Below are 282012 nucleotides of genomic sequence, written 5' to 3'. Positions count from 1 at the left end.
CCCGGCGTCCTCCTCCCGCTCTGCTGGCAGCGCGCGCTCCTTCCCGGTCACTGTGCTTAGGGCGCGCGTGCGCTCTCTCCCTCCCTCTTAAAGTGGCCGCGCGCGCCGTCCTAAGGAGTCCCCGGCCAATGGCCGGAGGACTTCACCATATATAAGGCACCTCCTCCAAAATGGAGGTGCCCGAGCAATGTTGTTGCACTGTTCACTACTCTGCTTCAGCCCTCAGGTCCCGTTGCCAGTTACCTGCCAGATTCCTGCCAGCTTGCTGTCTTATTCCTGCCTGATATTCTGCTACCTGCCTGCTAGCCTGAGGTCCGACGGTCTGCCTTACTACTCCTGTCAGTCTGTCTAAGGACCAGCTTGCCCGCTCACCTGGGAGCGCACATCAACTACCTGCCTGCTTGCCTGAGGTCCGACGGTCTGCCTTCCAACTCTTGTCAGTCTGTCTATGGACCAGCTTGCCCGCTCACCTGGGAGCGCGCATCTGCTACCTGCCTGCTAGCCTACCTGGAGGCTCTGCCGTCACGTGCTGTGACCACCTGCCTGTCCAGTGACTCCTGCCCGCTCACCTGGGAGCGCTCATCTGCTGCCTGTCTGCTAGCCTACCTGGAGGCTCTGCCGTCACGTGCTGTGACCACCCGCCTGTCCAGAGACTTCTGCCCGCTCACCTGGGAGCGCTCATCTGCCGCCTGTCTGTTGGTCTTCCTGGAGGCTCCGCCGTCACATGCTGTGACCACCCGTTTATCCAGAGACTCTCGCCTGCTCACCTGGGAGCTCACGTCTACCATCAGCCGCCACAGGTCGTACCAACCCTTTACCCAGAGACTGCCCCGGTCACTTGCCGTGACCATCTGCCCGTTCACCCAGAGACTGCCCCGGTCACTTGCCGTGACCATCTGCCCGTTCACCCAGAGACTGCCCCGGTCACTTGCCGTGACCATCTGCCCGTTCATCCAGAGACTGCCCCGGTCACTTGCCGTGACCTCCTGCCCGTTCTTCTAGAGACTGTCCCGGTCACCTGCTGTGACTGCCTGCCTGGTCGCCACCCGCTCCCTTACAAGGACCGCCCCCTTGTATAGTAGCTCAGAGGTTCCGCCTCCCAGACCCGTTACAGTTTTCTCGGGCCATGGAACCCGGTGGCACCCAAGCTCCCTCGCTCTCGGACCTGTGTCATGAACTGTCCCGTCAGAGGTCCCAACAGGAGTCCATCCTGGGTCACCTGCGGAATGTCAATTCTCGCCTGGACACTCTGACTGCTCCGCCAGCAACCTCCGCCAGTGCCATGACTCGCAATCCGGCAGCTCCGCTGTCCACTAATACCATGGTATCCTACCCCGGACCCCGGCTTTCTGCACCTCCTCGCTTCGGAGGCGACTCCGCCCAGGCTCGGGGCTTCATAAATCAGTGCACCCTGCACTTTGAACTCCTGTCCCACCAGTTTAACTCCGACCGGGCCAAAATTGCCTTCATCATGTCCCATCTCACCGGGGAGGCCCTGGCCTGGCTAAATCCTCTATGGGAGAGAGGAGACCCCCTGGTGTCCGACTTGCCTGCCTTTCTCATGGCTTTCCGGAAAGTCTTCGACGAACCCGGACGGAAGACCTCATCCGCATCATCACTGCTACGCCTCCGTCAGGGAAGTCTCACCGTGGGCCAATATGCCATACGGTTCCGTACCCTTGCCTCGGAGCTGGCCTGGGATAACGACGCTCTGGTATCCGTCTTCTGGGAGGGTCTGTCCGGCCGTATTAATGATGAACTTGACGGTCGGGACATTCCTACCACTCTCGATGACCTAATAACTCTTGCCACCCGGATTGACCTACGGTTCCAGGAGCGTGCCAAAGAGGTCACCCGTGAGAGGAGGTTTCCATGTCTAGCTCCTACTTTTCAGAAATCCGTCTCTCCCCAGGTACACTCTCCTGAGCCTATGCAGGTCGACCAGACCAAGATGGTCAAAACCCGTCAGGACTTACGCCGTGCCGAGGGGAGCTGCTTCTACTGTGGCAGTAAGGAGCACCGGATCCGTGCCTGCCCGGAGAGGTCGGGAAACGCCTGTGTCTAGGTTCGCTCAGAGAGGTCGACCTAGACAAGAATAAATCCTCTCCATCTCTGCTGCTGTCTGTCTCAATCGTCTGCGGGGAGAACCGTTATTTCGAACTAGCCCAACTTGACTCTGGAGCAGCCGGGAATCTTATTTCACAGTCCCTGGTAGAGAAATACCGCATCCCCACCAAACCTCTGGCTGTACCCTTGTCTGTTGCTGCCGTGGATGGGGGTCTCTTACCACGCCCCATCCAACTCATCACCGAATCCATTACTCTGCAGGTGGGAATGCTGCATTCTGAGAGTATCTCCTTTCATGTTCTGCCTGGACTCTCTCACGCCCTCTTGCTAGGTCTACCTTGGCTCCAGAGACATGCACCCGTGCTTGACTGGCAGACCGGAGAGGTCCTTCGCTGGGGACAGGACTGCCATAAGACCTGTCTGGTTCCCGTCCATCCCGTCCGTCCTTCTCCTACCCCAGCTAATCTACCTGGACTTCCGATTCCTTATTGGTCTTATGCTGATGTCTTTAATAAAAAGGAGGCAGAGACACTACCCCCTCATAGACCATACGACTGCCCTATCGACCTGTTACCTGGTACTACTCCTCCCCGTGGGCGTATTTATCCATTATCCGCTGCTGAGACCCGGTCGATGTCCGAATATATTGAGGAGAATCTGGCCAAGGGATTCATCAGGAAATCTACCTCCCCGGCGGGAGCAGGCTTCTTTTTCGTCAAAAAGAAGGACGGCTCTCTCCGTCCCTGTATAGACTATAGAGGCCTTAACCAGATCACGGTGAAGAATAAATACCCCCTTCCGCTCATTCCGGAGTTATTTGATCGTCTGAGGGGGGCTAGAATCTTCACCAAACTGGACCTCCGTGGGGCGTACAACCTGGTTCGTATCCGTCAGGGGGATGAATGGAAGACGGCATTCAACACCCGGGACGGCCACTATGAATATCTGGTAATGCCCTTTGGTCTCTGTAACGCTCCTGCCGTCTTTCAAGAGTTGGTCAATGACATCTTCCGGGACCTTCTCTACTCCTGCGTAGTGGTGTACCTGGACGACATCTTGGTCTTCTCTCCGGATCTCCAGACTCACCGGAGGGACGTTCGTCAGGTCCTGCTCAGGCTCAGGCAGAATCACCTCTTCGCTAAATACGAGAAGTGCCTCTTTGAGCAGACCTCGCTTCCGTTTTTGGGCTACATTATTTCTCAGACCGGCCTGCGAATGGATCCAGAGAAACTGTCTGCCATCGAGAAATGGCCTCGACCGGAGGGGTTGAAGGCCATTCAGCGGTTCCTGGGCTTCGCCAACTACTACCGCCTCTTCATACCGCACTTCTCTTCCCGGACTGCCCCAATTTCCGCACTCACCCGTAAGGGTACTAATCCCAAAGAGTGGCCGCCCGAAGCAGAGGAGGCCTTTCTTTCCTTAAAACAGGCCTTCTCTTCCGCCCCGGTGCTGCATCGCCCGGACGGCAACAAGCAGTTCTTCCTGGAAGTTGACGCCTCCTCCTCTGGAGCCGGAGCGGTACTTACTCAAAAATCATCTTCCGGGAGGATGGTAACTTGCGGCTTCTTCTCTAAACTCTTCTCCTCCTCAGAGCGCAATTATTCCATAGGAGACCGAGAGTTATTGGCCATCAAACTGGCATTGGAGGAGTGGCGTTACCTGCTCGAGGGGGCTCTTCACCCGGTAATAATTTACACTGACCACAAGAACTTGGCTTACCTCCAGCATGCCCAGAGACTTAACCCGCGCCAAGCCCGGTGGTCCTTGTTTTTTGCTCGCTTTGATTTTGTTCTTCATTTTCGCCCGGCTGACAAAAACGTCAAGGCGTACGCCTTGTCTCGATCCTTTCTGGTGTCTGATCTCGAGGAAGATCCGAAACACATCATCAATCCCGCCAGAGTAATGCAGGTGGCTCCCGTGAGTCTAAATCGTCTCCCTCCCGGAAAGACGTTCGTATCAGTACCTGATCGGGAGAAGATCCTTCACTGGGGTCACTCGTCTAAACTGGCTGGCCACGCCGGTCAGAAAAAGACCCTCCAGCTTATTACCCGGCACTACTGGTGGCCTACCCTGCACAAGGACGTAATAGACTTTGTTTCTGCCTGTGTGTCCTGCGCCCGCAACAAGGTTCCGAGACATCTGCCAGCCGGTCGCCTCCTTCCGCTTTCTGTACCTGCTGCCCCCTGGCAGCATATAGCAGTGGACTTTATAACTGACCTCCCAGTCTCTGCCGGTTGTACGGTCATTTGGGTGGTCGCTGACCGCTTCTCCAAGATGGCTCATTTCGTTCCCCTGCCAGGCCTCCCGTCTGCACCCGAGCTAGCTAAAGACTTTATTCGTCACATCTTTCGTCTTCATGGCCTGCCCCTCCACATCGTGTCGGATCGTGGGGTACAGTTCACCTCACGCTTCTGGAGAGCCACTTGTAAACTGCTAGACGTCACCCTGGACTTCTCTTCCGCTTACCACCCACAGTCCAATGGTCAAGTGGAGCGGATCAATCAGAACCTGACCAGTTACCTCCGGCACTTCGTTAATGCCCATTATTCAGACTGGGTGGATCTCCTACCATGGGCCGAGTTCTCTTATAACAATCACGAGAGCGAATCCTCCTCCAAATCCCCGTTTTTTTGTAGTCTTCGGTCAGCATCCTCGGATTCCTTTTCCTGTCTCCACCTCTGTGGACAACCCGGCTGCGGAATCTCTCGTTAGCAAATTTTCCTCCATTTGGGAGAGTACCCGATCCGCACTCCTTCAGTCGTCCGAACGGATGAAAAGACACGCTGACAAAAAACGCCTGGATCCTCCACAATTTCGTCCTGGAGATAAAGTCTGGCTCTCATCTAAATATGTCCGACTCAAGATACCTTCTTACAAGTTAGGGCCTCGGTTCATCGGTCCTCTGGAGGTCATCAGTCAGATCAACCCGGTGGCCTATAAATTGAAACTCCCGGCCAACTTACGGATCCCTAACTCCTTCCATGTATCTCTCCTCAAACCTGTGGTACTTAACTCTTTTTCCAAGTCTACAGGTACGCCTCCTGCTCCGGTTTCTGCTGAGGACGAGTTTGAGGTAGAGAACATTCTTGCCACCAAAAGGGTAAGAGGAAAGACCTTTTTTCTAGTAGATTGGAAGGGGTTTGGTCCTGAGGAGAGAACGTGGGAGCCCCGGGAGAACATCCATGCCCCGCTCATCCTTGCTAAATTTCTGTCTGGCCTAAAAAAGGGGGGGCCTAAAGGGGGGGGTACTGTAGCGCCGGCGTCCCTGCCCTCTGCTAGGCAGGGACGCTGTTCCCCTCACCTCTCTGCTCCGTGCCCGGCGTCCTCCTCCCGCTCTGCTGGCAGCACGCGCTCCTTCCCGGCCACTGTGCTTAGGGCGCGCGCGCGCGCTCTCCCTCCCTCTTAAAGGGGCCGCGCGCGCCGTCCTAAGGAGTCCCCGGCCAATGGCCGGAGGACTTCACCATATATAAGGCACCTCCTCCAAAATGGAGGTGCCCGAGCAATGTTGTTGCACTGTTCACTACTCTGCTTCAGCCCTCAGGTCCCGTTGCCAGTTACCTGCCAGATACCTGCCAGATTCCTGCCAGCTTGCTGTCTTATTCCTGCCTGATATTCTGCTACCTGCCTGCTAGCCTGAGGTCCGACGGTCTGCCTTACTACTCCTGTCAGTCTGTCTAAGGACCAGCTTGCCCGCTCACCTGGGAGCGCACATCAACTACCTGCCTGCTTGCCTGAGGTCCGACGGTCTGCCTTCCAACTCTTGTCAGTCTGTCTATGGACCAGCTTGCCCGCTCACCTGGGAGCGCACATCTGCTACCTGCCTGCTAGCCTACCTGGAGGCTCTGCCGTCACGTGCTGTGACCACCTGCCTGTCCAGTGACTCCTGCCCGCTCACCTGGGAGCGCTCATCTGCTGCCTGTCTGCTAGCCTACCTGGAGGCTCTGCCGTCACGTGCTGTGACCACCCGCCTGTCCAGAGACTTCTGCCCGCTCACCTGGGAGCTCTCATCTGCCGCCTGTCTGTTGGTCTTCCTGGAGGCTCCGCCGTCACATGCTGTGACCACCCGTTTATCCAGAGACTCTCGCCTGTTCACCTGGGAGCTCACGTCTACCATCAGCCGCCACAGGTCGTACCAACCCTTTACCCAGAGACTGCCCCGGTCACTTGCCGTGACCATCTGCCCATTCACCCAGAGACTGCCCCGGTCACTTGCCGTGACCATCTGCCCGTTCACCCAGAGACTGCCCCGGTCACTTGCCGTGACCATATGCCCGTTCATCCAGAGACTGCCCCGGTCACTTGCCGTGACCTCCTGCCCGTTCTTCTAGAGACTGTCCCGGTCACCTGCTGTGACTGCCTGCCTGGTCGCCACCCGCTCCCTTACAAGGACCGCCCCCTTGTATAGTAGCTCAGAGGTTCCGCCTCCCAGACCCGTTACACCTTATAGTCACCTCCAGCGAGAGCCATTGCAGCAGTGTCGGCACTGGCTCTCCTGGGGATCGCGTGGCATTGTAATGTCACGCAATCATTGCGACCAAGCAGCACTGGCTCCTCTCTTCCTGCCTTCGAACAAATCACATACATCCGAAGGAAGTGAGAGCTGCTGGAATGGCACCAGCATGGGAGGTTAATGTAAGCTTTATTATTTTACAAGGGGGAAAGATAGGTATTGAGAAGGCATTGTCTGAGTAGTGGACAACAAAATGTCCCCATCTATAAGTTGTTTTTTGCTACAATTGCAATTGCCAATTGCTGCAGTACAGCTTCCATTAAAAAGCACAGGAGCTGTGCTGCAGTAGTTGGTAATGGCTGGCAGCGGCCGCTACACTTTGAATGGAGCTGCGCTCAGCAGATCCATTCAAAGTGTTTACATCTGGCCTCCGGAGCAAAAGCAGTTGATCGGTCGGTAGGGTCGCCAGGTGTCTGACTCACACTAGACTGCTACTGATGACTTTTCCTCTAACTAGGTCACCAATTCCCTATGTCCGGACAACCTGTTAAATCAACTCTTGTTCCTAAAGAGGTTCAAAGTGCAAAATCCCCATCTCAAACACACACTGGAAATCCAATTATGGGGAGAACACAAAACTCATTGCCGATGTTGCAATATTGCACCTATTTAATCCCATGGCCCAAGCGCTGCAGGATTGTAATGCTAACACCATTGCACCACATAAGGGTATTTCCAAAAAAAAAAAGGTTTATCAAGAAAATGACAAAAATCAAATAATATTTTTAACAATTTACCAACATTTACTAATTAGAGCACATAAAAAATAGATGATTGTGATTGCGGCCAAGCATATCATTTCTTAGAACAAGGAAACATCTGCTATTTAGGTATAATGTTCTATTATACCTAAACCAGGCAAATGTTAAAATGTTGTGCTAAAATATTCATAATTTGAAATATTCTCTTGGGTATCATATTATTAATTGTCCAAGGATGTAATTTGATAATAGAACTCCTTCAGATTACCAATATGAGGCAGAAGTAATGAAATTTGTCTGATTATTCTACCATGACAGCAGAATTTAAAGGGAATCTGTCATGACTCCAAACACTATAAACATGCAGATAAAGGGTTTTAATCTGCAGATTTATAGCATTCTAAAGCTGTGCGGCCGCCTTACCGAAAGCCTGGCTGCCTGGAGGAAATTAACTTTATGCCTCCATGCAGCCTCCGACTTTCAGTCATAGAGGTGCGTCGGGCGTGGTTTCAGTCATTGCTCAGTACATAGTGAGCGGCGGCTGTAACCACGCCACGTCTGACAGCAGCTCAGCACTGATGCACTGCAAAGCCGGCTGTCAGTCAATGTGCAGGGACATGCTTATAGCTCACTGAAGCTGGATGTTTACGGTAAAGATAAAGTTCATTTCTTCCCTGTAGCCAGGCTTTCAGTGTGGCAGACGGGCAGCTTTAGAATGTTATTAACCTGCAGCCTAACCCCATATCTGCAGGTTAATAGCATTTGGTGGCACGACAAGTTCTCTATAAACTTCAGAGCAGTGCAGGTGACTGCAAACATATAATGCATATGCAATTTGAAAGAAGCGCAGTAGTTCAGCAATGTGCATTTATCCCGTGATATAGGCCTTCTTTACTATTTATGCTCATGGAAATAGCTCTGTGAGTACTAAACTAAGCTTCTTGCTGTTCATTATCGGTTATGAATGTACACATACTTGTAGACATTCCTACCACACAAGTATCTATCCTCTTACATTCCTGTCCACTCCAGTTTGATTGTATGCCTGCTATAGACAAAGCTCCTTAATCACACCGATGACGTAGCATGTAGCAAGGAATGTTATAAAATAAGATTCAGTCCAAAAAAGACGGATCCAACATGTAGTAATGATCCTTTCCGTTCCATTTTGTGCATATTTTGTCCAAAAGAACCACAAATCCCAGGTGAAGTGCTACTAGTTGACGCTTTTCAGATCATTTTTTTTGGCTACACCAAAATAAAGTGACACTTTGGTAAAAGCCCGCCCCTCGGCGTGGGCTTTGTTAGATCATCGACCAATGAACTTACCGCAACTTTCATATAGAATCATATAATAAAAATATAGATTTTTTTTCTTTATATTGTAAAACCATATCGGTACAGTGGTGGATAAGAGGAATTTAACATTATAATCCAATAAGATTCTCTACTTGGAAGAGTCCGTCTCTCTCCAATTCCCACCTCTCGGCAGCAGATTAGTTCCTTCTAGCCCAAAATATTCAAAACAATTGAGATCACCTTGATATTTATGCAGAAAAGATTTATTTTCATTAGAGGGGGCATCTGAATCCCCAATTTGTTCATTAATGCTTTGCCGCAATTTCCAGGTGGAGCACCCAATGTAATTAATATTGCATAGTGTGCATTATATTAATTGGATGCCACTGAATTTTAAAAATTGGGTTATACAGTGTTGTCTACTTTCAATTACAATTTTGCCATTTTTGACTTATTTCACACATTCACATGATGCGAACTTGTTTATACCATATTTAGAAAATCCTGTTTGTGTGAGCAGTGTCTTTTTAATATTTAATAACCAAACTAGGTGATAATATCCTTATTAAAGTCAAGGGGAGGGTAGGCGGGAGATGTAGAAAAATTCAAACCGTCCTGTACTATTTCACAAATTGAAACACCCCCTCATAACATGGGTAAATATTTATTAATAATTTGATCATTCCTTTGATTTGATTGCATTTTCTACTAAAAATAATCATAAAAAAGACAATCTATTTAGCATTTTATTTTTACTACGTTGTATCATTATGAGTTCTTGCTGAGTGTTTGTTTTGTACTATATTTTTTGCTCTATTTAGCATCCAACTACGGTAACCCCCTTTTGTTCAGTCTTTCACATATCACTGCTTGTTCACACAGGTAATTCTCATTATTAGAGCAATAATGTTTCGCACGAGTAAACTCCCACACAGGAATGCTCATTATAGTATGCCTTGGATTGTATTACCTCCAATATCCTTTCTAAAAGTGAAAGTTTCAATAATACCCCTTTCCTTATTAGCTGCTAGGCATAGATCCAAAAATTTAATTCTGTCTTTACTCCATGCATGTAAATTGCAAGTTACACAAATTGCTACTGAAGTATTTTATTCAATAAGTTGTGGCACAGTGTACCACACCAAATAACCAATAAAATGATTTAAATCGGAATATACATAACATATAGTTTTTTAACAAAATGGTAGGGAGTTTTATAGTCCACTTTTACGGTAGCTTACTTGGGGGGGAGCGGCTGTGGTGGAACGGGGTCCCAGGAGGTTGGGTCGCTGCTGCAGGAAGCTGGTGACGGCGGCAGGAGTGGGGCGATGTTGTGGGCCCCGGACTGGAAGGAGAGTGTGTTTGGCCCAGGTGAGGCTGTGCCGGGCCCCGGGCTTTCACAAAATGTCAGTGGAGTCCCCGTGCTTCCCATAATTTTCACTGCGGTGGACTTCGGAAAAATGGCCGCCGGAGTCTACCCGCCGACATTTTGTGAAAGCCCGAGGCCTGCCGCAGCCTCACACCGCTGAAAACACCCTCCTCCCAGCCCTGGGCCTGCAGCATCGCCCTACTCCTGCCGCCGACGCCAGCTTCCTGCAGCAGCGACCCTGCCTCCTGGGACCCAGCTCCACCGCAGCCGCACCCCCGCCGGTAAGCTACATTCGGATTTGGGGGGAAAAAAGTGAGTCTTATAATCTGAAAGCTATGATACTCCTCCTCCAATCATGAAACAAAAGTATTGGCAAAGGATGGAGGAAATTTTGCACCCATTAATGTGCAAGAAAAAAAATGATGTGATAGCAGATAATGTAGAACCTTAAAAATGAAAAATGTAAATCCTCGTTATATTCATAGTATTTATTTCAAAGAAATGTATCACCAGATTCTTGCTACACTATCTGTGAGCAGCATAATGCAAAGGCAGGGACCCTGATCCCAGCCATGTGTCACTAACTTATTGCTGTAGTTTTGATAAAATCACTGTTTTATAGCCCTGTCCACACCACTGATCACTGATTGGCAGTTTTCTGTGCACACTGTGCATAGACAGAAAGCTTCCAATCAGTGGTGGGGCGGAGTTATACAGGACTCATGATTATGGAGGACTACATGACAGCAAGTTAACTATTCATTTAGTCATAATCTCAGGCTGATAAAACAGCGATTTTATCAAAAACCATAGCAAGCAGCCTAGTAAGTGATACATCTCTGGAACCAGGGTCTCTGTCTTTACCTTATACTGCTCTCAGATTAAGTTGCAAAAACCTAATGACAGATTTCATTTAAAAACTCTGAAACAGCAATTATACCTAGATCATGTGGAATGCAGGTATAAAGTAACTCAATATCGCAGGTGATCCATGAATGCCTGACATTCCACATGATCTCCTGTATTAACACAAGACCATGTTTCAATGGACATTTTCAAACAATAAGTTGCAGAAAAGTATCTCTCCAATTGCATATTGAGCCTACACCAGCCATTGTAAAGTTCATGGGTGGTGGAAACATATTCTTTTGCAATTTCGGGCAGTGAAAGGCATATGGGCATAAAAGGATATACATTCTTTTTGTTTCATGACTCTTTTTTTTTTTAACTGTAATTTTTATTGAGATTTTTGCAAAATTACAAGTAACATGTATATAGAAACAACATTCACATGAAGTTTGTATGGCAGAGTAAAGCACAATGAAATTTTTATCCATGGGAGTGAATAAACAGCCGAGATCCAGCAGAAAACTACCGGCAAAATCTCAGCAAACCCATAACATAAGCAATCAACTTAATACTAGATTCTGTTACCCAGCCATGTTCAATCTATAAAATAACCAAGGACTGATAATAGACAAAAGACACAAACACACAAACACACAGGGAGAATGAGGAAATATGGGGAAGTGTAAAAGAATTATCCATTGTGTTGAGCCCAAAAATAATCCAAGGGCACCCAAATTGACTCAAATAATTCAATCCCTGCATTCAGGACAGCCGCCATATATTCCATTCCCCAATATCACTGGAGAGCAAGTCCTGAAAAGAGGGGGTGTCCTTCTTCCAGTGGACAGCAATTAGGCATCTAGTCGCCGTTAACATATGAAGGAGCAGGTTAGAGTAGTTTTTACCCATCCTCCTGGAAGGAACGCTGAGAATATAGATCAAAGGATCCAGAGATACCTCAAAGTACAGTATCTTGTGGATCAGAGATTTAACTAAGAGCCAGAACCCCATAATTCCAGGACATGAAGATGTGAGTTAGCGTACCTGACGAGGTCCCACAGCATAAGCAGACATCCGGAGGTTAAAATTAGGTTAAAATTATGTAGGAGATCTTGTGTGTGATACCAAAACATTAAGATTTTATATTGATTTTCCTTATATAATGTACAAATTGATTTTCTCTCTGCCCTATCCCAGATTATCTGCCAGGTCTGCGTTGACAATTCCTTCCCCAAGAAAGATTCTCACTTGACCACATAAGAGTGCTTAGCCTGAGAAGACCTTGGCAATGGACCTAGCATCCTATAAATATCGGAGATCAAACCTTTGGTAGAAGGGCCCCTCCTACACAATTTCTCAAAGTTCGTTAGTTGAGACACTCCCATGTCATGACTTTTAAGTTAATGCCCTCATCTAGTAAAGATTTGAGGCCCTCTTGAAACATGTTTTTGGGATCACTTTTCAATTTCTCATGTGTAGTCAAATCACTCAACGTCTTTTCATTCAATTTCAGATATAAATTGTTAGTAAAACCGCTGACCCTCCTTCTTACCTCTAGATGTATTTGTCTGTGCATGTAATTATTGGGTTCTAACATTAGATTCCTCTTATCCATGAAGTTTAAACCTTTGCACTAATTTGATTTTATATTTTTGAGACACAATGCAATATTTTCTGCCATTGTATTTAGAAGTTATGTTCATTGGTCAATGACCTAACAGATCACGTGACAAGGGATGTGCTTTTACCAAAGGGGGCTTAAAATTTCACTTTAGTTTGGTGTAGACCTGGGCTGTGAGTAAAAACCAAAAGGTCATCTTGTAATGGACTTGTGGTTCTGTTGGACAGAACGTGCACAAAATGGAATGTTTTGTAATCGTTTTAATGGATATTTAATAAAAAGCAAGATTTCTGCTAAGTACTAGATCCGGCTTTTTGGGGGTGCATCTTATATTGTGGATTTGGGATCTCGTGCATGAAAATAATAGGTGAGTGGGTTATATGCACTTACTATTATAAAATACATGCACACCTGACATTACACTCATTCTAAAGGTTGGATAACTAGAAGGTCCCGGTTTATTTGGATATCACTCCTTTAACCCTTAGGTCTAAACTATAGTGTGTTTTATATTTCCCACAATACACATTTACTGATATTTGTAAACGGGAATCTACCTCATAGACCCCTATATATCAGGTGATCTGTAATATGGGTAAACTGGTAATTGTACCCACTAAATGTGATCATATTCACTACCACCACTATGGACTGGTTGGTGCCTATCCGCACATGTGTTTCCGATGAGATTCTGAAATATGTGATATCAATTTGTGAATGGTACATATAGTTTAATATGTAAGACATTGAAGGGGTCTTTAAGATAACAGTAAAGTTGCAATTCACTTGGAGCTATACAGCATCAATCCTCTTTTAAAAGTGGCACATTTCATTTTGCATCGATGTTCAGGGAGTCTCTTCTTCATGTAGCACTTTTCATTATTCTTCCCTCCTGAGCTTTGCACTTTCTAGAAGCACTTGTACGTTTGAAAAACTCCTTGCTCTTCTGGACTCCAAACAGTTGTAAAAACAGGTGTCTGAAATGCTGATTTGTATTATCCTTTTTAATTAATATTAGCAAAAATCTCATAAACCAGTGGTGGGCAACTAGCCATTCCAGGTGTCCACGAAGTCTTAATGGACAAGGGTAAAATGGGATTCCAAAGTTGTTGTTTTTTGTTTTTTTTTAAAAAAAACTTATATCAGTAAAATTAGTCATTGAGATCAGATTTCTGGAACCAACATTCCTATACTTAACATAGTCCCATATCACTCGCCACTGAAATGATTGGCCATTACAGAAACCTATGATTGAGAGCACTTATGAGTATCGGTAATTCATTACAGTGAAGAGTGATCACACATGCACAGAAAACTACTCTTCGAAAGAAGCAACTTTCTCTGGAATTTGGATTATGAAGGATTTCTTGTAATTTAAGATATCAAGAATTAAGAATAATACATTTACTAAGCAGTTCACTGGCTACTTGTTGCACACCGCTGGTCTGAAATGTACAGTCCGTCAGTAAGTGAGTAGAAAATACAGGGAGTCCACCGGTATGTCTATAATACATCCCCAGATTTGTGCCTGAGAGATAGAAATGCTGCCTAATGTGATGTATAAAATCTATTTATCCGAGCTGAGGTCTAATGTGTGTGTGTGTTTTGTCTGGATGTGTGTATCTGAATTCTATACACAAATACACACGGAACTCCGTACTGCAAGTGATTTAATCCATTTTATTGTCTAGTTGTATAAATAAAGTTTATCTAAAGATGTAAAACATATATTTAACGTTTTATTATTAATGTTGAATACTATACGATTACAAAGTCGGAGCACTAGTCTAGATTTTTGTGTAAAAAAAAAAAAAAATTCCAGCGGGAAAATCGATCATTAATATATGAGGCTAATTTATCAGTGTGTGTAATAATTCTATTATACATGAAAGAAGACGTAACTGGAGCAACAGTCATAAATATAGGACTATGCTGAATATTAAGTGGAGTAGATCTTCCTTTGCAAATAAATATACCAATAAATCTTCAGAGAATGAGAGCAAGTGGGATATAATGTCTCCCAACAGTAAAGAACCAAAAAGCAAAAATAAATATCAATGTTGCAAAACAACCAAACTATGGTCATCATTACAGAAGACGATGGCTGAGCAGATTTCTCACACTATTGTTAACTCAGAGCACAATTATAAGTTTAAAGTGTGTTTTCCCTGCTGCACCAATCAGAGCTCAGCTTTCATTATTCTATAGTAGTATAAAAAAACACACGCTGTGCTGTGATTGGTTGCCATCGGCAACAAAGACAGTTTTACTATTAGACAGTTTGATAAATGAGGGCCACTGTGTTATGTCTAGAGTATACTCTGAGGATCGGCAGGGCTAAGTCTCAAGGTTCCGCTTTTTTATGTTGTTTAAATCCATATACACACCTCAACATTGAAAATACCAACAACAAAAAAGAGTAGTGGAACTTTGAAAATCACAGGATCGATAGACGTGTAAATGATGAGCACAAATACCCACACTTACACACATTGGCATTCTATTAATGAGGTTATGAAAGGTTGTATGAAGAATGTTCTACCATGCTGAATTCACTTTGGAACACATCATTGAGATCCACCGCTGGTAGCTCTCTTTGCAATTGCCGACTAATGATGTTACAGATGTGCTCGATGGGAGGCAAGTCCGGAGATGCTGTAGGCCATGATAGCACATTTAGGCCATACAAGCTGATCTCATTAGCAAAAATAAATGTGCGGCTTGGCAAAATCATGTTGAAAAACAGCTCTTGGGACACTTCCACATTCCCTCGTGAAGGCTTTTTCATGGCATGGCCATGTGGTCTCTTCACAATTCAATATAAAAGTGGAGTTCATTGCTGAAGAGGATAGACCTCCATTGGAGCTTCCAATAAAATCTTGTTCTGCATAATGATCCCCTTTGAGAACGATGGTGTGAGGTCAATGGAACACCTGTCACTAAACATCTGGCTCGTAGCCCAAATGTCATGAAAATGCCTTCTGATGGTTTGCGTAGACATGGGTTGATGCCTTAGGCTTGGTATGAAAATTTTAAATTCACTTGCAGGACAGAATGGATCACTACGCACCGTTCTTCAACTCTGTCGAGACCATGTGGGCAACGCCATGAAGAGGTCTTTACGAGGGAACGTCATATTGATCCTATGTTTTGGATTATGTTGTTGGGTGTCATAATATATGGCAGCCAGACCCTCTAGTTTTCAGTCCAGGTATCCTAATAGATTTGGTCATCGAAACAGTGGTACAGCTATTTCTTCAAAGTGTCCCAGGAGTCTTTTTTTCAACACAACAACACCAATCAGCATCTTGTTCATTCTACCATGAGCAGCCTGCATGGCCTAATCCTGTTAGCATAGCCTGCAGAGTCTCCGGGGGACTGGGTAAAGGGAGATACCAATAGTGGGTCTTGATAATTTGTGTGCCCAAGTGCATTCAGACAACCATTTATAACCTCATTGATAGCAGCCAAGGAGTGTAAGTTTGTGTATTTCTGCTTGTGGCACTTTCACTCAATACTGGATAAATTGAGGTGTTTAAAAAGTGTTGTTTCCATTTTTTTGTCTATCATTTTCATATCATTAACATGGCTATCGATCCCGTGTTTTCCATAGTTCCACAAGTTTTCCTTCTTGGTGTTGCAATTTCATGCTCCAGACATAACACAGTTACCCTCATTTATCAAAACTCTCTAATATTAGAACGATCTTTGTTGCCCATAGCAACCAATTACAGCACAGCTTGTATTTTTTAAACTACTATGGAGTAATGAAAGCTGAGCTCTGATTGGTTGCTATGAGCAGCAAAAAAGTTTTACCATAAAACAGTTTTGACAAATAAGGCTCAGTGTATTGCCTTACGTTTACTGATGCTCATTTGCGAATTTGGGAAATGCAGTCTGAAAACTTATATTGTCAAACTAGTTAACTTCATGGGCAGTAACGAGTGCTCTTCTCATTTAATTCAGAACATACAGCATATGCCAATGGTACTTGTATGGAGCAGAAGAGCAGATCATTTAAATTCCTAGTGGCTTCCCTACACCATTACCTGAGCTGCCCTCAGCTGTAATGAGAGGGAGTCTGATGATAGTTATATATTAGCGAATTGTCCATAATGACATTTCCTGAAATGTCTAGGTTCTTCAGCTTAAAACACCCATGGCCACAGATTGCCACTAGATTCCGGAGTCTAAACACAAATCAAATTATTCCACAGAATAAAGTCTTTAATTAGCACTGAGATTAATGGGAAAAAAAATGGAACAAGGGGAAAGACTACTGATAATAATAATGATTTTTTAATGAATTTAAAAGGGCATAATATTACAAAATTAAAAAATTATATGTAAAGGTCAGAAACACAATAGGTGATATCACAAGAGAAACCAGATGAGAGAAATAAAAAAGGGAACATAGGCTACATAGCTAGAAGGGATGAGATATACGTACATAATATTTAAAAAAAAATGTTATTCATTTCTTCTTGGTGACTTATATTGGCAACATATAAGGGGTGATTCACTTGCTACTTTACCCGGAAGAACTGCTGTAACTTCTAAAAGAGACGATCTATCGTACTGAAATTTGGACTGTACATAATACCTTGGTTCATGAGAACTGAAGCTTTAAAGTAGATGTTGAAAATATCCACCATTCGCATCCAGCATCCAAGCATACCTGCAGGCGCTGTTCCATATTTACATAATACCAACGCAACGGGTGAATAGCTCACATGTTATCCCATTCATGGGAAAAAAAGGGATTTTACCACATCATAATATATATAAACCTATAAAGAGAATGGCGTATCCCAAAAATGCAACTCAGTACTAGAGAATCGATTAAAAAATATATATTTTATTTAGTTATATTTAAAACCAGAGTCACTACAAAAATGTGTAAAAAAAGATCAGTAGGAATGAGGTGAAAGATACATGAAAAAGATAACAGGGGGGCACATGGGCAATGCATAAGGGTCCTTAGTGCCAATAAATGCCAACACGGCAGTATTATAGTTTAAACCACATATATGCATAGACTCATAGAGCAAAACCAGTGCCATGCGCACAATTCAAATAATGACCTAGTGCATAATGTATATATGTATGTGCGCTCGCCATTTAGCATAAGTCGGGCTTACCCATGTGTATCCCGCTGTGAACAAGCCCTTTCGCGTGGTGAGCTTCCTCGGGGGGCTGTTCCATATTGTTGAGTGTATTCCTCAAGACTTCTGGAGTCATAGCCTGAATTTCTTGCTGTTTGTTCTCTTGGATTGCCTGTAATGTTCAGGGCATGTTATTATACACCCAACCCTTCAAATGGCCCCAAAAGAAAAAATCTGGCTATAACTAATTCCTTTCTCTTGGTCAATTACTGAACGACAGTGACTCGATACGGGCAAGCACGACCTCTCTTGGCTGCTTGTTGACATGTGGATAACGACATGCCTATCTCCTGGGAAAGCCTGTGCAACGATTTATGTGAATATGCCAGAAGTTGTTTCACATCTTGAATTGTTTCCTCGGATGTCCTCCATCACGCCTATCCAGTAATGTTCCTGTACGTTCCAGATTATTCACCAATGACAGAATACACGGTTAGGATGGCGAATTTTGACCTTCAAAGTTCATTAGAAACTCACTTTGGCGTGTTTAAGGACTCAGTTTTCCAATAAATATTCACTATGAAAACAAGCTCCTCCAATTTTTATCGGTATATTGTTAGCCCATGAAGAAGGAATTCAGCAGGAGTGAAATGCAAGCACCACACGTAAACTACCAACGCGCAGAAAGGCTTGCAGCAAGTCTATCTCATAGTGAAGACGACTGGTGGGGTGACAAGACGGCGAGACCACTCGGCGCGAGGATGTTTCTCGTCTCTGTTGCTGAGGTTCATTCACTCTCACTTTTCATGAACCAAAGTATGTACTGTCCAAATTTGAGTACGGTCTATCTTCTCTTTTAGAAGTTACAGCAATTTTTCGGGGTAAATTAGCAAGTGAATCACCCTGTACAGTATATTACTGTGGACTCCTGAACAAGTCCCATCTCTTCCTTTACGAAATTTGTTTCAAGTTGTTTTTTTATATTATCCATATATACTTTATTCCCACTATGCAGGTAGCATATATTCCATTTTTTTAATTTTTTTTCTAATTCTATCATTTATTATGTTTCAGACCTTTTATATATTATTTAATTTTGTAATATTTAAATGTTTATGTCCTTTTAAATGGATTAACAAACTCATGCTCTTATTATTAAATTCCTGTATTTTTTTTAGATTTTATAGTCTAGTACTCTAGAAAAGAAAAATGTTATATTAATGAAAATCCATGATGCAGAACATTGGTTTTCGGATTATGGAGCAATAATGGTACATGTGACTTTACATGTTGTGCTTTTGCAAAGTCCAGTTTGCATTTTGTGTCTTGGACACATGGTGGTAAATTATCTACTGTGTCATTACTGATAATCTCATTCTGGTTTATATTATCAGGCTTAACTTTCCTAGTTTGACACCAAATAAAGATTAAAGGGAACCTGTCACATTAAACATGCAGTCTGTTTTGTCAGCATCATGTCATAGAGCCTGAGGATCTGAGCAGCTTTGTGTATAGGTTTGTGAGAGAGATTCCGTAAAACCTGTATTTTTTTCACTTTTCAGTAAAACCAATTTTTTTCACTGTATGCCTTGCTCATGATGGGTTTAGCAGGCAGTGATCCTAATTAGTGATGAGCGAGCCTGCTCGTTTAACCCTTTAAACGCGCATGCTTGGGTACTCGCCGAGTAGTTTCAGCATGCTCGGCATTTCAGTTTCAGCCGCTGCATGTGTCGCGGCTCTTACACAGCCGTGACACATGTAGGGATTGCTTGTTTGTCAGGCAATCCCTACATGTGTCATAGCTGTGTAACAGCCGCGACACATGCAGCCACCGCGGCTGAAACTGAAATGCCGAGCACGCCTAAACTACTCGGTGAGTACCCGAGCATGCTGTTTTAAAGGGTTAAACAAGCACGTTCACTCATCACTAATCCTAATCGGTGATTTATAGCTCTCTGCATGCACGCTAATACAAAAATAACTGTCAATCAATGAATATGACCACACACTTGACTCCTAAATCCAGAATAAAATGTAAATTCTGCTAAATCTTTTCCTACATATATATCAATCTGTCCAGCTCCTCCTGCTCTATAATACGCTGCCCTTAGATTGCACACCATTTCCAAGCTGTCTGTTCTCCTTTAGGCTATAAAATGCTTAATTCTAAGAGAAACCTTTGATGACTAACAGAGCCGTGCATTGTAGATTCAATCAGATTTTCGAGTGACTTGCTTGCATATTTCTATGTAAGTCTTGAGCTTTAAACGACTGAGTTAAGCCGGCCATACACATTAGATGGCAGTCGGCCAATCGATGCTCCAGCCGGCAGCCATCTCAGTCGTCTCTCCCATATACAGGAGCACTCGGTCAGCAGAGCACTCTTGTGTTCTCTATAATAAAGCTGGCGGCTGACATGTCAACCTGCAGCTTATGTCCAGAAGATCAATACGATTGTCAGTGCAAAATTGGACATGCCCAATCGACATCTCCCCCGATGATCACTTGGCCGGCGCCCCCATACTCATTAGTGTGATCTCAACCTGTTGAGATTGGCGGATTTGGTCGACTTTAATCTAATGTGTATGGATGTAAATTTTTATATGAGATTGAATCTGTGGCATGTCGTCATCATACAGTCACACAGTAGTACAGTAATTCTATTATAAAATTCTCTTGTTATTAAACCTTGCGATATTACTATGTAGAACATTTTTGGGGCGTTTTGGTGTCGATCCTTTAATCAATTACTCATAGTCATTTCCCATCTTGGCAAAATGATTGGTATATCAAATATCTGCTTGAAATATTAGGTTCCAAAGATTAATGATGGGTTTGAGAAGTTTTTTTTTAGAGAGTATTTTTTGACATTTGTTAATTGTAGGCCTTTGTATTTAAGATTATTGGTTGTATTGATAAAGAACGACAGAGATTGTATTCAGGAAATGCCGCTCTGAATGTTTTCTAAAAAAAAATGTTTAGATTTTTTTTGTATGTGAAATGCTGTGATAACTTAAATGATGTTGCTGACAAATTATTTGTGAACTGTGAATGTTATATAATAAAATTACAATAAAGTTTATTGAAAAAAAATGTTGAGTGGCGGTGTCAATCACTTGATTTGCAGATGCGAAATATCAGAAAATTTTAAATGGGATTACAGGGCTTCAGAAGTGACCCTCGGAGGGGGCTTAAACACCACAATTTTACCAACTAAATGATAGGTAAGTTTGTAAAAATGCTTCCACTTGCTAACCTTATACAGTGGATACAAAAAGTTTATACATCCCTGTAAAAATGCCAGGTTTTTGTCATGTAGTGGTGAAAAAATGGAGGTGAAATTCATCTTCAGCTTTTTAGTAGTAGTCTGAAGGTTTTAATTCAAAATTAACTGATATTTGTAAATGTTCATAATTCACTCCACCAGGACTAGAGCCCCAGTTCCAGCTATCAAGAAAACAAAGCATTCAAGTGAAGGGGTCAGTGAAAAAAACGGATAGCACTAGGATGCCATTCATGTGACAACTGAGTGCTGTCTGTTTGTTATTTTTTAATGGGTAGGAGAAGTTTGGAAATTTTATTTTTTTTCATACGAGAAAACTGGATGCTACACTGATAGTAAAAACAGACACATAGACCAAACACTAATGAAAATCGTTCTGATCCAGCACAAATGTAAAATGGTCTGTTTTTTCTTGGATACCTGAATGAGGCCTTATCAGTACAAATTTTTCAATCCTTTAAGGTGGCCATACATATTCCCGACAGCTTTCTAATGTGTGTTGGCCATCCTTAATCTAGTGAATACATGTAGGGCTTACCTTCTCTGGTTACTATTTTACTTGGAAAATATGGCATTTTGGCCTCTAAGAATGGAACCAACTTACAAGCTGACACTGACCAAATCTTGACCACTGAGATGGCCAGTAGAAATTCTTTCAGCTAGTCACAGAGGCCAAATGTTGCCCCACCCAACCTCTAACAGCCTTGGACACAGAGCAAACATTCATTGTGATGGATAGAACATCTCATACTTTTATGACTTGCCTGTGCATTTATATGGGTACAACCAACATTTTCAACAATTCTCAAAAAAAAAAATCAGTGTTCAGCAGGAAGCTATGAAAGATAACATTAGTAAGCCTACCACATATTCATTTGATGAAACGTATTAAAAATATTTTTTAAAGGGTTGTTTAGTCACATCATATTAATAACGTAGTGAGAATATTACACCAGTGGGGGACCAATATCCAGCACCCCCAGCTATTGTTTCAGCAGCCGCCAGATGTAAGGACTTTGGACGGGCCTGCAACAACAGCTCCTATTCTTTTGAATGGACATCTGTCACTCCTACCATCTCCAATTGATGATCTATCCTATGAATAGGCCATCAATATGATGAGTCCGGGCAACCCCATTAAGTACAAGTTATAACAGTATGTTTACAAAGCAATAAATAAATTATACCCAAAAAACACAGTTCTGAGAGAGCCACTGGCAGACATCTCCGGTGGCGTCTTCTCTCTTAGAGAACAAAAGCATTGTCAGTCCAAAATAAGAAATGCCAGTTTCTTATCTCCCTGGACACATCTGTTGGGGAATTGTTGGGGTTCCCATACATATTAGACTTTCAGCCAAACCCCTTAATGTTAATGGTTTCGGTGGACGTTAGTCTAATGTGTATGGAGCCTTAAATCACTGACTCGTAAAGCTTATTGAAATTGTATGGGCAGAAAAATGTCACAAAAGGCTTTCTATGGAATCGTAGTAACATCAGCATTTTGATGCAATTCAGTGGTAATCATGGCCATAAGCCATAATCTGACGATACCATATGAAAAGACCAATGCGCTCACTCCTCCCATTCACTTTGAGACCCCATACTCATTGGTTAAAAATAAGACATCACAGACTGCATCTGCCAACACTGGATTTTTTTTTTGGTTCATGATGGACAATTTGAGCAATTGTGAACATTCGTCAGTCGGTCATCGGGCAAACCAGCCGATAAACCCTCATTATGGACAAAATTGTACATTATGGCCATGTTTTATTTACTGTCTATGGCCTCCGTTTCAGCATAGAAATAAGTTTCAGTGATGTGAAGGGGGATTGTTGACTCTGCTTTGAAGCCTAGTCAGAACTATGACAGCGGCAAATCCGATTGCTACTTTCCGGTGCCTACATATCCATTTATTTTGTGAGTACAATAAAGAGGCACAATTGTGGCAAGGAATCCAAATGAGAAGTCAAAAGGAAGAGAGGGGTGGCGGGGCATTTTAGACCCATAGCAGATAGTAGTTGTGCTGGGGTTTTTAAAAGAGTAAGTAGGGAGATATATTAAGAGCTGAAGTAGATATGGTATTGGGTTAGGAGTCGGACGCTATGGTGGATGGATAGTTAGGAGGAGGTAGTAAACACAAGGCTTTCTTTTATAGAGAAAATTAAAGAGTTTTTAGCAGGGAGTCAGGACGGGTGTGTAAAAGAGATGGAGTTTAACATGTATAAAAGAGGCAGTCAGATAGATTCCCACTTATCCTCCTGAAAGAGTAGGATTTTATGGGCAATATGTGTTCAGTGAGTATTTTCTATACATATTTTTTGGTATAAGATGGAAACTGTGGCACTAAAGCTGTTGGACAAGCCACAACATTTTTTGTTATTGATGTGTTTTGTTGTTTTTATTTGTGACTGGTGATGAATGTGTATGGCAGGTTGACCCCTTATAGCTATGACACTGTGGGTTTATTGTGTCCCACACTAAGAAATCAAGCTAACCTGCAAAACATGTACAATGCAAGTTACTAAAGACTACAATAAATATAAAAATTCTTTCTACAATATAAAAAAAGTTGGCAGTGATTCTGCAGACTAGTACGTACCTGGATCTTTGGCAGCCTTTGACTTCAATACAGCCAAAAGCTTTTTAATCACTTAAACAAATAATACGCTTGGACCTTATATGGCTGGTTAACCTTGTGTATGGAGTGTTGAGCTGGGTGCATACAGAAAAAATTATAATTTTATTTCTCTTGCACTGACAGCCCTTTACATTTCAGAGGGTACTTGTACAAACAATCATACATTACAGAGTAAAACAATAAATCAACATATACCAAGAGGAGTGAGGGTTCTGCCCGCAAGCTTACAATCTAAGATGTCTTTTCGGTTTATGGCTTCTGACTATATTTAGTTTGCATATGTTGGTAATGATTCAACTAAGGGCTCATGAAGATGTCCATGGATTTTGGACTACAATGCATGGACTAGCAAAGCTGTTATGCTCCAGTCGGGAGACCCACGGCCAGTCCGTACATTGCGGTCCATGATCAGACCAAGATTCATGGACGTCTGCATGAGCCCTAAGTGTTGGATGGTGATGGTATTGAGCAAGATTAATAAACTGTATAGTCCCCTGTGTATAATAAAAAAATGTTCATCTTTCTATTTTATTTCAAGTTCCAATTTAAAAACACTAAACACATTAGTTTTTTCAAGTCACTTTTCTTTTATGACTTGTGTTTTTTGCTGAATTGTTTAGCACCAAATTCATCAAACTGACACACTCGATTCTTGATTTTTTCGCAAAGCCTAATTGTTGTTTTTTTTTGTCTTTAAGTGTGTTTTGTGACTTTTTAGTGGAAAAAGTTGCTCTTTTTACAAATAATTGCAAAAAATGCACGAAAATAACTGGCATACATAAAATCATTATATGGGGGGACTGGAGTAGAGTTGCACCAAATTTTAATGAATCTGTCTAAAACATCTGGAAAAGCCACATTGACGTAAAAAGCAGAAAACTAAACCTCAAAAGACAATTTGAAGAAAGCCACAAATCGCTTCATGAAATTGTTGCAAATCAAATATCACTAACTGAGAAGTATTAATACGAAAAAAACGGGCAGAAATGCAATGATGAATTGAGCCCATTGTTCTTTACAATTAGAAGTTGAACACGCTCCTGAACAAGTCGTACTTAAACACCTGTCAGTGTAGACAGTCCTCAGAATCTTATATATAACACTGGACACGTCCTTCTCTCTGAAGCCGGGATGGGTGGCGCCTACGCACTGTGGCGCCGGTGTCAGTGCGTGCGCATATGGCACTACCATGCCATTTTATTGAAGACACTGTATCTGACACAGTGTCTTCAAGAAAATGGCGCCAGATATCATGGAATGTGCACGCGTTGACTCCGGCACCATTTTACTGAAGAATTCTACTACAACGTCAACTTAGTGTGCACGCACCGCCCATCGCCATTATCCCTACATGCCCGGCGCATGCGCATTGCTATGTTGACATTGTAGTACATTACTTCAATAAAATGGTGCCGGAGTCAGCGTGTGCGCATAACGCTATCTCCAGCACTATTACAGAGTCTTAAAAAAATGGCGTAAAATTAAAAATGTACCAATAAAATTGCTCGCAACCCAGGCATAGAAAGTGTTCAATAGCTAGTTTAATATAACAGCAGTACAAACCTCTCTCTTGTTCTGAACAATTATATACTGTACAGACCAAACGTTTGGACACACCTTCTCATTTAAAGATTTTTCTGTATTTTCTTGACTATGAAATTCGTACATTCACACTGAAGGCATCAAAACTATGAACTAACACGTGGAATTATATACTTAACAAAAAAGTGTGAAACAACTGAAAATATGTCTTATATTCTAGGTTCTTCAAAGTAGCCACCTTTTGCTTTGATGACTGCTTTGCACACTATTGGCATTCTCTTGATGAGCTTCAAGAGGTAGTCGCCGGAAATGGTCTTCCAACAATCTTGAAGGAGTTCCCAGAGATGCTTAGCACTTGTTGGCCCTTTTGCCTTCACTCTGCGGTCCAGCTCACCCCAAACCATCTCGATTGGGTTCAGGTCTGGTGACTGTGGAGGCCAGGTCATCTGGCGTAGCACCCCATCACTCTCCTGCTTGGTCAAATAGCCCTTACACAGCCTGGAGGTGTGTTTGGGGTCATTGTCCTGTTGAAAAATAAATGATGGTCCAACTAAACGCAAACCGGATGGAATAGCATGTATGCCTTCAATTTTGAATAAATCCTGAACAGTGTCACCAGCAAAGCACCCCCACACCATCACACCTCCTCCTCCATGCTTCACGGTGGGAACCAGGCATGTAGAGTCCATCCATTCACCTTTTCTGCGTCGCACAAAGACACGGTGGTTGGAACCAAAGATCTCAAATTTGGACTCATCAGACCAAAGCACAGATTTCCACTGGTCTAATGTCCATTCCTTGTGTTCTTTAGCCCAAACAAGTCTCTTCTGCTTGTTGCCTGTCCTTAGCAGTGGTTTCCTAGCAGCTATTTTACCATGAAGGCCTGCTGCACAAGGTCTCCTCTTAACAGTTGTTGTATAGATGTGTCTGCTTTTAGATCTCTGTGTGGAATTGACCTGGTCTCTAATCTGAGCTGCTGTTAACCTGCGATTTCTCAGGCTGTTGACTTGGATAAACTTATCCTCAGAAGCAGAGGTGACTCTTGGTCTTCCTTTCCTGGGGCGGTCCTCATGTGAGCCAGTTTCTTTGTAGCGCTTGATGGTTTTTGCAACTGCACTTGGGGACACTTTCAAAGTTTTCCCAATTTTTCGGACTGACTGACCTTCATTTCTTAAAGTAATGATGGCCACTCTGTTGCGCGTGTGGTAAAATTAATAAGATAGCTTTATTCTTTGGGTCAGTACGTTTAAAGCGGTACCACATTTATATAGTTTTTCTATGTTTTGGCACTTTTACATAATAAAAGCAATTTTATAGAAAAAATTATTTTTTTGCATCGCTTTATTCTGAGAGCTGTAACTTTTTTATTTTTCGGCTGATGGAGCTGTATGGTGGCTTGTTTTTTGTGGGACAAGATGACGTTTTCAGTGGTACCATTTTTATTTATATTCGTCTTTTTGATCGTGCGTTATTCCATTTTTTGTTTGGCGGTATGATGATAAAGCATTGTTTTTTGATTTTTTTTTTTTTTTTTTTTTTTACTGTGTTCACTGGGGGTTAACTAGTGGGACAATTTTATAGGTCAGGTCGTTCCGGACACGGCGATACCAAATATGTGTACTTTTATTTATTTATTTTTTTCATAATAATATTTATTGATTGGTACATTATATTTTTATTTTTGGTGGATTATTTTTTTTATATATTTTTACAATTTTTTTTTTATATTTTTTCACTTTCTGACATTTTTTTACTTTTTTACTTTTTCCCACTATGGGACTTTCACTTTTTTTATTCTGATCGCCTGCATAGCGCAGGAATGGAGCACCATCCCTGTGCTATACGGGCTGTCAGCGCACTGCGCATGACCAAACTATCCTACTGCTGTCTGGTGACCCGGATGTTGTCATGACGACATCGGGTTGTCATGGCAACATCTGGGAAGCTGCGGCAGACAGCGCTGGAGATCGGAAGAGGAGGTGAGTATTGCGATCACCTCCCCTTGCCACTGCAATGCTGCGATCGACTTAGATCGCAGCATTGCAGGGGTTAATGTGCTGGGAGCGGTGCGGGACATAGTACCGGGTGTCAGCTGTGACAATCAGCTGACACCCAGCGGCGATCGCGCCCGCACAGCCTGTGTGCGCGCGCGATCGCAAAGACGTACTAATACGTATCAGGCTCTTAAAGCCCAGGGCGCAGATACGTATTAATACGTCTTTGGCTTTAAAGGGGTTAAGAGGGGGAGGAGCATAACCGGATAGACTGCAAATCATCAGCAGGATACCTATCAATATATTGATCCCATTTTTTCTCCTGATGAACCTGAAACCATACGGGGAAACGCGTCGTGGAATGAGGAATCTTTTTACTGGACTGGGGAGGCAAGATCTCTTCACTTTGAGATGAGTAATTATTCATTCATTTATGGAGTATTGTTCCCACCTGGAAATTGTCTTGCTAAGTGGAGTAAGTGAATAGGTATACCCGCATTATAGAAATAGGTGGTGCCTTGGGGTTAATGAGGGAACTAATGATTCTTTGTATAAATCTCTAGCCCCATTAATATTTATACCGGGTAGTTTTGGGATTACAGAAAGTTGGTATTTTATCTGTTGTACTCGTAGTGGTTTATCTTGCTGTTGTGACCAATGACTGGTATATAAGGGTAGGCTTTTTGAGAGACATCTAATTTCTGGGTCTTTCTTTGGTCGGTGTGTCTTTAAATTAGACCACATAGCCTACTGCTGAATATTTGAGTATCTGTTTACATTGACAGCAATAGGTCACTTTTAATAATAGATGTGTGTCTATTTTGCATCATACAGTATTTGGTGTGTGCCTTTAAGGCATTTTTTATTGATATCTATTAAAAGTTATTTTTTATGATTTTTTTCTGATGTTAGATGTGCTTACATACCCATGAAGTTATTCTATTTCTGTGATCTGTAAGCAGCACCAGGTAAAGGCTCATGCAGATGTGCGTGCAAATCGATCTGATCTCAGACTGGAATGCATTGACTGGCCGCGAATCTCCTGACCGGAGCGTGAAGGCTTCATGCATTTCTATGAGGCTGTCACGCTGGGGTCGGGATGGCCGTGGCTCGCCTGTGCATTGCGATCCGAGATTCGAGTGGTCCGAGATCCAATGCTTTACATAGCTTTCAGCATCTTAATGTAAGCATGTTTACATTCACTGACAGCAAGGTATCATGTTGTACAAAATTTTATTTACCATATTACACAGCCCCTTTAAAATATAGGTTCATGTTCATATTTTCTTTTTAGGTTGTGATGAAAAACAAATAAATACATTTTCCCTTTGTTGTGACTGGTGAAAAACTGATGGGAAGGTCACAAGAAATTTGGAGTTTTCCCAGTGTTTCCCTACACTGCTATCAGCTGTCAGACTTCAGAGTGCAATCACTGGTCATAGTGGTGACATCAGCTAGGAGGACATGTCTGTGCAGGTGACTTCTTGATGCATACACTGAAAGCACACACCAAACAAACTGCAGTATCACAGCATTAGTCAATCCAATGCAGATCTTGATTCCATTCCCACTATGAGTATTTGGTGAGTTTTGATGTTGCAGATTTTCTACAGCATTTTTGCCCCTATAAGCTAAATTAGTTTACTTTTTTTCATTGCGTTTTTAAGTGTTTTTTTTTACATGCATTTCTATCTGTTTTCATCTCTTTTTGGTATGTCATTAGTGTTGATCGAGCACTAAAATGCTCGGGTGCTCAAAGCTCAGGCCGAGCTCATCGTGATACTCGGGTGCTCGACCCAAGCAAAGAGCCCAATGTTAGTCTATGGGAGACCCAAGCATTTTTGCGGCGGCAACCCCGGCAGTCTGTAGAAAGCCTAAAAAGTGCCCAAAACGATAGTGACAGTGCTCAAATGACATGCGGACAGCATGGGGAAGACCCCTGGAAGCATCTCTGAAACCCAGGTCACTGCCTAAACGTGTGCCCATCAGAAGTGATCCTTGCCGCATCAGAAGATGCAGACTTGCAACTATCCCCGTGCAAGTCCTTGTCCCAGGGCAGTGTTCAATTGTACCTCCCCCATTCCTTGCAATGCAAGCGCAAGTATGCAGCCTGCCACCCACCCACCCCCAGGCTGCAATACCATACTGCTAGGTTGCACTTGAAATTGGGCCTTTTAGGCATATGGAGGCGGAATCTGGCCACCACGTCATGGCTGCGTCGGCGGCCTGGCATCCATACTCAGCCCCCAGCCGCCCGGCGGTCGGGTGTCCACGCTTGGTCCCCAGCTGCCAGGGAGCGGCCGGGTGTCCATAAACGGTCCCCAGCCACCCCTATTTGTCCCGGTGCGCCTTATACACAAGCGCGCATACCAAAACATTACCTGTGCCCTCCCCAGTGCATTTAGTGGGAAGGACAGCCTAACCACAAACACGTGGACAAATGAATGTGGCCAGGGATGGTCCATCTCACTGGCGCCTTCACACTGGGTTAATATTGTGGAAGCCGGGACACAGTTGGACACTGGGATGCAACACGTCCTCCAAACATAGAGGATTGCGGGTCCTGGGTCAATCAGGCTTCAACACAAAGTTCAGAAGGTAGACAGCAGCAGTGGTCGGACTCCTACACAACGAGTAAATTATTCATGATCATGAAGCCATCCATCTCCTTAGCTTTCTGTTCCTTGGAATGCAAGCGCATGTATGTAGTAGCGGCTAGGCCTGAGGTGGTCAGCGTTTTGGCGCATATCCTACCTCCTCCGAGGATTGCTGGATGTTTTCCTGCTACTATCTGTTATGATCTTCTACAAGCACTAAGGAAAGACAGGAGATCTGTCCCTACAATAGAACTAAACTGGATCCCTACGATGTAACGGGGAACCTGATCCTGCGATCAGACCCACTAAAGTCCTCAGCTAGTCTGTACGAAGACCTATAGATGCAAGGGAGGGATCCCTACAAGAACTAGGGACTGGGATAAAGTTGGACACCTCCTAGCAGAAATTGTAGCAGTAAAAGACAAACACACAACATAGAACATAGAGGTCAGAAGACCTAGCAAAACTAACAGAGAAAGGTAACAGAGCACCAAGCTAGCTCAAGAGTAGTAATTACAATGAAGTCCAGCAAGGCCAGGAGGGCGGAGCCGGATTAAATAGGCAAAAAAGGTCATGTGACCAGCAAACAAGAAAAAAACCAACAGGAGAGTTCTAACAGTACCCCCTCTTCTAAGAGGATCCTCCGGATCCCCTAGGCCCGGGATTATCAGGAAACCTCCTGTGAAACGCTCTGACAAGTCTGGAAGCAGAAACATCATCCGCCCTCACCCATGAGTTATCCTCGGGTCCGAAACCCTTCCAAGCGACGAGATACTGCAAACTCCCTCTATACCGTCTAGAATTTAGGATGCGGGAAATTTCATATTCCCCGTCCTCCACCACCGGAGGAACAGTGGCAGAGGCGTCACCAACCGACACATCAGCTCTTTTCAACAGAGAAACATGAAACACCGGATTAATCTTCCAGGAGGTAGGAAACTCCAACCTAACAGCAGATTGGTTAACTATCTGAAGCACCTTAAAGGGCCCTATGAACTTGGGACCCAATTTTTTAGAAGGAATCCTCAATCGCAGATTCTTAGAGGACAACCAAACCATGTCACCAATAGCAAACGAAACCTCTTGCCGTTTCCTATCAAAGTACCTCTTAGATTTTTTGTTAGCCTCCTGAAGATTATCACGCACATCCGTCCAAACTCTCTCCAAATCACCGGAAAAACTCTCCTCCTCAGGCACAGCCGATGCCAATTTGGAGAATGACCCAAAAGACGGATGTCTCCCAGAACAACAAAAAAAAGGTGAACACCCAGCAGAAGAGGATGTATGGTTGTTAAGAGCAAATTCAGCAAAAAGGCAGAAACTCAGACCACCCCTCTTGATTGTCTGCCACAAAGCAACGCAAGAACTGCTCAACATCCTGGTTCTTTCTTTCTGTCTGGCCATTAGACTCAGGATGATATCCGAGTGAAAACGACAAATGAACTCCCAACCTGTCACAAAAGGTACGCCAAAAATGAGCCACGAACTGAGGTCCCCTATCAGAAACAATGTCAGTAGGAACGCCATGTAGTCTGACAATTTCCTTGACAAAGGCCTTAGCGAGTGTCTTAGCGCAAGGCAGTTTGATGAAGGGAACCAAGTGACACATCTTGCTAAAACGGTCCACGACCACCCAGATGACCGTGAAACCTTCAGAGGGGGGAAGGTCAGTAATAAAGTCCGTAGCCAGATGTGTCCAAGGTGCACTAGGAACCTCCAGAAGGCAAAGCAACCCCGCAGCAGAAGCATGCGAAGACTTAGATCTAGCACACACAGTACATTGACGCACCCACTTAATGACTTACTTCTGCCATCCAGGCCACCAAAAATTGCGACCCACAAGTCTCTTGGTCTCAGAAATTCCTGGATGACCTGCCAACCGAGACTCATGACACTCAACAAACAAATCTCTCCTAAAGGTCCTAGGCACAAACAACCTCCCATGGGGAGTGTTAGATGGGGCATTCTCCTGAGCTTTAAGAATCTCATCCTCCAAAACGGAGTCCAAAGCAGCAATCACAACACCTTCTTGTAAAATGCTCTCCTCCTCCTCCTCAGCACCGACCATGGGAGAAAAGCTGCGAGACAAAGCATCCGCTTTAACATTCTTGGTACCTGGGATGTAAGTAACGGAAAAATTAAACCGCGAGAAAAAAAGTGCCCACCTAGCCTGACGGGCATTCAAGCGCTTGGCAGCATCAAGATAGATCAGATTTTTATGATCAGTGAAAACCTGAATGGGAAATTCAGCACCTTCCAAGAGATGACGCCAGTGTTCAAATGCGAGTTTAATAGCCAGCAATTCCCGATTACCAATATCGTAATTAAGTTCAGTCTCAGAAAATTTTTTGGAAAAAAAGGCACAGGGATGTACTCCATCCTTGCTTTCCTGAGACAACACTGCACCGACCCCCACAGAAGAAGCATCAACCTCAACCAAAAACGGCTTAGTCACATCAGGCTGCATAAGGATGGGAGCAGAGGTGAACCTCTCCTTTAGAAACACAAAAGCTTCAATGGCCTCAGAAGTCCACTGAACCGCATTAGCACCTTTCCTGGTGAGATCGGTCAGCGGTTTGACAATAATAGAATTTTTTTTTATGAATTTTCTGTAATAATTGGTGAAACCCAAAAACCTCTGTATCGATTTCAAACCAATAGGCCTAGGCCATTCCTGCACAGCTTGAACTTTAACCGGGTCCATCTCAAAACCTTCACTGGAGATAATGTAACCCAAAAAACTAATTCTCTGTACAGCGAACTCACATTTCTCTAGCTTAGCAAAAAGCGAATTGTCCATTAATAACTGTAAAACCTCACGTACACTCCGCCAATGAGACTCCAGATCAGGCGAATAAATCAGAATGTCATCCAAATACACAACCACATTATTGCCGATCAAAGGTCTAAGGATGTCATTAATAAGATTCTGAAAAAATGCTGGAGCATTGGTAAGACCAAAAGGCATGACCAGATTCTCAAAATGACCCACAGGAGTGTTAAAAGCAGTCTTCCATTCATCACCCTCCTTCATGCGCAACAAATTGTATACCCCCCGGAGATCAATTTTAGAGAACAACTTGGCCCCCACTAACTGGTTAAAGAAATCAGGAATCAATGGCAGTGGGTAAGGATTGCGTACAGTAATTTTATTAATCTCACGAAAGTCCAGACAAGGACGTAAACCGCCATCTTTTTTTTTTACAAAAAAAAATCCAACAGCCACAGGAGACTTGGAAGGCCTAATGTGACCGGCGGCCAAGCTTGTCTGTATGTATTCCTCCAAAGCCTTTCTCTCAGGAATAGTAAGATTAAATAAACGACTTTTAGGAAGAGTCACTCCAGGGACAAATTCAATGGTACAATCATAGTCTCTATGGGGAGGCAAAATTTGTGACTCCTCCTCAGAAAAAACTCTCCAAAAATCCTGAATAGGTACAGGTAATTCCCCTTTTTCCACAGCAGCAATACGTCCGTTACAACACTTGTCATAACATTTAGGGCTCCAGGACTTAATTTCATTGGTAGACCAATCCAGTACAGGATTGCGCAATTTTAACCAGGGCAACCCCAAAATTACTGGAGAAGGCAAATTATTTAATACTACCAAATCCAAATTCTCTTGATGAATACCATTAATAGTGAGGGGAAATTCACAGACCTTGTGAGTAACACTCTTCAAGGGAGAGCCATCAACAGAAACCACAGCAATAGGGGATGACAAAGGTTTAGGTTTTAATTTAAGTTTTTCCAAGAATCCCCCATCAATCACATTCAGAGTAGAACCACAATCCACAAATACCCGAAATTCAATTAATTCTTCCTGAGCAGCGGTAGTAGCAGATAGGAATACTCCCTTAGTATTTAAACAGGCTATACGTGCATGACTGACCATTTTTTTTCTTTGTTCATACGAAGCACACAGTTCTTAATGAAATGACAAGAATTTCCACAATAGAAGCACAAACCTCCAGAAAGCTTGCGGTCTTTTTCCTGAGAGCGGGGTGCCATCGCCCCAATCTCCATCGGCTCTCCTTTGTCAGCACAGACCCTCTCAAGACTCGGAGCTGACATGGCAGAGGATTTACTCTCATTAACCCTTGCACGCAGTCTCCTGTCCACCCGTATAGCTAATTGCATTGCCTCCTGCAAGTTTCCAGGTGTGGGATAAGCAATCAGCAAATCCTTAACCCTTTCACCTAGCCCTGCAAGAAACAAACTTTTCAAAGCTGAATCGTTCCACCCCACATGGGCAGACCACCGACGGAAGCGAGTACAATAATTTTCCACATTACCTGATCCCTGCCTCAGATGTCTCAATTCAGACTCAGCAGATGAGACCCGATCAGGATCATCGTACAACAAACCCAAAGTAGAAAAAAAACTATGCACTGATCTAAAGCACGGATCACTAGGTTGGAGAGAAAAGGCCCATCCCTGAGGATCTTTGTGCAAAAGTGACATTATGAACCCTATGCGCTGTGATTCATCACCAGAGGATCTGGGTCTTAAACGAAAATACAATAAACAAGCATTTTTAAAAGAAAAAAAATCTTGTTGTTCACCAAAAAATAGATCAGGCAGACATACCTTTGGCTCCACAAAATGTGCTCCAGAACAGCTACTCACGTGTTGTTGGAGCTCGGCCACCTCCAGAGAGAGTCCTTGCAAGCGTTGAGCCAAATCTTGAACCGAGACCATGATGGAAACTGGAGGTCTTTCCTTAGAGAAATTTTTTTTTGGGCTGGACTTACTGTTATGATCTGCTACAAGCACTAAGGAAAGACAGGAGATCTGTCCCTACAATAGAACTAAACTGGATCCCTACGATGTAACGGGGAACCTGATCCTGCGATCAGACCCGCTAAAGTCCTCAGCTAGTCTGTACGAAGACCTATAGATGCAAGGGAGGGATCCCTACAAGAACTAAGGACTGAGATAAAGTTTGACACCTCCTAGCAGAAATTGTAGCAGTAAAAGACAAACACACAACATAGAACATAGAGGTCAGAAGACCTAGCAAAACTAACAGAGAAAGGTAACAGAGCACCAAGCTAGCTCAAGAGTAGTAATTACAATGAAGTCCAGCAAGGCCAGGAGGGTGGAGCCGGATTAAATAGGCAAAAAAGGTCATGTGACCAGCAAACAAGATAAAAACCAACAGGAGGGTTCTAACACTATCCCAGTTCTATGACTTCCGTTAAAACAAAGCTTCAGGTGATGAATGATGGATGAGGTGGTGGCAAAAGAGAAAGAGCAGGAGGAACAGGGACCATTCACATCAATATCAGGCCAGTCAACCACACAAGTCTTGTAGGATATGTTTCTGTACCAAAAGGAGCGGTTCGGCTACACAGTTATAGGGCATACAGTGAGTGCAATGCCTACCAAAAATTTCGAGGCACTCCAATGCCCCTTGGAAGTGACATGGAGGTCAGAGGCCCTTAACTAAACCATTTTTTCCATTTATAGCAACTGGGTCTCCTGTACACTGTTGGCCTAAGCAGTGAATGGAAAAATTATGAGGAACTGCAATGCCCCATTGAAACAGACGTGGATTACAGCGTACTATTAACTTTCTACCCATTATTGGGGAATGGGTCTCCCTTAGTGTTCGCCTATGCATTGAAAAGCAAAAGCTGACTAAAATTAGGAGGAAATGCAATGCCCGTTGGAAGAGTCGTGGAGGTTAGAGGTAATTAAAAACAACATTTCAATGCCCCTTGGAAGAGCTGTGGAGTTCAGAGTGGTTTAACAAAACGGTTTTAATGCCCTTTGGAAGAGACATGGAGGTCACAGTAGCTTAACAAGACGGTTTTAATGCCCCTTGGAAGAGACGTGGAGTTCAGAGTGGTTTAACAAGATAGTTTTAATGCCCCTTGGAGGAGACGTGGAGGTCACAGTAGCTTAACAAGACGGTTTTAATGCCCCTTGGAAGAGACGTGGAGGTCCCAGTGGAATAAAAAGACAATATCAATGCCCCTTGGAAGAGTGATGGAGGTCGCAGTGGAATAAAAAGACAATATCAATGCCCCTTGGAAGAGTGGTGGAGGTCGCAGTGGAATAAAAAGACAATATCAATGCCCCTTGGAAGAGTGGTGGAGGTCGCAGTGGAATAAAAAGACAATATCAATGCCCCTTGGAAGAGTGGTGGAGGTCCCAGTGGAATAAAAAGACAATATCAATGACCCTTGGAAGAGACATGGAGGTCACAGTAGCTTAACAAGACGATTTTAATGCCCCTTGGAAGAGACGTGGAGTTCAGAGTGCTTAATAAGACGGTTTTATTGCCCCTTGGAAGAGACGTGGAGGTCACAGTAGCTTAACAAGACAGTTTTAATGCCCCTTGGAAGAGACGTGGAGGTCGCAGTGGAATAAAAAGACAATATCAATGCCCCTTGGAAGAGTGGTGGAGGTCGTAGTGGAATAAAAAGACAATATCAATGCCCCTTGGAAGAGTGGTGGAGGTCCCAGGGGAAGAAAAAGACACTATCAATGCCCCTTGGAAGAGTGGTGGAGGTTGCAGTGGAATAAAAAGACAATATCAATGCCACCTGGAAGAGTGGTGGAGGTCCCAGTGTAATAAAAAGACAATATCAATGCCCCTTGGAAGAGTGGTGGAGGTTACAGTGGAATAAAAAGACAATATCAATGCCCCTTGGAAGAGTGGTTGAGGTCGCAGTGGAATAAAAAGACAATATCAACGCCCCTTGGAAGAGTGGTGGAGGTCCCAGTGGAATAAAAAGACAATATCAATGACCCTTGGAAGAGACATGGAGGTCACAGTAGCTTAACAAGACGATTTTAATGACCCTTACAAGAGCCATGCAGTACAGCATATTAAAAACATTATTCCCATTATTGGGGAGTGGGTCTCCCATAGTCTTTGCCTATGCCTTCTAAGCAAAAGTTGCCAAAAAGTAAGACGGAGGAACTTGCAATGCCCCTTACAAGAGCCATGCAGTACAGCATATTAAAAACATTATTCCCATTATTGGGGAGCGGGTCTCCCATAGTCTTTGCCTATGCCTTCCAAGCAAAAGCTGCCAAAAATTAGGACGGAGGAACTTGCAATGCCCCTTACAAGAGCCATGCAGTACAGCATATTAAAAACATTATTCCCATTATTGGGGAGTGGGTCTCCCATAGTCTTTGCCTATGCCTTCCAAGCAAAAGCTGCCAAAAATTAGGACGAAGGAACTTGCAATGCTGGCAACACGGACCATGGTCACCCTGGTGGTATAGTGATGGTGGAGGCTGAGGATAAGGAGAAGAGCAAAAAACAGCTGAAATGAGGAAGCGTATACCCATGTGTGGGTGTGAAGCGGTGCATGGGAATACACCTCCCGAAATAACACAGTAGATTTGACTTTATGTTACTCTGCTGTCATTTGGTGGTGATGAGAAGTCTGGCCCAATCCAGCCCTTGTTCATTTTGATAAGGGTCAGCTTGTCAGCATTGTCAGTTGACAGGCGAGTGCGCTTATCAGTTTTAATTCCCCCAGCGGCACTAAAAACACGCTCCGATAACATGCTAGCGGCAGGGCAGGCCAGGACCTCCAAGGCGTACAGAGCGAGTTCATTCTAAGTGTCCAGCTTGGATAACCTATAATTAAAAGGCACAGAGGAATCACGGAGGACGCTGGTACGGTCGGCAAGGTACTCCCTCACCATCTTTTGAAACTTTCCACTCCTTGTGAGAGTACCCCGTGCCTCAGGGCCTGTAAGCTGTACGGGTCTCAGAAAACTGTCCCAGAATGTTGACAATGTTCCCCTGCCTCTGTTGGATTGGAGTTGCGTCTCTCTCGCCTGTACGCCTTGGTTGGGCAACGAACTGTGACCTCTGCCGCTAGCGTGTTCAGATGGGAATTTTTTTAACAGTTCTGCAGCAAGGGCCTTCTGGTACTGCCCCATTTTTGTAGACCTCTCCACCTCAGGAATAAGAGAGTGAAAGTTCTCCTTGTAGTGGGGATCTAAAAGTGTCACCAACCAGTAACGACTGTCACCCAACATTTTGACAACGCGAGTGTCACGGTTAAGGCAGCGTAACATAAAGTCAGCCATGCGTGCCAGACTGGTAACGGGCAAGACTTCCGTGTCCTCCCCAAGATGATGACTGACCATGCTCTCCTCCTCCTCCTCCTCCTCCCCCCTGTCCTCAGGCCACCCACGCTGAAGCGACGGTATGACAGTTGTACAGGTACTACCGTCTACAGCGCATGATACCAGCTCCTGTTCTTCCTCCTCCTCTTCCTCTCCCTCATTGTCCCCCAATGCACATTGGGATGAGATGAGGCTGGGCTGTGTGTAATCGCCCGCTACGGCTTCTTGATCCATCTCATCATACTCTGGCTGCAATGCCTCCTCTTTAATTCTCTGCAGAGAGCGTTGCAAAAGACAGACAAGTGGGATGCTGACGCTAATGATGGCGTCATCGCCACTCACCATCTTGGTGGACTCCTCAAAGTTTGTAAGGATGGTACATATGTGAGACATCCAGGTCCACTCCTGAAGTCTTACGTGTGGTGTCTGACCTGAATATCGACAGCCTTGTTGCAGCTGGTACTCCACAACTGCTCTCTTCTGCTCACAAATCCTTTGCAACATGTGGAGGGTAGAGTTCCAACGTGTGGGGACATCACACACCAGTAGGTGTGCCGGAAGCTGCAAACGCTGCTGCAACACAGCAAGGGCGGCGGAAGCTGTAGCCAACTTCCGAAAATGTGCTGACAGGCTGCGTACTTTGACGAGCAGATCTGGCAACTTGGGGTACGATTTAAGAAACTGCTGAACCACGAAGTTAAGCACATGAGCCAGGCATGGTACGTGTGTGATCTCGCCTCGCCTCAGAGCCACCACCAGGTTACGGCCATTGTTACATATGACCATGCCTGGATGTAGGTTCAGCAGTCTCAGCCACAGATCTGCCTGCTCTTTCACAGCTGTCCACAACTCACAAGCAGTGTGAGGTTTATCACCTAAGCTTATGAGTTTCAGCACAGCCTATTAGGCAGTACTGCAGTGCTTCCAGCTTGTAACTGATGTGGTGATATCTGAGATGGAGGCTGAACATGAGGAGGAGGATGATGTGCAGGAGCTGTAGACTGAGGGGACAACTCTGACTGACATAGGGCACGCAATCCTCGGTGTGGGGAGGATGTGTTCCGTCCCAAGGTCCGACTGGGTCCCGGCTTCCACTATGTTTAGCCAGTGTGCCGTCAGAGAGATGTACCGTCCCTGGCCACAAGCACTTGTCCACATGTCCATTGTCAGGTGGACTCTCCCAGTAACTGCATTGTTGAGGGCACGGCAGATGTTTTGGGACACGTGCTTGTGTAGTGCGGGGATGACACACCGGGCAAAATAGTGTCGGCTGGGGGCCGAGTACCGAGGGACGGCCACTGCCATAAGGTTGCAGAAGGATTCCGTCTCCAACAGCCTAAAAGGCAGCATTTCCAACGCAAGCTGTCGTGAAATGTGTGAATTTAGGACTGTGGCCTGTGGGGCGTTGGCTGCGAATTTGCGCTTTCGTTCAAAGGTCTGGGATATGGACAATTGAACGCTGCGGTGGGACGCGGACGTTGATGCTGTTTCTTGAGAAACTGCCATAACTAGTGAAGACTGAGAGGAGGGGGCATCTTTGCATGCAGTATGGACAGGGGATTGCCTTGCACGGACAACAGGGGGTTCTCTTACACGCACAACAGCGGAAGAAGCAGTGCTGACACCCGCTGACACTGGTCGTGGACCCTGGGGTTCGCCTCACAAAGTCGGGTGCTTTGCTGACATGTGCCTGATCATGCTGGTGGTGGTCAGGCTGGTAGTTTTGTCACCCCTGCTGATGCTGGCCTGGCAGGTGGTACAAATGGCCTTTTTGGCGTTATCAGCAGAGTCTTTAAAAAAATTCCAGACTCTGGAAGACCTACCGGTTGTACTGGCAACGTCCCTCGTGTTGGTGTTACGGGGAACGGTTGCCCGCCTTCTGTCTACGGCCACCACACTGCTTCTTCCTGCCTGTTGGGGTACTCTGCCTCCCTCCCCCTGTGTGCTGCTGGCCTCGCTCTGCGTGTCCTCCTGCCATGTTGGGTCAGTTACTAGATCATCCACTACCTCCTCCTCTTCCACTTCCGCACCACGGTCCTCCTCCTCACTTCGTGGCAATTGTGTCTCGTCATCGTCCACCTCTTGTGACAAATTGCCAGTGTCGCCTTCCTGTGGCCGTGGCTGTTCAAATATTTGGCCATCGCTACATGGGATCTCCTCTTGCACCACTTCAAGCGGAGCAGGCAAGGGGCACAAATATGGAAATGGACCAGTGAACAGCTCTTCAGAGTGTCCAACTGTGGGATCAGTTGCTGTCTGACGACACTCGGCATGGTGGGAGGAAGGAGCATCAGGGTGAGGGGGAGTATGCGGTCGAGACTCACGGCTACTAACACTTGACCATGTGGAAGACAGACCAGAGATGGTGGTGCCCAGGTGACTGAAAGTATTATCTGCTATCCAATTAATAACCTGTTCACACTGATCAGTTCGCAATAGTGGTGTTGTTGTGTGCTTCCCTAGTAATTTGGTCAAGAATTGGGAGCGAGAAGATGTGACTGTTGGTTGTGGCACATTTTCACCTTGGCCACGGCCCCGTCCTCTGCACGCACCATCACCAGAACGTCCAGTTCCACGTCCCTTGCCACGCGCCTTGCCCATTGTAAATGAAGTAAAATAACTTACACTCGAACTATCAATGGCAAAAGGGTAAAAAAAGGAGATTAGAACCGAGGAAGAGGAAAACCACAGTTCTAGTTCTCTGGCCTACACCAGAATCTTTTAAACAGATATATTTGTGTCTGAACAGTCAGCGAGACACTCAAACTGTTTTTTTTTATGCAAAAACGTGGATTACACCCAGATTTGAACCGTGGAAGAGGAAAACCACAGTTCTAGTTCTCTGGCCTACACCAGAATCTTTTAAACAGATATATTTGTGTCTGAACAGTCAGCGAGACACTCAAACTGTTTTTTTATGTAAAAAAGGTAAAAAGGTGGATTACACCCAGATTTGAACCGTGGAAGAGGAAAACCACAGTTCTAGTTCTCTGGCCTACACCAGAATCTTTTAAACAGATATATTTATGTCTAAACAGTCAGCGAGACACTGAAACTGTTTTTTTTTATGCAAAAAGGTGGATTACACCCAGATTTGAACCATGGAAGAGGAAAACCACAGTTCTATTTCTCTGGCCTACACCAGAATCTTTTAAACAGATATATTTGTGTCTGAACAGTCAGCGAGACACTGAAACTGTTTTTTTTATGCAAAAAGGTGGATTACACCCAGATTTGAACAGTGGAAGAGGAAAACCACAGTTCTAGTTCTCTGGCCGAAACCAGAATCTTTTAAACAGATATATTTGTGTCTGAACAGTGAGCGAGACACTCAAACTGTTTTTTTTTATGTAAAAAAGGTGGATTACACCCAGATTTGAACCGTGGAAGAGGAAAACCACAGTTCTATTTCTCTGGCCTACACCAGAATCATTTAAACAGATATATTTATGTCTGAACAGTCAGCAAGACACTCAAACTGTTTTTTTTTATGCAAAAAGGTGGATTACACCATGATTTGAACCGTGGAAGAGGAAAACCACAGTTCTAGTTCTCTGGCCTACACCAGAATCTTTTAACCACTTCGCACCAGAGCCTGTTTTTGCCTTCGTGACCGGGCCAATTTTTTCAATTCTGACCACTGTCACTTTATGAAGTAATTACTCTGGAACGCTTCAACGGATTCCCCTGATTCTGAGACTGTTTTTTCGTGACATATTGTACTTCAGGATAGTGGTAAAATTTCTTCGATATCACTTGCGTTTATTTGTGAAAAAAATGGAAATTTGGTGAAAATTTTGCAATTTTCAAACTTTGAATTTTCATGCCCTTAAATCAGAGAGATATGTCACACAAAATAGTCAATAAATAACATTTCCCACATGTCTACTTTACATCAGCACAATTTTGGAACCCAAATTTTTTTTTGTTAGGGAGCTATAAGGGTTAAAAGTTGACCAGCGATTTCTCATTTTTCCAACAAAATTTACAAAAACATTTTTTTAGGGACCACATTATATTTGAAGTCACTTTGAGGGGTCTTTATGACAGAAAATACCCAAAAGTCACACCATTCTAAAAACTGCACCCCTCAAGGTGCTCAAAACCACATTCAAGAACTTTATTAACCCTTCAGGTGCTTCACAGGAATTTTTGGAATGTGGAAGAAAAAAATTAACATGTAACTTTTTTCACAAAAATGTTACTTTAGACCCAATTTTTTTTATTTTCACAGGGTTAACAGGAAAAAATGGACCCCAAAATTTTTTGTGCAATTTCTCTTGAGCGCGCTGATACCCCATATGTGAGGTAAAACCACTGTTTGGGCGCACGGCAGGGTTCGGAAGGGAAAGAGCGCCATTTGACTTTTTGAATGTAAAATTTGTTTGAATAATTAGCGGATGCCATGTTGCATTTGGGGGGCCCCTAATGTACCTAAACAGTGGTAACCCCCCACAAGTGACACCATTTTGGAAACTAGACCCCTTAGGGAACTTATCTAGATGTGTGGTGAGCACCTTGAACCCCAAGGTGCTTCACAGAAGTTTATAATATTGAGCTGTAAAAATAAAATTTTCACATTTTTCCCACAAAAACGTTTTTCATCCCTTAATTTTGCATTATCATAAGGGTAATAGGATAAATTGCACCATGAAGTTTGTTGTGCAATTTCTTCTGAACACGCTGATACCCCATATGAGGAGGCAAACCACTGTTTGGGCGCACGGCAGGGTTCGGAAGGGAAGGAGCGCCATTTGACTTTTTGAATGTAAAATTTGTTTGAATAATTAGCGGACGCCATGTTGCATTTGGGGGGCCCCTAATGTGCCTAAACAGTGGAAACCCCCCACAAGTGACACCATTTTGGAAACTAGACCCCTTAGGGAACTTATCTAGATGTGTGGTGAGCACCTTGCACCCCCAGGTGCTTCACAGAAGTTTATAATATTGAGCCATAAAAATACAATTTTCACATTTTTCCCACAAAAAATGTTTTTCATTCCCTAATTTTGCATTATCATAAGGGTAACAGGATAAATTGCACCATGAAATTTGTTGTGCAATTTCTCCTGAGTACGCCGATACCCCATATGTGGGGGAAAACCAATGCTTTGGTGTACGGCAGGGTTCGGAAGAGAAAGGAGCGCTATGTTGGCTGGGATAGGTTGCAGACACCATGTCACATTTGAAGAGTCGCTGACATGCCGAAACAGCAGAAACCCCCACAAGTGACCCCATTTTGTAAACTACACCTCTCAAGGAATTCATCTAGGGAAGTAGTGAGTATTTTTTAATTTTTAAATTTATACCATTGGGCAGTGAAAAAAGCATAATTATATTTTTACCACAAAAAAATGTTTTACCCTCAGATTTTACATTTTCACACAGGACAATGGGTAAAAATGGTGCCGAAATGATCTGGTGGGGACTGAGCACTATTTGACAATTGGAGAACAAATTATTGTAGAATAGGCATTTGGATTTGGGAGCACAACATTTTCTGAATTTCTTTTGGGGGGCAAGGGCCATTTCGCTTTTCCAGAGCCTTTCTGCTACCAGTAACTTGGAAGTCCCTTATATTTTTAAAAGATGACGGACCTGAGTGGGGACTAGCTTTTTTGAGGACTGAGTTGAAGCTTTTATTGGGAACATTTTACGTAACATTTATCCAGCGCTCTAGACTGAGCACTTACATCGGGGTTTCCATCTAAATTTCCAAGTGATGTAATTCAGATGAAACCCCTGCGGGATCCATTCACTGTAATGAGGCAGCAGAGTTACTCTGGACTCCGTCTGGCCTCTGTTTAGCGGTGTCCTTTTTTTCAGAAGTGCACAAAACTGTGGCCAACCGCACTTTTATGCACGCCTAAAACAAATGACACCGTGGGATCACAGGCCAGACGGCATCCACAGTGGCCTATATCTGCCTCATTACAGGGAATCTTCCGTCATGGGTTCCGTCTGAATCACGTATTTCAGAGATTTACACGGAAACTCTGGGGTAAGTGCTCAGCGCAGAGCGCAGGATAAATGTGAGCATAGCCTTACTGCGATCTTTGGGAGACATAATAAACAAATCAGTAGCAGGTGAAGAATTGGTTTTATTTATTTTTTACGCCGTTCCTCGTGCAGTATAAGTGATGTGATTACTTTATTCTTCGGGTCGGTGCGATTACAGCGATACCAGATTTATAGCGGGTTTTTATGACTGACAGCTGTCGCACACTAAAAGACGCTTTTTTTTGCAAAATCTAGTTTTTGCATCGCCATATTTTGAGAGCTATAATTTTTCCATATTTCGGACGACAGAGTCACATGATGGCTTGTTTTTTGCGGGACGAGTTGACCTTTTTATTGGTACCATTTTTGGGTACGTAACATTTTTTGATCGCTTTCTATTCCGTTTTTTGGGAGGTAAAATTAACAAAAACAAACAATTCAGGAATTGTTTTAAAAGGTTTTTTTTTATGCCGTTCTGCGTGTGGTAAAAGTGATCAGGCAGCGTTATTCTTCGGGTCAGTACGTTTACAGCGATACTACACTTACTGTATTTTTTTTTATGTTTTGGCGCTTTTACACAATAAAACAATTTTATAGAAAAAAATATTTTTTTTGCATTGCTTTATTCTGAGCGCTATAACTTTTTTATTTTTCGGCTGATGGAGCTGTATGGCAGCTTTTTTTTTGCGGAACAAGATGACGTTTTCAGCGGTACCATTTTTATTTCCATTTTGCTTTTTGATCGCATTTTTTTCCACTTTTGTTTGGCGATATGAGAAAAAAGCATAGTTTTTTGCTCCGTTTTTTATTTATTTTTATTACGGTGTGCACAGAAGGAGTTAATTAGTGTGACAGCTTTATAGCTCAGGTTGTTTCGGACGCGGCGATACCAAATATGTGTACTTTTTTTATTTTTGCATAAATATACGGATTTATCGGTTTAATATTTTATTTATTTATTTTAATTTATTTTGTATTTTTTTTTAACAGTTTCAAAACATTTTTTTTACTTTTTTTTACATTTTTACTTAGTCCCTGTATGGGACAATAATTTTTATTTTTCTGATCGCTGATCTCATGTAATGTAATAGACATATATTACATTACATGAGATCTTCACACAGTCAGTGTGTCCTGCCAGGCTTCAGCTGCAGGCTGACGCTGGCAGGACACCATATATGGCAGAGCTGGAGGCGGTCATGCAACCCAATGTCCTTGAAGGTATCAGGGGTCTTCGGAGAGGTAAGTATACCACCCCCTCTCCTCCTGCTGTCTTCTATATGCCGCGATCTATAGTGACAGCAAAGGGTTAACATCACTGGGACCTGATCCAATCAGGTCCCGATGATGTTCCCTGTCAGAGCTATCGCTCTGCACCGCGGACGTTTATGTACAGTGGGCGGTTGTGAAGCGGTTAAACATATATTTGTGTCTGAACAGTCAGCGAGACACTCAAACTGTTTTTTTTATGTAAAAACGGCAAAAATGTGGATTACACCCAGATTTGAACCGTGGAAGAGGAAAACCACAGTTCTAGTTTTCCGGCCTACACCAGACTCTTTTAAACAGATATATTTATGTCTGAACAATCAGCGAGACACTGAAACTGTTTTTTTTTTATGTAAAAAAGGCAAAAAGGAGGATTACACCCACATTTGAACCGTGGAAGAGGAAAACCACAGTTCTATTTCTCTGGCCTACACCAGAATCTTTTAAACAGATATATTTGTGTCTGAACAGTCAGCGAGACACTCAAACTGTTTTTTTTTTTATGCAAAAAGGTGGATTACACCCAGATTAGAACCGTGGAAGAGGAAAACCACAGTTCTAGTTCTCTGGCCTACACCAGAATCTTTTAAACATATATTTGTGTCTGAACAGTCAGCGAGACACTCAAACTGTTTTTTTTAATGTAAAAAAAGGCAAAAAGGTGGATTACACCCAGATTTGAACCGTGGAAGAGGAAAACCACAGTTCTAGTTCTCTGGCCTACACCAGAATCTTTTAAACAGATATATTTGTGTCTGAACTGTCAGCGAGACACTCAAACTGTTTTTTTTATGTAAAAACGGCAAATATGTGGATTACACCCAGATTTGAACCATGGAAGAGGAAAACCACAGTTCTAGTTCTCTGGCCTACACCAGAATCTTTTAAACAGATATATTTGTGTCTGAACAGTCAGCGAGACACTGAAACTGTTTTTTTGTTATGCAAAAATGTGGATTACACCCAGATTTGAGCCGTGGAAGAGGAAAACCACAGTTCTAGTTATCTGGCCGAAACCAGACTCTTTTAAACAGATATATTTGTGTCTGAACACTCACAGACACAATCAATTTTTTTTTTTGGGGGGGGGGGGAAATACCAAAAGGTTAATAACACGGGTATTTGTACAGTCTGACTGAGGAAAAAAAAAAAAAAGAGGATTTAGATGAAAAAAAAAGGATTTTTCCTGGCCCCTGAGACCTGGGGCTAAGTCTAGCAATTCGAGAAGCAGCACACAGGACAGTAATGCAATGTTTGTTGGTATAACCACTGCGTCTCCTATACAGCCTGCCTGCCTGATATCTGGGATGGATATTAGTCCTCAGAAGGACTGTTCGTTTGATTTTGCAGGCTTTATAGACCCTACACTACCTATTTTGCAGTATAAATCTCTCCCTAGCTCAGCAGCACTCTCCCTACACCGTCTGGTCCAAGATGGCGACGCCAGGTTTTAAATACTCAAGGTGATGCTGTGCGGCCAGCCAATCACTGTAATGCCCACAACCAACATGGCTGCGGCATTACAGTGACTGGCTGGCAATCCCTGCATGTTCATTGGCTCTGTAAAGAGCGCCAAATATGCAGGGCGGAGACCCGAGCTCCAGCCCGAGTAACCCGAAAATGCTCGGTGCTCGCCGAACATCCCGAGTAGTGAGATGCTCGGGCGAGTACCGAGCAGTGTCAAGCATGCTCGCTCAACACTGTATGTCATGTTTTGAATAAAGCTGCTTCTTGTTACTTCCTGGTATTTGGTTTGAGGAAACTTCATTGATACAGTCATGACATAAGTAACAGGGGAGAGTAGGTATATGTGGAAATTGTGTATATAGAAATGCACATAATATAATCGGACCATGATGGCAAGGGAAACCGGACAGATGGTGAGAGACATGGGTGAATGGGCGATAAAAGGAGAAAGAAAAACCGACCATAAAAGCCCAGATACAGGTGCTTCTCACAAAATTAGAATATCATCAAAAAGTTAGTTTATGTCAGTTCTTCAATACAAAAAGTGAGACTCATATATAGAGTCACTACAAACAGAGTGATCTATTTCAAGTGTATATTTCTGTTAATGTTGATGATTATGGCTTACAGTCAAAGAAAACACAAAAGTCTTTATATCAGTAAATTAGAATATTTAACAAAAGGCACCTGAAAAGGCTTCCTAGGCATTTAAAAAGGTCCCTTAGTCTGTTTCAGTAGGCTCCACAATCATGGGGAAGACTGCTGACTTGACAGATGTCCAGAAGGTAGTCATTGACACACTCCACAAGGAGGGTAAGCCACAAAAGGTTATTGCTAGAGAAGTTGGCTGTTCACAGAGTGCTCTATCCAAGCATATTAATGGAGAGTTGAGTGGAAGAAAAAAGTGTGGTAGAAAGAGGTGCACAGGCAACCGGGATAACCGCAGCCTTGAAAGGATTGTTAAGAAAAGGCCATTCAAAAATTTGGGGGAGATTCACAAGGAGTGGACTGCTGCTGGAGTCATTGCTTCAAGAGCCACCACACAGACGTATCCAGGACATGGGCTACAAGTGTCGCATTCCTTGTGTCAAGCCACTCATGACCGATAGACAATGCCAGAAGCGTCTTACCTGGGCCAATGAGAAAAAGACCTGGACTGTTGCTCAGTGGTCCAAGGTGTTGTTTTCAGATGAAAGTAGATTTTGCATTTCATTTGGAAATCAAGGTCCCAGAGTCTGGAGGAAGAGTGGAGAGGCACAGAATCCAAGCTGCTTGAGGTCTAGTGTGAAGTTTCCACAATCAGTTAAGGCTTGGGGAGCCATGTCATCTGCTGGTGTAGGTCCACTGTGTTTTATCAAGTCAAAAGTCAGCGCAGCCGTCAACCAGGAAATTTTAGAGCACTTCTTGCTTCCCTCTGCCGACAAGCTTTTTGGAGATGGAAATTTTATTCTCCAGCAGGACTAGGCACCTGTCCACACTGCCAAAAGTACCAATACCTGATTTAAAAACAACAGTATCACTGTGCTTGATTGGCCAGCAAACTCGTCTGACCGTAAGGCTATGTGCGCATAGCATGCAGCGTTTCTGCATCTCTTTGCAGAAAAAACGCATGTTTTCCCTATTTTTTTATGCGGTTTTTAATGCATTTTTTAAAGCGTTTTTGTACTGAAATGCATGCTGTTGGGAGCTAAATAAAGTTATTTGAAAAAGAAATGTGGGACATTGCTTTAAGCCTTGGATTACCGTCAGAACTGGGGTGAGTATATTGGTTAATTTAAGAATGCCTGTTGTATTTCAAATAAAGTGTTTGCTCTGTGTATGTGTGTTTATTTAACTCTTTACTTTCGTTTAATTCAGTTTGGTGATGAAAGGGTCTGATTGACACCTTGTCATCACCAAATAAAAGAGCAAGGTGTCAGCTAATCCCATATACCCAATCTCATTACCATTCCCATTCATGTCATTTCTGGGGCAGCTGAGAGCTGCTATTTTTAGCCTAGGATGGCTAAATAGGCTAAATAGATATTATACATGCGGATTTGCTGCGTTTCAATGACAGTCAATAGATGCAAATTCGCAGCGGGATCGCGCTGCGGATGGTACCCGGGTCGGGAGAGGAGGCTACTACTCCTTTCATCCGACCGCCACCTGTGTTATGCCACCCGATTGCAAATGTGGATTAGTGGACCCACTGTGCCACAGGGCCAGATCTGCCTAGGTAGGGGTGTAGCTAAGCGGCTACCTGGTGTTCACTGCAGCTCCAGATGGTGGAGACAGACTGGGCTGCAGGTAGCTGCCAGTTACTACTCCTAGGAAGATGCCGATACTGCAGCACCTGACCCCAGGGATCAGGTTAGCTGACACATACTAGGGCTCCGTTCAGACTAATAGGTTCAGTTCAGAATCACTACCGAACGGTACTGACACGGATATTCAGATAGTGACAATGTTCAGATACTGGCTGTACTGGGACCAGGGGACTTCAGGAACAGGACTGCCAGCTCCAGACCCAGGGGACCATGTTCAAACACTGGCCACACTGGGACCAGGGGACTTCGGGAACAGGACTGGCCACACCAGGACCAGGGGAAAATGTTCAAGGGACTGGCCGCACCAGGACAAAGGGACTTTGGGAACAGGACTGGTCACACCAGGGGACAATGTTTAGGGAACTGACCACACACGGACCAGGTATTCAGGTTCAGCACACTGGCCACATTGGGACCAGAGGACCTAACAACTCACTAGTAGGGGAGACTACATACTAATGAAAGCTGTTGCTTCGGTTACTCCCTAAGGAAAAGGGAGTCTTTTATACAGGATGACTCTCAGTGTTAGGGCAGGGACACACTGCGATATTTCTCCTGTGAGTATCAAATAGTAAAGTTCGTACTGGCCGGCACCTGTGCTGACCTGAGCTTGACAGCGGAATAGAAATCAATCATGCTGTCATGCTCAGGTCAGGAGAGGTGCCGGCCAGTCCATTCAGTGCGATGCGATTATCGCATGAGTTATACAGCTGTGTGTCTCTGCCCTTAGGCTGAGAGCCATCTAGCAGGTGAACTCATTATGCTAAATGCTTCCCAGCTATTCGCTGGGGGCATTTTACTATGTGCACATGCTGCTCCTTTAAGAAGGGGGAAGCGCGGCGTGCACAAGCAGGAGACATGTCAGCAGAAGGGGACCACTCCGCGGGGCCGGAGCAGTGAGTATACCAACGTTTCTGCACGGAGGGTGTACAGAAACCATGCAGGGGAGCTGGCAATGGTGTTATATAATGCACACCCATAGTCCTCCATATAGTATAATGCACTCCCCATATTCCTCCATGTAGTATAATGCACTCCCCATAGTCTGCCATACAGAATAATGCACTCCTCATAGTCCTCCATATAGTATAATGGACTCCTCATAGTCCTCCATATAGTATAATGCACTGCCATAGTCCTCTATACAGTATTGTTCCCACCACAATGAACTCATTGATTGAAAAAATACATATCAATACTCAAATTTCCTCCTCATTCCGCGCTACTTCGGTCTCTGCAGCGAGCGTTCTGACGAGCCACACATCTCAGCGCAGCGGGCGCCATGTAGTGATATCATCACGCCCACTGTGTTGAGACATCAGACGCTGAGGAATAGTGATGGACGAGGAAGCATCAGCTGACGGCTCCCTTTTTCATCATTGCTTTGAACTGTATCGGAATCCAGGATGCCGGTACAGTTGAATGTGCAATGACGGGCGGGGAGGGGGCATCGTCGGCCCTTGCACTGGGCCCCCCAGCTCACGGGTCTCATAGCAGCCGCATGGGTAGCCACCATTGGCGGTATACCACTGTTAGGATGCTCAAAACCTGTGGTAAGTCCTCTTTAAGGAGTTGTCAAAATCATCTTTATTTTAAAATGAGAAGACTGGTACTGAACCTGTAATACCTGTATATTTGTGGCACAAAATAATGTCCCCATCATATTTATTAAAATAAATTGGTGCAAAAGTTCAGCATAGACCTTTTTCACTGCCTGATAAGACTTATATAAATTAAATGGTAAATATACAGTGGGTACGGAAAGTATTCAGACCCCTTTAAATTTTTCACTCTTTGTTGCATTGCAGCCATTTGGTAAATTCTGAAAAGTTCATTTTTTTTCTCATTAAATTACACTCTGCACCCCATCTAGACTGACAAAACCAGAAATGAAGAAATTTTTGCAAATTTATTAAAAAAGAAAAACTTAAATATAACATGGTCATAAGTATTCAGACCCTTTGCTCAGCATTGAGTAGAAGCACCCTTTTGAGCTAGTACAGCCATGAGTCTTCTTGGGAATGATGCAACAAGTTTTTCACACCAGGATTTGGGGATCCTCTGCCAGTCTTCCTTGCAGATCCTCTCCAGTTCCACCAGGTTGGATGGTGAACGCTGGTGGACAGCCATTTTCAGGTCTCTCCAGAGATGCTCAATTGGATTTAGGTCGAGGCTCTGGCTGGGCCAGTCAAGAAGGGACACAGAGTTGCTCTGAAGCCAGTCCTTTGTTATTTTAGCTGTGTGCTTAGGGTCATTGTCTTGTTGGAAGGTGAACCTTTGGCCAAGTCTGAGGTCCAGAGCACTCTGGAAGAGGTTTTCATCCAGGATATCTCTGTACTTGGCCGCATTCATGTTTCCTTCAATTGCAACTAGTCGCCCTGTCCCTGCGGCTGAAAAACACCCCCATAGCATGATGCTGCTACCACCATGTTTCACTGTTGGGATTGTATTGGGTAGGTGATGAGCAGTGCCTGGTTTTCTCCACATATACCGCTTACAATTATCACCAAAAAGGTCTATCTTCGTCTCATCAGACCAGAGAATCTTATTTCTCATAGTCTGGGAGTCCTTCATGTGTTTTTGAGCAAACTCAATGCGGGCTTCCATATGTCTTGCACTGAGGAGAGGCTTCCGTTGGGCCACTCTGCTATAAAGGCCCGACTGGTGGAGGGCTGCAATGATAGTTGACTTTGTGAAACTTTCTCCCATCTCCCTACTGCATCTCTGGAGCTCACCCACAGTGATCCTGGGGTTCTTCTTTACCTCTCTCACCAAGGCTCTTCTCCCATGATTGCTTAGTTTGGCTGGACAGCCAGGTCTAGGAAGACTTCTGGTGGTCCCAAATTTCTTCCATTTAAGGATTATGGAGGCCACTGTGCTTTTAAGAACCTTGAGTAATGCAGAAATTATTTTATAACCTTGGCCAGATCTGTGCCTTGCCACAGTTCTGTCTCTGAGCTCCTTGGGCAGTTCCTTTGAGGTCATGATTCTCATTTGGTCTGACATGCACTGTGAGCTGTGAGGTCTTATATAGACAGGTGTGTGCCTTTCCAAATCAAGTCCTATCAGTTTAATTAAACACAGCTGGACTCCAATGAATGAGTAGAACCATCTCACGGAGGATCACAAGGAAATGGACAGCATGTGACTTAAATATGAGTGTATGAGCAAAGGGTTTGAATACTTATTGTTATGATCTGCTACAGGAACTAAGGAAAGACAGGAGAACTGTCCCTACAATAGAACTAAACTAGATCCCTACGATGTAATGGGGACCCGCTAAAATCCTCGGCTAGTCTGAACGAAGACCTATAGATGTGAGGGAGGGATCCCTACAAGAACTAAGGACTGGGATAAGTTGGACACCTCCTAGCAGAAATAGTAGCAGTCAAAGACAAACACACAACAAAAAGCATAGAGGTCAGAAGACCTAGCAAAACTAACAGAGAACGGCAACAGAGCACCAAGCTAGCTCAAGAGTAGTAAATACAATGAAGTCCAGCAAGACCAGGAGGGCGGAGCCGGATAAAATAGGCAAAAATGGTCATGTGACCAGCAAACTAAAAAAAACCTAACAGGAGAGTTCTAACAGTACCCCCTCTTCTAAGAGGATCCTCCGGATCCCCTAGGCCCAGGCTTACCAGGAAACCTCCTGTGAAACGCTCTGACAAGTCTGGAAGCAGAAACATCATCTGCCCTCACCCATGAGTTATCCTCAGGTCCGAAACCCTTCCAAGCGACGAGATACTGCAAACTCCCTCTATACCGTCTAGAATTTAGGATGCGGGAAATTTCATATTCCCCGTCCTCCACCACCGGAGGAACAGTGGCAGAGGCGTCACAATCAGACACATCAGCTTTTTTCAACAGAAAAACATGAAACACCGGGTTAATCTTCCAGGACGTAGGAACCTCCAACCTAACAGCAGATTGGTTAACTATCTGAAGCACCTTAAAGGGCCCTATGAACTTGGGACCCAATTTTTTAGAAGGAATCCTCAATCGCAGATTCTTAGAGGACAACCAAACCATGTCACCAACAGCAAACAAAACCTCTTGCCGTTTCCTATCAAAGTACCTCTTAGATTTTTTGTTAGCCTCCTGAAGATTACCACGCACATCCGTCCAAACTCTCTCCAAATCACCGGAAAAACTCTCCTCCTCAGGCACAGCCGAAACCAATTTGGAGAATGACCCAAAAGACGGATGTCTCCCAGAACAACAAAAAAAAGGCGAACACCCAGCAGAAGAGGATGTATGGTTGTTAAGAGCAAATTCAGCAAGTGGCAGAAACTCAGACCACCCCTCTTGATTGTCTGCCACAAAACAACGCAAGAACTGCTCAACATCCTGGTTCTTCCTTTCTGTCTGGCCATTAGACTCAGGATGATATCCAGATGAAAACGACAAATGAACTCCCAACCTGTCACAAAAGGCACGCCAAAAACGAGCCACGAACTGAGGTCCCCTATCAGAAACAATGTCAGTAGGAACACCATGTAGTCTGACAATTTCCTTGACAAAGGCCTTAGCGAGTGTCTTAGCGCAAGGCAGTTTGATGAAGGGAACCAAGTGACACATCTTGCTAAAACGGTCCACGACCACCCAGATGACCGTGAAACCTTCAGAGGGGGGAAGGTCAGTAATAAAGTCCATAGCCAGATGTGTCCAAGGTGCACTAGGAACCTCCAGAGGGCAAAGCAACCCCGCAGCAGGAGCATGCGAAGACTTGGATCTAGCACACACAGTACATTGGCGCACCCACTTAATGACTTCCTTCTGCCATCCAGGCCACCAAAAACTGCGACCCACAAGTCTCTTGGTCTCAGAAATTCCTGGATGACCTGCCAACCGAGACTCATGACACTCAACAAACAAATCTCTCCTAAAGGTCCTAGGCACAAACAACCTCCCATGGGGAGTGTTAGATGGGGCATTCTCCTGAGCTTTAAGAATCTCATCCTCCAAAACGGAGTCCAAAGCAGCAATCACAACACCTTCTTGTAAAATGCTCTCCTCTTCCTCCTCAACACTGACCATGGAAGAAAAGCTGCGAGACAAAGCATCCGCTTTAACATTCTTGGTACCCGGGATGTAAGTAACGGAAAAATTAAACCGCAAGAAAAAAAGTGCCCACCTAGCCTGACGGGCATTCAAGCGCTTGGCAGCATCAAGATAGATCAGATTTTTATGATCAGTGAAAACCTGAATGGGAAATTCAGCACCTTCCAAGAGGTGACGCCAGTGTTCAAATGCGAGTTTAATCGCCAGCAATTCCCGATTACCAATATCGTAATTAAGTTCAGTCTCAGAAAATTGTTTTGAAAAAAAGGCACAGGGATGTACTCCATCCTTGTTTTCCTGAGACAACACCGCACCGACCCCCACCGAAGAAGCATCAACCTCAACCAAAAACGGCTTAGTCACATCAGGCTGCATAAGGATGGGAGCAGAGGTGAACCTCTCCTTTAGAAACACAAAAGCTTCAATGGCCTCAGAAGTCCACTGAACCGCATTAGCACCTTTCCTGGTGAGATCGGTCAGCGGTTTGACAATAATAGAAATTTTTTTTATGAATTTTCTGTAATAATTGGCGAAACCCAAAAACCTTTGTATCGATTTCAAACCAATAGGCCTAGGCCATTCCTGCACAGCTTGAACTTTAACCGGGTCCATCTCAAAACCTTCACTGGAGATAATGTAGCCCAAAAAACTAATTCTCTGTACAGCGAACTCACATTTCTCCAGCTTAGCAAAAAGCGAATTGTCCATTAATAACTGTAATACCTCACGTACGCTCCGCCAATCAGACTCCAGATCAGGCGAATAAATCAGAATGTCATCCAAATACACAACCACATTTTTGCCGATTAAAGGTCTAAGGATGTCATTAATAAGATTCTGAAAAAATGCTGGAGCATTGGTAAGACCAAAAGGCATAACCAGATTCTCAAAATGACCCACAGGAGTGTTAAAAGCAGTCTTCCATTCATCACCCTCCTTCATGCGCAACAAATTGTATGCCCCCCGGAGATCAATTTTAGAGAACCACTTGGCCCCCACTAACTGGTTAAATAAATCAGGAATCAATGGCAGTGGGTAAGGATTGCGTACAGTAATTTTATTAATCTCACGAAAGTCCAGACAAGGACGTAAACCGCCATCTTTTTTTTTTACAAAAAAAAATCCAACAGCCACAGGAGACTTGGAAGGTCTAATGTGACCGGCGGCCAAGCTTGTCTGTATGTATTCCTCCAAAGCCTTTCTCTCAGGAATAGTAAGATTAAATAAACGACTTTTAGGAAGAGTCGCTCCAGGGACAAATTCAATGGTACAGTCATAGTCTCTATGGGGAGGCAAAATTTGTGACTCCTCCTCAGAAAAAACTCTCCAAAAATCCTGAATAGGTACAGGCAATTCCCCTTTATCCACAGCAGCAATTTTTTCCGTTACAACACTTGTCATAACACTTAGGGCTCCAGGACTTAATTTCATTGGTAGACCAATCCAGTACAGGATTGTGCAATTTTAACCAGGGTAACCCCAATATTACTGGAGAAGGCAAATTATCCAATACCACCAAATCCAAATTTTCTTGGTGAATACCATTAATAGTGAGGGGAAATTCACAGACCTTATGAGTAACACTCTTCAAGGGAGAGCCATCAACAGAAACCACAGCAATAGGGGATGACAAAGTTTTAGGTTCTAATCTAAGTTTTTCCAAGAATCCCCCATCAATCACATTCAGAGTAGAACCACAATCCACAAATACCCGAAATTCAATTAATTCATCCTGAGCAGCAGTAGTGGCAGATAGGAATACTCCCTTAGAATTTAAACAGGCAATATTGGCATAACTGACCATTTTTTTTTTCTTTCTTCATACGAAGCACACAGTTTTTAATAAAATGACCAGAATTTCCGCAATAGAAGCACAAGCCTTTAGAAAGCCTGCGGTCTTTTTCCTGAGAGCGGGGTGCCATCGCCCCAATCTCCATCAGCTCTCCATTGTCAGCACAGACCCTCTCAAGACTCGGAGCTGACATAGCAGAGGATTTGCTCTCATTAACCCTTGCACCCAGTCTCCTGTCCACCCGTATAGCTAATTGCATTGCCTCCTGCAAGTTTCCAGGTGTGGGATAAGCAATCAGTAAATCCTTAACCCTTTCACCTAGCCCTGCAAGAAACAAGCTTTTCAAAGCTGAATCGTTCCACCCCACCTGGGCAGACCACCGACGGAAGTGAGAACAATATTTTTCCACATTACCTGATCCCTGCCTCAAACGTCTCAATTCAGACTCAGCAGATGAGACACGATCAGGATCATCATACAACAAACCCAAAGCAGAAAAAAAACTATCCACTGATCTAAAGCACGGATCACTAGGTTGGAGAGAGAAGGCCCATCCCTGAGGATCTTTGCGCAAAAGTAACATTATGAACCCTATGCGCTGTGATTCATCACCAGAGGATCCGGGTCTCAAACGAAAATACAATAAACAAGCATTTTTTAAAAGAAAAAAAATCTTGTTGTTCGCCAAAAAATAAATCAGGCAGATGTACCTTAGGTTCCACAAAATGTGCTCCAGAACAGCTACTCACGTGTTGTTGGAGCTTGGCCACCTCCAGAGAGAGTCCCTGCAAGCGTTGAGCCAAATCTTGAACCGAGACCATGATGGAAAACTGGAGGTCTTTCCTTAGAAAATTTTTTTTTTTTTTTTTTTTTCTTTTAGGGCTGGACTTACTGTTATGATCTGCTACAGGAACTAAGGAAAGACAGGAGAACTGTCCCTACAATAGAACTAAACTAGATCCCTACCATGTAATGGGGAACCTGATCCTGCGATCAGACCCGCTAAAGTCCTTGGCTAGTCTGAACGAAGACCTATAGATGTGAGGGAGGGATCCCTACAAGAACTAGGGACTGGGATAAGTTGGACACCTCCTAGCAGAAATAGTAGCAGTCAAAGACAAACACACAACAAAAAGCATAGAGGTCAGAAGACCTAGCAAAACTAACAGAGAAAGGCAACAGAGCACCAAGCTAGCTCAAGAGTAGTAAATACAATGAAGTCCAGCAAGACCAGGAGGGCGGAGCCGGATTAAATAGGCAAAAATGGTCATGTGACCAGCAAACTAAAAAAAAACTAACAGGAGAGTTCTAACACTTATGACCATGTGATATTTCAGTTTTTCTTTTTTGATAAATTTGCAAAAATTTCTACATTTCTGTTTTTTTTTTTCAGTCAAGATGAGGTGCAGAGTGTACTTTAACCCCTTTACCCCCGAGGGTGGTTTGCACGTTAATGACCGGGCCAATTTTTAAAAATCCACTGTCACTTTATGAGGTAATACCTCTGGAACGCTTCAACGGATCCTGCTGATTCTGAGATTTTTTTTTCGTAACATATTGTACTTCATGATAGTGGTAAAATTTCTTTGATATCACTTGCGTTTATTTGTGAAAAAATCAGAAATTTTGCGAAAGTTTTGAAAATTTAGCAATTTTCAAATTTTTAATTTTCATGCCCTTAAATCAGAGCGCTATATCACACAAAATAGTTAATAAATAACATTTCCCACATGTCTACTTTACATCAGCACAATTTTGGAACCAATTTTTTTTTTTTATTAGGGAGCTATAAGGGTTAAAAATTGACTAGCGATTTCTCATTTTTACAGCAAAATTTGCGAAACCATTTTTTTAGGGGCATCACATTTGAAGTGACTTTGAGGGGCTTTTATGACAGAAAATACCCAAAAATGACACCATTATAAAAACTGAACTCCTCGAGGTGCTCAAAACCACATTCAAGAAGTTTATTAACCCTTCAGGTGCTTCACAGGAATTTTTGGAATGGCGAAAAAAAAAATGAACATTTAACTTTTTTCACAAAAAATGTTACTTTAGACCCAATTTTTTTTATTTTTTCAGGGGTAACAGGAAAAAATGGACTCCAGAATTTGTTGTGCAATTTCCCCTGAGCACACAGATACCCCATACATGGGGAAAAAACACTGTTTGGGCGCACGGCAGGGCTCAGAATGGAAGGAGCGCAATTTGACTTTTTGAATGTAAAATTTGCTTGAATAATTAGCGGACGCCATGTTGCGTTTAGAGAGAACCTGATGTGCCTAAACAGTGGAAGCCCCCCATAAGTGATACCATTTTGGAAACTAGACCCCTCAGGGAACTTATCTAGATGTGTGGTGAGCACCTTGAACCCCCAGGTGAGTCACAAAAATTTACAACATGGAGCCGTGAAAATTACAATTTTTACATTTTTCCCACAAAAATGTTTTTCAGCCCTCAGTTTTGCATTTTCATAAGGGTAACAAGAGAAATTGCACCATGCAACTTGTTGTGCAATCTCTCCTGAGAAACCCGATACCCCATATGTGGGGGAAAACCACTGCTTGGGGTTCAGAAGGGAAGGAGCGCCATTTGGCTTTTTAAATGTAAATTTGCTTGAATAATTAGCGGACGTCATGTTGCGTTTGGAGAGCCCCTGATGTGCCTAAACAGTGGAAACCCCCCACAAGTGACACCATTTTGGAAACTAGACCCCTCAGAGAACTTATCTAGATGTGTGGTGAGCACTTTGAATCCCCAGTTGCTTCACAGAAGTTTATAACATGGAGCCCTGAAAATAGAATTTTCGCATTTTTCCTACAAAAATGTTTTTCAGCCCCCCGTTTTGCATTTTCATAAGGGTAACAGGAAAATTTGCGCCATGCAACATGTTTTGCAATCTCTCCTGAGTAAGTCGATACCCCATATGTGGGGTAAAACCGCTGCTTGGGTGTACGGTAGGGCTTGGAAGGGAAGGAGCGCCATTTGACTTTTTGAATGTAAAATTTGCTTGAATAATTAGCGGATGTGCCCCTGATATGCCTAAACAGTGGAATACCCCCACAAGTGACACCATTTTGGAAACTAGACCCCTCAGGGAACTTATCTACATGTGTGGTGAGCACCCTTAACCCCCAGGTGCTTCACAAAAGTTTATAACATGGAGCCTTGAAAATGAAAAAATCTAACTTTTTCCACAAAAATGATCTTTTAGCCCCAATTTTTTTATTTTCACAAGGGTAAGAGGAGAACATGGAACCTAAAAACTGTTGTGCAATTTCTCCTGAGTATGCCAATACCCCATATGTGGGGAAAATACACTGTTTTGTCGCACGTCAGGGTTCAGAAGGGACGGAGCACTGTGTGACTTTTTGAACGCAAAATTGGCTGGAATCAAGAGCGGACTCCATGTCGCATTTCGGGAGCCCCTGATGTGCCTAAATAGTGGAAACCCCCCACAATTGACTCAATTTTGGAAACTAGACACCCTCAAGGATTTTATCAAGGGGTATAGTGTACATTTTGAACCCAGAGGTACGACAGAATTTGATAACATTAGATCATCATATTGAATAAGTTGTCATTAGTCTTGAGCGCAAGTGCTCGCTACTTGAGTTTACATCGGGTACTCGAGTATGCACCATGTATCACGGGTGCTCGAGTGACATTCTCGAATCCCTGCCCCGTATGTTTCACGGTTGTTAGACACCCAAAAAATAACATGCGGTGATCGCTCGTGTATGGCAGGTGATCCCAGCAACGTTTTTTTGGCCGCGAAGCATATGGGGCACAGAGTCAAGCATGTCACTGGAACACCCACGATACTCAGTGCATACCCGAGCACCCGATGCAAACTCAAGTAGCGAGCACTTGCGCTCAACACTGGTCGCCATATCGTCATCATTTTTTTTTCTTTCACTTTTGAAAAAATACTAACCCTAACCCCAACCCTAATACAACCCTAACCCTAGCCCAACCCTAACCCTAGCCCAACCTTAACCCTAGCTTAACTCTAACCCTAGCCAAACCCTAACCCTAGCCCAACCCTAACCCTAGCTCCAACCCTAACCCTAGCCCAACCCTAACCCTAGCACAACCCTAACCCCAACCCTAATACAACCCCAACCCTAACCCTAGCCCAACCCTAACCCTACCCCAGCCCTAACACTAGCCAACCCTATCCCTAGCCCAACCCTAACCCTAGCACAACCCTAACCCTAGCACAACCCTAACCCCAACCCTAATACAACCCTAACCCTAGCACAACCCTAACCCTAGAGTTTATTTTTTTACACCATTCCTCGTGTGGTATAAGTGATTAGACAACTTTATTTTTCGGGTCGGTGTGATAACAGCGATACCAGATTCATATCAGGTTTTTATGATTGATAGCTGTCACACACTAAAAGACGCTGTTTTTTGCAAAGACTACTTTTTGCATCGCATATTTTGAGAGCTATAATTTTTCCATATTTTGGGCGACAGAGTTGTGTGATGGTTTGTTTTCTGCGGGACAAGTTGACATTTTTATTGGTACCATTTTCGGGCATGTGACATTTTTTGATCGCAATTCCGATTTTTGAGAGGCAGAATAAACAAAAACCAGCAATTCCAGAATCGTTTTTATGGTGTTTTTTTTATGCCGCTCCGCGTGTGGTAAAATTGATAAGGCAGCTTTATTTTTCGGGTCAGTACGTTTACAGCGGTACCGCACTTATATTTTTTTTATGTTATGGCGCTTTTACACAATAAAAACTATTTTGTAGAAAAAATAATTTTTTTGTATCGCTTTATTCTGAGAAATGTAACTTTTTTATTTTTCGAATGATGGAGCTATATGGTGGCTTGTTTTTTGCAGGACAAGATGACATTTTCAGCGGTACCATTTTTATTTACATTCGTCTTTTTGATCGCGTGTTATTCCATTTTTTTTGGGCGGTATGATGATAAAGCATCGTTTTTTGCTTCGTTTTTTATTTTTATTTTTTTACCGTGTTCAATAAAGGGGTTAACTAGTGGGATAGTTTTATAGGTCAGGTCGTTCCGGATGCGGCGATACCAAATATATGTACTTTATTGGTTCATTTTTTTTCATAATAAATAAATATTTGGGGTTCAATATATTTTTAGTTTTTGGGGATTTTTTTTTTCATTTTTTAAATATTTTTACAAATTTTTTTTTTTTCACTTTACTACACTTTTTTTTTACTTTTACACATTGTCCCACTATGGGACTTTCACTTTTTGCAGCCTGATCGGCTGTATAGCATAGAGAGCAGCAGTTACCTATGCTATGCAGCCTGTCAGCGCTGCACACAGGGAGACATTACTTTGGTCACGCACTGCGCATGACCAAAGTAACGTCCTGCCTACTGGTGACCCAGATGTTGTCATGATGACATCGGGTCATCATGACAACATCCGGAAGCCGACGCAGACATCGCTGGAAGTCGGCAGGAGAGGTGAGTATAGCGATCACCTTCCCCCTTGCCCCCGCAATGCTGCGATCAACTTTGATCGCAGCATTGCGGGGGTTAATGTGCAGGGAGCTGTGCAGGACCGCTCCATGCACATAGCACCGGGTGTCAGCTGTGACAATCAGCTGACAACCGGCAGCGATCGCCCTGCACAGCTTGTGTGCGGGCGCGATCGCATTATGTGTAATAGTACATAGCTGGTCCATAAGTCCCAGGGCGCAGCTACGTACTATTACTGATGTCGTCAGAAACAGGTTAATGAGAAAAAAAAATAAACTTTTTAGAATTTACCAAATGGCTGCAATGAAACAAAGAGTGAAAAATTTAAAGGGGTCGGAATACTTTCCATACCCATTGTACTTACACAATTAAAGAGAATCTGTCGCCTGGTTTTTGCCACCTAATCAGAGAGCAGGATAATGTATACACAGAGTCCCTGATTCCATCGATGTATCACTTACTAGGCTGCTTGCTGTAGTTTAGATAAAATCACTGTTATAAAGAGGAGATTATCACTAGAGGACTACAAGTGCTTCTCACAAAATTAGAACATCATCAAAAAGTTAATTTATTTCAGTTCTTCAATACAAAAAGTGAAACTCCTATATTATATAGAGTCAACAAACAGAGTGATCTATTTCAAGCGCTTATTTCTGTTAATGTTGAGGATTATGGCTTACAGCCAATGAAAACACAAAAGTCATTATCTCAGTAAATTAGAATACTTTAACAGCTTGAAAAATGTTTTTAAAATCCAATATGTTGGCCTACTGAAATGTATGTTCAGTAAATGCCCTCAATACTTGGTTGGGGCTCCCTTTGCATCAATTACTGCATCAATGTGGCGTGGCATGGAGGCGATCAGCCTGTGGCACTGCTGAGGTGTTATGGAAGCCCAGGTTGCTTTGATAGCAGCCTTCAGCTCGTCTGCATTGTTGGGTCTGGTGTCTCTCATCTTCCTCTTCACAATACCCCATAGATTCTCTATGGGGTTAAGGGCAGGCGAGTTTGCTGGCCAATCAAGCACAGTGATACTGTTGTTTGTAAACCAGGTATTGGTACTTTTGGCAGTGTGGACAGGTGCCAAGTCCTGCTGGAGAATGAAATTTCCGTCTCCAAAAAGCTTGTCGGCAGAGGGAAGTATGAAGTGCTCTAAAATTTCCTGGTAGACGGCTGTGCTGACTTTGGTCTTGATAAAACACAGTGGACCTACACCAGCAGATGACATGGCTCCCCAAACCATCACTGATTGTGGAAACTTCACACTAGACCTCAAGCAGCCTGGATTGTGGCCTCTCCACTCTTCCTCCAGACTCTGGGACCTTGATTTCCAAATGAAATTCAAAATTTACTTCCATCTGAAAACAACACCTTGGACCACTGAGCAACAGTCCAGGTCTTTTTCTCCATGGCTTAGGTAATACGCTTCTGACGTTGTTTATTGGTCATGAGTGGCTGGACACAAGGAATGCGATACTTGTAGCCAATGTCCTGGATACGCCTGTGTGGTGGCTCTTGAAGCAATGACTCCAGCAGCAGTCCACTCTTTGTGAATCTCCCCCAAATTTTTGAAAGGCTTTTTCTTAACAATCTTTTCAGACTGCGGTTATCCCGGTTGCTTGTGCACCTTTTTATACCTCACTTTTTCCTTCCACTCAACCTTCCATTAATATGCTTGGATACAGCACTCTGTGAACAGCCAACTTCTTTAGCCTTTTGTGGCTTACCCTTTTTGTGGAGTGTGCCAATGACTGCCTTCTGGACATCTGTCAAGTCAGCACTCTTCCCCATGATTGTGGAACCTACGGAAACAGACTAAGAGACCTTTTAAACGCGTAGGAAGCCTTTGCAGGTGTTTTTTGTTAATTATTCTAATTTACTGAGATGACTTTTGTGTTTTCATTGGCTGTAAGCCATAATCATCAACATTAGCAGAAATAAACGCTTGAAATAGATCACTCCGTTTGCAATGACTCTATATAAGAGTTTCACTTTTTGTACTGAAGAACTGAAATAAATTAACTTTTTGATGACATTCTAATTTAGTGAGAAGCACCTGTATTTGATCTGCTGCCATGTAGTCCAACCCTCCCAATCACTGGTTGGCAGCTTTTTGCCTATGAACAGTGTACATAGAAATCTGTCAGTGGTGTGGGCGGGGTTATACAGAACTCAGCATTCAGAAAAATGGTAGATCTTCAGCAGACAAAACAGTTTTTTTTTTATCAAAACTGCTGCAACCAGTAAGCTAAGTGATACATTGCTGGAATCAGGGTCTCTGCCCCTATATTATGCTGCTCTCATATCTTGAAGCAAAAAACCTGGTGACAGATTCCCTTTAAGAGATTGAGGGTGGTGGCTTGGAGGGAACCATAAATGATAGCTAATAGTTATGGGTGAAAAATGGGTATTAATGAGATCCAAAATCTTGGCGTGTAAATGCAGCATGTAGTAGAGCTAATTTTGCTATGGTGGCAATTGATGATACCCCTATTCCCCTGTTAAGACCAAACATGGAGAAAAGGATACAGGATGTAGTGTTTGCTACAGTGCCGTAACTATAAACTTCGGGGCCCCGGGGCAAAACTTCATAGTGGGGCCCCTCAACATTTCAATCACTAGAGGTTGTGCGGAACGTGGTGAAGCCTGCTACGCATTGTTGTATACAACACACAGGCTTCACCACGTTCCGCAAGACCTTTAATAGATTTTGTTGTTTATGATGCAAGTTTTAGAAGTTAAATATTCAGTGAATACGTTTAGAAAATTAATAAGGTGAATAATTCCAAATATTGCACAATTTTCAAATAACTGTATATGTTTATTAAATAGCAGGGCTTCTCACAGTTTGTCACAGAGATATTTGTCTGCTGAGACTGTCTCCTCTCAATGATGCTGAGAGTTTGTTACAGTCAGTGTGCACTGTGCCTTGCCAACTCTCTGTGATCTCCAGACTAACATATTGTTACAAATCTTGTGCTATGAGACTCTCCAGGCCAGTGCAGGTTTCCATTCATTGACAGCTGGCAGAGCTCCTGGAAATTATTGAAATGATAGTCTCTCCTGTCCTCCGGGTGACATTGTCTGACAGGAATATAGGAGCTGGATATTTTATGAGAAATTAAAGTATTAAAATACAATTTTTTACCATCAGTTTGGGGCCCCTTAGGTGGTTGGGGCCCCGGGGCAGTGCCCCGGCTGCCCCGGTTGTAGTTACGGCCCTGGTTTGCTAAGTAATTTACATGACGTTGTTCTGGAGGAGCCTCAGTGTGTGGTAAGGCTCAGTTACTCTTCAGGTGACTCTGCAGAAACATTTCGGAGCCATGATGACCCTCTTATCCATCAGGGACTAATCATACTTTATTGTGACTTAGTTCTTTTAGCAATTGTGCATTAAAATCCTTCCAATCTTTCCTGTATTGAGTTTTGTACCTCCCTCTTATTTAGCAAATTATCTTAGTGTTTCCTAGCGGAAGGTGGGGTACATACACCCTACAACACTGGTGGTCCTCCTCTACTGTCCCCACATTGTGTCTAACAATAGTCATTGTGGGGCTGACCTTGACTAAACTACAGATAAAATGAAAGTGCTGACGTGAATAAACAATGTAACAAGTTGGCGCACAGCAGTAATTCTTCATACTATCACCATAACTGATGTGAGGCTGAAGAATAAGCACTTGTGAAAGGAAGGAGTCCAGATGTAAAGATATGAGGATGGGGATATCCTGTGCCAAGTAGTGATGCCCCCTCCCATGCCAGTCTCTGGGCCGCTCCTTTTTCCTTTCTCTCGCCTCTGCTAAGTAACTGCATTCAAAGCAAGAAGTGAAGAAGTTAACCCTGGAGCAAATAACGGGAGGAGAGAAGAAACAAGACACGCTCAGTGCCTCAGAAGAAGAAAGGAGGTGGAGAACGATACAAGTGTGAAGAGTAAAGTTCCTGCAACACAGAAGTATCTGACAAGTTTACTTAGTGGGAGAGAAGAGTAGGTGAGGCTCATGAAAACCTGTATGCCCTGTTCAAAGCCCTCCTCACAGCCTTCCTGTCCTCCTCACAACCTACCTGCCCTACTCACAGCCTACCTGCCCTCCTCACAGCCTACCTGCCTTCCTCAGAGCCTGTCTGTCTTCGTCTCAAACCTCTTGCCCTCCTCACAGCCTACCTGCCCTCCTCGCTGCCTACCTGTCCTCCTTACAGCCTACCTGCCCTCCTCACAGCCTAACTGTCCTCCTCACAGCCTAACTGTCCTCCTCACAGCCTACCTGTCCTCCTCGCTGCCTACCTGTCCTCCTTACAGCCTACCTGCCCTCCTCACAGCCTAACTGTCCTCCTCACAGCCTACCTGTCCTCCTTACAGCCTACCTGCCCTCCTCACAGCCTACCTGTCCTCCTCACAGCCTACCTGTCCTCCTCACAGCCTACCTGTCCTCCTCACAGCTTACCTGCCCTCCTCACAGCCTACCTGCCCTCCTCACAGCCTACCTACCCTTCTCACAATCTGTCTCCCATCTTCACAACCCTCCTGCCCTCCTCATCTGCAAGATACTACCAGCTTCAATTTATATTAATAACTTTTCTTCAGTTCGTGAGATACTGGAGCTGCTCCCCTGGCCAGGTCAGGGGACTGGGGGAGTGAAGGATGTGGTGGGATGAGAACCTTCTCACCCTCTTCAGGAGGAACCTGCAGCCCACAATCACTTATTGGAGCGTGTTCTTCAGCTTTGGACTGTGCATTGCGTTTTTGGGTCCCACACTGTTGGATCTAAGGTGCCAGACACACAGCAGCCTGCAGGACATTACCTGGGTCTTCTTCGCTCAGCAATTCTGCCTTCTTGTTGGCAGCACCTTGGGAGGAAGCTTCAAAAAGTCGTGAGTACCAGAGAGCCCCAAGTGTTACCTGACTGTATTATTTACATCTATCAATCTATCTATCTATACACCCCATAGCTATCTATCTCTCTATCTAGCCCAACTGTTATCTTAACCCCTTCCTGAGATGGCCAAGAGTCATATTTTTTATTTTTTTGCCCATATAGAAGTATGAGGGCTTGTTTTTTTGCAGGATGAGATGTACTTTTCAATGATACCATTCATTATATCTCACACTGTACTGGAAAATGGGGAAAAAAATCCAAGTGCGGTGAAATTGTGAAAAAATGCAATTCTGGCATTTTGTGAAGGGAATTGTTTTGAAGGTATACATTATTTGGTAAAATTGATAAGGCAATATGATTCTCCTCAACAGAATGATTACAGTGATACCAAAATTGTCCAATTTTTAATTAAATATTTTAGTGTTAAAAAATCCCAGAAATTTGTAAAAAAAACAACATTTTTTATAGTGTCGCCATTTTCTGAGCCGTTTTAATTTTTTGGTCGATAGAGCTGTGTGAGGGATTCTTTTTTGTGGGGCAAGATGTTTTTATTTATATCATTTTGGGATACATGTGACATTTTGACTGCTTCTTACAGCACTTTTTCCAGTGTTGCGGAGACAAAAAAGCAGCAATTTTGGCGTTTTTAATCTTTTAATGTTTATCGATCCAGTAAGTACTTTTATTTTTTGATAGATTGGACTTTTACCACATATGTGAGGGTTTTTTTTTAATATCTTTATATTTATTGGGAGAAAAGGGTTTGATTTAACTTACCGTATATTCCGGCGTATAAGACGACCTGGTGTATAAGACGACCCCCCTACTTTCCTGTTAAAATATAGAGTTTAGGATATATTCACCGTATAAGACTACCCCTTTTCCAACGCATACCAAACACCGGTAAAAATTAAAAAAAAACAGATTTGAATTTAACATGGTCCTTTTTTAATTTAAATTCTTATGACATGCAGGTATATAGCAGGAAAACTGTCACTCATAAACATATTAAAATAGGGGGGACCCCACGTCATTTTTTGGGGGGGTCCCCCATTCTAATAGCTAGTAAAGGCTAGGTATTCAGCTGGGGGCTGATATTAGTAGCCTGGGAAGCTCCGTGGGTATTACCCCCTTCCCAGACTTCAAACATCTGCCCCAGCCGTCTGCTTAACCTCCGCTAGAGACTATAATGATGGTGGATCCCACGCCAATTTTCTTTTTAAAAAATCCTTTATTTTAACACTAAATGACAATTGAGGGGTTAATAAAGATGCAGTCCCTAAATTATTATTAATTTTGTAATTAATTTTTCCCAAAAATGTTGACGTGGGCTTCGCCATATTTTTGTGTCCAGCCAGGTACAGCAGGCAGGAACGGGCTGCCCCCAACCACCAGCTGCCTATTTGTACCTGGCCGGACACAACAATATAGGGAAGCCCTTTTTTTTTTAATTATTTCATGAAATAATTTAAAAAAAAAAGACGTGGGGCTTTGCCCTATTTTTGTGTCCAGCCAGGTACAACTAGGCAGCTGGGGGCTGGAATCCGCAGCGCAGGGAGGCCCAAGCTTTCTGGGCCACCCCCGCTGCAAATTGCAGTCCGCAGCCACCCCGGAAAATGGCGCATTCATAGAAGCGCCATCTTCTGGCGCTGTACCCAACTCATCCAGGGCCCTGGTGTGGTGGCTCACTGGGTAATAAAGGGGTTAAGGCCAGCTTGGCATTATCAGCTGGCCCTAAGCCCGAAATTCATGGGGTCACGCCAATATTAGACATGACCGCCATGAATTTCTAGTAAAGTAATTAAAAAAAACACAAACACCCAGAAAAAAGTCCTTTAATTGAAATAAAGACACAATTCTTTATTGTTCTAAATTAAACCATACTTACCATCACGCCCATTCCAGCTGAAGCCAACGATCTCCTGCAATAAAAGTAAAATAATAAAGCAACCTCATCCTTACCTCTCCATGGTTCCCAGGACCGGTCCAGCTCTGCTACATTCACATGACAGGCTGCACCGCAGCAGAACGCTGCCGTTCAGCTTGCCATGCGGCAGACACTGAGAAGCGCAGGCATGCTTGTGCTCCTCAGTGTCTGACTGTGACGGCATCCAGATGAGCCGAGATCATGTCCAATGAACTCGGCTCACCTCATGCACGTCACTGACAGCGTGGGAAAATTCTCCTGCTCCTCGCATGCGCAGTAGAAGTTTCCCACGCTGTCAGTGACGGACGTCCAGGAGGTGAGCTGAGTTCATTGTCGGCTCATCTGGATGCCGTCACAGCGAGACACTGAGGAGCGCAAGCATGCCTGCGCTTCTCAGTGTCTGCGGGATGACAGGCTGGATGGCAGCGTTCTGCTGCGGTCCAGCCTGTCATCTCGATGTAGCAGAGCTGGAGCTGCCCTGGGAACCATGGAAAGGTAAGGATGAGGTTGCTTTATTATTTTACTTTTATTGCAGGAGATCGTTGGCTTCAGCTGGAATGGGCGTGATGGTAAGTATGGTTTAATTTAGAACAATAAAGAATTGTGTCTTTATTTCAATTAAAGGACTTTATTCTGGGTGTTTGTGTTTTTTTTTACTTTTACTATGGGGTTAGTAATGATGGTGTCTTATAGACGCCTCTCCATTACTAACCTGGGCTTGATGTCAGCTGGCATTATAAGCTGACATCAACCCCAGCCCTATTACCCCCTGCCACCGCACCAGGGCAGCGTGGAAGAGCGAGGCTAAGTGCCAGAATTGGCGCATCCTATGAATGCGCCATTTCTGGGGCGGCTGACGGCTGGTGTTTCTAGCTTGGGAGGGGGCCAATATTCATGGCTCCCTTCCTGGGCTATTAATATCAGCCCCCAGCTGTCTGCCTAGCCTTTGCTAGCTATTAAATTAGGGGGGACCCCACGTCATTTTTTTGGGGGGGTCCCCCATTTTAATAGCTAGTAAAGGCTATGTATTCAGCTGGGGGCTGATATTAGTAGCCTGGGAAGCTCCGTGGGTATTACCCCCTTCCCAGGCTTCAAACATCTGCCCCAGCCGTCTGCTTAACCTCCGCTAGAGACTAAAATTAAGGGGAACCCCACGCCAATTTTTTTTTAAATAAATCCGTTATTTTAACACTAGATGACAAGTACAGTAACCAGCACTGTCACTGTACTTCATATATATGTGACTGACATGTTTCTATCTATCTAATCTATGTGTGATGCTCTATCTTTCTGTTATAAATTGTCGGGTACAGATGCTGAATTGCCGGCCGGCTTTTTTAAAGAGACGGTGCATGAAAACACTATTATTTGTTTTAATAAATCCTTTACACTAAATGACAAGTACAGTAAGCAATACTGTCACTGTACTTCATATATATGTGACTGACATGTTTCTATCTATCTAATCTATGTGTGAAGCTCTATTCTTTCTATTCTAAATTGTCGGGTGCCGGCTTATGCCGCTGCTGAATTGCCGGCTTTTCATATATTGTCACAGAAGCGATGCGAACTTCCCTGCTCCGGACACAGCGCAGCGCTTCTGTGACAAGTGAAAGCTGTCGGCACAGAAGCCCTGCGCTGTGTCCGGAGCTGGGAATACGCAGCGATGTGTCAGTTTCAGCACAGAAGCGCTGACTGTCTGGACCTACCGCCGCCGTATTTTAACTCCCTCCACCTTATATTAACTCCGACATGGCAGGGATACGGCCACGGCAGCTTATTAACACCCCCAGAGTATCCCCGCATGTCAATTTCTGAAAGTTCAAAAGCATTACCGGCGTATAAGACGACCCCAGACTAGACAGAAGATTTTTCAGTCTTCAAAAGTCGTCTTATACGCCGGAATATACGGTATATGTTTTTTGTTTTTTTTCATGTTTTTAAACTTTTTTTTTTTACTTTTAACTGTTTTTGTTAGTCCATTTAGGGGACTTGATTCTGCTATCGTCTGATCTTGGTTTCAACAGAGCTCCATGATGACAGGCACAGGGGTCTTAAACAAACCCCCTGCTGTCATAGCAACAAATAGATGCCCCCGCTCCAATTACCCGTTCCCGATTTGCGCTGTATATTTTCCTAGTATCCTACTATATTATATTACATGTAAGGGTAGGTGCTAATAAACTTCATAGTTCACAATTATTGGTGTAATGTTAAAGAAATAACAGGGTGCTATATAAAGAGGTGCAGGGTAAGAGGGGGCCCTTGTAAAGTTCTTGAACAGTGGCCCTCTACTGTGTCTAACTATCTATCTAGAAAATGAAAGTGAAGTTGCACCAGTCTTCCAAAACATGGGTGTGGGGCGGCCTCCAAATTCACTGGAAAATGAATAATAATAATAATAATATATAGGAGAAAAAGAGCTAGCACTCAAAACAGCCACAAATAAAACGTGAAAAAAATGATTCCATGTCAAAGGTACACAACGTTATGGCTCAAGGTGTGAGCCATTCCCAAATGAAACCTATCTATATCTCATATCTATCCATCCCATATCTATCTATCTATCTATCTATCTATCTATCTATCTATCTATCTATCTATCTATCTATCTATCTATCCCATATCTATCTATCTATCTATCTATCCCATATCTATCTATCTATCCCATATCTATCTATCTATCTATCTATCTATCTATCTATCTATGCGCTAAGAACCTCCATTTTTTGTAAGTAAAGTTCATTGAGTAATAACACAGTTTAAATCAAATGTTTTTATTGTCTTTATGTATCTTGGCCATAATGGAGTGCTGCTGCGCTTTCTTTTTATATATCTTATTCAGTTTCTGAAGCTTGCACCTGTTCACATTAGGATGTGCTGGTCAGTTCTTTTTACATCTATCTATCTATCTATCTATCTATCTATCTATCTATCTATCTATATCCCATATCTATCCATCCCATATCTATGCATCCAGCCATCTATCTATCTGTCTATCTATCCCATATCTATCCATCTATGCATCTATCCATATGTCTATCTATCTATCTATCTATCTATCCATTATCTATTTATCTATATGTAGCACCCTGAGGATTCGGCTGCTACAGGGGTATTGCACCTCAAGCCAGAGGTGTGGTATTCCACTCCCGGGTAAGGATGGAGTGTGGAACTTAGCTCAGTTAGCTGCATACACTACATACATCCCATTTCCGAGGGACAGACCGATGGTACTCCCACTAGGTATATGTGCAGGTACGACAGTGTCTGTCCCTGGCTGGAGTGGGAGGGGGGTGGAACATCCCAGTAGTGTAGGGGCAGATAGGGGGAGCAGTCTGGGTAAGGCTAGGAGCTCATTGGGTGCTGGTCACCTGAGCTCACACATAGAGGGAGTATATAAGGTGGGCACCATCTTAGATCAGGGTCAGTCAGTCAGTCTTCTGTAGAGAGTCGGTCAGTCCTGAGAGAGGTCCAGGAGCGCCTGCAGAGAGAAGAGAGAGAGGAGAAGAGAAGGACCCAGAGGGGGAGAAGAAGGAACCCCAAGAACCCAGAATTAGACCAGAAGGGTGAAGGGTTGGCACGCAAGGGAACCGGATCCCAAATTAGTGGAGGAGAGAAACAACCCTCAGCTAAGAACCGGAGGCTGCGACATTACATGTGGAGCAGCCCCTCACCAAGTCCACTAAGAAGGCACACCAGGTATAGGGTCAGGGAACCCCGAAGAGGTGCACCCACCAAGAGGCCCGAGGGAGCCGGATATAAGTGGACCCCTGGTGGGAAAGGCCGGTAGAGAGGACAGTCAGAAAGGGAGCTCAGGACCACGCTCCAGAATTGCTTGGGGGTTGGCCGAGTCCAGGACCTGGTGGACGCAGCACGGCTTGGGCGGTCACTCAAGGCCAGAGTGACCAACAGAACAGCAGTAAGTAAAAACCCTGAACTGCACAGCCCGACTCTGAGTCTTCTTACCATCCACACTGCACCACCACTACCACCATCCTCTACACCTGACCCCCTGAGGCTATACCCCTCCCGTTGGGGGTTATACTATCACAGCTGCACACATACCACCAGCCTCAGCGGACCCTGCTGCAGCGGCGGCCTTATGACCGCAAATCAACGGGTGGCGTAGTCGACACTAAGAACACTAACAACATCTGTAAAGACTGCCACACACGGAGTTTGACACCCTGGGCACGGACCGGGTCACCGCCACTCGGAGACTACAACCCCCATCTGATCCGGCTCCGGGTATCCCCCAAACAACACTGGCCCAGGGGGCGCGTCAACTTTGGCGTAGTCGGCAGGATACCGTGCCCGCAACAACCGGGTACTGCGTGCCTGAAGAAAAGTTCACCGTTACCTCAAAAAGAAGTCTCCCGCCGGTTCCGGAGGGTCCCCGCCAACGGACCCCATCACAGGTCGTTTCCCGCCGGTTGTCCGCCATTTGCAGCTTTTTCCCGCCATCCATGGAGTTTCCCGCCACTGGGAGACGATTCCCGCCATTTCCAAAGATTTCCCGCCTTGGAAGAGCGGACGCCATTATGGGCGTGCCAGAGGGTGGCAAAAGGCCACCTCCCATCGTGGGCCAGATCGAAGAATGGCGCCAAAAGCGGAAACCGCGCCCACCAACAGAGACTGTGATGCTGGAAGTGTCCATCAGCGTGAGAGAACTGCCCCTGGAACTGACAATCACTAAGTTGCCCCGGGACCACCCTCAGTGTGGGCGGAGACAGAACAAAAGAACGAAGATGGGTGCAGCCTGGAGGGGTCTGGAGAGAGCGCACCCGGAGACAAGAAGTCTGGAGAGGAGTCCAGAGAAAGCGTACCCGGAGATGGAGGGAGAGACAGGCAGCACCGACCCAGTGGTCAGGAGCCTGCTGCAAGCAACAACCCCACTAGGCTTAGTGGAGATCCTAGCACAGCTCCCCCGAGACCGGGAGTGTGCACAGACTGCGCTGGAGGGCCTCGCACGGAGGATGGCCCAGGTGCAGCAAGACACGCTGACGGAGTGGAGCCGTGAGATGGCCCAGCAGACCGGAACCCGTCAGCGGAGCACGCCACCCGAGACGAGGAGACAGACCGCCTCTGAGGATGGCGCAGGAGGAGTGAAGGCAGGAGACGGCGCCGAGAAGGGAGCTGAACGGACGGAGGCAGGTAAAGGGGACGTCTCTACCCCGAGCCGAGAAACCGTGTACCTGTCCCAGCTCCCCGTCGCAGAGCCCGAAATTCCCCCTGCCGTGCCCGTCGCTGCATCGTCACCGTGCCAGACTAGGCCTCAAGCAGAAGCCGCGGCCGCGACCCCTGTGACGTCACGCGCCTCAACCCTGGGCGCGGCGAAGCAGGAAATACCACCGGCCTGGTCGCAAGGTCTAGTACCTCCGGGCGCCGCAATTCCAACAGCGCCCCCTACCTCCGCGGAGCCACCGGCCTGGTCGCAGGGCCGAGTAACCCCGGGCGCCGCCGTCCTTACGGTGCCCTTTACCTTTAGGGTGCCCCAAGCCTGGTCGCAAGGCCTGGTCGACCCGGGCGCCGCTACCATCAACGCGCCCTCACCATCTCGAGTGCCGCACCTGGGCGAAGATCTATTTGCCCAGCACACGTGCCCGGATGGGCAGCCCTTTGTATGGCCCCAGGAGTACTACCAACTGGAACTCCAAAGAGCAAGGCCCCTGTGCGAGCCCCTGATTCCGGCTCCGAAGCCCGTCAGGAGAACCCCGCTCCCGCTAGAAGAAGCACAATTCGAGTGGGACCCCACCGGAGGAGACCTCATGGGTTTCACTCAAGAAACGCGGGCAGCCGCAGCAGAGCGAGTGGAGTGCTGCCGCCAGCAGTGGGCAGCCTTCGAGCAAGAGCGGAAAGAGAGGCGGATCCGTGAGCAGCGGCTGCAGGAACAGAGCGCAGGGCAGAAGAGCCGGACCAGGAGGAACCCCCGTGCAGCTCATGGTCCCCGTACCACCGGGACTGTGATTAAATTCAACCTGCAGCATAGGTGGGGCTTCATAAGAGACCATCATACCCCCGGCGACGTCTTTGTAACCCGCAGAGACGTAGAAAGCCATCTGCCGGAGGGACACAGAGGTCGTGACCTGTACGTAGGGGACGAGGTCACGTTCACCCGGCACAAGTGTGCCAAAGGACCCTACGCCCTCCATGTACATCGCCTGACGGAGGAGGAGCTGCGGTGTGAGGAGGAGCAAGAGGACCCGGACGGGTCTGAAGACAAAGAAGGAGCAGGAGGACGCCGTCATTAAAGTACGGTAAAGAGACTGTAAATAGTTACCCGTCGGGGTACAGTGAACTGTTGCTGCTTTAAATATTTCCCCGTTGGGACAAGAGTGAACCGTACCCGTGTGTCCCTATCCCCCAACAGGCTGAGGACTGTGAACAGCCATTCCTCTTCCCCATTGGCCGAGGACTGAGAGCGGCCATATTCCCCTTGTATATAGTTGCGCTTTTTAAGGCGCCCCCTACTGGTTTTATAGGAAAGCCGTGTTTTTCTACCAGAGACTGTGGCACTTTACCCGGTCACAAGTCGCACCGTGGCCGGAGGAACAAGAAAAAGTTTATGCTGATGATATATATATAATGTTTTATATGTTTATGTTGTTATAAAAATTTGTATGTTTGTGGATGTTTTGTTTTCTTACAGCCCGAGGATGTGCTGTGATTTACCAGGGGGGAATGTAGCACCCTGAGGATTCGGCTGCTACAGGGGTATTGCATCTCAAGCCAGAGGTGTGATATTCCACTCCCGGGTAAGGATGGAGTGTGGAACTGAGCTCAGTTAGCTGCATACACTACATACATCCCATTTCCGAGGGACAGACCGATGGTACTCCCACTAGGTATATGTGCAGGTACGACAGTGTCTGTCCCTGGCTGGAGTGGGAGGGAGGTGGAACATCCCAGTAGTGTAGGGGCAGATAGGGGGAGCAGTCTGGGTAAGGCTAGGAGCTCATTGGGTGCTGGTCACCTGAGCTCACACATAGAGGGAGTATATAAGGTGGGCACCATCTTAGATCAGGGTCAGTCAGTCAGTCTTCTGTAGAGAGTCGGTCAGTCCTGAGAGAGGTCCAGGAGCGCCTGCAGAGAGAAGAGAGAGAGGAGAAGAGAAGGACACAGAGGGGGAGAAGAAGGAACCCCAAGAACCCAGAATTAGACCAGAAGGGTGAAGGGTTGGCACGCAAGGGAACCGGATCCCAAATTAGTGGAGGAGAGAAACAACCCTCAGCTAAGAACCGGAGGCTGCGACATTACATGTGGAGCAGCCCCTCACCAAGTCCACTAAGAAGGCACACCAGGTATAGGGTCAGGGAACCCCGAAGAGGTGCACCCACCAAGAGGCCCGAGGGAGCCGGATATAAGTGGACCCCTGGTGGGAAAGGCCGGTAGAGAGGACAGTCAGAAAGGGAGCTCAGGACCACGCTCCAGAATTGCTTGGGGGTTGGCCGAGTCCAGGACCTGGTGGACGCAGCACGGCTCGGGCGGTCACTCAAGGCCAGAGTGACCAACAGAACAGCAGTAAGTAAAAACCCTGAACTGCACAGCCCGACTCTGAGTCTTCTTACCATCCACACTGCACCACCACTACCACCATCCTCTACACCTGACCCCCTGAGGCTATACCCCTCCCGTTGGGGGTTATACTATCACAGCTGCACACATACCACCAGCCTCAGCGGACCCTGCTGCAGCGGCGGCCTTATGACCGCAAATCAACGGGTGGCGTAGTCGACACTAAGAACACTAACAACATCTGTAAAGACTGCCACACACGGAGTTTGACACCCTGGGCACGGACCGGGTCACCGCCACTCGGAGACTACAACCCCCATCTGATCCGGCTCCGGGTATCCCCCAAACAACACTGGCCCAGGGGGCGCGTCAACTTTGGCGTAGTCGGCAGGATAACGTGCCCGCAACAACCGGGTACTGCGTGCCTGAAGAAAAGTTCACCGTTACCTCAAAAAGAAGTCTCCCGCCGGTTCCGGAGGGTCCCCGCCAACGGACCCCATCACAGGTCGTTTCCCGCCGGTTGTCCGCCATTTGCAGCTTTTTCCCGCCATCCATGGAGTTTCCCGCCACTGGGAGACGATTCCCGCCATTTCCAAAGATTTCCCGCCTTGGAAGAGCGGACGCCATTATGGGCGTGCCAGAGGGTGGCAAAAGGCCACCTCCCATCGTGGGCCAGGTCGAAGAATGGCGCCAAAAGCGGAAACCGCGCCCACCAACAGAGACTGTGATGCTGGAAGTGTCCATCAGCGTGAGAGAACTGCCCCTGGAACTGACAATCACTAAGTTGCCCCGGGACCACCCTCAGTGTGGGCGGAGACAGAACAAAAGAACGAAGATGGGTGCAGCCTGGAGGGGTCTGGAGAGAGCGCACCCGGAGACAAGAAGTCTGGAGAGGAGTCCAGAGAAAGCGTACCCGGAGATGGAGGGAGAGACAGGCAGCACCGACCCAGTGGTCAGGAGCCTGCTGCAAGCAACAACCCCACTAGGCTTAGTGGAGATCCTAGCACAGCTCCCCCGAGACCGGGAGTGTGCACAGACTGCGCTGGAGGGCCTCGCACGGAGGATGGCCCAGGTGCAGCAAGACACGCTGACGGAGTGGAGCCGTGAGATGGCCCAGCAGACCGGAACCCGTCAGCGGAGCACGCCACCCGAGACGAGGAGACAGACCGCCTCTGAGGATGGCGCAGGAGGAGTGAAGGCAGGAGACGGCGCCGAGAAGGGAGCTGAACGGACGGAGGCAGGTAAAGGGGACGTCTCTACCCCGAGCCGAGAAACCGTGTACCTGTCCCAGCTCCCCGTCGCAGAGCCCGAAATTCCCCCTGCCGTGCCCGTCGCTGCATCGTCACCGTGCCAGACTAGGCCTCAAGCAGAAGCCGCGGCCGCGACCCCTGTGACGTCACGCGCCTCAACCCTGGGCGCGGCGAAGCAGGAAATACCACCGGCCTGGTCGCAAGGTCTAGTACCTCCGGGCACCGCAATTCCAACAGCGCCCCCTACCTCCGCGGAGCCACCGGCCTGGTCGCAGGGCCGAGTAACCCCGGGCGCCGCCGTCCTTACGGTGTCCTTTACCTTTAGGGTGCCCCAAGCCTGGTCGCAAGGCCTGGTCGACCCGGGCGCCGCTACCATCAACGCGCCCTCAACATCTCGAGTGCCGCACCTGGGCGAAGATCTATTTGCCCAGCACACGTGCCCGGATGGGCAGCCCTTTGTATGGCCCCAGGAGTACTACCAACTGGAACTCCAAAGAGCAAGGCCCCTGTGCGAGCCCCTGATTCCGGCTCCGAAGCCCGTCAGGAGAACCCCGCTCCCGCTAGAAGAAGCACAATTCGAGTGGGACCCCACCGGAGGAGACCTCATGGGGTTCACTCAAGAAACGCGGGCAGCCGCAGCAGAGCGAGTGGAGTGCTGCCGCCAGCAGTGGGCAGCCTTCGAGCAAGAGCGGAAAGAGAGGCGGATCCGTGAGCAGCGGCTGCAGGAACAGAGCGCAGGGCAGAAGAGCCGGACCAGGAGGAACCCCCGTGCAGCTCATGGTCCCCGTACCACCGGGACTGTGATTAAATTCAACCTGCAGCATGGGTGGGGCTTCATAAGAGACCATCATACCCCCGGCGACGTCTTTGTAACCCGCAGAGACGTAGAAAGCCATCTGCCGGAGGGACACAGAGGTCGTGACCTGTACGTAGGGGACGAGGTCACGTTCACCCGGCACAAGTGTGCCAAAGGACCCTACGCCCTCCATGTACATCGCCTGACGGAGGAGGAGCTGCGGTGTGAGGAGGAGCAAGAGGACCCGGACGGGTCTGAAGACAAAGAAGGAGCAGGAGGACGCCGTCATTAAAGTACGGTAAAGAGACTGTAAATAGTTACCCGTCGGGGTACAGTGAACTGTTGCTGCTTTAAATATTTCCCCGTTGGGACAAGAGTGAACCGTACCCGTGTGTCCCTATCCCCCAACAGGCTGAGGACTGTGAACAGCCATTCCTCTTCCCCATTGGCCGAGGACTGAGAGCGGCCATATTCCCCTTGTATATAGTTGCGCTTTTTAAGGCGCCCCCTACTGGTTTTATAGGAAAGCCGTGTTTTTCTACCAGAGACTGTGGCACTTTACCCGGTCACAAGTCGCACCGTGGCCGGAGGAACAAGAAAAAGTTTATGCTGATGATATATATATAATGTTTTATATGTTTATGTTGTTATAAAAATTTGTATGTTTGTGGATGTTTTGTTTTCTTACAGCCCGAGGACGTGCTGTGATTTACCAGGGGGGAATGTAGCACCCTGAGGATTCGGCTGCTACAGGGGTATTGCACCTCAAGCCAGAGGTGTGATATTCCACTCCCGGGTAAGGATGGAGTGTGGAACTGAGCTCAGTTAGCTGCATACACTACATACATCCCATTTCCGAGGGACAGATCGATGGTACTCCCACTAGGTATATGTGCACGTACGACAGTGTCTGTCCCTGGCTGGAGTGGGAGGGGGGTGGAACATCCCAGTAGTGTAGGGGCAGATAGGGGGAGCAGTCTGGGTAAGGCTAGGAGCTCATTGGGTGCTGGTCACCTGAGCTCACACATAGAGGGAGTATATAAGGTGGGCACCATCTTAGATCAGGGTCAGTCAGTCAGTCTTCTGTAGAGAGTCGGTCAGTCCTGAGAGAGGTCCAGGAGCGCCTGCAGAGAGAAGAGAGAGAGGAGAAGAGAAGGACCCAGAGGGGGAGAAGAAGGAACCCCAAGAACCCAGAATTAGACCAGAAGGGTGAAGGGTTGGCACGCAAGGGAACCGGATCCCAAATTAGTGGAGGAGAGAAACAACCCTCAGCTAAGAACCGGAGGCTGCGACATTACATGTGGAGCAGCCCCTCACCAAGTCCACTAAGAAGGCACACCAGGTATAGGGTCAGGGAACCCCGAAGAGGTGCACCCACCAAGAGGCCCGAGGGAGCCGGATATAAGTGGACCCCTGGTGGGAAAGGCCAGTAGAGAGGACAGTCAGAAAGGGAGCTCAGGACCACACTCCAGAATTGCTTGGGGGTTGGCCGAGTCCAGGACCTGGTGGACGCAGCACGGCTCGGGCGGTCACTCAAGGCCAGAGTGACCAACAGAACAGCAGTAAGTAAAAACCCTGAACTGCACAGCCCGACTCTGAGTCTTCTTACCATCCACACTGCACCACCACTACCACCATCCTCTACACCTGACCCCCTGAGGCTATACCCCTCCCGTTGGGGGTTATACTATCACAGCTGCACACATACCACCAGCCTCAGCGGACCCTGCTGCAGCGGCGGCCTTATGACCGCAAATCAACGGGTGGCGTAGTCGACACTAAGAACACTAACAACATCTGTAAAGACTGCCACAAACGGAGTTTGACACCCTGGGCACGGACCGGGTCACCGCCACTCGGAGACTACAACCCCCATCTGATCCGGCTCCGGGTATCCCCCAAACAACACTGGCCCAGGGGGCGCGTCATATATATCTATCGATCACATGTCTATCTACCCCATATTTATCTATCTATCTATCTATCTATCTATCTATCTATCCCATAATTATCTATCTAATTATCTATATATCTATCTATATATCTATCTATCTCATATCTATCTATTTATCTATCCATTATCTATCTATATATCTATCGATCACATATCTATCTATCCCATATTTATCTACCTATCTATCCCATAATTATCTATCTAATTATCTATCTATCAATCTATCAATCTATCTATCTATCTATCTATCTATCTATCTATCCCATATCTATCCATCTCATATCTATCTATCCATCTATTTATCTATCCATCTATCTATCTACAGTGGGTACGGAGTGTATTCAGACCCCTTTAAATTTTTCACTCTTTGTTTCATTGCAGTCATTTGGTAAATTCTAAAAAGTTCATTTTTTTTCTCATTAAAGTACACTCTGCACCCCATCTTGACTAAAAAAAAACAGAAATGTAGAAATTTTTGCAAATTTGTTAAAAAAGAAAAACTGAAATATCACATGGTCATAAGTATTCAGTGTTATGTTCTGCTACCAGAGCTAAGGAAAGAGAGGAGATCTGTCCCTACGATAGAACTAAGCTGAATCCCTACGATGTAACAGGGAAACTGATCCTGCGATCAGACCTGCTAAAGTCCTAAACTAGTCTGTACGGAGACCTATAGATGTGGGGAAGGAATCCCTACAAGTACTAAGGACTGGGAGGAAAATGGACACCTCCTAACAGAAATAGTAGCAGACAGACGAACAAACAACATATATAGAACATAGAGGTCCGTAGACCAAGCAAACTAACAGAGTTAGATACAGAGCACAGGCTAGCTAGAAAGTAGATATACAATGAAGTCCAGCAAAGCCAGAAGGGCGGAGCAGGATTAAATAGGCCAACAAGGTCATGTGACCAGCAAAGGAAAAAAAACCTAAGAGCAAGGTTCTAACAGTACCCCCCCTTCTAAGAGGATCCTCCGGATCCCCTAGGACCAGGCTTATCAGGAAATCTCCTGTGAAACGCTCTGATAAGTCTGGACGCGGAAACATCATCCGACCTCACCCAAGAGTTATCCTCGGGACCGAAACGTTTCCAGGCCACAAGATACTGCAAACTACCTCTATACCGTCTAGAGTTAAGGATGCGAGAAATTTCATATTCCCCGTCCTCCACCACCGGAGGAACAGAGGCAGAGGCGTCACAATCCGATACAACAGCTTTTTTCAACAGAGAGACATGAAATACCGGATTAATTCTCCAGGAGGTAGGAACCTCCAACCTAACAGCAGATTGGTTGACAACCTGAAGCACCTTAAAGGGCCCTACAAACTTGGGACCCAATTTCTTTGAAGGAATCCTCAACCGCAGATTCCTAGAGGACAACCAAACCATGTCACCAACAGCGAACAAAACCTCCTGTCGTTTCCTATCAAAGTAGTCTTTAGATTTTCTGTTGGCCTCCTGAAGATTACCACGCACATCCGTCCAAACTCTCTCCAAATCACCGGAAAAATTCTCCTCCTCAGGCACGGCAGATCCCAACTTGGAGAACGACCCAAACGACGGATGTCTCCCAGAACAACAAAAAAAAGGCGTACAACCAGCAGAAGAAGATGTATGATTGTTCAGAGCAAATTCAGCAAGTGGCAGAAACTCAGACCACCCCTCTTGATTGTCTGCCACAAAACAACGCAAGAACTGCTCAACATCCTGGTTTTTCCTTTCTGTCTGGCCATTAGATTCAGGATGATATCCGGACGAGAACGACAAATGAACTCCCAACCTATCACAAAAGGCACGCCAAAAACGAGCCACGAACTGAGGACCCCTATCAGAAACAATGTCAGTAGGAACGCCATGAAGTCTGACAATTTCCTTAACAAAGGCCTTAGCGAGAGTTTTAGCGCAGGGCAGTTTGACGAAAGGAACCAAGTGACACATCTTGCTAAAACGGTCCACGACCACCCAGATGACAGTAAAACCCTCAGAGGGGGGAAGGTCAGTTATAAAGTCCATAGCCAAATGTGTCCAAGGAGCACTGGGAACCTCCAAAGGACAAAGCAACCCCGCAGCAGGAGTATGTGAGGACTTAGATCTAGCACATATAGTACATTGACGCACCCACTTAATGACTTCCTTCTGCCATCCAGGCCACCAAAAACTGCGACCCACCAGTCTCTTGGTCTCAGAGATTCCGGGATGACCTGCCAACCGAGATTCGTGACACTCAACAAACAAATCTCTCCTAAAGGTCCCAGGCACAAATAACCTCCCATGAGGAGTGTTAGAAGGGGCATTCTCCTGTGCTTTAAGAATCTCATTTTCCAAAACGGAGTCCAAAGCAGCTATCACAACACCTTCTTGTAAAATGTTCTCCTCTTTCTCAGCACCGACTATGGGAGAAAAACTGCGAGACAAGGCATCCGCCTTAACATTCTTAGTACCAGGGATGTAAGTAACGGAGAAATTAAACCGCGAGAAAAACAGTGCCCACCTAGCCTGACGGGCATTCAGGCGCTTGGCAGCATCAAGATATATCAGATTTTTATGATCCGTAAGAACCTGAACGGGAAATTCCGCACCTTCCAAGAAGTGGCGCCAGTGTTCAAATGCGAGTTTAATAGCCAATAATTCCCGATTACCAATATCGTAATTCAGTTCAGTCTCCGAAAATTTTTTTGAAAAAAAGGCACAGGGATGTAATCCATCCCCGTTATCCTGAGACAATACTGCGCCAACCCCCACAGAGGAAGCATCAACCTCAACCAAAAACGGCCTAGTAACATCAGGCTGCATAAGGATGGGAGCAGAGGTGAACCTCTCCTTGAGATACACAAAAGCTTCAATGGCCTCAGAAGACCACTGAACCGCATCAGCACCTTTCCTGGTGAGATCAGTCAGAGGTTTGACAATACTAGAAAAATTTTTTATGAATTTTCTGTAGTAATTGGCGAAACCCAAAAACCTCTGTATCGATTTCAAACCAATAGGCCTAGGCCATTCCTGCACAGCCTGAACCTTAACCGGATCCATCTCAAAACCTTTGCTGGAGATAATGTAGCCCAAAAAACTAATTCTCTGTACAGCGAACTCACATTTCTCCAGCTTAGCAAAAAGCGAATTATCCATTAATAACTGTAATACCTCACGCACGCTCCGCCAATGAGACTCCAGATCCGGCGAATAAATCAAAATGTCATCCAAATACACAACCACATTTTTACCGATCAAAGGTCTAAGGATGTCATTAATCAGATTCTGAAAAAATGCAGGAGCATTAATAAGACCAAAAGGCATAACCAGATTCTCAAAATGACCCACAGGAGTGTTAAAAGCAGTCTTCCATTCGTCACCCTCCTTCATGCGCAACAGATTGTATGCCCCCTTAAGGTCAATTTTAGAGAACCACTTGGCCCCCATTAACTGGTTAAACAGATCAGGAATCAATGGCAGTGGGTAAGGATTGCGTACAGTAATTTTGTTAATCTCACGAAAATCCAGACAAGGACGTAAACCGCCGTCCTTTTTTTTTACAAAAAAAAATCCAACCGCCACAGGAGACTTAGAGGGCCTAATGTGACCAGCGGCCAAACTTGTCTGTATGTATTCCTCCAAAGCCTTCCTCTCAGGAATAGTAAGGTTAAATAAACGACTTTTAGGAAGAGTCGCTCCAGGGACAAATTCAATAGAACAATCATAGTCTCTATGGGGAGGCAAAACCTGCGATTCCTTCTCAGAAAAAACTCTCCAAAAATCCTGAATAGGAACAGGCAATTCTCCCCTATCCAAAGCTGCAATACGCCCGTTACAACACTTGTCATAACATTTATGGCTCCAGGATTTAATTTCACTGGTAGACCAATCCAGTACAGGATTGTGAAATTTTAACCAGGGCAATCCCAATATTACTGGAGAAGGCAAGTTATTCAACACTACCAAATCCAATTTCTCATGGTGAACACCATTAATAGTGAGAGGAAATTCACAGACCTTGAGAGTAATATTCTTCAAAGGGGAACCATCCACAGAAACCACAGCAATGGGGGATGATAAAGGTTCAGGTTTTAAATTGAGTCTTTCCACGAATCCCCCATCAATTACATTCAGAGTAGACCCACAATCGACAAACACCCGAAATTCCATTAATTTTTCCTGAGCAATCGTGGAAGCAGCTAAAAATACACCCTTGGAATTTAAACAGGCAATACGGGCATGACTGACCATTTTTTTTTCTTTCTTCATACGAAGCTCACAGCCTTTAATCAAATGACCAGATTTTCCGCAATAGAAACACAAGCCTTCAAAAAATCGACGGTCTTTTTCTTGAGAGCGAGGTGCCACCGATCCAATCTCCATCGGTTCACCACTGTTAGTACACACATTCTCATAACCAGAAACTGACATAGCAGAGGATTTGCTCTCATTAACCCTTGCACGCAGTCTTCTATCCACCCGTATAGCTAATTGCATAGCCTGTTGCAAATCTTCAGGTGTAGGATAAGCAATTAGCAGGTCTTTAACCCTTTCACTGAGCCCAGCAAGAAATAGACTTTTCAGAGCAGAATCGTTCCACCCTGTTTGAGTAGACCAACGACGGAAATGAGTACAATATTTTTCCACATTACCTGATCCCTGTTTTAAACGTCTCAACTCAGTCTCAGCTGATGCGACACGGTCAGGATCATCATATAATAGTCCCAAAGCAGAAAAAAAACTATCCACTGATCTGAAGCATGTATCACTAGGTTGCAAAGAAAAGGCCCACTCCTGAGGCTCTTTGCGCAAAAGTGACATTATGAACCCTACGCGCTGGGATTCATCCCCAGAGGACTTAGGTCTCAAACGAAAATACAATAAGCAAGCATTTTTAAATGAAAAAAATTCTCGGTGTTCACCAAAAAATAAATCCGGCAAACATACCTTAGGCTCCAAGAAATGTGCTCCAGGACAGCTACTCACGTGCTGACGGAGCTCGGCCACCTCCAGAGAGAGTCCCTGCAGGCGATGAGCCAAATCCTGAACCGACACCATGATGGAACAGAAAAATCTTTCCTTAGAGAATTTGCAGGCTGGACTTACTGTTATGTTCTGCTACCAGAGCTAAGGAAAGAGAGGAGATCTGTCCCTACGATAGAACTCAGCTGAATCTCTACGATGTAACAGGGAACCTGATCCTGCGATCAGACCTGCTAAAGTCCTAAACTAGTCTGTACGGAGACCTATAGATGTGGGGAAGGAATCCCTACAAGTACTAAGCACTGGGAGGAAAATGGACACCTCCTAACAGAAATAGTAGCAGACAGACGAACAAACAACATATATAGAACATAGAGGTCCGTAGACCAAGCAAACTAACAGAGTTAGATACAGAGCACAGGCTAGCTAGAAAGTAGATATACAATGAAGTCCAGCAAAGCCAGAAGGGCGGAGCAGGATTAAATAGGCCAACAAGGTCATGTGACCAGCAAAGGAAAAAAAACCTAAGAGCAAGGTTCTAACATTCAGACCCTTTGCTCAGACACTCATATTTAAGTCACATGCTGTCCATTTCCTTGTAATCCTCCGCGAGATGGTTCTACTCCTTCATTGGAGTCCAGCTGTGTTTAATTAAACTGATAGGACTTGATTTGGAAAGGCACACACCTGTCTATATAAGACCTCACAGCTCACAGTGCATGTCAGACCAAATGAGAATCATGAGCTCAAAGGAACTGCCCAAGGAGCTCAGAGACAGAATTGTGGCAAGGCACAGATCTGGCCAAGGATACAAAATAATTTCTCCATTACTCAAGGTTCCTAAGAGCACAGTGGCCTCCATAATCCTTAAATGGAAGAAGCTCAAAAACACATGAAGGACTCCCAGACTATGAGACATAAGATTCTCTGGTGTGATGAGACGAAGATAGAACTTTTTGGTTATAAATCTAAGCGGTATGTGTGGAGAAAACCAGGCACTGCTCATCACCTGTCCAATACAATTGTAATAGTGGGGAAGGGCGTAGCCTTCCCTTGGCACTGAGATAGTTAAAGGAAGTGTTCCTGAAGTCAGACCTCTCTGAACTGTTGGTAGGCCAAGCTAAGGGGTTAGCTTCAGTGGTCCAGTCAGCAGAGTAAGGGGGAACTTAGTGTCATGATCAAGCCTTGAGTGATATGGAGCTTGTTCCTGACATAACTCCTTGCGGGCTACAGTACCTGTAAACAGCCACAAGATACCACTGTCCTGGGTGCAGATGTCAGGTTGAGTCTGCTAGCAGTGTTACAGACAGTGATAGGTTAATGCTGTGTGATGACAGCTCACTAAGGGTGGGCACATTAGGAAAATCTCTGTTTAGTTTCCAGGATCAGGAAGTGATTCTTCAGTAAGGGGATAGGACAGTGAATCGTGCGGGCAGCCTGACTATAGTGGCTGCTAGGGTAGACGGGAGCTCCATACCCTCAGACAGTGGGATCACTAGTGTGAAAGTCTCCCTACGCAAGAGCAAGAGTCCTGTTAGCCGGCCAGAGAAACTCATCAAAGGTAGTGAGGACCCGGGGCACTTCTAGTCTGCAGGAAGCAGAGGAAGACAAATAGGACTCCAGGCTAAGACGTGGGGGAGAGATATCAGATCCAGATCACTGTTGGTGTTTCAGAAGAGTCTCTTGGGCTAGAGATTAGAGTCACAGAGATGCTTCACTTAAAAAGGGAACCAGGGCTGAAGATGTTGCCAGCGCCTGTGAGAGCGATAATAACCTGTCGGGCCTTATCCATTATATCTGCCTGTAAATACTGTACATATTCCTCTTCCCCAAGTAAAGTCCAAGCTCTGGTTAAGAACCTCGTGTCCTCTGAATTTATTGCTGCCCTGGTCCCAGAAGAGAAATGCCTGGAGACAGCCGCGATCGGATGGTTTGGAGTAAGTGGAGAGCACCACATACACAGCCACACATCAGAGGGAAGATACGAATTGTCTGTAGGGTGCCAGAGCGAGCAGGGGCTACAACTCGCCCACGACTACCTCGCTGGGGCAACTTACACAATCCCAACAGTGAAAGATGGTGGTGGCAGCATCATGCTATGGGGGTGTTTTTCAGCTGCAGGGACAGGACGACTGGTTGCAATTGAAGGAAACATGAATGCAGCCAAGTAGAGAGATATCCTGGATGAAAACCTCTTCCAGAGTGCTCTGGACCTCAGACTTGGCCGAAGGTTCACCTTCCAACAAGACAATGACCCTAAGCACACAGCTAAAATAACAAAGGAGTGGCTTCAGAACAACTCTGTGACCATTCTTGACTGGCCCAGCCAGAGCCCTGGCCTAAACAAAATTGAGCATCTCTGGAGAGACCTGAAAATGGCTGTCCACCAACGTTCACCATCCAACCTGACAGAACTGGAGAGGATCTGCAAGGAAAAATGGCAGAGGATCCCCAAATCCAGGTGTGAAAAACCTGTTGCATCATTCACAAGAAGATCCATGGCTGTACTAGCTCAAAAGGGTGCTTGTACTCAATACTGAGCAAAGGGTCTGAATACTTATGACCATGTGATATTTCAGTTTTTCTTTTTTAATAAATTTGCAAAAATTTCTACATTTCTGTTTTTTTCAGTCAAGATGGGTTGCAGAGTGTACTTTAATGAGAAAAAAAAATGAACTTTTTAGAATTTACCAAATGGCTGCAATGAAACAAAGAGTAAAAAATTTAAAGGGGTCTGAATACTTTCCGTACTCACTGTATCTATCCCATATCGATTTATCTATCCCATATCTATCTATCTATCTATTTATCCAGGGGCGGACACTGACTGTTTGGGGCCCCTGTGCAAGAAATGTGTCTGGGCCCCCAACCTTTTATGGCGACAAAGCTACAGATGTATATATAGCCACAAACACGCATATATACCTCTTACATAGCCTACTTTATTATGTATATTGCCGTCCCTTATTGCACATTGCTCTCACTTGTTATGTACAGCACTGTCCCTTACATATCGGATTATCTATAGCGCCCTGTTCTTTATTACGTACCATCTTCTCTTGCTCTCTCCCAGTACCCCCTGTCATTGCTCTCTCCCAGCACCCCCATCATTGCTCTCTCCTGGCACCCCCGTCATTGCTCTCTCCAGGCACTCCCATCATTGCTCTCTCCCAGCAACTCCATCATTGCTCTCTCCCAGCACCCCCATCATTGCTCTCTCCCAGGACCTCTATCATTGCTCTCTCCCAGCACCCCCATCATTGCTCTCTCCCAGCACCCCCGTCATTGCTCTCCCCATCCCCATCATTGCTCTCCTCATCACCACCATCCCCATCATTGCTTTCCCCATCCCGATCATTGCTCTCCCCATCCCCACCATCCCCATCATTGCTCTCCCCATCATTGCCCTCCCCATCGCCACCATCCCCATCATTGCTCTCCCCACCATTACTCTCCCCATCGCCACCATCCCCATCATTGCTCTCCCAGCACCTCCATCATTGCTCTACCCATCATTGCTCTCCCCATCCCCATCATTGCTCTCACTATCCCCACATCCCCATCATTGCTCTCCCCATCGCCATCATTGCTCTCCCCATCCCCATCATTGCTCTCCCCATCCCCATCATTGCTCTCCCTCACATCCCCTCATTCTACTGTTCCTCTCCCCAGCGTTTCAGCAAAAAAAAAAAAAATTACCTCTCAGCCCGCTCCCCTGCAGCATCCTCTTTGTTGCCGGTAACTTTCTTTCTGATCGAGGCGCGCGCTGCATGATGAAGTCATCAATCTGCGCGCCTGTGTCAGGGAGAAAGCAAAGGACGGATCCCTCCAGCTCCGCTGCCATTTTCCCCCTGTCAGCAGCAGAGCTGTAGGGATCGCTCCCTGCACATGAGAGGGCAATCTGGCCATGGGCCCCCCAGAGCCTCGGGCTCCGAGAAGCAGCCCAGATTTCCCTCAATATTAGCCGCCCGGCGAAGGCCCCCTTGCACCGGTGGTATGTCCACCCCTGTATTTATCTATCTATACCATATCTATCCATCCCATATCTATCTATCTATCTATCTCACAACAGTAGCACTCCAATTGAAAGCAAAGTGAAAAACAACAGGAGATTCACCTAAATCTTTGTAAGACTTTTATAATAATCTCTTTATTTGTATAGCGCCAACATATACAGCAGCGCTTTACAGTTCATACACATTATCGGCACTGTCCCCATTGGAGCTTACAGTCTAAATCCCCTATCAGTATGTCTTTGAGTGTGTGAGGAAACTGGAGAACCCAGAGGACACCCACACAAACACGGGGAGAACTTACAAACTCCTTGCAGATGTTGTCCTTGGTGGGATTTGAACCCAGGACCCCAGCAATGCAAGGCTACTATGCTAACCATTGAGCCACCGTGCTGCCCGACCACCTGAAATAGTTTTTTTTCGGCTTTAAAAAGGTGGAAAGTGGAGCACAGCTCTGGTTTACTACTCACTGTTAGAAAAACTGCTGGTTGAATTCCTAGGATGCTTCTTCGTGTTTCTAAAGTTTAATACTTTTAGAAACATTTAGTACATTGTGCATTTATATGGGGAGCCCTCCCTGCTTTCTATCCTCTATAGCCATTAATCCCTAGTCAGAGGGGCAGGACGAGGCAAAGAGAGCTGGGGGAAGCGCTCCCCTCATGAAAGTAGTGTAGTGGCCCGGTCTCTGTAATAAACTGCTGCTTTACTGTACACCATAATGTGATGACAGATACTTAATAAAATGTTTTATTAACAATAAAATAAAAATATTACTAGCAAAAGGTAAAAAAAAATAGTTTTTAATAAAATATATTATCCCCTTTCTGACGTGAGACGTATCCATACGTCCCTGTGACCTGGTACTTACTGACCAGTGACATATGGATACGTCTCGGCGATTTTGCGCACACGGGTGCTCCGCGCACGTGATCGCAGTGGGTTGCCAGCTGATTCTGACAACTGACACCCGGCACTTTAACCCACTAAATGCTGCGATCGCAGCTTTTAGCGTGCAGGCAGAGGGAAGTAAGCACCTCTGCCTTTGGATCGGAGACCCCGTGATGAGACCCCGACGTTCCCATGTCATCATAACGACATTCGGGTCACCAGAGCTAGGAAAGTTGCCAGATCATGCACAGTGCATGATCTGTCAACTGTGTGTCAGTACAGAACTGACAGTTTGTGCAGTATAGGAATGCTGCTGCATCCCTATACTATACAAGCGATCAGACTGCAATTAGTGAAAGTCCCATAGTGGGACAAAGTGTAAAAGTAAAAAAAAAAAGTGAAAAAAAATTGTAAAAATGTTTTAAAAAAAAATATACATATATTGTACCCATAAATAAATATTTTTATGAAAAAAAAGTACACATATTTGGTATCTCCACGTCCAGAACGACCTGACCTTTAAAACTATCCCACTAGTTAACCCCTTCAGTGAACACCGTAAAAAATAAAACAAAAAACGAGGTAAAAACTGATGCTTTATCATGATATTGCCGAAAAAAAAGTGGAATAAAACGCGATCAAAAAGACAAATGTAAATAAAAATGGTACCTCTAAAAACATCATCTTGTCCCGCAAAAAATAAGCTGCCATACAGCTCCATCAATGGAAAAATAAAAAAGTTATAGCTCTCAGAATAAAGCTATCCAAAAATAATTATTTTTTCTATAAAATAGTTTTTATTGTGTGAAAGCACCAAAACATAAAAAAACGCTATAAATATGGCTGTAATTGTACTGACCCAAAGAATAAAGCTGCCTTATCAATTTTACCACACGTGGAACGACCTAAAAAAAAAACAATTCCTGAATTGCTGGTTTTTGATCATTTTGCCTCCCAAAAATCAGAATAAGAAGCGATCAAAAAGTGTCATGTGCCCGAAAATGGACCAAGAAAAATGTCAACTCATCCCGCAAAAAACAAAAAAAAGAGTCTTTTAGTGTGTGACAGCTGCCAAACATAAAAACCCGATATAAATCTGGTATCACTGTAATCGTACTGACCCAAAGAATAAAGTCAGCTAATCACTTATACTGCACAAGGAACAGCATAAAATATAAATAAAATCAATTCTTCACCTGCTGTTGATTTGTTCATTCTGCCTCCCAAAGATCGCAGTAAGGCTCGGCTCACATTTATTCTGTGCTCTGCGCTGAGCGCTTACACCGGGGTTTCCATGTGAATCTCTGAAATACGTGATTCAGACAGAACCCCTGGTGCAAGATTCCCTATAATGAGGCAGATGGAGGCACTGTGGACGCCGTCTGACCTGTGATCCAGCTGTATCCCTCTTTTCATTAGGCATGCATAAAATTGCCTTAGCCAACAGTTTTGTGCACTTCTGAAAAGGACAAACGCTGAACAGAGGCCAGACAGAGTCCAGTGTAACTCTGCTGCCTCATCATAGTGAATGGATTCCTCGGGGGTTTCATGTGAACGACGTTACTCGGAGATTTAGATGGAAACCACGATATAAGTGCTCAGTGTAAAGCGCAGGATAAATGTGATCCAAAATGTTATGTAAAATGTTCCCAACAAAATCTTCAACTCAATCCACAAAAAAAAGCAAGTCCCCACTCAGGTCCATTATTTGTTATCGGAAATATTAGCTTCCACATTACTAGTAGCACAAAGGCTCTGGAAAAGCACAATGGCTCCAGGAGGCAAATAGTGCTCCGTCCCCCCCGAGCCTCACCGTATGGCTAAGCAGTACTGCACAGCCACATATGGGGTATTTCTACATTCAGCAGACATTAAGACAAATTTTGGTGACATTTTTACCCATTTCCCAGCGTGAAAATGTAAAATCTGGGGCTAAAACAAAAGTTTGGTGATAAAAAGTAATTATTTCTTTCTTCACTGCCCAATGGTCTAAAATTCTGTGACCCACCTGTGGGGTCAATATGCTCTCTGCACCCTTAGATTAGTTCATTGAGAGGTGTAGTTTGTAAAATGAGGTCTCTTATGGGTGGTCTGCTGTTCTGGCACCACAGGGGCTCTGCCAATGTGACATGGCACCTTTAAACCAGTCCAGCTAAACTCCAATATGGTGCTTCTACCCTTCTGAGCTTTGCACTGAGCATCAAAATTAGAACAAGCCACAGAAGAGTCCGCATAATCTCACAAAAGATAAATCACCACAATGGGGAGACTCATGTACAACTAGTAAAAGGGCATCGCAAAAACAACTGGAGAAAAGGGATAGGAAAAAAACACGACATAAAGCCCATAAGCATTTGTTAGATGTAAAAAAATATATATATCTTTATTAAACATATCTTGGTAAAAAACAGTTCAATTGCATGAGGAGTCTTTAACACCAATGGCCATGTACAAGAAAAAATGGACGTAGCAACCCGCCAGCCCTTATGGCATAACAGTATCGTCAATGATTACATTCACATGCTCCAATCAAAAATATCACTTCATCATTCCCACCACTTTGGGGCAGTTAATAAACCATGATTAAATGTATAGAATAGAGTATATAGCTACCTTACATATAGAAGGCCCGGAGCTTACCACCAGCTGGATGGTGTACATCCACCCCAACGCGCGTTTCGGCGAACCTTCGTCAGGAGGTATGTGGCAGTGTCAGTGTCATCCTTTTTAAATGTGCCCACACCAATCACCACGTGCACATAACCGGATATCCGTGTTCTGATCAAACTGTTTGAGGATCAAAAGTAGTTTTCGACTACATATGGGGTATCGGCATACATAGGAAAAATTGCGCAACAAATTTTGGGCTCCATTTTCTTCTGCTATCCTTGTGAAAATGAAAAAATTTGGGGCTAAAACATTTTTGTGGGAAAAATATATTTTTTCATTTTTACAGATCCACGTTGTAAACTTCTGTGGGGGTTCAAGGTGTTCACCACACATCTAGATAGGTTTCCAGAGTGGTCTAGTTTTCAAAATGGTGTCACTTGTGGGGGGTTTCCAATGTTTAGGCACATCAGGGGCTCTCCAAACGCAACATGACATCCACTAATCAAGCAAATTTTCCATTCAAAAAGTCAAACTGCGCTTCTTCCCTTCCGAGCCCTGCCGTGCGCCCAAACAGTAGATTTCCCCTACATATGGGGCATCTGCGTGCTCAGCAGAAATTGCACAACAAATTTTGGGGAACATTTTTTCCAGTTACCCTTGCAAAAAAAAAAAAAAATGGGTCTAAAGTAAAATTTTTGTGAAAAAAAGTTAAATGTTCATTGTTTTCTTCCACATTCCAAAAATTCCTGTGAAGCACCTGAAGAGTTAATAAACTTCTTGAATGTGGTTTTGAGCATCTTGAGGGGTGCAGTTTTCAGAATGGTGTCACTTTTGGGTATTTTCTGTAATAAAGGCCCCTCAAAGTCACTTCAAATGTGATGTGGTCCCTTACAAAAATGGTTTTGTAAATTTTGTTGGAAAAATTAGAAATTGCTGGTCAACTTTTAACCCTTATAACTTCCTAGCAAAAAAAAAATGTTGATTCCAAAATTGTGCTGATGTAAAGTAGACATGTGGGAAATGTTATTTATTAACTATTTTGTGTGACATATCTCTCTGATTTAAAAGCATGAAAATTCAAAGTTTGAAAATTGCGAAATTTTCACCAAATTTCTGATTTTTTTCACAAATAAAGGCAAGTCATATCAAATAAATTTCACCACTATCATGCAGTATAATATGTCACGAAAAAACAATCTCAGAATCAGGGGGATCCGTTGAAGCGTTCCAGAGTAATTACCTCATAAAGTGACAGTGGTCAGAATTGTAAAAATTGGCCTGGTCAGTAACGTGCAAACAATCTTCAGGGGTAAAGGGGTTAACACTGTTGGTCAGTGACATGTATATAAGATATAAAAGGTATACAGATCTACAAATAAGTCATTATGATAAACAAGACGACCAGACAAGGGGTGATTATCTCAGTTATGCATTATTATGCTTATTGCACTGTTATGTTTCTATATAAATTAAATCTGTCTCCAGGTTTTTGCTACCACATCTGAGAGCAGCATGATGTAGGAACAGAGACTCTGATTCCAGCGATGTGTCACTTACTGGGCTGCTTGCTGTAGTTTTAATAAAATCACTGTTTTTTCTGCAGCAGATCAAGCAGTTCTTTGAATGCAGAGCCCTGCGTGACCTCGCACACATCACTGATTCAGTTTTCTGTGTAGACTGTGCATAGGCAGAAAACTGCCAATTGGTAAGGGCGTGGTTATTCAGAGTTAATGAATATAGCGGAATACATGGCAGTAGGTTTACTAGTCCTCTGGTGATAATCTGCTGCTGATAAAACTGTGATTTTATCAAAACTACAGCGAGCAGCACAGTAAGTGACACATCACTGGAATCAGGGTCACTGTCTTTACATGATGCTGCGTTCAGATTAGGTATCAGAAACTTGGTGACGGATTTTCTTAACAATCATCAGCATTCAAAGATAGAGCATGAGCCAGGTAAGATTTTATTACTGCCTATACACATACAAAACTCTGTTTTTTTTAACACTCCACATATTAGACTTTTCTCAGTAATAGGATGGTATTTTCAGTGACATGTTCACAGTTTACATTGTCTCTGCTTCTCAGTGAGTTATATTTTTCCCTAAATGAATGGTGAAGCATATGGCCATGTAGTTTATATACGAAGACTATAGCTTCTCTGCATATTTCCCTGCATATGTCTTGTGACAGCTGGTAGAATTGGATTAGATCAGGCATGACAGAGCCAAACATAGATGCCAACAGTAATTGCTAATGAATTTTGCTCTCGTCTGTTCGGAAGGCTCCTGTAGATTAATTACCGGATCAGTTGTTTTTGGGGAAGATTGGGTGTAGTAGTATTATCTATTTACCGTAAATAATTAAAAACACGCATTGTTGGCGCAAGGGGCTATTACACAAACTGGCTTTATTTAGTGGTTATTAAACTGCCTGCAGACTTTAAACATCTGGACGGACGGCATATGACTCCGCAAAGACTTTTCTCAATATTTCTCCGTGCTGAGGAACAACAACCGAGAGGATGCAACACAAACCCAGCACTGCATCTCCTTCACTCTTATGGCCCGATATTGATGGGCTCAGACAACAGTCTAATGTCTATGGGGTCCTCCCTACTCTCCTCCAACAGATGATGTCAAGGGAGATAAGGATCCATCGTGACCAATTTTGGACTGTTGTTACTTTTGTTCTCAGCACGAAAAGCCCCCGCCAGAGGAGTCTGACAGCTGCTCTCTTGTAGAGAACACAAGAGTGCTATGTAGAGCGAGTGCTCCTGAGTATGGATGAGTCAGGAGAAATAGCTGCCGCCCGAACGATCTGCCAAACCACCGATTGGCCACAGGCCACAGCTAGAGTCTACAGCTGCATGGAGATCTTGTATCTGCAGCAGTTGGGACTCCCCATAGAGAAGGCAGAGATGGTTTATTTCTGTCTGTGCATTTCTCCAGATTGCTGTGCAATGCAGGAAGAACCTATTCGGTTTCCCACTCCAGCTATGGCAATGTAGCTGCAAGAGCTGTTAGTCCTAACAGGCCCAGAACAACTCAGCTGTATATGTCAGGAGGCCGTATTCTCCCTTAAGGCCACGTTCACACATTCAGTATTTGGTCAGTATTTTACATCAGTATTTAAAAGCCCAAACCAGGAGTGGGTGATAAATACAGAAGTGGTGACGTGTTTCTATTATGTTTTTCCTCTGATTGTTCCTCTCCTGGTTTTTGCTTACAAATACTGAGGTAAAATACTGACCAAATACTGAACATGTGACTGCAGCCTAACTGAAGTAATATGGCAGCCCCAATTAAAGAATATAAATATGTTTGGGGCATTTTTTTTACTTAAGGGGAACCCAAACTATGGGCAGCATGAATCAATGTCTGGCTGTACAATTGCAGCCAGGAATGTTTTTTAGTGTTTCAAAGAAAACCTTGTTAAAATGTCCCAGCACCGCTGTAATTGATCGATAGATCTTTCCCGTGTGTGTACATGTGACACCCCAGGGGTCTGGTTGCCACAGTGATAGAGATATTACGTCTGAGAGCAGGTGGGAGGTCCTTTGGTCAGGGATCCTGTGCATGCCACACCTCCTGCCCAGTCTTGGGAGGGGAAGAACTTCCCCTATATAAACCCGGGGCTGAAGCAGGGTGAGGAGTCTAGGAGAGTAGAGACAAGAGACAGTCATAGGAAGAAACAGCTGGAGCTCAGTGGGAGCAATACTACTACGAGTCAGGGGCTGGCAGCTGCAGAGCTCGCCCTGACTGAGAAGCTTTCTTACCGGACCCGGCGTCCGAGGCTGTGGGGACTAACTCTTACCCAGCAGCAGAAGCCGACCGGCAGGGGATTTCAGGTCCTCAGGCCCAGAAACCCAAAGGCACGGTCACACGTGTGGGACCAGCACCGCCATCGTGGAGCGGAAGCCAATAGAAGGCCCCGAATCACCGGCCATACGGGTGAGCACCACACGGTACACTCAGGGACGTGGGCTACTTATATCCGCTTCTAGCAAGGTAGCCAGAAGAGTACAGTCAGTTTGGGAGGCCTACAACTCCGCCTGGCCAGGGGAGATCCCATCTGCTCAAGGACTGACCAGGCCCCGTTCGCTAGCAAGTACTCCGGGAGGGTCTATCGTTGTTACCAGTAAAGACCCTGAATTAAACCGCACCGTCTCTGAGTGGTTCCTGCTACCCCCATCTTCCACGTCGGCTGCCCTGAGGCCATACCCCTCCCGTTGGGGGTTATACTATCACGCTGCACAATTCTACACCGGCCTCAGCGGTCTGCCCTGCAGCGGCAGCTCCATAGCTGCAAGTCAACGGGTGGCGTAGTCGACACTCAAATAACATCTATCAAGACTGCCACACACTGAGTCTGACCCCCTGGGCACGGACCGGGTCCCCGCCACTCGGAGATTACAACCCTCATCTGATCCGGTTCCGGGTAAGCCCCCGTGCGCGAGACGCTGCGCGACACAGCAGGCCCAGGGGCGCGTCAACTTTGGCGTAGTCGGCAGGATTTTGTGCCCGCAACCACCGGGTACTGCGTGCCTGAAAAGCAAAGACTGTTCAAACTTACCAGTGGTGAGGTTTCCCGCCATCCGGCGCCATCTTCTGCCTTCTTCCCGCCATCCGCGAAGTTTTCCCGCCATCCGGCGCCATCTTCGGCCTTCTTCCCGCCATCCGTGGAGTTTTCCCGCCATTGGACGCCATCTTGAGGACGCCGCGCGGGAAGAAGAGGGGCGTGGACTTCGAAAGCGCGCGAGAACTGAAGCCCCGCCTCACGTCCGGACGTTGCGTAAGGTCCTGGAAGGAGCCCAGCAGACGCCGACGTCACCGGAGCGCGACGGAAGGTCCTCAACCCTGACGATCTACTGCGGAGCCGCGGCCTACGGAACAGGATCATCGCAAGGTAGGCCACGGTCCACTTGGGGGGAGGAAGATGTCGGATACGGAGGAGAGCTTCACTGCCTCAACCCCCGCCAGCGCTACCGCTGCTGCAGTTATGCCCTTCACCATGCCCTATATCCCGGGAGCAGCTTGGCTACCCCAGTACTCAGGGGAGTCACATACCCTGCATGACTTTAGAGAAAAGCTGGATAGCCTCTTCCAGGTGTACCCCCTCACAGAAGAGCAAAAAGTGAGCATCCTGGTGGCCCAACTAACCGGGGCAGCTAAAAGGGAAGTAAAATCCTGGCCACCTGGGAGGAAGACTGTCGCAGGGATACTAACCCGGCTGAAGGATACCTTTGATACCCGCACCTCAGCCGAGATTAAGCTTAGATTCTACGGGTGCAAGCAGCGAGCGCATGAGAGTATAAGGGACTATGCACTAAACCTACAAGAGGCCCTGAGGGCCATTAAGCAGACCGACCCTGATGGAGTGGGAAACGAGGACAGGCTGTTGACTGAACAATTTATAGAGGGACTGTATTGTAATGCCCACCGAACCCAGTTGCGGGCGATGGCCTTACAGGATCCCCATCTGGGCTTTGCACAGTTCAAGGACAGAGCCATCCGGGTGCTCCGAGAACCGGCACCGGGTGGCGTTATGACCCACAGGCGCCCAGCTATTACTTACCACCAGGAGGCGGCGCCCTTGTCGGCAGGGCCTGTGGGAGCTGATGCGCAGGCTTTGGACAATGACCCGGCTCCAGACCTACACCATCAGGTCCAAGAGCTAGCTAAGAGCGTTGCTGCGCTAACCCGAACTGTGCAGTCTTTACAGGTTTCCACCCCAGGGAAGATCCAGCTGGCATCCGGACCGGAGGACATCCCGTGGCGTCGACCAAGGAGGACCCCACCGGCCAGAGGAAGACCCAGTGACCGATACAGCGAGGACGGACGACCCATCTGCCGCCGCTGCAATTAACCCGGACATATGGCAAGGTACTGTTCTTTAAACGGGCACAACCTGGGGTAGAGGGCCAACCCCCAGGAAAAAGATCACCAGGCCCATCGAACTGGCGCGACAGATATGTGGGAGGGCGTCCAGTCTTGCCGGTGGTACTGGATGGCATTCCCATGAGTGCCCTACTGGACACCGGGTCGCAGGTCACCACCATCCCGTACGTGCTCTTTAAGCAGTACTGGAATGACTCGGATATTACCCACTACCCTGACGACGACTTGAGTATCATCGCCAGCAATGGCCAGCCCGTGCCACAGATCGGATTTAAAGAGGTGACCATCAAAATCGGTAGAGTCGAACTGGCAGCACAGGGACTGATCATTGTAGATATTGACAAACATGAGAGTCACCCAAAAATAACTCTAGGAACTAATGTAATTGAAAATTGTCTTGCAGAGGTGATTTTCCTTTTACAGCAGGTTGCCAAGAACGCCAGCTCCGGCGAGCAGCGGGTGCTCCAGAAAGAGATCCGGGCACTGATGCGACGGCAACAGGTGGAACTCTCCGGCGGTGAGATTGGTAGCGTAAGAATGTGTGACCCTTTTCCTATTGCCATGCCCCCAAAAAGTGAAATGATGATTTGGTGCCGGGCAGCTATTGGTCTGAGAGGTAGGGATTACCAGGCAATGGTAGAACCAGTTTACTCAGACAGTAGGCCCACCATTTTGACAGCACGGGGGGTGGTTGATGTACGCCATGGGAGGGTGCCCGTTCGCATAATAAATATCGGGGAGAGGGAAGTGTACCTGCCCCGGTATGCCACGCTAGCCAAATTATATACCATTAACCAAAATTCTATACAATCTGTGGAACCCTTGCCTCCATCTCACCCGGAGGAAGGTAACGGCTCTAAGAAAAACATGGAGGACTGGTGTCAGCAACTACATCTGGGTACTGACTCCACTCCCTCACACCAGAAACAAGGAGTCTATCGGGTGGTTCAGGAGTACGAGAGAGTGTTCAGTAAACACCCGTTAGACTTCGGGCGAGTCAAGGGGGTAGAACACCACATCCCCACGGGAGACCATCCTCCTATAAAAGAGAGGTATCGACCCGTACCCCCTGCCCACTACCAACACGCCAAGGGGATGCTTAGAGACATGAAGGAGACTGGGGTGATCAGGGATAGCTGTAGCCCCTGGGCAGCTCCACTAGTCTTAGTCAGAAAAAAAGACAACACCATGAGGATGTGTGTAGATTACCGGAAAATCAACCGTATCACACACAAGGATGCGTACCCCTTACCAAGGATAGAGGAGTCATTGGCTGCTTTAAGATCTGCTAACTTCTTCTCTACCTTGGATCTCACTAGCGGGTACTGGCAGGTTCCTGTAGCAGAGGCGGACCGGGAGAAGACCGCATTCACCACCCCGATGGGACTTAGCGAGTTCACCTGCATGCCGTTCGGACTCTGCAACGCACCAGGAACCTTCCAACGACTAATGGAGTGTTGTCTGGGCCACAGAAACTTCGAGACGGTCTTGTTGTACCTGGACGATGTCATCGTATATTCCAAGACGTATGAGGACCACCTGAAACACCTGGCGGAAGTGTTCGAAGCTCTGGCGAGTTACGGCCTAAAGGTGAAACCCTCCAAGTGTCACCTCCTGAAACCAAAGGTGCAGTACCTGGGACACGTGGTGAGCGCTGACGGAGTGGCTCCCGACCCTGATAAGATCACCGCAATTAAGGAATGGCCAAGCCCCTCCAGCGTAAAAGAAGTGCGGCAGTTCCTCGGGTTGGTAGGCTACTACCGAAGGTTTATTCCCGGTTTCACCAAAAAGGCAGCACCTATGCAGGACCTCCTGATAGGCCAGTCCCGGAAGGCCAAGAACCAGAAGCCGCCCTTCAAATGGGAGGAGTTGGAAGAAGAGTCCTTCCGCCAGCTGAAGATGGCCCTCACGGGGGACGAAATCCTGGCGTACCCGGATTATAGCCAGCCCTTTATCCTCTACACCGACGCCAGTAACATCGGGCTAGGAGCCGTACTGTCCCAGATCCAGCAGGGGAAGGAACGAGTAATCGCCTACGCCAGCCGAAAACTGCGACCCACCGAAAGGAACCCCGAGAATTACAGCTCATTTAAGCTAGAGTTCCTGGCCGTAGTATGGGCAGTCACCGAGCGCTTTAAGCATTACCTCGCTTCTTCCCGGTTCACCGTGTACACGGATAACAACCCGTTGACACACCTGGGCACGGCAAGACTCGGTGCCCTGGAGCAGAGGTGGATGGCCCGTCTGTCCAACTACGAGTTCACAATCAAATACCGGGCCGGACGCTCCAATACCAACGTGGATGCCCTGTCCAGGATGCCCAACCTGCCGGACGAAGGAGAAGATCCGGAGGGACTGGAAGAAGTTGAACTCCCTGCGTTCCACCGTCATGGGACTATCCAGTATTCCCACCGGGTAAGGAGTAAGCAGGCTGCTACGTTGAACCCCTTACCTCACTACAACTGGGCGGAAACGCAAGACAGCGACCCTGCCGTCCGACTGGTGAAGGAGATGCTGACTCGCCCGGAGGCTTGCCTTGAACCAGACGCTCCGGAGGAAGCCAAACAACTATGGGCAGAGAAGAGTCGACTGTTCCTTTACAAGGGGAAGTTGTGCCGCAGAATGGTTAACTCCCGGACGCATGAACTACTCTGGCAAGTAGTGGTGCCACGAAGAGACGCAGCCATGGTGATGGAGGCATACCACGACGGAGCTGGACACTTCGGGTGGAAGAAGCTGGAGTTCCTGCTGCGCGAGCGATTCCACTGGGTAGGCATGAGGGGAACCATTGAGAAGTGGTGCAGAGACTGTGGCCCGTGCAACCTGAGAAGGAAGGACCGTGCCAGCCAGAAGACTCCCCTGCAGTCCATCGTCACCCGGCAACCGTTGGAACTGGTAGCCTTGGATCATGTAAAACTGACCCCAAGCAGAAGTGGCTACGTCTACGCGTTAACCATCGTGGATCATTACTCCCGGTTCTTGGTTGTCGTCCCCGTCAAGGACTTAACGGCTCAAACAGCAGCTAGAGCCTTCCAGCAGCACTTTTGCCGTCCACACGGGTACCCGGACCAAGTGCTGACGGACCAGGGACCTGCCTTTGAAGCGGAGGTCTTCCAGGAATTCTGCAATCTGTATGGCTGCCGGAAGATAAGGACGACACCCTACCATCCGCAAACTAATGGACTTTGTGAGAAAATGAACCAGGTGGTAATGGATCTTTTAAAAACGTTGCCCCTGGAAGAACGCAGTCTGTGGCCTGAGAAGTTGCCCGATCTGGTGGACCTATACAACCACATCCCGGTAGGTTCCACCAACTGTACCCCGGCTTACCTAATGAGGGCAAGACCTGGTAAGTTACCTGTTGACCTGGAAATGGGAGTCCTGACACCCGAGGACACTTCACCAGAAACAGACTGGGACACGGAGAGGCAGCAGCAGTACCGGAGAGTACAGGAGAGCGTGGAGCGAAGTCTCTGTCAGGCTAGGGAAAGACAAGAGAAAACTTACAACTAGTATGCTCCCGCTGTTCCCCTGGTACCCGGAGAGCAGGTCTTGAAGAGGAAGAGACGGCTCCACAAGTTGGACGACCAGTGGGAAAAGGACCCGTACACCGTACTGCCCTCAAGCCACGAGAACCCGAAGGTTTGTACCATCAGTAAAGACGGAGGGGAAACCACAGCTATTGTATCCCGGGACCACCTGAAGAAGTGTCCCGAACAACTGAGGAACCCTGAAGAGGAACAAGAAGACCATCGACCCGTAGAGGAAAGGGAAGATATGGTTAGTACTGTGCTCGGGGACTTCCCTCGGTCTTGGACTCAAGTCAATGGTGCAGTTGTGGTACCCGTACTCACCTTCCTCCAACCAGCATCCCAAGCACCTACGGAGCAACAGGTAGAGCTGGAAGAACAGCCGGTCCAGGAGGCAGAAGACCCCACACCCGCAGACCAGGAGTATCAACCCTCTGCTTGCAGTGAGCCTGCCATATCCCTAGTGAGCCAAAGAGCCGGTAGACAGCTGCCCAGTTTATCCTTGACAGCTCCTACACCCTGTAGTTCAGGGCTAGGCAGTCAGCTCCGCAGGTCCACTAGGGCCACTAGAGGCCAGTTACCCGCACGGTGGAGGATTTGAAGTGTATAAATTGTTTTATTTATGTTTACCTGTGTATTGTTGCTTGTGTATAATTTTGTGTTTCTAGTTATTTGTAGGAGTCCTTGGTGGATTTACCGGGAATCCTGTGTACATAGTTGGAGCGTAACCCAGGACGGACTAAAGACTGTTAAGGACTCGGGGTAGGACAGACCCCCTACCTGGTTACGTCTCCCTGTTTTGGTGAAATGGACACCTTGCTTTTCTTCAAAGACTGCACCCGGTTGCGGACACGCCGTAACCATCTTATGTGTTTTTCTTATTGTATTGTTATTGTTATACCTTGTTATGTTTTTCTAAAAATATGTTTAGTCCCGGAGTACTAAATTTCACTAGGGGGGAATGTGACACCCCAGGGGTCTGGTTGCCACAGTGATAGAGATATTACGTCTGAGAGCAGGTGGGAGGTCCTTTGGTCAGGGATCCTGTGCATGCCACACCTCCTGCCCAGTCTTGGGAGGGGAAGAACTTCCCCTATATAAACCCGGGGCTGAAGCAGGGTGAGGAGTCTAGGAGAGTAGAGACAAGAGACAGTCATAGGAAGAAACAGCTGGAGCTCAGTGGGAGCAATACTACTACGAGTCAGGGGCTGGCAGCTGCAGAGCTCGCCCTGACTGAGAAGCTTTCTTACCGGACCGAGGCTGTGGGGACTAACTCTTACCCAGCAGCAGAAGCCGACCGGCAGGGGATTTCAGGTCCTCAGGCCCAGAAACCCAAAGGCACGGTCACACGTGTGGGACCAGCACCGCCATCGTGGAGCGGAAGCCAATAGAAGGCCCCGAGTCACCGGCCATACGGGTGAGCACCACACGGTACACTCAGGGACGTGCGCTACTTATATCCGCTTCTAGCAAGGTAGCCAGAAGAGTACAGTCAGTTTGGGAGGCCTACAACTCCGCCTGGCCAGGGGAGATCCCATCTGCTCAAGGACTGACCAGGCCCCGTTCGCTAGCAAGTACTCCGGGAGGGTCTATCGTTGTTACCAGTAAAGACCCTGAATTACACCGCACCGTCTCTGAGTGGTTCCTGCTACCCCCATCTTCCACGTCGGCTGCCCTGAGGCCATACCCCTCCCGTTGGGGGTTATACTATCACGCTGCACAATTCTACACCGGCCTCAGCGGTCTGCCCTGCAGCGGCAGCTCCATAGCTGCAAGTCAACGGGTGGCGTAGTCGACACTCAAATAACATCTATCAAGACTGCCACACACTGAGTCTGACCCCCTGGGCACGGACCGGGTCCCCGCCACTCGGAGACTACAACCCTCATCTGATCCGGTTCCGGGTAAGCCCCCGTGCGCGAGACGCTGCGCGACACAGCAGGCCCAGGGGCGCGTCATACATAGTGAGAGATCTCAGGGGCGGACACTGACTGCTTGGGGCCCCTGTGCAAGAAATGTGTCTGGGCCCCCCACCTTTTATGGCGACAAAGCTACAGAAGTATATATAGCCACACACATATATACCTCTTACATAGCCTCCTTTATTATGTATATTGTCGTCCCTTATTACACAGTGCCCTCTTTTGTTATGTACAGCACCATCCCTTACATATTGGATTATCTATAGTGCCCTGTTCTTTATTATATACCGTCCTCTCTTGTTAGATATATAATGCAATAACCACTGATGGAGCATGGGAAAGCTTCTTTTCTGACGGAGGAGCTGATCGACTGGTCTTCTGGTCACCGGCTGCTCCATCAGCAGTCATTATATATCTAACAAGAGACGACTATTTAATAAAGAGAGTGCGCTGTTACTGACAGAAATAACAAGAATACGCTATGTAAAGGACAGCACTGTACATAACAGCAGAGGAAGCTATATAATAAGAGACGGCACCATATATAACTAGAGGATGGCATGTAATAAAGGAGGGTGTTATACATAATAAAAAAGGAAACTATATAACTAAGGATGGCGCTATAAATAACAAGTGAGTACACTATATACTAAGGGACTATGCTATACATAATAAGGCTACATTCCTGTATCTCTGTGCAGTGTTGGTGTGCTGCCCTGTTTTACTGACGCATTGAGCATGTCCTATTTTAATCCTCAAAATCAAATCAGAACAGTACAATCTCATTCTCAGATCCGTGATTTTCATGGATGTGTGAATAGATTTATAAAGCTCCACGAGTCCGTGGACCATCCGGTAAAAAAACGGACATTTCATACAAATGTGAGAATGCAGCCTAAGGGATTTTACAGATAACATTATCACTCCAAGTTACATAGTGCAGATACACAATAATATTTACATCCAGGCACTTACTGCTGATGTCTCATCTGATCAGAGTCGGTTTCTGCTGCTTCTTCTCCATCTGGTCAGACCTTCATGTCGACATCTCCCAGCCACGACTTGTTTTGTCACGGTGATCTCCAGCCTAGAAAACAACAAGGTCACATATATGGTATATATACATGTGTCTCCCCCGTACTGCGCCCCTGACTACAGATATGTACCCCTTCTTCATTAATATACCATTAGCCACTTAGTAATCAAAATATAAAGTGATAAGCAGCACTCTGCCCCCCATTAATTATAATCTCCACCAGCCAATAATATAAATTATTCAGTCTCTGTGACTCTCCCTAATTAACTGTAAGGCTATGTGCACACGGAAAATATACAATGCTTTACAGTACAAGCAAAGTGAAACCCCCATCAATGCTCTCTACCAGCACCCCCGTCATTGCTCTGTCCCAGCTCCCCCATCATTGCTCTCTCCCAGCACCCTCATCATTGCTCTCTCCCAGTACCCCCATCCTTGTTCTCTCCCAGCACCCCCGTCATTCCTCTCTCCCAGCACCCCCGTCATTGCTCTCCCTATCCCCACCATCCTCATCATTGCTCTCTCTATCCTCATCATTGCTCTCCCCATCCCCACAATCCTCATCATTGCTCTCCCCATCCCCACCATCCTCATCTTTGCTCTCCCCATCCCCACCATCCACATCATTTCTCTCCCCAGCCCCATATTTCCTCTCCTCAGCCCCATTATTGCTCTCCCTAGCCCCATTATTGCTCTCTCCATCCCCACCATCGCTCTCCCCATCATCTCCATTGCTCACTCCAGCCCCATCATTGCTTTCTCCAGCCCATCCAGCTCACCCCAGCCCCCAGCCCCCAGCCCCCCCCACCCCATCTCTCCAGCCCCATCATTGCTCACCCCAGCCCCATCATTGCTCTCCCCCACCTCCCATTATTCTCCTGTTCCTCTCCCAGCATTTCAGTATAAAAAAACACACACAACTTACCTCTCAGCCCGCTCCCCTGCAGCATCCTCCTCGTCTCCTGTAACTTTCTCCCTGACACAGACCCACGCTGCATGATGACATCATCAAGCAGCATGGGTCTGTGTCAGGCTGGAAGCAGAGGTGAGGATGGATCCCTGCAACTCCGCTGCCATTTTTCTCCTGTCAGCAGCGGATATGCAGGGATCACTCCCAGCCCGCCGCATATGTTAAGGGCAATCTGGCCATGGGCCCCCCCAGAGCCTGGGGCTCTGAGAAGCAGGCCAGATTGCCCTCATTATTAGCCGCCTGGTAAAGCCCCCCCTGCACCGCCGGGCCCCGGTGCAGTTGCATGGGCTGCACCAGCGTTAGGTCCGCCCCTGAGAGATATGTCGATCACCTATAGCGGTGGAGGGAGAAGCTGGCCATTGGCGATGCCGGATTAGTCTAGTCTTTCTCTATAGTCTTCTGCCGGATTTTTAAACTATGGCCCCAATTTCACCAGAATTGTGGCATAAATTGCTTTGAAAAGGTGCAAAACTTTGGCACAGCACGGAGTTTTGGCATCAGTTTCTTCCAGCTCCAGTGGGACAGGGGTAAAGCATGGGCTGGACGCCACAGCTTGTCTAATTCATAATGAATTGAGATGTTCCTTGCGCCAGAAATCTTACTTTAGTCAGGGACTGGAGTAAGATTTATGGCAAGGAGCACATCACTTGCCAAATGCTCCTCATTCACTAACAGGTATGCAGGTCTTAATGAATCAGGAGCGTCTGACTCTAACACTTCTCATCAACACCAGTGAGAAAATTGCTCTTCCTGCTGAATTGGGGCCTATGTTTCCTCTGATGCACTGCAGCATTTCAGAGAAAAACCTACCTGGCTGCAATCGTGGAGCCAGACTCTGATTCCTACTGCTTGAGGTTTGTGTAGCATGAACATAGATTTCCTTTAAATGCATGTATTTTTTGGCTAAATTCAGTTTTGCAATTGAGTTTCATTAAAAAAGCATTTTGCACCATTTGCCTTCTGTAGCCTCTGTGTTTATCTGACTAATGCTGGCTGAAGAATGAGTTAACTGAGCTCATTCTGGGGACAGTTTATAATTTTTAGTTTCCTTTTTCTGAACTCTTGTTACCTGAATTATGATCACAAAGTTCAGCTCAACTTTTTATGTGGTCATAAATCAACTCAGCAGAACTGGATGGAGGAAGATAAGCATATAAACTCTCCTGTCAGAAAGAGCTCACTGATGGATTCTCAGTTAATTCATTTTGTATGTATCATGAAAAAGACTCAAAAATTACTTGAATAGCCGAATGAGAAAAAAATGTAGAACTCTTTAAATCTCATATACTTGAAAATGTGTCAGGTCTGGAATAGGGATAAATGGCCCGGTCTTTAAACTGGTTAAAGCATATGCAGAGCCAACGTGTAGTTTTCGTACATCATTTTGTTCTGCTAATACAATGTTCAACTATATGCAAATAGAAGAGAACAGGTGCTGCAATGCCACATATTGGAAGTAGCAATCCTAAAAATCAATATGACTTATTATATAAAGCCAAGCCAGAGCCTTCATTTGCAGACACATTTTGTATTTTTTTTGTTAAAGAGCCAGAGATCGTTCTCTCCACCTGAGTGCGCTAAGAAATGTGAACAGTCTCACTAAAAAAGTACACAAGGACACGGTCTATTGCTGCCCACTACAAACACAGAAGAGCTGGCGAGCAATCATTCAGTAAACTTTTCCTGATCCTTCTAAACCAGAAAGCCACATGTAGAATCAGGGATCGATTACCTCCCCTTTCCGAAGCTTAGGGAGAGACCATTATGCTCCAGCATGCACCTGGGCTGCCACACCAGTGGGACTGAGAGCTCCATCCAGTTCGGCTCTCCTACATCTAGCATAAGAGCAAAGCACACAGTACAGATTACCCAGCACTATATATGATACCCCCACACTACACTATCACTCATTAATATTTTAATATTACAGAAATACACCACTTTAGCAATCCCAAAAGTCAAAATGTTACAAATGTTTGTCACTCATTTCTCCTGCTTGCACTGATGAGGGGTAAAAAGCCAGAAACATGTATATGCAAATGGAAATTCTAGTTTGGCTGTATATTCTAAGAAACGTGGAAAGCCTCCTTAAAGGTTGATATTGACTTTTAGAATTGCCACTTCCAAAAGATGGCACTAGAGACCCAGTTATCTTCCTCTGTGATGTGGCTATTTGCATATTTAATTTCCCAGAGGAGCATTGTATGGCCTTTAAGTCTACCTATGCTGAATTGGCGCTCTCCTTTACCACTTACCTCCCTATCAAAGATCTCTCATCCAGCCAACCAGTTATCCCCCTTTTCAATGTTGAGTGGAAAAAAAAACAAAACATCTATGCAAATGACAGAAATGTTGCAATTTTCACTTTATTCACTGAAACCCAGGATAGGATATATAAGAAAAAGTATTTATAAATAGAAAATATTTCACAGGACAGTTAGGTCCAGAAATATTTGGACAGTGACACAAGTTTTGCCATTTTACCAAAATATATTCATGATACAATTATATAATATATACAGGCTTAAAGAGCACACTGTCAGCTTTAATTTGAGGATATTCACATCCTAATTGGAGTAAGGGTTTAGAAATTACTGCTCTTTAATCTGCCTCTTTTTAAAGGACCTTCTCCCACATGCAATATAGGGGACATAGCTAACATGTGGAAGAAGGTGCTCTGGTCAGATGAGACCAAAGTAGACCTTTTGGGATTAAATGCAAATCGTTATGTGTGGTGGAAAACTAGCATTGCACATCACTCTGAAAACACCATCCCCACCGTCAAACATGTTGGTGGCAGCATCATGCTGTGGGGTTGCTTTTCTTCAGCAGTTACAGGGAAGCGGGCCAGAGTTGATAGGAAGATGGATGGAGCTAAATACAGGGCAAACACTGGAGGAAAACTTGTTAGAAGATGCAAAATACTTTAGACTTGGGCGTAGGTTTACCTTACAGCAGGATAGCAACCCTGAACATATTGCCAGAGCTACAATGGAATGGTTTAGATCAGTATTTCCAAAACTCCAATCCTCACGGCCCCCAACACATTATGTTTTCAGGATTTTCTTAGTGGTGAACAGGTGTCGGACCCCCACTGATCTGCTATTGATGACCTATCCTGTAGATATAGATAGATCATCAATATGAACAAAAAAAAGATTATAGGTATGTGCAGATTTAAGTATCTGATGCGTTTTTGTTGCTTTTTTCCCTGAGCAGTTTTGCCACAAGAGCTGCAGCCTTTCCTAGTACCAACAAAGTGAATGAGAATCCTGAAGTCTCCTGCACACATTGCTTAGTTTTTCCTTGCAGATTCGAAGAAATTTCAAATCAGCAGCATGTCAATTATTTCAGCATTTCTGCAGCGTTTTTCACCCTATCCAGCGCAAGGGGAAAAAAAACACATAAAAAATGGAAGTAAAAAAAGTAAAAACGTGCGTATTCTTTATTGCGTTTTTCCTGCCCTAAAAGGTTTTTGGTGCAGAAATGTCTGCAGCAAATACATACTGTGTGTATATACCCATTCACACACTATTTTACGCACACAAAAATTAAGATATATGCCTTATATACAGTGGCTTGCAAAAGTATTAACTCCCTTGGCATTTTTCGTGTTTTGTTACCTCACAACCTGGAATTTCACAGTTTTTTTTGAGGGTTCACTTCAGTTCATGTAAAGAATATGCCTACAAATGTGAACATTTGGCTTTCTTTTTATTGTGAAGCAAACAATAAATAAGACAAAATAACTGAGAACTTCAGTGTGCATAACTATTCACCCCCCTAAAGTCAGAGGAAGTTTCATCCCTAGAGGCAGCAGTCTGCTGTGCAAGGAGGCTCCAGGCTGTGGGCAGAGTCTACGGTGTCCAAAGAAGCAGTAGCTGAAGCAAGACACTGACTGCTGCGGTGCGGCTGCTCCTGGCTGTGCGGCCACTCCTGGCTGTGTCCTAGCTCCTCTCCTGCGTGGAGTTCAGTCACATACAGGAGCAGTTACATCTATGAGATTGTACTCTCAGGAGAGGAGTTAGGAAAGGCAGCTCTGCTGTCAGACGGCTCTAGAAATGGGTGCCCTCAGGGGGTTCGGGGCATCAGGCTTTTGATCCGGGACTACCGCCCCGAATCTAACTGCCTAGTGATGCCCCTGCCTGAATCCTGCCAGATCTGAGCAGAGCGGTCCATACCATGCATTTAGCCCTCTCACAGTTCACCCCAGAGAAGAGCATGCCCCCAGATTCAAAAATGAAAATGAAAGTAAAACCCGCGCCCCTATAATATCGAGGAAAATACATGATTTGTTAATGTTTTATGTTTGAGAAAAGTCTGATAATTTCTTCTGTTGTCACTACTGTTGTTTTTCTCCCATTTGATAGCTACTATATACCAACATAGGCTAGTCTCCTTCCATAGATATAGATATACAGTACTAGCCAGGAAAGAGCTATAGAAAAGCATCATTACATGACACTGGTATTGTCGATGATCCGTTTAACCAAACCATCTAATATTAATACCCATCTTCTCATGAAACTCCTTTACTTAACTAAAATAAGACCAAAACACCATATACTTTGGGAAAAACTGGCCACAGCAGCCTTTATTTAAACAAAATTACTTAGATAAGTAATTAAATTAACACCCAATGGTAGGAGGGTCCTTGAAGCTCCAAAGATCTGGTGATTAACACAAACCAACAATTAACACCAACTTGCCCACAGCCGATACCCACTGGCTCGAGAGCACCACAACCCAACATGGGTTCCAAAAATTACTTCCACTTCCCGGGCTCCGACAATCCCTGCCGTGAGACCCCCAAAACCAGATCAGCAATCAACGCTTTCCAATTAAGGAATCCATACCCAAATGGACCCCTTATACCAATTTAAAACCAACTTCAAGGACCCCCAACCGCCACAACGAGGGCGCTTTGAATATCTCAAATGCCCGAGACCCCCCCTGAACGAAAAGCCATGGCCCTCTCAATGCCCTCTTGTAACCCCAAAGCCCACATGTCAATACCTACTGCGTTCAAATGCACCCCATCTGCCAACCAAAATTCACCCTCTCCTTTCTCTAACTCAAAGTGCCGCACAGCAATCCCCCCATTCCTAGTAACAAAACTAGAGACTGCCCTATTAACTTTAATCCTGGCTTTATTGATTTTCTCCACTGACCTAGCCCTATGCCAACATCTTCGAGGAACAATCTCCGACCAAACAATAAACAAGCCTGGAAATGCCACCCACAAACGCAACAAATCATGTTTAACATCCCTTATCAACTCTCTAAAAGGGCGTGAACCTAGGTCGTCCCCCCCCACGTGCAACACCAAAATGTCAGGTGACCTATCTAAACGCGCACTGTGATGTACCTCCTGCAGCACTCTGCACCAACTCATGCCTCTAAAGCCCAACCACCTAATCACAGCTGTTTCTCTGTCAAAACCGAGCTGCCTTCCTGCAGGCCTTATATCCGCCCTCAGTGTTCCCCAGTGCACGTAGGAGTGTCCCAGAATCCATACCAACGCGGAATTGGAACCTGCAGAAAATACAAACAAACTTGAACAACTCTCGCAATAACAACACCTGCCGTAAATCAAACATTAAAGTTGTATTTTACCCTGAGCCTGAGGCCTGATATAACTCCGATAACGCCTCGATTCCCAACGCCCAAAGCGCTGTATAGTCTCCCCAATAAGACCACCCGCAGCCGCTTCCGTTGCTGCTCCAATCCGAAACGAGTGAGACCCAAAACGGGATGCATCTAACCCTAACGAATTTAAACACTTCCTAAATACCGCTATGAACTGATATCTGGACAAGAAGGAACCGTCCTCATGACACAATAACGGACTACCCTGCTTTGGTTCTGACTCCCTAAACAGTTGCAAGCATCTTAGCGGACACATAATGGAATTCCCAATTGCTCTCAAAACTACACGCCTCCCTTTTCCCAACTGGTCCGTTTTAGATTTCCTGATCCAAAATTCCACACCTCCCGCCCACTGACCTGCTGGGTGACACGATCTCACCCAACCTCAACGCTCCAAAGAAGGCCAGGGAGAAGGCCAATCTAAAAAGACAGATTTCAAACCCGGAGCAACACACAGAAGGTAACACCCCCCCCAATCTTTTCCAAAATGCCAAATGAAACCGATCTCCTGGAGTCCACTTGCCCTTTCCCTTTCCGAAACCCCTTCAAAGCCTGTTTGATCAAAAAATTTTTTGTCAAATCTCTCTGACCATGAAACTTGAAACCAAAAGCCAAAGCCGCCATAGTCCGAGAGATTTTTGCTACCGACCAACCCTCCCCAGCCTCTTGACTAATCCATGACAATAGTGCACCTAACTGATCATCATCCTGAGCCATAAGCCCGACTGTATTAAGCAACCGATCTTCCCATAAATGCCAAATAGACTGATACGCTTCCCAAGTTCCCCCGCCAACGATGACCTAATCAGCGACTCAGCGGCCCGCATACCACCTTCCAAAGCTCTGGAGGGCACTCCAGCCCCTTGTCTGCCGCCTCTGGTGCCAACTGCCGGAAGCGCTCCCACTGAAAACGAGAAAGTGAGTCAGCAATGGCATTCTGGACTCCCGGTACGTGAGACGCTGTCACATAAGCATTCATGGAAAGGCAAGTCAGCACTAACTGTCGTAGAACCCTAATCACTGGAGGTGAAGATGCTGTAATGTTATTAATTGCAAACACAACCCCCATGTTGTCACAATTAAACCTCACCCTCTTATTTTGCAGTTCCCCCTTCCACAAATATATTGCCACCAAAATGGGAAAAATCTCTAATAGGGCTATGTTCTTTACCAATCCTGATGTTACCCACTCCTTAGGCCAACTGGATGCGCACCATCGACCACTAAAGTACGCCCCAAAACCTGAACTTCCCGCCGCATCCGTGCACAACTCCAAAGCACAGTTGTCCTGTACTTCCGCCATGAGCAATGAGCGTCCATTATATTGCTCCAAAAATTTCTCCCACACTACCAAATCGTCTCTGTGTTCAGCTGACAAACGCATGTAATGATGCGGCAATTTTAGACCCGCCGTAGCGCTGGCTAACTGGCGAGAAAAAATTCTCCCCATAGGAATAATGCGACATGCAAAATTAAGTTTCCCAAGAAGAGACTGCATTTCTCTCAAAGTCATCTTCTTCAACTTCCTAGCCCGTGCGACCTCTTCCTTCAAAGCCTTCACTTTCTCCTCAGGCAACCTAAATTCCCAATTCACTGAATCAATTACAATTCCTAAAAAACAAATGGTGGTAGTTGGACCTTTGGTCTTTTCTGGAGCCAAAGGCACTCTGAAACGCTCTGCTACCCACTCAGTCGCTCTCAGTAAAATTTCATAACATGAAGAATCGCCCGAACCGATGCACAAAAAATCATCCAGGTAATGTATAATGGATTCAAGCCCTGTCACATCCTGTACGACCCATTCCAAAAATGTGCTGAAAGCCTCAAACAAGAAACAGGATAAAGAACATCCCATGGGCAAACATCTATCTATGAAAAACTCGCCCTCCCAGTAACAACCTAACAACCTAACACTTTCAGGATGAACGGGCAACAACCGAAACGCTGATTCTACATCCGTCTTAGCCAGCAATGCCCCTTTACCACACTGTCTGACCCACCGAGCCGCCTCATCAAATGATGTATAAACCACGGAACATAGTTCCAGATCAATCCCATCATTCACTGACTTTCCCCGCGGATTGGAAAGATGGTGAATGAGCCTAAACTTATTAGGCTCCTTTTTGGGCACCACCCCCAATGGCGATACTACTATATTTGAAAAAGGAGGATCGGAAAACGGTCCCGCCATACGCCCCAAAGCTACCTCCTTTTGTAACTTTGCAGAAACCACCTCCGCATATTGATCTGCTGATCTAAGATTTTTCAACGCCCGGGGAATCTCGAATGGAGGTGGAGGAATTTTAAAACCGTCAGCAAAACCTGATACTAGCACTGCAGCTTTTTCCCTATCGGGAAACCTACTTAGATAAGGGAGCATCGCGGTTAGTTTCACTGGCGTCTCCCCCTTGGGAATTTTTGGCCCCTGACTTAGCCTTCTTTTTGAAACATCTGGCAGCACCGTGTGATGATCCACTGCAGTGCGAGCAAAGATGCTTGAACCTGCAGTTAGCCCCAAATTTGCACTGGCCGTCGTTGAAATGACAGCATAAACCCGGTTTCTGCGTTCCCGCTTGCCCTGACGTGCCTCCGCTCCCCTGCATACTTGATTGACCCCCGGAATGGCCTGCAAAACCGGCCCCTCCATGAAAGGAATGCCCTAATCTAGAAGGAGCCATCACCCGTAACCAAAGGCCAATGTCCTTCTGATCCCATCTTATGGCAGGACGAATAGCTTTCCTCTGACGAAACTGCTCGTCATAACGAAGCCATGCTTGTCCCCCATAAGTTCTGTGAGCCTCCCCAATAGCATCCATATAGCAAAACAAGGGAGAGCAATTCTCCGGTGCTTTTTCACCTATTACGCTCGCCAAAATGGCGAATGCCTGCAGCCAATTAGTAAAACCTAAACACAGGCAAATCACGAAAGTGAAATGCAATCTCCAATATTACAACAAAAACCAAACCAATGTCTAATAGGTATTTATAGAGTCAATCCAATAAATAGTGAAATAATGAATACCCAAGACACATTAGAGATATATACAAAAAATTATAATTTATTCACAAAACTACATAATTATATAAAACGCATCACATGGAAGGTTACAGTAGAAAGACAGCTAAAACAGTAAGGATTGCGGGGTGTATAGTCCCAATATAGCAGGGCAAAAATGGTGATCAATAATCCCAGGACAATAAAGTTCCCACACAGATTATGTAATAATAGTATTCAACATAGTGATCAGAAAAAAAAAAAAAAACCCACAGCAGCCAGGAATGGATGTCACATAATATGCAGCAAAATACAGCAAAATATAATAATAAATATACAGTAACAGAACTGTGTGTATTGAGTATCAAAACTTATCAGGAGATAAGATAATCTTTGTGCTACAAATAATGCACATGATGCAATGACAAGTAACTAGTCTCTGGGCAGACTGTCATTTTGAGCACCCCTGTTCCCCTTAAGATGACCCAAGGTATTTATTCTTATTTTTTGATGTACATACCATATGACCTTATGAGATATTAGGCTGACCACTATCACCTGTCCCTGGTCATTTGTCTTGACTTCACAGACTAAAGCCCCCGTCTCACATAGCGATATCGCTAGCGATATCGCTGCTGAGTCACGGTTTTGGTGACTCACCAGCGACCTCACCAGCGATGTCGCTGTGTGTGACACTTTGCAACGATCAGGCCCCTGCTGTGAGGTCGCTGATCGTTGCAAAGTGTCCTGGACCATTTTTTGGTCGTTGGCCTCCCGCTGGCCAGCACACATCGCTGTGTGTGACCAGCGGGACCAACGATCTGGCTGGTAACTATGGTAAATATCGGGTTACTAGGGGCACGCGCGCACTTAGTAACCCGCTGTTTACCATGGATACCACTCTGCTACGGTGCACGGAGGCTCCCGCGCACCGTAGCAGAGTGGTATCCATGGTAAACAGCGGGTTACTAGGGGCACACGCGCACTTAGTAACCCGATGTTTACCATAGTTACCAGCCTGCTCCTGCTTGCAGCAGGCTGGTAACGGGAGCAGGACATCGTGGAACGATTCTTTCCACGATATCGCTGCTCCCCTGATCGCTGGTGAGCCTGCCTGTTTGACAGCTCACCAGCGATGTATTAGCGATGCAGCAACGATCCCTGACAGGTCGTATCGTTGTCGGGATCGCTGCTGCATCGCTTAGTGTGACGGGGCCCTAACACCATTGTCTGTCAGTGGGTCATAGCGTTCTTATTAGTGATTCAACCTAGTTACTTGTCATTGCATCATGTGCATTATTTGTAGCACAAAGATTATCTTATCTCCTGATAAGTTTTGATACTCAATACACACAGTTCTGTTACTGTATATTTATTATTATATTTTGCTGTATTTTGCTGCATATTATGTGACATCCATTCCTGGCTGCTGTGGGTTTTTTTGTTTTTTTTTCTGATCACTATGTTGAATACTATTATTACATAATCTGTGTGGGAACTTTATTGTCCTGGGATTATTGCTCACCATTTTTGCCCTGTTATATTGGGACTATACACCCTGCAATCCTTACTGTTTTAGCTGTCTTTCTCCCGTAACCTTCCATGTGATGCGTTTTATATAATTATGTAGTTTTGTGAATAAATTATAAAATTTTGTATATATCTCTAATGTGTCTTGGGTATTCATCATTTCACTATTTATTGGATTGACTCTATAAATACCTATTAGACCTTGGTTTGGTTTTAGCCAATTAGTAAAAGTCTGCGGGATTAAGCGCCACCTTTTCTTTTCCTCCTCCTCCTTCTTACTATCATCCTTCTTACTTTTTTCCAGGTTAAATTTCACCAGAGGCAAAAGAGAAAAAAATTAGACGTATTCATCTTTCCAAATTTTTTCCCTCACCTCCTTCTTGAGGTGTGCACCCAATGGACCCTCAAAACACACGTAAACCTCGCCGTGAGACCTATCATCCAAATGAATTCTACACTTTTTTTCTTTCTCCGTCTGGACTGACACCGAAACGGGCTCAGTCAATTGGCTCGAGCCCCCAAATCTATTACCTAAGCTGTTCAGCCCGCCCCTTGCGGGCTCACCCATGCAGCTAAATGGCCCGAAACAGCACTACTACCCCTTTCCAAACGCAACAATAACTCCCTCACATTTGCTAAAACCTCACTCACACTCTCCCCAACCTGTTCCTGACTTGTACCCCCAGCCACTGACCCCCGATTAGCACTTAAACCTGGGGATAAAAAATTCTGGGATAACGAACAAGACATAGAACCCAACTCACCGGGCAGCGGAGGAGCTATGGTCCCCCCAGCCGATAATCCCGACTCCAGCCGTCCATCCCGACTTCCGATTCTTCCCGTTGGACCCTCTATCTCTTGAGGCCCGAGCACCACCGATGCACTGGATCCCGCGACGCAGCCCTGTAAGGCCGAAAGTTACTGACATGCACTGGAGTTGAAGAAGGACCAAAGGGTTGTGTATGTGGGGACATATTAATATCACCCGACCCCCTGTCCCCTCTGCCCACTGCCCGCAAGGTCTGTGTATTAGCATCCGGTCCTGAATTTAACGCTGTCCAGAGACCATCTGTAAGGGCCGGTAACAACACTTGCCTGTTATCACCGCCCGATTGCTGCCCATCGTGGATAATCCTGCCGTCTACTGTGTCTGAGGAGGCGGGCCGGTCGACCGGAGCATCGCCGATGCCACCCCCCGTGACGTCACTGGTGTTGCGAGGACTGGCGCGTCTAGGCCCCTGCCCGAGCGCAGGCTGCGGGCCTATTAACCGCCGCGTGACACGCGCTGGCAAGCGGATTCCTCCCAGACCGGGGCCTGCTGCTGCGCTTCCTAACCGGCACCTGGCCTGGAGGGTCCCCGGAGGGGCTCCTGCGCCTGCGCTGTGTCTGGGGAGCTAAATCAGGCGACAGCCTGGCAGGAGGCCGCGCCCGACGGGAACGCCGCTCAGGCTGCGCTGACACAGCCACCGTCCCCGCTCCCCTTCCAACGATCGCCGCTATCTGCTCTTCCAGCCAGCCCGCAGGGTGCGACTCTGCAGCCGTCCTCAGGGACTCAAACAGCTGCGCCATGGACGCCATGAGGTACGCAGCACGATGTGGGAGAGACAACTCACCACCCTTGTGAGCGGGAAAATATGACGCCCCTCCCCTCCCTGGCACTTAAACCCCCCCGTTAAACCCCTCCCAATGCTAATAGCCTTAGCCACTCCCTCCAACCCATTGTCATGCAGGCCTGTGTCCAAGCCTGCGGGGGAGGGGGCGGCTGTACTCCGGCCTGTCCTTTTCCTGTGTCAGATAAGTGGTTGCTATAGTGATGTCCTATAGTTATCCCCTATAATTTTGAACGGTGTGCTCTGTATGACACCATATGGTACCTCCATATACTACTATGGGTGGCTGACTCTGTAATATGGCATCTGATGGAACAAAGCACAATTTCTATATCTCCGTAGGGATATGTAGGTATAGAGCAGACATGTATCTATGGGTATATGAAAGTCCATGACGGGTACTAGTCTTTAGTAATTTGCCTTTCCATATGTTACTGAATGGTAGGTACTGGAAAAAAGGGAATCCATTTGTGAGGAAAGTTCTTTCTTTTCTCGTATGCATGCATTATTGCATTAATAAAGGTCAATGAGTTTCTTGTTTTTTTTATTTTACTGAAGAAAAAAAGTGAATTTCAGTAGTTTGTCTATGAAGGAGCCATCGATAGGCTGGAAGCCGTGTACAGTGACAGTTTGCCCCAGTAGGAAGCTGTGCAAAGTTCTAGTAGGGAGCTAGAGTCCATCACTGTGAGACCTCCAGAGAAGCAGTCACTACGCTGAGACCTCCAGTACAGTAGGAGGTCAGCTCTGAGAGGCCGTGTGATAGTGGACCGAGGTAGAGAATAACATTTCTTATGTGTACCATGAACATAGGCGGATTATAATGAGGGCAATCCGGGCGACCGCCCGGAGCCCCGAGCCTGCAGAGGGCCCGCGGCTCCGGGCGGGGTGTCTAATGCCGGATTGCCCTCATTATATGTGCGGGCCGCCGCGGCACATACCGGTAGCAGTGGCGGGAGGGGGGCCCCGTACCGCTCCCCCAGCAGCGGCCGCCGCTACTTCTTCATCGGCCGGGCCAGCACTGCAGCAGTTAACTTCCCTGTGCTGGCCCGGCCGCGTCACTGCTAGGAGACACGGCCCTGTGCGCGGCCGTGTCTCCTAGCTGTGACGTCACGCAGTGCGCACGCGGCCTGCAGTGCTGCACAGAAGAGCCTGAGGACTGGAGCCGAGCCGGGGGATGGTGAGTGTGTATGTATAGTGTGTGTGTGTGTGTGTGTGTGGGCAGATGTCATTGTGTGATGTCTGTTTGTGTGTGTGTGGGCAGATGTCATTGTGTGATGTCTGTTTGTATGTGTGTGTGTGTGGGGGGGCAGATGTCATTGTGTGATGTCTGTTTGTGTGTGTGTGTGTGTGTGGGCAGATGTCATTGTGTGATGTCTGTTTGTGTGTGTGTGTGTGTGTGGGCAGATGTCATTGTGTGATGTCTGTTTGTGTGTGTGTGTGTGTGTGGGCAGATGTCATTGTGTGATGTCTGTGTGTGTGTGTGTAGGCAGATGTCATTGTGTGATGTCTGTTTGTGTGTGTGTGTGTGTAGGCAGATGTCATTGTGTGATGTCTGTTTGTGTGTGTGATGTCTGTGTGTGTGTGTGGGCAGATGTTATTGTGTGATGTTTGTTTGTGTGTGTATGTGTGTGTGTAGGCAGATGTCATTGTGTGATGTCTGTTTGTATGTGTGTGTGTGGGGGGGCAGATGTCATTGTGTGATGTCTGTTTGTGTGTGTGTGTGTGTGGGGGCAGATGTCATTGTGTGATGTCTGTTTGTGTGTGTGTGTGTGTGTGTGGGGGCAGATGTCATTGTGTGATGTCTGTTTGTGTGTGTGTGTGTGTGGGGGCAGATGTCATTGTGTGATGTCTGTTTGTATGTGTGTGTGTGTGTGTGGGCAGATGTCATTGTGTGATGTCTGTTTGTATGTGTGTGTGTGTGTGGGCAGATGTCATTGTGTGATGTCTGTGTGTGTGTAGGCAGATGTCATTGTGTGATGTCTGTTTGTGTGTGTGTGTGTGTAGGCAGATGTCATTGTGTGATGTCTGTTTGTGTGTGTGATGTCTGTGTGTGTGTGGGCAGATGTTATTGTGTGATGTTTGTTTGTGTGTGTATGTGTGTGTGTAGGCAGATGTCATTGTGTGATGTCTGTTTGTGTGTGTGTGGGCAGATATCATTGTGTCATGTCTGTTTATATGTATTTTTGTGTTTCAAATGTATTTATGCGTGTATGTATATGTTTGTGTGTGTGCGTGACTGCGTGCGGCCTCCTGCTGAGTATAGTTGGCGCCGTGCGGCCTCCTGCTGTATCTGGGGGGGGCGCCGTGCGCCCCCCCGCTGTGTATAGATGGCTATGTGCGGCCACCCGCTGTGTATAGATGGCTACGTGCGCCCCCCCCGCTGTGTATAGATGGCTACGTGCGGCCGCCCGCTGGGTATAGATGGCTACGTGCGGCCCCCCGCTATGTATAGATGGCGCCGTGTGGCCCCCCACCATGTATTGATGGCTCCGTGCGGCCCCCCGCTGTGTATAGATGGCTACGTGCGGCTCCCCGCTGTGTATAGATGGCTACGTGCGGTCTCCCGCTGAGTATAGATGGTGCTGTGCGGCCTCCTGCTATCTCTGGGGGGGGCGCCGTGCGGCCTCCCGCGGTGTATAGATGGCTACGTGCGGCCTCCCGCTGAGTATAGATGGCGCTGTGCGGCCTCCTGCTGTCTCTGGGGGGAGCGCCGTGCGGCCTCCCGCGGTGTATAGATGGCTACGTGCGGCCTCCCGCTGAGTATAGATGGCACTGTGCGGCCTCCTGCTGTCTCTGGGGGGGGGCACTGTGCGGCATCTATACTCAGCAGGAGGCCGCACGTAGCCATCTATACATGTATACTCAGCAGGAGGCTGCACGTAGCCATCTATACGGTGCCATCTATACACAGCGGGAGGCCGCATGGCGCCATCTATACACAGCGGGAGTCTCAGTGCTTTGCAAGAGCAGTCAATAAATTCTGCTTGACTAATTCTGAGCACCATAAAGTCTGGTTCGCTTCTAGCCTGCTGTCTTCATTTTCAGCTTGCTGAATTCTAACTCATTTACTGTCATTCGAGACGATGCCTTTGCTGGTCTCTTTCACCTTGAATACCTGTAAGTGCTCAACTTAATGTCATATTTTTGATTCTGTTCTTCATCTTTTGGCATGTGCAATTGTATGAGTAAGTATTCATATGAATTTATGACCTACTTAAACCTTCGAGGACCTTAAATTTTATTCAATCAAATTTTTTTCCAGTTTAAAACTATGGGACATATATGTGCCTTGGTCCTCAAAGGGTTTTTAAAGGGGCTGCAAACATAAATACGAAAAAAATAATTCAATTAGTGCTTTCTGTGTTCATTTAATTTTTATTTGAAGTCCATTTTTTTATATACCTTGAAATTAAGCCCTACCCCATGGAATGAAGCCCTACCTACATGACATCTGAGAGCTACATGGATCCCGCTTGTGAGGTGCCTGTCCATCACTACTATTCAGTTTTAGGGTCCACTCACTAAGCCATATATTCTCTCATGAAAGAGAATAGGGCCAATTATGCTAATGACACTCGGCTCAAACTCTGTCAGAGCTTCAACTGAGTGTGATCCGATTCTCTCGCAGCACAGATATGGAGAAGATGGAGAACTTACTTTCTCCATCTTCTCCATAGTCTCTGTGAGTGTTCATCGGACTGCACTTGGATGACATCCGAGTGCAGTCCAATGTTTTACGTGCACCCATAGACTTGTATGGGTGCACATGGTCCGAATATCGAATGAGATTATTTTCTCATGCCAATAATCGCAGATCTGCACTGTCCCATAGTATAACATAGGACCGAGTCCTATCCGATAAAACATCACATAGCATTTGGCCGTGTTATACGACAGTGTGAGCGAGCCCTTAGAGTCAAGGAATATTTACATGCAGATGATGATATTACTCTCCAAGTGTATATTTTTTTAGGCGAGTTCATAGTAAATGCTTTGCCTTTTTGACATGTGATCAACTAAAGAACAAGAAAGATTTAGGACCTCCCCTATAGAGAAACGGAAAATAGTTTGGAGGACTTGCATGTCCTTTTTTATTTATTATGAGAAAGTCATAAAAAATCCCGTTTTTTAACCATGCTGTGACTTTCTGCTGAGGGAGAGGGAGAGAGCTGCCCTATTCAGAGTCTGTAATAAGACCTGCTGACAAAAGTGTTGAAGATACAGTCTAATGTGAATTAACAATGAAAAAAAGTTAATTTCACAAATGGCTTGTATTTTTTTTAATACAAACTTTTTTGTGTTTACAGCTCCTTTAAAGGGAATCTGTCATCAGGTTTTTGCCACCTAATCTGAGAGCAGCATAATGTAGGGTTAGAGGCACTGATTCCAGTAATGTGTCACTTACTGGGCTGCTTAGTGTTGTTTTGATAAAATCATTGATTTGTCAGAAGGTAATTATCACTAGATGACTAGTAAGTTCTGTAGGACCCCACCCCCATCACTGATCAGTAGATTTCTGTGTACACTGAGCATGGGCAGAAAGCTGCCAATCAGTGGTGTGGGTGGGGCTATACAGAGCGCAGCATTCAGAGAGCTGCTAGATCTGCAGCAGATGAAACGGTGATTTTCTCAAAATGACAACAAGCAGCTGAAAAAGTGACACATTGCTGGAATCAGGGTATCTGCCCCAATATTGTGCTGCTCTCAGATGAGGCAGCACAATTAATATTGTGCCAAATTAATTTCCCGTGAACTATCACATGATCTATCACAGGGGATCATGTGACATGTCACGTGATAAATCAGGTGTGGGGGGGGGCAGCGCCTTCTAAACTGCCCGGGGCCCTTGCTACTCTTAATCCACCCCTGACCATGAAGGTACAACTGGCAGTCTGCAGGCTACAAGGTGAAGCCAACCTGTGACAAGCCAGATCTGATCTGTTATTGTTGACTTGAGTTAGTGTGGCACCCTGAGGACTCGGCTGCTACAGGGGTATTGCACCTCGAACCAGAGGTGTGGTATTCCACTCCCGGGTAAGGATGGAGAATGGAACAGAGCTCAGTTAGCTGCATGCACTACACGCACCCCATTTCCGGGGGACAGAACAACGGTACTCCCACCAGATAGTTGTGCAGGTACGACAGCGTCTGTCCCTGGCTGGAGTGGGGGGGGGGAACATCCCAGTGGTGTAGGAGCAGACAGGGGAGGGACTCTGGGCATAGGTAGGAGCCCATTGGTTGCATTGTCACCAGGGCTCGGGTGTCAGAGGGAGTATAAAGGTGGGCACCATCTAGGAACAAGAGAGTTCAGGCAGGAGGAGAAGAGGAGAGGAGCTCAGCCAGAGAGGGCTGACAGGGAGCTGTGGCTCCGTCTGGGCCCAGCTCCAGAGCTAGGCCTGAAGCAGAGAGGAGACAGAAGGAAGAGGAGAAACACAAAGAAAGGCCCAGAGACGCAAGCATAGAGGGAACCCTGAGATCCCACAAGAGAACGAAAACGGGTGAAGGGTTGGCAGAGAAGGGTGCCGGATCCCAAACTGGTGGAGGCCAATTATCCTTAGCCAGGAACCGGAGGTCGTGGTCAAGTTTTGGCACGACCCCTCACCACATCCACCAGGAAGGCACGCCACATAGGGTCAGGGAAACCGGAGAGAGGTTTTACCCCCATAAGGCCCGAGGAAGCCGGACAAAGGTGGGTCCCTGGTGGGGACGGCCAGTAGGAAGGAAGAGAGGGGAGCTCTGGACCACGCTCTGGAATTGCCTGGGAGTTGGCCGAGTCCCTGACCTGGTGAACGCAGCATGACTCGGGTGGTCCTACTGTGCACAAGCGACCTGATAAAGAACCGTGAGTAAAGCTTTTGAAACTGCACTACCAGACTCCGTGTTTCATCGTCGTACCTGCACCACCAGTACTGGGACATCCGCACCATCACCCCCATCATCAACTCTACAATAGCTGCCCTGAGGCAATACTCCTCCCGTGGGGAGTCGTTCCATTCTCAGCTGCACCAACAACACCAGCCTCGGCGGTCTGCCCTGCAGCGGCGGTCTCATGACCGCAATCCACGGGTGGCGTAGTCGAACATTCTAACATCTACTGCTAAATACTGCCACTCAGTTTGACTCCCTGGGCACGGACCGGGTCACCGCCACGAGACTACTACCCCTATCTGATCCGGCTCCGGGTAAGCCCCCGTGCGCGCGATGCCGCACGACTCAGGCCCAGGGGCGCGTCATTAGTATTATCGGTGTCCTTTACTGGCAAGAACATGAGACAATGTGGTGGTCTGATATTTGGCATTGTGCATATATGCATGCTTGCTGCCTAGTGCAGTTGTGAGTAATTTCGTACCAGGTCACGCTGGGAACTTGGTCAGACCATAATTAGTGGTTAGTGTAACCCAGTGAGAACCTTCTGGGGGGGGTGCTTGAGAGTAGGGAATAGCCTCCTCCTAGACTCACAGTGTTACTGAAGGATGGGTGAAAGCCAACAGCTACTCGGGCACAAACTAACTCCCGCCTTCATGGGGAATCACTCAGAAAATGTTCATCTGTGCATTTAAGACTATTATACAATCATAAAGCTTACTGTTCTAAAAGGGAATCTGAGAGCAGTTTTTTACTGTTTTATCTGAGAGCAGCAACTAGCTGTTGCATGCCAGGCCGCCTAGCTAAATCAGTGTAACCCTGCTCCCACCACTGATTGGCAGCTTTCGGCTTATGCAGAGTGTACACAGGAAGCTGAAAATCAGTGGTGTGGGTGGGGGTTATAGACATCTCAGCATTCATAGCACTGCTATATCTACAGCAGACAAAACAGGGGTTTTATCAAAATTACACCATGCAGTCCAATAAGTTACACATCGCTGGAATCAGGTTCTCTGCCCCTACATCATACTGCTCTCAGATTCTACAGCAAAAATCTGAACTTCCTACTCAACCACACAAACAGACCCTTTTGAGATGCTTCTAAAAAATCTTGCAGGATAATGGACAAGTCAATCTGTAATACTGAAGATTACAAATATATTGTTCTGCACCCCTAAATATTGTGTATTGCAGTGATGCTCTGAATTGGAATGAATGGTGTGAAAGTTTTGCTGTTTTTAAGGCCTTCACATTTTGACAACAATTTTAACTAGAATTTTGCAAAAGTCATGAAGTGCTTGGAAACGATATTAATAGCACTACCTGTATAAATGTGAACATTGATTCTACCTCATTCTCCAAACCCATTCATTTCTAAACGTTTCGCTGCTTCTCAGGTAGCAGATAGTCTTGTCATGTGGTATTTCCTGCTTTGCCATCAAAGGCTTGTATATTTAAACAAGCAGATTATTGTTATTAGCATAGTGTCACATTTAATCTTACCCACTTGCCTTTTCAGCGCTGACGTGTTAAAATGAAACAAACACTCAAATGTTAAGTCGTATTCTTCTTATGAAAACACTAAATTTTCATGTGCCTGACAGACTCATCTTTTACTGGAAACACCTCAAAGAAGCACGCCTCCTCCCATCAAATTTTTATCCTCTTAATACATTGCAATCATCATATTATATTGCACTGTGTGCTTACAATTGTTCATTTTGCCCTTCTACCCATTTAATTATTGTCTTTTCATTAGGTCTAGGACATCACATGATTAAAAACTTCTAAGCTCTATGTAGAAACAGGAGGTCAGTTTTCCCTGTATGAGTCATAAGTCACTGCAAAAGTCACTGGCAGGGGGGAGGAGCAGAGCAGCTGGGTCAGGAGTTGAAGAGGGGAATGATAAATGCAGGGACAAGAGACTTCCTGTTTCTACATAGCACAGAGAAAAGAGAAGAATTAGCTGGGTGGAAAGCAAAATGAGCAATCGTAAGTACACAGTGCTATATAATATGATGACTGCAATATATTAAGAGAATAAAAACTTTGATGGGAGTGCTACTTTAAATATTGTTATTTTTTTTCTCCCCAAAAGAGTTACCGGTATATGCACGAATGCTGTAAAGTGTCCCACAGTCCCAATTGGTCCCTAATACCGATCTGCCTAGAGTCTGTTTGCCATTCTGTAATATCTCTATGAAGCACCATATTCTATCGTACACGATTATTTTGTAACACTACATGTCATGCTGCATGTCATGATATAAAATTGGAACCACAATTGTGTGCTAAAGATTTGTAAATCCATAATTCAGCAATGTACAGAAGTCCTTAGCCTCCGAGGGGAGTAGTTAGTAACTACCTTCCTGATATACCCAGCGTCACTGACCACTCCTGCTGGCAGTTCAGCTGCTCCATGTTAACAGAGCAGCTCTTCTTCTTCCAGGCTTCCCTATCAACAAGGCATGAATGCCGACATCATGCTGATTGACTGTCACGGGTGTGTCAGAAGTGACAGACAGTCACCCTGCAGTTGGTTGCAGGAGATCTCTTCGTTTGGCATTACAGACACCTTCTTAGCTGTTTCACTCTAGGACCCAACGGCTTCCTCCTTCCTGCTAATTGACACCCTGGGCTGGGTGTTTAAATAGTTTCACTTTGCAGCGGGAAGGGGCCGGTGATATTCACATGTTTCCTTGTGAATGCTTGGAGCTCTCAGACTGCTATCTTCCTCTGTGGTGCTAGGAGGACGCTTGGAGTTATCTCTCTGAATTCGGCTAAAGCTAAGCTACTTCCACCATGTCTGTCTCCCCTTGCTGTCTTTAGTGTTTATGTTAGAACCTTGCTCTTAGGTTTTTTCCTTTGCTGGTCACATGACCTCGTTGGCCTATTTAATCCTGCTCCGCCCTTCTGGCTTTGCTGGACTTCATTGTATAACTACTTTCTAGCTAGCCTGTGCTCTGTATCTAACTCTGTTAGTTTGCTTGGTCTACGGACCTCAGTGTTCTATATTTTTTGTTTGTTTGTCTGTCTGCTACTATTTCTGTTAGGAGGTGTCCCATTTTCCTCCCAGTCCTTAGTACTTGTAGGGATTCCTTCCCCACATCTATAGGTCTCCGTACAGACTAGCTTAGGACTTTAGCAGGTCTGATCGCAGGATCAGGTTCCCTGTTACATCGTAGGGATTCAGCTGAGTTCTATCGTAGGGACAGATTTCCTCTCTTTCCTTAGCTCTGGTAGCAGAACATAACAGTTTAGTGGGAACTGACTAGCGCTCATTCCCCCCTTCCCTATACAGGGCCAAGCGCTAGGGAAATACAGGGTATAGGTTCGCGTGTGGCGATTGGTGAAGAACCAATATAGGGACGTTAGTGGAGACAGGGTGATATCAGATCAGCCTAGGAGGTCTCCACTCCCTCCTTTTCCTAGAGTTAGGGCTCCCTTTCCCCCTTCCATTTGTGTTGCACTAAGTCTTTCCCACACCTTGCTTGACATTGACAGCCAGCTTCCCGCAGTTATGCAATGGGGAGCCGGCTGTCAATCAGCATGACGTCAGCAGTCACGCACCATCAACAGAGCAGAGTGGATGAAATGTCGCTGCGCTGACGATGTGACGTCAGAGGAAGCTGCTGAATCGCCTGCAGGAGCAGTCAGTCACCGCTCTGTCCTGGCAGCAATCGGTGCCAGGCACAACAGGCAGGTAGTTAGCAACTACCTTCTTGTTAGTTCTTAGGCCCACAGCAAAAAATTAATATAGTCTTGGGTGACCCGTTTAACTGAGCGTAGCAGTTCAGCCAATGTAGATGGCAGGAGCTGGTCAGAGCCGCTGAGCTCAGTTATTGGCTACAGACAGCAAACACCGGGAGCAGTGGTGGAGACTATGCCCTAAATCTGGGGAGTAAAGTGCAGTTTGATTTTTTACTACTAATGGAGCTTATAGGGAAAAAAAAATTCTGAAAGGGGACAAGTCCTTTACTGTATACAGATTTTCATGGTTAAAGTAATAGCCAAATCCGGTAGGAATCTTTGCGAAGTTCCAGCCACACTTGCATTAAAGGGGTTGTCCACTACTCGGACAACCCGTTCTCAATCACTATATTTCCCCCATGTAAATTGATAACAGCTATTCTCACCTCCGATGCAGCCGCTGTTCCAGCCATGTCGGCACCTGGTCTCCCGGAGCTTAGGTGAGATTATGTCACACGAGCCCTACAGCCAATAAGCGGATGCTTCACTAACTTCTCTTGAAATAACTGACACCCGAAAGTAGTGAGAGCTGCTGCTGCTCTCTGACGTCCTTCGAATGTCCATTTTATCCGAAAGAAGTGAACAGCACTCTCACCGGAGGAGAGTATAGCTGTTATTATTTTACATGGGGGAAATATAGTGATTGAGAACACTGATGCACACAAACAGAAAAGGGCCCTGTGCAAGAACAGTATATGGGCCCTTTGCAGTCCAATAGCTCATTTTTGTTAGAAGTCTCCTGTTAGGTTTTTTTTAGTTTGCTGGTCACATGACCATTTTTGCCTATTTAATCCGGCTCCGCCCTCCTGGCCTTGCTGGACTTCATTGTATTTACTACTCTTGAGCTAGCTTGGTGCTCTGTTACCGTTCTCTGTTAGTTGTGCTAGGTCTTCGGACCTCTATGTTCTTTGTTATGTGTTTGTCTTTGACTGCTACAATTTTTGCTAGGAGGTGTCCAACGTTATCCCAGTCCCTAGTTCTTGTAGGGATCCCTCCCTTGCATCTATAGATCTTCGTACAGACTAGCCGAGGACTTTAGCGGGTCTGATCGCAGGATCAGGTTCCCCGTTACATCGTAGGGATCCAGTTTAGTTCTATTGTAGGGACAGATCTCCTGTCTTTCCTTAGTGCTTGTAGCAGATCATAACAATTTTAATGCACAATTCCTCCTGCTTTGGGGGTGGAAATTGGCCCCCTTACCTCTCAGGCCCCTGTGCGGCTGCACAGGTTTCACCAATGGTATGTCCGCCCCTGATTGAGAATGGGTTGTCCAAGTAATAGACAATCTCTTTTATAGGCTCTTAGGAAATGAATTTATATAGACATAAGAAAAAAAGTATTATATTTCATTAAGTGAACATTAACTTTAGCATATGTCATAAAAAAAATTGAATTATTTCACAGATATTGCTCTCCCATACCATGCAGTATTTAACTTACATACATTTGTCCCAGCCTGGTCCTTTTTCCATGTATTGTATGTGCTGTATTATACAAGGACATGAAACACGTTATGGCAGTTTTTTTGTGTGTTTTTCTTACCTCTTGTGTTGGATATACAATTTAAATATTTAATTAAAATGTCAAAATTGACAATATGTCTCCAAAATGCACAACATTGGTCCAGGAGTGTGTGTTCATTGTAGTGTTTCACAAAGATAAAGTTAATAACAGTTTTAATGAATGCTTTTGGAGACATGAGAAGATGTCATTTAATTGCCTTCAGTATTAACATCCTGGAGCCTCCCAGTGAGCAAATATCACCGAGAGACAGGTGCGGCATAAGGATATACCAACAATTTCCTGTTCTTTAACATATACTGTGACTCATCCAAGATCAGATGTTGAAGCTTTAAAACATCAGAATAAAGTTAGTTATAGACAAGACGTTTGCCTCTACGGAAAGTTGGAACAGGACAGATTGGATTCCAACCTGTTCAAAAGTGTTGTTTTTCAGAGATAAATGGTGACATTGCTGTCTCACAGATTATTATTCTCCTATCAACGTAGAATCAATGGTGGACATAAAACAGGCATGTGTTCATGATGGATAGAAAAAAAGAGTCCTTTTTCTAGAAGCCCCTGTAACCAGATCTTACCATGAAGGTTGAACAGTTTGTTTTAATAGGGCAGTCATATTATCCAATAACCCCTATGTATGTGGAATTGTCTCAGGAACTGGATCACAAAGAGGTAAGGATTATGCATAATATTTAAAGGGGTTATCTGGGACTTTGCTTATTTTTTGCTAAGAACCTACAGGCAGGTAATAATATCTGATAATTATCTGCTTGTTCTGCCTAGCACCAATCTTTACTGGTTCTGATCAGTCATGGACTGACCCTATCGGCGATTCAACAGAGCAGCTCTTCCTCTTCCATTCTGCTCTGTCTACGGGGTATCACCGCCGACGTCATGATGCTTGACCGCCGACTCCCGCACTTAGGCAGAATTGCCGGAAGGAGCAATGGCAGGCAGAACAAGCAGGTAGTTAGCAACTACTTGCCTGTAAATTCTTAGCCACATAGCAAAAACTAAGCAAAGTCCCAGATAACCCCTTTAAGGATTTTGTTCTTAGATTTTAATGGATTTTGTTGGTTTCTATTACATAAATGTGCTAATAAGTCACTCTTTTTTGCTCTCTATAGTGCTTTTATTGCAGAAGGTAAATTTTTATGTAAAAGAGTGATAGATGACTCTAGATGATGTTATGGATGCTGACAGCTGAGAGCACCATTATTTTCAAAACTGTAGAGCACTTACCAACTTCTTTGGCTCTGGGGTAAAAGTACTGAATTCTGTAACAAAACATTTCATGAAAAGGGCTACCCAAATTGATAACGATTGGCTTTGAATTTAGTTTTTGGAGGTTTTCATTCTTTGTTGTGGAGCTGAAGGGCTTTTGATGCATTGTAGAGCAGGGGTCCAAACCTGTAGATCAGGAGCCACATGTGGCTTGCAGGCCTCTGATGTGTGGATTACGATTGTCTGGCACCTTGGTACATTAGCACTTGGTCTAGCAAACACTTTTGAAGAGCAAGTTTTGCGGCTGCATGTTTTGCGGCGGTAGACAGGCGCAACACATGAGGGGATTGCCTGTTTGGTAGGCAATCCCCACATGTGTTACAACTGTCTACCGCCAGAAAACATGCAGCCACAGGGACGCAAACATATTATCCAAGCACGCCAAAGATACTCGGATAACGTCCGAACATGCTCGGACAACACGTTATCTGGGCACGTTTGCTCATCACTAATGGAAAGGAGACAAATCAAGGTGTTGCAATGACCCAGTGAAGTGTTGTGGTGAGACTTTAGTAGAGAGATTGTCCACAAACCTCATTGAATTTAAAAAATGTTGTAAAGAACATTGTTGTTCACCTAAGGTTGTATATACCTGATTTTAAGACCTTTTATGGACCAGATATTTTTTTATGTGTAAAACCGTAGACGTCAAATAGGGTATACTTAGTTTTTCTCATGACGGTATATTTGGCAAATGAAGCTCTGTAGGCACATAGTTTATTTCAATACTGAAGGAAGAAAAGAAATGAAAGAAATCAGAATGATGTAATGATTGTGGAACGAAACCTAAGGCTACAGATAACCAATTTTTGTGTCTGAGAAAATATGTTTTTTTTTATCAGTTGCTAGATCGGTGTAATCCATTTTTGGTGTGTATCGTTTTTTACAATCAGTGCAGCATCTGTTTTTGTTTTATGCAAAAAAAAAAATCCAAGCTTCTCCTACCCACTAAACAGTAAAAAACAGTATTCAGATGAAACATAGATGACATCAGAGTGCTGTCCATTTTGTTCATGAACATATTAAATTGCGTAGTGGAGTTTGACCCACAAATTGGATCAAAACCAGACACGTCTGTCTTTTTATCTTTGTCAACAGTCGGTCTTCAAAAAATTAAAAAACCGAATGTGAACAAGTTATTAAATTATAGTAGGTACATGTTCTGTGAAAAATATGAAGACATATGTGAAACACGGATGACTGAATGAGGCCGTAGTGAGAACCACAATATCGACTCAAACTCTCACCACATTTTATTCATACTGTTTGTCAAACACAATGAGGTGGAAAAAAAGATAAGAACTAACAGAAGACTTGGAAGGACAGACAAAGGGTAAAGATATTAAATACATTGTATTTAAACAATAACAAGAAATGATTTCAGCCGCTTACTTAAAGGGGAACTCCTTCTGTTTTTAAGAATTTGTTTATGAAAGCAATTCAATTTATAACTACTCAATGATTCACACGAAATATATCCTCACTAATATACTGTACATTTTATGAGAATATGTGTATGTAAAATCTTAAACCAGTGCGAAAAGGAAATCTTCCTTACAACTCATTGTTCCGATGTGTCTGTTAGATCTTAGGCCATGTTCCCACGTGTGGAATTACTGCGTGTTCTCCACAGGTGTCCGCAACACAATACGCAATAGAAATATGCTTTAATAAGGATATATTCACACGGCGTCTTTTTCAGTAAGGTACTAGGTGGAATAAGTGCTCAATAAATGTTAAAAACAATTAACATAATGTCAAAATGATTTTTGTACATATGTTTTTAATATAATTTAACTGCTTCAGACTTTTAACTGCTGTAAAGGCCCTAAAATAAGTGACCTGACCATTTTTCAAGCAGCGACCATTTTCTATATGAAATTCAAAAAAAAAATGCTGGTGGCAAAGACACCACAAAAATGACAAAAAAGATGACAAAGAAGACACTTCAGGAAAAAACAGTGCCGATGTTTTCATGAAGCGTCTTCTGCTTAAAAAAACTACGCAGGTATGATTGATGGCGTCTATTAGATATATTGTGTTTTTTTTGCAGTTTATTTTCTCTCTTGTTTTGATGCTTTTTTGGTGCAGATTTGACAGTTTTTTTTTCCAGAAACTTAATAATGCAATTGTGTTTTTTTAAATGATTTTTTTCTGGCCTCTTTTTTTCAGCATTTCATTAACATTTCCTGAAGCTTTGTTTTAACATTTTCCTGAAACATTTTGTAAATGTTTTAAAATCCATTAAACTAATTAACAAAACGATAGTGACAATGACTCAAAAACGCTCAAAAACAGCGTTTTTTGACTCTTCCCATCAACTTCTATTGTAAGGTATAGTGCAAGTTTATAGCGGAAAATGCCTGAAGAATGAATGACCAGGTCACTTTTGTTAAACACTTCATATTTTTAAAAACCTAAAGCTAAGTAAAAACTATCAAAAAAAACTAAAGTATGAACAGCAAGCTGTTTTTAATAGACATGAACAAAAATAATCCTTTGAGTGTTTTTTTGAGACCTTTTTGAGGCTTTTTTTTTTGCTTTGCTTTTTTGATCAGATGTTCTCCAAAAGTCTCAAAAAAATGTATACCCATATATTCTAAGCTAAAATATGCAAACACAAAAAAGTAAGCTGTGTCCAGGAATCTGGAGCCAGAATCAGCTGATTCCTCAGACTATTATTAATCAGTGTATTGGTTTTATCTTTGAAATGGTTATCATTAGTAGTTTTAGATAAAACTGCAATTTTACTAGCAGGGTAGTAGAGGAGTGAAGTTCCATTTCCTGCTACAAAGAATATTCGACCCTAAAGAAGTTACTGATAGAATTTATACACTACAATTTGCAAATATCCTTTTTTAACATCTTGTACAAGAAGAGTTAACCTGAGAAACGGAGGGAGTGCCAAGCAGTTACCTGCTAGCTTCTGTTACTCACTACAGTTAATTACTCTCTTAACATCAGGTGGCTTGTCAGCAGTGAGCACTAGAAGGGGAGGAAATTCGGACATTGGTTCCAGTCAATGCTACGACTATTCAGAAAAGATCTGACTAGTAAAAATACATTACTGCTGATGCACGTGATCATCTTATGGCTCTGTTTTGTATGGAGCATCTGTGTACGTGCAGAGTTAAATGGAAGATGTTTAACAGCTCTGAGGACATACTTATGGGGAATCTAGATTGTGAGCCCCAATGGGGACAGTCACTGCGATGATGTCTTTAGAGCACTGTGGAATTAATGTCACTATATACCGTATTTTTCGGACTATAAGATGCACCAGACCATAAGACGCACCTAGGTTTTAGAGGAGAAAAATAGAAAAAAAATTTAAGCAAAAAATGTGGTCATAATGCCCTGTTATGGGGGAGGATGGTCTGCTGCTGACACCGTTATAGGGGTAATCTCCCCCAATTATGTGCTAATATCCCCAATCCTGGTATATATACAGTACAGACCAAAAGTTTGGACACACCTTCTCATTTAAAGATTTTTCTGTATTTTCATGACTATGAAAATTGTACATTCACACTGAAGGCATCAAAACTATGAATTAACACATGTGGAATTATATACTTAACAAAAAAGTGTGAAACAACTGAAAATATGTCTTATATTCTAGGTTCTTCAAAGTAGCCACCTTTTGCTTTGATGACTGCTTTGCACACTCTTGGCATTCTCTTGATGAGCTTCAAGAGGTAGTCACTGCATCTGTGCATCTAGATAACTGTAGTGAACTTGCATGTTGATTTTTTTCAACCCTTCTCATCGGAAGATGCTCCAGTTTAAGTGTTAACTTTCGTGGTCAGCCTGGACGTCTCTGTGAGATTGTGACACAGCTACTTTAGATGCAGTGACAAAGAAACACAGAGCAGCCAGTACTGGGTTAATAAACAGGGGGGATTTATTGTAACAGGGTCAATCTCCACGCAGGGAGTAACAGGGGAAATATGGGGACAACAAGGGAAGTAGCAGGTAACAGGCTATAACCGACAATCCACAGTTTGGCTAGATGTAGCAGAGTCAAAACGGTTGTAATCAGCAGTTTTACACTTCGCTGACTCTTGTTCCCCACAAGGCAGTTGCCGACTGATGCCGGTGTTGTTTTCTTCTGGCTTCCCCGCCTAAACAATGCTCCGTCTTCTGGCGGCAGCGGGCGGTCTCCGGTTTGACCCGCTGAGCCCCTAGTCCATAACACTGCACCTCACTTGCTTGGCTCCACGGACCCTGCGTCTCTTCTCCCTCTAGTCGGCTTGACTCCAACTGTCAACTGCATGCTTTCCCGCGCAAACCTCCTTCTTCTCCCTCTTCCTAGACACGCCCCCAGCTCTCAGTCTGTCTTCCCCCTGCAACCAGAGGCACCCCCCGGCAGTTCTGGATCCCTTGTTCTGAAAGTACTTACACCCCAGTCTTCCCCCTTACACTCCCGCTCTCCTTTAACTCGCCATTCCACGGGCGAGAGTTCCTTCCCAAACGTTCACATTCTTGCACTTCCTGGACGATACGTTGCCATATAAATTGATCTTGTTCATAATGGTGAGGAGGCACTCCTGCTGTTGTCCGTAACTCAGTTTGACCGATGGGGGCTGCAGGGTCACTCAGATTCCTAATCTCCGCCTGCCCGATGGCTTCAACCGATGGTGTTCCCTCGCCGCCTGCACTGGGGACTGCAGGTAATTGAGTGCTGGGGCTCGGAGGTAGAATCAACAATTCTTCTTCATCCTCATCGTGGCTCGGGGCAACTGTGACAGGACCCTCTCTAGAAGCAGGTGATCCTTCTTCATCCTCGTCATCTTTAGACAGGGCCGCAGCATACTATGATGAACCACTCTGGTAGGGGCTCCTTCAGCCCCCTCGGGTTGAACTTCATACACAGGTCCTTCAGTGCCAAAACTGCGCTTCACTCGGTGCAGGGTCCGTTCCCACCGCCTACTCAATTTGCTCCGGGGACGCCTGTCTCGAACCAACACCCGCTCCCCGGGCCTCAGAGCTGTCCCATGAAGAGGCAATGTCTCATGATGTTTGAGCTCCCGAAACTTTTGTTGTACCAACCGTCGGAGGGTCTGCAGTTGATGCCGGTGTTCCCGGACCCAGGAAGACATCCCCGTCCGTGGGTAGTCCTCCTTGGGGTCCAGCTCTAACTCAGTAATCTCTCGCCCCTTTCGCCCGAACAGTAAGGTATAAGGAGTGAACCCCGTCGTACTATTCACTCGGTTGTTGTAGAACCACACCAGCTCGACCACAAACTCAGGCCATCGTACCTTCCAATCTTCCTCCAACGTGCGGTGTCCGATTAAAGCGTTCACAGGCCCTATTTCCTTGAGGGTGGTAAGGAGTAGTCCGTTACTTCTCAATCCTGTACAACCGGTGCAGCTCTTCCATCAACCAGTCCTGGAAGCAGGCGACTTGATCGGACTGCATCCAATTTGGGCAGCCGTACACCCGAATGAAGTCTCGTCAGATGACCTGCGCAACTGATTCGGCGGTCTGGTCTCTGGTTGGGGTCACCACCGCAAACTTTGTGAAGTGGTCTGTCATTACCAGGCAATGTTCATATCCGAGATGCGCCGGTCCAACAGTCAAATAGTCGATCATCAGCACCTCCAAGGGGGCAGAAGTCACAATGGTTTGTATTGGGACCCGCTGCTCCGGGGGCTTAACCAGCTCACAGCTCCAACGTCTTCGACAAGTGTCTTCTATTGTTGCTCGCAGTCGGGGGTGATACACCAGCCTCTGCAACCAGTGAAATGTCTTCTCTGGATCGAAGTGAGCCCCCCGTTCATGAGCCTCCTTAGCCACTACTCCGACCAACTTCTCTGGGATCACCACTTGCCAGGTGATCCCGAACTCTCGCAGTAGCTGTGCCCGTCGGTACAGCAGCCCGTCTCGCAAACAAAGTATATCCCATTGTCCCAGCATTTTCAGCGCTCCCGGGGACAGGGTACTCCTCTCCTCTCGACTGGGGACCTGTCTCAAAGCACCCATTGACATAATTGGGCAACTTCTCTGTCAGTCTGTTGAAGTCGGACCCAGTCATCTCTTGGCTGCCCTAGCACTTGTTCTTCCGACGTCTCCGATCTGTCCCTGTGCCGTGACCAGCGGTCTCACGAAACTTCAGAAGCAAGGGACCTCATCCGCCTCCAAATCTTCATCGCGGTCATGATCAGGCCGTTCATATGTCACTCTGGAGAGGGCGTCGGCGTGAGTATTCTCTGCCTTAGACCGGTAAGCGATCTTATACCGGTACCTGGCCATGCGGGCCACCCACCGCTGCTCCAGGGCCCCCCAATTTTGCATTCTCCAGGTGAGTCAGCGGGTTGTTATCTGTTCTCACCAGTACTTCGGACCCAGACAAATACTCTGCGAACTTTTCGGTCATTGCCCAAACCAGAGCGAGCAACTCTAATTTGAAAGAGCTATAATTATCTGGGTTTCTCTCAGAGTCGTGAAGGGAGCGACTGGCGTACGCAATCACGTGCTCTTTCTCCTCCTGTACTTGGGATAACACGGCTCCCAGACCATGTAGGCTCCCATCAGTGTGGAGTATGAATGGTTGGGAGAAATCAGCATAGGCAAGTATTGGGGCCTCAGTCAGGGCCATTTTTAGGGCACAGAAGGCCTCTTCCTGGCTTCTTCCGCACCGAATCGCCCGATTCTTGGAGCCCGCCGGCACTCCCTTAAACAGCTCCAGCAATGGGTTGACTATGCGGGTGAAGTTCTTTACGAATCTTTGGTAGTACCCGGCATGTCCCAGGAAGGCCCGAACGTCCTTCACTGTCTTCGGGGTAGGCCATTCCTGTACGGCGGCCACCTTTTCCCGGGTGGGCCTGACTCCTTCATTGGACACAGTATGACCGAGATATTCAATCTGTTTGCGGAACAGGTGGCACTTCTGGGGCTTCACCTTTAGGCCATGACTCTGTAGGCGACTCAGTACTTGCTCCAGTCGCTGGAGGTGCTCCTCGAAGGTGGTGGCATAGACAATTATGTCGTCAAGATAAATCAGTATCGCCTCGAAGTTCAAATCGCCCAGGCACCTCTCCATCAGACCCTGGAACGTCCCGGGGGCGTTAGTCAGGCCGAAGGGCATCCGATTGAACTCGAACATCCCATGGGTAATATGAATGCCGTCTTCGCACAGTCATGTTCGGCCACGGGCACTTGCCAATACCCACTGGCCAGATTCAAGGAGGAGAAGTATCTTGCCTTCCCTAAGGCAGGGACTCTTCGATTTGGGGTAGTGGGTAAGAGTCTCGTACTGTACAGGCATTCAGTCGTCTATAGTCCACACAGAACCCCAGGGTCCCATCTTTCTTCCGGACCAGGACAATTGGGGCTGCCCACGGACGCTGACTCTCCCGTATCACACCATTCTGTAACATATGGGCTAGCATCCCCTTACCTTCTTTATACATCTGGGGAGGTATCGGCCGGTATCTCTCCCGCACTGGGGCAGCGCTCCCCGTGGGAATCTCGTGGGTAATGGCTTCAGTACAACCAAAATCATCCTCATGGCGAGCAAAGACTTCCTGGTACCGCTCCAGTACCTCCTCAAGCTGCTGCACCTGTCGAGGTGAAAGTCCCGTCAATTCAGCCCGTATTTGTTCTCGGATTCTTCGTCCCCCTATCGCACTAGCACGGTGGGATTCCGGCGGCACGGTGACCGCCAGAGTCCAGGGGTCTCCTCGTACAGCGGACAGCTGTACCTCATCAGGCTGCACCAACTTCTCTGGCATTCCTAGAATCTGGGCTATTTCCGCCCTGGGAGGGAGTGTGAGATCACATTTGCCCAGATTAACGCACCGCACTATAACATTGCCACCCTGGACGGTGGCCAGTGTCCGAGCCACCAGGAGTCCGGGGGGTACTTTGTCCATCGATGTTGGTTCTATCTGAACTTCGACCCCCTCAGAGGTGTGTAGGCCCGTGCGGGTAACGTGAATACAGTTTGTCCTGGCGGTAAGGTGAGTGCCGTAGCTGCTGGTACTATTATTTTCCCCAAGACCTTCCCTTCACTCGACGTCTCCTGAGCCTGGGCGGCTCGGATTAATTGTTGAAAAACCCTCCTTTGGGGGACTCGTGGCTCCCACCTGTCTAGAGGAATCTCCTTCGGCTGACTAATCAGGATTTCCCCGATCTCTTTCAGCACATTCATTCCGAGGGTCACCGGAGGTCCACTTCCGGTTCCCCCTGCGACCAAGACGACCCCTTTTTTTCCCACATCTTTTCCACACACTCGAATCTTCATCCATACCACCCCTGCGACCGGGATGGGTAATTGATTAGCGGCCGTGAGTCTAATTACTGGTCTCCATTCAGGCCGTGCTGTCTCTGGAAATCGCTGTTGAAAGTAGGCTTCTGTCATCGTAGTCACCTGGGAACCCCGTGTCAATCAGGCAGTGAACAGCCCGACCGCTTATTTCGGCCCAGACAGTCGGGCTGGTGGAAACTAGGTCCTTGGGACTTCCTCTTTTTCTTTCCCCTTCCTTAGGCTCCGGGCTGTGTCCCCCAAACACGGAGCCCGTTAGTTTAACGGCTGCCGGGTCAAGGGCCGCCCTCGGCTAGCACAGCCCCTGGCGTAATGTCCTGCACCTCCGCATTTCCAGCAGGTCGTGTCTCTGTCTGTGTAGGGCTGCCTCAATCCTCTACGGAACTCTCCTGCAGGGCGGGGCCTGAATTCAATTCTTTCCCTAACTGGGGCAATCGATCCAGGTATCTCTGGTGTAGGTGCAGGGGTCTTCTTGAGACTGGACTATTCACCCTGCATCTCCTGTATCTCCTTTCGCATCTCTCGAGGCCATTCCGGTTCAGCAGCAGGCGGGGTGGGTACCTCATTACTCCGGACCATCCGTGCCAGGGCCATCACGCCCATCTCCTGCTCTCTCACACGTGCCTCCGCCCCCACTTCTTGAAAAGTCATACGTGGGTTAGCGCGCAGGCGCTCCCGCAAGGCCTGCTTCAATCCCAAATTCCCCATGTCGTCTTTTCTAGTGATGTAGGCTTGCACCCTCTGTAATGCATTAACATACTGCATCACAATCTCCCCCTCCTGCTGCACTTGGTGAAACAGCCGTATCCTCAGCTCTCCTACATTGGTGGGATCCCCATGCATCTCCTCAAATATCCGCACCAATTTTTCTACAGTATCCCGGTTATGGGGAGGGCGGTACATCATGGAGTGCCGGGCCTCGCCATCCAGGGCCAGTAAGACTATTTCGGCTTGCATAGCTGGGGTCATCGGATGCATACGTAACATACTCCTAACTCTCTCAACCCAGTCCCACAGCATCATATTGTCCCCGGTGAACTTTGGGAGTTTGCTGAGCATGGCCCCCAGCGGCAAGCTAGATCTAGGTGCTCCCAGGATTGACTGATCTGCATTGCCTGTGTCTAAAGACTGCATCCTGCTGACTACGCCAAATGTGACACAGGTACTTTAGATGCAGTTACACAGAAACACAGAGCAGCTAGTACAGGGTTAATAAACAGGGGGGGGATTTATTGTAACAGGGACAATCTCCACGCAGGGAGTAACAGGGGAAATATGGGGACAACAAGGGAAGTAGCAGATAACAGGCTATAACCGACAATCCACAGTTTGGCTAGATGTAGCAGAGTCAAAACAGTTGTAATTGGCAGTTTTACACTTAGCTGACTCTTGTTCCCCACAAGGCAGTTGCCGGCTGATGCCCATGTTGTTTTCTTCTGGCTTCCCCACCTAAACAATGCTCCGTCTTCTGGCGGCAGCGGGCGGTCTCCGGTTTGACCCGCTGAGCCCCTAGTCCATAACACTGCACCTCACTTGCTTGGCTCCATGGACCCTGCGTCTCTTCTCCCTCTAGTCGGGCTTGACTCCAACTGTCAACTGCCTGCTTTCCTGCGCAAACCTCCTTTTTCTCCCTCTTCCTAGACACGCCCCCAGCTCCCCGGTCACCTGACTCCTGAGCTCTCGCTCTGGACACTTCCCCAGCTTCCCGGTCACCTGACTCCTTTGCTCGCAGTCTGTCTTCCCCCTGCAACCAGAGGCATGGCCCCGGCAGGTCCGGATCCCATGTTCTGAAAGTACTTACACCCCGGTCTTCCGGGGTTTGTTAAATTTTTGTATCACACTTGCCACAGTATTCTGACTAATAAGTAAAGCGTTGCTGATATTTTTATAGCATTTACCTTCCTTGTGACATTTCTCTTCTATGTGGTGCCATTAAAAACATTTAAGCATGAAATGGGAAGGGGTTTTCTACAGGTAATGCCCTATTATAGTCAACTGTCTGCTGGACACCTGTTTAACCATTTAGTGCCAGAGCCAATTATGTCCTTAATGACCAAGTCAAATTTTACAATTCTGACGAGTGTCACTTTATGAAGTAATAACTCTGGAACGCTTCAACGAATCCCACTGATTCTCAGATTTTTTTTCATGACATCATCTACTTCATGATAGTGGTAAAATGTATTTGATATGACTTGCGTTTATTTGTGAAAAAAATGGAAATTTGGCATAAATTTTGAAAATGTTGCAATTTTTAAACTTTGATTTCTTATGCCCTTAAATCAGAGAGTTATGTCATACAAAATAGTTCAAAATAACATTTTCCACATCCCTACTTTACATCAGCACAATTTTTACAACATTTTTTTTTTGCTAGGAAGTTATAAGGGTTAAAAGATGACCAGCGATTTCCCATTTTTCCAACAAAATTTACAAAACCATTTTTTTTAGGGACCACATCACATTTGAGACAGAAAATATGCAAAAGTGACACCATTCTAAAAACTTCACCCTCATGGTGCTCAAAACCACATTCAAGAAGTTTATTAACCCTTCACGCGCTTCACAGGAACTGAAGCAACGTGGAAGGAAAAAATGAGCATTTAACTTTTTTCACTAAAATGTTACTTCAGACCCAATTATTTATTTTCACAAGGGTAACAAGAGAAAGTGAACCACAAAATTTGTTGTGTAAATTCTCCCGAGCATGCCGATACCCCATATGTGGGGAAAAAACACTGTTTGGGCGCACAGCAGGGCTCGGAAGGGAAGGAGCACCGTTCGAAAAACCAGCCCTGATCATGTTCTCCATGGTTTCAGCTACCCCCTTTAGCTGAGTCCCTGGAGAATTTCCGACTCTGGAGGGCGCTATAGCCTTAATCCAGATCGCCGTTTTAAATCGTTAATGAGGGAATAAGGCCCCTTAGCGGCCGCCGTTTTAAAGCGATCGTTAAGAGGTTCATGAATAATTAGACTTACCTGTGGTTGAATTCTTGTTAATTAGAGTTTGTAGTCTAAACCTTAGCTTTGCTCCTAAGACTTTCATTGGGGTGTACTAATTTTTGCAACATGGTCTTGAATGAATTTATTAGGAAAATTACTTTTTTTTGATGTGTAAAATAACAAATCTTGTTTGCAATCAATGGCCCACATTTATGGCAGTATTTTGTAGTATAGTATCCCATAGAAAATGTTAATTCTGAAAGAAAACTAAAGGTTTTATGACAAATCTGTTGCGCGGTACTTATTTATGCTGAGCGCTGTATATGTATTAATGTGCAAAACACTTAAGCAGGTGTGAAAACTGCTGCATAGTAAGACTGTTTTCAAAAGTAGAGATGTTATTTTATTTCTAAGTCATAAATCTAAGTCAAATCAATATTTGGCATGACCACTGTTTGCCTTCAAAGCAGTATTAATCCTTCTAGGTACACTTGCTCACATTTTTTGAAGGAACTCGGCAGTCTACATCCACTGATCTAGAGTTTAAAAGGTCCTGTAATTTACATGGCGGCTCATTATAGCCTAATTTCCCCTGATGACGCCATCTTGGCGAAACATGTTGGGGAGGTTATAAGCTTTCAAATTTAATAGCAAGTGTGTGTTTTGCGATACCAAGTATGCTATGTCACAGACTGCAGCCGTGACAGCTTAATCAATATGATTATTTATTAGCACTGGAAAAGGAATTTAATGAGTCGTAAGTGACCGATAATAATAGAGTTCATAATTATATTATCAGTATAGGTGCGCGGTTACTACCACACTTGTGTTTTTTAATTGTTAGGATTACCTTCACAATATTTTATCATTAATACTAATTAAAAGTTACAAATTTTAATACTGTCCTTGATATAATTTTTTTTGCTCTTTTGGGCAATTTGGTATTTGAATTATGTAGTCTAACATGTACTGTAGAACACATTTCTGTATATTTAGTACTAATTGGCATGGCAGGATTTCTATCACGGAAATAAAATTTGGGGGCCTGTTATTTGAGACTACACAAGTATTTTCAACTTCTAATACTTAATTTGCACAAGGTGACATTAATACGGCATTTAATAATTTTGCTTAAAACATTCAAACAACAATCAGGACCTTGGTGGGAAATAGCAAGTTTGGAAAAAAAAAGATAATATATAGGGGATTGACAATCCAAATATTTCCTAATGCACATAGGGAAGACATTAACTTTGTACAACGTTGGGAACAACTTCTAACAAAAAACTCCCTATGCATGCTGAGCTACCTCCTGGAATACAAAAAGCAATATGTCAGCAAAATTAATGAATAATTAGAAAAAGAGATTAATGATATTCAGCAAGTTGCATCACAACCTGACATTGGCAAATTTGAATTGAACTTAGAAAAGAGGGTTGAGTGTTTTATCAGGGAAATTAACGAAAACACAGTGAATACATTAGAGATTTAAATGATTTTGAAACAGGACAAATCTTTAAACCTAGAACTCGACTGCAAAACTTTAGATCTAATAACAGCTATACAAGATATACAGATATCTCTGAGACAGACGCCTCACAATCAGAGAGTTCAAATAACGGAAGAGGTGATAATCGTCTGGGTACAAAACGTATGAGCGACCCTAGAACAAATCAAAAATTATTCAAAACCATAGGAAAATGTTATGTTCTAGATCATGGAGTGGCCCCAGAATAAACGACTCACAATCCAAAGAGAGGCTCAACCTGTCAATAGGGGAAGAGGTAGCAGGGGGAGAATCTTCCTCATCTGCATCCTCCTCCTTTTTATGGTTGATGAAAACCAAAAGTACAAATATAACAATGCCAACAATGTTTGATTATGGGTTAACAGCCGTGACAGTAGGAGCCCCTACCCGATCTCATCCAGCTATGTGTCCACAAACGATCACCTCAGCTACTATACTGACTGCCTTTATGAATGGTACAATATCCTCTACCCCTTTTTTAGGGAACAAATGTGTGGCACAGAATCTATTAGAGAAGGAACATCAATTGATAATCTACAAATTTACAATTTCTCCTCTCATCACTTAAATGAGGGACAAATGTCATTATTTAAAAAAGGTCCTTCATTTACAACTACCCCAACATATGATGCATTTAAATCCCTTTGCCCGGAAACTAGTGATGAGAACACCTATGAAATCTTGGCAGCTGATCCCACTGAAATGTATTTATCACAATTAATAATAAATTTGAAAAAAGCCCATACAGAAAATCTGATTTTGGAGGAGGAATTCTAAGTTATGTTCAACCCAAATCCAACATCAGCTACCTTTTATGTATTAACCAGAGTGCATAAGAATAAGATACCAATACCAGGATGACCCAATGTTTCTGGCAATGACAGCATCACAGAAGGTGTGAGTCGTTATCTGGATGAAGTACTCTGGCTGTTTGTGCATACACTGCCATCATTTATGAGAGATACTAAAGATATGGCTTTGAAATTAAAGGATATCATAGTATCAGACATCACTATACTCACCAGCCTTGTTGTTGAGGCCTTATATAGCAACATTGACCACAATTTAGGTATTACTTCGGTATCACACTTTCTATCAACCAAGGTGCACAATTTACAGCACACAATACCTTTGTTTTTTCACTTTTGCCTTATGTTCTAACTCACAATTATTCTATATTTGATGGCTTTTTTATCACCAGAACAAGGGTACTGCTATGGGCACGATGTGTGCACTCACTGTTGCAAATTTATTTTTAGGGTGGTGGGAAGATAAATATGTTTTTTTGTGAGGATTTTTCCTTTTACATTAGTCACATTCTTTTTTGGGGAAGATTTATTGATGATGTCCTGTTACTGTGGGACAGCGACATTACTTTATTCCTGGATTTTGTTGCCACCCTTAATAACATAAATGTTGACATGCACTTTACATATGAGGTTGGTTACAAAAGCATACATTTTTTGAACTTGACCATTACCATTGATGAGAGGGGATGCTTGTATACCGACATGTATAGAAAACAGACGTCCACCAACAACCTCCTGCATTGGAAAAACTGGCACCCACCAGCATTAAAGGCAGGAATTTCAGTAGGCCAATACCTTTGAGCCAAACAGAACTGCCCTGAGGAGGCTTCCTTTTTTAAAAGAGTCAAAACCTTTAAAACATTTTACAACAAGGGGATACCCTAAAAAACTGTTTTCTATAGGGCATTTAATAGAGCTAAGGCAACGAACCAAGATTCACTTTTTCATTCAAATGAAAGCATATGACTAAGCAATACTAGAATAAGATGTATAGGCACTTTTGACAACAAAGCAACAACAGTATATAATATTCTTAAAAAGAACTGGCCCATTTTGATTGCAGATCCCGATGTAAGGAAGGTTGTTAGTTAACGTCCGGAAATTACTTTTCGAAGGGGTGAAAAAGAATTGACATGTCACTTTAACTCCCCCCAAAAAGAAAGATGATAGTGAAAACTGGCTTACTGAGATGCGAGTGGGCACTGTAAAAGGGATTTCAAGAACCCCCAGGTTAATTGTAATTATCACATGAGGGATTATATAAACTGCAAAACGAAAGGAACTGTTTACGTGGCTATGTACCCATGTTCGAAACTCTAAGTTGGTAAAACAGTCCAGGAGTTTAGAAGGAGGATTTCCAAACACATTAGTTCCATCAGTACTAAGACTGATACTCCCCTTTCTCGTCATATGAGAAAAACCCATCCATAAAATTCACTGGATTTAAAATTTTGGGGCATCAGAAAAATGCATCTGAGTCCTAAGAAAAGCAATATTGATAAGATTCTATTGCAGGAATATGTCAGATATATCCTTAGTTCACGTAGTCCCTCTGATTTTAATGAAGGTTTTAGTTCCTTTTTATGGTCTAATTCAGGATAATGGTTTCTATTCCCTGTTTCCTAGCTTCTATACTGGGTAGGCCCTCTTTAGACATGAAAACTAATATGTGTGAAGTATATACTTACCTGCTTTTGTTCATACAGAATGATATATTATATAGAAACAATTCTGAACCGTTTTCCTAGAGGACAATGTGATATTTTATGTACAGTACAGACCAAAAGTTTGGACACACCTTCTCATTTAAAGATTTTTCTGTATTTTCATGACTATGAAAAAAATATGTCTTATATTCTAGGTTCTTCAAAGTAGCCACCTTTTGCTTTGATGACTGCTTTGCACACTCTTGGCATTCTCTTGATGAGCTTCAAGAGGTAGTCACCGGAAATGGTTTTCACTTCACAGGTGTGCCCTGTCAGGTTTAATAAGTGGGATTTCTTGCCTTATAAATGGGGTTGGGACCATCAGTTGTGTTGTGCAGAAGTCAGGTGTATACACAGGTGATAGTCCTACTGAATAGACTGTTAGAATTTGTATTATGGCAAAAAAAAAGCAGCTAAGTAAAGAAAAACGAGTGGCCATCATTACTTTAAGAAATTAATGTCAGTCAGTGCGAAAAATTGGAAAAACTTTGAAAGTGTCCCCAAGTGCAGTTGCAAAAACCATCAAGCGCTACAAAGAAACTGGCTCACATGAGGACTGCCCCAGGAAAGGAAGACCAAGAGTCACCTCTGCTTCTGAGGATAAGTTTATCCGAGTCACCTGCCTCAGAAATCGCAGGTTAACAGCAGCTCAGATTAGAGACCAGGTCAATGCCACACAGAGTTCTATAGCAGACACATCTCTTCAACTACTGTTAAGAGGAGACTTTGTGCAGCAGGCCTTCATGGTAAAATAGCTGCTAGGAAACCACTGCTAAGGACAGGCAACAAGCAGAAGAGACTTGTTTGGGCTAAAGAACACAAGGAATGGACATTAGACCAGTGGAAATCTGTGCTTTGGTCTGATGAGTCCAAATTTGAGATCTTTGATTCCAACCGCCGTGTCTTTGTGCGACGCAGAAATGGTGAACGGACGGACTCTACATGCCTGGTTCCCACCATGAAGCATGGAGGATGAGGTGTGATGGTGTGGGGGTGCTTTGCTGGTGACACTGTTGGGGATTTATTCAAAATTGAAGGCATACTGAACCAGCATGGCTACCACAGCATCTTGCAGCGGCATGCTATTCCATCCGGTTTGCGTTTAGTTGGACCATCATTTATTTTTCAACAGGACAATGATCTCAAACACACCTCCAGGCTGTGTAAGGGCTATTTGACCAATAAGGAGAGTGATGGGGTGCTACGTCAGATGACCTGGCCTCCACAGTCACCAGACCTGAACCCAATCGAGATGGTTTGGGGTGAGCTGGACTGCAGATTGAAGGCAAAAGGGCCAACAAGTGCTAAGCATCTCTGGGAACTCCCTCAAGATTGTTGGAAGACCATTTCCAGTGACTACCTCTTGAAGCTCATCAAGAGAATGCCAAGAGTGTGCAAAGCTGTCATCAAAGCAAAAGGTGGCTACTTTGAAGAACCTAGAATATAAGACATATTTTCAGTTGTTTCACACTTTTTTGTTAAGTATATAATTCCTCATGTGTTAATTCATAGTTTTGATGCCTTCAGTGTGAATGTACAATTTTCATAGTCATGAAAATACAGAAAAATCTTTAAATGAGTAGGTGTGTCCAAACTTTTGGTCTGTACTGTATAATTCTGGTGGCAACGGTTTATATTGATAGCAGATAGCTGTTCACCAAACTAAAGCCCACACCACTGCTGTCACATGTGTATGGGCACTTTACTTGTGACAAAAGTCCAACTAAACGAAACCGGATGGAATAGCATGCCGCTGCAAGATGCTGTGGTAGCCATGCTGGTTCAGTATGCCTTTCATTTTGAATAAATCCCCAACAGTGTCACCAGCAAAGCACCCCCACACCATCACACCTCATCCTCCATGCTTCATGGTGGGAACCAGGCATGTAGAGTCCATCCGTGCATAGGTTAACATTGTTATAGCTTGCACCCTATTTTATTACTTTGATGTCCTCACACATATTCCTCTACTATCATTTCTTTCTGTCCCGTTGAATCAATGGGCACCTGGCATAGGACAAGTTATAATGAATCTTCTGGGTATACATGGTGTACCTCCGTTCTTTCTGCTTGCTGATCTTATTATTTTGTTATCCACAGACTGAAGCTGTGTTTGCTCATTTTGTTGATATGTTCACTGACCATCTCATTGGTATTCGCCATCATTCCATTTTGCAATCATGTTGGTGTTCTTGCAATGGTCATGGCAGTGGCTGGTCTAGCAATGGGCAACATTGATACCATCTCCAACATGCAACTTGTGAAAATCTATCAGCAGGACTCAGCAGTTTTCTTACAGGTAAGAGACACGTGTAAATTCCATAGAGATGTGGAGACATTTAGTACATTGCCAAAATAGTAGTGCTCCATTACTTGGGTTTGTACAATAGTAATCATATATTAAGAAAGAAAATGACTATAACATAGATTAGTGAATGTGATGTAAATTCCCTCAGTCTAAATCTGAAAATCTGGTGCTCCTCAACCATGGTATACCATCCATCCAGAGGTCTAGGAAATTGGGATATGGAGTGCTGTTTGGCAGGCTGCTATTATTTTGGTCAATGAAATAAAATCAGCAGTAATCACTAGCCTTCAAGTGTAAGGATCCTGATGGACAACTTAATTGCAGAAAGGCCTAAATGAGGGATTTCAGTTGAGTTGATGTTTTTAGAAACTGGAGCTCTATTATATGTATACATTTGTCATTATCATATATGCAACCTAAATTGCATAAGGATATCGAACATGTCCATGATTTTGTGTATGCAATTTTGTGATTGTCATAGCTCAAAGACCCACCCCTCCCAAATGCAGCTAAAATAATGCATGTGATATAACAAAATACCGTGGACACCTCTGTGGACACCTATATTCAGAAATAATGACAATGAAAGAGAGCAGGCTAAAACATTATATTACTATTAAATCCAACTGTTTTGTAGGAGCCCAACTCCATTGATGAATATAGTTACAATTCTCTGTGACTCATCTGCATGAGTAACATGTAACCATAAATTTCTCCAAAGTAGTAACAAATCTGAGCACCAGCATTAAAAATGTGGCTACTTAAAATGAAGCCACCAAATTTATTATAGCAAATATGTTACAACAGAACTGTAGAAAAGTTTAAGGTGGGTGTTGAAAAACTACTGCCAAGTAAGAATGCTGTTGGTAAGAATGCTGTTGAAAATAGAAGTGTTAATAGTTTATTTTGTAAATTAAATGAATAAAAGAGATCAAAATCAAATCAATATTTAGTGTGACCATACATTGCCTTCAAAACATCATGAAATTTTCTAGGTACACATGCGCACAGGCTTTGAAGGGACTCGGCAGAGAAGTTGTAAGATCCATAGTTCTTCTGTGGATGTAGACTTACGCAAATTCTTTTGTATCATCATGTAATAATTGAATCTACCTGGAGTGTAAGACCTCTCATCCCTTACAGCAGCCCGGTCATCGTCAAATGCTTATCCTCTAAATTATATCTACATCATGTAATCCCACACAGACTCTATAAGGAGGACCATGCATGCAGTGGTCGGCCAAGAAAACTTATAGTAGCTAATGAAAGATACATCATGCTTGGGATCCAGCTACACCAATCTACTTTTCAGAGAAGTCTGAACAGAAGTGGTCTTCATGGGGGAATTGTGGCCAAAACAATACCTTCAACGTGGGAACAAAGAAATGTGACTCAACTATGCATGGGAACATAAAAACGAGGGTGCAGAAAATGGCAGCATGTGTTCTGGACTGATGAGTCAACATTTTAAACATTTGGCTGTAACAGAAGGTAGTTTGTTTGTAAGGGGCTGAAGAGCGGTGCATTAATGATTGCAGGCAACAGTGAAGCAGATGAAGCTTGTTTGCAAGTTTAGTGCTGCATTTCAGCAAATGGAATTGGGAATTCATCAAGATTAATGGTGTCCTCAATGCGGAGAAATACAGGCAGATACTTATCCATCATGTAATACTATCAAGGCGGCTCCAAATGTATTCTGCAGTAGGACCACAACCCCAAACAAACAGCCAGTATCATTAAGAACTATCTTGAGAGTGAAGAGGAACAAATAGTCCTGGAAGTGATGGTATGGCCCCCAAAGAGCCCTGATCTCAACATCATCAAAGAGACAGGAGGATTTCCACAGACCTACATCCATAGATCTGTGGTTAGCTCTTTAAGATATTTACAACAACGTCCCTGCCGAGTTCCTTCAAAAACTGTGGTTTGATGCCCTTTTGAAGGTAAAGGGTGGTCACAACAAATATTGATTTGGTTTAGATTTCTCCCATTTCCTTTCACTTTGCATTTTATGAATTGATAAAAATAACTATTAACATATCTATATTGCAATTGTGAGTAAAAGTGATTTAAAATTGGGAATTGTCATTTTTTTGGGGATGACAGGGGTGATTATGAATTCATGATTGTTTCTAGTTCAGAATTATGGTAAGATATAGAAGCCTAAGGAACTATAGATGAATGTTTTGGAATGGTAGTACAACTTGACATCTAATAAAAGTGTGAAATGTATTAATTTATAGGGTTTGTCCAACCATAATAACATAACACCTATCTTCTGGGTAATTTATAGATTGCTGATCACTGGGGGTAACTTGACAACTGGGGTTACCGTCAATTGAGAGAACAGTGCTCTGAAGTTTCCCATTTTATTGGAGTGATGGTTATCTCTTATATCAGAGACCCATTCTCGGAATTGTGGTGGACCTTGCGCTTGGACCTCCCAGCAATCAGCAACTTATCTATCCTGTGGATACATTAGTATGGTGGACTAATGGTTTAAAGAGGTTGACTCACATATGCAAATCAAATAAGTGGTCCATCATTCATAATTCCTCTTTATAAATCACAGACCTGCTCATTAGGAGCAGAAAAGCCAACATGTAATATTTGATTTTCCTACAGCAGGCACTCCAGTGGAAATATATGACCGAATAAATTTACCAGTGATGAGAGCAATAGTGTGGATAGTTGAAGCACCCGCTCTTTAGGAGCAGTAAGTCTGTGTATGTGCGTAGCAGAAGCTGGACTGGCGTTGATCAGTTGAATAAAGTAAGGTGGACATAAGAAAGATCATAAAAATGAGAACACTGGAAAATCATTCCATAATATAACAGATATGATAAATTTTGTAGTTTTTGATTCTTCCAAGTGTTTCTACTTACATTTAGAAAATTGTAGTACACATTAAGTAGCCATTGACCCTATGAATAAGTGATGACAGGACAGAGAACCTCTGCTTTTTCCCTCAGGTACTACACTTCTTTGTTGGTTTTGGAGCTCTGCTGAGTCCATTAATAGCGGACCCATTTCTTTCTGACACCAACTGTATACAATCAAATGCCACACAGAATGGAAGCAGAAACCTTGAGCACATTAGGAATTCAATTGTTCCACATCATCCAGGCAATGTATCTCACTATGTCCTTCCTCTTGATGGCCCTGTATTGTCAAATGTCTCTTATGCCTTTTGGATCATGGCTGCTATCAATGTGAGTTTTTCTTTATTTTGGTTCTTCATGTAAATGCACCTACACTAATCAATCATATCAGTAAAGCCACTGACAAGTGAAAGCACTATTTATTTCATTACTATGGCATCTGTAAATGGAAATTAGGCAGCTAGTAAACATTGAGGGGCCAATACATCATTGAACTTGCATTAGAAGACTAGCAGAAAACACTTTGGACAGTCACAAAAATTGTGCAAAAATGTTGCGACTTTTGGCATTTTCAAGCCAGTCTTCAGCAGCTCCTCCAAAATAAGCTGACCTGGGGAGGAACCAGGTTGGGATGGGGCATGGCCATACCTGCTAAAATTCATGGAAAGTGGCTGTGTTTCTTATGCCATAAATGTTACTCCAGACCTTGACTGCCGTAACATTTCTCACGTGATACGCACCACTGATAAGGTGCGCTGAATTCATTAAGTGGCATGCACCTTTTAATGAAATCAGTGCATCTTATTCTTGCATGCCCCACTTTAAGACTGGTGTACAAAACACCAGTTTTCATAAATCGGGGCTTGAGTTCTTCTCAAACTGAAACTTGCAGGCATAATAAAGTGACTTTTACAAGGGCAAAATTGTGATGGCTAGATGACTGGGTCCAAGCATCTCCAAAATGGCAGATTTTGTATGGAGCTCCCAGTATGCAGTGGATAGTACCTACCAAAAATTGTTCAAGGAAGAACAACCAGAGAACCACTGGCAGGGTCAAGGATGTCCCAGGTTAATTGATGCATGTGCGGAATGAAGGCTAGTCCACCTGGGTTTACCCCACCGAAAATCTACTGTAGTAAGAATTGCTAAAAAGTTTAAAGGCTATGGGCACCTTTGTAATGTTTTTATACATTGTATGTATTATGTCAAATCAAACATGTTTGCAACTTGTTTTAATTAAAAAAAAGAATCAACATTTTTAGATTAGCAGCTTGAATGTTTTACTCTCGCCTACACTCATCTAAGCTCAAATCGAATCAAATTAATTTAAAATGAAATCAAAATCAATCTGGATCTTAAATGAGTGTCCTAGAGAGAAGAGAGAGGGCAGAAATCAATTGCAGAAATCATTAATGTCACATAACAGATACATTATACTGTGCTATGATAGAAAAACGTCAGAACAAACAGTTCGTAGTCATAGACTAGTCACAGTGCCCATGCTGACCCATGTGCTTTGCAGACAGCGTCTACAATGAGAAAATCCTAATTGCACGATGGATCAATGGAAGAAGATGGTCTGGTATGATGAATCACATGGCCAGCTGCAGTATGGGAAAAAGGCAAGCTGGTAGAGGCAGTGTGATGCTCTGGAGGGTAACTTTGGGTTCTGCTATATGGATTTTACTTTGACATATGCCACCCACCTAGAAGCATTATTGTAGACCACATGTCCATCTTTAAGGCAATGATATGCCCTAATGGCAGTGGCCTCTTTCAGCAGGATACTGTACCCTGCCACACTGCCAAAAATATTCAGGAATAGTTTGAAGACCATGGTAAAGAGTTCCACAGTTCAACACCACTTGATCTTCAAATTCCTCAGCTTTTAATCCAATTGGAAGGATGTGTGATGTGCTGGAAAAACAAGTCCAATCCATAGAGGCCTCAACTTGCCACCTAAAATTACAGGACTTTATCTGTTGATAATGCCCTAGCCTCAATGGGTGGCAGGAGGGGCACTTACACAATATTAGGCAAGGGGTTTTAATAATATGGCTAATCTGTGTTTGATATATTTACAGTTTCTTTTATTTTTAATGTAAAAATCTGTACAACAGTTGAGATAGGTTAATTTTAAGTGGCTGCTAGACCCAGGAATGTTAATTTTTCCTTCATTTTCCTGCAGCTTCCTGTGCCTATTGCAGTTTTTCTGTTAATGTACAAAAAAGGCATGGTGCCTGGTTGTAATATGAGGCGCCCGTCACTACTGTCTGCAGATGAGCTAGCAATGGAGACTCAGAAGGAGACTGAGATAGAAGATGAGAAGGAATCAGAAACTCAAGAAAGATATAGGCATGAAGAAGGTAAGAGATCTCTTTCAGTAGATGTCATTGCATTGGTTACTGTTCGTAGAAAGGAAATAGTATGCACCATCTGTGGTACATACACTCCCCATCATTCAAATGCCAACACCAAGAAGTAAAAGTCATGGAGCTATTGAGATCACAGGATGGATATATATATTAATGATATGCAAATGGAACAAAATTTTGAAAACGTTTCAACTTATTCAGAAGAAATACACATACTTACACGTCTTGGCATGCTAACAATGAGGTTATTAAAGGGGTTGTCCGGTCTAAATTGATAAGTCTGCAGTCACTCTGTGTGACTGCAGACTTATGAATCCCCCGTGCACAGAGCGTTTGTGAAGTGGACGGGCATTGTCTCTCCCAGCTGGAGTCTCCCTACATCACCATCCAGATCAGAGCCGTCGGAGCGCCTTACCCTCATCGGATTCCCAGATTCCCTGATACCAGTCGGGTTGTCAATCCAGCACGGTCCACATCAGGTAGGATCTTGCTTTCCTCAATTCATTTGTTTATTCATTGAATGAACGCGTTCCACTCTTTCTATTTTCAATTACTCCATTCAACACGATGGCTATCAGTGCATTTTTGGAACTCAGCTCTTCATTTATTGTTATATTTTTATTAGTGGCAGCGCTATTGCAGACCCCTTTTGTATTTATCTATTAACACCCTCACCTATATTTTATTCCTTGGAAAACTTATTTAACTGAAGCGTGCTTTCTTGGAGAATACAGCTCATGCTGAAAGTCTGTTACTCAAAGAAGAGAGATGTTGACGCATGCCCAAAAAGAGAGAAAATACTGTCCTTCATCCTATAAGTCTCTCTCTTTCCTGTTCATGTTGCTGTAGGAAATCATGTGCTGCTAAATCTGGCTTTATACCGTCAAATGTCTCACCAGCAATGGCTGTCAGTGAGACATTTGTCCCCAAAGTCATCAATGTGCTGGTGGCATTAGCTGTGCAGTAAATAATTCATACTGAATAGTCCCTGAACTAGAAGAGTCTGTTATTGGCCTTCACGTGGTAATATATGGCCAACGTAGAATGCTCTTCCAGGCTTCAGGGAGTTTTAAAATAAATCTATGTAAGTATGGTATAATAATACATTACTGACACTGTACTTATAAAGTTAACCCTTCACGACGTGGTCATTTTTTATTTTTGTGTTTTTGATTTTTTTCCTCCCCTTCTTCCCAGAGCCACAACTTTTTTATTTTTCTGTCCACATTGACATATGAGGGCTTGTTTTTTGTGGGCTGAGTTGTACTTTTGATTGACACCATTCAATTTACCACATAGTGTACTAGAAAATGAGAAAACATTCATAAGTGGGGAGAAATTGTGAAAAAAAGACAATTCTGACATTGTTTTTTGGGAACTGTTTTTACGGTGTAAATTATGTGGTAAAAATGACCTCGCAATATGATTATGTTCGATTACGGCAATACCAAACATATCCAGTTTTTTTATTTTAGTGGTGAAAAAAATCAGAAGTTTGCAAAATAAAGTTTGGGGTTGTGTCTCCATTTTGTGAGACCCATAATGTTTGAATTTTTTAGTCGATGGAGCAGTATGAATACTTATGTTTTGCGCGGTGACAAATCATTTTTGGATTAGATTCGTTTTGATTGCTTGTTGCAGCGTTTTTGTAGTATTACAGCTACCAAAAAAAATGTAATTTTGGCGTTCTTTCATTTTTTTTTGTTTACGGTGTTTAACGATCGTGTTAATTATTTTTATATTTTGATAGATCTGACTTTCCTGAAAACAGAGATACCAAATATTTGTATTTTTTACATTTTTTTTATTATCTTTATTTTTAATGGGAGAAAAGGGGGTGATTTGAACTTTTATATAAATGTTTCCTATTTTTTAAAACATTTTGATTCTACTTTTCACTGTTCTTATTAGTCCCCTTAGGGGACTTGAAGCTGTGATCATCTGATCGCTTGTGCTATATTATTGCTGCATAAAGCAAAAATCACAGTCTTTTTTGAAGCCTGCTCACAGGCAGGGTTTCAAAGGAGCTCTGTAATGACAAGCACGGAGGTCTTCAACAGACACTCTGCTGTGGTAGCAACCCATCGGCGACCTGCGATCACGTTGCGGGCATGTCGATGGGTGCATGGCCATTGCCGGCATGTGGTAACTAGTGCCATCAGAGTTTGACTCAGTTCCACCCACGATTGTTCGAGGCAGGTCCTGGCTGTAACACCCAGCCATCACCTGCAGTATGGGGCAGGCGTATATGTATAGTGCACGTCGTGAAGGAGTTAAACCAGCTGTCCTTGATCAGCAAAAAATGAGCCAATGTTGTTGATACAACATTCTTGGTTTACTTGTCTGAAGCAACAAATGTTAGGTTAATTGAGAATTTAACAAGAAATTATATAGAATAGAATTTTTACATCTTTATGGATGATGGTTTGTTAGATTATTAAAGATAAAAATGTGTTTTACCATTAAAAAAATAAATCACAATCACTTCTTTTCTGTAAATTTGTCGAAGATGCAGAGTGGCATCTGGTCGCCAGTTGTATGGACCTAATCCGTATTCTCCAGAATGCAGGTTTTTGTAAAATTCGAGAAGAATTTAATTCTAATCAAATAAATTCGCCCATCTGTAGCAACCAATCTTTGGGTGCTTGCACTTTTGTTTATGGAGCAAGATTCCTGTGAATCTCACATGTCCAATCTCATCTCATTGAAACACCTTTTGCCAATCAGAAGTCATTAACACAGAGGTGCACTTACTTTTTCTCCCTGCATTGTGGATGTTTATTCAATGTGCTCAGCAACAGATATGAACTTTACAACTATTTGTGTATTATTAGATTAGTTACATTGCGTTTGTCTCTAAAGGCCCCGTCACACTAAGCGATATCGCTAGCGAGATCGCTGCTGTGTCACGGTTTTGGTGACTCACCAGCGACCTCACCAGCGATGTCGCTATGTGTGACACTTTGCAGCGATCAGGCCCCTGCTGTGAGGTCGCTGATCGTTGCAAAGTGTCCTGGACCATTTTTTGGTCGTTGGCCTCCCGCTGGCCAGCACACATCGCTGTGTGTGACCAGCGGGACCAACGATCTGGCTGGTAACCATGGTAAACATCGGGTTACTAGGGGCACGCGCGCACTTAGTAACCCGCTGTTTACCATAGATACCACTCTGCTACTGTGAGCGGAGGCTCCAGCGCACGGTAGCAGAGTGGTATCCATGGTAAACAGCGGGTTACTAGGGACACACGCGCACTTAGTAACCCGATGTTTACCATAGTTACCAGCCTGCTCCTGCTTCAGCAGGCTGGTAACGGGAGCAGGACATCGTGGAACGATTCTTTCCACGATATCGTTGCTCCCCTGATCGCTGGTGAGCCTGCCTGTTTGACAGCTCACCAGCGATGTATTAGCGATGCAGCAACGATCCCTGACAGGTCGTATCGTTGTCGGGATCGCTGCTGCATCGCTTAGTGTGACGGGGCCTTTAGGCCACAGCCCCACTATCAGTATTTGATCAGTATTCGGTCAGTATTTTTTCTCAGGAGTGGGAGCCAAAACCAGGAGTGGGTGATAAATGCAGAATTGGTGACTTGTTTCTATTATACCTTTTCTCTGATTGTTCCGACCTGGTTTTAGCTCCTACTCCTGAGAAAAAATACTGACCAAATACTGACCGAATACTGATAGTGGGGCCGTGGCCTGATTGTAATTAAATGACAACTGGACTGCATTTTACTAATAATCACTCCAGGTCCACTTACTTTTTCTTGCAAATGTATAAATTGACGTTAAACATGCACAAGTGCCCAAGCATCATCTCCTGCATTTCTGCATCGATTGATATGTATATACAATTATAATTTGCTTGTTCACCCAGGTCATGGAGTATATTTATTTTGCTGCCAGAATAAAAAGTTCTGGAATGTCCCCTCCACATATTTTGGCATTCATGTATGTTCAGCAGTCATCCTCTTCATGACGGATGGAATAGCGGTGAGATATATGTACTGTATATAATGCTGTGTTATTTGCTGTATGTGAAAATGAGGAGGGATGAATAGATAAAGGATAAGGGAGTTTCTGATGAAAGCTGAAGATACTACAAACTGAAAGAGAGAAGCAGCAGCGATTATCATGTGCTACTAAACTGTCCAGATAACAGATAAGAATAACCAGTAAACGATAGGAGATTTAAAAGAATTGGGCAACAAAAAACAAATATGTGAATGCAAGTAAGCAAAGAATACATAAGGGACATGGCACCGATAGACAAAACCAGGATATGTAGAGGTTTACAGCTGGTGTATCATTAGAATCACAATAGAATTATATCAAAATTTGTCTTTAACATGACATGGATGGAAAGCAATATATATACAGGAATCATTGTCCAAACAACATCTCTTTATACCTTATTAATTAAATGGAGTGGAAGCCCCCCTCCCCGAGAGAATACGGGGGGGTCTCATGAGAACACAGACCCCAAAAAGAAAATGGATTATGTTATTATGGTGGTTTTCTAATGAGATATGGTTAGGTATAAAGGGTTAATTTTTGAGGAAGCTGTGCTACTGCAGGAGTAGGTTTAAACTGGTTATCCCTGACGGCCTCGGCACCTTTTTCCTTGGCTTCTGATGGGTGGCTGGGGAAAAATGCTGGAAGAAAAAATTTATAAATACCCAGCTGTTTTAATGGTCAGGCTCATCTTCCTGTCAAGAAGAAAGAAGATATAGAAGATAAGGTAAGGAGGCTTATTCGCCGTGCAATGCTCCTCTGGGAAATTAAATATGCAAATTGCCTCTTCAGAGAGGAAGAGGACTTGAACTCTAGTGCCACCTATTGGAAATAGCAATCTTAAAAGTCGCTATCGACCATTTAATGAGCCTTACCATATGACTTAAGGTAAAAGCCAAACCAGAATTTCAATTTGCCGACATGTGTTTCGGGGTGTTGCCCCTCCTCAGGGCAAAGCATGAGATCTGCTTTGGCTGTATGAGGGGACGCTGACTGGGGTCTAAGGGGTAACGTTTCTCTTTATGGAGACTGACATACCTGACATGCATGGAAGTGGCAGGCGCTATAAGGGTTAGCTCGCTAGGGCTAGAGTGGTGAGAACAAGCTCTCCTAATTTCATTATTTGGCCTAAATAGTTTGAAATCTGTGTAAACCCAGGTAAGTTGATAAGAAGAATGTAGCCCTAACAATGGTCATCTAAGTATAACATTTATGTCTTCAGATGTACATATTTCTTTTTGAAATACAGTGCAGAAAGAAAACTGGGGCACTCACCACTACATGTTAAAATGGCACTGCAGTCCCATAAAAAAGAATGTGGAGACAAAAATTGGCCTACAGCCGTTTCGCATGTGTATCTTGCTTCCTCTGAGCCTATACCATATACATCATTATCTCTTTATATAGGAGACTTAAAATATTCAAACAATTGAAAAGCAATAATATTACAAATACATAGTGATAAAAACTATTACAGCGCATTACATACGTTGTTGTTAGATACCACAAAAAAGTCATTACTGTATTTCATATTTGTTTGTGCAGAAACAGACTTAAATCATTGCGATCATTCAATCCACCTGGGTCTACAGCTTCAGTCCGTAGTATTAACTCATCTTCTTTCTGCAATAGTTGATTGTGTCTATCGCCCCCTGAGTTTGGTACTGTTGTATGATATAGACCTAAAAAGCGCATGCAATGTGAATTTTTGGCATGAAAATCCCACATGTGTTGTATTAACCTATTTCTTTTTGCTTGCAAGAAAGACTGATATAGTATGTGAAGCATATGGAAATCTTCTGCCAAAACCAACACACTATCATGATGTAGAAGGTAGAACATGTTATGTGCCACCATCTCAGGCCCTCTTATATAACACACTGTATTCATTTTTCTAGATGAGTCCAAAAGTGTAAGTATACACTTACTAATGTGTCTGTATTTTCCATAGGGTGAATACTCTGGATTTATCTACACTTATGCTGTGGAAGAACCGCTGTCATTAACTCATAAGATTGCAGGATATCTGCCCAGCATCTTTTGGGCATGCATTACCCTGGGAAGACTTATTTCCATACCTGTATCCTACAAAGTGCCTCCGCGTTCCATGCTTTTTATTAACCTTGTAAGTTGTCCCATAGCAGAGGGGAACATTGTTTCTTAACCACATCATGCAAACAAGAAGTTCAATAGCATTGGTTAACTTGGCCAGTATCGCTATCCATCTGTTCACATAACAACTTTTGCATATTTCGATGGCATTTTTCCCTTATTATGTTCAACTTTAAAAGTAGGTGTAAATTATTGTGTTTACCAACATTATTCTGTGTGGTCTCTAAAGCAATTATGTGTACAGCTATACTGTATGCCCTGTAATGAAGAGGGTCATAGGCCTTCTTACAGCAGGAAACCTTAGCAGTACCTCAATCACCAATCTGCATCTGAACCTGGCTCTACCCACATGGGAAAACTCCATCACCTCCAACAAACTTCATGAGATGTGGTGAGAAGTTCTTGTTTTGATTAAAGGGGGAAACTTTCATGCTATCGTCAGAAAATGTCCTATTGTTTAAATCAGGTTTTGTGTTAAGTTTATTTTTTAAATATTTTTTGGCAGTTTTTTTTCTTTTACATATCACAATCTGTATTATAAAAATTTTACAATTTTCACACTGGGCTCTGGGACTTCTTTATACTTTATAACTTTCTGTTGCTTATCTACTTTGCAATATAAATATGAATTTGTTAGATCTCCAAAACTCAGATACATATCTGGAACTAGCCAAAGATCCGACTGAAATGTATAGTGCAATATTACATAGATTAATAGAAGATGGGTTACATACATGAGCTATTGATAATAAAAAATGCACAATATCTTCAAGTTGATTACCCCACTATACCCATATGCCACTCACTTCCAAAAATACACAAGAATGTTTTTCCACCCCCTTTCAGACCCATTGGTTCTTTAGGAGAAAATTATAAATGGCTTTCATGTGACGTGGTAGCTCTCTACCCATCCATTCCACACATTATAGCTATGCAATGCCTCTCCTACCATCTTGAGTAAACAGTGACTGTGAAGGGAGAAGCACACAATAGGGTAAATATAGGAGACAGTAGATTTGCTCACCTTGAGTGGTTGTGTTTAGATAGCCAGCTGGCGCTCCCCCGCTGGGGAAGGCTCTCCCAGATGGATCTGTTTCATAGCTACAATGAAGAGACCTGACACTATTTTTTGCATTGAAGTGTCTAATGAGCCCATGCAAAGTTCATTGTGAAGGGAGTAGTAGCAGGGGGTGTTGTGAATGGTGGATCCTATCTTATCAGTTGTGTTACCTGTCATTCTAGTCCTGCCTATGAAGATGGAGGGACTTGCTGAATACTCTTCTTGAAAGGACAAGAGGTATGAGTTTAAAAAAGCCCCAGTAGCCAGTGTGAAATTTGAAAGTTTTTGCTAATTTTGTTGAAAAAAAACACACTGCACACATTTTTTAACAAAATACATGAAACACAAAAACCTAATTTAAACAATAGATTATTTTTAGATATGGGAAAATTGATTTGCAGGACTCCGGTCCATTGGCCAGGTCACTAATCTATGGCCACCAGATGGTAAGCCTTCAGATCTCCTTACCTCCCGACATTCTTTTGATTAGCCAGACGTTGCCCCAGCCTGGCTAATCAAAAAATGAGCCTGGAATGGTAAGGCAAGGAGATTCGCAGACCTCCTGTCCGGTGGTCACAGATTACTGATCTGTGACTACTGATCTGCTAATCGATTCTCTCATATCTAGTCATTTTATGATGATAGCTTCCCTTTAAGAAAGAACACTGTACCTTAAAGTTCTTCCTAACAACTTGCTGATTGGTTTGCGGATTATTGGTGCCTATATGAAACATACATAACTTTAACAACATTCACTCTTATACCGTGACAAGACAAAAACTACATATTATATTACATAGGGGGAAATTGATCATTCTCTCTACTTTAGTTTTCTGGTATCAAACAGTTCTGTCGTTCTGTTCCACCTTACTTCAGAGGCTTTGGGTACAAGATTAGCATATGAAACACTAATCTTGGTAATTTCCCACCCTATTGTATCAGAAATGAGTTATCTTTTCAAGCAGAACTAGTCATGGTTGGAAACCGAAGCTAGAACTCCAGGTCCTGTTGGAATAAGGAGGATTACTAGTAATTGAAAGCTATAATTTATTGGAGTAAATGTACTACACCACAAAGTAACAGATTGTGTAAATCTTCTTTCTACTCTTACCAGGTCGGAATGTCGGCAACATTTCTGTTCTTGCTGCTGTCGCAGGACAGTGTAACCGGTCTTTTTATTGGCACCGCTTTCCTTGGTCTGTTCCTCAGTAGTGTATTCCCCAGTATGTTGGCTTATACTGAAGATATGCTAAATTACAAAGGTGCGTAGAGTAGTTCTGACCTACAATATTTACATGCTGTCATCTTTTTCCTGCATGCTTGATGTAAGAAATTCACACAAAATTTTGAAGTTAGACCTCATGAGTAAGGTTGCATAATAGATGCATGTTGTGGGGCTCCTTAATACTTTTTTAACAGCATGCTGTAGGCCTGTAATTGTAGATACACAAAAGTCCAGTATCCGCACAGAGCCTGGTCCTAACTGTGCTCAATATAAGCAGCCAGACATGGACCAAAATATCATAATGGGCAAGTTTATATGAACAATAAAGGTCACAAAGGTGACATCCTTTTGGTCCCAATTTATGTCTCTTTAAATTAATACAAAACGACTAGAATTCAATTTGAAGCCAATGCTCGCTCAAACTTACAGTGGGTACGTAAAGTATTCAGACCCCTTTAAATTTTTCACTCTTTGTTTCATTGCAGCTATTTGGTAAATTCTAAAAAGTTCATTTTTTTGCATTAATGTACACTCTGCCCCCCATCTTGACTAAAAAAACCCCCAGAAATGTAGAAATTTTTGCAAATGTATTAAAAAAGAAAAACTGAAATATCACAGGGTCATAAGTATTCAGACCCTTTGCTCAGACACACATATTTAAGTCACATGCTGTCAATTTCCTTGTGATCCCTCCTTGAGATGGTTCTTCTCCTTCATTGGAGTCCAGCTGTGTTTAATTAAACTGATAGGACTTGATTATATAGACAGGTGTGTGCCTTTCCAAATGAAGTCCTATCAGTTTAATTAAACACAGCTGGACTCCAATGAAGGAGTAGAACCATCTCAAGGAGGATCACAAGGAAATGGACAGCATGTGACTTAAATATGTGTGTCTGAGCAAAGGGTCTGAATATTTATGACCATGTGATATATTTCAGTTTTTCTTTTTTAATCAATTTGCAAAAATTTCTACATTTTGGTTTTTTTTTTCAGTCAAGATGGGGTGCAGAGTGTACTTTAATGAGAAAAAAAATGAACTTTTTAGAATTTACCAAATGGCTGCAATGAAACAGAGTGAAAAATTTAAAGGGGTCTGAATACTTTCTGAACCCACTGTATGCAACTTACATTTAAGCATGAAGAAATAGAATTGACAAAAGTAAAAACAGACATTAAAACCCTACAACACAAGGACTTGAGTTCGTTCAATGAAAAAATGTATACAAATTTAGCCAAACTGTAATCCTTTATACTGTAATTGAAACAAAAAAAAATCAAAACTCCAAAGAGATAGTGAGGATTACGCTAACAATGAAATATACAACTGGAATAAAAAAACACACTCCATTTTGAAAAATCGCATCAACAAATGCTTCGACAGAGAAGGAAAATTATGTTTCAGAGACTCAGACAATACCACAGATATATCCCAATTAACAACCTCAGACGACCATTCTGATTCCTCAACAGGATCAATGGGAGACTTTTCAGACGGAAGATCTAGAAAAAAAAATATTCATAACCAACATGGAACCATTCCAAAAAAACTAAAGAAAAGCGCAGTCAGAAAGTACCCCAAACCCAAAAGAATCGCAACTACTAGAAACCCCTTTATGGAATTTATCTAGCTACGTGTTATCAGAACCACCAATCCCTTTATTATCTGGGTTTTTCTCCTACACATAAATTTGACATTTTTAAAACCATTCTGGATGTCAAGAAATTAGAATGAAACCTAACAATAAAATGTCATTTTTTTAGATGTGGGAAATAATTCAATGAACATTACAGACACATAAGACCATATAAATTACAACAGTTTATTAACCAAGGATTATCCTATTTGAACATTTGACGTAACTTGAAGCTCATGGCCCACAAAGTAAGAGCTCCAACGGGGCCCCCAATTTTTTAATGTATATACAGAAGTCGCAGTATCATCTATACAATGTATATTGACTGCTGTAAATACAATATATAGGTGATATTGCTAGTGCTGTATATATATTATGCAGGTGATACTGTGATTATATACAGCAGTTGCAGTATCACCTATATATTGTATATACAGCAGTCTATATATGTTATGTTGGTGATACTGTGACTGCTGTATATATATGACGTAGTTGATACTGCCGTATATATGTTACATAGGTGATACTGTGATTGCTGTGTATAATTGCAATATCACCTAAATAATGTATACACACCAGTAACACTATCACATACATAATGTATATACAGCAGTCTATATACAATATATAGGTGATAATGTGAGTGCTGTGTATACATTATATAGGTGATACTGCTGTATATATGTTACATAGGTGATGCTGCAATTATACACAGCAAACACGGTATCACTTATATATTATACAGGTGATACTTAGACTGCAGTATATACAATGTATACACAGCAGTCACAATATCATATACATAATGTATATACAACAATCTTTATACATTATATAGGTGATACTTCGACTGCTATATATACACAATATATAAGTCATACTGCGACTGATGTGTATAGCTGCAGTATCACCTATATAATGTATATACAGCAGTCTTTTTGTGATATATATATTCAGCAGTCGTGGTGTCTCGTATGTGATGTATAGTATAATGCGGTCTTAATTATAATGTAGAGTTGTGTATATAGTGTAGAGATGCTTATATAATATGGTGCTGTATATATACTGTAGTATATAGTGTGGAATCCACACTATATACACGGGAACATCTCTACACTATATACTATATAGTCTATACACAGCTCCACTCTATATTCTTTTACACAGTATAGATTTATAGGTATATAATTGTAGTATATACTGTGGAGCTGTGTGTACTTCTCCTGTCCTGTATATATGGTGCAATTTTCAGTATCTGCTCTTATGTATGTAGGTATGTATGTACTGTACGTGTATACGGTGTGTGTGTATGTGTGTGTGTGTGTATACAGTACAGACCAAAAGTTTGGACACACCTTCTCATGTAAAGATTTTTCTGTATTTTCATAACTTTGAAAATTGTACATTCACACTGAAGGCATCAAAACTATGAATTAACACATGTGGAATTATATACTTAACAAAAAAGTGTGAAACAACTGAAAATATGTCTTATATTCTAGGTTCTTCAAAGTAGCCACCTTTTGCTTTGATGACTGCTTTGCACACTCTTGGCATTCTCTTGAAGAGGTTCAAGAGGTAGTCACCAGAAATGGTCTTCTAACAATCTTGAAGGAGTTCCCAGAGATGCTTAGCACTTGTTGGCCCTTTTGCCTTCACTCAGCTGTCCAGCTCACCCAAAACCATCTCGATTGGGTTCAGGTCTGGTGACTGTGGAGACCAGGTCATCTTGCGCAGCACCCCATCACTCTCCTTCTTGGTCAAATAGCCCTTACACAGTCTGGAGGTGTGTTTGGGGTTATTGTCCTGTTGAAAAATAAATGATGGTCCAACTAAACGCAAACCGGATGGAATAGCATGCCGCTGCAAGATGCTATGGTAGCCATGCTGGTTCAGTATGCCTTCAATTTTGAATAAATCCTCAACAGTGTCACCAGAAAAGCACCCCCACACCATCACACCTCCTCCTCCATGCTTCACGGTGGGAACCAGGCATGTAGAGTCCATCCGTTCACCTTTTCTGCGTTGCACAAAGACACGGTGGTTGGAACCAAAGATCTCAAATTTGGACTCATCAGACCAAAGCACAGATTTCCACTGGTCTAATGTCCATTCCTTGTGTTCTTTAGCCCAAACATGTCTCTTCTGCTTGTTGCCTGTCCTTAGAAGTGGTTTCCTAGTAGCTATTTTACCATGAAGGCCTGCTGCACAAAGTCTCCTCTTAACAGTTGTTGTAGAGATGTGTCTGCTGCTAGAACTCTGTGTGGCATTGACCTGGTCTCTAATCTGAGCTGCTGTTAACCTGCGATTTCTGAGACTGGTGACTCGGATAAACTTATCCCCAGAAGCAGAGGTGACTCTTGGTCTTCCTTTCCTGGGGTGGTCCTCAGTTGAGCCAGTTTCTTTGTAGCGCTTGATGGTTTTTGCAACTTCACTTGGGGACACATTCAAAGTTTGCCCAATTTTTAGGATTGACTGACCTTCATTTCTTAAAGTAATGATGGCCACTCGTTTTTCTTTACTTAGCTGCTTTTTTCTTGCCATAATACAAATTCTAACAGTCTATTCAGTAGGACTATCAGCTGTGTATCCACCAAACTTCTGCACAACACAACTGATGGTCCCAACCCCATTTATAAGGCAAGAAATCCCACTTATTAAACCTGACCACGCACATCTGTGTAGTGAAAACCATTTCCGGTGACTACCTCTTGAAGCTCATCAAGAGAATGCCAAGAGTGTGCAAAGCTGTCATCAAAGCAAAAGGTGGTACTTTGAAGAACCTAGAATATAAGACATATCTTCAGTTGTTTCACACGTTTTTGTTAAGTATATAATTCCACATGTGTTAATTCATAGTTTTGATGCCTTCAGTGTGAATGTACAATTTTCAAAGTCATGAAAATGCAGAAAACTCTTTAACTGAGAAGGTGTGTCCAAACTTTTGGTCTGTACTGTGTGTGTGTGTGTGTGTGTGTGTGTGTGTGTGTGTGTGTGTGTGTGTGTGTGTGTGTATATATATATATATATATATATATATATATATATATATATATATATATATATATATATACACATACACATATACATACACACACACTGACAATATACACTGCACAATACAACTTCTCCAGTCCTGTTGCCGGAGAGGCAACATTAGACTTTGAGAGGGTTAATATTGGTTTATTATTTTCAATATTCCTAAGGGACAATAAAAATAGAAATTAGAAAACCCGTTTAAACTGATTATCCCGAGAACTTTCCAATCATTGGAGGTCCAACTGCTGGGACCCCCATGATCCCGAGAACCAGTGCTCTGAAGAGCACCATGTAAATGCAGCTGTGGTGGATCATGCGCACTGCTGCACCATTCACATGTGCTCTTCAAATAAGGGCTCTCTCACACGTCAGTATTAGTGATGGGCGAACACTAAAATGCTCGGGTGCTCGATGCTCGGGTCGAGCAAATTGGAATGCTCGGGTGCTCGACCCAAGCAACGAGCCCAATGTAAGTCTATGGGAAACTCAAGCATTTTTCAGGCGGCTCCCCCCAGCTGTCTGCAGAGGCCTAAAAATTTCCCAAATCGATGGAAACCCAAATGACATGGGAACAGCATGGGGAACACCCTTGGAAGCATTTCTGACTCCCAGGTCTCTGCTGTCAACAACGTTGTCAGAGGTATTACGCCACTTTTACTGACTCACAATAAAACATACAAAAACTAAACCAAAGTGGATTTTCCTGGGAAATATGTTAAGGAACATTTTTCAAGGGTAATGACTTGTATATAAGGCAAAATAAATAACCAAAACCAAAAATACTCCTCCACACCTTGGGCTATGTTCACACGTAGAGTTTTTGATGCGTTTTTGCACTTTTGCATTGCTTTCAACCGTGACAAATGCATTCACCGGGAGATGTCATTTTAACATTTTACAAACCTATCTGGCCATGTGGTGTGTGAGACATGATCAGACACATCCTGTTTCATTTATGAAGGAGGGACTCTGAAAGTCACAAAGCCTATATTTATAGGGCCATCAGGCAGCCTTTACTATTCTTAAAGGGCCAGCAGTCGGCCCTCACTATTCTTAGAGAGCCATCAGCCAGCTATGTTTTGTTGTTCCCATTACTAAAGAGTGGGTCTCCTATACCGCTATAGCATATGCAGTGAGTGGCAGGGCTGCCAAAAATTTGGACGCACCCCAATACCCCTTTGAAAATTTGGACGCACCCCAATACCCCTTTGAAGAGACTTAGAGGAGGGCCTCCTGAAAACAATGTTCCCATTATTAGGAAGTGGGTCTCCCATTGTGTTTGCCTATGCAGTGAATGCAAGGGTTGACAAAAATTTGGAGGCACTCCAATGCCCTTTGGAAGAGACGTTGGAGGTCAGATGGCCACCTCAAAACAATGTTCCCATTATTAGGAAGTGAGTCTCCCATAGTGTTGGGCTATGCAGTCAATGCAAGGGCTGAAAAAAAATGGGAGGCACTCCAATTCCCCTTGGAAGAGACGTAGAGGGCCTCATGAAAAAATGTTCCCATTATTATGAAGTGGGTCTTCCAGAATGTTGGCGGCCTATGCAATGAATGCAAGAGCTGCCAAAAATTGGGAGGCACTCCAATGCCCCTTGGAAGAGACGTAGAGGGCCTCATGAAAAAATGTTCCCATTATTAGGAAGTGGGTCTCCCATAGTGTTGGCCTATGCAGTGAATGCAAGGGCTGCCAAAAATTGGGAGGCATTCCAATGCACCTTGGAAAAAATGTGGAGGAGGGCCTCATAAAAATAATGTTCCCATTAGAAAGGAGCGGGTCTCCTATACTTGTAATGCCCATGCACTAAGCGTATGGGCTGACAAACATTTACCCCGGGGGGGTATACATGAATATACTGTATAAAAATTTTTTTTTATGGGCATTATAAACACTCTTTAAAAAATTAATGTGGGTGTTGCATCACGGACCACGGTCACCCTGGTGATATGGTGGTGGAGGATGAGGAGAAGGAGGAGGACAAGAGCAAATAGCCCAAATCAGGAAGCGTATATCCATGTGTGGGTGTTAAAAGGTGCATGGGAATACACCTCCCAAGAAAAGGCACTGGATTTGAGTTTATGTTACGCTGCTATCATTCGGCGGTGTTGAGAATTCTGGCCCAATCCAGCCCGTGTTCATTTTTATAAGAGTCAGCCTGTCAGCATTTTCAGTTGACAGTCGGATGTGCTTATCAGTTATAATTCCACCAGCGGCACTAAAAACCCGCTCTGATAAAACGCTAGCGGCAGGGCAGGCCAGGACTTCCAAGGCGTAGATAGCCAGTTTATTCCACGTGTCCAGCTTGGATACCCAATAATTATAAGGCACAGAGGAATCACGGAGGACGTTGGTACGGTCAGCAAGGTACTCCATCAGCATCTTCCAAAACTTTGCACTCCTTGTGAGAGTACCCCGCGACTCAGGGCCTGTGCGATGGGAGGGGCTGAGAAAACTCGCCCAGAACTTTGACAGTGTTCCCCTGCCTCTGCTGGATTGGAGTTGTGTCTCTCTCGCCTGTACTCCTTGGTTGTCCAACAAACTGTGACCTCTGCCGCCAGCATTTTCAGTTGGGAATTTTTTTAATAGTTCCGCAACAAGGGCCTTCTGGTACTGCCCCATTTTTGTAGACCTGTCCCACTCAGGAATAAGAGATATAAAGTTCTCCTTGTAGAGTGGGTCTAGAAGTGTCACCAACCAGTAATGACTGTCATCCAAATTTGAAGAACGCGAGGGTCACGGGAAAGGCAGCGTAACATAAACTCAGCCATGCGTGCCAGACTGCTAACAGGCAAGACTTCCATGTCCTTACCAAGAGGACGACTGACCATGCTCTCCCCCCCCCCCCCCCCCCCTGTTCTCAGGCCATCCACGCTGAACATACGGTATGACAGATGTGCAGGTAGTATCGTCTACAGCGCATGAAACTAGCTCCTGTTCTTCCTCCTCCTTCTCTTTCTCATTGTCACCCAATCCACGTTTGGGATGAGATGAGGCTGGGCTGTGTGTAATCACCCTGTATGGTTCCTTGCTCCAACTCATCGTGCTCCCCCTGCAATGCATTCTCTTTGATTGTGAGCAGAGAGCGTTTCAGAAGACAGAGAAGCAGGATGGTGACGCTAATTATGGCGTCATCGCCGCTCACCATCTTGGTGGAGTCCTCAAAGTTTTGGAGGATGATACAGATGTCTGACATCCATGTCCACTCTTGAGGTCTTATGTGTGGAGTCTCAACTGAATACCGAAAGCCTTGTTAATGCTGGTAGTCAACAACTGCCCTCTTCTGCTCACAAATCCTTCCCAACATCTGCAGGGTAGAGTTCCAATGTGTGGGGACATCACATACCAGTCGGTGAGCCGGAAGCTGCAAACGCTGCTGAAGCACGGCAAGGGCGGCGGAAGCTGTAGCTGACTTTCTAAAATGGGCAAACAGGTGGCATTCTTTTACAAGCAGATCCAGCAGCTCCACTGAACCACGAGATTAAGCACATGGGCCAGCCATGGTACATGTGTGAGCTCGCCTTGCCTCAGAGCCGCCACCAGGTTCCGGCCATTGTTACACACGACCATGCCTGGCTGTAGGTGCAGCGGTGTCAGCCACAGATCTTCCTGCTCTTTCAGAGCTGTCCATAACTCTTAAGCATTGTGCAGTTTGTCACCTAAGCATATTAACTTCAGCACAGCCTGTTGCCGCTTGGCTGAGGCAATGCTGCAGGGCTTCCAGCTTGTGACTGATGTGGTCATTTCGGAGATAGAGGCTGAAGAGGAGGAGGAGGAGGCTGAGGAGGATGAGGGGCAGGAGCTGTAGACTGTGGGGGCAACCCTGATTGACCTAGGGCCTGCAATCCTTGGCGTTGTGAGGATGTGTTCCGTCCCAAGGTCCGTCTGGGTCCCGGCTTCCACTATGTTAACCCAGTGTGCCGTCAGCGAGATGTACCGTCCCTGCCCACAAGCACTTGTCCACGTGTCCATGATTAGGTGGACTTTCCCTGTAACTGTATTGTTGAGGGCACGGCTAATATGGTGGGACACGTATTTGTGTAATACGAGGACGGCACACCGGGAGAAATAGTGGCGGCTGGGGACCAAGTACCGAGGGACGGCCGCCGCCATCAGGTTGCGGACAGCTTCCATCTCCATGAGCCTAAAAGGCAACATTTCGAGTGCAAGCAGTCGTGAAATGTGGGAATTTAGTAGTGTGGCCTGTGAGGAGTTCGCTGCGTATTTGCGCTTGCATTCCAAGGACTGGGGCATGGACAACTGAACACTGCACTGGGACAAGGACATGCTTCCTGATGGTGCTAGTTGAGAGTGTGCAACGACAGGTGCAGGGCAGGAGGCATCTTTGCATGCACTATGGACAGGGGAATGGCTTGCTCGCACAACAGCGGAAGAAGCAGTGGTGTCACCTGCAGAAACTGTTCCTGGACCCTGGGGTTCGGCCCACAAAGTCGGGTGCTTTGCTGCCATGTGTCTGATCATGCTGGTGGTGGTCAGGCTGGTAGTTTTGCTACCCCTGCTGATGCTGGCCTGGCAGGTGGTGCAAATGGCCTTTTTTGGGTTATCGGCAGAGTCTTTAAAAAACAACCAGACTTGGGAAGACCTAACAGTTGTACTGGCAACTTCCGTTGTGTTGGTGTTACGGGGAACGGTTGACCGCCTTCTGTCTGCGCGCACCACACTGCTTCTTCCTGCCTGTTGGGGTGCTCTGCCTCCCCCTGTGTGCTGCTGTCCTCGCTCTGCATGTCCTCCTGCAGTTTGGGTCAGTTACTATATCATCCACCACCTCGTCTTCCACTTCCACACCCTGGTTCTCCTCCTGACTTTCTGGCAATTGTGTGTCATCATCATCCACCTCTTGTGACACTTTCCCATCGTTGCCTTCATGTGACCGTGTCTGCTCAAATATTTGGGCATCGCTACATGCGATCTCCTCTTGCCCCGCTTCAAGTGGACCCGGCGAGTGGCCCGAATTTATAAATGGAAAAGTGAACAGCTCTTCGGAGTGTCCAAATGTGGGATCAGTTGTCTCTGGGCACTCGGCATGGTGGGAGGAAGGAGGATCAGGGTGAGGAATATGCGGTCTAGACTCACGGCTACTGAGACTTGACCATGTGGAAGACAGCGTGGTGGTGGCTAAGTGACTGGAAACATTATCTGATATCTAACCAATAACCTTTTCACACTGCTCTGTGTTCGATAGTGGTGTTCTGCGGTCCCCTATTAATTAGGAGAGGAAGGTCGAGCGAGAAGATGTGGATGTTTATTGTGGCACAATTTCGGCTTGCCCACGGCCTTGGCCTCTGCATGCACCATCACCATCACGTCCAGTTCCCCGTCCCTTGCCATGTGCCTTGCCCATTTTAAATGGAGGACAATATCTTCCACGCTCACTGCAAATGGCTGAATTTAGAGCGAACTTATATGTGATCCGTGTGACAGACAAACCACAGTTTTAAATAGCTGGCCTATAGGTAACTATTTTTAACAGCAAACTGGTGTCAATAGCTTCACTGACACACTGAAACAAAATTTCAATGGAGGCCAGAAATGGAAATATTTTCAGCGCAATTATATGTGATCCGTGTAACGGACAAACCACAGTTTTAAATAGCTGGCCTGTAGGTAACTATTTTTAACAGCAAACTGGTGTCAATAGCTTCACTGAAACACTGAAACAAAATTTCAATGGAGGCCAGAAATGGCAATATTTTCAGCGCAATTATGTGTGATCCGTGTGACGAACAAACCGCAGTTTTAAATAGCTGGCCTGTAGGTAACTATTTTTAACAGCAAACTGGTGTCAATAGCTTCACTGACACACTGAAACAAAATTTCAATGGAGGCCAGAAATGGCAATATTTTCAGCGCAATTATATGTGATCCGTGTGATGGACAAACCACAGTTTTAAATAGCTGGCCTGTAGGTAACTATTTTTAACAGCAAACTGGTGTCAAAAGCTTCACTGAAACACTGAAACAAAATTTCAATGGAGGCCAGAAATGGCAATATTTTCAGCGCAATTATGTGTGATCCGTGTGACGGACAAACCACAGTTTTAAATAGCTGGCCTGTAGGTAATTATTTTTAGCAGCAAACTGGTGTCAATATTTTCAGCGCAATTATATGTGATCCGTGTGACAGACAAACCACAGTTTTAAATAGTTGGATTGTAGGTAACTATTTTTAACAGCAAACTGGTGTCAATAGCTTCACTGACACACTGAAACAAAGTTTCAATGGAGGCCAGAAATGGCAATATTTTCAGCGCAATTATATGTGATCCGCGTGTTGGACAAACCAGTTTTAAATAGCTGGCCTGTAGGTAACTATTTTTAACATCAAACTGGTGTCAATAGCTTCACTGACACACTGAAACACAATTTCAATGGAGGCCAGAAATGACAATATTTTCAGCGCAATTATATGTGATCCGTGTGACAGACAAACCACAGTTTTAAATAGATGGATTTTTAGTGCTGTAATATTGAAAGGACCTGGCTGTATTCTGCAGTGCCAACAAGCAAAACAGCGTTCTCTGGATTGCTTTTTAAGCAAATAATCAGGATTAAAATAAAAAAAAAATATTCCTGGTCCCTGATACCTGGGGCTATTTCAACAAATATCTGTAAAAGCAGCAGACAGAACTGGAATAGACCCTTTTGCTATGTGCTCTGCAGTCTGCTATATACCTGCCTACCTACCTGCCTAGCACTGATATCTATGCAGCTGGATTAGTCCTCAGAAGGACTATTAGTTGAGATGAATATGTGTCTTTATAGTCTGGTATACCTACACTAACTAGAAACAAGCAAATCTGTCCCTAGCTCAGCAATAGCTCTCCCTACACTGTCTGATTATGGAGTAACTGTGACGAGCATGGAGACGCCAGGTCTGATATAGACCTGATGACGTTGTGCGGCCAGCCAATCACTGTAATGCCACAACCAACATAGCTGCGGCATTACAGTGTGTGGCAGACAATCCCTGCAAGTTGATTGGCGCTCTATAGAGTGCCAAATATGCAGGGAGGGGACCTGAGCTCCCTCAGAGCAACCCTGGAAATACAGTGAGATGCTAGGGCGAGCACCGAGCAGTAGCGAGCATTCTCGCTCATTACTAGTCAGTATCTCCGATACATGTGGTGACAGTTTCTACACATACATTCTACACATACTGGAGACACTGACACACACAGACCCATTGCGCACATGTCAGTGTGTTTCCACAGACCATGTGTCATGAGCTCCACACATGTCTGTTTTTGTCCGGCGGCATGGATCACACGGACCCATTCAAGTACCTAAACACGTACCTCACAGGGATCAGTGTGACACGTACCGGCGCCTGGGAATCAGCAGTACAGTTAGCGCTGTTCCCAAGCGCAGGGTGCTGAATGCTGCCCTCATCATTGTTCCCTGCCGGCACTGTGATCAGCATCAGCAGGGACAATGATGAGGGTAGTATTCTGCTCCTGCTGTCTCCAACTGTAAAAAAAGAATATAATAAAAAAATCCTTATACTCACCTGTTCTAAGTGTCCCCCGCCGTAATCCATGCGACTGCTCACACCGAGGAGTCGGGGAGAATGACTCCTGCAGCGAGTGGACCTGGAGCTGCGGTCAGCGAACTGTGTCCTGTCACTCACTGAGCTCAGCACAGACCAGGGGCCCGCTTTCTGCAGGAGTCATTCTCCCTGGCTCCTTGGCATCAGCGGTCAGAGGATTACAGCGGGGGACACTTAGGACAGGTGAGTATAAGGATTTTTTTTATTTTATTATTTATTTTAAAAACTGATGTAATATTATTAATGATTTCACCAAAAACTCCTGAGCAAAGCGTACACCAAACCTGAGAAAAACTCCTCTTCATAGCACGAGCCTCTCAGTCAGATGAGATGATTTCAGTTCAAGTTGCCTCCAGGGAAATCCCCACACTGCCCTGCACTGCTGACGTCACTCTCCTATAATGCCTAGCATCAAGGAAAGTGAACTATGTGCTGTTAGAGCTGCTATCACTCCCCAGTGCAGGCTGAGACTCTGAATCTCAGCCCCCAGTCTTGGTCTGTAAACTAGTAATGGGCAGTCGGGCTCTTTTTGATGATCTGGCTCTTCTGGCGCCACTCACCAAAAAGAGCCAGATGTTTTGGATCCTAAATGGATCTCTATTAAATATGTGTTCACCATGACTTTGATGCAGCCGAACCTCCGCCCACCCATGGCGAAACTTCGTCCACTTGCAAATTAGCCAATAAAAGCAAAGAGTGGGCGGAGTTTGGATCGGGTGGGCGCAGTTTTATGCCCAGTGAGAGCCATTTGGAAAAGTTAGTAGCTCTCACTGGGGTGTCGGCTCCCATCAGTCACTGCAGGGAGCCGGCTCTTTGTGTCAAATCGTTAGCGACAGACACATCACTACTGTAAACAGAGGAGCAAGATAGATGTGCTAACAGAAGAGGTGATGAATTCTGCACAGCTCTGCTCCACCAATGTGTCTGTGTTCTACTGCCTCCTCCACTGAACTTCAACTGTGTACACGGAGCAGGTATCTGGTGTGAATGCAGGAGGATGTGCTGTATGGGTGCAGTATGTGTTATCTAGGAGCAGGACTTCTATGGAGGAGGAGGTTGCAGCTCCTGCAAGATAGAGGATCAATAAGCGGAACAGAACAATACAGAAGTTATCACCTCTGCTGTGAATGCCCTGCTGAGCTGCACTAGTTAATAGATGTGTACTTTCAGAATAGTATACACTGTACACAAAGACATGTATATATTTATTGATTACATCTGCACTTGTGTCACCCTGGCCTGGATGCCACAAAATGTAATAAAGCTGTGTCTGAGAGCAAGGGGGAGGTTCTCTAGTCAGGGGAACATTAGCATGCAGTACCTCCTGTCTCAGGCCAGTAGGGGGAGCTGGCTGCCCCTATAAAAGCTGGTGCTGGGGGCAGGGTTAGGGAGAGCTGGACGACCTGTCTCAGGATTCAGGTCCCAGAGCAGAGAGGGACAGTTTTATTGCACCTAAGAGGAAGTGTGGCAGTAGGAGAGCCACAAGCCAGAGACAAGAGGCGAAGAGAGCCTGTATTGGCAGATAACGGACTTAATCTACCAGACTTTGGTGTCTGAGGCTGGGAGGATTCCACATTCTCCAGCAGAGAACCAGTCCGCAAGGGACTGTATATTCCTTGGCCTAAGAAGCCTGGAGGCCCTGCCACAACAGAAGGGACCAGCAAAGCCGTACAAGGCTGGGAGCAGAAAGGAACCCACGTCGCAGGCCATACAGGCGAGAATACACGGAAAGCTCGGAAACGTGGGCTGTTACCCTATAACGAGGAGATAGCCAGAAGGAGCACAGAAAGAACGGTAGGCTTACACCCTCACCCTGACCAGGGCCAATTTCCCCGTTGCTCTCAGACATCCAGGTCCCCTCCTAGCTGGGACTGTTTGTGGGTCAATTTACCTGTTCTAGTAAAGACCCTGGACTGCAACCTGTTGTCTGAGTGCTCCTTGCTCCTCCAGCACTATCAGCACTGGGACTCTCACTACCATCACTCCCAACATCCATTATACTGCCCTGGGGCCGCACTCTTCCCATGGGGAGTCACACTACCCTAGCTGCACACCTCATCAGCCCCAGCGGTCTGCATGCAGCGGCGGTTCCTAATAACCGCAATCCACGGGTGGCGTAGTCGGACATAATCATCAGCACATAACGGACTACCACTGGCCTGACCACCCTGAGCCACGGAACCGGGTTGCCACTACTACCCCCACCGTTTCCCTATTGCCCGGATCCGAGTGCCCCACGGCCCAGGGGGCGAGTTACACTTATTAACATATAAAGTGCATTGTGAAAGTATTTGCCCCCCTTGAACTTTTCTACCTTTTGCCACATTTCTGGCTTCAAACATAAAGATATAAAATTCTAATTTTTGGGGGAAGAATCAACAACAAGTGGGACACAATCGTGAAGTGGAACGAAATTTATTGGATATTTTAAACTTTTTTAACAAATTAGAAACTGAAAAGTGGGGCATGCAATATTATTTGGGCCCTTTACTTTCAGTGCAGCAAACTCACTCCAGAAGTTCAGTGAGGATCTCTGAATGATCCAATGTTGTCCTAAATGACTGGTAATGATAAATAGAATCCACCTGTGTGTAATCAAGTCTCTGTATAAATGCACCTGCGCTGTAAGGCTGCGTGCCCACTATGTGTTTTTCAAGCGTTTTTGATGCAGAATTTCCGCAGCGGAAACGCTTTAAAAACGCTTGGTAATACGTGCCCCATGGTTCCCAATGAAAATCCGAATGTGCTGTGCACATGCTACGGAATTTTCCAATGCGGATTTTCCTTGCGGAAAAATCTGCAGCATGTCCATTATTTGTGTGTTTCCGCATGCGGATTTGAGTTCACAATGCATTTGGAAACGCAAGTCAAATCCACATGTAAAAACGCTGCAAAAATGCTTAAATAACGCGAGTTAAATCTGCATGCGTTTTTACTGGAAAGGACATGCAGAAACGCTGCGGAAATTTTCTGCTTCAATTCTGCATCGTGGGCATATAGCCTGATAGTCTCAGGGTTCTGTTTCAAGTGCAGAGAGCATCATGAAGACCAAGGAACACAACAGGCAGGTCCAAGATACTGTTGTGGCGAAGTTTAAAGCCGGATTTGGATACAAAAAGATTTCCCAAGTTTTAAACATCTCAAGGAGCTCTGTGCAAACGATCATATTGAAATGGGAGTATCAGACCACTGCAAATCTACCAAGACCCGGCTGTCCCTCTAAACTTTAATCTCAAACAAGGAGAAGACTGATCAGAGATGCAGCCAAAAGGCCCATGATCACTCTGGATGAACTGCAGAGATCTACAGCTGAGGTGGGAGAGTCTGTCCATAGGACAACAATCAGTCGTACATTGCACAAATCTGGCCTTTATGGAAGAGTGGCAAGAAGAAAGCAATTTCTCAAAGATATCCATAAAAAGTCTCGCTTGAAGTTTGCCACAAGCCACCTGGGAGACACACCAAACATGTGGAATAAGGTGCTCTGGTCAGATGAAACCAAAATCAAACTTTTTGGCCACAATGCAAAACGATATGTTTGGCGTAAAAGCAACACAGCTCATCACCCTCAAAACACCATTTCCACTGTCAAACATGGTGGTCGCAGCATCATGGTTTGGGCCTGCTTTTCTTCAGCAGGGACAGGGAAGATGGACGGAGCCAAATACAGGACCATTCTGGAAGAAAACCTGTTGGAGTCTGCAAAAGACCTGAGACTGGGACGGAGATTTATCTTCCAACAAGACAATGAACCCAAAAAGAAAGCAAAATCTACAATGGAATGGTTAAAAAATAAACGTATCCAGGTGTTAGAATGGCAAATCAAAGTCCAGACCTGAATCCAATCGTGAATCTATGGAAAGAGCTGAAAACTGCTGTTCACAAACGCCCTCCATCCAACCTCAATGAGCTCGAACTGTTTTGCAAGGAAGAATGGGCAAGAATTTCAGCCACTCGATGTGCAAAACTGATAGAGACATACCCCAAGCGACTTGCAGCTGTAATCGCAGCAAAAGGTGGCGCTACAAAGTATTAACTCAAGGGGGCCGAATAATATTGCACGCCCCACTTTTCAGTTCTTAATTTGTTAAAAAAGTTTAAAATATCCAATAAATTTCGTTCCACTTCACGATTGTGTCCCACTTGTTTTTGATTCTTCCCAAAAAAATTAGAATTTTATATCTTTATGTTTTGAATCCAGAAATGTGGCAAAAGGAAGAAAAGTTCAAGGGGGCCAAATACTTTCACAATGCACTGTATATACATAAACACACATATACATACAGACATATACACTGCTCAAAAAAATAAAGGGAACACTCAAATAACACATCTTAGATCTGAATGAATGAAATATTCTCATTGAATACTTTGTTCTGTACAAAGTTGAATGTGCTGACAACAAAATAACACAAAAATCATCAATGGAAATCAAATTTATTAACCAATGGAGGCCTGGATTTGGTGTCACCCCCAAAATTAAAGAGGAAAAACACACTACAGGCTGATCCAACTTTGATGTAATGTCCTTAAAACAAGTCAAAATGAGGCCCAGTAGTGTGTGTGGCCCCCACGTGCCTGTATGACCTCCCTACAACGCCTGGGCATGCTCCTGATGAGGTTGCAGATGGTCTCCTGTGGGATCTCCTCCCAGACGTGGACTAAAGCATCCGCCAACTCCTGGACAGTCTGTGGTGCAACGTGACGTTGGTGGATGGAGCGAGACATGACGTCCCAGATGTGCTCAATCGGATTCAGGTCTGGGGAACGGGCGGGCCAGTCCATAGCTTCAATGTCTTCATCTTGCCGGAACTGCTGACACACTCCAGCCACATGAGGTCTGGCATTGTCCCGCATTAGGGTGAACCCAGGGCCAACCGCTGATGGTCTCACAAGGGGTCTGAGGATCTCATCTCGGTACCTAATGGCAGTCAGGCTACCTCTGGCGAGCACATGAAGGGCTGTGCGGCCCTCCGAAGAAATGCCACCCCACACCATTACTGACCTACTGCCAAACCGGTCATGCTAAAGGATGTTGCAGGCAGCAGAACACTCTCCACGGTGTCTCCAGACTCTGTCACGTCTGTCACATGTGCTCAGTGTGAACCTGCTTTCATCTGTGAAGAGCACAGGGCGCCAGTGGTGACTTTGCCAATCCTGGTGTTCTGTGGCAAATGCAAAGCGTCCTGCATGGTGTTGGGCTGTGACCACAACCCCCATCTGTGGATGTGGGCCCTCATACCACCCTCATGGAGTCGGTTTCTAACCGTTTGTGCAGACACATCCACATTTGTGGCCTGCTGGAGGTCATTTTGCAGGGCTCTGGCAGCGCTCCTCCTGTTCCTCCTTGCACAAAGGCGGAGGTAGAGGTCCTGCTGCTGGGTTGTTGCCCTCCTACGGCCCCCTCCACATCGCCTGGTTTACTGGCCTGTCTCTTGGTAGTGCCTCCGGCCTCTGGACACTACGCTGACAGACACAGCAAACCTTCTTGCCACAGCTCGCATTGATGTGCCATCCTGGATGAGCTGCACTACTTGAGCAACTTCTGTGGGTTGTAGAGTCCGTCTAATGCTACCACGAGTGTGAAAGCACAACCAACATTCAAAAGTGACCAAAACATCAGAAAGAAAGCATTGGTACTGAGATGTGGTCTGTGGTCCCCACCTGTAGAACCACTCCTTTATTGAGGGTGTCTTGATAATTGCCAATAATTTCCATCTATTGTCTATTCCATTTGCACAACAGCATGTGAAATTGATTGTCAATCAGTGTTGCTTCCTAAGTGGACAGTTTGATTTCACAGAAGTTTGATTTACTTGGAGTTATATTCTGTTGTTTAAGTGTTCCCTTTATTTTTTTGAGCGGTGTATATTTGTATGTGCGTGTTTTCCTCTCTGGATAATTTCAATAAATGCAGAGACCGCCACATTAATCTATCTATAAATAAACATGCACTTTACATTTATTTCTATGTGTGCACTGTTTAGGTATTTATTAAAGATGTTGCCCAGGATATACCCCCTTCATGACATGGCTTTTTTTCTGTTTTGTTTTTTCGTTTTTTCCTCCCCTTCTTCCAAGAGCCATAACTTTTTTAGTTTTCTGTCCACATTGCTGTATGAGGGTTTGTTTTTTTGTGGGACGAGTTGTACTTTTAAATGACACCATTCATTTTATCATGTGATGCAGTGGAAAGCTAGAAAAAAAATACAAGTGTGTTGTAATTCCAAAAAATTCCACAATTGTTTGTTGGGATTTTTATTTACCATGTTTACCATGTTCAGTATATAGTAAAACTGACCTGGCAATAGGATTGTAAAGGTCGGTACGAGTACGCAGATGCCAAACATATATAGTTTTTTTTTATTTAAGGGTTGAAAAATAAATTTGGAAATGGCGTGGTTTCTGATACCATTTTGGGGTAGATACGATGTTTTGATCGCCTTTTATTGCATTTTATTGCAATGTTGCGTTGGGCAAAAAAACATACTTCTCGTGTTGATTTTTTTTTTTTTTTCGTTACACATTTACTGATTGGATTAATCTATTTTATATTTTGATAGATCCGACTTTTAAGAATGCTGCAATACCAAATATGTGGATTTTTTTTGTTTTATTTTTAATGGTGCAAAAGGGGGGTGAATTGAACTTTAGTATTTTATTTTTGCCATATTTTTAAAAACATTTTTTTTTCACTTTTTACAGTATTTGTTAGCCCCCTTAGGGGACTTGAAGCTGCGCTCATTCGATCACATGTACTACACATAGTACTCTGATGCTCTCACAAGAAATAATCGCAGCACAAGTGTGGAGGAGACGGAGAAAGTAATTTCTCCATCTCTTCTATGGCCTGTATCAGCGTACACTGTGTGCAGAATTATTAGGCAAGTTGTATTTCAGAGGATTATTTTTATTATTGATCAACAACTATGTTCTCAATCAACCCAAAAGACTCATAAAAATCCAAGCTTAATATTTTTGGAAGTTGGAGTGGTTTTTTTTAGATTTGGCTATCTTAGGAGGATATCTGTTTGTGCAGGTAACTATTACTGTGCAGAATTATTAGGCAACTTAATAAAAACCAAATATAATCCCATCTCACTTGCTTATTTTCACCAGGTAAACCAATATCAGTGTACAAAATGTAGAAATAAACATTTCTGACATGCGAAAACAAAATAAAAAAAAAATTAGTGATGAATATAGCCACCTTTCTTTATGATGACACTCAACAGCCTTCCATCCATAGATTCTGTCAGTTGCTTGATCTGTTTTCAATCAACATTGCGTGCATCAGCCTCCACAGCCTCCCAGACACTGTTCCGAGAGGTGTACTGTTTTCCCTCCCCGTAGATCTCAAATTTTATGATGGACCACAGGTTCTCTATGGGGTTCAGATCAGATGAACAAGGGGGCCATGTCATTATTTTTTCTTCTTTTAGACCTTTACTGACCAGCCACGCTGTGGAGTAGTTGGATGCATGGGGTGGAGCATTGTCCTGCATAAAAATCATGTTTTTCTTGAACGATACCGACTTCTTCCTGTACCACTGCTTGAAGAAGTTGTCTTCCAGAAACTGGGAGTAGGTCTGGGAGTTGAGCTTCACTCCATCCTCAACCCGAAAAGGTCCCACAAGTTCATCTTTGATGATACCAGCCCATACCAGTACCCCACTTCCACCTTGCTGACGTCTGAGTCATATAGTTACATAGTTACATAGTTTATAAGGCCGAAAAAAGACAAGCGTCCATCCAGTTCAGCCTATTTCTTGTGCACTGCAGCTATTCCGCAGCATTGATCCAGGGGAAGGCAACAAAAAACCATGAGGTATAGGCCAATTTACATCACTGAGGAAAAATTCACTTCCCGACACCAATCTGGCAGTCAGATTAAATCCCTGGATTAATTAACTAAGCATAAGATGTAATTTTATTGTTCTCAAGAAAGGCGTCCAGGCCTCTCTTGAACTCTTTAAGTGAGTTGGACATCACCACTTCCTCTCCCAGAGAGTTCCAGAGTCTCACGGCTCTGACCGTAAAGAATCCCCTTCTATGCTGGTGCAGGAACCTCCTTTCCTCCAGACGCATAGTGTGCCCCCTCATCTTTGTCACCATCCTTGGTATAAACAGGTCATGGGAGAGATCTCTGTACTGCCCCCTGATGTATTTATACATGTTTATGAGGTCTCCCCTAAGCCTTCTCTTTTCCAATGTAAATAGGCCTAATTTTGACAACCTCTCTGGGTATTCTAGTCCCTCCATTCCCTTTATTACCTTAGTCGCCCTCCTTTGTACCCTCTCTAGCTCCAATATGTCTTTCCTGAGCACCGGAGCCCAGAACTGTGCACAATATTCTAAGTGCGGCCTTACCAGCGCTTTATACAGAGGAAGAACAATGTTCTCATCATATGCCCCTATTCCTCTTCTGATGCATGCCATGACTCTATTTGCCTTCGCAGCTGCTGCCTGACACTGGGCACTCCAATTTAATTTGCTGTTAACCAAGACGCCCAGGTCCTTCTCCATGTCAGATTTTCCCAACGGTTTCCCATTTAATATGTATGGGTGACTGCTGTTTTTCTTTCCCATGTGCATGACCTTACATTTATCGGCATTGAACCCCATTTGCCATTTTTTGGCCCAACTCCCCAATTTATCTAAATCCTCCTGTAGCTGTGCCCTGTCCTCATCTGTATTAACTACTTTACAAAGTTTAGTATCATCTGCAAATATTGCTATTTTACTATGCAACCCTTCCACTAGATCATTAATAAATATATTAAATAATATAGGGCCCAAGACAGACCCTTGAGGCACCCCGCTAGTAACCCTGACACACCCTGAGCTTACTCCATTGATAACCACCCTCTGCTTTCTATCACTCAGCCAGCTATTTACCCACTTGCACACATTATCCCCCAGACCAAGCATTCTCATTTTATATACCAACCTTTTGTGTGGCACGGTATCAAACGCTTTGGAGAAGTCAAGGTATACAACATCCACTGACTCTCCCCGGTCCAGCTGTGAGCTCACCTCCTCGTAGAAGGCGATCAGGTTTGTTTGGCAGCAGTGATCCCTCATGAATAGTGTTGAGCCACCCCCGTAGTGTTCGAGTTCGGTTCGGTTCGTCGAACACCCGTGTGTTCGCCGAACTGTTCGTCGAACTGTTCGTCGAACACCTTCGAACACCGTTAAAACCAATGGCAGGCAAACAAAAACACATAGAAACACATAGAAAACACCTTCAAAGGTGTCCAAAAGCTGACAAACTGCTCAGAAGACACAACTAACACATGGAAAAGTGACAAGTACATATAGTCATGCGAAAAGAAAAGAGGTGGGGGAGTAAAAGGAGGGGGAGACACAGATATAGGCATGTCACGCCCTTCTAAAATCCAAAAAGTGAGAAGCCGAGACGGCCAGTCCGCTCCTGCCCGTGCCACCTCCGTGTCGCCGGGTTTGTGCCAGAGCCGCGGTGAACCCTGACGGCCAGCCCCCCTCTCCCAATACTGGTGCCTGTCCGCTGGTGGGTCGAGAGAGCCCCCCTGTGGTGGAGGCAGCTCTAAGCTTTTTAATTTAAATTGTCCCTCTAATTTGAATGAATACACTTTAAATCCATTTACAAGGATCTATTGGAGGGCAAGTCTCATGCCAGCAGCCGCGTAATTCCAGCTCCAGTAGCGTCCACTAAAGCTGCTGCAGTTAAAAAGCTTTTATAAGGATCGAGCTCGGCTGTCCACCGCAAGGCATCCTAGTGCCAGTCCCAGCCCCTATGCCTTGGGGTGCCTCCTGATGCTCTTCACTAAGTATCCCGTGGTCCCGAAGCATTTCCTTTGAAAAAATTAAGTGTCCAAACTACAGGTGGTGTAGCTTGCTTAACAGCCGGGATAATCCGCTGACTAGCAGACACTGCTACTAGGCACAAAGTATTTCCTGGGCTAGATGCAGTTAAAAATTTGTAAGTAGATACTCTCGTTGGATGCTGAGAAAGCATTCCATAGAGTCTCCTGGCACGCCATATATGATTCTCTTAAAAAGCTTGGGGTAGGGGTCTAGGGGACCCTTTTATAGCCAAAATCACGGCCCTGTATCACAATACGTCACCTAGGCTGAAGATAAATGGAACTGTAGCACCGAGGGCTCGGTTGCTACAGACGTATTGCACCTCACCCAGAGGTGTGATATCTCACTCTCAGATAAGGATGGAGTGTGGATCAGGACCCGACACCTGCATGCATTACACCACATTGCCGTGGGGCAGGGCGACCAATATGCCCCTGAGATGGGCACGACAGTCCCTGTCCCTGGCTGGAGTGGGGGGAGGGAACGCTGAGGAAGGGGAACCCTGCAGTGCAGGAGCAGGGAGGAAGCAGTTCCTGGGTGCATTGAGAAGGGAGTATAAAAGGTGGGCACCATCTTAGTTCAGTGCAGAGAAGTCTGAGCAGAAGTGGCAGGGAGCAGGGGCTTTGCATGAGCTCTGCTCCGGAGGCGGGCCTAGTAACAGAGGCCCAGGCCTGCAAGAGGGAGAAGGAAGGAAGAGGAGCGGAGAAGGCTCCAGGAACGAGGAATGAAGGGATCCCAGGGGTGCGGACGGGCGAGTCGCCACCGCACGCCCGAATCCACCTGCGTGGAGGGGTCAGGCCAAAGGGGGAGACCGGTCCCCGAACTAGTGGAGGCAGGAAACGACCCTCAGCTAGAAACCGGAGGCTCTGACATTTTATGTGGCGCAGCCCCTTGCTCCACCCGCTAGGAAGGCACCACATAGGGTCAGGGAAACTGGCGCCAAGTTTACCAAGAGGAGGCCCGAGGCAGCCGGACAGAAGTGTTGGTAAGAAAGGCCAGACAAAGGACACACAAAGGGGGTCCTGTGAAGCGCTCCAAAGTTATCTGGGAGTTGTCTGAGCCCCTCACCTGGTGAGCACAGTACGACGTGGGCAGCCGTTACCTGCAGACGTGGTCTGGATAATAAGAACTGTGAGTAAAGGCCCTGAACTGCATCACTGACTCCGTGTCGTTACTGCTGCTGCCCTGCACCATCACCCCCATCCTCCGCATACACTGCCCTGAGGCTATACTCCTCCCGTGGGGAGTTATGCTACGCTCTGCTGCACCCACAACACCAGCCTTAGCGGTCTGCCCTGTAGCGGCGGTTCACTCTGACCGCAATCCACGGGTGGCGTAGTCGGACATTTAAACATCAAAACCACATAAATAGTTCCGCCACTGGTTTGACCGCCCTGAGCCACGGAACCGGATCGCCGCCACGAAGACTACAACCACCAGCATCCACCAAAAAGGGTCCGGCTCCGGGTGTCCCAAGGCCCAGGGGGTGCGTCAGAACATTTTCATCACCTTTCACAATCACCAATGGGACAAGGCAGGGATGTCCTCTGTCCCCTCTCTTATACATCCTAGTGACGGAGCACCTGCTCTCATCAATTCGCCATAACCCCAATATTAGGTGGATTGAGGTGGGAGGCACCGAGTACAAGTGCTCTCTATTTGCTGATGATGTCCTAGTATATATCACTCAATCACATATATCCATCCCTGCTGTTATGGCTGAAATAGATCACTTTGTTACATGGTAAAATTTTAAAATCAATGCAGCGAAGTCTGAGGCCCTCGATGTCTCCCTCCCTAAATCCATATAGGATTCCATCCAGTCCAACTTTCCCTTTGCCTGGCCCTCACAGGGTATCAAATACTTAGGAATTCCTATTCATAGAGACCTCTCCCATCTATGTTATCTTAATTTTGGGCCCTTTATTGAACAATTCCATACAGACCACGGTTGGCAAGTTAGAACTGTAAGATTCACTACGTGAACCACTGGTGTTTTGTGGAAAAGCACATGTACACCGCGTTCCAAATTATTATGCAAAAAGTGTTTAGGAGTGATAAGGGAAGAATTTGTTTGTTTGTCAGTTAAACTCATTGATGGTGATGTGTGTCAGGGCTCTTTATATCACTGTAAGCAATTGCAGACACCTGTGCTAATTAGTTTGGCAGGTGTGTCCAATGAAAGGCAAGACTACTTAAGAAGGCTCTCTCACATTATTAAGCAGCCTACATTTTCTGCCAAAATGGGAAAGAAAAAGGATGTGTCGGCTGCTGAGAAGCAACAAATTGTGGAGTGTTTAGGTCAAGGCATGACTACAATCAACATTGTGCGATGATCAGGATGAAGTGTCTTGGCAATCAAGAAGTATGTAGCTGATTCACAGTACACACGTGTGCATGCTGATAAGGGCAAATTGAGGACTCTTTCCTACAGGCAATTACGTCAAGTTGAAACAGCAGCGGCAAAAAAGCCTTGTCATAGCAGCAGACAAGTTTTTGAAGCTGCTTGTGCCTCCAACGTCCCCCGAACAACAAGATGCAGGGTCCTTCAGAGGTTTGCAGCTGTGCATATGCCATCCTGTCGACCTCCTCTATCCACTTCACACAAGCAGAAACGGCTCCAGTGGGCCAAACATTACATGAAGACTGATTTCAAAACTGTTTTGTTCACGGATGAGTGCCGTGCAGCGCTCGATGGTCCAGATGAATGGAGTGGAGGATGGCTGGTTGATGGACACCCCACGCAAACACGGCTACAGCGCCAACAAGGAGGAGGTGGAGTAATGTTTTGGGCTGGAATCATGGGGAGAGAGATTGTCGGCCCCTTTAGGATCCCTGAAGGCGCTAAAGATGAACTCCATAATGTATGTGGATTTTCTCAAACAGCACTTCCTGCCATGGTTCAAGAAGAAGAACCGTGTATTTCACAGCAAGATCATTTTTCTGCATGATAATGCACCATCTCATGCTGCACATAAAACATCTGCATCTCTGGCTGATATGGGCATAAAAGGGGACAAACTTATGGTGTGACCCCCATGCTCCCCTGACCTCTACCCCATTCAGAACCTTTGGAGCATCATTAAAAGGAGTGTCTATGATGGCGGGAGGCAGTTCACATCTAAGCAACAGCTCTGGGAGGGTATTCTGTCCTCATGCAAAACAATTGAAGCAGAAACCATCCAAAACCTTACAAATTCAATGGACGAGAGAGTTCAGAAGCTCCTTTCGAACAAGGGGTCCTATGTGAAAATGTAACATCACCTAGAATAAAGTTTTGAGTTGAAAACTGTTTGATTTCAGTTTCTAACAACCTGCTAATGCTTATAATTTCAAAAATGACCATTTTTTTGGTCTTTATTAAAATGAAAAGGTTGATCGAAAAGTTTGGGGGATCTAAGAGTGTGGCAACCCAGTAGTCATGATTACTTCGAATTCTGACAATATGAGGGTCATGCTGCAGGTAGTGCAGCAAGAAGGCACTTATGTGTCTTGCGCATCTCGGAGCCCCAAAATTATTTTCCGGGCTAGATGCAGCTAAAAATTATTTTTAATTTTAAATCTGGTGAAGCTTATTATAGATGGCCTAATAGGATCAGTGCTGCACACTGCTACAAAGCCCAAATTATTTTCCAGTCAAGATACAGATAAACATGATTAGTAATTTGAAAGCTTAAAACGGTTGGTAGGGTGATTTTAACCAATCATCAAGCTTTTACTCTCCCCAGGATGACACAGGGGTAGAAAAGTCGTTTCGGATCCATGATTTGTTCATCTTTATGAACGTGAGTCTGTCTACATTATCAGTGGAGAGCCGCGTGCGCTTATCTGTCAGCACACCACCAGCAGCGCTGAACACACGTTCAGACAGAACGCTGGCTGCGGGGCATGACAAGATCTCCAAGGCGTAAGTGGCTAGCTCCGGCCATTTATCCAGATTGGAAGCCCAAAAAGAGCAAGGGTCCAGTGACACAGTCGTGGCTTCAATGTTTACTTGGAGATACTCCTGTACCATCGTCTCTAGGCGTTGACTATGTGTCAGACTTCTTGTCTCCTGTGGCCTTGCAAAGGATGCGGTAAAAAAGTGGTGAAATGATTCCGCAAAATTGATGTTACCAGCAGATACTGTGGTTCTGTTACGGTTTGAGTGCTGAACACTTGACGGTCCCACGGTTGGCAAGTTGGAACTGTGAGATTCACTACGTGCACCACTGGTATTTTGTGGAAAAGCACATGTAAGATTCTGCAACAGTCTCTGCTGATACTCCTGCATGCGTGCATCCCTTTCTATGGCAGGAATAATTTCTGCAAATTTACTTTTGTACCGGGAATCTAACAGTGTGGCAACCCAGTAGTCAGGATTATTTCTAATTCTCACAATTCGAGGGTCATGTTGCAGGTAGTGCAGCAAGAAGGCACTCATGTGTGTTGCGCATCCAGGAGCACCAAGTCCCTGTTGTGTTGGTGGCGAGGTAGCAATCATGCTTCCTTCCTCTGTCCTCTCCCCCCAACCTCGCACAACAGAAATGTGATCAAGGTCTCCCTCATCTGATGAGTCTTCCATCAGTTCGTCCTCCACTTCTTCCTGGGCTCCTGCACCTTCCTCACTAGTTTGGCTGCTACCATGCGCCCTGGTAAAATCATCTCCCCCACCCTCACATGCCTGCCGCCTTGGTGCTGCCGACCGTCTGGACCTTGCAGATGTTAGCCCTTCCGCATACAACTCCTCCTCCTCTACTTCCTCCACCTCCTCTTGTGCCACCACCTGACTCCGAATTCTGTTTAACATGTGCTCCAGCATGTAAATCACCGGAATAGTCATGCTGATAATGGCATCGTCAGCACTAAACATCTTCGTCGCCATTTCAAAACTGTGCAGAAGGGTGCATAGGTCCCTGATCTGAGACCACTCCTCCAGCGTGATTTGCCCCACCTCTGAATCTCGTTGGCCCAGGCTATACGTCAGAACGTATTGCACCAGGGCTTGTCGGTGCTGCCACAGTCGCTGCAACATGTGCAGAGTTGAATTCCACCGGGTAGGCACATCGCATTTTAGCCGGTGAAGTGGCAGGCCCAACGACTTCTGTAGAGATGTAAGTCGCTGAGCTGCGGGATGCGAACGGCGGAAGTGAGCACACAGCGACCGTGCCCTCTGCAGAAGGCCATCTAGTCTGGGATAGTGGGCTAAAAATTGCTGGACAACCAGGTTCAACACGTGAGCCATACAAGGCACGTGTGTGACATTGCCCCGGCGAAGGGCCGCACCCAGGTTTGCAGCATTGTCGCACACGGCCTTCCCTGGTTTCAGGTCCAGTGGAGACAACCATTCATGAAATTGGTTCTCCAGAGCTGACCACAACTCCTCAGCTGTGTGACTCACATTTCCCAGACATTTCAATGTAAAAACCGCCTGATGACGTTGAGCCCTACTGCCAGCATAGTAAGGAGGTGTGCAGGATCCCTTCTGCGCAGTTAGAAAGCTTGTGGCATGACCAGACAGGCTTTGGGTGCAGGTGGAAGACCGAGAGGAGGTTGAGGAGGCAGAAGCAGTGGAGGAAAAATGACATAAAGAGGATTGACGCACAACTCGTGGGGACGGCAAGACTTGGACAGCAGCCCCTTGTCCTGCTGTCACCATAGTTACCCAGTGCCCAGTCAGCGACATGTAACGCCCCTGTCCATGCCTACTCGTCCAAGTGTCTGTGGTGAAATGCACCCTGTCACACACAGAGTTTCTCAAAGAAGCGGTGATGTTGTGTGCGACATGCTGGTGGAGCGCAGGCACACCTTTCTTTGAGAAGTAGTGCCGACTGGGCATCTGGTACTGGGGCACTGCGACGGACATAAGGTCTCGAAAATCCTCTGTGTCCACCAGGCGGAAAGGCAGCATTTCTGTAGCCAAGAGCTTGCAGATGGTGAAATTCAACCTCTTTGCTTTCTCATGGCTAGGAGGAAATGGTCTTTTACTTGTCCACATCTGAGGGACCGAGGGCTGGCTATTGTGCTTAGACGGGGTTGATAAGGGTGTCCCCGGCAAACTGCCGGTCTGTGAGGAAGATGCAGGCGGACATGTTAGGTTGCCTTGATCCAAAGGTGGTGCTATCGATGTCGGACAGCGCTCAAGACCAGCTGGTGTTACCACCTCCAAAGAAAATGATGACCTGCCAATCACGCTGGCTGTTGCGGGTAAAGAGGTGGCAGGTCTGCGCCCCAAAACAGGTGTGACTGCTGTCCCCCCAGTCACAGAGGATGAAGAGGCCGCGGATGCACAAGATATGGCAGACGGTGGTTGGCCCGGCCGGCTAGACCGCATTGTAGCACACTGAGCTTCCCACTGCAACTTATGCTTCATGTCCATGTGCCGGTTCATGCATGAAGTACTCAAACTATGTATTTTTTGGCCTCTACTTAGCTTTTGCTGACAAATGTTACAGATAACACGAGTTGGGTCATCTTTATCGATCTGAAAAAATGCCCAGGCTATGCAAGGCTTAGCACCCATGCGACCTGAAGAGCCACCACGACTTGTGGTGAGAGGCAGAGTTGTGTTTGAGGATGCAGTTGTTGACGTGCTTCCAGTACTACGTCTCTGTCCAGGAAGGCGCAACCTGACCTCGTCGTCACTAGCATCTTCCTCCACCTCCTCTGCTGACCTCATCTCTTGGCTGACTGTGGGTTGACAGTAAGTGGGATCTCCGACCTCATCATCATCACCCTGTGCGTTATCACACCCGTCGTCCTCAGAGCCAACCTGTTCCTGCCCTGACAAAAAACTAAAGTTGTCGCTCCAATCAGGTATTTGAGTCTTATCATCGTCTTCCTCATTGTCTCCACCAACAGGAGTTACAGTTTGGGAATGAGAGTCTACATTATGGTCAGAACCTTCTGCGTCTGGTCCTGGATCCGACTCATAAAGATTCTGGGCATCAGTGCAGATCATTTCCTCGTCTGGATTCACAGAAGCGCTGGAGTCGACCTCTGATTCCCAGGCTATAGTATGAGTAAACAGCTCTGCAGACTCAACCATCTGTTCTACCTCATACTCAGACGGGCAGCTGGAGATTTGGGAGCTGTGAGGAAGCAAGTGCGATTTGGGTGACACCTTTGAGGACTGGAGTATTTGTGATGTTGAAGTTGATGTGGAGGAGAGCCCACTTAAAGGAGCACTTGATATCCGTTGAAGCACCTGCTCTTTTTGTGCCTCATCTGGAATTTGTAGCGATTGGCGTGGCCGTAAGAAAGGGATCTTATCACATTGTCCGCTAAAAGAAGTAGACATTTTAGTTTGGCTGGAAGATGGTCTTTCTTCTGCACCTACCCCACGGACACAACCTTTTTTCCCCTTCCCAACACGCCTATTCCCCTTTCCACCAGCAGCAGGCCTTTTTCCACTCATTTTGGTGGTTAACTAATTCACAACTCTGGAGTTGTTTGCACAAAAAAACAATGGATGGTAACCGAGCAGAGCTGAGTGGCCAAACTGTGGTATTAGGCCAAAACTATTGGCTGGGTTAGATGCAGAAAAAAATTATTTTTAATTTGCAACCTGATGGAGGTCAGTATAGATGGACTAATAGACCAAGTCCCACACACCGCTAGAAGCCCAAATATTTTTTCAGAGCTAGATGCAGAAAATTTTTTTATTCAATTTGCAACCTGATGGAGGTCAGTATAGATGGACTAATAGACCAAGTCCCACACACCGCTAGAAGCCCAAATATTTTTTCAGAGCTAGATGCAGAAAAATTTTTTATTCAATTTGCAACCTGATGGAGGTCAGTATAGATGGACTAATAGACCAAGTCCCACACACTGCTAGAAGCCCAAATATTTTTTCAGAGCTAGATGCAGAAAAAAATTATTTTTAATTTGCAACCTGATGGAGGTCAGTATAGATGGACTAATAGACCAAGTCCCACACACTGCTAGAAGCCCAAATATTTTTTCAGAGCTAGATGCAGAAAAAAATTATTTTTAATTTGCAACCTGATGGAGGTCATTATAGATGGACTAATAGACCAAGTCCCACACACCGCTAGAAGCCCAAATATTTTTTCAGAGCTAGATGCAGAAAAAAATTATATTCAATTTGCAACCTGCTGGACGTCAGTATAGAAGGACTAATAGAACAAGTCCCACACACTGCTAGAAGCCCAAATATTTTTTCAGAGCTAAATGAAGAAAAAAATTATTTTTAATTTGCAACCTGATGGAGGTCAGTATAGATGGACTAATAGACCAAGTCCCACACACTGCTAGAAGCCCAAATATTTTTTCAGAGCTAGATGCAGAAAAAAATTATTTTTAATTTGCAACCTGATGGAGGTCAGTATAGATGGACTAATAGACCAAGTCCCACACACCGCTAGAAGCCCAAATATTTTTTCAGAGCTAGATGCAGAAATTTTTTTTATTCAATTTGCAACCTGATGGAGGTCAGTATAGATGGACTAATAGACCAAGTCCCACACACTGCTAGAAGCCCAAATATTTTTTCAGAGCTAGATGCAGAAAAAAATTATTTTTAATTTGCAACCTGATGGAGGTCAGAATAGATGGACTAATAGACCAAGTCCCACACACTGCTAGAAGCCCAAATATTTTTTCAGAGCTAGATGCAGAAAAAAAATATTTTTAATTTGCAACCTGATGGAGGTCAGTATAGATGGACTAATAGAACAAGTCCCACACGCTGCTAGAAGCCCAAATATTTTTTCAGAGATAAATGAAGAAAAAAATTATTTTTAATTTGCAACCTGATGGAGGTCAGTATAGATGGACTAATAGACCAAGTCCCACACACTGCTAGAAGCCCAAATATTTTTTCAGAGCTAGATGCAGAAAAAAATTATTTTTAATTTGCAACCTGATGGAGGTCAGTATAGATGGACTAATAGACCAAGTCCCACACACCGCTAGAAGCCCAAATATTTTTTCAGAGCTAGATGCAGAAAAAAATTATATTCAATTTGCAACCTGCTGGAGGTCAGTATAGAAGGACTAATAGAACAAGTCCCACACACTGCTAGAAGCCCAAATATTTTTTCAGAGCTAAATGAAGAAAAAAATTATTTTTAATTTGCAACCTGATGGAGGTCAGTATAGATGGACTAATAGACCAAGTCCCACACACTGCTAGAAGCCCAAATATTTTTTCAGAGCTAGATGCAGAAAAAAATTATATTCAGTTTGCAACCTGATGGAGGTCTGTATAGATGGACTAATAGAATGATGCTATGCCCAAAAGATTTTACTTCACTAGGTGCAGTAAAAAAATTGGTATTCTATACACAGGTGGTATATCTTGCAACACAGATAGGCTACTCCACTGACTAACACACTCTGCAATAGGCCAAAAAGGATTAGCTTTGCTAGATTCAGCCAAATGCTGTGAAAAAAACTTGCACAGCACTGGCACAGACCTGCCTGGCAAAAACTGATAGGAACTGATGTAACCTAGTCCTGAAAAGGACTCCAATTACAATTAGTCTTTACTCCCACAATCTATCTATTTAAGAGCACAGACCTGCCTGATAAAAGTCGTAGGAAATGCTGTAACCTAGTCCTTAAAAGGACTGCAATCACAACTATTCCCTACTCCCAAGCTATCTGTATATTTGTGCGAAAATTGGCTTGAAATTAACAAGGTATAGCGCACACAGCAACAGCGGTGCCGTCTAACACGCAGCTGCAGCAGTGAGAAAATGGTGGCGATGGGGAAAATGGCTTGGTCTTATAGGGCAAGGACATGTGACATACACTGCCAATCACACATGCCCTTGCTTGTGTGAAAAAAAGCACTTCGCTCCGTGTGTGCGCTGCTGATAGGCTGACAGATTGCACCTCCCCACTGCAAATGCGGGAAAGAGAAAAAAAAATGGAGATCTTCATTGTTCCTGCAGAGATCCATCCCCTGCCCCTCCCCCCGCCCCGCTGTACACTCAAACTGCGTATTAACATTAATTTTCATCATTACTGAGAAAAAATCCAGTTATGATTTTGGTGCACGAACAGTTATCGAACATAACCTCGAACAGCCGAATTTTTCTCAAATTGTTCGTGTTCGCCGACCGGCTCGAACACCGCCCAAAACAGCTCGAATTTGAGATTGGCGAACAGTTCGAGTAGAACAACGCTCATCTCTACTCATGAATCCATGTTGATATGGAGTTAGACAGTTATTATCATTAAGATATTCTACAATAGCATCTCTAAGAAATCCTTCAAACAATTTACCCACAACAGACGTTAAGCTGACTGGTCTATAGTTCCCAGGGTCACTTTTAGACCCCTTTTTGAATATTGGTACCACATTTGCTTGGCGCCAGTCTAGTGGGACAGTCCCTGTCCATAAAGAGTGCTTGAATATAAGATACAGCGGCCTGTCTATCACATTACTTAATTCTTTTAGTACCCGGGGGTGTATGTCATCTGGGCCTGGTGACTTGTCTATTTTGATATTATTTAGGCGTTTCTGAACTTCCCCCTGGGTTAGGTGGGTGATATTTAGCGGAGGATTTACTTTATCACTCTGCATTTCCTCCGATAAATTGTTTTCTTTTGTGAAAACAGTGGAGAAGAAGCTATTGAGTAGGTTTGCTTTACCCTCATCGCCCTCTATGATTTTACCCAGGTTATTTTTCAATGGGCCAACGCCATCAGTTTTAATCCTTTTACTGTTTATATAGTTAAAGAACAGTTTGGGATTCGTTTTACTTTCCTTGGCAATTAGTCTCTCTGTCTCCTCTTTTGCTATTCTTATTTGTTTCTTACAGATTTTGTTTTTTTCCCTATAAGATATTAGCGCTTCCTCGCTGCCTTCTTGTTTAAGTTTACCGAAAGCCCTTTTTTTGTTTTTCATTGCCCTCTTGACTTCCTTATTTAGCCACATTGGCTTCCTCCTATTCCTAGCCCTTTTATTCCCATAAGGTATGTACCTTCTACAGTGACTATGTAGGACTGTTTTGAAAATTTCCCATTTTCTATCCGTGCTCCTATTACTGAAGATACTATCCCAGTCTATAAGGTGAAGGGCATCTCTTAGCTGATCAAACTTTGCCCTCCTAAAGTTCAGTGTTTTTGTGACTCCCTTGCTGGGCACCCTACTGAAGCACATGTGGAATTGTATAATGTTGTGGTCACTATTTCCCAGGTGCCCCCCGACCTGCACCTCAGTTATTCTGTCTGGCCTGTTAGTTAATATTAAGTCTAAAAGGGCCGTCCCTCTAGTTGGTTCCTGCACAAGTTGTGACAAATAATTGTCTTTGATAATTGACAGAAACCTGTTTCCTTTCTGAGATCTACAGCTTTCGGTTTCCCAGTCTATATCGGGGTAGTTGAAGTCCCCCATAATAAGCACCTCATTATTTTTTGCTACTTCGTCTATTTGTCTCATTAATAGACTTTCCGTGGCTTCTGCTATATTTGGTGGTTTATAACAGACTCCTATGATAATTTTATTATTGTTTTTTGCCCCATGTATCTCCACCCATAAGGACTCGACCTCCTCATTTCCCTCCCATACATCCTCCCATATTGTAGGCTTTAGACACGTCTTTACATATAGACAGACTCCACCCCCTTTCCGACTTCTTCGATCCCTTCTAAACAGACTGTAACCCTGTAAGTTAACGGCCCAGTCATAGCTTTCATCTAACCATGTCTCGATTATTCCCACTATGTCATAGTTACCTGTAGATATTTCTGCTTCCAGTTCATCCATCTTGTTTGTCAGGCTCCTGGCATTTGCTAGCTCGCAGTTTACACGATTTTGTTTTGTTCCAATCTTCTCCCTGTGGATTGTATTAGAAATTTTCTTACCTCCCTTCCAAGTATCTTGTCTTGGACCTTCTTTGTCGCACTTCATATCTTTCATTAGTATGTTCTCTGGTTGCATGATCGTGTCCGGCGTTTTTCTTCCCATCCCCTCTTCTTCTAGTCGAAGTGGAGCTCTCTGCCCTTTACTGATCCAGCCTCTGGCCCATCCATCTGGCCCATCAAGAGTCACTCTCATTTCATCAGTCCATAAAACCTTTGAAAAATCAGTCTTAAGATATTTCTTAACCCATTCTTGACGTTTTATCTTATGTTTCTTGTTCAAAGGTGGTCGTTTTTCAGCCTTCCTTACCTTGGCCATGTCCCTGAGTATCGCACACCTTGTGCTTTTTGATACTCCAGTAACGTTGCAGCTCTGAAATATGGCAAAACTGGTGGCGAATGGCATCTTGGCAGCTTCACGCTTGATTTTCCTCAATTCATGTGCAGTTATTTTGCGCCTTTTTTGGCCAACACGCTTCTTGCGACCCTGTTGGCTATTTGTCATGAAACGCTTGATTGTTCGGTGATCACGCTTCAAAAGTTTGGAAATTTCAAGACTGCTGCATCCCTCTGCAAGACATCTCACAATTTTGGACTTTTGAGAGCCCGTCAAATCTCTCTTCTGACCCATTTTGCCAAAGGAAAGGAAGTTGCCTAATAATTAAGCACACCTTATATAGGGTGTTGATGTCATTAGTCAACACCCCTCCTCATTACAGAGATGCACATTACCAGATTTACTTAATTGGTAGTTGGCTCTCAAGCCTATGCAGCTTGGAGTCGGACAACATGTATAAAAAGTATCATGTGATCAAAATACTAATTTGCCTAATAATTCTGCACACAGTGTATATCGGGCTGCATTGGGATGACATCTGAGTGCAGTCGTTGTTTCACACACACCATAGACTTGTATTGGTGCGTGTGAACCGAGTCACGCTGCCAATCGCAGCATGCTGTAATTGTTCTCTCATGCCAAATCAGCACTGCTCCATAGTATAACACTGAGCCGAGTGCTATGTGATGTTTTATTGCTTACACTCGGCTGTCTTATACGCTCTTGTGACCCCGGTCTTAGTCAGCCTCTAGCCCCATGGAGTGGTTCTCTTATTCCATGCAGTAGACTCCATTTATTCCTGTCAGTAGCACTCGGCATATACAGTATTAGCACAGTGCCAGCCAGGGCGCAGACCAACCAAATCCCTCTACAAGCCCAGCGCTAAGCAGTTAGGTGCGTCCTGATCGGCACTATGATTGTACCTATACTATATATGCTGACAGTACTAACACTGCACAATAAATTGTAGGGATATTCATATATATCTATCCCTACAAGTAACTGCTCAGTGCACAGTATATGTATAAGAATAAAAACAGAAAAATAGCAGAGCAGCACTAATCCATCCTAATCCACAAAATGCAGGTGACCATTGGATGTCAAAGTACAAAAATAAAAAAAAGTTATTTGTTCCAAGCCAAAGTATGCAAGTGACGCGCCCCCTGGGCCAGTGTTGTTTGGGGGATACCCGGAGCCGGATCAGATGGGGGTTGTAGTCTCCGAGTGGCGGTGACCCGGTCCGTGCCCAGGGTGTCAAGCTCAGTGTGTGGCAGTCCTACAGATGTTACTGGATGTTCTTTAGTGTCGACTACGCCACCCGTTGATTTGCGGTCACTACGGCCGCCGCTGCAGCAGGGTCCGCTGAGGCTGGTGGTGTGTGTGCAGCTCAGGTAGTATAACCCCCAACGGGAGGGGTATAGCCTCAGGGGGTCAGTTGCAGAGGATGGTGGTTGTGGAGGTGCAGTGAGGATGGTAATGAAACTCAGAGTCGGGCTGTGCAGTTCAGGGTTTTTACTTACTGCTGTTGTTCTGGTCACTCCGGCCTTGAGTGACCGCCCGAGCCGTGCTGCGTCCACCAGGTCCTGGACTCGGCCAACCCCCAGGTGATTCTGGAGCGTGGTCCTGAGCTCCCTTTCTGACTTGTCCTTCTCTCTGGCCTTCCCCACCAGGGATCCACCTAAGTCCGGCTCCCTCGGGCCTCTTGTTGGTAAACCCTTGTCTCTGGGTTCCCTGACCCTATTCTTGGTTTGCCTTCCGGGTGGATTTAGTGGGTGGTCGTGGCAGATCCTGCCCACGACCTCCGGTCTCTGGCTAAGGATTAGGGCCCTCCACCAGCTTGGGATCCGGTACCCTTGTGCCAACTCTTCACCCTCTGATCTAATCTTGGGTTCTTGGAGTTCTCTCTTCTCCCCCTCTGGGTCCTTCTTTCTCCTCTCTCTCTCTGGGCCTTGGAGCTGCTCTCCTCCTCTGCTCTCTTCCTCTGACTCACTCTACCAAAGACTGACAGACTGACTGACCCTGATCTAAGATGGTTCCCACCTTATATACTCCCTCTATGTGTGAGCTCAGGTGACCAGCACCCAATGAGCTCCTAGCACTACCCAGACTGCTCCCCCTATCTGCCCCTACACTACTGGGATGTTCCACCCCCCTCCCACTCCAGCCAGGGACAGACACTGCCGTACCTGCACATTTCTCTAGTGGGAGTACCATTGGTCTGTCCCCCGGAAATGGGATGTATGTAGTGCATGCAGCCTACTGAGCTCAGTTCCACACTCCATCCTTACCCGGGAGTGGAATACCACACCTCTGGGTTGAGGTGTAATACCCCTGTAGCAGCCGAATCCTCAGGGTGCTACACAAGATTATGTCTCCAGCAAAAAGACCTGAAAATGGCTATCCACCAACGTTCACCATCTAACCTGAAGAAACTGGAGAGGATCTGCAATGAAGACATTGGTCTCCTTGGTTGGCAACATGCTGTACACTATGTAAAATAAAAGCTGTCATAGCAGGAAAACAGAAAAAGCAAGTTGCTTACTTTCAAGCTGTCTAACTATACCAATTTAATAACATAAGAATACTCAATATAAATGAGATGTATTTTCCACAGATTGCAATGATTCTAATTGGCGCAATATTTACGTGTTGTGTGAGTCACATGTGGTATTATCATATCCATATTGAAGCTGGTGAATGGTAATGCATACATTGCATAAAGTGATCATCACTGTGGTTTTGTGGCAGTATGAGAATATGGTGCATTTTTTCTAACATTAAAATTTTTTAGATGGTTTTTAGTGTTCTTTTTCACATGCTGCTCAGTTCAGACAAAAGTTCTGACATTTGCAACAGATTGCACATTTACAAATAAGTGATCTTTGCAACATTTATTTCTGCTCTAATAATAATAAAAAGATTGAACATGATTATTTTTCTTCTAGAAACTTCTCCGTTACACCATACAGTATACCTTGTGCAATGTGCAAATACCAAACAGTGAGTGATAATATCATACAGTATGGTACCCAAAAAGGATGCCGTACATTGAGCAAAAAACTTCTATAAAGTTTCATCAATAAAATTACGATATAGTATTGCTGCCATACACTGCAAAAATGTTTCTACTAGACAGTGCCAAGAAGCTGTACATAAAGTGATATGGGGTGGTCACAAGCTTTGTGTGACATTTCTTCAATGGCATCCCTTATAGGAGGGAAGATTGTTCAACTACATAGGTTGCACATCCCACATGCGGGCACCAAAACATCGTGATGTTTTCTAATACTGTATAAGCCATAAAGATCTGCTACCCTTTTTTTTTGTACATTCAACCTTAGTCTAAGCTGACAATAATAGTAGTGTGTCATCTAACACTGGATCGCTAAAAAAAGCACTTTAGTTTATTTCTATGACCAATACAGTGTGGTATGAACGTAGTCTTTCTCCAAATATGACATAAAAATGTGCTAAATGTGCATCACAGGATATTATTTTTATTTTCTATATTTATTGTCAGAGGACATGTTACACTATTCTCTTCTCTTTACATCCACAGGATGTGCTACAACAGTTCTTGTTACCGCCGCTGGGATGGGGGAGATGGTTCTTCAGATACTAGTAGGAACGGTAAGACAACATTATGTTTGTGGGGAATGTTTGGTCAATAGATTTGCTATGGGCTTCTTTATGGTAATAGCCCTAATTCCCCTTAATTTTTATTCTTAAAACGAGGAATAAATCCTAGTGGACAATGAAAACCTTTCATTATGAAATTGCTTTTCTTGGTTGAGATCTGTTCCAGTTCAGAAAAACTAAAATGTGGATAAACCCCTATTATCATGTACATTGAAACAAGTCGTTTACATGTAGTCATCATTGTGTATATTGGACATCTGATGAGTGCAAATAATTTTTTCTATTTTTTTTAATCTAGATATGTACTGTAACAGCATACATTGCTTATAAAAAAAATTTCAGAACACTTACATTTTTCTAATTCTGTGTATTAGTTAGTGTAAACTTAGATAACTTTGGTGCATTTTAGGACTATCTTATCAGACTGGATGATGAATATGATACATTTTAATTAGTTTAAAGAGAACCTATCACTAATATTCTAATAACTTAGTTTAACAGTACATGGAAATATTTTTGTTTTAAAATGTCATTACAAAAGTAAAGCCATAATCCTAGATGAAATGTTTTTTTCCCATAAAGAGCACAAGCTCTTTGTGCAAATGAGCCGACTGCTTACGAAGTCGCCTACAGGGAATGATGCATGATTTCCCGACATCCTCTGCTGTGGCAACGTCACTTCCCTATGATGCATAGTATCATAGGAAAGACAGTTACCGCAGGACTTTTAATTACTGCAGCTGAGAAACATGATTTTCATGGATCAGCGGTGTAGAGATGACTGAGAGCCTAATTGCAGAAACTCCCCACAACTGCCCTTATTTTGGAAACTACACCCCTAAAGAATTTTATCCAGGGATATAGTGAGGATATTGAATTCACAGGTACTACACAGAATTTGACAACATTAGGTAGACATATTAAAAAATTTTCATTTATTCCACAAAAATGTTGCTTTAACCCCACATTTTTCATTTATGCCAGTGGTAACACGAAAAAGTAAACCCCACCATTTGTTACCCACTTTCTTATGAGTGCGGTGATACTGAACATGAAGTCAAAAAGTTCTCTTTGGACAAACGGCTGGGCTCAGAACGGAAGGATCAATATTTGAATTTTGGAACACAAATTGGCAGAAATAGATTGCGGGCACCATGTCGCATTTGCAGAGCCCCTAAGGTGCCTAAACAGCAGAAACTCCCCACAAGAGACCTCATTTTGGAAACTAGACCCATCAAGGAATTGATCTAGGTGTGAGTTGAGCATGTTGAATATGGAAATTAAAAATGAAAATTTTTTTTTTTTCTGCTAAAATATTGTTTCAGCCCCAATTTCACAATGGATAATAGGAGAATACAGACCCCATCATTTGTTACTCAATTTTTCCTAAACGCGATACTACCCCATATGTGGTCAAAAACTAAAGTTTGGGCACATGGCAAATGGCAGAAAGCAAAGAGCGCTATTTAATTTTTGGAATGCAAATATTGCATTTGTAGAGCCCCTGAGGTGCCAAAAAGCAGAAACATCCACAAGTGACCCCATTTGGCAAACTAAACCACATAAGGAATTGATCTAGAGATATGGTGAGCATTTTTAATCCACAAACTGCATCAAAGAATTTTATAAGATTGGGCCATGAAAGCGAAAAACTTAGGGGTTTTCACTAAAATTGTACTTTAGCCTCAATGTTTTAATTCGCAAAGGGGATAATAGGAGAAAATGGACAGAGTAATTTGTTATGCAATTTTTATTGATCGTGACGGCACTACATAAGTGGTTGTACACTATTTGTGCACACGACAGAGATCGGATAGGAAGGAGCGCTACTTGGCTTTTAGAACGCACACTCAGTTTGAATAGATTGTGGGCTCCACTAGCTGAGCCCCTAAGGTGCCAGATCAGAAGAAAACCCCACAAGTGACTCCATATTGGAAACTTTACTACATAAGGAATTCATCTAGGGGTGTAGTGAGAATTTAGAACCCACAGGTGCCTCCCCGGATTTTATAATATTGGGACTTGGAAATATAACATTTTAGTGGTAAAAATGTATTTTTTTATTTGCTGCAAATTTGACCCGTTACACAAGTGTTAAAAGCTGAAACTGGACCCCTCAATCTATTGCGCAATTTCTCCTGAATGCTGTGATGCCCTATATCGCCAGAAACTACTGGCCACACATCAGGGCTGAGAAGGAAGGAGCACTATTTGGCTTTTTGAGCACAAATTTTGCTAGAATAGTTTTGGGTGAAATTTGTGGACATTTGGGGCAGTAAAACCCCAAATGTGACCCCATTGTAGGAATTGCACTTCTCAGTGAATTAATCTACGACTACAGCGACTATATTGTAACATCCATGACGTTTTTTTTTTCTGCAGAATTAAAAATATGCCAGTTTAGTGCCCATACATTGTAGCACCATTGAATGTAGAGCCCCCTTATATTGTAGCGCCCCCATAGATTGTGCCCAACTTGTGCTTCTGGAGACACGCACCCCCTAAATTGTTAAGTGCGCTCTCCCCACTACAATAATGCCAAACATGTGGCCGCTTACTTTGGTTTAGGCACAGGGAGGCTCAGAAGGAGAGGGGCATTTTGGAGCACATATTTCACTGGATTTTATTTAAGGGGGCAGGAGCCGTTTTTCTTTTTCAGTTTTTCTTCTACCAGTAATGTGGGACCCCTTATATTTCCAGTGACAGATGACGGTCTTAGTGGGGTTGCTTTGGGATAAGTAAGGGTTTTTATTGGTAACATTTTATTAATAATAATAATAATTTTTATTTATATAGCGCCAACATATTCCGCAGCACTTTACAATTAAGCGGGGGCATATACAGACAATAAATTCAATACAAGTTAAGGCATTTTAAACAGTTACATTAGGAGTGAGGTCCCTGCTCGCAAGCTTACATTCTACAAGGAAATGGGGGGACACAATAGGTGAAAAGTGCTTGTTATTTCAGGTCTGGCAATTATAATGAATAGGGACTTTCATATAAACATACTGGCTGATGACCGGATCATGCTGCTTTAAGTGCAATACTCAAGTACTGAGTGCAGTTATCTTGTGCATGCAGGGTGTGGAGACAGATGAAGAGTAGGGAACAAATTCTGAATAATATTTAGATGGAGGGAACAGGGGAAGCTTAATTTACTGAGTAGCTAAGGTGGTAGGCTTGTTTAAAGAGATGGGTTTTTAAAGAGCGCTTGAAGACATGGGGGCTAGGCATCAGTCGGATCGCCTGGAGTAGTGCATTCCAGAGAACTGGCGCAGCACGAGAGAAGTCTTGGAGACAGAGGTGCGAGGTTCTGATTATTGGGGATGTTAGTCTTAGGTCATTTGTAGAACGGAGGGCACGTGTAGGGCGATAGACAGAGATGAGAGAGGAGATATAAGGCGGTGCAGAACTGTGGAGAGCTTTGTGGGTGAGAGCGATGAGTTTATATTGGACCCTGTAGCAGATGGGCAACCAGTGTAATGACTGGCACAAGATCGAGGCATCAGTGAAGCGGCTGGACAGAAATACAACCCTTGCAGCCACATTCAGGACGGATTGGAGAGGAGAAAGTTTGGTAAGAGGGAGACCAATCAGAAGAGAGTTGCAGTAGTCCAGACAAGAGTGAATAAGAGTGACAGTAAGAGTTTTAGCAGGTGAAAAAAGGTCAGATTCTGGAGATGTTTTTAAGATGCAGGTGACAAGAGTGAGTGAGTGATCGGATATGGGGAGTAAAGGAAAGGTTAGTGCCGAATATGACCCCAAGGCAGCGGGCGTGCTGCTTGGGAGTTATGGTTGAACCCTCCAAGGTAATTTCGATGTTAGGTAGAGTTGGGTTAGTAGAGGGAAGAAACACAAGAAGTTCCGTTTTAGAGAGATTCAGTTTAAGATAGAGGGAGGACATGATGTTAGAGACAGCGGACAGACAATCCTTGATATTTTGTATTAGGGTAGGGGTGATGTCAGGTGAAGAGGTGTATAGTTGGGTGTCGTCAGCATAGAGACGATACTGGAACCCAAATCTGCTGATTGTTTGTTCAATAGGGGCAGTGTATAGAGAGAAGAGGAGGGGGCCTAGGACTGAGCCCTGCGGAACTTTTTGGGGTACATAACATTTTTTAATCGCTTTTAATATAAACTGGGATTGCATTCTTGTGTTCTATGCTGAGCACATACGTAGGGGTTTCCTTGTAAATCCCACAAAAAAGCGATTCAGACGAAACCCTCGACCGAACCACTCATTATCAATGAGGTGGATGGAGACACTTTGGACTCCTTTTGGAGTCTGTTCCCGTGGTATCCACACTTGTGCGCTAAAATTTGACACCATATGCCTCATTATAGTGAGTGGTTCCATCGGGATATTATCTGAATTGCGTTTTTTGGGACGTAAGTGCTCAGCAGTGAGAACAGGATAAATGTGATCCAAACCTTATTCTAATTTTTTGGAGGTAGAATGGGCAAACAGTACAAGAATAGTTCTTATTACAGCGATACCAGATTTATATATATTTTTTTATGTTTTGCTAATATCACACAGTAAAATGCTTTTTTATAATAAAAAACAAAACAGTTTTTTTCGTTGCCATATTCTGAGAGCTGCAGCTTTTTGTTATTGTTTGGTGAACAGAGATTTATGAGAGCTTATTTTTTGCGGGACGAGCAGCAGAATTTTTTTTGTACCATTTTGTGGTATATAACATTTTTTGATCACTTTTTATTCAGATTTTTCAGATACAGAATTAACAAAAAAACAAAATTCAGTTATTGTTTTTTATTTTTTTTTGCGCTGTTCACCGTGCGGTAAAAGTGATAACACCAATTTATTCTTTGGGTCAGTACGATTAAAGCTAAACCAGATTTAGATAATTGTTTGTGCTCGGCACGCACTAAAAACAATATTTTACAAAAATGTATTTGTTTTTCCATCGTCATATTCTGAGAGTTGTAACTTTTTTATTTTGCTAAAAGAGCCATATTAGAGCTTGGGTTTTTTTTGTGACAATTTGGTGTTTTCATTTATACATTTTTTTTTTACATATGACTTTTTCATTGCTTTTTATTACATTTTTTCAGTGTCCGTATGATGAAAAAGCGATATTTTTGGCGTGTTTTTTTTATGGTCTTCGTCAAATGCAATAAATAACATGACAGTTGTATAGTTCGGGTTGTTTTGGACACGGAGATACCAATTATTTGTACTTTTTTTTGTTTATTTTTGTTATTACACAAAGGCTTAATTTTTACTAGTGAAACGGGTTTTCTTGATTAGTGTGCACTTTTTTTTGTCTGTTTTGTTACTTTTTTTTACATATTTTGTTTCACTTTTTTTACTTTTTCACTTAGTCCTACTGTGGGACATGTATATTTTTAACATGGATCGCTGATCTCATGCACTGCAGTACTCATGTACGGCAGTGCCTGAGACCTGTCAGTGTGTCACTGACAGTGCCTGTTAGGCTTTGCTTATCGTATGAGTATATTGCACTCCCCATAGTCCTCCATATAATAAAATGCATAGCCCACAGTCCTCCATATACAGTGCCTACAAGTAGTATTCAACCCCCTGCAGATTTAGCTGGTTTGATAAGATGCAAATAAGTTAGAGCCTTCAAACTGCAAACGAGAGTAGGTTTTATGAACAGAAGCATAAATCTTACAAACCAAAAAGTTATGTTGCTCAGTTGAATTTTATTAAATTTTAAACATAAAAGTGTGGGTCAATTATTATTCAACCCCTATGTTTAATATTTTGTGGAATAACCCTTGTTTGCAATTACAGCTAATAATCGTCTTTTATAAGACCTGATCAGGCCGGCACAGGTCTGTGGAGTTATCTTGGCCCACTCCTCCATGCAGATCTTCTCCAAGTTATCTAGGTTCTTTGGGTTTCTCATGTGGACTTTATTCTTGAGCTCCTTCCACAAGTTTTCAATTGGGTTAAGGTCAGGAGACTGACTAGGCCACTCCAACACCTTGACTTTTTCCCTCTTGAACCAGGCCTTGGTTTTCTTGGCTGTGTGCTTTGGGTCGTTGTCTTGTTGGAAGATGAAATTACGACCCATCTTAAGATCCTTGATGGAGGAGCGGAAGTTCTTGGCCAAAATCTCCAGGTAGGCCGTGCTATCCATCTTCCCATGGATGCGGACCAGATGGCCAGGCCCCTTGGCTGAGAAACAGCCCCACAGCATGATGCTGCCACCACCATGCTTGACTGTAGGGATGGTATTCTTGGGGTCGTATGCAGTGCCATCCAGTCTCCAAACGTCACGTGTGTGGTTGGCACCAAAGATCTCGATCTTGGTCTCATCAGACCATAGAACCTTGAACCAGTCTGTCTCAGAGTCCTCCAAGTGATCATGAGCAAACTGTAGACGAGCCTTGACATGACGCTTTGAAAGTAAAGGTACCTTACGGGCTCGTCTGGAATGGAGACCATTGCGGTGGAGTACGTTACTTATGGTATTGACTGAAACCAATGTCCCCACTGCCATGAGATCTTCCCGGAGCTCCTTCCTTGTTGTCCTTGGGTTAGCCTTGACTCTTCGGACAAGCCTGGCCTCGGCACGGGAGGACACTTTCAAAGGCTGTCCAGGCCGTGGAAGGCTAACAGTAGTTCCATAAGCCTTCCACTTACGGATGATGCTCCCAACAGTGGAGACAGGTAGGCCCAACTCCTTGGAAAGGGTTTTGTACCCCTTGCCAGCCTTGTGACCCTCCACGATCTTGTCTCTGATGGCCTTGGAATGCTCCTTTGTCTTTCCCATGTTGACCATGTCTGAGTGCTGTTCACAAGTTTGGGGAGGGTCTTAAATAGTCAGAAAAGGCTGGCAAAAGAGATCTTTAATCCACACATGTGAAGCTCATTATTCTTGGTGCCTGAACTACTTCTTAATACTTTAGGGGGACCAAACAAAATTCTTGTGGTTTGAGGGGTTGAATAATAAATGACACTCTGAATTAACTTTTAACGTTTTAAAAAAAAAATAAAAATAAAAAAAAAATTTGCTGCGGTGCATTTCCCACTTCCAAGCTGATCTACAGTACAAATGTCACAATGCCAAGTTAATTCCGCATGTGTCAACCAGCTAAATCTGCAGGGGGTTGAATACTACTTGTAGGCACTGTAGTATACTGCACAGCCCTTAGTCCTCCATATAGTATAATGCACTCCATATTCCTCCATATAATATAATGCACTCCCCATAGTCCTCCATGTAGTATACTGTACTCCACATAGTCCTCCATATAGTATAATGCACTCCTCATAGTCCACCATATAGTATAATGCACACCCATAGTCCTCCATTAAGTATAATGCACCCCATAATTCTTCATATAGTACAATTCACTCTTCATAATTCTCCATATAGTATAATGCACTCTCCATAGTCCTCCATATAATATAATGCACTCTCCATTGTCTTCTATATAGTATAATCAACTCCCCATAGTCCTCCATATAGTATAATGCATCCCATAGCCTCTCCATATAGTATAATGCACAAACCATAGTCTTCCATACAGTATAATGCACTCCCCATAGTCCTCCATATAGTATAATGCCAGCCCATAGTCCTCCATATAGTATAATGCACAGCCCATAGTCCTCCATATAATATAATGCACTCTCCATAGTCCTCCATATATAATGCACCTCCATATTAGTATAATACACAGCCCATATCCTTCATATAATGTAATGCACAGCTCATATTCCTCCATATTAGTAAAATACACAGCCCATATCCTTCATATAATATAACGCACATCCCATAGTCATCCATCTATTAGCATGACTACCGCGTACTCACTGATTTAAAAGAAAAAAACCTCACCTCCCATCTGCTCCCATGCTGCGCGGTGTCCTCTTCTGAAGCTGGCAGCTGACTTCAGCGTGCAAGCGATGGAAGAGCATGACGTCATTGCCATGCATCCCCAGTCACGTGCAAGTCGACGTCAGCTGCGGGCCTCTGATTGGCCAGGCAGCGTGTATTGCCACACATGGACCTGACAGGGTCTCTGCGCTGCAAAACACTTCAGCTGAATGTGCGTCCGAGGACATACATCCAACTGAAGTATTTGCTGGTGGCAGCGGGCCTGGACGTGGTGGAGACCACCGTGACTGCGGTAGTTAAGCCCCTATCCAGCAGTGCCATCAGCAGAAATTTGGAAACAACCAGTAGGATCCAGCTACAACCATCTACTGTTCAGGAAAGTCTGGTCAGAAATGGTCTTCATGGAAAAATTGCAGCCAAAATCCATACCTTTGACATGGAAACAAGGCCAAATGACTAATCTATGCACGAAAACATAGGTACAGGGTGCCTAAAATGGCAGCAGATGCTCTGAAAAGATCAGTAAAAAAATGTATTCGTTGAAGAGCTGGAGAGCGATACAATAATTATTGTCTGCAGGTAACAGAGAAGTAGCTGGAGGTTCCTTGCAAGTTTTGGGGCTGCATATCAGGAAATGGAGTTGGGGATTTTGTCAAGATAATGGTGTCCGCAATACTGAGAAATACAGGCAGATAATTATTCATCATGCAATACCATTATGGAGGCATCAAAACACATTCTGCAGCAGGACAACAACCCTAAACAAACAGCCAATGTCATTAAGAACTATTTCCAGCGCAAAGAAGAAGGCCTCCTGGAAGTGATTATATAGCCAACACAGAACCCTGATCTCAACATAATTTATTCTGTCTGGGATTATATGAAGAAATGGTAGTACTTGTACAAGGTTACATCCACAGAAGATACAGTTATATGAAAACGTTTGGGCACCCCTATTAATCTTAAGCTTAATGTTCTCTTAAAATTGGTGTTTTTGCAACAGCTATTTCAGTTTGATATATGTAATAACTGTTGGACACAGTAATGTTTCTGCCTTGAAATGAGGTTTATTGTACTAACAGAAAATGTGCAGTCTGCATTCAAACAAAATTTGACAGGTGCATAAGTATGGGCACCCTTATAATTTTCTTGTTTTAAATACTCCTACCTACTTTTTACTGACTTACTAAAGCACTTTTTTTGGTTTTGTAACCTCATTGAGCTTTGAACTTCATAGCCAGGTGTATGCAATAATGAGAAAAGCTACTTAAAGTGGCCACTTGCGAGTTGTTCTCCTGTTTGAATCTCCTCTGAAGAGTGGCATCATGGGCTCCTCAAAACAACTGTCAAATGATCTGAAAACAAAGATTATTCAACATAGTTGTTCAGGGGAAGGATACAAAAAGCTGTCTCAGAGATTTAACCTGTCAGTTTCCACTGTGAGGAACATAGTAAGGAAATGGAAGAACACAGGGACAGTTCTTGTTAAGGCCAGAAGTGGCAGGCCAAGAAAAACATCAGAAAGGTAGAGAAGAAGAATGGTGAGATCAGTCAAGGACAATCCTCAGACCACCTCCAGAGAGCTGCAGCATCAACTTGCTGCAGATGGTGTCACTGTGCATTGGTCAACTATACAACGCACTTTGCACAAGGAGAAGCTGTATGGGAGAGTGATGCGAAAGAAGCCGTTTCTGCAAGCACGCCACATACAGAGTCGGCTGAGGTATGCAAAAGCACATTTGGAGAAGCCAATTTCTTTTTGGAAGAAGGTCCTGTGGACTGATGAAACCAAGATTGAGTTGTTTGGTCATACAAAAAGGCGTTATGCATGGCGTCAAAAAAACACAGCATTCCAAGAAAAACACTTGCTACCCACAGTAAAATTTGGTGGAGGTTCCATCATGCTTTGGGGCTGTGTGGCCAATGCCGGCACCTGGAATCTTGTTAAAGTTGAGGGACGCATGGATTCCACTCAGTATCAGCAGATTCTTGGCAATAATGTTCAAGAATCAGTGATAAAGTTGAAGTTACGCAGGGGATGGATCTTTTAGCAAGACAATGATCCAAAACACCGCTCCAAATCTACTCAGGCATTCATGCAGAGGAACAATTACAATGTTCTGGAATGGCTATCCCAGTCCCCAGACCTGAATATTATTGAACATCTGTGGGATCATTTGAAGAGGGCTGTCCATGTTCGGCGACCATCAAACTTAACTGAACTGGAATTGTTTTGTAAAGAGGAATGGTCAAAAATACCTTCATCCAGGATCCAGGAACTCATTAAAAGCTACAGGAAGCGACTAGAGGCTGTTATTTTTGCAAAAGGAGGATCTACTAAATATTAATGTCACTTTTCTGGTGAGGTGCCCATACTTATGCAGCGGTCAAATTTTGTTTGAATGCAGATTGCACATTTTCTGTTAGTACAATAAACCTCATTTCAAGGCAGAAACATTACTGTGTCCAACAGTTATTACATATATCAAACTGAAATAGCTGTTGCAAAAACACCAATTTTAAGAAAACATTAAGCTTAAGATTAATAGGGGTGGTTAGTTCTCCAAGATGTTTGGCACAACCTCCCTGCATAGTTAATTAAAAAAGATTGTGAAAATGTACCCGGAAGAATTGATGCTATTTTGAAGACAAACAGTGATGGCACCAATTATTGAATTGAGTTAGATTTGTCTTTTGTTCATTCACTTTGTATTTTGATAAAAATAACACTATTAACACTTGATAACAATCTTACTTTACAACATCTTTTCCACACCTGCCTAAAACTTTTGCACAGTATATACACTGCTCAAAAAAATAAAGGGAACACTCAAATAACACATCCTAGATCTGAATAAATGAAATATTCTCATTGAATACTTTGTTCTGTACAAAGTTGAATGTGCTGACAACAAAATCACACAAAAATCATCAATGGAAATCAAATTTATTAACCAATGGAGGCCTGGATTTGGAGTCACCGCCAAAATTAAAGTGGAAAAACACACTACAGGCTGATCCAACTTTGATGTAATGTCCTTAAAACAAGTCAAAATGAGGCTCAGTATTGTGTGTGGCCTCCACGTGCCGGTATGACCTCCCTACAACGCCTGGGCATGCTCCTGATGAGGTTGCGGAAGGTCTCCTGTGGGATCTCCTCCCAGACCTGGACTAAAGCATCCGGCCAACTCCTGGACAGTCTGTGGTGCAACGTGACGTTGGTGGATAGAGTGAGACATGATGTCCCAGATGTGCTCAATCAGATTCAGGTCTGGGGAACAGGCGGGCCAGTCCATAGCTTCAATGCCTTCATTTTGCAGGAACTGCTGACACACTCCAGCCACATGAGGTCTGGCATTGTCCTGCATTAGGAGGAACCCAGGGCCCTCCAAAGAAATGCCACCCCACACCATTACTGACCCACTGCCAAACTGGTCATGCTGAAGGATGTTGCAGGCAGCAAATTGCTCTCCACAGCGTCACCAGACTCCGTCACGTCTGTCACATGTGCTTAGTGTGAACCTGCTTTCATCTGTGAAGAGCACAGGATGCCAGTGGCGACTTTGCCAATCCTGGTGTTCAGTGGCAAATGCCAAGCGTCCTGCATGGTGTTGGGCTGTGAGCACAACCCCCATCTGTGGACGTCGGGCCCTCATACCACCCTAATGGAGTCCATGTCTAACCGTCTGTGCAGACACATGCACATTTGTGGCCTGCTGGAGGTCATTATGCAAGGCTCTGGCAGTCCTCCTCCTGTTCCTCCTTGTACAAAGGCGAAGGTAGAGGTCCTGCTGCTGGGTTGTTGCCCTCCTACGGCCCGCTCCACGTCTCCTGGTGTACTGGCCTGTCTCCTGGTAGCGCCTCCAGCCTCTGGACACTACGCTGACAGACACAGCAATCCTTCTTGCCACAGCTCACATTGATGTGCCATCCTGGATGAGCTGCACTACCTGAGCAACTTCTGTGGGTTGTAGAGTCCGTCTCATGCTACCACGAGTGTGAAAGCACAACCAACATTCAAAAGTGACCAAAACATCAGCCAGAATGCATTGGTACTGAGATGTGGTCTGTGGTCTCCACCTGCAGAACCACTCCTTTATTGAGTGTGTCTTGATAATTGCCAATAATTTCCATCTATTGTCTATTCCATTCGCACAACAGCATGTGAAATTGATTGTCAATCAGTGTTGCTTCCTAAGTGGACAGTTTGATTTCACAGAAGTTTGATTTACTAGGAGTTATATTCTGTTGTTTAAGTGTTCCCTTTTATTTATTTTGGCTCTCACCCTCCAGCACTGCACCTCGCAACCAGTGTCCCAAGCCGGTAACCTCGGATTTTAGCGGGCAGCGTGCAGTCCCCTGAATCCTATGCGGCTACCTTTTTAGTGATTTGTTGCGGTTGTGAGCAGCTGCACCCTGAACGTGCAGTAGCCTCCGGTTTCTAGCTGAGCCTTGTAGTTCTCCGCTAGTTAGGGGCCGGTCCCCTTTGCAGCCTGATCCCTACACGTTCTGGTAGATTCGGGCGCACGGATGGCTTCCACACTCGCCATGCCCCTGGGATACCCTCACTCCTGGAGCCTTCCCTCTGCTCCTGTCCTCTTCCAGCCTGTCCTCCTGGGGCTCTCAATCTAGGCCCTCTCCTCTGAGCAGAGCTCCTACAGAGCTCCTGCTCCCACTCCTCCTCCTCTCAGACTGTCTGTCTCTTTCAAGATGGTTTCCCTTTTTATACTCCTTCTCAAGTGTTCCCCTGAACTACTTCCTCCACCCACACCCACTACATGGTTCCCCCTCTCTCGGTTCCCCCCACTTCCAACCAGGGACAGGGCTCAGCATAAGCCAGTGCATCTTGCCCCGCCTGCTGGACTGGAATGGTGTAGTGTTGGATGCAGGTGGGTGGGTCCTGGGCAGTACTCCCTCCTTACCTGAGAGTGGGGTACCACACCACTGGGTGAGATGCAGTACCTCTGTCGTGACTGAACCCGCAGGGGCACCACAGTAGCATGAGACGCACTCTACAACCCACAGAAGTTGCTCAGGTAGTGCAGCTCATCCAGGATGGCACATCAATGCGAGCTGTGGCAAGAAGGTTTGCTGTGTCTGTCAGCGTAGTGTCCAGAGGCTGGAGGCGCTACTAGGAGACAGGCCAGTACACCAGGAGATGTGGAGGGGGCCGTAGGAGGGCAACAACCCAGCAGCAGGACCGCTACCTCCGCCTTTGTGCAAGGAGGAACAGGAGGAGCACTGCCAGAGCACTGCAAAATGACCTCCAGCAGGCCACAAATGTGCATGTGTCTGCACAAAAGGTTAGAAACCGACTCCATGAGGGTGGTATGAGGGCCCGACGTCCACAGATGGGGGTTGTGGTCACAGCCCAACACCGTGCAGGACGCTTGGGATTTGCCACAGAACACCAGGATTGGAAAAGATGCCACTGGCGCCCTGTGCTCTTCACAGATGAAAGCAGGTTAACACTGAGCACATGTGACAGATGTGACAGAGTCTGGAGACGCCGTGGAGAGCGATCTGCTGCCTGCAACATCCTTCAGCATGACCGGTTTGGCAGTGGGTCAGTAATGGTGTGGGGTGGCATTTCTTTGGAGGGCCGCACAGCCCTCCATGTGCTCGCCAGAGGTAGCCTGACTGCCATTAGGTACCGAGATGAGATCCTCAGACCCCTTGTGAGACCATATGCTGGTGCGGTTGGCCCTGGGTTCCTCCTAATGCAGGACAATGCCAGACCTCATGTGGCTGGAGTATGTCAGCAGTTCTTGCAATATGACAGCATTGAAGCTATGGACTGGCCCGCCAGTTCCCCAGACCTGAATCCGATTGAGCACATCTGGGACATCATGTCTCGCTCCATCCACCAACGTCACGTTGCACCACAGACTGTCCTGGAGTTGGTGGATGCTTAAGTCCAGGTCTGGGAGGAGATCCCACAGGAGACCATCCGCAACCTCATCAGGAGCATGCCCAGGCGTTGTAGGGAGGTCATACAGGCACGTGGAGGCCACACACAATACTGAGCCTCATTTTGACTTGTTTTAAGGACATTACATCAAAGTTGGATCAGTCTGTAGTGTGCTTTTCCACTTTAATTTTGGGAGTGACTCCAAATCCAGGCCTCCATTGGTTAATAAATTTGATTTCCATTGATGATTTTTGTGTGATTTTGTTGTCAGCACATTCAATTTTGTATAGAACAAAGTATTCAATGAGAATATTTCATTCATTCAGATCTAGGATGTGTTATTTGAGTGTTCCCTTTATTTTTTTGAGCAGTGTATATATACTGTACTTATATATGAAATATATGTGAAAAAGCACAGATCTGGCATACTCTCACTGCAATCTTGCCATGAAAATTGAGTGTTAAACTATCATGTTGGATCTTGCTAAATTAGTGCTATCTCTGTTGCATATGCCAAATTGATGGAATATGAGAAACCCTTCTTGCAATTGATAGGTCAGCTAAGTCTGTTTGCCTCAGATAAAATGTTTCCAATACTATTACTAGTACTGTATAGACTTTGTGCATAGAGTATATGTATAGGTCATTAATTAGCCAGTCTTACAGAATATAATTGGTGTATATTTTCTCAAATGTAGGTTATCCAGATACAAGGCAGCTACAGTTTCTTGGTTTGTGGGATCAGTCTCTCTATACTGGCTCTGTCAGTGTTTATATTGCTGCTAGTACTTGACAACATGCACCCCAGGGGATTAGAAGGTAAGGGTACCACATTTCTATAAGTTCTTACTAGCAGCAACTCGTGCACATATAGTCCAAGACAGAGCAAAAAGTTACTGACTACGTGCAGGTAAGAAAGTACCAAAGAGACTATAACGCTTAGGCTTTGATGTGGTCACATTAGGAAAGTTACATTTTCTGTTTGTTGTGGGAGTCAGGAAAATATTTGTTCAATGCAGGTTAGTGCTGTCCTAGTTTAGTGTACTTGCGTCTTAATATTCTGGCACAAGAAGTGCAAATGTTATAGATCACAAGGACATTCTGTAGGTGAAACTCAAAGTCATAACTTCACTAAAATTTTCTCAATTAAAGTTTACATGGCAAGGGTTAAAAGCCTGGAAAAACAAAGGCTCCAACTAAACAAAATCTCTAATTATTTTCCATTTCAATAAGGTATGCCAATTTATGACCAAAATACAATAAAAGCATTTCCCCATTGAATTGAAGGAGGTGAACCAAGCATGTGCAGCCACTTCAACAGTAGAGACTTATTGAGTTCACAGGGGTCTCACCTGCTAAACGCCACAAATTTTCACTTCTGATTTGTCAGACAGTTAATTATGGGAAAGCATGTATTTAGGTAAACTCAAATTATGGGGTCACCAAGGAAGTTCATTACACATGCAATACTTAGACAGGCTCACACTTGCTAACATACACTAAACAAAAGCTTAGGTTTTTCTGGTTTTTTTACCATGTTCACTAAATGCTCAAACTGACCTGCCATTTTGATTCTGCAGGTCATTACGAGTTCGTAGATATCAACCATGTATAGGTTCCTTTTTATTTAAGCGGGGGAAAAAAATGCAAAGTTTGTAAAAAAAAAAAAAAAGCCATTTTCAAGTGTCTCCATTTTTTGTGCTCTGGGGCTGGATGAGGGCTTATTTTTTGCATGCCAAGCTGCCATTTTTATTTATACCATTTTGGTGTAGGTATGATGTTTTGATCGCCCATTATTGTATTTTATTGCAATTTTGCTTCAACCAAAAAAAACGTACTTCTGGCATTTTGATTTTTTATTGTCACGCCATTTACCGATCGGATTAATTATTTTTATATATTGATAGATCGGGCAATTCTGAACATGGTGATACCAAATATGTGTATTTTTGATTGTTTTTTTATTTTTTATTTTGAATGGGGCGAAAGGGGGGTGATTTGAACTTTTAGATTTTTTAAATATTTTTAAAAACATTCTTTTCACTGGCTTCAATAGTCTCCATGGGAGACTAAAAGCTGCGATCATCTGATCACTTGTGGGCTTTAGCCCTGCTATGTGTAACAAAAGTGCTTATCTGCTATGAACCCGACCGCCGGGCGGCGCTCATAGCAGATCGGCTATGACAACCACATGGGTCTCCTGCAGACCCTGGGTTGTCAAGTCAACCCTTCGGCGACCCGCCATCATGTGACGGGCGTGCAGATGGGCGGGTTTTATAACATGTTAACAGCCGCGGGTGGATCGCGATTCCACCCGAGGCTGTTAGGGGCATATGACAACTGATCTAATCAACTGTCATGTGCCTGGAAATGTGCGGGCTCAGCGCCGGAGCCTGCACCAAACAGGGTGAGACGACCTTGGACGTACTCATACATCAAAGGTCATAAAGGGGTTAAAGTGTGTTTCCAGAGATTTGAGCAAAAAAATTCAAGATACTAGAACAGTTTTGGAGTGAAAAAATCTACTGCATTAGTTTAGTAAAATTCCCATGTCCTACCATTCTTTTCATGTAGTCATGCCTCAGACCATCAAGAGTACTCATTTTTAGTTAGTGAAAGTGGGCAGAGCAGCTAGTTACTCCATCTCCCTGTTAAACCATATTTACCAGCCTATGGCCTGTTTCACACATTGAACGATTTTCACATTCCGAGGACCACAACGTTCAGATCGGCTGCAAGTGTCCTGACCTGAAGCCAGCAGCCCCATGAGCATATGTGAGACTGTTAAGTTCCAGTAGAGAGATCAGCGGATGATGGACATCATGTCCTGTACTCGGGCTGTGAAAGTCGGAAATGTGAAACTGGCCTAAATCATTTTTGAAATTTAATACAGCTTCACAAGTTCTTACTATATTTGGTTTCATAAAGAATAGGAAGATTGACGATTTAATTATAAATTGAAGTGCAAGGTCTGAAAAATAATTGTACAAGTTATAAATGGTCTTCAAATATAATTTTTCGACGTTAAGTACAGTTTGGTTAACAGTACCAGCACCCCTGAATATAAAAAGGATTGTCCGGTTAAAAGAAATTATCACTCATCCTAAGAAAGGTGATGATAACTTATAGATTTGTTAGGGTCCGACAACTGGGACCCCCACTGATTGCCAGAATTGCACATTTTTATATCCATTAGAATGGAGTGATAAAGCGCATGCACAAATAACACTTCATTCATTCTCTATGGGACTGCTGAGAGCAGCGCTCAGCTTTTTCTGGCAGTCCTATAAAGAAAGAATAGAACAGATGTTATGCATGCACATTGCCACTCCATTCACAGGGTATAAAAATGCAGTCATACCCTCACAGATCAAGTTATCACACGTCCTATGAATAGGTGATAAAGGCTTTGTCAGGTGAAAATAAGCTATCACATATCTAAATGATAGGTGATAATCTGTAGATTGGTGGGGTACAACTGCAACTGCGTCCTTCACCAATCAACAGAACAGGCATTCTGGAAAACAGTTGGGTTCCCAGCAATTGTACCCCACAAATTTCTAAGTTATCATCTATTCCATGAGTGGGTGATAAAGGGGGTATCCAGCAAAAATAAGTTTTCACCTATCCATGGGATAATTAATAACATACAGTTGAAACCAGAAGTTTACATACACTATATAAGAAGACACATATGCATGTTTTTCTCAACATCTGACATGAATTCAGAATAAACCTTTCCTGTTTTAGGTCAATTAGGATTATCATAATTTTTAATATTTGCCAAATGGCAGAATAATGAGAGAGAGAGAATGTTTTAAGACTTTTTTATTACTTACTGCAAAGTCAAACATTTGCATACACTAAGACTACTACGACTTTAAACAATTCTGGACTGCCCATATGGTTATGTCATCTGTTTGGAAGCTTCTGATAGGTTTTTTGGCAACATCTGAGTTAATTAGAGACATACCTGTGGATGTATTTTAATGCACACCTGAAACACACTGCTTCTTTGTGTAGCATCATGGGAAAGTCTAAAGAAATCAGCCAAGATATCAGGAAGAGAATTGTGGACTTGCACAAGTCTGGCTCATCCTTGGGTAAAATTTCAAGATACCTGGAGGTGCCTCATTCATCTGTACAAACAATTATACACAAGTACAAACAAGATGGGAATGTCCAGCCATCATACCAGGAAGGAGACGTGTTCTGTGTCCTATAGATGAATGTGCTTTGGTTCGACATGTGCATATCAACCCAAGGACAAAAGCAAAAGACCTTGTGAAGATGATGGCAGAAGCTGGTATGATTGTGTCAATATCCACAGTGAAACAAGTACTGTATCAACATGGGCTGAAAGGCCACTCTGCCAGGAAGAAGCCATTACTCCAAAAGAAACATTAAAAAGCCAGATTAATGTTTGCAAATGCACGCAGGAACAAGGACCTTCATTTTTGGAGACATGTCCTGTGGTCTGATGAAACTAAAATTGAACTTTTTGGGCATAATGACCATCATTACGTTTGCAGGAGAAAGGGAGAAGCTTGGAAGCCTAAGAACACCATCCCAACTATGATACACGGGGGTGGCAGCATCATGTTGTGGGGTTGTTTTGCTGCAAGAGGGACTGGTGCACTTCAAAAAATAGATGGCATCGTGAGAAAAGAAGATTATGTGGCAATACTGAAGCAACATCTCAAGACATCAGCCAGGAAGTTAAAGCTTGGGTGGAAATAGGTCTTCCAAATGGACAATGACCCGAAGCATACTGCCAAAATAGTAACAAAGTGGCTTAAGGATAACAAAGTCAATGTTTTGGATTGGTCATAACAAAGCCCTTATCTCAATCCTATTGAAAATTTATAGGCAAAGCTGAAAAGGCAGGTGCGAGCAAGGCGACCTACAAACCTGGATCAGTTACACCAGTTTTGTCAGGAAGAATGGGCTCAAATTCTGACCAACTAATGTGAAAAGTTTGTGGAAGGATATCCCAAACTTTTCACCCAAATCATTCACTTTAAGGGCAATGGTACCAATTACTAATGAAATGTATGTAAAATTTTGACTTTGTAGTAAGTAATAAAAATGCCTTAAAACATTCTCTCTCTCTCATTATTCTGGCATTTGGCAGCTATTAAAACTGATGGTAATCCTAATTGACCTAAAACGGGAAAGGTTTATTCTGATTTCATGTCAGATATTGAGAAAAACATGCATATGTGTTTTTTTATATAGTGTATGTAAACTTCTGGTTTCAACTGTATATCGGTGGAATTCCGGCAATCGATGGGAGTCCCAGCAGTTGTACCCCCATGATCTATAAGTTATCACTTATCATATCAACTTATTTTCACCAGATAACCCCTTTAAGTACACTAGATACAATTTCTCCTGAAATAAAGTGTCTTGTGCAACTACTTGCATATACAGTTATATGAAAAAGTTTGGGCACCCCTATTAATCTTAAGCTTAATGTTTTTGTGACACCCCAGGGGTCTGGTTGCCACAGTGATAGAGATGTTATGTCTGAGAGCAGGTGGGAGGTCCTTTGGTCAGGGATCCTGTGCATGCCACACCTCCTGCCCAGTCTTGGGAGGGGAGGAACTTCCCCTATATAAACCCGGGGCTGAAGCAGGGTTAGGAGTCAAGGAGAGTAGAGACAAGAAACAGTCATAGGAAGAAACAGCAGAAGCTCAGTGGGAGCAATACTACTACGAGTCAGGGGCTGGCAGCTGCAGAGCTCGCCCTGACTGAGAAGCTTTCTTACCGGACCCGGCGTCCGAGGCTGTGGGGACTAACTCTTACCCAGCAGCAGAAGCCGACCGGCAGGGGATTTCAGGTCCTCAGGCCCAGAAACCCGAAGGCACGGTCACACGTGTGGGACCAGCACCGCCATCGTGGAGCGGAAGCCAATAGAAGGCCCCGAGTCACCGGCCATACGGGTGAGCACCACACGGTACACTCAGGGACGTGGGCTACTTATATCCGCTTCTAGCAAGGTAGCCAGAAGAGTACAGTCAGTTTGGGAGGCCTACAACTCCGCCTGGCCAGGGGAGATCCCATCTGCTCAAGGACTGACCAGGCCCCGTTCGCTAGCAAGTACTCCGGGAGGGTCTATCGTTGTTACCAGTAAAGACCCTGAATTACACCGCACCGTCTCTGAGTGGTTCCTGCTACCCCCATCTTCCACGTCGGCTGCCCTGAGGCCATACCCCTCCCGTTGGGGGTTATACTATCACGCTGCACAATTCTACACCGGCCTCAGCGGTCTGCCCTGCAGCGGCAGCTCCATAGCTGCAAATCAACGGGTGGCGTAGTCGACACTCAAATAACATCTATCAAGACTGCCACACACTGAGTTTGACTCCCTGGGCACGGACCGGGTCCCCGCCACTCGGAGACTACAACCCTCATCTGATCCGGTTCCGGGTAAGCCCCCGTGCGCGAGACGCTGCGCGACACAGCAGGCCCAGGGGCGCGTCATTTTCTTAAAATTGGTGTTTTTGCAACAGCTATTTCAGTTTGATATATGTAATAACTGTTGTACACAGTAATGTTTCTGCCTTGAAATGAGGTTTATTGTACTAACAGAAAATGTGCAATCTGCATTCAAACAAAATTTGACAGGTGCATAAGTATGGGCACCTCACCAGAAAAGTGACATTAATATTTAGTAGATCCTCCGTTTGCAAAAATAACAGCCTCTAGTCGCTTCCTATAGCTTTTAATGAGTTCCTGGATCCTGGATGAAGGTATTTTTGACCATTCCTCTTTACAAAACAATTCCAGTTCAGTTAAGTTTGATGGTCGCCGAGCATGGACAGCCCTCTTCAAATGATCCCACAGATGTTCAATGATATTCAGGTCTGGGGACTGGGATGGCCATTCCAGAACATTGTAATTGTTCCTCTGCATGAATGCCTGAGTAGATTTGGAGCGGTGTTTTGGATCATTGTCTTGCTGAAAGATCCATCCCCTGCGTAACTTCAACTTTATCACTGATTCTGGAACATTATTGTCAAGAATCTGCTGATACTGAGTGGAATCCATGCGTCCCTCAACTTTAACAAGATTCCAGGTGCCGGCATTGGCCACACAGCCCCAAAGCATGATGGAACCTCCACCAAATTTTACTGTGGGTAGCAAGTGTTTTTCTTGGAATGCTGTGTTTTCTTGACACCATGCATAACGCCTTTTTGTATGACCAAACAACTCAATCTTGGTTTCATCAGTCCACAGGACCTTCTTCCAAAAAGAAGTTGGCTTATCCAAATGTGCTTTTGCATACCTCAGCCGACTCTGTTTGTGGCGTGCTTGCAGAAACGGCTTCTTTCGCATCACTCTCCCATACAGCTTCTCCTTGTGCAAAGTGCGTTGTATAGTTGACCGATGCACAGTGACACCATCTGCAGCAAGTTGATGCTGCAGCTCTCTGGGGGTGGTCTGAGGATTGTCCTTGACTGATCTCACCATTCTTCTTCTCTACCTTTCTGATGTTTTTCTTGGCCTGCCACTTCTGGCCTTAACAAGAACTGTCCCTGTGTTCTTCCATTTCCTTACTATGTTCCTCACAGTGGAAACTGACAGGTTAAATCTCTGAGACAGCTTTTTGTATCCTTCCCCTGAACAACTATGTTGAATAATCTTTGTTTTCAGATCATTTGACAGTTGTTTTGAGGAGCCCATGATGCCACTCTTCAGAGGAGATTCAAACAGGAGAACAACTTGCAAGTGGCCACTTTAAGTAGCTTTTCTCATGATTGCATAAACCTGGCTATGAAGTTCAAAGCTCAATGAGGTTACAAAACCAAAAAAGTGCTTTAGTAAGTCAGTAAAAAGTAGGTAGGAGTATTTAAAACAAGAAAATGATAAGGGTGCCCATACTTATGCACCTGTCAAATTTTGTTTGAATGCGGATTGCACATTTTCTGTTAGTACAATAAACCTCATTTCAAGGCAGAAACATTACTGTGTCCAACAGTTATTACATATATCAAACTGAAATAGCTGTTGCAAAAACACCAATTTTAAGAAAACATTAAGCTTAAGATTAATAGGGGTGCCCAAACTTTTTCATATAACTGTATACAGTGTAGCAAAACCAGGCAGGCTAGGGTTAAAGCCTAGCTCAACAGGTTCCAAATAGATAACCTGGCTATCCCTACATATAACTAGGCTAGGTGTGTTCCTTGGTCAGTCAGCTCAGGGCAGCTGACCAGACTACATGTGCCTTGGAGCTAAAGATAGAGACAGGACGGAATCTGAGAAGAGTCTGCACAGGCCGTGTGCAGAGAACCCGCAAGTATCAGTAGTTGCTATGGACAATAGCTGTTTTGTTTGACTGTGCTGGGGCTAGCTCAGCCGTATATGAATAGCCAGGGTCTGTTCTGTTTAGTTAGTGCATGGATAAAGCTAGGATTTTATGTTTCTGAGTTTGTTTTGGTGCTATGCAACCTGTGGAAAGCAATAAAAACTGCACGTGTTTGGAGCAAAACTGCATTACCTGTGTGAACGCTACATAAGTCCTAATGCCTACCAGAGAGAGTGAATCTCTACATCAGTCATGAGAAACAAAACCTCTTTGATTTCTATCATTTTACATATTATGATATAATTAAGAAACAAAAATGAATACAAATGACAAATTAGAACATGGCATTATTAAACAATAACTAGGCAAAAATGCAAAAGCAATTTGTTTTCGTCCATAGTAATTAGGAAGATAAGTAGCAACCAGATGCGGCTAGTCAAATGTCCTTGATTAATGGTTCAGCAGCAATAGTTTTGGCAGCTTTCTGGTCTGGAGCTTTTAGACACAATGCCAAGGAGGCTAGACACCAGCAATGATCTAAAACATCTGAAAAGGGTTATAAGAACATTTTTTAAGTAATTTGGAGTCCATCATTTTACAGTAAGAAAATATTCAAGACAGTCTTTCCAGGAGTGGACATCCAAGCAAATTGACACTAAGGTGAGACCATGCAATGCTCAGTGAAATTGCAAAAAAACACAAGACCTGCAGCTCAGACTCTAAAGGCCTAAGTTAGCGTGTTAAAGGGAATCTGTCACCCCCTGGGACATATATGACCTATTTATATGGGCATACAGATGATAGAAATGTAAATATATTCATACCTGTATGCCTCATAATAATGGTTTTGATGTTTTGAAATCTTATATTATACCTTTATGGTAATGATTGCTCCAGGCCACGGGCTCGTAAGGAATCCCCGTCTCCTCTCTTTATTATCATAGAAGCCCCCTCCCCTGCACGTCACAGTGTCATGTGACATGCAGTTGCGGCGCTGTAAACTCACGCTTGCGCGTTTAACTCTCTCCACGATCCTCCCTCCCACGAGTCTCTGTGACTCACTGGCACCTGCGCAGAAGATAACAGACTAGTTCATTCTGTGATCTTCTGCGCAGGTGCATCACTGCCGACGATGCCCCCTGTGCTCCGCAACAGACTATAAGCAGAGCTGGATTGACCCGCCCGCCATCTTCCCGGAGACCTGTTTTACCCTATGGATGGCAGAGTGTCAGCGAGTCACTGCCGGCGCCTGCGCAGAAAATCACAGAATACTCTAGTCTATGATCTTCTATGCAGGCGCCAGTGGGTCACGGAGAGCCGTGGGAGGGAGGATCTCATGCACCTGCACTCATTACCTGTATTAATTGCACCTGTTTGAACTCGTTACCTGTATAAAAAAAACACCTGTCCACACACTCAATCACTCACACTCCAACCTCTCCACCATGGCCAAGACCAAAGAGCTGTTTAAGGACACCAGGAACAAAATGGTAGACCTGCACAAAGCTGGAATGGGCTACAGGACAATAGGCAAGCAGCTTGTTGAGAAGACAACTGTTGGCGAAATTATTAGAAAATGGAAGAAAAACAAGATGACTATCAATCTTTTTTGGTCTGGGGCTCCATGCAAGATCTCGCCTCATAGGGTAAGGATGATTCTGAGAAAGGTCAGGAATCAGCCCGGAGCTACATGGGAGGACCTGGTCAATAACCTGAAGAGAGCTGGGACCGCAGTCTTAAACATTACCTTTAGTAACACACTACGCCATCAAGAATTAAAATCCTGCAGGGCACGCAAGGTCCCCCTGCTCATGCCAGCACATGTTAAGGCCCATTTGAAGTTCACCAATGACCATCTGGATGATCCAGAGGAGGCATGGGAGAAGGTCATGTCATCAGATGAGACCAAAATAGACCTTTTTGGTATCAACTCCACTCGCCATGTTTGGTGGAAGAAGAAGGATGACTACAATCTCAAGAACACAATCCCAACCGTGAAGCATGGTTGCGGGAAACATCATACTTCTGGGGTGCTTTTCTGCAAAGGGTACAGGATGACTGCATCGTATTGAAGGGAGGATGGATGGGGTCATGTATCTCAATGTTTTGGCCAACAACATCCTTCCCTAAGTAAGAGCATTGCTGATGGGTCGTGGCTGGGTCTTCCAGCATAACAATGACCCAAAACACACAGCCAGGGCAACTTAGGAGTGGTTCTGTAAGAAGCATTTCAGGGTCCTAGAGTGGCCTAGCCAGTCTCCAGACCTGAACCCAATAGAAAATCTCTGGAAGATCTGTATGGAGTAGTGGGCCAAAATCCCTGCTGCAGTAGGGCAAACATGGTCAAGAACTACAGGAAACGACTAGTGTTGAGCCACCCCCGTAGTGTTCGAGTTCGGTTCGGTTCGTCGAACACCCGTGTGTTCGCCGAACTGTTCGTCGAACTGTTCGTCGAACACCTTCGAACACCGTTAAAACCAATGGCAGGCAAACAAAAACACATAGAAACACATAGAAAACATCTTCAAAGGTGTCCAAAAGCTGACAAACTGCTCAGAAGACATGCCAGCAGCCGCGGTAATTCCAGCTCCAGTAGCGTCCACTAAAGCTGCTGCAGTTAAAAAGCTTTTATAAGGATCGAGCTCGGCTGTCCACCGCAAGGCATCCTACTGCCAGTCCCAGCCCCTATGCCTTGGGGTGCCTCCTGATGCTCTTCACTAAGTATCCCATGGTCCCGAAGCATTTCCTTTGAAAAAATTAAGTGTCTAAACTACAGGTGGTGTAGCTTGCTTAACAGCCGGGATAATCCGTTGACTAGCAGACACTGCTACTAGGCACAAAGTATTTCCTGGGCTAGATGCAGTTAAAAATTTGTAATTAGATACTCTCGTTGGATGCTGAGAAAGCATTCCATAGAGTCTCCTGGCACGCCATATATGATTCTCTTAAAAAGCTTGGGGTAGGGGTCTAGGGGACCCTTTTATAGCCAAAATCACGGCCCTGTATCGCAATACGTCACCTAGGCTGAAGATAAATGGAACTGTAGCACCCTGAGGGCTCGGTTGCTACAGACATATTGCACCTCACCCAGAGGTGTGATATCTCACTCTCAGGTAAGGATGGAGTGTGGATCAGGACCCGACACCTGCATGCATTACACCACATTGCCGTGGGGCAGGGCGACCAATATGCCCCTGAGATGGGCACGACAGTCCCTGTCCCTGGCTGGAGTGGGGGGAGGGAACACTGAGGAAGGGGAACCCTGTAGTGCAGGAGCAGGGAGGAAGCAGTTCCTGGGTGCATTGAGAAGGGAGTATAAAAGGTGGGCACCATCTTAGTTCAGTGCAGAGAAGTCTGAGCAGAAGTGGCAGGGAGCAGGGGCTCTGCATGAGCTCTGCTCCGGAGGCGGGCCTAGTAACAGAGGCCCAGGCCTGGAAGAGGGAGATGGAAGGAAGAGGAGCGGAGAAGGCTCCAGGAACGAGGAATGAAGGGATCCCAGGGGTGCGGACGGGCGAGTCGCCACCGCACGCCCGAATCCACCTGCGTGGAGGGGTCAGGCCAAAGGGGGAGACCGGTCCCCGAACTAGTGGAGGCAGGAAACGACCCTCAGCTAGAAACCGGAGGCTCTGACATTTTATGTGGCGCAGCCCCTCGCTACACCCGCTAGGAAGGCACCACATAGGGTCAGGGAAACTGGCGCCAAGTTTACCAAGAGGAGGCCCGAGGCAGCCGGACAGAAGTGTTGGTAAGAAAGGCCAGACAAAGGACACACAAAGGGGGTCCTGTGAAGTGCTCCAAAGTTATCTGGGAGTTGTCTGAGCCCCTCACCTGGTGAGCACAGTACGACGTGGGCAGCCGTTACCTGCAGACGTGGTCTGGATAATAAGAACTGTGAGTAAAGGCCCTGGACTGCATCACTGACTCCGTGTCGTTACTGCTGCTGCCCTGCACCATCACCCCCATCCTCCGCATACACTGCCCTGAGGCTATACTCCTCCCGTGGGGAGTTATGCTACGCTCTGCTGCACCCACAACACCAGCCTCAGCGGTCTGCCCTGTAGCGGCGGTTCACTCTGACCGCAATCCACGGGTGGCGTAGTCGGACATTTAAACATCAAAACCACATAAATAGTTCCGCCACTGGTTTGACCGCCCTGAGCCACGGAACCGGGTCGCCGCCACGAAGACTACAACCACCAGCATCCACCAAAAAGGGTCCGGCTCCGGGTGTCCCAAGGCCCAGGGGGTGTGTCAGAACATTTTCATCACCTTTCACAATCACCAATGGGACAAGGCAGGGATGTCCTCTGTCCCCTCTCTTATACATCCTAGTGACGGAGCACCTGCTCTCATCAATTCGCCATAACCCCAATATTAGGTGGATTGAGGTGGGAGGCACCGAGTACAAGTGCTCTCTATTTGCTGATGATGTCCTAGTATATATCACTCAATCACATATATCCATCCCTGCTGTTATGGCTGAAATAGATCACTTTGTTACATGGTAAAATTTTAAAATCAATGCAGCGAAGTCTGAGGCCCTCGATGTCTCCCTCCCCAAATCCATATAGGATTCCATCCAGTCCAACTTTCCCTTTGCCTGGCCCTCACAGGGTATCAAATACTTAGGAATTCCTATTCATAGAGACCTCTCCCATCTATGTTATCTTAATTTTGGGCCCTTTATTGAACAATTCCATACAGACCACGGTTGGCAAGTTAGAACTGTAAGATTCACTACGTGAACCACTGGTGTTTTGTGGAAAAGCACATGTACACTGCGTTCCAAATTATTATGCAAAAAGTGTTTAGGAGTGATAAGGGAAGAATTTGTTTGTTTGTCAGTTAAACTCATTGATGGTGATGTGTGTCAGGGCTCTTTATATCACTGTAAGCAATTGCAGACACCTGTGCTAATTAGTTTGGCAGGTGTGTCCAATGAAAGGCAAGACTACTTAAGAAGGCTCTCTCACATTATTAAGCAGCCTACATTTTCTGCCAAAATGGGAAAGAAAAAGGATGTGTCGGCTGCTGAGAAGCAACAAATTGTGGAGTGTTTAGGTCAAGGCATGACTACAATCAACATTGTGCGATGATCAGGATGAAGTGTCTTGGCAATCAAGAGGTATGTAGCTGATTCACAGTACACACGTGTGCGTGCTGATAAGGGCAAATTGAGGACTCTTTCCTACAGGCAATTACGTCAGGTTAAAAGAGCAGCGGCAAGAAAGCCTTGTCATAGCAGCAGACAAGTTTTTGAAGCTGCTGGTGCCTCCAACGTCCCCCGAACAACAAGATGCAGGGTCCTTCAGAGGTTTGCAGCTGTGCATACGCCATCCTGTCGACCTCCTCTATCCACTTCACACAAGCAGAAACGGCTCCAGTGGGCCAAACATTACATGAAGACTGATTTCAAAACTGTTTTGTTCACGGATGAGTGCCGTGCAGCGCTCGATGGTCCAGATGGATGGAGTGGAGGATGGCTGGTTGATGGACACCCCACGCAAACACGGCTACAGCGCCAACAAGGAGGAGGTGGAGTAATGTTTTGGGCTGGAATCATGGGGAGAGAGATTGTCGGCCCCTTTAGGATCCCTGAAGGCGCTAAAGATGAACTCCATAATGTATGTGGATTTTCTCAAACAGCACTTCCTGCCATGGTTCAAGAAGAAGAACCGTGTATTTCACAGCAAGATCATTTTTCTGCATGATAATGCACCATCTCATGCTGCACATAAAACATCTGCATCTCTGGCTGATATGGGCATAAAAGGGGACAAACTTATGGTGTGACCCCCATGCTCCCCTGACCTCTACCCCATTCAGAACCTTTGGAGCATCATTAAAAGGAGTGTCTATGATGGCGGGAGGCAGTTCACATCTAAGCAACAGCTCTGGGAGGGTATTCTGTCCTCATGCAAAACAATTGAAGCAGAAACCATCCAAAACCTGACAAATTCAATGGACGAGAGAGTTCAGAAGCTCCTTTCGAACAAGGGGTCCTATGTGAAAATGTAACATCACCTACAATAAAGTTTTGAGTTGAAAACTGTTTGATTTCAGTTTCTAACAACCTGCTAATGCTTATAATTTCAAAAATGACCATTTTTTTGGTCTTTATTAAAATGAAAAGGTTGATCGAAAAGTTTGGGGGATCTAAGAGTGTGGCAACCCAGTAGTCATGATTACTTCGAATTCTGACAATATGAGGGTCATGCTGCAGGTAGTGCAGCAAGAAGGCACTTATGTGTCTTGCGCATCTCGGAGCCCCAAAATTATTTTCCGGGCTAGATGCAGCTAAAAATTATTTTTAATTTTAAATCTGGTGAAGCTTTAGTATAGATGGCCTAATAGGATCAGTGCTGCACACTGCTACAAAGCCCAAATTATTTTCCAGTCAAGATACAGATAAACATGATTAGTAATTTGAAAGCTTAAAACGGTTGGTAGGGTGATTTTAACCAATCATCAAGCTTTTACTCTCCCCAGGATGACACAGGGGTAGAAAAGTCGTTTCGGATCCATGATTTGTTCATCTTTATGAACGTGAGTCTGTCTACATTATCAGTGGAGAGCTGCGTGCGCTTATCTGTCAGCACACCACCAGCAGCGCTGAACACACGTTCAGACAGAACACTGGCTGCGGGGCATGACAAGATCTCCAAGGCGTAAGTGGCTAGCTCCGGCCATTTATCCAGATTGGAAGCCCAAAAAGAGCAAGGGTCCAGTGACACAGTCGTGGCTTCAATGTTTACTTGGAGATACTCCTGTACCATCGTCTCTAGGCGTTGACTATGTGTCAGACTTCTTGTCTCCTGTGGCCTTGCAAAGGATGGGCTAAAAAAGTGGTGAAATGATTCCGCAAAATTGATGTTACCAGCAGATACTGTGGTTCTGTTACGGTTTGAGTGCTGAACACTTGACGGTCCCACGGTTGGCAAGTTGGAACTGTGAGATTCACTACGTGCACCACTGGTATTTTGTGGAAAAGCACATGTAAGATTCTGCAACAGTCTCTGCTGATACTCCTGCATGCGTGCATCCCTTTCTATGGCAGGAATAATTTCTGCAAATTTACTTTTGTACCGGGGATCTAACAGTGTGGCAACCCAGTAGTCAGGATTATTTCTAATTCTCACAATTCGAGGGTCATGTTGCAGGTAGTGCAGCAAGAAGGCACTCATGTGTGTTGCGCATCCAGGAGCACCAAGTCCCTGTTGTGTTGGTGGCGAGGTAACAATCATGCTTCCTTCCTCTGTCCTCTCCCCCCAACCTCGCACAACAGAAATGTGATCAAGTTCTCCCTCATCTGATGAGTCTTCCATCAGTTCGTCCTCCACTTCTTCCTGGGCTCCTGCACCTTCCTCACTAGTTTGGCTGCTACCATGCGCCCTGGTAAAACCATCTCCCCCACCCTCACATGCCTGCCGCCTTGGTGCTGCCGACCGTCTGGACCTTGCAGATGTTAGCCCTTCCGCATACAACTCCTCCTCCTCTACTTCCTCCACCTCCTCTTGTGCCACCACCTGACTCCGAATTCTGTTTAACATGTGCTCCAGCATGTAAATCACCGGAATAGTCATGCTGATAATGGCATCGTCAGCACTAAACATCTTCGTCGCCATTTCAAAACTGTGCAGAAGGGTGCATAGGTCCCTGATCTGAGACCACTCCTCCAGCGTGATTTGCCCCACCTCTGAATCTCGTTGGCCCAGGCTATACGTCAGAACGTATTGCACCAGGGCTTGTCGGTGCTGCCACAGTCGCTGCAACATGTGCAGAGTTAAATTCCACCGGGTAGGCACATCGCATTTTAGCCGGTGAAGTGGCAGGCCCAACGACTTCTGTAGAGATGTAAGTCGCTGAGCTGCGGGATGCGAACGGCGGAAGTGAGCACACAGCGACCGTGCCCTCTGCAGAAGGCCATCTAGTCTGGGAAAGTGGGCTAAAAATTGCTGGACAACCAGGTTCAACACGTGAGCCATACAAGGCACGTGTGTGACATTGCCCCGGCGAAGGGCCGCACCCAGGTTTGCAGCATTGTCGCACACGGCCTTCCCTGGTTTCAGGTCCAGTGGAGACAACCATTCATGAAATTGGTTCTCCAGAGCTGACCACAACTCCTCAGCTGTGTGACTCACATTTCCCAGACATTTCAAAGTAAAAACCGCCTGATGACGTTGAGCCCTACTGCCAGCATAGTAAGGAGGTGTGCAGGATCCCTTCTGCGCAGTTAGAAAGCTTGTGGCATGACCAGACAGGCTTTGGGTGCAGGTGGAAGACCAAGAGGAGGTTGAGGAGGCAGAAGCAGTGGAGGAACTTTGACATAAAGAGGATTGACGCACAACTCGTGGGGACGGCAAGACTTGGACAGCAGCCCCTTGTCCTGCTGTCACCATAGTTACCCAGTGCCCAGTCAGCGACATGTAACGCCCCTGTCCATGCCTACTCGTCCAAGTGTCTGTGGTGAAATGCACCCTGTCACACACAGAGTTTCTCAAAGAAGCGGTGATGTTGTGTGCGACATGCTGGTGGAGCGCAGGCACACCTTTCTTTGAGAAGTAGTGCCGACTGGGCATCTGGTACTGGGGCACTGCGACGGACATAAGGTCTCGAAAATCCTCTGTGTCCACCAGGCGGAAAGGCAGCATTTCTGTAGCCAAGAGCTTGCAGATGGTGAAATTCAACCTCTTAGCTTTCTCATGGCTAGGAGGAAATGGTCTTTTACTTGTCCACATCTGAGGGACCGAGGGCTGGCTATTGTGCTTAGACGGGGTTGATAAGGGTGTCCCCGGCAAACTGCCGGTCTGTGAGGAAGATGCAGGCGGACATGTTAGGTTGCCTTGATCCAAAGGTGGTGCTATCGATGTCGGACAGCGCTCAACACCAGCTGGTGTTACCACCTCCAAAGAAAATGATGACCTGCCAATCACGCTGGCTGTTGCAGGTAAAGAGGTGGCAGGTCTGCGCCCCAAAACAGGTGTGACTGCTGTCCCCCCAGTCACAGAGGATGAAGAGGCCGCGGATGCACAAGATATGGCAGACGGTGGTTGGCCCGGCCGGCTAGGCCGCATTGTAGCACACTGAGCTTCCCACTGCAACTTATGCTTCATGTCCATGTGCCGGTTCATGCATGAAGTACTCAAACTATGTATTTTTTGGCCTCTACTTAGCTTTTGCTGACAAATGTTACAGATAACACGAGTTGGGTCATCTTTATCGATCTGAAAAAATGCCCAGGCTATGCAAGGCTTAGCACCCATGCGACCTGAAGAGCCACCACGACTTGTGGTGAGAGGCAGAGTTGTGTTTGAGGATGCAGTTGTTGACGTGCTTCCAGTAGTACGTCTCTGTCCAGGAAGGCGCAACCTGACCTCGTCGTCACTAGCATCTTCCTCCACCTCCTCTGCTGACCTCATCTCTTGGCTGACTGTGGGTTGACAGTAAGTGGGATCTCCAACCTCATCATCATCACCCTGTGTGTTATCACACCCGTCGTCCTCAGAGCCAACCTGTTCCTGCCCTGACAAAAAACTAAAGTTGTCGCTCCAATCAGGTATTTGAGTCTTATCATCGTCTTCCTCATTGTCTCCACCAACAGGAGTTACAGTTTGGGAATGAGGGTCTAAATTATGGTCAGAACCTTCTGCGTCTGGTCCTGGATCCGACTCATAAAGATTCTGGGCATCAGTGCAGATCATTTCCTCGTCTGGATTCACAGAAGCGCTGGAGTCGACCTCTGATTCCCAGGCTATAGTATGAGTAAACAGCTCTGCAGACTCAACCATCTGTTCTACCTCATACTCAGATGGGCAGCTGGAGATTTGGGAGCTGTGAGGAAGCAAGTGCGATTGGGGTGACACCTTTGAGGACTGGAGTATTTGTGATGTTGAAGTTGATGTGGAGGAGAGCCCTCTTAAAGGAGCACGTGATATCCGTTGAAGCACCTGCTGTTTTTGTGCCTCATCTGGAATTTGTAGCGATTGGCGTGGCCGTAAGAAAGGGATCTTATCACATTTTCCGCTAAAAGAAGTAGACATTTTAGTTTGGCTGGAAGATGGTCTTTCTTCTGCAGATGTTACTGTTGCTTTAACACCTACCCCACGGACACAACCTTTTTTCCCCTTCCCAACACGCCTATTCCCCTTTCCACCAGCAGCAGGCCTTTTTCCACTCATTTTGGTGGTTAACTAATTCACAACTCTGGAGTTGTTTGCACAAAAAAACAATGGATGGTAACTGAGCAGAGCTGAGTGGCCAAACTGTGGTATTAGGCCAAAACTATTGGCTGGGTTAGATGCAGAAAAAAATTATATTCAATTTGCAACCTGATGGAGGTCAGTATAGATGGACTAATACAACAAGTCCCACACACAGCTAGAAGCCCAATATTTTTTCAGAGGTAGATGCAGAAAAAAATATATTCAGTTTGCAACCTGATGGAGGTCAGTATAGATGGACTAATACAACAAGTCCCACACACAGCTAGAAGCCCAATATTTTTTCAGAGGTAGATGCAGAAAAAAATATATTCAGTTTGCAACCTGATGTAGGTCAGTATAGATGGACTAATACAACAAGTCCCACACACAGCTAGAAGCCCAATATTTTTTCAGAGGTAGATGCAGAAAAAAATATATTCAGTTTGCAACCTGATGGAGGTCAGTATAGATGGACTAATACAACAAGTCCCACACACAGCTAGAAGCCCAAATATTTTTTCAGAGGTACTGTAGATGCAGATAAAAATTATTTTGAATTTGCAACCTGATGGAGGTCAGTATAGATGGACTAATAGAGAAAGTCCGACACACTGCTAGAAGGCCAAATATTTTTTCAGAGGTACTGTAGATGCAGATAAAAATTATTTTTAATTTGCAACCTGATGGAGGTCAGTATAGATGGACTAATAGAGAAATGACGCGCCCCTGGGCCTGTGCTGAGTAGCGTTGCGCACGCGGGAGCTTACCCGGAGCCGGATCTGATAGGGGTAGTAGTCTCGTGGCGGTGACCCGGTCCGTGCCCAGGGAGTCAAGCTGAGTGGCTGAGTATATTAGCAGTAGATGTAGGACGACTACGCCACCCGTTGAATGCAGCTATGGTGCTGCCGCTGCAGGGCAGACCGCTGAGGCCGGTGGAAGGATGGTGCAGCGTGGATGGTATAACCCCCAACGGGAGGGGTATGGCCTCAGGGCAGCCGACGTGGATGATGGGGGTAGCAGGAACCACTCAGAGACGATGCGGTGTAGTTCAGGGTCTTTACTGGTGATAAAGATAGACCCTCCCGGAGTACTGGCTAGCGATCGGGGCCTGGTCAGTCTTTGATCAGATGGGATCTCCCCTGGCCAGGCGGAGTTGTAGGCCTCCCCAACTAATTGTACTCTTCAGGCTACCTTGCTAGAGGCGGGTAAAAGTAGCCCACGTCCCTGAGTGTACCGTGTGGTGCTCACCCGTATGGCCGGTGACTCGGGGCCTTCTAGTGGCTTCCGCTCCACGACGGCGGTGCTGGTCCCACGCGTGTGACCGTGCCTTCGGGTTTCTTGGCCAGAGGACCTGAAATCCCCTGCCGGTCGGTTTCTGCTGCTGGGTAAGGATTAGCCCCCACAGCCTCGGACTCCGGGTCCGGTGGTAACTCTTCAATCAGGGCGAGCTCTACAGCTGCCAGCCCCTGATTCCTTTTAGCACGACTTCCCCAGAGCTCCTGATCTCTCTTTCCTATAGCTGCTTCTCTTCTTCTCAACTCTACTCTACTCACTAACCCTGCCTCAGCCCCAGCTTTATATAGGGGAAGTTCTTCCCCTCCCAGGACTGGGCAGGAGGTGTTGCATGCATAGGATTCCTGACCAAGAGACCTCCCACCTGCTCTCAGACATAATATCTCTATTACTGTGGAGACCAGACCCCTGGGGTGCCACAGAAAGTCCGACACACTACTAGAAGGCCAAATATTTTTTCAGAGCTAGATGCAGAAAAAAATTATATTCAGTTTGCAACCTGATGGAGGTCAGTATAGATGGACTAATACAACAAGTCCCACACACAGCTAGAAGCCCAATATTTTTTCAGAGGTAGATGCAGAAAAAAATATATTCAGTTTGCAACCTGATGGAGGTCAGTATAGATGGACTAATACAACAAGTCCCACACACAGCTAGAAGCCCAATATTTTTTCAGAGGTAGATGCAGAAAAAAATATATTCAGTTTGCAACCTGATGGAGGTCAGTATAGATGGACTAATACAACAAGTCCCACACACAGCTAGAAGCCCAAATATTTTTTCAGAGGTACTGTAGATGTAGATAAAAATTATTTTGAATTTGCAACCTGATGGAGGTCAGTATAGATGGACTAATAGAGAAAGTCCGACACACTGCTAGAAGGCCAAATATTTTTTCAGAGCTAGATGCAGAAAAAAATTATATTCAGTTTGCAACCTGATGGAGGTCTGTATAGATGGATTAATAGAACAAGACCCACACACAGCTAGAAGCCCAATATTTTTTCAGAGGTAGATGCAGAAAAAAATATATTCAGTTTGCAACCTGATGGAGGTCAGTATAGATGGACTAATACAACAACTCCCACACACAGCTAGAAGCCCAATATTTTTTCAGAGTTTCAGAGGTAGATGTTGAAAAATATATTCAGTTTGCAACCTGATGGAGGTCAGTATAGATGGACTAATACAACAAGTCCCACACACAGCTAGAAGCCCAAATATTTTTTCAGAGGTACTGTAGATGCAGATAAAAATTATTTTGAATTTGCAACCTGATGGAGGTCAGTATAGATGGACTAATAGAGAAAGTCCGACACACTGCTAGAAGGCCAAATATTTTTTCAGAGCTAGATGCAGAAAAAAATTATATTCAGTTTGCAACCTGATGGAGGTCTGTATAGATGGATTAATAGAACAAGACCCACACACAGCTAGAAGCCCAATATTTTTTCAGAGGTAGATGCAGAAAAAAATATATTCAGTTTGCAACCTGATGGAGGTCAGTATAGATGGACTAATACAACAAGTCCCACACACAGCTAGAAGCCCAAATATTTTTTCAGAGGTACTGTAGATGCAGATAAAAATTATTTTGAATTTGCAACCTGATGGAGGTCAGTATAGATGGACTAATAGAGAAAGTCCGACACACTGCTAGAAGGCCAAATATTTTTTCAGAGGTACTGTAGATGCAGATAAAAATTATTTTTAATTTGCAACCTGATGGAGGTCAGTATAGATGGACTAATAGAGAAAGTCCGACACACTACTAGAAGGCCAAATATTTTTTCAGAGCTAGATGCAGAAAAAAATTATATTCAGTTTGCAACCTGATGGAGGTCAGTATAGATGGACTAATACAACAAGTCCCACACACAGCTAGAAGCCCAATATTTTTTCAGAGGTAGATGCAGAAAAAAATATATTCAGTTTGCAACCTGATGGAGGTCAGTATAGATGGACTAATACAACAAGTCCCACACACAGCTAGAAGCCCAATATTTTTTCAGAGGTAGATGCAGAAAAAAATATATTCAGTTTGCAACCTGATGGAGGTCAGTATAGATGGACTAATACAACAAGTCCCACACACAGCTAGAAGCCCAAATATTTTTTCAGAGGTACTGTAGATGCAGATAAAAATTATTTTGAATTTGCAACCTGATGGAGGTCAGTATAGATGGACTAATAGAGAAAGTCCGACACACTGCTAGAAGGCCAAATATTTTTTCAGAGCTAGATGCAGAAAAAAATTAGATTCAGTTTGCAACCTGATGGAGGTCAGTATAGATGGACTAATAGAATGATGCTATGCCCAAAAGATTTTACTTCACTAGGTGCAGTAAAAAAATTGGTATTCTATACACAGGTGGTATATCTTGCAACACAGATAGGCTACTCCACTGACTAACACACTCTGCAATAGGCCAAAAAGGATTAGCTTTGCTAGATTCAGCCAAATGCTGTGAAAAAAACTTGCACAGCACTGGCACAGACCTGCCTGGCAAAAACTGATAGGAACTGATGTAACCTAGTCCTGAAAAGGACTCCAATTACAATTAGTCTTTACTCCCACAACCTATCTATTTAAGAGCACAGACCTGCCTGATAAAAGTCGTAGGAAATGCTGTAACCTAGTCCTTAAAAGGACTGCAATCACAACTATTCCCTACTCCCAAGCTATCTGTATATTTGTGCGAAAATTGGCTTGAAATTAACAAGGTATAGCGCACACAGCAACAGCGGTGCCGTCTAACACGCAGCTGCAGCAGTGAGAAAATGGTGGCGACGGGGAAAATGGCTTGGTCTTATAGGGCAAGGACATGTGACATACACTGCCAATCACACATGCCCTTGCTTGTGTGAAAAAAAGCACTTCGCTCCGTGTGTGCGCTGCTGATAGGCTGACAGATTGCACCTCCCCACTGTAAATGCGGGAAAGAGAAAAAAAAAATGGAGATCTTCATTGTTCCTGCAGAGATCCATCCCCTGCCCCTCCCCCCACCCCGCTGTACACTCAAACTGCGTATTAACATTAATTTTCATCATTACTGAGAAAAAATCCAGTTATGATTTTGGTGCACGAACAGTTATCGAACATAACCTCGAACAGCCGAATTTTTCTCAAATTGTTCGTGTTCGCCGACCGGCTCGAACACCGCCCAAAACAGCTCGAATTTGAGATTGGCGAACAGTTCGAGTAGAACAACGCTCATCTCTAGAAACGACTTACTTCTGTAATTGCAAACAAAGGTTTCTGTACACAAACATTAAGTTCTGTTTTTCTGTTATATTAAATACTTATTTCATGCAATAAAATGCTAATTACTTACCGTATATTCCGGCCTATAAGACGACTTTTGAAGACTGAAAAATCTTCTGTCTAGTCTGGGGTCGTCTTATACGCCGGTAATGCTTTTAAACTTTCAGAAATTGACATGCGGGGATACTCTGGGGGTGTTAATAAGCTGCCGTGGCCGTATCCCTGCCATGTCGGAGTTAATATAAGGTGGAGGGAGTTAAAATACGGCGGCGGTAGGTCCAGACAGTCAGCGCTTCTGTGCTGAAACTGACACATCGCTGCGTATTCCCAGCTCCGGACACAGCGCAGGGCTTCTGTGCCGACAGCTTTCACTTGTCACAGAAGCGCTGCGCTGTGTCCGGAGCTGGGAAGTTCGCATCGCTTCTGTGACAATATATGAAAAGCCGGCAATTCAGCAGCGGCATAAGCCGGCACCCGACAATTTAGAATAGAAAGAATAGAGCTTCACACATAGATTAGATAGATAGAAACATGTCAGTCACATATATATGAAGTACAGTGACAGTGTTGCTTACTGTACTTGTCATTTAGTGTAAAGGATTTATTAAAACAAATAATAGTGTTTTCATGCACCGTCTCTTTAAAAAAGCCGGCCGGCAATTCAGCAGCGGTACCCGACAATTTATAACAGACAGAATAGAGCTTCACACATAGATTAGATAGATAGAAACATGTCAGTCACATATATATGAAGTACAGTGATAGTGTTGGTTACTGTACTTGTCATTTAGTATTAAAATAAAGGATTTATTATTAAAAAAATTGGCGTGGGGTTCCCCTTAATTTTAGGCTCTAGCGGAGGTTAAGCAGACAGCTGGGGCAGATGTTTGAAGCCTGGGAAGGGGGTAATACCCACGGAGCTTCCCAGGCTACTAATATCAGCCCCCAGCTGAATACATAGCCTTTACTAGCTATTAAAATGGGGGACCCCCCAAAAAAAATGACGTGGGGTCCCCCCTAATTTAATAGCTAGCAAAGGCTAGGCAGACAGCTGGGGGCTGATATTAATAGCCCAGGAAGGGAGCCATGAATATTGGCCCCCTCCCAGGCTAGAAACACCAGCCATCAGCCGCCCCAGAAATGGCGCTTCCATAGGATGCGCCAATTCTGGCCCTTAGCCTCGCTCTTCCACGCTGCCCTGGTGCGGTGGCAGGGGGTAATAGGGTTGGGGTTGATGTCAGCTTATAATGCCAGCTGACATCAAGCCCAGGTTAGTAATGGAGAGGCGTCTATAAGACACCCCCATTACTAACCCCATAGTCAAAGTTAAAAAAAACACAAACACCCAGAATAAAGTCCTTTAATTGAAATAAAGACACAATTCTTTATTGTTCTAAATTAAACCATACTTACCGTCACGCCCATTCCAGCTGAAGCCAACGATCTCCTGCAATAAAAGAAAAATAATAAACCAACCTCATCCTTACCTCTCCATGGTTCCCAGGACAGCTTCAGCTCTGCTACATCGAGATGACAGGCTGGACCGCAGCAGAACGCTGCCATCCAGCCTCTCATCCCGCAGACACTGAGAAGCGCAGGCATGCTTGCGCTCCTCAGTGTCTCGCTGTGACGGCATCCAGATGAGCCGACAATGAACTCAGCTCACCTCCTGGACGTCCGTCACTGACAGCGTGGGAAACTTCTACTGCGCATGCGGGGAGCAGGAGAATTTTCCCACGCTGTCAGTGACGTGCATGAGGTGAGCCGAGTTCATTGGACATGATCTCGGCTCATCTGGATGCCGTCACAGTCAGACACTGAGGAGCACAAGCATGCCTGCGCTTCTCAGTGTCTGCCGCATGGCAAGCTGAACGGCAGCGTTCTGCTGCGGTGCAGCCTGTCATGTGAATGTAGCAGAGCTGGACCGGTCCTGGGAACCATGGAAAGGTAAGGATGAGGTTGCTTTATTATTTTACTTTTATTGCAGGAGATCGTTGGCTTCAGCTGGAATGGGCGTGATGGTAAGTATGGTTTAATTTAGAACATTAAAAAATTGTGTCTTTATTTCAATTAAAGGACTTTATTCTGGGTGTTGTGTTTTTTTTAATTACTTTACTAGAAATTCATGGCGGTCATGTCTAATATTGGCGTGACCCCATGAATTTCGGGCTTAGGGCCAGCTGATAATGCCAAGCTGGCCCTAACCCCTTTATTACCCAGTGAGCCACCGCACCAGGGCCCTGGATGAGTTGGGTACAGCGCCAGAAGATGGCGCTTCTATGAACGCGCCATTTTCCGGGGTGGCTGCGGACTGCAATTTGCAGCGGGGGGGGCCCAGAAAGCTTGGGTCTCCCTGCGCTGCAGATTCCAGCCCCCAGCTGCCTAGTTGTACCTGGCTGGACACAAAAATAGGGCGAAGCCCCACGTCTTTTTTTTTTAATTATTTCATGAAATAATTAAAAAAAAAAGGGCTTCCCTATATTGTTGTGTCCGGCCAGGTACAAATAGGCAGCTGGTGGTTGGGGGCAGCCCGTTCCTGCCTGCTGTACCTGGCTGGACACAAAAATATGGCGAAGCCCACGTCAACATTTTTGGGAAAAATTAATTACAAAATTAATAATAATTTAGGGACTGCATCTTTATTAACCCCTCAATTGTCATTTAGTGTTAAAATAAAGGATTTTTTAAAAAGAAAATTGGCGTGGGATCCACCATCATTATAGTCTCTAGCGGAGGTTAAGCAGACGGCTGGGGCAGATGTTTGAAGTCTGGGAAGGGGGTAATACCCACGGAGCTTCCCAGGCTACTAATATCAGCCCCCAGCTGAATACCTAGCCTTTACTAGCTATTAGAATGGGGGACCCCCCCAAAAAATGACGTGGGGTCCCCCCTATTTTAATATGTTTATGAGTGACAGTTTTCCTGCTATATACCTGCATGTCATAAGAATTTAAATTAAAAAAGGACCATGTTAAATTCAAATCTGTTTTTTTTTAATTTTTACCGGTGTTTGGTATGCGTTGGAAAAGGGGTAGTCTTATACGGTGAATATATCCTAAACTCTATATTTTAACAGGAAAGTAGGGGGGTCGTCTTATACACCAGGTCGTCTTATACGCCGGAATATACGGTATGTAAAAAATCATACAATGTGATTTTCTGGATTTTTTTTTAGATTCTGTCTTTCACAATTGAAGTGCACCTACGATAAAAATTACAGACCTCTCCATTCTTTGTAGGTGGGAAAAATTGCAAAATCGTCAGTGTATCAAATACTTATTTTCCGCACTGCATATACCAATATATTTTATAATGTGAGACCATCTATAAAAAAAAAGCTAAAACCGATACTAGGGCATCCAAGAGGACAAGATCCCAAGCTTACCAGCAAATCTCAATGAAGCAATGATCTAAAGAAGAGTTGGCCGAAATTCCTCTAGAACAATGTGAAATTGATAAAGTCAAACAAATAATGATTACGTCAAGTTATTGCTGCCAAAGATGGTTCTACAAACTATTGATTCATTGACACACTGCTTTTGCATTTTGTTTTTGTTTTTTTCGTTAGATAATGACACAGTGTAGTTGGTCATCTGTTTTGTTCATTTTCAGCTGTATTTACCTAATTTTAAGACCTTTTAAGGACCATATTTTTTTATTATGTCCTGGTATGTAAAAGCATAGAATTCAAACAGGGCACTTAGTTTTTCTCATGCCCATATTTAAACTCATATGCTTAATACAGAAAAAAATAGTAGTATAAGAACTTGGCAGGAAAAAAGAGAATACAGAATGAAAAACCATACCAGGAGACAAATAATGGTACCCTTTGTTAAGTTTGAAAAAAAAGAGCAAAATCAGACAATTAGAAATTAGAGTCACCTGTCCCCACCTTGTAAGTGCTCACATGACTCTAAGTAGCCTCTGAATTGTGACGTTGATGCTTAAAGAGAAGCTATCATTAGAAACTGACCTATTTCTTAAATCAGGTTTTTGTGTTACATGCATTTTTTTTAAAAAATTGCAGTTATTTTTTTCACATCACTGAGGTGCTTTAAGACTTCAACTTCCTATTGTTTCAGGAAAAAACACATGTACATAGCAACAAGACTCCCACCCTTTCTTTTGTATTGAAGTACCAAATGAACCTGTGAAAAGGCCATTGTGATGGAGCTTGCTTAGCTGTGACATCACCTCTGTTTGGTGGATCTTGTGTTACCAGTTCCATTTAGAGGCTGTTAACCAGTTAAATCCCGCTGCCAGTCTCTGACAGCAACATTTAACACACGCTGGCAGGATGGGGGCGTCGTTCCACGCTCCCATCGGCGTGCCCGTGATGTGATTCAGGGACGACGATGGGTTGTCATGACAGCCGAGGGTCTGCAGAGGACCCTTGGGCCTGTAATTACATTCCTCCTGTGGCTGGCGTTCATAAGAGATAGTAATTTTCACTATATATAGCAGATCTGATGCACAGCTATGTATAGGACAAGCTATCAGACAATCGCAGCTTCAAAATACAGAAGAAAGTGAAATTTAAAAAAAAAAATATATGAAAAGATGAAAAACAAAAGTTCAAATCGCCCCAATTTGCCCCATTAATAAAAATATAAATGAATAAAAAATGCACATATTTGGTATCAAAACCCAAGACAAACAAAAGGAACATGTACCCTGCTATCTGTAAATAAGTAAAGGCAATCGTGCATATAAATAACATTAGGTACTTAGTAAACACCGTTTTTGATCAAAAAAAGCGTAGAAGCCATCCCACCAATGTCAAAGTGTACCCAAATTCGGGTCCTAACTAGTGTTGAGCGAACATGCTAGACACTGCTCGGTACTCGCCCGAGCATCACGCTACTCGGGATGTTCGGCGAGCACCGAGCATTTCTGGGTTACTCGGGCGGGAGCTCGGGTCTCCGCCCTGCATGTTTGGCGCTCTTTACAGAGCCAATGAACATGCAGGGATTGCCAGCCAGTCACTGTAATGCTGCAGCCATGTTGGTTGTGGGCATTACAGTGATTGGCTGGCCGCACAGTGTCACCTCGAGTATTTAAAACCGGGCGCCGCCATCTTGGACACAGTCGCTCCGGATTAGACAGTGTAGGGACAGCGCTGCTGATTTAGGGAGAGATATAAGCTGCGAAATAGTTAGTGTAGGGTCTGTAAAGGCTGCCAGAACAAACAAAAAGTCCTTTTCAGGACTAATATCCATCCCAGATACCAGGCAGGCAGGCTGTATAGGAGACACAGTGGTTAAACCAGCAAACGCTGCATTACAGTCTTGTGTGCTCCTGTTGCTGAAATTGCTGGACTTAGCACCAGGTGTCGGGGGCCAGGAAAAATCCTTTTTTTTTCATCTAAATCCTCCTTTTTTTTTCCTCCTTCACACTGTACAAATACCCGTCTTATTAACCTTTTGGTGTGTGTCGTCCCCCCCCCCCCAAAAAAAAGCGTGTCTCTGATTTTTCAGACACAGATAAAACTGTTGAAAATAGTCTGGTGTAGGCTAGAGAAACAGAAGTGTTGTTTTGCACTTCCACGGTCAAACCTCTGTATTATCCATTTTGGGCCATTTGTATCTAAAAAAAAAAAACAGTTTGAGTGTGTCGCTCACTGTTCAGCCGCAAATCTATATATTTAAAAAAGTCTGGTATACTCCAGTAAACAATAACTGTGGTTTTGCCATCCCACGGTAAAAAATCTCTATTATTCAGGTTTTGGTATATTTTCCGTAAAGAAAAACAGTAGTGTCTCCTGACTGTTGTGACACAAAAATATATCTGTTGAAAATAGTCTTGTGTAGGCCCGACATCCCAGTGTGGTTTCGCAGTTCTATGGGTCAAATCGCTGTACTATCCAGTTTTGGGCCTTTGGTATCTAAAAATAAAGCAGTTTGAGTGTGTCGCTCACTGTTCAGCAGCAAATATCTCTATTTAAAAAAGTGTGGTATACCCCAGTAAACAATAACTGTGGTTTTGCCATCCCACGGTAAAAAATCTCTATTATTCAGCTTTTGGTAGTTTTTTCCGTAAAGAAAAACAGTAGTGTCTCCTGACTGTTGTGACACAAAAATATATCTGTTGAAAATAGTCTTGTGTAGGCCCGACATCCCAGTGTGGTTTCGCAGTTCTATGGGTCAAATCGCTGTACTATCCAGTTTTGGGCCTTTGGTATCTAAAAAAAAAGCAGTTTGAGTGTGTCGCTCACTGTTCAGCCGCAAATATCTCTATTTAAAAAGTGTGGTATACCCCAGTAAACAATAACTGTGGTTTTGCCATCCCACGGTAAAAAATCTCTATTATTCAGGTTTTGGTATATTTTCCGTAAAGAAAAACAGTAGTGTCTCCTGACTGTTGTGACACAAAAATATATCTGTTGAAAATAGTCTTGTGTAGGCCCGACATCCCAGTGTCGTTTCGCAGTTCCACGGGTCAAATCGCTGTACTATCCAGTTTTGGGTCTTTGGTATCTAAAAAAAAAGCAGTTTGAGTGTGTCGCTCACTGTTCAGCCGCAAATATCTCGATTTAAAAAAGTGTGGTATACCCCAGTAAACAATAACTGTGGTTTTGCCATCCCACGGTAAAAAATCTCTATTATTCAGCTTTTGGTAGTTTTTTCCGTAAAGAAAAACAGTAGTGTCTCCTGACTGTTGTGACACAAAAATATATCTGTTGAAAATAGTCTTGTGTAGGCCCGACATCCCAGTGTGGTTTCGCAGTTCCACGGGTCAAATCGCTGTACTATCCAGTTTTGGGCGTTTGGTATCTAAAAAAAAAGCAGTTTGAGTGTGTCGCTCACTGTTCAGCCGCAAATATCTCTATTTAAAAAAGTGTGGTATACCCCAGTAAACAATAACTGTGGTTTTGCCATCCCACGGTAAAAAATCTCTATTATTCAGCTTTTGGTAGTTTTTTCCGTAAAGAAAAACAGTAGTGTCTCCTGACTGTTGTGACACAAAAATATATCTGTTGAAAATAGTCTTGTGTAGGCCCGACATCCCAGTGTGGTTTCGCAGTTCCACGGGTCAAATCGCTGTACTATCCAGTTTTGGGCCTTTGGTATCTAAAAAAAAAGCAGTTTGAGTGTGTCGCTCACTGTTCAGCCACAAATATCTCTATTTAAAAAAGTGTGGTATACCCCAATAAACAATAACTGTGGTTTTGCCATCCCACGGTAAAAAATCTCTATTATTCAGCTTTTGGTAGTTTTTTCCGTAAAGAAAAACAGTAGTGTCTCCTGACTGTTGTGACACAAAAATATATCTGTTGAAAATAGTCTTGTGTAGGCCCGACATCCCAGTATGGTTTCGCAGTTCCACGGGTCAAATCGCTGTACTATCCAGTTTTGGGTCTTTGGTATCTAAAAAAAAAGCAGTTTGAGTGTGTCGCTCACTGTTCAGCCGCAAATATCTCGATTTAAAAAAGTGTGGTACACCCCAGTAAACAATAACTGTGGTTTTCCTCTTCCACGGTTCTAATCTACTCTTTATTACACTTTTTCCATTGATAGTGCAAGTGTAAGCTATTTTACTTCATTTACAATGGGCAAGGCGCGTGGCAAGGGACATGGAAGTGGATGTTCTGGCGATGGTTCGTGCAGAGGACGGGGCCGTGGCCAAGGTGAAAATGTGCCGCAACCAACAGCCACATCTTCTCGCTCCCACTTCTTGACCGAATTACTAGGGAAGCACAGAACAACACCAGTATTGAGAACTGATCAGTGTGAACAGGTTATTAATTGGATAGCAGATAATACTTCCAGTTACCTGGGCACCACCACCTCCGGTCTGTCTTCCACACGGTCAACTCTTAGTAGCCGTGAGTCTCGACCGCATACTCCTCCTCACCCTGATGCTCCTTCCTCCCACCATGCCGAGTGTCGTCAAACAGCAAGTGATCCCACACTTGGACACTCTGAAGAGCTGTTCACTGGTCCATTTCCATATTTGGGCCCCTCATCTGATACGCTTGAAGTGGTGGAAGAGGAGATCCCATGTTGCGATGCCCAAATATTTGATCAGCCACGGCCACAAGAAGTCGACGTTGGCAATCTGTCACAAGAGGTGGACGATGACGAGACACAATTGCCAGGAAGTGAGGAGGAGGATCGTGGTGCGCAAGTGGAAGAGGAGGAGGTGGTGGATGATCTAGTAACTGACCCAACGTGGAAGGAGGACATGCAGAGTGAGGCCAGCAGCACACAGGGGGAGGGAGGCAGAGTACCCCAACAGGCAGGAAGAAGCAGTGTGGTGGCCGCAGACAGAAGGCAGGCAACCGTTCCCCGTAACACCAACACGAGGGACGTTGCCAGTACAAGCAGTAGGTCTTCCAGAGTCTGGAATTTTTTTAAAGACTCTGCTGATAACCCCAAAAAGGCCATATGTTCCACCTGCCATGCCAGCATCAGCAGGGGTGACAAAACTACCAGCCTGACCACCACCAGCATGATCAGGCACATGGCAACAAAGCACCCGACTTTTTGGGGCGAAACCCAGGGTCCACGACCAGTGTCAGCGGGTGTCACCACTGCTTCTTCCGCTGTTGTGCGTGCAATAGAACCCCCTGTTGTGTGTGCAAGGCAATCCCCTGTCCATACTGCATGTAAAGATGCCCCCTCCTCTCAGTCTTCACTTGTTATGGCAGTTTCTCAAGAAACAGCATCAACGTCCACGTCCACGTCCCACCGCAGCGTTCAATTGTCCATATCCCAGACCTTTGAACGAAAGCGGAAATTCGCAGCTAACGCCCCACAGGCCACAGTCCTAAATTCGCACATTTCACGACTGCTTGCGTTGGAAATGCTGCCTTTTAGGCTGGTGGAGACGGAATCCTTCCGCAATCTTATGGCGGTGGCCGTCCCTCGGTACTCGGTCCCCAGCCGACACTATTTTGCCCGGTGTGCCATCCCCGCACTACACAAGCACGTGTCCCAAAGCATCTGCCGTGCCCTCAACAACGCAGTTACTGGGAGAGTCCACCTGACAACGGACACGTGGACAAGTGCTTGTGGCCAGGGACGGTACATCTCTCTGACGGCACACTGGGTAAACATAGTGGAAGCCGGGACCCAGTCGGACCTTGGGACGGAACACATCCTCCCCACACCGAGGATTGCGGGCCCTATGTCAGTCAGAGATGCCCCCACAGTGTACAGCTCCTGCGCATCTTCCTCCTCCTCCTCATGTTCAGCCTCCATCTCAGATATCACCACATCAGTTACAAGCTGGAAGCATTGCAGTACTGCCTCCGCCAAGCTGGCAACAGGCTGTGCTGAAACTCATAAGCTTAGGTGATAAACCTCACACTGCTTGTGAGTTGTGGACAGCTGTGAAAGAGCAGGCAGATCTGTGGCTGAGACCGCTGAACCTACATCCCGGCATGGTCGTGTGTGACAATGGCCGTAACCTGGTGGCGGCTCTGAGGCGAGGTGAGATCACACACGTACCATGCCTGGCTCATGTGCTTAACCTCGTGGTTCAGCGGTTTCTTAAATCGTACCCCAAGTTGCCAGATCTGCTCGTGAAAGTACACCGCCTGTCAGCTCATTTTCGCAAGTCGGCTACAGCTTCCGCCGCCCTTGCTGTGTTGCAGCAGCGTTTGCAGCTTCCGGCACACCGACTGGTGTGTGATGTCCCCACACGTTGGAACTCTACCCTCCACATGTTGCAAAGGATTTGTGAGCAGAAGAGAGCAGTTGTGGAGTACCAGCTGCAACAAGGCCGTCGATATTCAGGTCAGACTCCACACATAAGACCTCAGGAGTGGACCTGGATGTCTGACATATGTACCATCCTGACAAACTTTGAGGAGGCCACCAAGATGGTGAGTGGCGATGACGCCATCATTAGTGTCAGCATCCCACTTGTCTGTCTTTTGCAACGCTCTCTGCAGAGAATTAAAGAGGAGGCATTGCAGCCAGAGTATGATGAGATGGATCAAGAAGCCGTAGCGGGCGATTACACTCAGCCCAGCCTCATCTCATCCCAACGTGCATTGGGGGACAATGAGGGAGAGGAGGAGGAGGAGGAGGAAGAACAGGAGCTGCTATCATGCGTTGTAGATGGTAGTACCTGTACAAGTGTCATACCGTCGGTTTAGCGTGGGTAGCCTGAGGACAGGGGGGAGGAGGAAGAGGAGGAGGAGGAGAGCATGGTCAGTCATCATCTTGGTGAGGACACGGAAATCTTGCCCGTTACCAGTCTGGCACGCATGGCTGACTTTATGTTACGCTGCCTTAACCAGGGCCCACCGGAGGAGTCTGGTTCTCTGGTGGGCTCGTCCAATGCTGCCTAAAGCAGGCCGGGCTAAGAAAAGTGTGTGGGGGGATGTTCCAAGGAGAAATAAGGGCGGCTGGGGACCGTTTATGGACACCCGGCTGCCCCCAGGCGGCTGGGGACCGTGTGTGGACACCTGGCCGCGGGGCGGCTGGGGACCGAGTATGGACACCCGGCCGCCGGGCGGCTGGGGACTGAGTATGGATTCCAGGCCGCCAACACAGCCATGACGTGGTGGCCAGATTCCGCCTCCACATGCCTAAAAGGCCCAATTTCAAGTTCAAGCAAGCAAGGAGTATGGTATTGCAGCCTGGGGGTGGGTGGGTGGCAGGCTGCATACTTGCGCTTCTATTGCAAGGAATGGGGGAGGTACAATTGAACACTGCCCTGGGACTAGAACTTGCATGGAGATAGTTGCAAGTCTGCATCTTCTGATGCGGCAAGGATCACTTATGATGGGCACACTTTTAGACAGTGACCTGGGAGTCAGAGATGCTTCCAGGGGTCTTCCCCATGCTGTTCCCATGTCTTTTCAGCACTTTATGCATGTGTCACACAGCACATGGCCAGATAAGGTTGTAAAATGTTAAATTGACATTTCCCGGTGAATGCATTTGTCATAGTTGAAAGCAATACAAAAGTGCAAAAACGCATAAAAAATGCTACTTGTGAACATAGCCGAAGGTATGGAGGAGTATTTTTGTTTTTGGTAATTTATTTTAACTTATACACAAGTCTTTTCCCTGGAAAGGATGTTCCTTAACATATTTCACAGGAAAAAAGTTTCACTTTCGTTTTTGAACGTTTTATTGTGAGCCCGTAAAAGTGGCTTAATACCTCTGACCACGTTGTTGACAGCAGTGACCTGGGGGTCAGAAATGCTTCCTGGGGCGATCCCCATGCTGTCCCCATGTCATTTGAGCACTGTCACTATCGTTTTGGGCACTTGTTAGGCTTTTAAAAGACTGCCGGGGGTGCCACCGCAAAAATGCTCGAGTCTCCCATAGACTAACATTGGGCTCGTTGCTCAGGTCGAGCACCCGAGTATCACGACGAGCTCGGCCCGAGCTTCGAGCACCCGAGCATTTTAGTGCTCGCTCAACACTAGTCCTAACCTCTAGTGTTAAAACCTTACCATGCGTCATAGTAACATCAGTGTGGATAAGGGCTGAGCAGGACCGGGTCCCGAACATGAACACACACCAATGGGAAGCTATTTAAATGTAATATTCAGCCCATAGAATCAAAAAAAAATTTACTGGAGTGTAAGTTGATATGCATGCAAAATAGGAGCATGTTCACACTGGCCATAAAACAGACAAAATCCAAGACAAACAAAATTAACATATACCTTGCTGTAAGTAAATAAGTAAAAGCCATCCCACCAACGTCAAGGTGTACCCAAATTCGGGATGGTCCTAACCTCTAGTATTAAAACCTTACCATGCGTAATATAGGACAACCCTTTTAAGGCCCCCATTAAGTTTAATGATTTTGGCAGAACTGAACTACCTGATCTTCATGACAGCTTGCTAAATCTTCCCCATAGATGATGTCCACTTCTTCTGTTTTCCCAGGAGATAAACCACTATTAGATATGTTTGATAGTTGTTTTCTCTTCTCTCCTCATTGAAAACTACCACCCAGCAGAGTATTCATGTATATGGGGGATTAGGGAGGGATAGCTGTCGGTAGTATATAGACACCCACCTTTAGGTTGGCCATGAAATTAGATCTGCAGGACATTGGGAGATCCAGTTAATTTTAGTAACATCAGCTGTTAAGGCCCTGATACACATTAGACTACTGTTGGCCGAATCCACTGGTATTGGTCGGCTTGGCCAACAGTCTAATCTGTACGGGTGCCTTTCAACTCCTTGCCAACAGATGATGTTGGGTGAGATAAGGATTTCGGGTGTCCGATTTTGGATTGCTGATTCTCTTGTTTTTGGCAAGACAAGCTGCAGCCAGAGGAGTCTGGCAGCGGCTATCTCATAAAGAACACAAGGGCGCTCAGCAGATCAAACACTTCTGTGTATGGGAGAGTGGTGAGAGATAACAGTCAGCTCACAGCTATCTAATGTGTATGAGGCCCTTTAATCAGAGGTGTATGACAGACATCAGAGGCTAAGGTGATCACACCAAATGTAGGTGGATCTACCCATGGCTACTTACATGCGTACAGCCGGCTATAGGCTGGTTGCACATGGTTTTTACACATCTATGGTTATGCAAGTTCAGTTGAATTGTTGGTGGTTGGACTGTAAAACTGATATGTAAAACCAAGAAACTAAAACAACTAAACCAAGAAAATAAATAAGAAATATGTACAGTAGTGTTCAAAATAATAGCAGTACAATATGACTAACCAGATTAATCACTGTTTTTGGTATAAATTATATTATCACATGTCAAAAATGTACCAGTTGGTGCAGTAGATTCTAAGAAAACCCAAAGACTCAGCATTCATGATCTGCAGGTTTTTGAGTCTGTGTATTTGAATAATCAATTGAAAGGGGATGTGTTCAAAATAATAGCAGTGTGGAGTTCAATTAGTGAGGTCAATCATTCTGTGAAGAAACAGGTGTGAGTCAGGTGGCCCTAATTTAAGGGTGAAGCCAGCACATGTTGCACAAGCATTTCTCCTTGAAAGCCCGAGAAATATGGGTCGTTCGAGATATTGTTCAGCAGAACAGTATACTTTGATTAAAAAGTTGAATGGAGAGGGTAAAACTTATAAAGAAGTGCAGACAATGATAGGTTGTTCAGCTCAAATTATCTCCAATGATTTAAAATGGAAAGCAAAACCAGAGAGATGTGGAAGAAAATGGAAGACTACTATTTGAATGGATCAAAGAATAGCCAGAATGGCAAAGGCTCAGCCAATCATCAGCTCCAGGATGATCAAAGACAGTCTCAAGTTACCTTTGAGTACTGTGACAGTTAGAACCCGCCTGTGTGAAGCTAATCTCTTAGCAAGAAGTCCCTGCAAAGTCCCACTGTTAACAAAGAGACATGTACTGAAGCAGATACAAGTTGCCAAAGAACACATCAACTGGCCTAAAGAGAAATGGAGAAACATTTTGTGGACTAATGAAAGTAAAATTGTTCTTTTTGGTTCCAAGGGCCGCAGATAGTTCGTCTGACGACCCCCATTCAAGCCACAGTACTCTGTGAAGACAATGAAGCATGGTGGTGCAAGCATCATGATATGGGCATGTTTCTCTTACTATGGTACCGGCCCTATCTACCGAATACTAGGGATCATGGACCAATTTGCATATATAAAAATACTTGAAAAGGATATGCCCTTGAAATGGGTGTTTCAACAAGACAACAACCTTAAACACACCAGTAAACTAGCAAAATATTGGTTCCAGTCCAACAGAATTGGACTTTAGTAGAACACTTTTGGGGTGACATCAAAAATGTCGTTTCTGGGGCAAAGCCAGCAAATGCCAAAAAATTGTGGGATGTACTCAAAGCATCCTGGGCTGGAATAACAGTTGACAGGTGCCAGAAGTTGGTTGACTGAATGCAACATAGATGTGAAGCAGTTCTAAAAAGCTGTGGGTATACAACTAAATATTAGGTTAGTGATTCACAGGAATGCTAAATCCTCAAAAAAATGTTCACTTTTTTGTTATTTTCTGTAAAGTAGTTAAAAATTAATATATGGTACATTTCTCTTCATGTTTTGAATGAGAAAACAGTGTGCAATGTTCCCAATGCATGGAAATAAAAACTAGTATAAAGATTTTGTTCTTAACTCATGTTTTTGAACACACTGCTATTATTTTGAATACTACTATAAATCAGTGTAGTGTAGCCCAGCTTCTTTATATAGACTTGTAATATGTAGACTGTGGCTAAGGCCATTACTATTTATTCATTTTTCCACTTTTTATTTCTTGACTTTATAATTGATTGTGGGCATTGCTTTCTCTTGTGTTTATGTATTTTCTGTTAAATAGTAATATGTATTACTTCTTTCTGCAGACTCATCAGGCAAAACTCCAGAACTCGGCAGTGATCCAGATCGGTATCAACAATAGCAACGCTTCCAAGCAAATTTCTATTTTTTTTCGGTGATTTAATTAATACTTCTAGGAGTGCTGCAAAAGCCAAAGTGCTTTCTCATAAACAGATAAAATGAACAAAGAATAAAGCATATGTTCTTAACATTCTCTTTCCATTCTATGAAGCTCCTAGAATGACCTCTTTATTAGAGATGAGCGTTGTTCTACTCGAACTGTTCGCCAATCTCAAATTCGAGCTGTTTTGGGCGGTGTTCGAGCCGGTCGGCGAACACGAACAATTTGAGAAAAATTCGGCTGTTCGAGGTTATGTTCGATAACTGTTCGTGCACCAAAATCATAACTGGATTTTTTCTCAGTAATGATGAAAATTAATGTTAATACGCAGTTTGAGTGTACAGCGGGGCGGGGGGAGGGGCAGGGGATGGATCTCTGCAGAAACAATGAAGATCTCCATTTTTTTTTCTCTTTCCCGCATTTGCAGTGGGGAGGTGCAATCTGTCAGCCTATCAGCAGCGCACACACGGAGCGAAGTGCTTTTTTTCACACAAGCAAGGGCATGTGTGATTGGCAGTGTATGTCACATGTCCTTGCCCTATAAGACCAAGCCATTTTCCCCGTCGCCACCATTTTCTCACTGCTGCAGCTGCGTGTTAGACGGCACCGCTGTTGCTGTGTGCGCTATACCTTGTTAATTTCAAGCCAATTTTCGCACAAATATACAGATAGCTTGGGAGTAGGGAATAGTTGTGATTGCAGTCCTTTTAAGGACTAGGTTACAGCATTTCCTACGACTTTTATCAGGCAGGTCTGTGCTCTTAAATAGATAGATTGTGGGAGTAAAGACTAATTGTAATTGGAGTCCTTTTCAGGACTAGGTTACATGAGTTCCTATCAGTTTTTGCCAGGCAGGTCTGTGCCAGTGCTGTGCAAGTTTTTTTCACAGCATTTGGCTGAATCTAGCAAAGCTAATCCTTTTTGGCCTATTGCAGAGTGTGTTAGTCAGTGGAGTAGCCTATCTGTGTTGCAAGATATACCACCTGTGTATAGAATACCAATTTTTTTACTGCACCTAGTGAAGTAAAATCTTTTGGGCATAGCATCATTCTATTAGTCCATCTATACTGACCTCCATCAGGTTGCAAACTGAATATAATTTTTTTCTGCATCTAGCTCTGAAAAAATATTTGGGCTTCTAGCAGTGTGTGGGACTTGGTCTATTAGTCCATCTATACTGACCTCCATCAGGTTGCAAATTGAATATAATTTTTTTCTGCATCTACCTCTGAAAAAATATTTGGGCTTCTAGCAGTGTGTGGGACTTGTTCTATTAGTCCTTCTATACTGACCTCCAGCAGGTTGCAAATTGAATATAATTTTTTTCTGCATCTAGCTCTGAAAAAATATTTGGGCTTCTAGCGGTGTGTGGGACTTGGTCTATTAGTCCATCTATACTGACCTCCATCAGGTTGCAAATTAAAAATAATTTTTTTCTGCATCTAGCTCTGAAAAAATATTTGGCCTTCTAGCAGTGTGTGGGACTTGGTCTATTAGTCCATCTATACTGACCTCCATCAGGTTGCAAATTAAAAATAATTTTTTTCTTCATTTATCTCTGAAAAAATATTTGGGCTTCTAGCAGCGTGTGGGACTTGTTCTATTAGTCCATCTATACTGACCTCCATCAGGTTGCAAATTAAAAATAATTTTTTTCTGCATCTAGCTCTGAAAAAATATTTGGGCTTCTAGCAGTGTGTGGGACTTGGTCTATTAGTCCATCTATACTGACCTCCATCAGGTTGCAAATTAAAAATAATTATTTTCTGCATCTAGCTCTGAAAAAATATTTGGGCTTCTAGCAGTGTGTGGGACTTGGTCTATTAGTCCATCTATACTGACCTCCATCAGGTTGCAAATTGAATAAAAAAATTTTCTGCATCTAGCTCTGAAAAAATATTTGGGCTTCTAGCGGTGTGTGGGACTTGGTCTATTAGTCCATCTATACTGACCTCCATCAGGTTGCAAATTAAAAATAATTTTTTTCTGCATCTAACCCAGCCAATAGTTTTGGCCTAATACCACAGTTTGGCCACTCAGCTCTGCTCGGTTACCATCCATTGTTTTTTTGTGCAAACAACTCCAGAGTTGTGAATTAGTTAACCACCAAAATGAGTGGAAAAAGGCCTGCTGCTGGTGGAAAGGGGAATAGGCGTATTGGGAAGGGGAAAAAAGGTTGTGTCCGTGGGGTAGGTGCAGAAGAAAGACCATCTTCCAGCCAAACTAAAATGTCTACTTCTTTTAGCGGACAATGTGATAAGATCCCTTTCTTACGGCCACGCCAATCGCTACAAATTCCAGATGAGGCACAAAAACAGCAGGTGCTTCAACGGATATCAAGTGCTCCTTTAAGTGGGCTATCCTCCACATCAACTTCAACATCACAAATACTCCAGTCCTCAAAGGTGTCACCCAAATCGCACTTGCTTCCTCACAGCTCCCAAATCTCCAGCTGCCCGTCTGAGTATGAGGTAGAACAGATGGTTGAGTCTGCAGAGCTGTTTACTCATACTATAGCCTGGGAATCAGAGGTCGACTCCAGCGCTTCTGTGAATCCAGACGAGGAAATGATCTGCACTGATGCCCAGAATGTTTATGAGTCGGATCCAGGACCAGACGCAGAAGGTTCTGACCATAATGTAGACCCTCATTCCCAAACTGTAACTCCTGTTGGTGGAGACAATGAGGAAGACGATGATAAGACTCAAATACCTGATTGGAGCGACAACTTTAGTTTTTTGTCAGGGCAGGAACAGGTTGGCTCTGAGGACGACGGGTGTGATAACGCACAGGGTGATGATGATGAGGTCGGAGATCCCACTTACTGTCAACCCACAGTCAGCCAAGAGATGAGGTTAGCAGAGGAGGTGGAGGAAGATGCTAGTGACGACGAGGTCAGGTTGCGCCTTCCTGGACAGAGACGTAGTACTGGAAGCACGTCAACAACTGCATCCTCAAACACAACTCTGCCTCTCACCACAAGTCGTGGTGGCTCTTCAGGTCGCATGGGTGCTAAGCCTTGCATAGCCTGGGCATTTTTTCAGATCGATAAAGATGACCCAACTCGTGTTATCTGTAACATTTGTCAGCAAAAGCTAAGTAGAGGCCAAAAAATACATAGTTTGAGTACTTCATGCATGAACCGGCACATGGACATGAAGCATAAGTTGCAGTGGGAAGCTCAGTGTGCTACAATGCGGTCTAGCCGGCCGGGCCAACCACCGTCTGCCATATCTTGTGCATCCGCGGCCTCTTCATCCTCTGTGACTGGGGGGACAGCAGTCACACCTGTTTTGGGGCGCAGACCTGCCACCTCTTTACCCGCAACAGCCAGCGTGATTGGCAGGTCATCATTTTCTTTGGAGGTGGTAACACCAGCTGGTCTTGAGCGCTGTCCGACATCGATAGCACCACCTTTGGATCAAGGCAACCTAACATGTCCGCCTGCATCTTCCTCACAGACCGGCAGTTTGCCGGGGACACCCTTATCAACCCCGTCTAAGCACAATAGCCAGCCCTCGGTCCCTCAGATGTGGACAAGTAAAAGACCATTTCCTCCTAGCCATGAGAAAGCTAAGAGGTTGAATTTCACCATCTGCAAGCTCTTGGCTACAGAAATGCTGCCTTTCCGCCTGGTGGACACAGAGGATTTTCAAGACCTTATGTCCGTCGCAGTGCCCCAGTACCAGATGCCCAGTCGGCACTACTTCTCAAAGAAAGGTGTGCCTGCGCTCCACCAGCATGTCGCACACAACATCACCGCTTCTTTGAGAAACTCTGTGTGTGACAGGGTACATTTCACCACAGACACTTGGACGAGTAGGCATGGACAGGGGCGTTACATGTCGCTGACTGGGCACTGGGTAACTATGGTGACAGCAGGACAAGGGGCTGCTGTCCAAGTCTTGCCGTCCCCACGAGTTGTGCGTCAATCCTCTTTATGTCATTTTTCCTCCACTGCTTCTGCCTCCTCAACCTCCTCTCGGTCTTCCACCTGCACCCAAAGCCTGTCTGGTCATGCCACAAGCTTTCTAACTGCGCAGAAGGGATCCTGCACACCTCCTTACTATGCTGGCAGTAGGGCTCAACGTCATCAGGCGGTTTTTACATTGAAATGTCTGGGAAATGTGAGTCACACAGCTGAGGAGTTGTGGTCAGCTCTGGAGAACCAATTTCATGAATGGTTGTCTCCACTGGACCTGAAACCAGGGAAGGCCGTGTGCGACAATGCTGCAAACCTGGGTGCGGCCCTTCGCCGGGGCAATGTCACACACGTGCCTTGTATGGCTCACGTGTTGAACCTGGTTGTCCAGCAATTTTTAGCCCACTATCCCAGACTAGATGGCCTTCTGCAGAGGGCACGGTCGCTGTGTGCTCACTTCCGCCGTTCGCATCCCGCAGCTCAGCGACTTACATCTCTACAGAAGTCGTTGGGCCTGCCACTTCACCGGCTAAAATGCGATGTGCCTACCCGGTGGAATTCAACTCTGCACATGTTGCAGCGACTGTGGCAGCACCGACAAGCCCTGGTGCAATACGTTCTGACGTATAGCCTGGGCCAACGAGATTCAGAGGTGGGGCAAATCACGCTGGAGGAGTGGTCTCAGATCAGGGACCTATGCACCCTTCTGCACAGTTTTGAAATGGCGACGAAGATGTTTAGTGCTGACGATGCCATTATCAGCATGACTATTCCGGTGATTTACATGCTGGAGCACATGTTAAACAGAATTCGGAGTCAGGTGGTGGCACAAGAGGAGGTGGAGGAAGTAGAGGAGGAGGAGTTGTATGCGGAAGGGTTAACATCTGCAAGGTCCAGACGGTCGGCAGCACCAGGGCGGCAGGCATGTGAGGGTGGGGGAGATGATTTTACCAGGGCGCATGGTAGCAGCCAAACTAGTGAGGAAGGTGCAGGAGCCCAGGAAGAAGTGGAGGACGAACTGATGGAAGACTCATCAGATGAGGGAGACCTTGATCACATTTCTGTTGTGCGAGGTTGGGGGGAGAGGACAGAGGAAGGAAGCATGATTGTTACCTCGCCACCAACACAACAGGGACTTGGTGCTCCTGGATGCGCAACACACATGAGTGCCTTCTTGCTGCACTACCTGCAACATGACCCTCGAATTGTGAGAATTAGAAATAATCCTGACTACTGGGTTGCCACACTGTTAGATCCCCGGTACAAAAGTAAATTTGCAGAAATTATTCCTGCCATAGAAAGGGATGCACGCATGCAGGAGTATCAGCAGAGACTGTTGCAGAATTTTACATGTGCTTTTCCACAAAATACCAGTGGTGCACGTAGTGAATCTCACAGTTCCAACTTGCCAACCGTGGTCTGTATGGAATTGTTCAATAAAGGGCCCAAAATTAAGATAACATAGATGGGAGAGGTCTCTATGAATAGGAATTCCTAAGTATTTGATACCCTGTGAGGGCCAGGCAAAGGGAAAGTTGGACTGGATGGAATCCTATATGGATTTAGGGAGGGAGACATCGAGGGCCTCAGACTTCGCTGCATTGATTTTAAAATTTTACCATGTAACAAAGTGATCTATTTCAGCCATAACAGCAGGGATGGATATATGTGATTGAGTGATATATACTAGGACATCATCAGCAAATAGAGAGCACTTGTACTCGGTGCCTCCCACCTCAATCCACCTAATATTGGGGTTATGGCGAATTGATGAGAGCAGGTGCTCCGTCACTAGGATATATAAGAGAGGGGACAGAGGACATCCCTGCCTTGTCCCATTGGTGATTGTGAAAGGTGATGAAAATGTTCTGACGCACCCCCTGGGCCTTGGGACACCCGGAGCCGGACCCTTTTTGGTGGATGCTGGTGGTTGTAGTCTTCGTGGCGGCAATCCGGTTCCGTGGCTCAGGGCGGTCAAACCAGTGGCGGAACTATTTATGTGGTTTTGATGTTTAAATGTCCGACTACGCCACCCGTGGATTGCGGTCAGAGTGAACCGCCGCTACAGGGCAGACCGCTGAGGCTGGTGTTGTGGGTGCAGCAGAGCGTAGCATAACTCCCCACGGGAGGAGTATAGCCTCAGGGCAGTGTATGCGGAGGATGGGGGTGATGGTGCAGGGCAGCAGCAGTAACGACACGGAGTCAGTGATGCAGTTCAGGGCCTTTACTCACAGTTCTTATTATCCAGACCACGTCTGCAGGTAACGGCTGCCCACGTCGTACTGTGCTCACCAGGTGAGGGGCTCAGACAACTCCCAGATAACTTTGGAGCGCTTCACAGGACCCCCTTTGTGTGTCCTTTGTCTGGCCTTTCTTACCAACACTTCTGTCCGGCTGCCTCGGGCCTCCTCTTGGTAAACTTGGCGCCAGTTTCCCTGACCCTATGTGGTGCCTTCCTAGCGGGTGGAGCAAGGGGCTGCGCCACATAAAATGTCAGAGCCTCCGGTTTCTAGCTGAGGGTCGTTTCCTGCCTCCACTAGTTCGGGGACCGGTCTTCCCCTTTGGCCTGACCCCTCCACGCAGGTGGATTCGGGCGTGCGGTGGCGACTCGCCCGTCCGCACCCCTGGGATCCCTTCATTCCTCGTTCCTGGAGCCTTCTCCGCTCCTCTTCCTTCCTTCTCCCTCTTGCAGGCCTGGGCCTCTGTTACTAGGCCCGCCTCCGGAGCAGAGCTCATGCAGAGCCCCTGCTCCCTGCCACTTCTGCTCAGACTTCTCTGCACTGAACTAAGATGGTGCCCACCTTTTATACTCCCTTCTCAATGCACCCAGGAACTGCTTCCTCCCTGCTCCTGCACTGCAGGGTTCCCCTTCCTCAGTGTTCCCTCCCCCCACTCCAGCCAGGGACAGGGACTGTCGTGCCCATCTCAGGGGCATATTGGTCGCCCTGCCCCACGGCAATGTGGTGTAATGCATGCAGGTGTCGGGTCCTGATCCACACTCCATCCTTATCTGAGAGTGAGATATCACACCTCTGGGTGAGGTGCAATACGTCTGTAGCAACCGAGCCCTCGGTGCTACAGTTCCATTTATCTTCAGCCTAGGTGACGTATTGTGATACAGGGCCGTGATTTTGTCTATAAAAGGGTCCCCTAGACCCCTACCCCAAGCTTTTTAAGAGAATCATATATGGCGTGCCAGGAGACTCTATGGAATGCTTTCTCAGCATCCAACGAGAGTATCTACTTACAAATTTTTAACTGCATCTAGCCCAGGAAATACTTTGTGCCTAGTAGCAGTGTCTGCTAGTCAGCGGATTATCCCGGCTGTTAAGCAAGCTACACCACCTGTAGTTTGGACACTTAATTTTTTCAAAGGAAATGCTTCGGGACCACGGGATACTTAGTGAAGAGCATCAGGAGGCACCCCAAGGCATAGGGGCTGGGACTGGCACTAGGATGCCTTGCGGTGGACAGCCGAGCTCGATCCTTATAAAAGCTTTTTAACTGCAGCAGCTTTAGTGGACGCTACTGGAGCTGGAATTACGCGGCTGCTGGCATGAGACTTGCCCTCCAATAGATCCTTGTAAATGGATTTAAAGTGTATTCATTCAAATTAGAGGAACAATTTAAATTAAAAAGCTTAGAGCTGCCTCCACCACAGGGGGGCTCTCTCGACCCACCAGCGGACAGGCACCAGTATTGGGAGAGGGGGGCTGGCCGTCAGGGTTCACCGCGGCTCTGGCACAAACCCGGCGACACGGAGGTGGCACGGGCAGGAGCGGACTGGCCGTCTCGGCTTCTCACTTTTTGGATTTTAGAAGGGCATGACATGCCTATATCTGTGTCTCCCCCTCCTTTTACTCCTCCACCTCTTTTCTTTTCGCATGACTATATGTACTTGTCACTTTTCCATGTGTTAGTTGTGTCTTCTGAGCAGTTTGTCAGCTTTTGGACACCTTTGAAAGTGTTTTCTATGTGTTTCTATGTGTTTTTGTTTGCCTGCCATTGGTTTTAACGGTGTTCGAAGGTGTTCGACGAACAGTTCGGCGAACACACGGGTGTTCGACGAACCGAACCGAACTCGAACACTACGGGGGTGGCTCAACACTAGAGATGAGCGTTGTTCTACTCGAACTGTTCGCCAATCTCAAATTCGAGCTGTTTTGGGCGGTGTTCGAGCCGGTCGGCGAACACGAACAATTTGAGAAAAATTCGGCTGTTCGAGGTTATGTTCGATAACTGTTCGTGCACCAAAATCATAACTGGATTTTTTCTCAGTAATGATGAAAATTAATGTTAATACGCAGTTTGAGTGTACAGCGGGGCGGGGGGAGGGGCAGGGGATGGATCTCTGCAGGAACAATGAAGATCTCCATTTTTTTTTCTCTTTCCCGCATTTGCAGTGGGGAGGTGCAATCTGTCAGCCTATCAGCAGCGCACACACGGAGCGAAGTGCTTTTTTTCACACAAGCAAGGGCATGTGTGATTGGCAGTGTATGTCACATGTCCTTGCCCTATAAGACCAAGCCATTTTCCCCGTCGCCACCATTTTCTCACTGCTGCAGCTGCGTGTTAGACGGCACCGCTGTTGCTGTGTGCGCTATACCTTGTTAATTTCAAGCCAATTTGCGCACAAATATACAGATAGCTTGGGAGTAGGGAATAGTTGTGATTGCAGTCCTTTTAAGGACTAGGTTACAGCATTTCCTACGACTTTTATCAGGCAGGTCTGTGCTCTTAAATAGATAGATTGTGGGAGTAAAGACTAATTGTAATTGGAGTCCTTTTCAGGACTAGGTTACATCAGTTCCTATCAGTTTTTGCCAGGCAGGTCTGTGCCAGTGCTGTGCAAGTTTTTTTCACAGCATTTGGCTGAATCTAGCAAAGCTAATCCTTTTTGGCCTATTGCAGAGTGTGTTAGTCAGTGGAGTAGCCTATCTGTGTTGCAAGATATACCACCTGTGTATAGAATACCAATTTTTTTACTGCACCTAGTGAAGTAAAATCTTTTGGGCATAGCATCATTCTATTAGTCCATCTATACTGACCTCCATCAGGTTGCAAACTGAATATAATTTTTTTCTGCATCTAGCTCTGAAAAAATATTTGGGCTTCTAGCAGTGTGTGGGACTTGGTCTATTAGTCCATCTATACTGACCTCCATCAGGTTGCAAATTAAAAATAATTTTTTTCTTCATTTAGCTCTGAAAAAATATTTGGGCTTCTAGCAGTGTGTGGGACTTGTTCTATTAGTCCTTCTATACTGACCTCCAGCAGGTTGCAAATTGAATATAATTTTTTTCTGCATCTAGCTCTGAAAAAATATTTGGGCTTCTAGCGGTGTGTGGGACTTGGTCTATTAGTCCATCTATACTGACCTCCATCAGGTTGCAAATTAAAAATAATTTTTTTCTGCATCTAGCTCTGAAAAAATATTTGGGCTTCTAGCAGTGTGTGGGACTTGGTCTATTAGTCCATCTATACTGACCTCCATCAGGTTGCAAATTAAAAATAATTTTTTTCTTCATTTATCTCTGAAAAAATATTTGGGCTTCTAGCAGCGTGTGGGACTTGTTCTATTAGTCCATCTATACTGACCTCCATCAGGTTGCAAATTAAAAATAATTTTTTTCTGCATCTAGCTCTGAAAAAATATTTGGGCTTCTAGCAGTGTGTGGGACTTGGTCTATTAGTCCATCTATACTGACCTCCATCAGGTTGCAAATTAAAAATAATTTTTTTCTTCATTTAGCTCTGAAAAAATATTTGGGCTTCTAGCAGTGTGTGGGACTTGTTCTATTAGTCCTTCTATAATGACCTCCAGCAGGTTGCAAATTGAATATAATTTTTTTCTGCATCTAGCTCTGAAAAAATATTTGGGCTTCTAGCGGTGTGTGGGACTTGGTCTATTAGTCCATCTATACTGACCTCCATCAGGTTGCAAATTAAAAATAATTTTTTTCTGCATCTAGCTCTGAAAAAATATTTGGGCTTCTAGCGGTGTGTGGGACTTGGTCTATTAGTCCATCTATACTGACCTCCATCAGGTTGCCAATTAAAAATAATTTTTTTCTGCATCTAGCTCTGAAAAAATATTTGGGCTTCTAGCAGTGTGTGGGACTTGGTCTATTAGTCCATCTATACTGACCTCCATCAGGTTGCAAATTGAATAAAAAAATTTTCTGCATCTAGCTCTGAAAAAATATTTGGGCTTCTAGCGGTGTGTGGGACTTGGTCTATTAGTCCATCTATACTGACCTCCATCAGGTTGCAAATTAAAAATAATTTTTTTCTGCATCTAACCCAGCCAATAGTTTTGGCCTAATACCACAGTTTGGCCACTCAGCTCTGCTCGGTTACCATCCATTGTTTTTTTGTGCAAACAACTCCAGAGTTGTGAATTAGTTAACCACCAAAATGAGTGGAAAAAGTCCTGCTGCTGGTGGAAAGGGGAATAGGCGTGTTGGGAAGGGGAAAAAAGGTTGTGTCCGTGGGGTAGGTGCAGAAGAAAGACCATCTTCCAGCCAAACTAAAATGTCTACTTCTTTTAGCGGACAATGTGATAAGATCCCTTTCTTACGGCCACGCCAATCGCTACAAATTCCAGATGAGGCACAAAAACAGCAGGTGCTTCAACGGATATCAAGTGCTCCTTTAAGTGGGCTCTCCTCCACATCAACTTCAACATCACAAATACTCCAGTCCTCAAAGGTGTCACCCAAATCGCACTTGCTTCCTCACAGCTCCCAAATCTCCAGCTGCCCGTCTGAGTATGAGGTAGAACAGATGGTTGAGTCTGCAGAGCTGTTTACTCATACTATAGCCTGGGAATCAGAGGTCGACTCCAGCGCTTCTGTGAATCCAGACGAGGAAATGATCTGCACTGATGCCCAGAATCTTTATGAGTCGGATCCAGGACCAGACGCAGAAGGTTCTGACCATAATGTAGACCCTCATTCCCAAACTGTAACTCCTGTTGGTGGAGACAATGAGGAAGACGATGATAAGACTCAAATACCTGATTGGAGCGACAACTTTAGTTTTTTGTCAGGGCAGGAACAGGTTGGCTCTGAGGACGACGGGTGTGATAACGCACAGGGTGATGATGATGAGGTCGGAGATCCCACTTACTGTCAACCCACAGTCAGCCAAGAGATGAGGTCAGCAGAGGAGGTGGAGGAAGATGCTAGTGACGACGAGGTCAGGTTGCGCCTTCCTGGACAGAGACGTAGTACTGGAAGCACGTCAACAACTGCATCCTCAAACACAACTCTGCCTCTCACCACAAGTCGTGGTGGCTCTTCAGGTCGCATGGGTGCTAAGCCTTGCATAGCCTGGGCATTTTTTCAGATCGATAAAGATGACCCAACTCGTGTTATCTGTAACATTTGTCAGCAAAAGCTAAGTAGAGGCCAAAAAATACATAGTTTGAGTACTTCATGCATGAACCGGCACATGGACATGAAGCATAAGTTGCAGTGGGAAGCTCAGTGTGCTACAATGCGGTCTAGCCGGCCGGGCCAACCACCGTCTGCCATATCTTGTGCATCCACGGCCTCTTCATCCTCTGTGACTGGGGGGACAGCAGTCACACCTGTTTTGGGGCGCAGACCTGCCACCTCTTTACCCGCAACAGCCAGCGTGATTGGCAGGTCATCATTTTCTTTGGAGGTGGTAACACCAGCTGGTCTTGAGCGCTGTCCGACATCGATAGCACCACCTTTGGATCAAGGCAACCTAACATGTCCGCCTGCATCTTCCTCACAGACCGGCAGTTTGCCGGGGACACCCTTATCAACCCCGTCTAAGCACAATAGCCAGCCCTCGGTCCCTCAGATGTGGACAAGTAAAAGACCATTTCCTCCTAGCCATGAGAAAGCTAAGAGGTTGAATTTCACCATCTGCAAGCTCTTGGCTACAGAAATGCTGCCTTTCCGCCTGGTGGACACAGAGGATTTTCGAGACCTTATGTCCGTCGCAGTGCCCCAGTACCAGATGCCCAGTCGGCACTACTTCTCAAAGAAAGGTGTGCCTGCGCTCCACCAGCATGTCGCACACAACATCACCGCTTCTTTGAGAAACTCTGTGTGTGACAGGGTGCATTTCACCACAGACACTTGGACGAGTAGGCATGGACAGGGGCGTTACATGTCGCTGACTGGGCACTGGGTAACTATGGTGACAGCAGGACAAGGGGCTGCTGTCCAAGTCTTGCCGTCCCCACGAGTTGTGCGTCAATCCTCTTTATGTCATTTTTCCTCCACTGCTTCTGCCTCCTCAACCTCCTCTCGGTCTTCCACCTGCACCCAAAGCCTGTCTGGTCATGCCACAAGCTTTCTAACTGTGCAGAAGGGATCCTGCACACCTCCTTACTATGCTGGCAGTAGGGCTCAACGTCATCAGGCGGTTTTTACATTGAAATGTCTGGGAAATGTGAGTCACACAGCTGAGGAGTTGTGGTCAGCTCTGGAGAACCAATTTCATGAATGGTTGTCTCCACTGGACCTGAAACCAGGGAAGGCCGTGTGCGACAATGCTGCAAACCTGGGTGCGGCCCTTCGCCGGGGCAATGTCACACACGTGCCTTGTATGGCTCACGTGTTGAACCTGGTTGTCCAGCAATTTTTAGCCCACTATCCCAGACTAGATGGCCTTCTGCAGAGGGCACGGTCGCTGTGTGCTCACTTCCGCCGTTCGCATCCCGCAGCTCAGCGACTTACATCTCTACAGAAGTCGTTGGGCCTGCCACTTCACCGGCTAAAATGCGATGTGCCTACCCGGTGGAATTCAACTCTGCACATGTTGCAGCGACTGTGGCAGCACCGACAAGCCCTGGTGCAATACGTTCTGACGTATAGCCTGGGCCAACGAGATTCAGAGGTGGGGCAAATCACGCTGGAGGAGTGGTCTCAGATCAGGGACCTATGCACCCTTCTGCACAGTTTTGAAATGGCGACGAAGATGTTTAGTGCTGACGATGCCATTATCAGCATGACTATTCCGGTGATTTACATGCTGGAGCACATGTTAAACAGAATTCGGAGTCAGGTGGTGGCACAAGAGGAGGTGGAGGAAGTAGAGGAGGAGGAGTTGTATGCGGAAGGGCTAACATCTGCAAGGTCCAGACGGTCGGCAGCACCAGGGCGGCAGGCATGTGAGGGTGGGGGAGATGATTTTACCAGGGCGCATGGTAGCAGCCAAACTAGTGAGGAAGGTGCAGGAGCCCAGGAAGAAGTGGAGGACGAACTGATGGAAGACTCATCAGATGAGGGAGACCTTGATCACATTTCTGTTGTGCGAGGTTGGGGGGAGAGGACAGAGGAAGGAAGCATGATTGTTACCTCGCCACCAACACAACAGGGACTTGGTGCTCCTGGATGCGCAACACACATGAGTGCCTTCTTGCTGCACTACCTGCAACATGACCCTCGAATTGTGAGAATTAGAAATAATCCTGACTACTGGGTTGCCACACTGTTAGATCCCCGGTACAAAAGTAAATTTGCAGAAATTATTCCTGCCATAGAAAGGGATGCACGCATGCAGGAGTATCAGCAGAGACTGTTGCAGAATCTTACATGTGCTTTTCCACAAAATACCAGTGGTGCACGTAGTGAATCTCACAGTTCCAACTTGCCAACCGTGGTCTGTATGGAATTGTTCAATAAAGGGCCCAAAATTAAGATAACATAGATGGGAGAGGTCTCTATGAATAGGAATTCCTAAGTATTTGATACCCTGTGAGGGCCAGGCAAAGGGAAAGTTGGACTGGATGGAATCCTATATGGATTTAGGGAGGGAGACATCGAGGGCCTCAGACTTCGCTGCATTGATTTTAAAATTTTACCATGTAACAAAGTGATCTATTTCAGCCATAACAGCAGGGATGGATATATGTGATTGAGTGATATATACTAGGACATCATCAGCAAATAGAGAGCACTTGTACTCGGTGCCTCCCACCTCAATCCACCTAATATTGGGGTTATGGCGAATTGATGAGAGCAGGTGCTCCGTCACTAGGATGTATAAGAGAGGGGACAGAGGACATCCCTGCCTTGTCCCATTGGTGATTGTGAAAGGTGATGAAAATGTTCTGACGCACCCCCTGGGCCTTGGGACACCCGGAGCCGGACCCTTTTTGGTGGATGCTGGTGGTTGTAGTCTTCGTGGCGGCGATCCGGTTCCGTGGCTCAGGGCGGTCAAACCAGTGGCGGAACTATTTATGTGGTTTTGATGTTTAAATGTCCGACTACGCCACCCGTGGATTGCGGTCAGAGTGAACCGCCGCTACAGGGCAGACCGCTAAGGCTGGTGTTGTGGGTGCAGCAGAGCGTAGCATAACTCCCCACGGGAGGAGTATAGCCTCAGGGCAGTGTATGCGGAGGATGGGGGTGATGGTGCAGGGCAGCAGCAGTAACGACACGGAGTCAGTGATGCAGTTCAGGGCCTTTACTCACAGTTCTTATTATCCAGACCACGTCTGCAGGTAACGGCTGCCCACGTCGTACTGTGCTCACCAGGTGAGGGGCTCAGACAACTCCCAGATAACTTTGGAGCGCTTCACAGGACCCCCTTTGTGTGTCCTTTGTCTGGCCTTTCTTACCAACACTTCTGTCCGGCTGCCTCGGGCCTCCTCTTGGTAAACTTGGCGCCAGTTTCCCTGACCCTATGTGGTGCCTTCCTAGCGGGTGGAGCAAGGGGCTGCGCCACATAAAATGTCAGAGCCTCCGGTTTCTAGCTGAGGGTCGTTTCCTGCCTCCACTAGTTCGGGGACCGGTCTCCCCCTTTGGCCTGACCCCTCCACGCAGGTGGATTCGGGCGTGCGGTGGCGACTCGCCCGTCCGCACCCCTGGGATCCCTTCATTCCTCGTTCCTGGAGCCTTCTCCGCTCCTCTTCCTTCCTTCTCCCTCTTGCAGGCCTGGGCCTCTGTTACTAGGCCCGCCTCCGGAGCAGAGCTCATGCAGAGCCCCTGCTCCCTGCCACTTCTGCTCAGACTTCTCTGCACTGAACTAAGATGGTGCCCACCTTTTATACTCCCTTCTCAATGCACCCAGGAACTGCTTCCTCCCTGCTCCTGCACTGCAGGGTTCCCCTTCCTCAGTGTTCCCTCCCCCCACTCCAGCCAGGGACAGGGACTGTCGTGCCCATCTCAGGGGCATATTGGTCGCCCTGCCCCACGGCAATGTGGCGTAATGCATGCAGGTGTCGGGTCCTGATCCACACTCCATCCTTATCTGAGAGTGAGATATCACACCTCTGGGTGAGGTGCAATACGTCTGTAGCAACCGAGCCCTCGGTGCTACAGTTCCATTTATCTTCAGCCTAGGTGACGTATTGTGATACAGGGCCGTGATTTTGGCTATAAAAGGGTCCCCTAGACCCCTACCCCAAGCTTTTTAAGAGAATCATATATGGCGTGCCAGGAGACTCTATGGAATGCTTTCTCAGCATCCAACGAGAGTATCTACTTACAAATTTTTAACTGCATCTAGCCCAGGAAATACTTTGTGCCTAGTAGCAGTGTCTGCTAGTCAGCGGATTATCCCGGCTGTTAAGCAAGCTACACCACCTGTAGTTTGGACACTTAATTTTTTCAAAGGAAATGCTTCGGGACCACGGGATACTTAGTGAAGAGCATCAGGAGGCACCCCAAGGCATAGGGGCTGGGACTGGCACTAGGATGCCTTGCGGTGGACAGCCGAGCTCGATCCTTATAAAAGCTTTTTAACTGCAGCAGCTTTAGTGGACGCTACTGGAGCTGGAATTACGCGGCTGCTGGCATGAGACTTGCCCTCCAATAGATCCTTGTAAATGGATTTAAAGTGTATTCATTCAAATTAGAGGGACAATTTAAATTAAAAAGCTTAGAGCTGCCTCCACCACAGGGGGGCTCTCTCGACCCACCAGCGGACAGGCACCAGTATTGGGAGAGGGGGGCTGGCCGTCAGGGTTCACCGCGGCTCTGGCACAAACCCGGCGACACGGAGGTGGCACGGGCAGGAGCGGACTGGCCGTCTCGGCTTCTCACTTTTTGGATTTTAGAAGGGCATGACATGCCTATATCTGTGTCTCCCCCTCCTTTTACTCCTCCACCTCTTTTCTTTTCGCATGACTATATGTACTTGTCACTTTTCCATGTGTTAGTTGTGTCTTCTGAGCAGTTTGTCAGCTTTTGGACACCTTTGAAAGTGTTTTCTATGTGTTTCTATGTGTTTTTGTTTGCCTGCCATTGGTTTTAACGGTGTTCGAAGGTGTTCGACGAACAGTTCGGCGAACACACGGGTGTTCGACGAACCGAACCGAACTCGAACACTACGGGGGTGGCTCAACACTAGAGATGAGCGTTGTTCTACTCGAACTGTTCGCCAATCTCAAATTCGAGCTGTTTTGGGCGGTGTTCGAGCCGGTCGGCGAACACGAACAATTTGAGAAAAATTCGGCTGTTCGAGGTTATGTTCGATAACTGTTCGTGCACCAAAATCATAACTGGATTTTTTCTCAGTAATGATGAAAATTAATGTTAATACGCAGTTTGAGTGTACAGCGGGGCGGGGGGAGGGGCAGGGGATGGATCTCTGCAGGAACAATGAAGATCTCCATTTTTTTTTCTCTTTCCCGCATTTGCAGTGGGGAGGTGCAATCTGTCAGCCTATCAGCAGCGCACACACGGAGCGAAGTGCTTTTTTTCACACAAGCAAGGGCATGTGTGATTGGCAGTGTATGTCACATGTCCTTGCCCTATAAGACCAAGCCATTTTCCCCGTCGCCACCATTTTCTCACTGCTGCAGCTGCGTGTTAGACGGCACCGCTGTTGCTGTGTGCGCTATACCTTGTTAATTTCAAGCCAATTTTCGCACAAATATACAGATAGCTTGGGAGTAGGGAATAGTTGTGATTGCAGTCCTTTTAAGGACTAGGTTACAGCATTTCCTACGACTTTTATCAGGCAGGTCTGTGCTCTTAAATAGATAGATTGTGGGAGTAAAGACTAATTGTAATTGGAGTCCTTTTCAGGACTAGGTTACATCAGTTCCTATCAGTTTTTGCCAGGCAGGTCTGTGCCAGTGCTGTGCAAGTTTTTTTCACAGCATTTGGCTGAATCTAGCAAAGCTAATCCTTTTTGGCCTATTGCAGAGTGTGTTAGTCAGTGGAGTAGCCTATCTGTGTTGCAAGATATACCACCTGTGTATAGAATACCAATTTTTTTACTGCACCTAGTGAAGTAAAATCTTTTGGGCATAGCATCATTCTATTAGTCCATCTATACTGACCTCCATCAGGTTGCAAACTGAATATAATTTTTTTCTGCATCTAGCTCTGAAAAAATATTTGGGCTTCTAGCAGTGTGTGGGACTTGGTCTATTAGTCCATCTATACTGACCTCCATCAGGTTGCAAATTAAAAATAATTTTTTTCTTCATTTAGCTCTGAAAAAATATTTGGGCTTCTAGCAGTGTGTGGGACTTGTTCTATTAGTCCTTCTATACTGACCTCCAGCAGGTTGCAAATTGAATATAATTTTTTTCTGCATCTAGCTCTGAAAAAATATTTGGGCTTCTAGCGGTGTGTGGGACTTGGTCTATTAGTCCATCTATACTGACCTCCATCAGGTTGCAAATTAAAAATAATTTTTTTCTGCATCTAGCTCTGAAAAAATATTTGGGCTTCTAGCAGTGTGTGGGACTTGGTCTATTAGTCCATCTATACTGACCTCCATCAGGTTGCAAATTAAAAATAATTTTTTTCTTCATTTATCTCTGAAAAAATATTTGGGCTTCTAGCAGCGTGTGGGACTTGTTCTATTAGTCCATCTATACTGACCTCCATCAGGTTGCAAATTAAAAATAATTTTTTTCTGCATCTAGCTCTGAAAAAATACTTGGGCTTCTAGCAGTGTGTGGGACTTTCTCTATTAGTCCATCTATACTGACCTCCATCAGGTTGCAAATTAAAAATAATTTTTTTCTGCATCTAGCTCTGAAAAAATATTTGGGCTTCTAGCAGTGTGTGGGACTTGGTCTATTAGTCCATCTATACTGACCTCCATCAGGTTGCAAATTAAAAATAATTTTTTTCTTCATTTAGCTCTGAAAAAATATTTGGGCTTCTAGCAGTGTGTGGGACTTGTTCTATTAGTCCTTCTATAATGACCTCCAGCAGGTTGCAAATTGAATATAATTTTTTTCTGCATCTAGCTCTGAAAAAATATTTGGGCTTCTAGCGGTGTGTGGGACTTGGTCTATTAGTCCATCTATACTGACCTCCATCAGGTTGCAAATTAAAAATAATTTTTTTCTGCATCTAGCTCTGAAAAAATATTTGGGCTTCTAGCGGTGTGTGGGACTTGGTCTATTAGTCCATCTATACTGACCTCCATCAGGTTGCCAATTAAAAATAATTTTTTTCTGCATCTAGCTCTGAAAAAATATTTGGGCTTCTAGCAGTGTGTGGGACTTGGTCTATTAGTCCATCTATACTGACCTCCATCAGGTTGCAAATTGAATAAAAAAATTTTCTGCATCTAGCTCTGAAAAAATATTTGGGCTTCTAGCGGTGTGTGGGACTTGGTCTATTAGTCCATCTATACTGACCTCCATCAGGTTGCAAATTAAAAATAATTTTTTTCTGCATCTAACCCAGCCAATAGTTTTGGCCTAATACCACAGTTTGGCCACTCAGCTCTGCTCGGTTACCATCCATTGTTTTTTTGTGCAAACAACTCCAGAGTTGTGAATTAGTTAACCACCAAAATGAGTGGAAAAAGGCCTGCTGCTGGTGGAAAGGGGAATAGGCGTGTTGGGAAGGGGAAAAAAGGTTGTGTCCGTGGGGTAGGTGCAGAAGAAAGACCATCTTCCAGCCAAACTAAAATGTCTACTTCTTTTAGCGGACAATGTGATAAGATCCCTTTCTTACGGCCACGCCAATCGCTACAAATTCCAGATGAGGCACAAAAACAGCAGGTGCTTCAACGGATATCAAGTGCTCCTTTAAGTGGGCTCTCCTCCACATCAACTTCAACATCACAAATACTCCAGTCCTCAAAGGTGTCACCCAAATCGCACTTGCTTCCTCACAGCTCCCAAATCTCCAGCTGCCCGTCTGAGTATGAGGTAGAACAGATGGTTGAGTCTGCAGAGCTGTTTACTCATACTATAGCCTGGGAATCAGAGGTCGACTCCAGCGCTTCTGTGAATCCAGACGAGGAAATGATCTGCACTGATGCCCAGAATCTTTATGAGTCGGATCCAGGACCAGACGCAGAAGGTTCTGACCATAATGTAGACCCTCATTCCCAAACTGTAACTCCTGTTGGTGGAGACAATGAGGAAGACGATGATAAGACTCAAATACCTGATTGGAGCGACAACTTTAGTTTTTTGTCAGGGCAGGAACAGGTTGGCTCTGAGGACGACGGGTGTGATAACGCACAGGGTGATGATGATGAGGTCGGAGATCCCACTTACTGTCAACCCACAGTCAGCCAAGAGATGAGGTCAGCAGAGGAGGTGGAGGAAGATGCTAGTGACGACGAGGTCAGGTTGCGCCTTCCTGGACAGAGACGTAGTACTGGAAGCACGTCAACAACTGCATCCTCAAACACAACTCTGCCTCTCACCACAAGTCGTGGTGGCTCTTCAGGTCGCATGGGTGCTAAGCCTTGCATAGCCTGGGCATTTTTTCAGATCGATAAAGATGACCCAACTCGTGTTATCTGTAACATTTGTCAGCAAAAGCTAAGTAGAGGCCAAAAAATACATAGTTTGAGTACTTCATGCATGAACCGGCACATGGACATGAAGCATAAGTTGCAGTGGGAAGCTCAGTGTGCTACAATGCGGTCTAGCCGGCCGGGCCAACCACCGTCTGCCATATCTTGTGCATCCGCGGCCTCTTCATCCTCTGTGACTGGGGGGACAGCAGTCACACCTGTTTTGGGGCGCAGACCTGCCACCTCTTTACCCGCAACAGCCAGCGTGATTGGCAGGTCATCATTTTCTTTGGAGGTGGTAACACCAGCTGGTCTTGAGCGCTGTCCGACATCGATAGCACCACCTTTGGATCAAGGCAACCTAACATGTCCGCCTGCATCTTCCTCACAGACCGGCAGTTTGCCGGGGACACCCTTATCAACCCCGTCTAAGCACAATAGCCAGCCCTCGGTCCCTCAGATGTGGACAAGTAAAAGACCATTTCCTCCTAGCCATGAGAAAGCTAAGAGGTTGAATTTCACCATCTGCAAGCTCTTGGCTACAGAAATGCTGCCTTTCCGCCTGGTGGACACAGAGGATTTTCGAGACCTTATGTCCGTCGCAGTGCCCCAGTACCAGATGCCCAGTTGGCACTACTTCTCAAAGAAAGGTGTGCCTGCGCTCCACCAGCATGTCGCACACAACATCACCGCTTCTTTGAGAAACTCTGTGTGTGACAGGGTGCATTTCACCACAGACACTTGGACGAGTAGGCATGGACAGGGGCGTTACATGTCGCTGACTGGGCACTGGGTAACTATGGAGACAGCAGGACAAGGGGCTGCTGTCCAAGTCTTGCCGTCCCCACGAGTTGTGCGTCAATCCTCTTTATGTCATTTTTCCTCCACTGCTTCTGCCTCCTCAACCTCCTCTCGGTCTTCCACCTGCACCCAAAGCCTGTCTGGTCATGCCACAAGCTTTCTAACTGCGCAGAAGGGATCCTGCACACCTCCTTACTATGCTGGCAGTAGGGCTCAACGTCATCAGGCGGTTTTTACATTGAAATGTCTGGGAAATGTGAGTCACACAGCTGAGGAGTTGTGGTCAGCTCTGGAGAACCAATTTCATGAATGGTTGTCTCCACTGGACCTGAAACCAGGGAAGGCCGTGTGCGACAATGCTGCAAACCTGGGTGCGGCCCTTCGCCGGGGCAATGTCACACACGTGCCTTGTATGGCTCACGTGTTGAACCTGGTTGTCCAGCAATTTTTAGCCCACTATCCCAGACTAGATGGCCTTCTGCAGAGGGCACGGTCGCTGTGTGCTCACTTCCGCCGTTCGCATCCCGCAGCTCAGCGACTTACATCTCTACAGAAGTCGTTGGGCCTGCCACTTCACCGGCTAAAATGCGATGTGCCTACCCGGTGGAATTCAACTCTGCACATGTTGCAGCGACTGTGGCAGCACCGACAAGCCCTGGTGCAATACGTTCTGACGTATAGCCTGGGCCAACGAGATTCAGAGGTGGGGCAAATCACGCTGGAGGAGTGGTCTCAGATCAGGGACCTATGCACCCTTCTGCACAGTTTTGAAATGGCGACGAAGATGTTTAGTGCTGACGATGCCATTATCAGCATGACTATTCCGGTGATTTACATGCTGGAGCACATGTTAAACAGAATTCGGAGTCAGGTGGTGGCACAAGAGGAGGTGGAGGAAGTAGAGGAGGAGGAGTTGTATGCGGAAGGGCTAACATCTGCAAGGTCCAGACGGTCGGCAGCACCAGGGCGGCAGGCATGTGAGGGTGGGGGAGATGATTTTACCAGGGCGCATGGTAGCAGCCAAACTAGTGAGGAAGGTGCAGGAGCCCAGGAAGAAGTGGAGGACGAACTGATGGAAGACTCATCAGATGAGGGAGACCTTGATCACATTTCTGTTGTGCGAGGTTGGGGGGAGAGGACAGAGGAAGGAAGCATGATTGTTACCTCGCCACCAACACAACAGGGACTTGGTGCTCCTGGATGCGCAACACACATGAGTGCCTTCTTGCTGCACTACCTGCAACATGACCCTCGAATTGTGAGAATTAGAAATAATCCTGACTACTGGGTTGCCACACTGTTAGATCCCCGGTACAAAAGTAAATTTGCAGAAATTATTCCTGCCATAGAAAGGGATGCACGCATGCAGGAGTATCAGCAGAGACTGTTGCAGAATCTTACATGTGCTTTTCCACAAAATACCAGTGGTGCACGTAGTGAATCTCACAGTTCCAACTTGCCAACCGTGGTCTGTATGGAATTGTTCAATAAAGGGCCCAAAATTAAGATAACATAGATGGGAGAGGTCTCTATGAATAGGAATTCCTAAGTATTTGATACCCTGTGAGGGCCAGGCAAAGGGAAAGTTGGACTGGATGGAATCCTATATGGATTTAGGGAGGGAGACATCGAGGGCCTCAGACTTCGCTGCATTGATTTTAAAATTTTACCATGTAACAAAGTGATCTATTTCAGCCATAACAGCAGGGATGGATATATGTGATTGAGTGATATATACTAGGACATCATCAGCAAATAGAGAGCACTTGTACTCGGTGCCTCCCACCTCAATCCACCTAATATTGGGGTTATGGCGAATTGATGAGAGCAGGTGCTCCGTCACTAGGATGTATAAGAGAGGGGACAGAGGACATCCCTGCCTTGTCCCATTGGTGATTGTGAAAGGTGATGAAAATGTTCTGACGCACCCCCTGGGCCTTGGGACACCCGGAGCCGGACCCTTTTTGGTGGATGCTGGTGGTTGTAGTCTTCGTGGCGGCGATCCGGTTCCGTGGCTCAGGGCGGTCAAACCAGTGGCGGAACTATTTATGTGGTTTTGATGTTTAAATGTCCGACTACGCCACCCGTGGATTGCGGTCAGAGTGAACCGCCGCTACAGGGCAGACCGCTAAGGCTGGTGTTGTGGGTGCAGCAGAGCGTAGCATAACTCCCCACGGGAGGAGTATAGCCTCAGGGCAGTGTATGCGGAGGATGGGGGTGATGGTGCAGGGCAGCAGCAGTAACGACACGGAGTCAGTGATGCAGTTCAGGGCCTTTACTCACAGTTCTTATTATCCAGACCACGTCTGCAGGTAACGGCTGCCCACGTCGTACTGTGCTCACCAGGTGAGGGGCTCAGACAACTCCCAGATAACTTTGGAGCGCTTCACAGGACCCCCTTTGTGTGTCCTTTGTCTGGCCTTTCTTACCAACACTTCTGTCCGGCTGCCTCGGGCCTCCTCTTGGTAAACTTGGCGCCAGTTTCCCTGACCCTATGTGGTGCCTTCCTAGCGGGTGGAGCAAGGGGCTGCGCCACATAAAATGTCAGAGCCTCCGGTTTCTAGCTGAGGGTCGTTTCCTGCCTCCACTAGTTCGGGGACCGGTCTCCCCCTTTGGCCTGACCCCTCCACGCAGGTGGATTCGGGCGTGCGGTGGCGACTCGCCCGTCCGCACCCCTGGGATCCCTTCATTCCTCGTTCCTGGAGCCTTCTCCGCTCCTCTTCCTTCCTTCTCCCTCTTGCAGGCCTGGGCCTCTGTTACTAGGCCCGCCTCCGGAGCAGAGCTCATGCAGAGCCCCTGCTCCCTGCCACTTCTGCTCAGACTTCTCTGCACTGAACTAAGATGGTGCCCACCTTTTATACTCCCTTCTCAATGCACCCAGGAACTGCTTCCTCCCTGCTCCTGCACTGCAGGGTTCCCCTTCCTCAGTGTTCCCTCCCCCCACTCCAGCCAGGGACAGGGACTGTCGTGCCCATCTCAGGGGCATATTGGTCGCCCTGCCCCACGGCAATGTGGTGTAATGCATGCAGGTGTCGGGTCCTGATCCACACTCCATCCTTATCTGAGAGTGAGATATCACACCTCTGGGTGAGGTGCAATACGTCTGTAGCAACCGAGCCCTCGGTGCTACAGTTCCATTTATCTTCAGCCTAGGTGACGTATTGTGATACAGGGCCGTGATTTTGGCTATAAAAGGGTCCCCTAGACCCCTACCCCAAGCTTTTTAAGAGAATCATATATGGCGTGCCAGGAGACTCTATGGAATGCTTTCTCAGCATCCAACGAGAGTATCTACTTACAAATTTTTAACTGCATCTAGCCCAGGAAATACTTTGTGCCTAGTAGCAGTGTCTGCTAGTCAGCGGATTATCCCGGCTGTTAAGCAAGCTACACCACCTGTAGTTTGGACACTTAATTTTTTCAAAGGAAATGCTTCGGGACCACGGGATACTTAGTGAAGAGCATCAGGAGGCACCCCAAGGCATAGGGGCTGGGACTGGCACTAGGATGCCTTGCGGTGGACAGCCGAGCTCGATCCTTATAAAAGCTTTTTAACTGCAGCAGCTTTAGTGGACGCTACTGGAGCTGGAATTACGCGGCTGCTGGCATGAGACTTGCCCTCCAATAGATCCTTGTAAATGGATTTAAAGTGTATTCATTCAAATTAGAGGGACAATTTAAATTAAAAAGCTTAGAGCTGCCTCCACCACAGGGGGGCTCTCTCGACCCACCAGCGGACAGGCACCAGTATTGGGAGAGGGGGGCTGGCCGTCAGGGTTCACCGCGGCTCTGGCACAAACCCGGCGACACGGAGGTGGCACGGGCAGGAGCGGACTGGCCGTCTCGGCTTCTCACTTTTTGGATTTTAGAAGGGCATGACATGCCTATATCTGTGTCTCCCCCTCCTTTTACTCCTCCACCTCTTTTCTTTTCGCATGACTATATGTACTTGTCACTTTTCCATGTGTTAGTTGTGTCTTCTGAGCAGTTTGTCAGCTTTTGGACACCTTTGAAGGTGTTTTCTATGTGTTTCTATGTGTTTTTGTTTGCCTGCCATTGGTTTTAACGGTGTTCGAAGGTGTTCGACGAACAGTTCGACGAACAGTTCGACGAACAGTTCGGCGAACACACGGGTGTTCGACGAACCGAACCGAACTCGAACACTACGGGGGTGGCTCAACACTACTCAACACTACTCTTCATGTGTTGAATGAGAAAACAGTGTGCAATGTTCCCAATGCATGGAAATAAAAACTAGTATAAAGATTTTGTTCTTAACTCATGTTTTTGAACACACTGCTATTATTTTGAATACTACTATAAATCAGTGTAGTGTAGCCCAGCTTCTTTATATAGACTTGTAATATGTAGACTGTGGCTAAGGCCATTACTATTTATTCATTTTTCCACTTTTTATTTCTTGACTTTATAATTGATTGTGGGCATTGCTTTCTCTTGTGTTTATGTATTTTCTGTTAAATAGTAATATGTATTACTTCTTTCTGCAGACTCATCAGGCAAAACTCCAGAACTCGGCAGTGATCCAGATCGGTATCAACAATAGCAACGCTTCCAAGCAAATTTCTATTTTTTTTCGGTGATTTAATTAATACTTCTAGGAGTGCTGCAAAAGCCAAAGTGCTTTCTCATAAACAGATAAAATGAACAAAGAATAAAGCATATGTTCTTAACATTCTCTTTCCATTCTATGAAGCTCCTAGAATGACCTCTTTATTGACTCATGCACTGAGACTCTGAATATTGGCCCTTGGAGTCCCTGTGTTTTCGTACTATGAAGCTATAGTTTACTGCACTATATTATAGAGGTAAACCTTCTTAGAAGCAGTGACTAATTCCTTAAAGTCTTTGCGCTCTCTCTCTCTTTATAATTCCTTAAAGTGATATTCGCAAATTTGGAATTCATCCCCCATCCAATAGATAGGGGATAACTTTCTGATCGCTGGGGGTTCGACCGCTGGAACCCACACGGCTCCCAAGAATTAGGGCTCTCTGAAAAGCCTTGTGTGGAAGGAGCTGCAGTTGATCATGCGCACTGCCACTCCGTTAATTCTTAATGGAACCTCTGGAGATAGCCGAGAGTTGCGCTCAGGTGGTCTTTGGCACTCACATAAGAATGATTGGAGCAGCAGTGCACATGATCAGCCTCTGCTCCTTTTACTCAACTCTTGGGATCGGAGTGTGTCCAAGTGGTCAGACTCCCTGCTATCGGGAAGTTATACCTTATCCCACAGATAGGTGATGATAACTTTCAAACTTGAGAATACCCCAGTAATATAACATCTAATGATAAAAATATATATATTTGTATGCAATGTTAGACTTTGCCTGATCAGATATACAGAGGTACAGTACAGCTCTTTAGATTTCTATGGATTTTTTTTTATAGAAATGTGAGGCTTTGAAGGGGTTGTCCCAATCATAGGCATAATTGGTTTTGGTTAACGGGCTTGAGTTTTTTACTAAGAAGCGGTTATTGTTGGTAAAGTTGTTGGTAAATAAAAGTTTAGTAAAGTTGTTCATTAATAAAGATGGAGTTTATATAATTATAAATTATAATTAAAGGCCGTGGCCAAAAGTTATCCACCCAAGTCAGTGTGTCAACTGTTTTATTTATTGTGTTCTGTATAGGTAATATTTATTGTGTAATGCCATGTTTGTGCTCCGCCATCGACGGCGCTAATTTCCCATCAGGGATTTTTGTGACATGCTGCCGCGATGATGCCATCGCCTCAGCTCCAGCATGTATGCGCCGGCCTCAAGAAGAAATAGATCTCCAGGGACCGGAGCAGAGCGATGGGGGAACGGGAGCGAGGTGATTATGTGTTTTTTTTTCATATATGTGTAAGATGTGTGCCTATGTACAGTAGTGTTCAAAATAATAGCAGTCCAATATGACTAACGAGATTAATCACTGTTTTTGGTATAAATTATATTACCACAAACAATTTTATCAGTTGGTGCAGTAGATTCTAAGAAAACCAACAGATTCAGCATTCATGATCTGCATGTTTTTGAGTCTGTGTATTTGAATAATTATTTGAAAGGGGATGTGTTCAAAATAATAGCAGTATGGAGTTCAATTAGTGAGGTCAATCATTCTGTGAAGAAACAGGTGTGAATCAGGTGGCCCTTATTTAAGGGCGAAGCCAGCACATGTTGTACATGCATTTCTCCTTGAAAGCCTGAGAAGGATGGGTCATTCAAGAAATTGTTCAGAAGAACAATGTACTTTGATTAAAAAGTTGAATGGAGAGGGTAAAAGTTATAAAGAAGTGCAGACAATGATAGTCTGTTCTGCTCAAATCATCTCCAATGATTTAAAATGGAAAGCAAAACTAGAGAGGTGTGGAAGAAAACGGAAGACTACCTTTCAAATGGATCGAAGAATAGCCAGAATGGCAAAGGCTCAGCCAATAATCAGCTTCAGGATGATCAACAACAGTCTCAAGTTACCTGTGAGTAGTGTGACAGTTAGAAGAAGCCTATGTGAAGCTAATCTCTTAGCAAGAAGTCCCCGCAAAGTCCCACCATTAAAATAAAAAGACATGATCTGAAGCGGTTCCATTTTGCCGAACAAAACACATCAACTGGTCTAAAGAGAAATGGAGAAACATTTTGTGGACTGATGAAAGTAAAATTGTTCTTTTTGGGTCCAACGGTCGCAGACATTTCGTCAGATGACCCCCAAACTCTGTATTCAAGCCACAGTACACTCTGAAGAAAGTGAAGCATGGTGGTGCAAGCATTATGATATGGGCATGTTTCTCTTTCTATGGTGCCAGACCTATCTACCGAAAACCAGGGATCATGGACCAGTTTGCATATATAAAAATACTTGAAGAGGTCATCTTGCCTTATGCTGAAGAGGATATGCCCTTGAAATGGGTGTTTCAACAAGATAATGACCCTAAACACATCAGTAAACGAGTAAAATCTTGGTTCTAGTCCAACAAAATTGAGGTTATGGAGTGGCCAGCCCAATCCCTAGTCCTAAATCCGATAGATCACTTGTGGGGTGACATCAAAAATGCAGTTTCTGAGGCAAAGCCAACAAATTCCCAAAAATTATGGGATGTAGTCAAAGCATCCTGGGCTTGAATAATAGTTGACAGAAGTTGGTTGACTCTATGCAACATAGATGTGAAGCAGTTCTAAAAAACTGTTGGTATACAACTAAATATTAGGTTAGTGATTCACAGGAATGCTAAATAAAAAAAGAGTACATATTGTGAGTTTGTAAAGACAAATGCAGACACTGCTATTTTTTTAGAACAGCCCAAAGTTCATTTGTTGTTATTTTCTGTAAAGTAGTTAAAAATCATATACGTTTCTCTTCATGTTTTGAATTGGAAAACTGTGCAATGTTCCCAATGCATGGAAATAAAAACTAGTATAAAGATTTTGTGCTTAACTTATGTTTTTGAACACACTGCTATTATTTTGAACACTACTATATATAGGAGGCTATGTGAGGGTTCATACTTTATTTAGGATACTATGGGGGCTCATACTTTACTTAGGAGGCTATGTGGGGGCTCATCCTGTACATAGGCGGCTATGTGAGGGTTTCTCCTGTATATAGGAAGCTATGTGAGGGTTCATTCTGTATATAGGGGGGCTATGTGAGGGCTCATCCTGTAAATAAGTGGGCTATGTGCTGTAAATAGGAGGCTATGTGAATGTTCATCCTGTATACAGGGAACCTATGTGAAGGCTCATAATGTATTTAGGAGGAAATGTGAGGGCTGATCCTGTATATAGGAGGCTATGTGGGGGCTTACACTGTATATATAAGGCTATGTGAGGGCTCATCCTGTATATAGGAGGCTATGTGAGGGCTCATCCATTAAATGTGGGGCTATGTGAAGACTCATCCTGTAAATCGGCGGGCTATGTGAGGGCTCATTCTGTAAATAGGGGGGCTATCTGAGGGCTAATTCTGTAAATTGGGGGGCTATGTGGTGAATATAGGAGGCTATGTGAGGGTTCATCCTATAGGGGCTATGTGAGAGTTCATACTGTATACAGGGAGCTATGTGGGGCTCATCCTGTATATAGGGAGCTATGTGAGGGCTCATCCTGTATATAGGGAGCTATGTGAGGGCTCATTCTGTGTATAAGGAGCTATGTGAGGGCTCATTCTGTGTATAGGGAGCTATGTGAGGGCTCATTCTGTGTATAGTAAGCTATGTGAGGGCTTATTCTGTATATAGGGAGCTATGTGAGAGCTCATGCTGTATATAGGGGGGCTATGGGAGGGCTCATCCTGTATATAATTAGGCATGTGAGAGCTCATGCTGTATGTAGGGGCTATGTGGGGCTCATTCTGTGTATATGAAGTTATGTGAGGGCTCATTCTGTAGATAGGAGGCTACATGGGGGCTCATACTGTATATAGGGGGCTATGTGAGGGCTCATAATGTGTATAGGGGACTATATGAGGGTTCATTCTTTATATAGGTGGCTATGTGAGGGCTCATCCTGTAAATAAGCGGGCTATGTGCTGTATATAGGAGGCTATGTGAGGGCTCATCCTGTATATAGGAGGCTACGTGGGGGTTCATCCTGTATAGGAGGGTATGTGAGGGCTCATACTGTATATATGAGGCTATATGAGAGTTCATACTGTATATAGGAGACTATGTGGGGGCTCATACTGTATATAGGGAGCTATGTGAGAGCTCATGCTGTATATAGCGGGGCTATGTGAGGGCTCATCCTGTATATAAGGAGCTATGTGAGAGCTCATGCTGTATGTAGGGGCTATGTGGGGGCTCATTCTGTGTATAGGAAGTTATGTGAGGGCTCATTCTGTATATAGGAGGCTAGGAGGCTACATGGGGGCTCATACTGTATATAGAGGGCTATGTGAGGGCTCATGATGTGTATAAGGGGCTATGTGAGGGTTCATTCTGTATATAGGTGGCTATGTGAGGGTTCATCCTGTAAATAAGCGGGCTATATGCTGTATATAGGAGGCTATGTAAGGGCTCATCCTGTATATAGGAGGCTACGTGGGGGTTCATCCTGTATATAGGACGGTATCTGAGGGCTCATACTGTATACTGTATATGAGGCTATATGAGAGTTCATACTGTATATAGGAGACTATGTGGGGGCTCATACTGTATTAAGGGACTATGTGAGGGCTTGTGCTGTAAACAGGGGGCTATGTTAGGGCTCATACTGTATATAGGAGGCTGTGTGAGGGCTCATGCTGTATATAGGGGCTATGTGGAGGCTCATACTATATTTAGGGACTACGTTGAGGGCTTGTGCTGTATACAGGAGGCTATGTTAGGGCTCATACTGTATATAGGAGGCTGTGAGGACTCATGCTGTATATAGGGGCTAATGCTATATACAGGGAACTATGTGAGGGCTCATGCTGTATATAGGGGGGCTATGTGAGAGCTCATGCTGTATATGGGGGCTCATGCTGTATATAGCGAGCTATGTGAGGGCTCATTCTGTATACTGGGGGCTATGTGAGGGCTCATGATGTATATAGGGGCTATGTGGAGGCTCATATTGTATTTAGGGACTACGTTGAGGGCTTGTGCTGTATACAGGGGGCTATGTTAGGGCTCATACTGTATATAGGAGGCTGTGAGGACTCATGCTGTATATAGGGGCTAATGCTGTATACAGGGAGCTATGTGAGGGCTCATGCTGTATATAGGGGGCTATGTGAGAGCTCATGCTGTATATGGGGGCTCATGCTGTATATAGGGGCTACATGGGGTCTCATGCTGTATATAGAAAGCCATGTGAGTGCTCATTCTGTACACTGGGGGCTATATGAGGGCTCATGCTGTATATAGGGGGCTGTGTGCGGACTCATACGGTATATGGGGATGTCAGCATACTTAATTCTGCTCAATATTAAGTTATTCAATAAATAGAAAATAATTATAATTGTCATAGAAAAATTAAAATCTCCAGAAGGAGAAAGAGCTGACAATCTAAACCTCTTTTGGTAATAGGACCATGTTTAACATATGGGAAGAGCGTAAATTACAAATAGTTAAGAAGTGACAAAACTCATTAAAACACGCAGTGAAGCCAGCACCCCCTGGTGTGGAAAGGTAATTAAGACTGGTATATTTGCTGGGAATAGACATGAAGTCTAGGATTTGTTTAATAAAAGGAGAAGTAGGCTTTTCTCAGGGATGAGCTGCTATGATGAAAGAACCTCCCCAGACCTTTTCTCTCCAATGTACAGTTATGAATATTGGGTTTAGTATTGATCTGATATTGATGGGACATACATTTTCAACTTCAAGACTAATCGGGGAAGAATATACTTATTTTTCACAACTGTGAGACATGGCAATCAGTCTCAAATTAATAGCGGCCAGATAGGAAACATGGCATGGCTGTTGTCAGATATCTATGAATAGGTAAAATCACGATAAAAAATATGATGTCGATATTGAACGCCTGTGATCGTCAGGAGTAAAGATATCGTGAATGTTGAGAATCTCATAATTTTCTGAAACTGAAGCCACATCCCATGACCAGCCCTGTTAGGAGTCATCAAGGGTGTGTGGGTGTAACTTAGGTGCTGATAAAAAAAGACAAGGCAAATTATGATCTGTGTTCAATGCAGGGAGATACATATCTGTGTAGGCATAATTCACGTTCCACCGGACACTTTTCAATTGAAGTGCTCCCCTTCAGTAAGCTCTGAGCCATCGCTGTGGCCAGCATTTAGTAAGTTTTGTTTGTTAATCCTTTTTATTTTATGTAACTGTATATGCTGCATTGTTTTGTCCCCTTTGTAAATTTTTTTGTATATTTTTTTTATAAACATTGCCTATCTTTCTGGATTAAATATAAAATGTAATAGTTCTGTTCCATAAACCGCACCCCTGAAAGCCATACGCTACCTGTACGGTGTCCAATCGGCCTGTAAATGATTGGTGGTGGCAGCGAATAGTTAGTTTTATTATTGCGGAACCGGCAGTGACCATGCTGGGTATGTGTGTGTGTGTGTGTGTGTATATCTATCTCTATCTATATATATATTTATATATTTATTCCATGCGTTGGAATCGGAGGTGTGTATATACCATACACTCACTGTTAGTTCTCCAATAACTGGTCTATTAGTGGAAACAGCCTGCGGCCTCCTCTGTTAAGCGTCTGTCATTTGCGCAATTGTCCTGATAATAGTGGGCAGCAGAGGACTGTTCGTGACATAAAGGCAACAGCGGCATTGGTTCAGCACACCCCTTGGCTGTGATCTTTAACAATTAATATGTTAATATTAATATTGAACAGATTAAATTTCAGCCTATTGGTTTGGCCTCCACAACAGTCAGTCTCTCATGTGGCCCCTTGGGAAAATTAATTTTCCACCCCTACCTCTATTATGTATAACGCTGTACATAAGGGAAAAAAAATTACTGTCTCTGTATTTTGGTATCTAAAGATGGGCACCAGAGCACCCATGTGCCCTATGATTCTATCAAGGGAATCATGTGACATGCCACGTGATACATTAGGTGCCGGGGGGGGGACCGTCTAAACTGCCAGGGGCTCTGGCTACTCTTAATCTGCCCCAATATTTAACAGTTGGTCAATTGCTTTAAAAATGAAAGTATATTATAAAATTATATTATAAGTATATTTGTAAATACAGTCTTTTTAAAAATAAAGCAGTAAGGAGTTCTCATCTCCACTGGAACACCATCCCCAGCATTTTGCTGTTGTCCCTAGATAGGACCTGTAGTAGTTCTAACTATAACAGGTTGAGTATATTTTGTTTTTCTCTTATCTATTCCCCCCTCCCAACAGTGAATAATGCATAGATAAAGAATATTTCCAGT

General features: G+C 45.0%; 1 protein-coding gene across 6 annotated transcripts; it reads left to right on the top strand.

The window, feature by feature from the left end:
• Positions 1-64684: 64684 nt before the first annotated feature.
• MFSD4A (major facilitator superfamily domain containing 4A) lies at positions 64685-274850 on the top strand. 6 transcript variants are annotated; one of them, XM_073666964.1, is made up of 14 exons: positions 64685-65048; positions 65642-65928; positions 146765-146963; positions 149945-150184; positions 152043-152220; positions 156106-156221; positions 158194-158367; positions 160529-160676; positions 198437-198507; positions 212967-213087; positions 221184-221242; positions 238422-238475; positions 249626-249714; positions 274666-274850. In XM_073666964.1, exons 2-14 carry the CDS (start codon positions 65699-65701, stop codon positions 274697-274699), a joined length of 1713 nt encoding a protein of 570 aa, XP_073523065.1. In that variant the 5' UTR covers positions 64685-65048; positions 65642-65698; the 3' UTR covers positions 274700-274850. The 6 variants fall into 6 exon arrangements, with proteins under 6 accessions (XP_073523065.1, XP_073523070.1, XP_073523066.1 ...); XM_073666965.1 differs by lacking the exon at positions 238422-238475 and having other exon boundaries at positions 64686-65048; XM_073666968.1 differs by lacking the exons at positions 64685-65048; positions 65642-65928 and adding an exon at positions 128453-128797.
• Positions 274851-282012: the final 7162 nt, after the last annotated feature.

Source organism: Phyllobates terribilis, unplaced genomic scaffold, assembly GCF_046119375.1.
Source record: "Phyllobates terribilis strain yellow unplaced genomic scaffold, ASM4611937v1 Scaffold_2__4_contigs__length_985480577, whole genome shotgun sequence".
Classification (NCBI taxonomy): domain Eukaryota; kingdom Metazoa; phylum Chordata; class Amphibia; order Anura; family Dendrobatidae; genus Phyllobates; species Phyllobates terribilis.
The sequence above is the reverse complement of the archived record's forward strand: the minus strand, read 5'-3'. Positions and strand labels throughout refer to the sequence as shown.

Bases quoted from the DNA above. Each gene is read 5' to 3' on its own strand.
- MFSD4A (XM_073666964.1), top strand. From the start codon at position 65,699: ATGTGGTGGGATGAGAACCTTCTCACCCTCTTCAGGAGGAACCTGCAG. The intron at 160,677-198,436 runs GTGCGTAGAGTA...TTACATCCACAG, and splicing joins AGATATGCTAAATTACAAAG to GATGTGCTACAACAGTTCTT. The intron at 213,088-221,183 runs GTAAGGGTACCA...ATCATTTTACAG, and splicing joins GCACCCCAGGGGATTAGAAG to TAAGAAAATATTCAAGACAG.